The sequence below is a fragment of the Pongo abelii genome, chromosome Y (assembly GCF_028885655.2).
Source record: "Pongo abelii isolate AG06213 chromosome Y, NHGRI_mPonAbe1-v2.0_pri, whole genome shotgun sequence".
Taxonomy (NCBI): domain Eukaryota; kingdom Metazoa; phylum Chordata; class Mammalia; order Primates; family Hominidae; genus Pongo; species Pongo abelii.
Window position 1 is genome coordinate 4,863,376 of NC_072009.2, and position 288,358 is coordinate 5,151,733.

The 288,358-nt window shown below is 40.0% G+C and overlaps 1 protein-coding gene and 1 pseudogene across 4 annotated transcripts; both read left to right on the top strand.

The window, feature by feature from the left end:
- Window positions 1-25,306: 25,306 nt before the first annotated feature.
- LOC129053365 (anosmin-1-like) lies at window positions 25,307-169,515 on the top strand. Of its 4 annotated transcripts, XM_063721484.1 has the most exons (9): window positions 25,307-25,647; window positions 26,843-26,908; window positions 111,289-111,344; window positions 112,824-112,839; window positions 130,302-130,332; window positions 130,588-130,672; window positions 151,090-151,274; window positions 153,748-153,877; window positions 169,306-169,515. In XM_063721484.1, exons 1-7 carry the CDS (start codon window positions 25,449-25,451, stop codon window positions 151,099-151,101), a joined length of 465 nt encoding a protein of 154 aa, XP_063577554.1. In that variant the 5' UTR covers window positions 25,307-25,448; the 3' UTR covers window positions 151,102-151,274; window positions 153,748-153,877; window positions 169,306-169,515. The 4 variants fall into 4 exon arrangements, with proteins under 4 accessions (XP_063577554.1, XP_063577553.1, XP_063577556.1 ...); XM_063721485.1 differs by lacking the exons at window positions 25,307-25,647; window positions 26,843-26,908; window positions 112,824-112,839 and adding an exon at window positions 152,943-153,082 and having other exon boundaries at window positions 111,283-111,344; XM_063721483.1 differs by lacking the exons at window positions 151,090-151,274; window positions 153,748-153,877; window positions 169,306-169,515 and having other exon boundaries at window positions 130,588-131,089.
- Window positions 119,110-120,568, top strand: LOC129053366 (non-POU domain-containing octamer-binding protein-like; annotated as a pseudogene).
- Window positions 169,516-288,358: the final 118,843 nt, after the last annotated feature.

The window sequence follows — 288,358 nt, forward strand, 5'->3', positions numbered from 1 at the left end:
AGTTAACTCTTCTTGTTGAATTGATTCCTTTACCATTATGTAATGGCCTTCTTTGTCTGTTTTGTTCTTTGTTGGTTTAAAGTCTGTTTTATCAGAGACTAAGATTGCAACCCCTGCCTTTTTTTGTTTTCCATTTGCTTGGTAGATCTTCCTTGGTAGATGTTTAAGCACCCAAAAAAACACACATGCATCCAAGTAAATAAAATAAACAAATATATGTAAAAATAAATAATACAATTTGAGGGAGAAGAAAGTGTTAGGAAGAAAAATGAAGGGGAATAGGGCTTAGCAAGTGATGGGGTAGAGGGTATATACACTACTATAGACAGAGAAATCAGAGGTTCTTCACATAAACATCTTTCTCAGCTTATTATAATCCATTTCATTTTAAAAATTATTTTCACTCATATATAATAGATGTACATATATATGATTATGCAATGCATCTACTTATATATTTTATTTCTATACAGTGATTATTGTATATATTTTATAAGTGATCTAGTTTTGGTTTTAGTTACATAGGGCTAGAAATAAAAATCTACTTAAATATTGTATTTTAAGCATTGAGAGTTTTGAGAAAACTTGGCATTTCTTGTTTAATGCCATTCAAGATGAACATGAATACTCATATAGGCTATGTCTGTTTCTGTTAGATGTTGTGGAACTACTTTCCTCTTGGTGAAGAATGAGATGGTGATGTTGAGCAGAAACTGGACGACTTAGGAAGACTGGTGTGAAAATGTCTTTGGCATAGGGAAGTGCATTTGATAATCTTCTGAGGAAGGCATATGCTTCAGTGCAGCAGGATATCCACTTTGGGCTGGAATGGGCAGAGGAGTGGGTGAGATGAGATCCAATAAGGGTAGTGCAGATGAGGAAGGGCTGAGCAGGCAAGGAGGAAGAACTTGGCTCTCATCTCCAAAGAGAGGGAAATCATGAGTGAGTGGAGGACAGGGCAGGCCATCATATGCTTTGCACTTTACAAGCTCACTCTCAGCAGAGCATGGTGGCCTGCACCTGCAGACCCAGTACTTTGGGATGCTGAGGCAAGTAGATGGCTTGAGCCCAGGAGTTCAGCTCTATCCAGGATGACATAGGAAGATTCCATCTCTAAACATAAAAAGGAGGCCGGGTGCAGTGGCTCACGCCTGTAATCCCAGCACTTTGGGATGCCAAGGCAGGCAGATCGTAAGGTCAAGAGATTGAGACCATCCTAGCCGGCATGGTGAAACCCCCTCTCTACTAAAAATATAAAAGTTAGTGAGGCGTAGTGGTGTGTGCCTGTAGTCTCACCTACTCAGGAGGCTGAGGCAGGAGAATTGCTTGAACCCAGGAGGCGGAGGTTGCAGTGAGCTGAGATTACGCCACTGCACTCCAGCCTGGTAAGAGAGCAAGACTCTACCTCAAAATAATAATAATAATAATAATAATAATAATAATAATAATAATAAAACAGAGTGAGACTCTGCCTCAAAAATAAATAAATAAATAAATAAATAAATAAACAAACAAATAAATAAGAAACAAAAGCTGTTGCTGGCTGATATTGGCGAGTAGTGTAGAGGGCAAGTGTGGAAGCAAGGGGTGCCTTAAATGACAGTGGAAGGGCAAATGGACAAGAGTAGCATTATAGCAGGTGTGCAGATGATGAGATTGGAAGTATGTATGTACATAAACAACACTGTTGAGGAAAGAAGGGTATGAGGACACAGGAGGCCAGTGAAGTGGGTTGACTGCATTAAGAATGCCCATTGGCCAGTGATTAGCCTGCGTCTAGGCTAGGGGTTGACACATTTGTTCTGTAAAGGGCCAGAGAGCAAATGCTGTAAGCTTTGTTTCATATTGTTTTTGTTACAGCTACTTAACTCTGTCGTCATAGTGTGAAGGCAGCCATCAATAATATGGAAGTGAGTGCAACTGTGCTTCAATAAAACATTATTTACAAACACAGATGGCAGGCCTAATTTGGCCCTGCGTTGTTGTTTGCTGACGCCTATATCAGACTGAGGGACCACCTGTGAGATTTCCTGACCTCTGCTCCTTATACGATATTAGGACAATATGCACTAGCCATGCACAAGCCCAGGTTCCCTGATTCTTCTAGGCATTCTGAGCCAGTCAGTGTTCCCTTAGACTTCTGACATGTAGATTAACTCAGTCTCCTGATGCATGGGATGCCTTTTTTTTTTTTTTTTGGCAGTGACTATCTTCTCTCTCACCCAGGCTGGAATGCAGTGGTGTGATTTTGGTTCACTGTAGCCTTGATCTTAAGCAATCCTCCTGCCTCAGCCCCCTACTAATCGGGACTATCAGCATGCACCATAACACCTCGTTAATTTTTGTATTTTTTGCAGAGATGGGGTTTTGCCATGCTACCCAGGCTGGTCTTGAACTCCTGAACTCAGTCGATTCACTTATCTCAGCCTCCCTAACTGCTGGGATTACAGGTGTGACCACCATGCCTGGCTGAGTGTGATGCTTTTGAGTGGTTCACTGGGATAAAACTATTGATTGTAGTTTTTAGTTTTTACTTACAAATCTTTTAGTTACGTGCAAGATTTTACTGTTAAGTTTTAACTTCAAGTCTTTAGAAATGAAGCAATTAGTGAATTTATTTTGCCTCCAATTTCTCCCCTCTTCCTGTGAAATCTTCTTTTGGTGTCTGTAGGGATGAGCTACTGCATGGAGTTTGTAATAGTTGGACTTTGGTTTGGATAACAGTTCTACACTTACCCACTGTGTGCATTGGGCAAATTGCATAATTTCTCCAAGACGTCATTTCCTCATCTGTAGGATTCAGATAATGATGGTTTGTTTGCAGACTAGTTACTATTAAATAATAACCTTACAGGACCAAAGTCCTAGGCAATGCAACAACTTAAGTTTCTTCTTTAACAAATATCCAGTCAAATGGAGAAGGTGCTGAGCTCACTGGAAAATTGTAAGATTTATGTAACTTCAATGAATAGTGTACTGCTATTCTAATATTTTCCTAAAATCCCAGTGTCCATTTCATTTAACTGTTTATGAATATGATACAAATAAAGCACATAAAATGAGTATATACTTAAAAGAAATAATAAAGTATTTAGTTATTCTTAAAAATTACAACATACAGGAAAAAAACCCACGTCTGTTTATTAAAATGTCCTATCAATTTATAGTGGCAAAAATAGCGACTAGGGTTTTAAGGGCAGAGCTTGTTAATGTAGCAACATAGGTCATAGTCATAAAACTAAACGTGTTCTAAGCCATCTGCTGGCGCTTCATAGGTAGTTATAAAGATGGGTCTCACATTTTACAGTTATAAGATGCACATTATAATAATCTCATAAAAAGCACCATGCATTTTATCTTATTTATTCCTAGTGGGACATATTAATGTGCATGCTAGTCTTAGAAACCCAGATAGTAATAATCTACCAACATGTTTATGTCTCTGGTTTTATGACTTTATTAGGATCCAAAAATCTGTTTTTTACTGAGATTTCACATTTCCTAGACTAGTCATTTGGCATGAAGAATAAAGTCAATACAGTTAGTCAATGTAATTTTAAAGTCTGAGATGATGGTTCTAGAATTGCTTTTAATATATCTAGAAATCCTGTAATATTGGAAATAAATATTGGTCACACACATTTAGAATGTAAAAAAGAAAGCCCAGCCTGGTTGTAACTCGGTATGGCGGGAGTCGTGATCTTGACTGAGTACAGCAGAGCTGAGGAGCATTTTAGCACCTTAGTAAAAATCATAGACTCAGTTTAAGGATCTTGAAGACATTTGACCATTTAATTCATTTTCTTAGCTTTACTCTACAGAGCTATTTGTTCTATTCTTCATCCAAAATGCAGTTTTAACATCACATGAGAAAAATGTGGGTTCTTTTCTCTCATACTATTTTTTGCCTTTATGGAAAAAGCAAGTATAGGCAAATTAACTGGCCTGTAGAACAAAGCAAACCACATGCTGGTTTAAAAGAGACCTATGCTAAGTGCATGTTTACCATGTCCCATGCTTACGCACACAGAATAAGGATTGAGGTGTTTCAGCCTCATAACCAAGCTATGAGCTGTGAACTACAGCTGCCTATTTCACAACAGCTTTTTTTTTTTTTTTTTTGAGACTTGGTCTCTGTCACTTACGCTGAAGTGCAGTGATGTGATCATAGCTCACTCTAGCCTCAACCTCCTGGGCTCACATAATCTTCCCACCTCAGTTTTGCGACTAACTGGGACAACAGGCATGTGCCACCATGCCTGGCCAATCTTTCTATTTTTTTTTTTGTGTGTGTGGAGACTGTGTTGCCTACATTGGTCTCAAACTCTTGGGCTCAAGCAGTCCTCCCAGCCCAGCTGCTGAAAGCACTGTTATTACAGGTCTGAATCACTTTGACTGGCTGAAACACGTACTGTTTACACATATTAACATCTTTGAAATTGAAGTGTATCTTACAGCATAATCAACTGCATCTTATACTTACTTTTGGCCAGACAGCAGGCAGGATGGTCACGTTCACCTGCACATGCATGTGCTGGGCCATGAACATAGTCACTTCAAATCAGCTTCGTGAGATATTGTTGCTACATGTGGCAATTTTCCATGCCCAGCAGATGCCATTGACAGCAGGAGGAATTGTCACCTCTCTGGAAATCAAAGAAATCTGTTTCAAACTATGGGAGGCTATTGTAGCTGACCCAAGCATCTCCTGGGGAGATACACATATTTCTTAACTTCTAGGGATAGCTGATTGAATTGATGAGGAAAGCAAAAACAAAACATTCTCTGTGTTTAATCACACAAGCAAGCCTCTTCAGATGACTTGAAAGCAGAAATAAAAGTGCTTTACCTGGTGGAGCAGATTCACTCTCCCTCCTTCCCTCCCTCCCTCAACCTCCAGCCAACCTCAGCTGCTTTAGACAGGAAGGTTAGGGCTCTGCTCCCAGGCTGAAATGAGTACTATGTGCATCTGTGCAATTGTACTGGGGAACTTTGTGCAGAGGAGTAACTAAAATTATTATGGCTTCGTTGAATACAGGCTTCCAAGTCACCATCTTAACTGGTTGCGTATGGTGAGTGTACACCCAAGTTCAGCTAATTTGGGGGAATTAGATTCCCTATGGCATGATGAATGCTCATGTGTGGGTGGGGCCTTCCAAAGCCAATTCAGCCTACTGTCTGTATTGCTTCTACTTGTGAATATGTACTAGAAATTGATGCATTGTAGGCTGTAGTTTCTTGTCCTGTGAATGTTGGGGCAGAGGCAGGGACTTCTAATCATGCAGAGCCATAGATGCAGTACTGCTAGTATTTTTGGGGCCCAAAACACAAATGTCCCATTTGAGCTGTAATCTTTATGACTGACAGTTTGCCAAGTGGAGCCTCTGGCAGACGGAAGCAGCCTCCACCTAGGTGCCTCTGGGGGTCATGGATTTGAAGGCGTACAGTGAACCTGTCAGCGGCAGCTCTTTGCAAGGCGGCATACTTCACTTGCTACATGGCTTTTGTCAAAGCTGAACACCTGAGCTGTGAATATCTCCTTGTTCTCCAGCATGCTATTACTGTTTTGGGGTGCATGATTGGTGACTCAATGAGTAACAAGACAGGAAAAGGCCCAAAAAGACTCGGTAGTCCAAATCTAGAAAGAATGGATAAATTCCTGGACACATACACCCTCCGAAGACTAAACCAGGAAGAAGTTGAATCCCTGAATAGAACAATAACAGGCTGTGAAATTCAGGCAAGAATTAGTAGCCTACCAACCGAAAAAGTCCAGGACCAGACGGATTCACAGCCGAATTCTACCAGAGGTACAAGGAGGAGCTGGTACCATTCCTTCTGAAACTATTCCAATCAATAGAAAAAGAGGGAATCCTCCCTAACTCATTTTATGAGGCCAGCATCATCCTGATACCAAAGCCTGGCAGAGACACCACAAAACAAGAGAATTTTAGATCAATATCCCTGATGAACATCGATGCAAAAATCCTCAATAAAATACTGGCAAACTGAATCCAGCAGCACATCAAAAAGCTTATCCACCGTGATCAAGTGGGCTTCATCCCTGGGATGCGAGGCTGCTTCAACATATGCAAATCAATAAACATAATCCAGCACATAAACAAAACCAAAATAAAAAACCACATGATTATCTCAATAGATGCAGAAAAGGCCTTTGACAAAATTCAACAGCCCTTCATGCGAAAAACTCTCAATAAATTAGGTATTGATGAGACGTATCTCATAATAATAAGAGCTATCTATGACAAACCCACAGCCAATATCATACTGAATGGGCAAAAACTGGAAGCATTCCCTTTGAAAACTGGCACAAGACAGGGATGCCCTCTCTCACCACTCCTATTTAACATAGTGTTGGAAGTTCTGGTCAGGGCAATTAGGCAGGAGAAAGAAATAAAGCATATTCAATTAGGAAAGAGGAAGTCAAATTGTCCCTGTTTGTGGATGACATGATTGTATATTTAGAAAACCCCATCGTGTCAGTCCAAAATCTCCTTAAGTTGATAAGCAACTTCAGCAAAGTCTCAGGATACAAAATCATGTGCAAAAATCACAAGCATTCTTATACACCAATAACAGACAAACAGAGAGCCAGATCATGAATGAACTCCCATTCACAATTGCTTCAAAGAGAATAAAATACCTGGGAATCCAACTTACAAGGGATGTGAAGGACCTCTTCAAGGAGAACTACAAACCACTGCTCAACGAAATAAAAGAGGACAACAACAAATGGAAGAATATTCCATGCTCATGGATAAGAAGAATCAATATTGTGAAAATGGCCATATTGCCCAAGGTAATTTATAGATTCAATGCCATCCTCATCAAGCTACCAATGACTTTCTTCACAGAATTGGAAAAAATTTCATATGGAACCAAAAAAGAGCCTGCATTGCCAAGTCAATCCTAAGCCAAAAGAACAAAACTGGAGGCATCATGCTACCTGACTTCAAACTATACTAAATGCTACAGTGACCAAAACAGCATGGTACTTGTACCAAAACAGAGATATAGACCAATGGAACAGAACAGAGCCCTCAGAAATAATACCACACATCTACAACCATCTGATCTTTGACAAACCTGACAAAAACAAGAAATGGGGAAATGATTCCCTATTTAATAAATGGTGCTGGGAAAACTGGCTAGCCATATGTAGAAAGCTGAAACTGCATCCCTTCCTTACATCTTACATAAAAATTAATTCAAGATGGATTAAAGACTTACATGTTAGACCTAAAACCATAAAAACCCTAGAAGAAAAGCTAGGCAATACCATTCAGGACATAGGCATGGGCAAGGACTTCATGTCTAAGACACCAAAAGCAATGCCAACAAAAGCCAGAATTGACAAATGGGATCTAATTAAACCAAAGAGATTCTGCACAGCAAAAGAAACTACCATCAGAGTGAACAACAGGCAACCTACAGAATGGGAGAAAATTTTTGCAATCTACTCATCTGACAAATGGCTAATATCCAGAATCCACAAAAAACTCAAACAAATTTACAAAAAAAACACAACCACATCAAAAAGTGGGCGAAGGATAGGAACAGACACTTCTCAAAAGAAGACATTTATGCAGCCAACAGACACATGAAAAAATGCTCATCATCACTGGCCATCAGAGAAATGCAAATCAAAACCACAATGAGATACCATCTCACACCAGTTAGAAAGATGATCATTAAAAAGTCAGGAAACAACAGGTGCTGGAGAGGAAATGGAGAAATAGGAACACTTTTACACGTTGGTGGGACTGTAAACTAGTTCAACCATTGTGGAAGACAGTGTGGCGATTCCTCAAGGATCTAGAACTAGAAATACCATTTGACCCAGCCATCCCATTACTGGGTATATACCCAAAGGATTATAAATCATGCTGCTATAAAGACACATGCATACTTATGTTTATTGTGACACTATTCACAATAGCAAAGACTTAGAACCAACCCAAATGTCCATCAATGGTAGACTGGATTAAGAAAATGTGGCACATATACACCATGGAATACTATGCGGCCATAAAAAGGATGAATTCATGTCCTTTGTAGGGCCATAGATGAAGCTGGAAACCATCATTCTCAGCAAACTATTGCAAGGACAAAAAATCAAACACCACATGTTCTCACTCATTGGTGGGAACTGAACAATGAGAACACATGGACACAGGAAGGGGAACATAACGCCCCGGGGCCAGTCATGGCATTGTGGGAGAGGGGAGGGTTACCATTAGGAGATATACCTAATGTAAGTGAAGAGTTAATGGGTGCAGCACACCAGCATGCCACATGTATACATATGTAACAAACCTGCATGTTGTGCACATGTACTGTAGAAGTTGAAGTATTAAAAAAAAAAAAAAAAGACTTGGTTGTCCAGTGGAAGTGGTTTTTTCCAGAAGGCAGCTCACCTGCTCCAGGGCCTCTCAGCTTTGCATTTTGGCAGTTATTTCTTTTTGAGAAACTTCATCTGCTCCACTCCCACTGTTTGAATGGGGCCCTTTGTTCCCCAAGGTTCCCCTAAATGCCAGGGCGTAGTTCACAGATGGTTTGCCTAGGATGAAACCCAATGGTATCCACTCTGTTACCATGGATGTTCAACTTCGGCAACGTCCATGCAGAAATTGAAGTGGGGAGAACTCAAGGCTATTCTCCCAGCTCTGCCCAGGACTCTGTTGATGAACCTTGTTTTATTTTATGGACTTATGTGGTCTTTCCACTTGGAAAATTCATACATCACAGCAGCTGACTGAGCCATGTGACATGCCACTGCAGATAGCCCCATTCAAGGGCTCTATTCTGGTGAGGCTACCTTGAGTAAAGCTGCATCCCTCAGATTACCCCACTCCTAATGAGGCCAGTGATGACCTCAGACCTGAGGCCCCACTTTGGGGCTACTGAAAGTGCCCCCTCCTTGTTCAACATTAGTTACTTTTGAACTTATTCTACACAGTGCCAGTAATGTTTGTCAAATCACTCAAAATGGCATGCTGGTTACAATATCCCAGCAGAGCATGAAGAGGACTGCAAGTTCAACGTTGAAAAAAATCTTAGCATTCTTTTTGGTCACAAACATTCACAAATTGAACATTTGTTAAAAACATGAGCTCATGCAATAGAAAATACAATCTGCATAGTCAGAAATAAAGTGTGGAGTAATGGAGATAACTCTGGCTGTTAAAAAGTAACCTTCAAGAAGGTGGAGATGTTATGTGTCTTGCTATTATATCACCCTGTCTAGACCAGTGTTTGAAACATAGAAAGAGGCTCACAGAGTTCTGAATGAACAAATATTATTGAACTTGCTGCCAGAGAGGTGAAACACAAGATCACTGGGAGAGGGGAGATCAAATTAGAAACAAAGCTACTGAAGCTTTTCTTCCACCATGAAGAGAAAAGGGAGAATAAGGGCTAACAAATGGAACAAAATAAATGCTTTTCATTGTTCTTTGTCCCCATGGATACCTCTGATAGCTGTTGGAGGTTAAACTGTCAGTAAATTGCAATTTTTTGGGTGGGAGCTCTCGCAGGTGCTATTTCCAACCTTCCTCTATAAAGAGGAAGAGTGCAAGGTTTTCGTCTCTATAAAAAGTTCCATTGAGACTATTTGAATAGGAACTGCATGAAGGCAGGGTTCGGGTGGGGCATGGAGTGGTGGAACAGTAGAAGAAATGGAAAACGTCCATATTGGTCAATTTTTCATTCAAAACATCACCCAGAATATCATTTTAAAAATACTGTGTTATGTGTTATGTGTGTGGTTATATAATGCTGTTTTAATTAAAGGATGTGTTTATTTATATGGCTGGTTTTCCTAGAACTAATGAATGATTTGAAAAACGTGGGATTGATTAAGTCAGTGGTTCCCAATTAGACAGCGGGGCGATTTTGCCTCCCAACTTCCCCCTGCCCATCCCCCAGGGTCCCTTTGGCAATGTCTTGAGACACTGTTGGTGTTGTAACTGGGAAGAGGTTCTACTGCCATCTGGTGGTAAGAGGCCAGGGATGTTGCAAAAAATCCCACACACAAGACAGGCTTCAGGGCAAAGAAGCATCCTGTCTAAAATGTCACTTTGGGAGGCTGAGGCCACTGATCACAAGGTCAGCAGTTCGAGACCAGGCTGGCCAACATGGTGAAACCCCATCTCTACCGAAAAAATACAAAAATTAGCCGGGCATGGTGGTGTGCACCTGTAGTCCCAGCTACTCTGGAGTTTGAGGCAGGAGAATTGCTTGAGCCTGGGAGGCGGAGGTTGCAGTAAGCCAAGATCAGGCGACTGCACTCCATCCTGGGCAACAGAGTGAGACTCCATCTCAAAAAAACAAAACAAAACAAAAAAATGTAATGGAGTTGATGTTGAGAAACCATGAGTTTCCCATCATTTTAATCCAATTCTCAGGACTTTTCTCAAAATCTACTATTTGAATTTAGGGCAAAATATTCTTTTTGTTGATTCTCAAACCTGGAGGCATTCATATCACCAAGGTGCTTTAAACAACACTGACACCAAAGCCACCCCAGGCCAATTAAATGTAGATGTCTTGCAGTGGGGCCTAGGCCTCTACATTTTAAAATTCCTAATTGTTATTAGTGTTGAACAGCACTCATTTAAATGATGTAACACAGGAACTGAAAACCATGCACAGTTGATTTATCTTATTCACACTAAAAGTATTCACAAATAAAATGATACAGTTCTGCAACTTAAAAAAGAAATTATCAGCTGTCATTAGTCCATGAATTCCTATGTGCTTGTTTATATTTTGTAAAAAAAAAAAAAATTTTCTTTTGCTTAAAGAAAAATCCACAATAAAAAAGTTCTTGGTTTCAGAAAGACAGTTTTGGAACACAGTAAAAATATTTCCTTCTTTGCTTTGACATGTTTGTGGCAATCTGAAACTTCTAAGTCCATTTCATTTTTTCTTTTTTTTTTTGAGATGGAGTCTTGCACTGTCACCCAGGTTGGAGTACAGTGGCATGATCTCGGCTGACTGCAACCTCTGCCCCCCCCCCCCGGGTTCAAGTGATTCTCCTGCCTCAGCCTCCTGAGTAGCTGCGATTATAGGTGCACACCACCATGCCCAGCTAATTTTTTGTATTTTTAGTAGAGACAGGGTTTCACCATGTTGGTCAGGCTGGTCTCAAACTCCTGGCCTCATGATTCACCTGCCTCGGTCTCTCAAAGTGTTGGGATTACAGGTGTGAGCCACCATGCCTGACCTAAGTTCATTTGTTTATAGTGAATATTTCAGTGACTTATTAGAGAGGCAACCTAATAATAATAATAGTTTGTCTTGTGTTGTATTTCATGCTGTTAGTGTGTGAGATTGCAAATCTAAATAAAAACCATTATAATTTCTCTGTAATTAAGAACCAGCACACATTGGGCCCAGTTGCTCTTGCCTGTAATCTCAACACTTTAGGAGGCTAAGGCAGGCCGATGACTTGAGGCCAGGAGTTTAAGACCAGCCTGGCCAACATGGCGAAACTCATCTCTACCAAAAAAATACAAAAATTAGCCTGGTTTGATGGCAGGCACCTGTAATCCCAGCTACTCAGGAGGCTGAGGCAGGAGAATTGCTTGAACCTAGGAAGTGGCAGCTGCAGTAAGCCAAGATCATGCTACTGTACTCCAGTCTGGATGATAGAGCAAGACTCCATCTCAAAAAGCAAACAACCAACCACCAACAACAAATCCAGCACATAAAAATACCTGTGGATTGAGAATTTTAAAATAGTTTTTAGAATAAATAGCTGTGGTTTGAACTTGAACACTCTGGGTGTTTTTTTGTTTGTTTTTGTTTTTGTTTTGAGACAGATCCTCCATCTCACCCAGGCTGGAGTGCAATAGCAGGCTCACTGCCACCTCCACCTCCGGGGTTCAAGTGGTTCTCTTGTGTCAGCCTCTCGAGTAGCTGAGAGTACAGGCATGTGCCAGCCCACTAGGCTCATTTTATATTCTTAGTAGAGACGGGGTTCACCATGTTGGACAGGCTGCTCTCCAACTCCTGACCTCGGGTGATCCACCTGCCTCAGCCTTCCCAAGTGCTGAGATTACAAGTGTGAGCAACTACACTTAGCCTGCTTTTTTGCTTGGATTCTTATTCACTTTCTTTTACCTTAACTGTATTAGTGCAAGTATTTTCTCTCTTTCTCCCTCCCCACCCCATCTCTCTCTCTCCCATCTCCCCCACCGTCTGTCTGTCTCTCTCCATCTCTTCCTACCATCTGCCCAGAATTTTCCCAGCATTAGTTATGACGTTAGAGACAGAAACAGAAGTTGACTTATCGTATTACTGAATGGTACCTCAATAGCATAAAAAGACATATTTAACAAAAGTCTTTCCTAAAACTCACCCAAGTAATCTAAAGTTAAATGAGTGTTAACAGAGATAAGAGAATACAATTCAATAAAAGTAGCAGAAAATCTCAAATGACTGACACATATTATTTTAGTAACTATTTTTCTAGCTTGGGGTGCCTTGTAAAATCCTTTAAATCTCCTTGCAGCTCTTCTTTTATACCCATGCTTACTCCTGTGTGATTTCATTTGGCCCATTTGATTTTGAGCATTATGTATATAATGGTTATCTTCAAATCTTTGTCTCCAGGAGAGTGGAAAGCTATATAAAAAGGCATTCCCTCCCTGCAGACAGGCACAGTGAGCTCCACAGAAGGCCAGCTTCATTCTTATGCCTTTGCATCCTCATAGCTTAGCTCCCACATATCAGTGAGAACATACGATATTCAGTTTTCCATTCCTGAGTTACTTCACTTAGAATAATAGTCTCCAGTCTCATCCAGGTCACTGCAAATGCTGGCAATTCATTCCTTTTTATGGCTGCATAGTATTCCATTGTATAAATACACTACAGTTTTTTAACCACTTGTTGATTCATGGGCATTTGGGTTAGTTCCACGATTTTGCAATTATGAATTGTGCTGCTATAAACATGCATGTGCAAGTATGTTTTTTGAATAATGACTTCTTTTTCTCTAGGTAGATACCTAGTAGTGGGACTGCTGGATCAAATGGTAATTCTACTTTTAGTTCTTTAAAGAATCTCCACACTGTTTTCCATAGTGGCTGTACGAGTTTACATTCCCACCAGCAGTGTAGAAGTGTTCCCTGTTCACTGCATCCATCCCAAAGACTTTGGGGTCTTGGGGAAAAGAGTGGGAGGGTGGTGAGGGATAAAAGACTACAAATATGGTGCAGTGTATACTGCTTGGGTTATGGGTGCACCAAAATCTCACAAATCATCACTAAAGAACTTACTCATCTAACCAAATACCATGTACTTACTCATGTACCCCAATAACTTATGGAAAAATAAAAATAAAAAAGACGGCCAGTGTCATTGCAAGCATGGGTTGTTTAAACCACGGAGTTCTCATCTTCTCCCCATGTTTTAGTTCCCTCTCTTGGACTCTTTACCTTCTCATTTTTTTCTGACAACGACATATTGTTTTACTAGGGACTTAAGACAGCTTTACAAAAGTCTAGGGCTACTTCATCCCCAAAGTCAACAGTTTTCGGTCATCTGAAAGCTACCTTTTAGTTCCTTATTATTCCCAAGAATAACACTCGATAACTCAGCCTTGTTCTTCCTAACTTTGCATCTAGAAAGAAAACAAAACAAAAAAAGAAATAAACAAACAAACCATTGCTTTCTGACCCATTCTTTCTACAAATGATGCATTTAATATTGCAACAGAAGCTTAGGACCCTGTGTTGCTGTGTACATGAACATGCAGTGTCTGGCATTGGTATTTTGACTTCATTATATTTTTAAATTTCAGTAATACTGAGTGAGATAAATTATAATTCCTGGTTCAGGACATTTTCATCATTGTTCCAGGTATAGCCCATTTTACCTATTTAGCTAGCTATTTAATTAGGTATTGTTAATAGCATAATGGACACCAGAAAATCTCACTGCCATGAACAAAAGATGCCTTATACAATCAATAAATTGTCCTGTTTTGTCCACTGTTATCTTATAATCTATGCCTTTGATCTCTTCCTTTATATATGTATTTTTTGCATACATCTGTTTGTTTGTTTTGAGACAGAATCTCCCTCTGTCACCCAGGCTGGAGTGCAGTGGCATGATCTCAGTTCACTGCAACCTCCACCTCCTAGGTTTAAGTGATTTTCCTGCCACAGTCTCCTGAGTAGCTGGTACTACAGGTGCATGACAACATGCCTGGCTAATTTTTCTATTTTTGTAGAGACAGGGTTTCTCCATGTTGGCCAGGCTGGTCTCCAACTGCTGACCTCAAGTGATCCACCCACTTTGGCCTCCCAAAGTTCTGGGATTACAGGTGTGAGTCAGTGTGCTTGGCCTATTGCACATATTTGTTTCTACAAGTGTCTCTTTTATTCTAGTTACCTTTAACTTTATAAAGAGTATATCCTGCCATGTATAGTCTGTTGGCGTTTTCTTTCACATACTATTATATTGAGGTATTTGTTTAACATATCCATTTCTGTCATTAATTTATTTTGACAGCTATACAATATTTCAGTATGTGAATACCTAAGAGTTTATGCATCTGCTGTTCTATTATCGTATACTTTATTGGTTAAGGTTCTTGCTAACATGAGCTGTGCTGCTGTAGAGTTGCTTTGTCAAGACTTTGATAATACATATGCAGTAGCTTTAGCTGGGTTCCACCAGGAGTGAAAATGAGGAATCATATCTATGTGGGTGGTCGTTTTTTTGAAGGTGGCATCTGACTGTCTTCCAGAGTCACTGCATTAATTGATACTTGCACCAACAAAGTATCAAAGATGCTTCGAAGCCAGGTGCAGCAGTTCATGCCTGTAGTCCCAGCTCACTGGAAGGCTAAGAGGGGAGGATTGCCTGAATCCAGGAGTTTGAAATCAGCTTGGGGAATAGTGATACCCCATCTCTAATTTTTTTTTTTTTAATAAAAGATGTTATGGGGGCAGGATTGTGCATGTGTCTCGCCCTGTGGAAATTCCCAATAGGGAGTTGGTCTTATGTCGCAAAAGCTCTGGGCAGAGGTGGTTGAGACACGTGCAAATCTTAGAGCCCTGAAGAGCAACTAGGGATAGGCCCAAAGAGCCACTCGTAGACACTGCCTCTTTGTATAGCTGCTGCCCCCATCACCCAGTGCAGGAATCATGCCTGGCATAGTGCAAAGTACCCAAGACAATCAGTTAAATAAAAGCTGCTGAAAACATAGAGCCTGAAAAAGACTGCCTGGATCTGAACACCAAATAGACCCTGTGGAAGCTTTTAGAAGTGTGGATTTGGAGATATTATTTATGTAAGCTGATCGTATAGCTGCTTGACACAAAGCAGAGTCTTCATCTCTGGGAAGGAAACTCAGGGTCTGTGGTGGGCCCTGGTCAAAAATAAATGACCCACACCTGGGCCAGAGCTCCTCACGCAAGTGGACACCAGACCAGGGCTGGGCAAATGAGATTCTGGTTTTTACAGCATAGACAGGAGAAGTCAGAGCCCCAGTACTGACTGGGCTCTGTAAGGTAGAGCAAGAGCATCCCCAATTCCTGCTTCATGGGCTTCTTTCCCATGCAAAGCCTCCTTGTCCAACTTGCCCTTTGATTCTGTCACATGGAACAGAATTATTTCAAGAACAGTGATGAATCCAGAAGGATGCAAAAAGAGGCTCCAGGGAAAAAAACTGGGGAAGAGACATGGGAAAGCTAGGCATGGGAAAACAGCACATGGGAAAACATGTGCTGTTTAGGAACAGGAGTTTCAAAGGAAGGGGTCTTGGGAATAAGTCAGTCCCATAAGCTCAACAAGGTAAGAGCAAAACAGTTGGGGAGATTTTGTATCCTCAGCAAGAAGTAATTCCCTGGTCTGCTGAGTGGCTTGAAGTACAATTAGTGGGAAAATTTCTGGTTCAAGATGATGCAAATTACCCCTGTTCTACTTTGAAAAAATGAACTACAATAATGAGGAAAGGAAATAACTGTCTGTCTAGAATTCTATTCTAAAAAGACTATTCTCCAAAAATAAAAGTGAAAAAAAGACATTGCAATATATCCCCTCAAAAAAGAAAACTGAGAAAATACATTTCCTATAGAAGCATACTAATATATCTATTATCTATCTATGTATCTAATCCATCTGTAATTACATATAATTATAGATAGATTATATTAAATATATGTAATTATATATAATATATGTAAGTTCTTCCTTAAAATTAATCTTAAATATAATTATATATATTTAAGTTCTTCCAGCAGAAGGAATGATCCCAGATGGAAACATGGAAATGTAAGAAAGACGAAGCAATGGAAGGGATAAATAAATATAAAAACAAATCATAATGAATACTGATTATAATATTTGTGAAAACATAATAATGTTTGTGAAATTTGAATTATATAATGAGAATCAAAATGTACAAATTGACAAAGAGAAAATAGAGTTTACAAACAGTCCTTGTAATTGTGGAAATTATATATACACACAAAAAATTATATACACATATCTAAATATCTCTCTCTCTCTCTGTCTATCTACTTATCTAGTATCTTATAATCCTTAATCTCTGTGTAGGTAGTTATGACAGTCATAATTTTAAAGTTTTGCAGACCAGAGTAAAAAGTCCTTTGATATTAAATAAAAAATGAACAAGTGCACCTAATTCTCTGAAAATAGAAAAAGGCTTAGATTGCTTTTCATTTCTTTTTTTGTGCATAATGTCAAGAAGCAGTAATTCACTTGGCAATATTCTACTAATATGAATGAGTTGACAGTTCTCCAATCATGCCACTGGTCTTCACCGGGTTCCTCTGTATAATAACTCAGGAACATCACTGCCTGTATGAATGCTCTCAACTGAACCAACTGAACCTCCCCTATGTGTGAAAAGCATTACAAACATTGAGACGTTGGAAATAAGTTCCTCAGGAAAAAATACCACCTGACCGCTCAGCAATTCAGAATGATAATTATTTGCAGGAGGAGAAAAAGAAGCTTGTTTAATACATATCCATTCCTCTCCTTCAGTCTCTTTTTGAGCACAGAAGTTGTTACCATATTGCTAGGTAACTGAGCTATCTCACGCAATGTCCAGAAAGACCAGGGAGAAACACTCCCACTAGGAATCCCCACTTAAACGTTAGGCAAATCCCATTAACCATTTTTTTTCTTTTCTGTTTTCTCATTTTTCAGAAAACAGGGTCTTGCTTTGTCATACAGCATGGAGTGCAGTGGTGCGATCATAGCTCACTGCAGCCTCAATCTCCAGGCTCAGATGATCTTGCTTCAGGCTCTCTGGGACTAGAGGCGAGTACCGCGTTGCCTTACTTTTTCTTTTCTGGAGGGGGTGGGGGGAGAGACGAGGTCTTGTTATGTTGCCCAGGCTCCATTTACCATGTTTGATATCCAAATGTTGTCCATCTGTGTCACAGCGAAACACAGATTACTAAGAAAACAAAAGGCAAAGTGAACTCCTGGCTTTGGCACTCCCTGGAACTCAAAGTCAACCTTTGATGTGCTACGTAGTGCTTGAGGAGGGCTGGGCATTCAGAGGCCCAGAAACAATGAGAAGAGGCCGGAAGGGAGTCAGCTTTGCTTTCAGACTCTGAAACACCCAAAATTCAATCTTAGAGTAGAATATTCTTCAGCTGGTTCACACTAGCCACTATAGAAAATCCTGGAAGTAGGGCTCACACCTGTAATCCCAGCACTTTGGGCGGCCAGGGTGGGCAGATAAACTGAGTTCAGGAGTTCGCGACCAGTCGGGCCAACATAGTGAAACCCCTGTCTACAAAAATTATCCGGTGTATGGTGGCACAAGCCTGTAATCCCAGCTGCAAAAAAAGTGGTTCCAAACAGAGGCTTCCGTAGACGTAACTCGCAGACAGTCTACCTTTGTCAGTTAATTTTGTAGGGAATAGTTGGAAAGTGTTTAAAAGCTAGGGAAAAAATGATTCGAAACTGCTACACTAATTTCCCTAATTTAGGTCAGTATGACTGTAGAGATGCAGGAATGGCTTGCAATATTTAAATCCACACTAGATGTAATCTAGTTGGTGCTAAGTGCGATTGTGGCATGACTACCCCAGTGAGAAATATGCCGTAGAGTGGGCAGCTTTGTCCTAAAACTAGGTTATTGTCACACATGGACGGTTCTGTGCTTTCCTTCCCGTTTCATTTAAATGGCCAGCGTGTGGCGCTGTCTCCCGTTAAAAATCTGCTTTTGTAATTTCCAGCGGCTTCTCCCCACATCCCTTGGTATTTATGTGCCTCCCGTGTAAATTTTGATAGGCTTGAAAACATCAGAGAAAGTGAAGGCTTCTTTTGTTTTGTTTTGTTTTTTGAGACGGAATCTCAGTCTGTTGCCCAGGCTGGAGTGCAGTGGCGCTATCTCCCACTGCAACCTCCGCCTTCCGGGTTCAAGCAATTCCCCTGCCTCAGCCTCCCGACTGTAGGCCCCCCCGCCACCATGCCCAGCTAATTTCTGTACTTTAAGTAGAGACGGGGCTTTACCATGTTGGCCAGGCTGGTCTCCAACTCCTGACCTCGTGATTCGCCCGCCTCGGCCTCCCAAAGTGTTGGGATTATAGGTATGAGCCACTGCAACTGGCCAACTTTTAACAGAATAGTTTCAGTAACTCTGAAGAGCACCTGTAGATTTATCTTCATATTTAAACATGAAATTCAGAATAAACCCGATTATTTATTTGAACTTTGTTTAAAAAACTGCCTCGAAAAAGTCTCACTTTTACAAAATGTTAAGTACAAATTTTACTGAAAAGTACATTATGCATGTCACATGAAAAGTAGGACACTCAAAAGTTAGAAATGTCATTTTTAATTGAAAGTTATCTCATTTAAGACTTCATTAAACTTAGCTTCTATTAATTGGTTTATGCTTCTCCAAATATTTGTTTAGGGACAAGCCAGTAACATTTTTGTCATGTCAAGAGTCAGAAGTACAATGGTTACTGTTTATATTTTTAAGTGGCCTCCCATATTTGACTTTAAGTGTTCCCACCTATTTGTATGTTTTTCAGTATCTATGGCTTATATGTAGAATTTGACATGAGAGCCCTAAGTATTTATGGTTGCTTATAGTAGCATTGGTAACATTAGAAGTTACCACTGTCACTGGGGCAAGTATTCAGTTTTACTGGCATGAGGCAGCCTGTGAAACCACTGGGTTTCAAAAACCCACCCTCCTTGCTGGGTGCAGCATCTGTTCTGCTGTGTAAGACACCAGAATCAACAGAGGCCATCATATGTGCTAGAGAGACAGATTCACAGTGAGGTTTTGAGAGGGAAATCACACCCACAGCCAAACATCACCATACCCATCACCAGATAATTGCCTTTGACATGTGAAAATGCACCCTCTGACACACTTTATTATTTGTAATTATTTTAACTTTAGCAATGATTGCATCCAGGAAAAAAACTTCAGCCATGACCTAGTCTAGATTCTCAGCACAAGTGTAGAGCAGGCAGGAAACACTGATTGATGGTGACATGACATGAAAGAGCAAAGAGAAATTCCTGAGAAGTGGTGGTAGTTAGAAGTCATAGTATTAGACAATTCTTTGTATATTTTGTAAAATAAGTTTAAAATGTCATTAAAATAGTCTTCAGTGCAGAAAAGTAATAGGAAACACAATTCTGAAACTTTGTAAAATCTTAGAAAACATCACGGTGACTAACAAAAGTGATCTCTTTAAACTGTATGGACTGCAACTAAATTTTTATAATCTTGTTAAAGGGGAAAATGTGTTACATGCTAAAATTATACCCAAATAGGGTATCTAGCCTTGCAAGATAATAAAAGAAAGCAGAAGACTATAAATGGATGTGGTGGTCTTTTGTGCAAACTAGAGTGTATATTCAAAGACCCAATGCCAAAACTAATAATTATTATTTGTAAAATCATTAAATTGGCCATCAGAGACCACATGGGTACAGTACCATGAATATGAACCTCATTCTTGCCTGAAGCCAAATTGCAAAAGACACAAATTTGATATTTATCCATTTGGTTCTTAATTGTACCCTGTGCTGTGCATTTCACCATTTATTTTTCTCGTGTGTGTGTGTGTGTGTGTGTGTATGTCTCTGTGTGTGTGTGTGTTTCACTCTTGGCATTAGTTGGATGATGCAATTGAAAGCTGAGCAGAAGAGAACCAAGTCTGGAGAAGAAGGAAAACAGTTAAAGAACAGTGTTAGCAGAGCTGAGCTAGCAAAGCCTGAGAACTGCACCTGAGAGTGTGGAAGTATGGGTAAGGACTAGTGTACATGCACACTCCTTGATCTTGCCACTTTTACTTTTCCTGAAGTGAACTGCAATCTCTATGAGAAGATGCACACTCTTGTGTCATCAAATGGAGGCAATTAGAAAGGAAGCTAGACCTCATCTGTGACTTTCCTCCCTTTACTTCACTTTCCCTTGATAACCAAAACCAGGATGAGATTGTTCTGTGCATGACTCCTAAATGCTGTCATATTTAACTATTTGTTCTCCAAATTTTTCATGAGGTCTCATTTTGCTTTTCCAAGAGAGATATGTCAGAGAAAGATTATACTTGCTACCTTCACACTTTATCCTTATCCAGCACAGCTGGAAGACCTTAAAAAAGGCAAATTGCTAGCCTGAAAAAACAAGAAGTCTAAGAGAGTCCTGGCTAAGTGTATTGGAAAAATATGTCCATTTGATTGTTAAGAAATAGATTGATATGTCCAATCCATATCCACACATATCTAAAAAATCTACTTTAAATAAAATTAAATCATAGATTCTATTTAAATTATAATATCTGTACAATTTTTAACGGATTTTTTTTTGTTGTTGCCTTTTTTTTTTTTTTTTTTTTTTGAGAGAGGGTCTGGCTCTGTCACTGAGGCTGAACAAAATGATGTGATCTGGGCTCACTGCACCCTCAACCTCCTGGGCTTAAGCAATCCTCCCACCTCAGCCTCCTGAGTTGCTGGGGACCACAGGTGTTTACCATCATGCCTGGCTAATTTTTGTACTTTTTGTAGAGACGGGGTTTTACCATGTTGCTCAGGCTGGTCTCAGACCCCTGAGCTCAAGTGATCCTCCTGCCCCAGACTCCAAAGTGCTCCTCAGATGTACTTCTAAAATCAAATATCCCTCAAAGCATAGTCCCTGGTTGAATTTATATGGAATTGCCTGGGGTATGATTTAAAAACTGACATTTCAACTCCTCACCTTAGATGTACTGAGTCAGAATCGCTGAATTTAGGGTCCTGGAGTCTATCTTAAGCAAAGATTTCAGATGTGTCTCATTTTTTGCAGATAAACAGAAACAAACACACACACGCAAAAAAAAAAAAAAACAAAAAAAAAAAACAAAGAAAAAGAAACTGGCCGGGCAGGGTGGCTGCTCACTCCTGTAATCCCAGCACTTCGGGATGCTGAGGCAGGCAGACCATTTGTGGTCAAGAGTTCGAGACCAGCCTTGCCAACACAGTTAAACCCTGTCTCTACCAAAAATACAAAAATTAGCTGGACCTGGTGGTAGGTGCCTGTAATCCCAGATACTCAGGAGGCTGAGGCATGAGAACTGCTTGAACCTGGGAGGCAGAGAATGCAGTGAGCCAAGATGGTGCAACTGTACTCCAGTATGGGCAACAGAATAAGACTCAGTCTCCAAAAAAAAAAAAAAAAAAGGAAACCAATAACTAAATAAAATGCAGGGAAGAGGAAGAGAATAACTTTTGGAAACTGTGAAAGAGGGCTTTATTTTGTGTGATTCCTCTACAACCTAACCAAGACAACCACACATTTTGGTCTATCTTTGTTCATGCAGATATAAATAAGAGACAATGAAGATGCTTTTCTACTCTCTTTAAATGTGTGTTTGTCTATTTAAGTAAAACCAATGTCAGCGCAAGGTTCAGTTCTTCACTAGACAAATTCCGATCATGGGGGTCAAGGAGACTTGGAGAAAGACATACTAAGCAACTTCTTACTAGCTGCACCTGAGGGTCCTACCCCTTTATCCATCATTTCCTCAGCGTACTCTTAGTGTTTTCCTCCCCTGTGGTTGGCTTTCATGAACTTAGGGTGTGGCTTACCTGGTTATGTCAAAAGTCAGAGAACTTCCATGTTTCAACTTGGAAGGTGAGCTGGATAATAAATTAGGTATACAAGGGCAGAGTGAAAAAAAAAACTGGAATTTGACTGTTATTCTGACTTTACTAGAATGTTTTCCTTTTAAAAGTTACTTTAAGCTGCAATTAAAATAAATAATATGAGAAAGACCTGCATAATCACAGAGGAAGTCTGTGATTATTCTAAACGAAGAAAGCAATATAACTGCAAGTATTATTTTAACATATGCATAATAAGGTAGCCCTATATGTTTATGCCCAAGTTTCCTTTTAATAACTGACTGTTCTCCTTTGTGGTTTAGTATAAAATGCATTTATTCATAGAAATGAATATGCTATGGAACCCATATAAGTAGCACACACATTGCTTTTTTAAAAAAATACAGCGACCCTTGTGAACATCCAAAGGCTGTTTTTAAAAGCTCAGCATGCTTGTCCTTGTGATTTCACTTTCTAGAATATGCATTTCATGATATGACATGCAAAATTATAAATCAAATTAAGATACCTAAGAAAATGTCAGAGTACATATTTTTGCCTTCACCAAGACCGCATATTTGCTTAACTTTAAAACTCCAAACAAACACTAGGAAAAGGTCCCCTGCAGCTTTTGGAAATGTTTTTAGTAATTCACAAATGAAAGTGACAACATTTAGAAGACAATCTCTGTATTCAGACATCATTATGTATTGACACATGCCTACTTGGGATCACTATAGTTAGCTTCTTTACTCTTCATTAATATTAATTAAATTTAACATATGTAAAAAAGATTCCATTTGCAATTCTGAGCAATTTTAAAAAAAATAACTGAACTCATGTAAGCTTAGCTCAAAATTACTAGGTTTCCAGCCCAAATAAAGCAGTGGTCCCCAACCTTTTTGGCACCATGGACTGGTTTCACGAAGACAATTTTTCCATGGACCTGGAGGTAGAAGGTGGTGGTTTAAGGATAAAATTGTTACACTCAGATCAGCATTCGATTCTTATAAGGAGTATGCTACCTAGATATCTCGCACGCATAGTTCACTATAAGGTTGGAGCTGCTATTAGAATTTAATGCCACCACTGATCTGACCTGAGGAAGGGCAGTAATATTCCCTGGCCTGCCACTCACTTCCTGCTGTGTGGCTCGGTTCCTAATGGGCCACTGACATGTACTGGTCTGCTGCTTGGGGCTTGGGGATTGGGGACCCCTGAAGTAAAGGATTGTCATGGCTAAAACCTACAGATAGGACCAGCTACATAATTTGTGAGACTTCATGCAAAATGAAAATTCAGGGAAACTTGTTCAAAAATTATAAAGAGTTTCAGACGGTGATGGCAGAACAGCCTTTCTAAGAGTGCGACTGTACCACTGTACAGCTTGCACGCCCCTGAAACTGGCTCTGCCTATAGAACCTTGCGAACAAGATGACCCTGATTTTCTAGTTCGCTGAGAAACACATCGATGCCAGTTGATTCGATTGGCCTTGCTGGTTTAAGGTATGTGAAGAAATACACATGTAAAATGATGTACTCGAAAAACACTTATAATAGGATAGCTGCAGATGGCTGTCATTGCAATTTGTTAACAGGCAGATCTCAAAATTGCAGTGGAACCTGTGTATAAGAATAGGGGAAAGGGTGGGAAATTGCAAAACAACTGTACAGCCTTTGTGCAAAGAGGATTTGAGCCTTCTGATGTAGCTTTGAGTACAGCAAGCGCATCTAGATACCCTGACTGTGCTTAGCTAGGTGCTTATGGAGATCCCGTTTTCGAAGGTGAAAGTGCAATTGGGTAGGAGACGGTGGAGATGTCAGAGCAAAGGAACAGCAGTCAGTTGTCCTTTCGAATTGGAGTGTGCCTGGGTCTTTTTTCTCTGGGCTTTCCTACCTGCAAGCGGACTGTCACTTCCTGATGGGGCTCAGGAGAGTGTAAAGCTTTGTTTTTTTGGTTTTTTTAAATTAATTCATTAATTAATTATTATTATACTTTAGGTTTTAGGGTACATGTGCGCAATGTGCAGGTTAGTTACATATGTATACTTATGCCATGCTGGTGCGCTGCACCCACTAACTCGTCATCTAGCATTAGGTATATCTCCCAATGCTATCCCTCCCCCCTCCCCCCACCCCACAACAGTCCCTGAAGTGTGATGTTCCCCTTCCTGTGTCCATGTGTTCTCATTGTTCAGTTCCCACCTATGAGTGAGAATATGCAGTTTTTGGTTTTTTGTTTTTGCGATAGTTTACTGAGAATGATGATTTCCAATTTCATCCATGTCCCTACAGGTTGTGTCTTATCAATGCTTCCTGTCTTTCTGTGGCAGGATCCTGGCTGGGGAGGGAGAACGTGTGCTAAAAGACCACTGGAAAAGACAGGAGAGGCCGGAGCAGCCATTCCAAAGCTAAAAAGGCTGAGTCAAGAGGCTCGGGGCAAATCATGGGGAAAGAAAGAGGTTAAGACGCAAGTCTATTTTGAATAAATCACTCACTGTGGGCGTGCAAGGCTTATTAGAAAAACAAACGCCTGGTCGGGCGTGGTGGCTCATGCTTGTAGTCCCAGCACTTTGGGAGGCCCAGGCGGGCAAATCACGAGGTTAGGAGATCGACACAATCCTGGCCAACATGGTGAAATCCGTCTCTACTAAAAATACAAAAATACAGGCGTGGTGGCGGGCGCCTGTAGTCCCAGCTACTCGGGAGTCTGAGGCAGGAGAATCGCTTGAATCTGGGAGGCGGAGGTTGCAGTGAGCCGAGGTCGCCCCACTAAACTGCAGCCTGGCGACAGAGCAAGACTCAGTGTCAAAAAAAAAAAATAAAATAAAAACAGACGCCTCAGGAAACGAAGCGTGTGGAAGGTAGGACGCCCCTGGCGGTCCTGAGGCCTCTTCCGTCCTGCTAAAGAGAGCACCCCTGCTGGCAGGCGTGGGCCTGCTCACACCTGGATGGAGAGGGGAGGTAGGAGGGGCAGGAAGCGGTTGGTTCGGACGGGGAGGCGCCTGCGGGACGTCTTCAGACACCACCCTTCCGCTGACTGTCCGGGCTCTCAGTCCCAGAGACCCGCCCACGGGCCCTGCGCCAGGCCCCCCTGTCACTCACACTCCTTTCAGCCAATGGCGCGGCGGCCTGTCCTTCTCATCCCATCCCTGGAGGGCAAGCAAGGAGGGAGGTTGGATGGGAGGGCCTGGCTGGATTTGAAGTATCAAACTTTCTGGCTCCTGGGTTTTTGCGGCTCCTGGGTCCCCAGCAGTGCGGCCCCAGCGGAGCAGGGAGCATCGGCCAGCACCCGGCGCCCTCCCACGCGATCCGCAGCCATGGCGCCCGAGGTGCCTGGCGCGGTCCTGACCCTCTGCCTCTGGCTGGAGGCCTCGGAGGGCTGCCTGGCGGCCGGCCCGGGCGCAGCTGCTGCTCAGCTGCTGGACGAGTCGCTATCTGCCTGGAGCGTCCTGCGCGCCCGCTGCGCCTCCAGGTGCCTTGGAGATCATACGCATCTCTGCCTTCCAGCACTTCCAGGTTCGTGGAGACTCCCGCCCGCCCCGGGTTCTTTCTGGTGCTGCGGCCGCGGCGAGAGTGCACCCGGGCGCGAGAGTGCACCCGGGCGCGAGAGTGCACCCGGGCGCGAGAGTGCACCCGGGCGCGAGAGTGCACCCGGGCGCGAGAGTGCACCCGGGCGCGAGAGTGCACCCGGGCGCGAGAGTGCACCCGGGCGCGCGCCGACCAGCCTAGGCGCGAAAAGTTTTAGGCCAGCGCAGCGGGCTGATCCTGGCTTCTCCGGGGCGTGGATCTTATAGTCGGGGTGCTTAAACCCTGTTTTCCAGCTTCCTACCGGCTCCCGATACGAAAAAGAAGCCCGAGGCGTCTTGCCGCAGTCTCGTCCTTCCCAGCAGAAAACCAAAGGCTATTTTTCTGGGGAGGGAGACTCGTGAATGCCGAGGGTGGGTGTGTGGATGTAGCTGCTTCCCGGCAATTGAGTGCCCGAGATTCCAGGCGGGTGGCGACTTCCGCAAAGACCCAGGTGCTCAGGCACTGGGAGGGAGTCCAGGAGGCGGGCCCGGCTGCGCCCAGCTGCGCCCGGGGACTTCGCCACGAGCCCCAGCTCCGCAGGTGCCCGCGAGCCGACACTTTTTCTCTTTTGAACGATGATTTTTCACCCTCCGCGGGCCGAGAGCTCGCTACCCACCGTTGGATTCCCCAGCCACGGCACTTGTGTCAAGTCGTGTTCCAGGGTGCGTGTATGCGCGTGTTGGAGGGTGCAGGTGGCTGTGCGCGCCTCATTTCGGAGTCCCTAAAGATTCAAGGTCTTGTACACTAGCGTAGAGCGTCAGAGAAGTGCCGGGGACAGGGGCTTTGGCAGGACGGTGTTTGGATGCGCCAGGGACAGGTTCCGAGGTCACTGTCCCCCAAACCCCATACTTAGGTTCTTTTCGTCTGCGAGTAGAGGAGTGTGTGTGTGCGCGCGCTCGCGTGTGTGGGAGTCTACGGGAACCGCGCGCTTGGCTCCTGAGGGTTGCTCGGATCCTGTCCCGTGGCTTGGACCCCCACGGGGCCTGCGCGGAGGCTCAGAGTGCGGGTGGGCGCACTAGGGCAGGTTTCGGACTCAGCGGGTGCAGAGTGCAGCTGCTGCCTCTCCCAGCCCTGTCGAGCACGCGAGTTCTGAAACCCTGAATTTATTTTTCACTTCTCTTCTCATTCTTACCTCTGTCCGTAGGTGCCCACCTGTTCCAAGTTTCCAACGTCTCGCCTCAGGGAAATTCTGGGGGAACCAAAAGGAGAGGTGGGTGCTTGTTGGGAAGGCTGGCTTCCTGGCTGGGCGGGAACTGGAAAGCAAACCCTTGGCTCTTAAACTCAGGGCCTTTCCTGCCGGGGAGAGGAGGGGGTCAAGTGGGGGCCCTGGAAATTAAGCTGCCAGAGGAGGCGATATTATAAGGGTGGAGTGTGGAAGTGATTCCCCTTAGCCCGTGGGGACGATCTTAAACCGGCTTGCGAAGCTGGCGTTTGCTCTAGTGTGCCGTTGTCAATGCTGTAATTTATTTGTTTTACAGTTTCAGTGGCTAAAGCAGCAGCTTAGATGAAACCATTTTCCCGAGAAAGGCATGATTTCTCTTCGGAAGAAAAACTGCTGACAGAATGCACATTGCTAGACAATCCTGATTACATTTTAATTAGCTGGGGGTGAAATAAGCTGCAAATTAGTTAGGGCTTAATAAGTGCTGTGTTTGTCATCAATTGCAATGCCATTCTGGGAGTTTTAACCCTAACCTGGTAATGAGTAAATTGATTTATCTAAATGGCAGGGATTAATTAAGCTTTCTTAAGATCTGAAAAGACAGCAACACACTCTCCTTACAAAACCCCATGCTTCCCTGTTCTCCACCGCTTGGCTTTTTTTTTTTTTTTTTTATTGGAATAATTAGAAGGAAGATGGGCCAGGCATGCTGGCTCATGCCTGTAATCCTAGCACTTTGGAAGGCCGAGGTGAGTGGATCACCTGAGGTCAGGAGTTCAAGTCCAGCATGGCCAACATGGTGAAACTTTGTCTCTACTAAAAATACAAAAAAGTTAGCTGGGTGTGATGGCAGGCACCTATAATTCTAGCTACTCCAGAAGCTGAGGAAGCGGAGGTTGCAGTAAGCTGAGATTGCACCACTTCTCTACTCCAGCCTGGGCGAATGAGCAAAACTCTGTCTCAAAAAAAAAAAGGAAGGAAGGAAGATGGGGGGCCAGGTTCAGTGGCTCAAGGCCTGTAATCCCTGCACTTGAGGCAGGCAGATCATTTGAGGTCAGGAATTGGAGACCAGTGTGGTCAACATAGCGGAACCACATGTCCACCACAAATAGAAAAATTGGTTGGACCTGGTGGCACATTCCTGTAGTCCCAGCTCCTTAGGAGGCTGAGGCAGGAGAGTCACTTGAACCTGGGAGGCAGAGGTTGCAGTGAGCCGAAATCGTGCCACTGCACTGTGGCCTGGGTGGCAGAGCAAGACTGTCTCAGAAAAAAAAAAAAAAAAAGAAAGGTGGAGCCATCAGGCTGCAGCCAACTCATGACACTGCATGTGGTGTTTATTAATCTATTTGTAAAGCCTGTGCTACAAGAAGTCTTAGGAAGACACCTTTCCTACAGGGTCACCCCACACCTCCAACTCCTGCAAATGAGCCCATCCAGAAAGCTGTCTCTGGAGCACATGCCTGTTTCCATCTTGTCTTGCACAGTTTCAGGCCATGTTTAAGGATGGGAGAAGCTTGTCTGGCCTCCAGCCTGGATGCCAGCCAGTTATGTGGACTTCCAAGTATGAAAGCTGTCAGGCTTTGCCTTAGGAGAGCCCAACCTATGCACTTGTGGTATAGGCAGTGACTTAGATTCCCTGGGGCTGTGACCTGCTGTTGTCAGCCTGCTGTGACTTTCCTCTTCAGCAGAGGAATCTAGACTCTAATAGTCTCTGCCCCAGTTGTCCCCACTTTTCTCCACTGCCCAGCACTTCAGCAATAAGACAGAAAAGCGGTGGGTAGATATGCACACCTGGCACCTCCAGGTCTGCAGGCTGCTTCTGCCACACCTGCATGCAGTGGCTGTCAACCACTCCCGAAAACACAAGGGACTCAGTACTGAGGCATGGAGGTGGGAATGCAGACCAAGAGTACCTGAGTAATCCAGCACTGCTCTGACCTGGAATTCTTTAGAATGTCATACAGAAAGGAAGATGGGATGGAAACCCAATTATTTCACAACTGAATGCTTCCCTTCATTCATGAAAAGGAACAGTGAATGTTACCACCTCCTGAAATGTCAGTATCTGGCTCCAGGATGCTTTGTCCAGGGCATTCAGCATGGAGCTAATTCAGGCTCAAAAATATAATACATGTGGGAGGTTAGCAGAGTGAAGAGGAGCTATGAGTCTGTGAGCTATGAACAGGGAAGTGGGCTTTGGGGCTGGGCAGATCTGCTCTGCACCCAGGCTCTGCTGCTTTGTAGATGGGTAGGTAGGGTGGATTATACCATCTTCCTGAATATCAACCCCTCATGCATCCAGTGGGGGAGAGAAGCACCTGCCCTGCAAGATGCAATCAGGACACGAAACATGTTGGTATAATGTACACAGTGGTAATACAGCAGCTTGCTCTGCCTGGGAGATTACTAAGAAACAGCCACTCTGCTGGGTGTTTTACAAGTTTTACATCACATTTTATGTTCTAACCTACCTGGTATGTTTCAGTGAATGGTATAAAATGTTAGGACTACGGTAGAGAGACTTATGAAAGTGTTAGGGGGCACTGCTTGTATTAAGTCTATGGATAAGTTTGTACCGCTTTCCAGAAACCTGACTCTTACAGCAGTTTTGGGGGAGGGGAGGTTTTGGACAGCAGTTAATGAAGCATATCCATATTATCCAAAGGCATTTTATCTATGAAATAGGACCAGAAAAAACTGAAAGTGCATCATGCAATGCCTTGTGTAAACCATAGAATAACGTAATTTCTGTGCATTTTCTAAGCTTACAGAGCCTTAGGATTCTGAAGTCAGCTACTTTTCAACATTTCTATTTAACTTACCCTGAACTCCATATTTTGAAAGCAGGTTGTGTATCAACACATGACATTTGTTAAGTATGGTCTGGTTTTTCCTCTTTTCATTAATCAAATATATCCATAACTCTTTCAAGCTTTAGATTATCTTTAGGTCTCCTCCATGACCAGAGGTAATTAATAAAATGAATACTTTGCACCATTATCTTAGGAAAATGGGTTATTTTGGGAAGTTTTCTGAAATATTTTAAAAGAGGTGATAAATGCCAATTCCTTCTCCAGTAGAAGGAAGTTGGGTGGGTACGTGCACCACTAGTCAGGATGTTGTTGATGGACTGATATTTTTCAAGCCTTCTTCCATAACACCAGCAACCTTTTCAGTTGTCCTCACCTGTGCAACTGGGCTGCAAAACTGCCTCCAGAAGCCAATAAGTGAATGAGAAATGTCATCCTAGTTCCCTGACAACTGAGTGCTTCTGGATCATAACAGAGTGCTGTTTCCACTCTGTCTTCTCTCACTGTTAGCATTCTAAGAAGTGCCTCTCACCCCACCATCCTCCAGCTTTTGTATTAGCTGCTAATAGCTTATAGCTGCTTCCTTGTAAGGAAATAAACCTTTGATTGATGGGTGCCCATTGTTACACTTCCAAAGATGAACTAAAACTAAAGGTCTATTGGGGCTAAGACGTGTTTGTAAGCAGACAAGTTCAGTCCAGTAGATGGAGTTTTTTTGTATGAGATCTCAGAGGAGGGAGTTTATCTTTTTAGGGAAAGTCTCGTAACTGTTAGCTGAGTTATTCCAGCTTGGAATAGCATGTGTATAAATACAGAGTCTTGCAACAGTGTGGTCTGTTGTTGGAGACCATAACCTAAATGGCCATGGTGTAGCATCACCCTCCCAGCTAGCAACCAGGCTTTGGGAACTTGTTAGAGAAGGAATAAATAGCCACAAAGCTCAAGTCCTTTGTTCTGCAAGGCAGATTAAGAGTATTCCCTTTTTAACCTGATGCCACATTCAAGCCATCAAGCTTAGGGGTGTGTGTACTGTTATTCTTGCTGGTTCCTGCTAATCTGGTTGAATCTCACTCTTAGACTTTTCAGTTGATCTCTGTGGAGATCCTTGGCCACACACCTAAAAAGAGCCCTCGGTAAGGGAAGAAGGGGAAAAAGGAGGCTGTTCATCTCTTGGCTTATGGTTGGACACAACTTCTGAATCAGTGGGGTCTGAATCAGAAGCTTTCTGGAATTTCTGAGCCACAGGATTGCACATTGTATTTTGCAGTGTTTTGGGGTTGACAAAGTTGTTTCACGTAAAATACCTATTTGACTGTTCCAACTACTCTATGAGGTCAGGAATGTTATTTTCTTTTACAGATAAGAAAACTGAAGGCCTGCAAGTGAGATTACCTAGGCTCCATAGCAGAAACTCAGGTCTTTATTGTCGCATTCCTAGATGTTTGCACTCAATGACCCCACTTCTTAGAATGTTAACAGTGAGAGAAGACAGAGTGGAAACGGCACTCTGTTATGATCCAGAAGCACTCAGTTGTCAGGGAACTAGGATGGCATTTCTCATTCACTTATTGGCTTCTGGAGGCAGTTTTGCAGCCCAGTTGCACAGGTGTGGACAACTGAAAAGGTTGCTGGTGTTATGGAAGGTGGCTTGAAAAATATCAGTCCATCAACACCATCCTGGTGTTATTGATGGACTGGTGCACGTACCCACACAATTTCTTCTTGTAACCCATAAGAATATGCTTAAAATACAACCATCTTTCAGGTATCTTAGATTGTGAGACCCCAGCATATGTGAGATGTGCTTCTTGGCTCCAAAACAATTACTTTCTTAAAAAATTTTTTTTTGTTTTTGTTTTTTAGACAAGATCTCCCTTTTGTCACTTAGGCTGAAGTGGCATGATCATATCTCACTGTAGCTTTGCACTCATAGGCTCAAGAAATCCTCTCACCTCAGCCTCCTGACTAAATAGGACTAAAGGTATATAAAGTCCATACCTGGCTAATAGTTTTTTTTAAGTTTTTTTTTCCCTAGAGATGAGATCTTGCTATGTTGATCAGGCTAGTTTCAAACTCCTGGCCTGTAGTAATCCTCTTGCCTCAGCCTCCCAAAGTACTGAGATTACAGGTGTGAGGCACCGTGACTGGTTAAGATAATTATTTGAGGCATTTAATAAAATTTCTGCAAGTTGTTGACATGAAGAAAGAAACTATTTTAAACATAAATTGTCTTTTAAATCCTTAAATATTGTAATTTAACTTATGATCAAAGGTATTGATATTTTTCAGATGAAGAAAGTCTTTTTTCCTTTTGTCAATTGTTTCCGTTTAGGCCCATCCAATTTTCCATGCCTGTAGTGAAATAGCAGAGTTTTATCGAGATTCTTGGGTAAACGTTCCAAGAAACTGGAGTCCTGCATATCACAGGGGATATTTGCTGTCTGTGAATAATAAAAGTCACAATGTCTGCCTTCTCGGCTGTGTTGCTGTTGTGTATGGTGGTGGTGAGAGGTGACAGCGTGCTGGCAGTCCTCACAGCCCTTGCTCGCTCTTGGCGCCTCCTCTGCCTGGGCTTCCATTTTGGCGGCACTTGAGGAGGCCTTCAGCCCACCGCTGCACTGTGGGAGCCCCTTTCTGGGCTGGCCAAGGTCGGAGCCCACTCCCTCAGCTTGCAGGGAGGTGTGGAGGGAGAGGCGCAAGCCGGAACCGGGGTTGTGTGCGGCGCTTCCGGGTCAGCTGGAGTTCCGGGTGGGCGTGAGCTTGCGGGCCCTGCACTTGGAGCAGCCGGCCGGCCCTGCCAGCCCCGGGCAATGAGGGACTTAGCACCCGGGCCAGCGGCTGTGGAGGGTATACTGAGTCCCCCAGCAGTGCCAGCCCACCTGCGCTGCACTCGATTTCTCGCCGGGCCTTAGCTGCTTTCCCGCGGGGCAGGCCTCGGGACTGCAGCCTGCCATGCCTGAGCCTTCCTCTGCCTCCGTGGGTTCCTGTGCAGCCCGAGCCTCCCCGACGAGCGCCGCCCCCTGCTCCATGGCTCCCAGTCCGATTGACCACCCAAGGGCTGAGGAGTGCCAGCACGGGCGCCGGACTGGCAGGCAGCTCCACCTGCAGCCCTGGTGCGGGATCCACTAGGTGAAGCCAGCTGGGCTCCTGTGTCTGGTGAGGACGTGGAGAGTCTTGATATCTAGCTCAGGGATTGTAAACACACCAATGGGCACTCTGTATTTAGCTCAAGGTCTGTGAGTGCACCAATCGACACTGTATCTAGCTGCTCTGGTGGGGCCTTGGAGAACCTTTATGTCTAGCTCAGGGATTGTAAACACACCAGTCGGCACTCTGTATCTAGCTCAAGGTTTGTAAACACACCAGTCAGCACCCTGTGTTTAGCTCAAGGTTTGTGAGTGCACCAATCAATACTCTCTATCTAGCTGCTCTGGTAGGGCCTTGGAGAACCTGTGTGTGGAAACTCTGTATCTAGCTAATCTGATGGGGACATGGAGAACCTTTGTATCTAGCTCAGGGATTGTAAACGCACCGATCAGCACCCTGTCAAATCAGGCCACTCAGCTCTACCAATCAGCAGGATGTGGGTGGGGCCAGATAAGAGAATAAAAGCAGGCTGCCGGAGCTAGCATTGGCAACCCACTCTGGTCCCCTTCCATATTGTGGAAGCTTTGTTTTTTCACTCTTCGCAATAAATCTTGCTACTACTCACTCTTTGGGTCCACGCTGCTTTTATGAGCTATAATACTCACTGGGAAGATCTACAGCTTCACTCCTGAACCCAGCGAGACCATGAGCCCACCAGGAGGAACAAACAACTCCAGACGTGCTGCCTTAAGAGCTGTAACACTCAACGCAAAGGTCTGCAGCTTCACTCCTGAGCCAGCGAGACTACGAACCCACCAGAAGGAAGAAACTGCGAACACATCCGAAGATCAGAAGGAACAAACTGCAGATGCGCCACCTTAAGAGCTGTAACATTCACCGCGAGGGTCCGCGGCTTCATTCTTGAAGTCAGTGAGACCAAGAACCCACCAATTCCGGACACAGTGGGACTTGTGTGGTAATTGTAGCTTATATGTATGTGACAGCTATTTCCACAAGCTGAGTGTGCCTGACAGGCTTGCTTCACTGTCTTTTGTTTGGGGTTTGGGTGTGTGTGCATGCGTTTACATTTTATAATTTTTTTTTGGTATCTCTGTAAAATATAAAGTTAGGCAATGAGGAAATCTTTCAAAAAAAGAATTTTGAAAGTTGTCAAGCCTGCTCATGAGACCAAGATGGTAAAGATGTAAAGTTTTGGGGTTCTTTAATCCGCATAGCTGTAAAACCTTTCCACAGGCGAGTCTGAGAAACAATACCCCATCAAAAGACTTAAAGAATCCAGCAACTAATTAAAACTCTTAATTCACATTCTGCTTACCCTTTTTTTAAAAAAATTGTAACTTTTTTATTTCATATGGTTTTATTGCTCTTCAGGAAAATAATATTGTGTTAGCTCAAAAATAGATAATTATGTGTTTCATATTAATTACCCTCCTTCTTGTAAAGATAAGGCAGATATGTTGTCACTATTTAAAAGGTCACATAATGGGCCAGTCCTGGGGTCTCACACCTGTGATCCCAGCACCTAGGGAGTCCGAGGTGGGCGGATCATTTGACATCAGGAGTTTGAGACCAGCCTGGCCAACATGGTGAAATCCTGTCTCTATTAAAAATACAAAAATTAGCTGGGCATGGTGATGGGTGCCTGTAATCCCAGCTATTTGGGAGGCTGAGGCAGGAGAATCACTTGAGCTGAGGAGGCAGAGGTTGCAGTCAGCCGAGATTGTGCCACTGCACTCCAGCCTGGGTGACAGAGCCAGACTCTGCCTCAATTTGAAAAAGTCACAGCCAGGCACAGTGGCTCACGCCTGTATTCCCAGCACTTTGGGATACCGGGGCAGGCAGATCATGAGGTCAGGAGATCTAGACCACCCTGGCCAACATAGTGAAACCCTGTCTCTACTAAAATACAAAAAATTAGCTGGGCATGGTCATGCAGGCCTGTAGTCCCAGCTACTCTGGAGGCTGAGGCAGGGGAATCGCTTGAACTCAGGCAGGAGGCAGGGATTGCAGTGAGCCTCTCGTGCCACCGCATTCGAGCCTCTTGAGAGAGCAAGACTCAGTCTCAAAAAAAAAAAAAAAAAAATGTATGGTGATATTAATTTGTATTTAAGGGGGATGTTTTTTCCTAATTCGAATGAACATGATTTCAGTCACCTTAAGGGAACAATATGTCTTTCTCCTACTTCTATTTATTATCCAATGGTGATGGATTACATTTTGATTTTCATAGCTAATTTTTGGTTACATCTGGAGATGTGGCCATTTCATAAAGTTCAGAAGTGAAGGCAAAACAGAAAGCCTATTTGATGGAATTAGAAACATTAATTTTGCAAAGTAATTCAAGAAGGTCATTAATTCTGCTAGTGTTTGGATGAGATAAATGATGGGAATGCATTTCTTATGAAATGTACAAATGTTTTCTCCTCATTTTTGTTCTCAGTTCACACCTTTTTTTTCTCAATTTACTATAGAATTCTGGTGCATTAATAATTCATATGTTTGGTACACACAACATTAATTTTGGTATACTTTCTTCTCTCCAGTGCAAACAAGGTGTCTATCTAACAATAAACCCCATGAGTTACATTCTTTTTATTTTGGAGACAGAGTCTTGCTCTGTTGCCCAGGCTGGAGAGTGCAGTGGCACGACTTTGGCTCGCTGTAGCCTCTGCCTCTCACGTTCAAGCAGTTCTCATGCCTCAGCCTTATGAGTGGCTGGGATTACAGGTGCGTGCTACTATGCGCATTTCACCTGCCTCCACCTCCTAAAGAGCTGGGATTATATAGGCTTAAGCCACTGTGCCAGGCCCATGACTTACATTGTTTTTTTTTTTTTTGGAGGCAGAGTCTCGTTCTGTCACCCAGGCTTGAGGCACAATCTCAGCTCATTGTAACCTCTGCCTCCCAGGTTCAAGCGATTCTCCTCCCTCAGCCTCCCAAGTAGCTGGGATTACAGGCAATGCCATCATGCGTGGCTAATTTTTTTTGTATTTTTAGTAGGGACTGGGTTTCACCATGTTGCCCAGACTGGTCTTGAACTCCCGAACTCAGGCAGTCCACCTGCCTTGGCCTTCCAAAGTGCTGGGATTACAGGCATGAGCCACCAGGTTACATTTTTAATTGACTTTTTCTCTGAAAGAAAGATGGAAACAATTGAGAAAGTCTACGTGTAAATAAAAATAAATCTCTCAGGTTAAAAGCAATTTCACCTATTCACTGTGTACCTGTTGAGTTCTTTGAATAGTTCATTCAAAGAAAGTTTATTTACTCTTGTTTAATTCCGTAATAGGGCATAATTTCAAGAGACAGTCCTATTTAGACTTACACAAATATCCCAGCCCCGTCTTTAAATGCCTGTGCTATTGGAAGTAACAAGATTCTTCTGAAATGTGGATGCTTTGTTATACCATGTAGACCAGAAGCTTATATTGACACCTGTCACCCCATCAGGTAACTCAGTTCCTGAGTGCTGTTATAACAAGCCCAATATAACAAAGAGGGTCATTAGCTTGCTTTCCAACTGATAAGACTCCTGCAGACTGCAAATTGAAAGATACTTTACAGTCATAGGAAATAGTGATAATAGAATCATCCCCACAACTGGAAGCGTAGGAATACTTTCTGAAAACTCTACAGACAACTTCTGATGTGGTGCTGAGATTTCCACCTTTTATTGTTCATGGCTGGATACTTACTTTTGTCTCTGCCTACTGTGTTTTATTTCTTGCTTCGTGGTCATTTCTCCCCAACAGACAGAGTTTTGCTCATTGTAGAAGCGTTAAGTGTACCTAAAATTAGGAGCAGAGAACTACGCAGTTGTAAGGAGATGTGATGACCACCAGACAACAGAGGTTACCCATTCCTGCCATATGAATGACCACATAAAGGCAGAATTACAAACCACATCACAGCATTGGCTCCTGTCCCCTAGCGTTGAAACCAATCCTGTAGAAACCAATCCTGTTGATGCCAAGAATGACAAGTTCATACAGAAGTTATTGACTCCTTTCAGAGAGAATGAAAAAAAAATGGGAGGCCAGTTGCCAGCTGTGGTTCTTAAATTTCATCTGTGGCAAAAAGGGACAGAGATGTCACCTAGGGTGGTGTCCACCATCAAAAACAGTCATTGTTTGAAGGTGTGCCCTTTGTTTCCCATTCCCTTTTCCATGTTTTGGGCTATTAAAGCTATTTGGGGCCAGGCGTGGTAGCTCATGCCTGTACTCCCAGTGCTTAGCGAGGCTGAGGTAGGAAGATCGCATGAGTCCAGGTGTTCGAGGCTGCATTGAGCTCCAATGGTACCACTGCACTCCAGTTGGTTGACGAGAGTTAGGCCATATTCTCAAAACAGAAAAGTCATTTGGAACTAGAACTTTGCCTTGAAAATCTAAAATTTGGGTCCCACATATCCTTAATGGATAGTGCCATCATATCTTTTGTTTAATCATTTATTTTTTAAATTTTTAATGTTTATTTATTTAATTAATTTATTTATTGAGGTTGGGTCTTACTCTGTCACCCAGGCTGGAGTGCAGTGGCGGAATCATGGCTCAAGGCAGCCTCAAACTCACTGGCTCAAGCGATCCTTCCACCTCAGCCTTCCAAGTAGCTGGGACTATAGGCATGCATCACCATGCTTGGCTAATTTTTTAACTTTTTGTAGAGACAGGTTCTTACTATATTGCCTAGGTTTGAGTTTTTCTTTTATTAAAATAGAGACAGGGCTTTGCTATGTTGCCCAGGGTGTTCTTGAACTTCTGGCCTCAAGAGATCTTCCCATCTGGGGCTTCCAAAAGTGCTGGGATTACAGGTGTGAGCCACTATGCCCAGCCAGCCCATCACATCTTTGAGTAGGAATGTATTCTATCTTCTCGCTCTCTTCTGCTCTCTCTTTTTTTCCCCTTTTCCCTCTCCCTCTCTTTCTATTTTGACATTTGGCTGTACCATTTTGAAAGCAGTACAGCCAAACCTAGTAGTGGTCATCATTCCAGAAATGGCCTACATCTGGGAAATATTTTTTTCCCCCATTGGGCCAGAATTTATAAGAAAGTAGAGAACATCTTTTAGTTGTTTTTGTTGTTTCCACATTTTTATGTCCAGAGTAATGAGCTAATGTCCTCACAGCTGCAAAGATATTTTTAAAAAAATCTGGGTAGAATATATTCTCTGCTTAAGTATCACAATCAACATAGAAAAATATTTAGAGGCCGGGCGTAGTGGCTTAAGCCTGTTATCTCAGCACTTTGGGAGGCTGAGGGTGGCAGATCATGAGGTCAGGAGATCAAGACAGTCCTGGCCAACTGGCGAAACCCCGTCTAAAAAAATTAGCTGGGTATGGTGGTGTGCACCTGCAGTCCCAGCTACTTGGGAATGGCTTGCTGAGGCAGGGGAATGGCTTGAACTCGGGAGGCGGAGATTGCAGTGAGCCGAGATTGTACCACTGCACTCCAGCTTGGTGACAGAGAGAGACTGCGTCTCAAAAAAAAAAAAAAAAAAATGTTTAGAGGGGAAACCACGTTAGACTAGTTGGCCATCAGTATTTTCATTTTTCTGTTATCTAGGAGCCATAGATTTTTGTAATATTTTAAACCTATTTTTAATAGGGCAAGATTTGCCTACTCTAGTTCCATTTATTACTCTACAATGTTGAAAAAATGATGGAGGTTCATTTTTTACATAACCACATGAAATTAGGGCTAGACTTCAATTTCTGTATATTTTTCTGTGTGTATATTATACATGTGTGTCTAGTTGAGGGTTTGTCAAACTTGGCACTGTGGATGTTTTGGAGCAGATTTTTCTTTGTTGAGTGGAGGGCTGTCCTGTGCATTTAGATGGTTCTGCCTGGCGTCTCCCAACTCAATGCTAGTACCATCCCTCCCACCCCAGTCATGAGAAAACTGATGTCTCCAGACATCACAGTGTGTCCTAGGGGCACAGTCACCTTTGTTGAAAACCACTGCTCTAGTCCTGTCTCTTTCTACTGAATATCTCTCTGGATCTATGTAATGTGTGTCTGCTTCAATATCTCTATGGGGATCTCCATATCTATGTCTGTGTCGCCTTCCGTCTCTGTCTCTGGGTCTGTATCTCTGTGCTTATCTCTATTTATGTATATGTTTTGCTTGCATTCTATGGCAGATATTCTGGCAGGCATGACATGGTTTAGCTTCTGGTTCTCAGGAAACATTGAGGATCTGTGCTGTGTCAGACTCTGCTAAGTGCTGGAGTTGGCAGATAACCAGGCATGCACCTCCATTCCTGAGGGATTTTAGCTGGTGTTGGGGGGCTGGGGTGCAGAGACAAGGGAGGCATCAAGTGGCACTAGCTCAGAGATGGGAAGCCATGAGAGGTGGTGGTGGGGTAATCCAAAGCACAGTGTGTATCCAGAGCGCTGGTGCCTTACCCTGATTCTGTCCCTTTCTACACTTAGATCTCTGCTGTATGTAACTCTGGAATTAAAACTGCTGCTATGAACTCTCTACACTTAGATCTCTGCTGTATGTAACTCTGGAATTAAAACTGCTGCTATGAACTCTCTTGCTTATGGGGAGATATAGACATCCTCATTCATACTCAGAGGAGAAGGTTGCCCTGAGATCACAAAATGACAGGGTTAGCCTGACAAGTTTTCATCTTCTGAATAAATGAGACCTTGTAGAGTTCTGTTAAGTTTCTCTCTCCTAAACAAAAACCTCACTTTCCTTGTGTCTTTAGCAACCCTGATTGTGAAGGTGTGTCATGGCATGTGAGCATTATCGTATAAGTAGATGGATGGTTTTACCTATGAGCAGACTTGTGCAAAGTTAGTTATGCTGCATCTTCTTTAAATTCACATTATCATTATTTCTGTTGGTGAGCTGGTCCTAAGGTATCCTGTTTTGGGGACTTCTTTGCAAGTAAACTTCTTTTCCTTTCTGAAGACTGTTTCTCTGCCCTCTCTCTCAGATCTTTGCCTTCATTTTTACGGTGGTGCTGCTTCATTGAGTCTTCTGGGATGCCATGCAATTTACTCAGAACAGACCCTCTTATTTGGGTCTACAGACACGCTGGCTGTCATCAGGTTGAGTTAGGCCCAGAGGAAGTGCCTGGTGGTCACGATCCTGGGATTCAGAAATAGTATGGTGCATGCCTATAGCCCCAGCCATTTGAGAGGCTGAGGAGGGATGATCACAGCCCGGGGGTTCGCATCTAGCCTGGGCAACATGGCGAGACCCCCACTGCTACAAAAGATAAAATAAAATGAATAGTGTGTAACCCTAGATCTCCAGTGCTCTACAGTCTGGTCTGAGAGACCCCTCCACCTCCAGAAAAAGAGATTTAAAAACTTAAACTTTTAATTTAATAGACTTATTCCAGTTTGTTTTGAAGTATCTAGTTCAGTAGAGCATGACATGTAGATCTCTTGTGTGTGCTTTTGTTAGTTACTTACAGATTTCATATTCTGGGTGGCCGTGGTGGCTCATGCCTGTCATCCCAGTGCTTTGGGAGACTGAGATGGCAGGATCACTTGAGGTTGAAAGTTTGAGATCAGCCTGGGCATCAAAGTGAGAGCCCATATCTACAAAAAAAAAAAAGGCCAGGCATGGTGTTGCATGCCTCCTCTAGTCCTTGCTACTTGGGAGGCTGAGGTGGCAGGATTGCTTGAGCCCAGGAGATTGAGGCTACAGTGAGCTATGATTCAGCCACTGAACTCCAGCTGAGGTGGCAGAGAGATCTTGTCTCCTAAAAAAAAAAAAAAAGATTTCTTATTTCCATATGATGCAGAAGATAAGATTAAGTAGAATTTTAAATTGAAATTTGAAATCCTGGATAAATATTGTGTAAGGTTAAAAAAAAAAGTAATTTAATTTCAGAGAATGTGTTCTATTGGGAAAACATACCTGACTTTTCAGACTTGCTTCTAATTCTGCAATGAACCCATTTTTCTTGGGATGAATTTTATTTTTTTTGCAAATTAAACTTTTTTTCTTGGGGTTGTTGCTCTTTTGACTTGCATTATGCTTATGCTTTATGCATTATGCTTATGCTTATGCATTATGCTTATCCTTATGCTTCCCTACTGAACATTTTCTCAAGTGGTTTTTCTCAACATGTTTTCTTAAGTGGTCCTTCATTAAAACACACGGTCTTTTGGTTCATATTAAAATAACCCAGAATCATGATGAATGGGTTAGAATGTAAATCAGGGCATAATAGACAAGAGATGCTGTAGTTTAATGAATTATTCTGCACTCTTTAATGAATAATAAATTAGCATAATGAAAAAGTGTTTATCCCAAGAAAACAGTGTGACAAAAATCTGACACTTAGTAAAGTCAATTAGAAGGGGGAAAACACATACTTTTAGTCATGTTTTTACCCACTTGGACATTCCCTACTACAAATGAAGCTCAACTAAGTCCTACCTCTCCTAATTTACAAGTGTATAGCAAGGTGGAGGTTTTGCTTTACCATGAAAACAACAACTTCTAGGAATTACCAGGGATATTCCAAAATGTGTTGTTAAAGTGTTCAGTAGGGAAGCACATGGAAATGATAGTTTTTACCTCTGGCGCATAGTATGTTTTTTTCAATTAGATTTTTTTAAATGGCTATAGTGATAATAACAATAGTTCTCAACTCATGTTATCCAGTACTTTTAATGTGTGTAAGTAATTAATAACATTAATCCTTAGCTTTTGCTTGTCAACATGCCAGATAGCAGGCAGTTATGCACCTTGTGGGAATAACTTAATATACATAACATATTGCAGCTGTCAAGCCTTGCAGCTGTCAGGCATCTATTTTGAAAAATAATACAGTGATTGAGAGGGCCTTTAAAATGTGCTTTGCACTTTTGTCTCACTGTCATCCCCAGCAAGAAATTACATGTTTCTACAGTTGCTCTATATGAAAATGGCCAGACACTGAGATGAGGCCAGGACAGCAGAGCCCAGCAAGATCTGGACCAGCCAAATGTTGTTACCTTGAGTCTCAGTCTTGCAGAAAAAGAAACCAGCCCATGCAAAGATCAACTTAGTACTTTACAAAGAGGATTGTTCTTTTTTGGTGACTAGAATCCTGTAAGAGACTTGTAGGAGCTGAATGATGGTCTCAGTCATTTACTAGGGATGGTTAGAGAACAGACAACAAAGGGAGTCATTTTGAGTGTATTTCATGAAGTCACATGAAGCAAAGGAAGACACATCTGAAGGTTGGAGTAAGCATCTCAGGCTTCCGTGGGGATCAGCCATACTTGGACAACTTGTAAAACAGCTCACTGCTCTCCAGCTCCAGGAGTTTTGATTCTACGAGTGTAAGGTGTATCACCAGAATTTGCAAAAGCTTCCATGTGAGGTTGATGTCACTGGTTCCAGTACCAAACTTTGAAAGCCACTGCTTCAGTTAGTCATGCTGTCAGGCTTCTCTCTGGTGCCTTTCTCTCCTTGATAAGAGGTGCAAGTTCTAGCTTTGGAATTGTCCATTCTCTATCCCCCAGCTTGGACATTCTTCAAGCAGTCTTTGTGTGTGTGTGTGTGTGTGTGTGTGTGTGTGTGTGATGGAGTCTCACTCTGTCGCCCAGGCTGGAGTGTAGTGGCGTGATCTCACCTTACTGCAACCTCCGCCGCCTGGGTTCATGCCATTCTCCTGCCTCAGCCTCCCGAGTAGATGGGACTACAGGCGCCCACCACTATGCCCAGCTAATTTTTTTTTGTAATTTTTTGTATTTTTTAGTAGAGACAGAGTTTCACCATGTTAGCCAGGATGATTTCGATCTCCTGACCTTGTGATCCACCCTCCTCGGCCTCCCAAAGTGCTGGGATTTCAGGCGTGAGCCACCACTCCCGGCCCAAGCAGCCCTTTTTGATTCAGGTTACATAAAGTTGATTACGTGTGACCTTACTAAGTAGAAGTCAGTGGTGGTGTCCTCAGCAGAAACAACATTGTAGGCTCGCTTACAATCAGTAGACTCATTTGTCAAATGAGAGGGCTGGAGTCACTGTCTGGCTGCCATCTTTTGAAACGTGAGTTTTGATTCCAACTTGTTGATGGATGAAAAAGGCTTTATTGATTCTTCTGAACATAAGTGTTCAGGAGATGTAGGTTTAGGATGAAGAACCCTTCTCCTGGGAGAGAGTGGGTCATTAGTAATCAAGGTCTAGGTGTGAAGCAAAGGTCAGCAGCATAAAGCTGAGGGTCTCAGCAGAGGGTGCAACATTTTTAAGAGTAGATTGGTTACACCTAGAGAGAATTGTGTGCTTGGCCAAATTACCTCATCACGACTGTGTGGTTTTTCCGTGCTTATTCAAACAATTAGTTTTAACCAAAACCAGACTACATGAGTCTAAACAGTTTACATTATGTATAACAAATACCTTCTTAGGATGCACCCACATGCTATAAGATCGAAGTACTTTATGAAAGCAAAAAACATTGTCAGTGAGATGGACACATGGGTTGTTACAAAACACCATGTTCTCACATTTGGTCGGAGGTGGCAAGGAGGCCAAAGTGAAAAAATAAACATTGATAGTGACTTGAAGCAATCTGGAAAAACACATACATGAACATATTAAGGCAGAGATTCTTAATTGGGTTGCAGGTTGAAGTGTGGTTGAAACGACATAGTATTTGTCCTATGGCTTTAATTTATTTTAGCCACTTTTCTGGATTAATATTTTACCCCTAAATCCGTATATTGATATCCTTACCCCCAGTACTTGAGAAAGTGGACTTAATTGGATATAGTTTCATTGAAGATGTGATTAGTTAAGATGAGTCATTCTGGAGGAGGGTGGGCCCCTAATCCAATATGACAGGTGTCCTTATAGAAAGGGGAAATTTTAACACAGACATCCAGAGATGTGAGGGCATGGATGTGAAGGTTGGAATGCTGCCACAAGCCAAAGAACTACCAGAAGCTCAAAGAAAATCATGGAGCTGATCTTCCCCTTTCAGAGACAGCATGGTCTTGCGATACTTTTGTATCATAATTCAGAGAAATTTATTGTCTCCAGAACTGAGAGACAGTAAGCTTTTGCTGTTTCAGCCTCCTGGATTGTGGTACTTTGTCATGGCAGCTATAGGAAACTGAAACTGAATTTGAAATTATACTAAACATAACACTTAACAGTATTGGATTTTCATTTTCTCCAAGTGGGGCTTTGATATGTGAATCTAATTTAGTGTAACCCTGCATTAAACAACTGTATGGTTTCTATGCTTTACATGGATATTATGCCTTTGCAAAGACTTGAAACAACCATATGTTGTAGAAATTAATTAGACTGCTCTTATTTATAAGAAACTGGAAACCATTTTATTTATCGTTGCATCAAAACTTACCGCGAAATTTTAGCATTCTGACTTCTCCATGGCTAATCCCATGATTAATTGGTATTAATCAACCTCTAGATGGACCCCAGATCTCTCTGAGGCCTTCTTCTACGTTATTGAAAGTCACCCCTTGTGTACAATGCATTCACATCAATGAACTTGGCATCTTGACAGACTACAGCCTTGACCATGGATAGTCTTCTTCATAGACATCTCTGTGATTATCTTGTAAAGACTTTATTCTTCTCATTTGAGAAAAGAAGATATTAATTTTTCTGAGGGCTTACCATCATGGTGGATGAGTAGGAGCCTGGCATGTGAAATAAAACTTTTGACTTTAAGTAAGGTGTACTTACTATTGAAATATTATTTTTGTTTGAACCAGTAATATTCTGTACATTTTTAGATTCCTGAGCCCTAAATGACTCATCTACAAAGGGTGACTGTTGAATTTGAATTGCTATTAACTTGGAATTCTCAGGATATAGAATTTTCCTCTGACTCTTGTCTTGCCACTATTGCAGATGGCTTTCATATGTTATTCAAATACATGACCACTAAGTTGGTGATTCCAGAGAGCCTCAGGTGTGGTAATTTTGAGGTTTAGTGCCATTTTTGAACACTTAGATTTCTCCTCCAACCTCATTCTTTACTTTCGTTTCTCCCCATACTTTAGTGGGAATTCTAAATTCCCCACTACATGCTCATTTCCATGATGTAGTTTGTGTCATCAACTTGGTCCTGCCCTTGAGTAGTATGGAATTTAGCAATGTATGTGTGATTTTCTTTCTTCACACTCAGGCAGAATGGTCCCTGCGTTGTGTTTTTCTCTTCTGGTTTTGATATTTTCCTTTGGCATGGTAAATGTGTTGGAGAGAGTTGATAGAGGAGTTAGTTAATTAGAGAATAATATACCAGCAGGCAGAAAATCTGAAAGCTGATCACGTGCACCTCCTTACACCTTTGCTCCTGAATCGCTTTGAGAGATTTCACTAGGAATTCAGAATGGAAAAGTCAGTGTGGTCAGGTAGCATGTTACAGGGACACTATGGCCTCTTTCTCTTGGAAAGTTCTCAGTATTGAGACAATGACATGTCATTAATGAGTTACATTTGTCTGGTTTTCAGCAAGAAGATGGATTGAATGGGCCTCAAAGATCTTCTCTGAGTTGTAATGGTATGGTATCATCTGAGTCAGAATGCTACCGTTTACAAACATTTTGAGTGGGTATTTGGAATCATGTGTTGGGTCCCTTTTCTTATCCTGGTTGTGTTTAGAGAACAGACTTGGTCAGATTCAAATAGATCTTACACTTTGACAGAGACTGAAATGCCATTGATGAAAATACTTTGCACAGAAGGACTGCTGCTGAGGTAGAAGTTCTCAGAGAGCTCTGGAATCCTATTTGGCTTGTATAATTAACTGTGAAGTCAGAATTTTAAAAGTCTTCAATAAATATATAACGCACATGATGGTTTTCAATAATTTGGGCATAAGAGCAGCCATTACGTACTACCTTTCCCAAGATGAATAAGGTTAAATCCTGATGTAGCTAAGAAACGTTTCAAGTCATGGTTTTAACTGTCTGTGCAGCTTCAGTTTCTGCTAAGATTTTTCTTGATGAATTTTCAGTTATATTTACTTATAAAACCTCCTATATTAAGAATCCAACAGCTATAACAGTTAAGGAAATAAAAGAACTAGGACTACAAAACTCTTCTAGTCATTACCTATCACCTAAAGTACACTATAGCCAGTTGTAAATTTCCATCATGTCATAGTCTTTGCAGATAACCATGGTGAAGAATGTCCCTGGAGGTGAAGGTGGCAAGTAAGCTGTAATCTCACTACTGCACTCCAGCCTCAGCGACAGAGTGAGACCCTGTCTAAAAAAAATTAATAATAATAGTAATGTAACTCAGAGTCATGTAAAATTGTTTTCTTTCTGTGTTGGTCTTGCATATTTTTTCTTCTTTGAAGATGATTTTCTTTTTTTTTTTTCAGACTTTTTGTCTTTATTAATGGTTGACGGGCTGGGGGAGGGAGGAATGAAAAATGATTGCTAATAGGTATAGGGTTTCTTTTAGGGGTGACAAAAATGTTATAAAGTTATTGGTAATTATTGCACACTTTGTGAATATATTATAAACCACTGACATACCTACCTTAAAAGAGCATATTTTATGGTATATGAATTATATCTCAATTTTTTTATTATACTTTAAGTTTTAGGGTACATGTGTGCAACACGCAAGTTAGTTACATATGTATACATGTGCCATGTTGGTGTGCTGCACCCAGTAACTTGTCATTTAACATAAGATATATCTCCAAATGCTATCCCTCCGCCCTCCCCCCACCCCACAACAAGCCCCATTGTGTGATGTTCCCCTTCCTATGCCCATGTGTTCTCATTGTTCAATTCCCACCTATGAGTGAGAACATGCAGTGTTTGGTTTTTTGTCCTTGCGATAGTTTGCTGAGAATGATAGTCTCCAGCTTCATCCATGTCCCTACAAAGGACATGAACTCATCATTTTTTTATGGCTGCATAGTATTCCGTGTTGTAGATGTGCCACATTTTCTTAATCCAGTCTATCATTGGTATTGTGAACAGTTCCAAGTCTTTGGTATTGTGAACAGTGCTGCAATAAACATACTTGTGCATGTGTCTTTATAGCAGCATGATTTATAATTCTTTGGATATATACCCAGTAATGGAATGGCTGGGTCAAATGGTATTTCTAGTTCTAGATCCCTGAGAAATTGCTACACTGACTTCCACAATGGTTGAACTAGTTTACAGTCCCACCAACAGTGTAAAAGTGTTCCTATTTCTCCACATCCTCTCCAGCACCTGTTGTTTCCTGACTTTTTAATAATCGCCATTCTAACTGGTGTGAGATGGTATCTCATTGTGGTTTTGATTTGCATTTCTCTGATGGCCAGTGATGATGAGCATTTTTTCATGTGTCTGTTGGCTGCATAAATGTCTTCTTTTGAGAAGTGTCTGTTCATATCCTTGGCCCACATTTTGATGGGGTTGTTTGTTTTTTTCTTGTAAATCTGTTGTAGTTCAGTGTAGATTCTGGATGTTAGCCCTTTTTCAGATGAGTAGATTGCAAAAATTTTCTCCCATTCTGTAGGCTGCCTGTTCACTCTGATGGTAGTTTCTTTTGCTGTGCAGAAGCTCTTTGGTTTAATTAGATCTCATTTGTCAATTTTGGCTTTTGTTGCCATTGCTTTTGGTGTTTTAGACATGAAGTCCTTTCCCATGCCTATGTCCTGAATGGTATTGCCTAGGTTTTCCTCTAGGGTTTTTATAGTTTTAGATCTAACATTTAAGTCTTTAATCCATCTTGAATTAATTTTTGTATAAGGTGTAAGGCAGGGATCCAGTTTCAGCTTTCTACATATGGCTGGCCAGTTTTCCCAGCACCATTTATTAAATAGGGAATGGTTTCCCCATTTCTTGTTTTTGTCAGGCTTGTCAAAGATCAGATAGTTGTAGATGTGTGGCATTATTTCTGAGGGCTCTGTTCTGTTCCATTGATCTATATCTCTGTTTTGGTACCAGTACCATGCTGTTTTGGTCACTGTAGCCTTGTAGTATAGTTTGAAGTCCGGTAGCATGATGCCTCCAGCTTTGTTCTTTTGGCTTAGGATTGACTTGGCAATGCAGGCTCTTTTTTGGTTTCATATGAACTTTAAAGTAGTTTTTTCAAATTCTGTGAAGAAGGTCGTTGGTAGCTTGATGGGGATGGCATTGAATCTATAAATTACCTTGGGCAGTATGGCCATTTTCACAATGTTGATTCTTCCTACCCATGAGCATGGAATGTTCTTCCATTGGTTTGTAATCTCTTTTATTTCATTGAGCAGTGGTTTATAGTTCTCCTTGAAGAGGTCCTTCACGTCCCTTGTAAGTTGGATTCCTAGGTATTTTATTCTCTTTGAAGCAATTGTGAATGGGAGTTCACTCATGATTTGACTCTCTGTCTGTTATTCGTGTATAAGAATGCTTGTGATTTTTGCACATTGATTTTGTATCCTGAGACTTTGCTGAAGTTGTCTATCAGCTTACGGAGATTTTGGGCTGAGACGATGGGGTTTTCTAGATATACAATCATGTCATCTGCAAACAGGGACAATTTGACTTCCTCTTTTCCTAATTGAATACCCTTGATTTCCTTCTCCTGCCTAATTGCCCTGGCCAGAACTTCCAACACTACGTTGAATAGGAGTGGTGAGAGAGGCCATCCCTGTCTTGTGCCAGTTTTCAAAGGGAATACTTCCAGTTTTTGCCCTTTCAGTATGATATTGGGTGTGGGTTTGTCATAGATAGCTCTTATGATTTTGAGATACATCCCAACAATATCTAATTTATTGAGAGTTTTTAGCATGAAGGTTGTTAAATTTTGTCAAAGGCCTTTTCTGCTTCTATTGAGATAATCATGTGGTTTTTGTCGTTGGTTCTGTTTATATGCTGGATTATGTTTATTGATTTGCATATGTTGAACCAGCCTTGCATCCCAGGGATGAAGCCCACTTGATCATGGTGGATAAGCTTTTTGATGTGCTGCTGGATTCGGTTGCCAGTATTTTATTGAAGATTTTTCATTGATGTTCATCAGGGATATTGGTCTAAAATTCTCTTTTTTTGTTGTGTCTCTGCCAGGCTTTGGTATCAGGATGATGCTGGACTCATAAAATCAGTTAGGGAGTATTCCCTCTTTTTCTGTTGATTGGAATAGTTTCAGAAGGAATGGTACGAGCTCCTTTTTGTACCTCTGGTAGAATTTGGCTGTGAATCCATCTGGTCCTGGACTTTTTTTGGTTGGTAAGCTATTAATTATTGCCTCAATTTCAGAGCCTGTTATCGGTCTGTTCAGAGATTCAACTTCTTCCTGGTTTAGTCTTGGGAGGGTGTATGTGTCGAGGAATTTATCCATTTCTTCTAGATTTTCTAGTTTATTTGTGTAGAGGTGTTTGTAGTATTCTCTGATGGTAGGTTGTATTTCTGTGGGATCGGTGGTGATATCCCCTTTATCATTTTTTATTGCATCTATTTGATTCTTCTCTCTTTTCTTCTTTATTAGTCTTGCTAGCTGTCTGTCAATTTTGTTGATCTTTTCAAAAAACCAGCTCCTGGATTCATTGATTTTTGAAGGGTTTTTTGTGTCTCTATTTCCTTCAGTTCTGCTCTGATCTTAGTTATTTCTTGCCTTCTGCTAGTTTTTAAATGTGTTTGCTCTTGCATCTCTAGTTCTTTTAATTGTGATGTTAGGGTGTCAATTTTAGATCTTTCCTGCTTTCTCTTGTGGGCATTTAGTGCTGTAAATTTCCCTCTACACACTGCTTTGAATGTGTCCCAGAGATTCTGGTATGTTATGTCTTTGTTTTCACTGGTTTCAAGAACATCTTTATTTCTGCCTTCATTTTATTATGTACCCAGTAGTCACTCAGGAGCAGGTTGTTCAGTTTCCTTGTAGTTGAGCGGTTTTGAGTGAGTTTCTTAATCCTGAGTTCTAGTTTGATTGCACTGTGGTCTGACAGACAGTTTGTTATGATTTCTGTTTTTTTACATTTTCAGAGGAGTGCTTTACTTCCAACTTTGTGGTCAATTTTGGAATCAGTGCGGTGTGGTGCTGAGAAGAATGTATATTCTGTTGATTTGGGGTGTCTATTAGGACCACTTGGTGCAGAGCTGGGTTCAATTCCTGGATATCCTTTTTTACTTTCTGTCTCATTGATCTGTCTAATGTTGACAGTGGGGTGCTAAAGTCTCCCATTATTATTGTTTGCAAGTCTATAAGTCTCTTTGTAGGTCTCTAAGGACTTGCTTTATGAATCTGGGTGCTCCTATATTGGGTGCATATATATTTAGGATAGTTAGCTCTTCTTGTTGATTTGATCCCTTTACCATTATGTAGTGGCCTTCTTTGTCTTTACTATTTTGTAATGGCCTTCTTTTGATCTTTTTGGCTTAAAGTCTGTTTTATGAGAGACTAGGATTGCAGCCCCTGCCTTTTTCTGTTTTCTATTTGCTTGGTGGATCTTCCTCCATCCCTTTATTTTGAGCCTATGTGTGTCTCTGCACATGAGATGGATTTCCTGAATATAGCACACTGATGGGTCTTGACTCTTTATCCAATTTGCCAGTTTGTGTCTTTTAATTGGAGCATTTAGCCCATTTACATTTAAAGTTAATATTGTTATGTGTGATTTGATCCTGTCATTATGATGTTAGCTGGTTATTTTGCTCGTTAGTTGATGCAGTTTCTTCCTAGCGTTGATGATCTTTACATTTTGGCATGTTTTTGCAGTGGCTGGTACTGGTTGTTCCTTTCCATGTTTAGTGCTTCCTTCAGGAGCTCTTTTAGGGCAGGCCTGGTGGTGACAAAATCTCTCAGCATTTGCTTGTCTGTAAAGTATTTTATTTCTCCTTCACTTATGAAGCTTAGTTTGGCTGGATATGAAATTCTAGGTTGAAAATTCTTTTCTTTAAAAATGTTGAATATTGGCCCCCAGTCTCTTGTGGCTTGTAAGTTTCTGCCGAGAGATCAGCTTTAGTCTGATGGGCTTCCCTTTGTGGGTAACCCGACCTTTCTTTCTGGCTGCCCTTAACATTTTTTCCTTCATTTCAACTTTGGTGAATCTGACAATTATGTGTCTTGGAGGTGCTCTTCTCGAGGAGTATCTTTGTGGCGTTCTCTGTATTTCCTGAATTTGAGTGTTGGTCTGTCTTGCTAGATTGGAGAAGTTCTCCTGTATAATATCCTGCAGAGTGTTTTCCAACTTGGTTCCATTCTCCCCGTCACTTTCAGGTACACCAATCAGATGTAGATTTGGTCTTTTCACATAGTCCCAAATTTCTTGGAGGCTTTGTTCGTTTCTTTTTATTCTTTTTTCTCTAAACTTCTCTTCTGCCTTCATTTCATTCATTTGATCTTCCATCACTGATACCCTTTCTTCCAGTTGATCGAATCGGCTACTGAGGCTTGTGCATTCATCACGTAGTTCTCGTGACTTGGCTTTCAGCTCCATCAGGTCCTTTAAGGACTTCTCTGCATTGGTTATTCTAGTTAGCCATTCGTCTAATTTTTTTTCACAGTTTTTAACTTCTTTGCCATGGGTTTGAACTTCCTTCTTTAGCGTAGAGTAGTTAGAGTAGTTTGATTGTCTGAAGCCTTCTTCTCTCAACTCATCAAAGTTATTCTCTGTCCCGATTTGTTTTGTTGCTGGTGAGGAGTTGCGTTCCTTTGGAGGAGGAGAGGCACTTAGATTTTTAGAGTTTCCAGTTTTTCTGCTCTGTTTTTTCCCCATCTTTGTGGTTTTAGCTACCTTTGGTCTTTGATGATGGTGACGTGCAGATGGGGTTTTAGTGTGGATGTCCTTTCTGTTCGTTAGTTTTCCTTCTAACAGTCAGGACCCTCAGCTGCAGGTGTCTTGGAGTTTGCTGGAGGTCCACTCCAGACCCTGTTTGCCTGGGTATCAGCAGCAGAGGCTGCAGAAGAGTGGATATTGGTGAACAGCAAATGTTGCTGCCTGATCGTTCCTCTGGAAGTTTTGTCTCAGAGGAGTACCTGGCCGTATGAGGTGTCATTCTGCCCCTGCTTGGGGGTGCCTTCCAGTTAGGCTACTCGGAGTCAGGGACCCACTTGAGGAGGCAGTCTGTCCGTTTTCAGATCTCCAGCTGCGTGCTGGGAGAACTACTGCTCTCTTCCAAGCTGTTAGACAGGGACATGTAAGTCTGCAGAGGGTTCTGCTGCCTTTTTTTGGCAATGCCCTGCCTCCAGAGGTGGAGTCTACAGAGGCAGGCAGGCCTCCTTGAGCTGCAGTGGGCTCCACCCAGTTTGAACTTCCATGCTGCTTTGTTTACCTACTCAAGCCTGGGCAATGGCGGGCGCCCCTCCCTCAGCCTTGCTGCCACTTTGCAGTTTGATCTTAGACTGCTGTGCTAGCAATGAGTGAGGCTCCATGGGCATAGGACCCTCTGAGCCAGGCGTGGGATATAATCTCCTGGTGTGCCGTTTGCTAAGACCATTGGAAAAGTGCAGTATCAGGGTGGGAGTAACCCGATTTTCCAGATGCCATCTGTCACCCCTTTCTTTGACTAGGAAAGGGAATTCCCTGACCCCTTGCGCTTCCTGGGTGAGGCAATGCCTTGCCCTGCTTTGGCTCACGCTCAGTGTGCTGCACCCACTGTCCTGCACGCAGCTTCTGGTATTCCCCAGTGAGATGAACCCGGTACCTCAGTTGGAAATGCAGAAATCACCCGTCTTCTGCATTGCTCATGCTGGGAGCTGTAGACTGGAGTTGTGCCTATTCGGCCATCTTGGCTCCACCACCTTTGATGATGATTTTCATTCTTCACAAGAACTTTGAAACAGAGTTGCCTTTTTTTTTTTTTTTTAAAGACATTTCTGTTGTTTCTTTCAACTCTCTGGCACTCAGCTTAGCACTAAAGTTATGTTTAAAACTACAGGTGAAAAATAACTGCTGGTTACACTGAAACAACAATATGTTCTTCTTGGACGAATATCCTTGAAAAATAGAATTCTGTTATTTTCAGGAAAAGTACATCAACCTGGACTGAAGTTATAATGCACCTTAAGGGTTCTAGGACCTGCCCTTCCCACCCCGCAGATACCAAAATCTGAAGATTCGCAAGTTCTTGAAATAAAATGGTGTGGTATTTGCATATAACCTGCAAATATCCTCTTATATATTTTAAATTATTTATACATTACTTATAATATCTAATACAATGCAAATGCTATGTAAATAGCTGTCACACTATTATTTAGGGAATGATGATAAAAGTCTGGCATTTGTTTTTCTATAAATTTTCTTTAGGTGGCTTTATCTGCACTGTATAAAAATATAATTAGTATTCTTATTTCTTAAATAATGTGTATTTGATCCAAAATGCAAGCTTTTTTCAGTTTTTGGTGTTATCATGCCAAATCTTTTGTATATTTACTTAATTTACTAAAAAACAAAATAAGCTTCCTAAAAGCTCCACCCAGAGAACTTGAAGCATTTCATCAGCTCAATCTATTTATGTCACTCTTTCCAGCTCTTCAGGACCTAAACACTAAAGTGTAAATTCCTTTTATGACTCTCTATTGCATTCACTTATGTCTTTGATCAGTGCCATTTGTGAAAACCATTTGCTCTGTGACAGGCACACTGCCACTTGCCAGAGAGCCAATGGCAAGCACACGTTAGGGATAGACACTGCTTCCAAAGCTTTTGCAGGCTGGGAGACAGTTGATCAATACTATTAGAACAACACACACAATTTGTACTTGTCCACTGTGTGACAGAGTGCCTGGGAGACATGCAAGATGCTATAAGAGCAAGCAACAGAGATATCTGTGGTAGTCAGGGTGATGGGATCAGGGAAGGCTTCTTGGACAAAGTGGCATTTCTTTGAAGAAAGGACTCTACAGGAAGGCTGGTTGTCTAGAGACAAGTATATTTCTATATGGTCAAATATTTTTTTTCTTATAGAATTCCATTAAATGAGAAATATTTATACAACACAGAGAGACTTTTTTTCTTTTCTTTTTTGAGACAAAGTTTCGCTCTTGTCACCCCAGCTAGAGTGCAGTGGTGTGATGTTGGCTCACTGCAACCTCCACCTTCCAGGTTCAAGCAATTCTCCTGCCTCACCCTTCCAAAGTACTGGGATGACAGCATGAGCCACCATGCCCAGTCGAGACTTTTTTCTTTGGTTAATGAAAAGACTTTCTACTGAGGATATTCCATAACATTTGAAAGAAATCTTATGAACAACTAATATATAAAGAAAGCCTTCCCCCTGAACCTTTTAAATAGACTTTTTATTTTTTAGAGCAGTTTTAGGTTCACAGCAATTAAGCGGAAAGTACAGAGAACGTCCACATACTCTGCCCCCACCATGCACAGCTTCTCCCATTACCAACATCCCCCACCAGAGTGGGACATTTGTAACAATGGATGAACCTACATTGACACATCATCATCATCAGGGTCTGTAGTTTACATACGCTTCACTCTTGGTGTTGTATGGTCTATGGGTTTGGACAAATATATAATGACTAGTATCCATAGTTGCATATATCCCTAGTTCCATGTATTGCTTTAAAAGAACTTGAACCAAGCATGGACACAAAATTGTCCATTCAGGGTCACAGGTAATTATTTGTAGTGTCAAAGCATTGATTGGTAAAGCTAAGGTATATGATGGGTTTCTTGACTGGTTTCAATTTCAAGTGTTCCGTTCCATTGTTAGACACTAGTTTGGTGTGTATTTTGGAAACTGCAGACTGATTAGTCCTTTAGCTGTTCCATGCCAATACCTGGCTATGTTGAAGGCAATGTGTGGGATCTGTCCCTAACTCTGTTTTCTCTTTTTGTATGGCTGTATCTAGAGAACTAGTTTTCATTTATTTTTATTCTTCCCATGTTGGTTGTCTTTGTATGAATGATGTGTTTGCTTTACTGGAAGCTGTTGAATAATTATCTTTCTTTAAGGAAAAATCAAAAGGCTAGAAATGAAAAGACTTTGAAAATGTCATTGAAATAATGGCTGAGTGCAGTTGACTGAACTTATATAAACTCTTTGAAAGTCGGATTGACTAGCATTCATGTTTGATCTAGTTAAACCAATAAAATACAGGATGTAATCTTTATATAATTACAAAAGTCCCACTGTCTAATCCTTCCTGGAGGTTATAATGATGGTTCTAGAGGCAAATGTGTTTCTAGCCTAATGTACTTTGACTCTTTATTTTTGTTGGCTTTAAGCCAGAACAAAACGGTATTGCAAATACTGTATTTTATTTTTGTTGTCAAGCAGCTTAACTGGTGAAGGCTATTGTAATCTGAAGAAGGACTTTCCCTGGGGCACCGTGTTGAAATGTATTGCATTCTTGCATTTTTTTATGGCTTTTCTGCTCAAAGAGCACCATATGTAAGCAACATAGGTGGACTGTGGTGGAATAATGTCATGCACACCTAGACTAAACAAAGTGGCCAGCATTTATTGGGGACTTACTGGCATCCCTGATGCTAGTGGGCAGGGTTCTTAGAAGTTCTTAGTGGAGACAAATAGTATAGCACCTGATGATTGATACAGGTAAAAGCACAGAATGGCTTCAAAACCTTGGCATAGAGGCAATTATTTTAAGAAAAACAGAAAACTCAAAATCCAAAAAGGAACTTAGGGATGCATTTTGAGGGAAAATATATAAGTGCATGCATGGCTATGTGCATCTCTGTGTGTGTATGCATATAAAATCTCCTTGTGGAAAAACATCCTGAATAAATGCAAAAGATGAATGAAATGCTGGAGAATTTTTGCAATAAACAAATGATCATTTAACTTAAGTGGTACTAATAGTTGCTAAAGTTGATTTTAAAATGTTGAATCCACAATAGGTATGGTAAAAGAGACAGACTATAGATGGTAAAAAAAACAAATGCCCAAATAAAATTAAAGCAAAAATGCTAATACGATTGCCGACTCATCATGCTGGCAAATGTTGAAAAATTGCTACCACCCAAGGAAAAAACAGGATGGAAAAGCATTCCCTTTTTTATTGCAAATTTTAATTGTATTTTAGTATTTGCTCAAATACTGTATGTTAGTAGTTTCTTTTTTTTTTGAGACAGAGTTTTGCTCTTGTTGTCCAGGCTGGAGTACAATGGCCAGTCTTGGCTCACTGCAACCTCCTCTTCCTGGGTTCAAGCAGTTCTCCTGCCTCAGCCTCCCTAGTAGCTGGGAATACAGGCATATACTACCATGCTTGGCTAATTTAGTATTTTTAGTAGAGATGGTGTTTCTCTATGTTGGTCAGGCTGGTCTCAAACTCCCGACTTAAGGTGGTCCACCCGCCTCGGCCTCCCTAAGTGCTGGGATTACAGGCGTGAGCCACCACACCTGGCCAGTATTTTCAATATTAATACTTTCAGTATTTTATTTATTTTAGTATTAGTCTCACTAATAAGACTGAATCAGTTACTCTAGGGTATTATCCATTGTAAATTGGGAGATATTAAGTCTAGGATTACTCCACAATGGCTAAAGACAATGCTAATGTCAAATGATAACACAATCAGATGGTTTCTGCTAGCTTTGCCCACTATTCCAGCCTGGCATAACCTGACTTAAAAGATCTCAACCAGAAAAAAAAAATGACCAAAATCTTAGTTACGTGGAATGCAGAAATTCTAATGTTCAAGATAATGAATCATAGTCCAAAAATTTGTTACATCACATCAGTAATAACTAAGGATTTAAAAAAATCCTGTGCTAAACATTTTAATAAGTACTTTACATGGATTATCTTTTTAATGATTCCAAGCAGCCTATGACATGCTGTCTTCACTAATTTTAAAAAATCATTCTAATCATAATAATCATTTATGCTTGCTTGCCATTGCCCCAAATATTTCTTTGTAATGACAGAGTTTTTCATTTTTTGGATTAGTAGAAAATTTTACTTGAATGAAAATGTCTTGGTCAATTATTATTGATTGGTCAATTATTAATTCCCAATTTAAAATTTTGGTTTCCTTCTGATTTTGATGGGTATGTATAGGTCAATGGTATGTGGAGCACTGAATTCCAGGAAAGAAGGAAAGTCCATGTGGGGCAGGGCAGGGGGGTTTACATTTGAAGGGGAGGTTGGGCAGCTGAAGACAATCTCTGCTGCATCGTTTATGCTTTTGTTGTTGAAGTTTGGCTATTCAACCTACACAGTAGAAGGGAACGAAAGAAATTTAATCAAGGTGTGTATTAGTCTGTTCTCACACTGCTGATAAAGACATACCTGAAACTGGGTAATTTATAAAGAAAAAGAGGTTTCATGGACTCACAGTTCCACATGGCTAAGGAGGCCTCACAATCGTGGTGGAAGGTGAAAGAGGAGCAAAGGCATGTCTTACATGGTGGCAGGCAAGAGAGTGTGTGGAGGGGAACTGCCCTTTATAAAACTATCAGATCTTGTGAGACTTATTCACTATCACAAGAACAGCATGGGAAAAACCCATCCCCATGATTCAATTATCTCCCACAGGGTCCTTCCCACATCACATGGCAATTGTGGGAACTACAGTTCAAGATGAGATTTGGGTGAGGACACAGCCAAACCATAACAAGGTGTGTCCTGCACAGGGCTTCTCAGGACTCTAATCCTCTAATTTTTTTTAATTAACTCTCTAATATTTGCTAAACTAAAAATATTATTTACAGAGATAACATCTTCTGTAATGAAAGTCTTGCAATCTACTTTCTGTCCATTTACCTGATCTCTTCTATTCTTTACTCCACCCCATCCATCTGAACTGCTGCTTCCTCAACATACAGTATTTAGGACTGTTGGACCAATCTTCATCTCTCCTTTCAAGGTTATAAATCTGGAAATTCCTTCAAAATTGATGATGCATCTTGTTCCTTTCTTCACCTGTGGCTTTACCTGTTGGGTTGTTTACCACTGAGGTTAATCACTGGCTTTGTCACTCTGCGTATTTTACTTGGTTTCCCTAACTACAGGTTTCTTAATTGTAAAATGAATAAATGAGACTTATGTCATTTTGTGGGATGATTACATAGAGTGAGTATGTAAAATATCAAGGCACACATCTGCCACATAGATTTGGTCACTATAATAATAATAATCAAAGGCGTATTGTTGCATTAGTGATATTTTTTGTCAACCTATTGACAACAGTTGCCATGCTTACTTTTGGAACCCCAGGCAACGGTTGCCATGTCTACTTTGGGAACCCCAGTCATCCTTCCATGCCCTCAGAAATGTGCCTTCTGTATGAAGACCAAGGGCTGCACTCCCTTGCTCATGTGATACAGACAGGTAAAGAGGAAAAATAGAGTCTTTTCCCCAGGAAACAGTCTAGTTGATCAATGAAGACACAGACAAAAATAAAGTATATCATTCAGCAGGAGAGGGTGTGATAAGACCCCAAAGTGGAAGACAGTAAGTGTCCAGAGTTAGCTGAGGGTCCCCTGATCTCATCCAGAGATAAGGTCCTGCTCTTCTGCCTAGGAAAAGAAACATCTGGAAGGGAAGGAGGTCTCACCTGTGCCCATGTCAAGGATTCTAGACCAAGGAGCAGGACCCCGCTGACCTGACTCAAGAAGACTCAAAGCCTTCAAACCAATATGGTGCTGAAAAAGACCTTCAGGAACTGGCTTTGACCTAGTCTCCAAGGTCTGAGGCTGTCTCCTTCAGCCCTGAGTCTCTTTAGAGGGTGCCTCATTGCTTCCCATCACTGGGTGGAGAGGAGCTTGGAACCCTCAAGTTGAGTCCAGGATGTGCTCAGACAGGTGTGGTCCTTGGAAGTCCTGGCAGGAGCCAACACTGCACAGGGGAAGCAGGGGAAGTTTTAACTATGAAACCCCTGTAGCATATAGCCCTAATATTTGCTTCTTCTCAGCCTTAACTCCCAATAATTCCTTCACATACCTAGGATTTTAGCCAATCATATGAACCTACACACTGTGCAACAAGCTGAGAGTGGCCATCACGTAGGAAGTTCTGCAGAGTTGCCCTGCCCTAGCCCCCAGCATCCACATGCTGTGCTGTTCAATGCCCAACCCCTTCTTTTTGCAGTTGTCACCCTGTTTATGACCATGCACCAGTTGGCCTGGCCCCTCTGTGAACTTTCAGCTTGTTGCCAAGACAATGGCTCCCTTTATAAAACCTCTGTTTTATAAAAGGGCATATTATGCCCTCTTAAATATGTTCTCCTAACACCTCATTTTCCAATAATTAAAACGTGCCCACCATTTGTCCAGCACTAGCCTCTGCCCAATTGAACTATTTCTGTCATGTAATCCCTGCCAAAAATTGTAGTGAACTCCACCCCAGGCTGTTTCTAATGCATCTCCAGCTTCAGTCCTTGCTTGTTTCGATGGGGGGCATGGATGTGGGGGAGGAGATGAGGGCCCAGGTGTGGATGTGAACAACTCAGTAGGTGGTGTGTAGGTTCTTAGGAGACTGGCTAAAATCCTGAGAATGTGTAGGAATTATTGGGAGTTAAGGCTGAGAAAGAGTAAAAAGTAGGGCTATATGCTCGAGGGGTTTCATACTTAAAGCATTCATATGGGGCTGAGATTTTTTAAGCCAGTAATCTTCACATTGAAGAAGAAGATTGCCAATTCTATAGAGTTGAGATTTATTTACTAGTTGAGTGGATCCTATAATTAAACCATTATTGAGAAGGGACATATTCAGATATATTATTGGCAGTGGATGGGCACAATGTGGTATATTTGTATAGCTGAATCTGATGGTCAAAAAAGATGAAGTGCTAATATATACTACAATGTACATGAAGCAAGATTGCTATAGCATTTAGCATCAAGAAGGCAACATATATTGTATAATTTCATTTATATAAAATGTCCAGAATAGGCAAATAGATAAAGATAGAAAGTAGATTAGTGTTTGCCAGGGTAAGGCAAATAGTGGGAAGACAGAATGGGAGTGACTACAAATAGGTCCAGGTTTCTTTTTGGGCTGATGAAAATGTTCTACAATTAGATAGTGGTGATGGTTGCATAGCTTTCTGAATATACCCAAATTGTACAGTTTGAATGAGTGCATTTTATGAATTGTATCTCAATAAACTTGTTATAAAAGTATTTTCTAAAACATTTTTTTGGTTCAATTTTCTTTTCTCATAACTGCAAACCCATGTCATCTTTCTCTATCGATGCTGGTATCCTTCATATTAAAAGTTTAGACGTTCAAACGTAGGAAGTGGGTGATTTTTATCTCATTTCCACCTTGAACTTCAGAGAACTAGAGGTCATGACATCTTAGCTATTGGGTGATGGTTTCTGCTAGCTTTGCCACCTATTCCAGCCTAGCATAACCTGACTTAAAAGATCCCAACCAGAGAAAAATACATGACCAAAATCTTAGTTATGTGGAATGCAGAAATTCTAATGTTCAAGATAATGAATTATAGTCCAAAAATTTATTACATACTGAGTGTATCTATTGTTTCATTTAGTTATCCCAGTGACCTGATATATTAGATATTGCTGATATGCTTGCTTTATACATGAATAAACTGAGGCTTGGGGATGTGAAGTCCCTTATCTGTGATCATATGTTTGGTGAAAGAGTAAGAGAAAGCTTTTCATGTGAGATTTGATGTGGTTTGGATTTGTGTCCTGCCCAAATCTCATGTCGAATTGGAAGGATGGGAGGTAATTGGATCATGGGGGCAGATTTCCTCCTTGCTGTTCTCATGGTAGTGAGTGAGTTCTCATGAAATCTGATGGCTTAAAAGTGCTTGGTACTTCCCTTTCCACTCTCTCTCTCTCTCTTATACTGCCATGGTAAGATGTGCTTTCATCTCCTTTGCTTTCTGCGTGATTGTAAATGTCCTGAGCCTCCCCGGCCACACTTCCTGTTAAGCATGCAGAACTGTGAGTTGATGATACATCTCTTTTCTTCATAAAATACCCAGTTTTAGGTAGTTCTTTATAGCAGTGTAATAACAGACTAATACAGGATCTTTCTCCCAATCCCAAACTCTTATTTCTGTAAGTTGGTTGAGATCAAAAGCATCCACAGTGCATAAGTTGTAAATTTCCCAAAGTGCTGACTGTTGGCAGACTGTCTGGTGTTCATTTTCCTGCTTCACTGCTCAAAACACCACCAAAGCTGCCTCAGACCCTTTTTCATTTCAGACAGCTTAGAATCTTTACTATTTTATGTGTCTTTGTTTACAGAATGAAATCAATGACAAAATGAGACTTACATTACAAACACATTTTCTATCACTGGAAGTGAGGGACATTAGGTTTTGCAAGATTGGGCATTTGTTAAAATGCAAATATTCAAAAATTATATGCATAAATTATAATTTTAAATTAGAAATCTGTGTATGTGTATCTTTCTATTAGAAAAGTATATAGTGGGTCAACATTTTGTCTTTTTCTTTTTGAAGAACAATGGTTCCCTGCTTTGGTGCCAGAATCACAAGCAATGTTCTAAGATAGATTTCGTATACCTGTGTGAATGGTGCAAAAAACTTCTAATTTGGGAATAATTATAGTTTCACAGGAAGTCACAAAGAAAGCACAAATAAATCATGTGTATCCAGTTTCCACCAATGGTTACACTTTAAGTAGTCGTAAACAATATCAAAAGCACAAAATTGACATGCATGCAATGTATGTATATAATTTTGTGACATTTTATCACATGTAAAATTTGATTTGGGTAGTTACCACTGCCATCAATTTACAGGTGTCAATGGTTGTATATACTACTTTATTTTATGTTTTGTTTGTAATTTTCTGTTAAAAAGCATTAAGGAGAAAATGCCCTCTGGTTAGGCCAGAGAGGGTTTCATGTATTCTATTTACACTTATGTAATTTTGTATATATTTTCATTTCTTTGTAGGAATTGCTGGTTAAATAGTTTGCTGCATTTTTTGTTTTTTTGAGATGGAGTCTCCCTCTGTCACCCAGGCTGGAGTGCAGTGCCGTGATGGCAGCTCACCGAAACCTCCACCTCCGGGGTTCAAACGATTCTCCTGCCTCAGCCCCCCAAGTAGCTGGGACTACAGGCTCTCACCACCACACCTGGCTAATTTTTGTATTTTTAGCAAAGACAGGGTTTCACCATATTGGCCAGGCTGGTCTCGAACTCCCAACCTTGTGATCTGCCCACTGTGACCTCCCAAAGTGCTGAGATTATAGGCGTGAGCCACCGCGCCTGGCCAATAATTTGCTTTTTGAATTAAACAGCCTCTTTTCCATTTTTGACTGTTCTTTGCTGCACACTACAGAACATGATACGCTTTCTTATCTTACTCATTTATATGTTTGATATAATACATTTCTTACCTCAATCCCAATACACCACAATTTTTCCATTTTTAATATTTATATGATGATGCTCCATCTCCAGTCTGAAGTACATTTTATAATAAGATTGTATTAATGAGTAAAGTTTACAAAATTTGCTAAAAATTTTGCAGCAACTTTGGGATCATAATAGTGTTTGATAAAATTTATTTCATGGGGCCAGGCATGGTGGCTCATGCCTGTAATCCCAGCACTTTGGGAGGCCAAGGTGGGTGGATCACAAGGTCAGGAGATCGAGACCATCCTGGCTAACACAGAGAAAATTTACCTCTAATAAAAATACAAAAAATTAGCTGGGCGTGGTGGTGAGTGCCTTAGTCCCAGCTACTTGGGAGGCTGAGGCAGGAGAATGGCATGAACCTGGGAGGAGGAGGTTGCAGTGAGCCGAGATGGTGCCACTGCACTCCAGTCTGGTGACAGAGCAGGACTCCATCTCAAAAAGAAAAAAAAAAATTATTTCATGGGTATTACTTTTAGTCCTAAAATAGAAATACACCTTTATTTTATAAACAAAATTTAATCTAAGGAATATATAATATTGAAATAGCATATTTATGGAAAACGATTGTTTTGTTAAAGGTCTTTCAAATACATAAATTACTATAGAATCGTATTCCTAAACTAAAAACTTTGTTTCTAATGATGCATTTCCACAATCATGCACACATTTTGTAATTTAATACATATGGATGTTACTTTAAAATAGAACAGAATTCTTATGGGAATGTGAAATAATTTGGTGAGGGTAAGCTTTGCTTATTTCTGACTGTCTAGATCCTGGGCAGAAATGAAATGCTTGGTTACAATCCACTTACTGTTCTTATGTAATGTTTTAAGCATTTGCTCTGTCCAAACATTTTTGGGTATTAATTATATTAAGTGGTTGTCAGCTGGAACTTTGTATAACTTTTTTTATGCCATCATTGCAGATAAAGCACATAATGTCATGAGGTTGATTAAATTTCATAAGTATTCTTATTGTCCAATTTTTAAAAATTATGTATTATAGGAAAGAGAATTTGTTACATTGGTATTACTTCTTATTTAAGCACTCATATTTTCCATATCCCATCAAGAAATTATCTTTTACAGACTTAGAAGGAATTTGAATTGAACAGTTTTATTTGAATTACTTTAAAATTATTGCAGTGAAAGAAATTTGTACACTAGGGACTATAGATGGTTAAACCATAGTTTGCAAATAATTAATCAAGGCTGCCATGAGAGACTGAATTTCACAAGAAAAGAAAGCAATATTTTTTGTCAGAAAGGAAGAATCAATCAGTAAGTCACAATTAATCCCAACTGAAACTCTGGAATATATTACAAAGCTCAAAGAAATTTAAGGGTTGTCTTTAACTTGGGATCCCTGGGAATCTTTGGGAATGATTCTTGCTTATTAATCAAAGTTTGTCTCCTTTGGATGTTATCATGACTGGATACCTGTGCGGATAATTACAGTTTGCATTTCTTTTGGGATTCATGAAGTACTAGGTGGGATTTTTCTCTTAATGCGTTATGTTAACAAGGTTACTGGTAATCTGTAGTCACTCCGTTTTACAGATAGGGAAATTCAGGCACGTACATATTTGATGATGATTCTATAATCACTCAGCAAGCCAGTATAGGCATACAGATCCCTGTGTCTACACTGTTACATACGGGCCAACAATTATAGAAACTAGTTTGTATGAATATAGGGAGAGAAAAGTCAGAAAAGCCAGAACAAGTGTTGACGATATAATTTTCTGATGATCTGTTTTGAAAGATTAGGTTTGCATAATGTTTTCTAGAAACCACACACTGTTTAATCACTTCTGGTGACCATCTGCAAAGCCTGTCAGCTTCCCCTTCAGACCCCCTATGGAATATATCTCATCTAACCACTCTTCCTGTCTCCAGCCTGCCATTCTCTCTGGCTGTGATGAATCCAAGAGCATCCTGTTGGGTCTCCCAGCCTCCACTCTTACCCCAAAAAATCATATTTCCTCATGGCTGCTGGAAAGACCCTTAAAAATACAAGTGGCATCAGCCATGCGCAGTGGCTCACGCCTGTAATCCCAGCACTTTGGGAGGCCGAGGTGGGTGGATCACGAGGTCGGGAGATGGAGACCACGGTGAAACCCCATTTCTACTAAATAATACAAAAAATTAGCCAGGTGTGGTGGTGGGCGCCTGTAGTCCCAGCTACTTGGGAGGCTGAGGCAGGAGAATGATGTGAACCCAGGAGGCGGAGCTTGCAGTGAGCTGACATGGTGCCACTGCGCTCCAGTCTGGGCAACAGAGCGAGACTCCATCTCAAAAAAAAAAAAAATATATATATATGTGTGTGTGTGTGTGTGTGTGTGTGTGTGTATATGTATATATGTATGTATATAAGTGATATCACACTGCTGTCAACCTTAAACCTAATGATGCATTTGCTTCTCACTCAGATGAATCCAAAGCTCTATGCTTATACTCACTGGTTCTCTCTTGTCTGCCTGTGCTCTGCCCCCAACATTGTTGTTGTTGTTGTTGTTTGTTTGTTTTTTGAGATGGAGTCATGTTCTGTGACCTAGGCTGGAGTGCAGTGACATGATCTCACCTCACTGCAACCTCTGTCTCCTGAGTTCAAGTGATTCTCACACCTCAGCCTCCTGAGTAGCTGGGATTAAAGGCACCTGCCACAATGCCCAGCCGATTTTTGTATTTTTTAGTAGAAATGGGGTTTCACTATGTTGGCCATGCTGGTTTTGAATTCCTGACCTCAAATGATCTACCCACCTCAGCCTCCCAAAGTGCTGGTGTTACAGTGTGAGCCACCATGCCCGGCCTCTGTCCCCAGCTTAATCACCTTCAACTCTACCACTTCATGACTGCTTTCCCCTCCACTCAGAATGTTCCTTCCCTTGCCTCATGAACTGTCTTCATTCAGGTCTTGGCAAAAAAGCCAATTTCTTAGCCATGCCTTCCCTGGTCACCCTCCAACATACTTAGAAGCTTTATTGTCCATATTGTGCCCAGATGTGATGTTATAGAGTTACTCCTTTATCTGCTTAAAATCTGCCTCCTTCAGCAGAAAAAAGCTTCATGGGGACATACATGCTGTCCTCATTGTTCAGTGTAGTGTCCCCAAAGCATAAACTGGTATTTAGCATATAGTAGCTGCTCAGGAAACATTTTTGATGAATGAGTGAATGAAACAAACACTTATATTGCATCACCCTACCATATGTCTTTACTGCATTACCTTCAGGAAAAAAAGTACCATGTCATCTATTCTCAGTGTGCATGACTTACTATGTTATTTAGAGAAAGTTTGCTGTTATTTTTCCTGTTCTGAAAGTTGATCATATAAATTGAGTCATTTTTGTCATACTCAACTAAGTCAAGGGGCCAGGGGGAGAAAACACAGGCATGTAACATTTCAAGAAAGTAATTCTCTGTAAGCCTGGCTACTCAAGCTGCCAGCCATAACGTGAAACTGGTTTTATCTATAGCTACTGAAACAAGCTGTTGCAACTCTAAGACTAATTTTTGCTACTGTTGTTACTCATCAATCAGAACTTACCACCTCCCTAAAATTTTATTCCTGCTGGTGAACTTTCTTTCAAAACAACATGTAACATCTCTCCTTTTGGTATAACCTCTTTGTTCTTTGGACATACTGAAGACCACCTGGTCTGTCTGTATGCCTTTAATTGAAATTCTTGCTTCCTAAATAAAACATTTTAACTGTAGAGATTTGTCTCTGTGCTTCATCAGACTTCAAAGAGTATGCTGGGCTTGACATAATGGAATCAGCACTGTGAGCTCAAGGGTCTTTAGCCCCTGCACCACTCAACCCTAGAGAATATAGAAGAGTACCTTATTGCCCAGCACAGGTCTAGGCCAGTGGTTCTCAGCTGAGGGCGATTTGCTCCCCCAGGAACAATTGGCAATGGGTGGAAATATTTTTGGTTGTCAAAGTTGGGAATGAGGAGTTATTGACGTCCAGTGGGTCAAAACCAGGGATGCTAATATAGAACCTATACTGCACAGAAAGGCCCTCCAACAGCAAAGATTTTCTGGCTCCAAATGTCGGTAATGCTGAGATTGACAAACCCTGGCCTACACATTTGGGGAGTCATGAAAGAAATTAAGATCATGGTCCTCAGCAGTTTTAATTTATTATATGAAGAAAATAAATGTGTAGTTTACTGAGCACAAGGTATGTGCCAAGTACCATTTTAGGGGCTTATTATGTCTAGGAATACTGATTGCCATCAAGTACTCTCTAATACTGGTGAGGGAGGGTGCTGTTTTCCTCCTAATCCAGTTTCTTCTCTTCTCTGCTAATGGAAACCTCATTCCTCACCTGAGCTCATTGTCACCTTGGGTTAAACATCTATATTTCCCTGAGCTCCTTTGCTTCTAAATTTGGCCACTAACTAATTTATTACCCATGTGGAATCATTGTGAAGAACTTTCAAACTGGCTTTTTAAAAAGGGAACTGATTTAGCTAGAAAATATACTGGTTTGTTCTTTCCCCCTTGCTCTTTGCTGCTTGTTAGAGGGCATACCAATGGCAAGGGCCCCAGCAGCTGTCTTGGGCCATGAGGTACTTTTGAGGATGGCGTCCAGGCTGAGAATACTGACAAGAAAGATAGGAGGAACCTGGGTATTTGAAACTATTGAGTCACCATACCATCCTTGTGCGTGAAAAGGAAATAACTTTCTATTTTGCTTAAGTTACTGTTATTTTACATTTCGTTTTCCCTATGAAGATGGAATTGCGTGTGGGCAAACTTAATCTTAGCTTAGTCTTGGAATGGCCACCTTTATGTCACGGATGCTCAAGAAAGGTAGGTGACTTTCTTACAAAGTCACTTATCTAGTAAGTACCAGTAAATCCTCGACACAGGATTTAAACCATGTTCTGATGGAAATAAAAGCCAGCGATTTTCTCATTGGGTAACTCACACATATGAAGTCTTATAAAATCACTTTTTTAAACTGATGAAAAATCTCTTGCTCAGTTTGTGGTTGCTTCTCTTGATGTGCTAAGTTTTTTCCTGAGTCACCCTTATAGCTACTGTGAATAGTGTAATGTCCTGGCAAAACTGTGGCTCAATTGTAGCAAATGAGCCGTATTTTCTCTTTCTTGCTTTTATACCCCTGTTGTCCAGTGGGAAGTCAGAAAGATACAGCTTGAAGATGGCCTACTCTTCTAATTCAGCTTCATTTAGGAATACACAGTAGATTCCTGGAGAAATAGATTCCTTAGAAATTTCTTTAGTAGGGTGATTTTTTTTTTTTTTTTTCATGTTGAGAGAATACTTAACCCATAAGACTGCAGTTTGCCCTTGGCCGTTCCAAAATAAACTGTTTGCAAAATTGACATCTAAACACAGTTTCAGTCTTGCATGATTAAGGGCAAACTATTCATTCATTCATTCATTCATAATTTTTAGATGGAGTCTTCTTCTTCTGTTGCCCAGACTGGAGTGCAGTGCATTGCAGCTTATATCTCTTGGGTTCAAGCGACTCTTGTGCTTCAGCCTCCCAAGTAACTGGGACTATAGGCATGCACCACCATGCTCGGCCTCCCAAAGTGCTGGAATTACAGGTGTGAGCCATCATGCCTGATCAAACCTTTTAAAATATATCAAATATATCCTAAAATGATGTCTTTACAATAACTTATTTTTAATACTTCAATTTTAGTAGTAAGTAAATAACAGTATAATATCTCTCTCTCTCTTTTTTTTTTTTTTTTTTTTTTTTGAGATGGAGTCTCACTCTGTTGCCCAGTCTGGAGTGCAGTGGTGCACTCTTGGCTTACTGCAACTTCCGCCTCCAGGGTTCAAGTGATTCTCCTGCCCTCAGCGTCCCGAGTAGCTGGGACTACAGGCACCCACCACCATGCCCGGCTAATTTTTGTATTTTTAGTAGGGATGGGGTTTTGTCATGTTGGCCAGACTGGTCTCAAACTCATGACCTCAGGTGATCCACCCACCTTGGCCTCCCAAAGTGCTGGGATTACAGGCCTGAGCCACTACAGCTGGCCAAGGTTGTCTGTCTCTAATCAAGAAATAACTATATACCTTTGGCTTAAAATATATATATATATATATTTAAAATTCTATCTAAATAATCTTTGCAATCAATTTTTAATCTTAGTTTCATTTTTTTAGTCCAAGCCACCCTAAGAACTTTTTGGAATGAAATGTTACTATAATACTGTAAAACATGCTGATAAAATGGGATATATTTCCATTGTAATGGTATTTTTAAGTTGGTCCAATCATAAGAATGTACATTACTTCAAGAACCTGTTTTATTTCTTTCTTTCAAATAAATTGCTCCATGCCAAATATAATGTGAATCAGATCCTATTATTTTGTATAGGATATATTATATCCCATATATTATAATGTGGTGGCTGTTCAGCCCTTTCATTTGTATTTCTAGTTTAACATTTTCTTTATACATTTCATTTGCTTATTCCAATACAGTCTGATTAATTCTGTTTCAGTAGATATTCATTGATCATCTACTATGTCCTGGGCCCTAGTGTTAAAGTGATACTAAATGTGAACTTGGTCTTTGCATTAATTTTTGCTCACTGAGAAAATTCCAAGCTATTATTACTTCACCCCTTCTTAAAAATTCATGCAATATTCCTCTGAGTCCCCATTACTTGAGGACTTATATAACCACTTTCTACCCCTTACTTTGCCCATTAGAGCATTTGTGTACCTTTAGAATCCATTTCTGCTTTTCTTTTTGCTAATCTCTCAATTCTAACTCTTCCAATGTTCTAAGTTTCCTGTGTATTCACCCATTAATGGTTAATGTGTGAATGACTTATTTTTTATCAGGCTCTGTTTATGGTCTCCTGGCTCGATTCTCATGTTCATTATTTATTTGTTACTCTGGGATGGAAATATTTGATAAAGAAGGAGAAAACTATTTGAATGGGCCACAGACACATGGATCCTAGGACTGACTATGTTGTGTTAGACAGCTTCTCTCAGTAAGGGAATATGAGTGATACAGACCACTGAGATCATTGTTTGCATGAACGATGGAGAGAAGGATTCTAAAGCTAGAGAGAATATTTTGGAATATTCCAGTGCAATTCTTTCATTGTGGAAAGAATTGAGGCCTAAAGCAATGATATATCCAGCCAGAAACAGCCTCCAGCTCAGAAGGAATGGTTTGTCTTAGATTCTATTTTTCATTCTACATAATTTCTCTAAAGGCTCACTTAAGAATGATTCAGAACATTTGACAGGAGATTGGAATTGATAGGCAAGAAGCCCTTGTATTTAGTTATAGTACAGAGTCAAAATATTTAAATGTCAAAATATTTTAATGAGTTGTGTTAACATCTGTGTTTCCTAGTAGCTTTTTCTGGTAGAGAGGACAAACATTCTTCTCTCTACCTATCCAATGTTGATGACTTAAGTACTTATAATAAAAGATAGATTACAATGAGAAAAACATACAAATTTATTTAGTAAGTTTTACATGATATGGAAGTAAATGATTAATTCCATATATTTTTATGGTAGCTTTGACGAAGAGTGGATACTGATGGAAAAATATGATAGAACAAAAAGGGTGTGATCTAGTATAGATAAACTGGAGAATTTAGCAAGGCCTGTTTGTTCAGGTTTGTCTCTGTGACCCTTTGTCTTCAGAGATGAGCACGTTCCTTTCTTCCAGGAATCAGGAGTCCATCACATGAGTGTCTTCTGACCTGCTTCTTGGTAATGTTGGAAAAGCTTTCCTAAGCTGTATGCCCTGCATCGGGGAGAAGCATATGTGTGGGTGAAGAGGGGAGGTCAGAGAGACTTTCCTACTTTTGTATTTTTAATGTGCCAAGGTACCATATTTTGAGTAGTGTGTCGTGAATCCCATCATCCTTTTCAATGTAACTTTTCATTAAACGCAGTGTTCTAGGATAGGTGTTAGCAAATGACTTCTATAAAAACACCAGATAGTAACCATCTTTGTCTTGGCAGCTAATATGGTACGTGTTGTGGCACAAAAGCAGTAGTACAGAATACATAGACCAAGAAGAGTGACTGTGTTTCAATAAAACATCATTTGTAGATACTAAATTTGTAGATACTAAAATTTGAATATCCCATAATTTTCACACATTATAATATTTTATTTTTTTCCAACCATTGAAAATAAAAATAACTTAGCTCACTAGTTCGACAAAAACAGGTGACAACCTGGATTTGACCTGTTGTTGTAGTTTCTAAACCCCTGTTCTATGACATTACAGTCACACAGACAAAACAAAACTGAAACAAAATAATAAAAATGCATTTTTCTGACAATACCAAGACATATCTTTTTCTTTTTTTTTTTTTTTGAGACAGTGTTTTGCTCTTGTTGCCCAGGCTGGAGTGCAGTGGTGCAATCTCGGCTCACTGCAACCTCCGCCTTCCAATTTCAAGTGATTCTCCTGCCTCACCCTCCCGAGTAGCTGGGATTACCCATGCCCGCCACCACGCCTCGCTAATTTTTGTATTTTTAGTATAGATGGGGTTTCACCATGTTGGCCAGTTTGCCTCAAACTCCTGACCTTGTGATCCCCCTGCCTCGGCCTTCCAAAGTGCCGGTATTACAGGCATGAGCCACCCCACCCAGCCAGACATATCTTAAAATATTCAAAGTCAAACAAAATGGACAGTTTCTGACATCACTTATAGAACATTGTTTATCAACCTTCAGGGATTTGAAATAATGAATAGTAAAAAAAAAAAACTTCAAATAAATCACAGTTAACTTTTGAAAATCCAACCTTAAAATGTGATGATCAGAGTCAAGAAAAATTGTGAAATACTTGAAAATTGGCAAAGTAAAGATTATTTTTCTCTCTATTGCACTTTTCCAATTTCTGTGCAGTGTTCACTGTCTTTGAACTATTTTCCCTCTCTGCAAATGGTAGAAAATTGATAATGCAGATAACTCTTGTCCATGAAAATGCAAATAAATTGTGTCTAGTGGAATACACTTGATACTTCCTCCAGTAATACAACATTTTGCATGTATTTGTAAATCCATTCCAGCACCAGCATTCCTTATTGACCCTATTCACCCATCAATCCATCCATCCATTTTAATCTATCATTTATCTATCTATTTATCTACTAAATTTTTCCTTTGAATCAAATATAACTTATGACTATTTCTTGAATTAAATAAAATCTGTGGTACATTTTCATTTTATATTTGCGTGAGAGTCATGACCTCACTTTATAAAAGATTTCTCCTTTAACCTTCAGCTCAGTTATATTTCAAAACGTTGACTCTAACAATGGCATGTCCCTTAGTAACCACCACCTATCTGTGGGAAGCCTGCATGGTTATCTTTCCACCTTTGGGTGCCAGAACTCACTGGCTTGATATGGGTGCTACAACTCCAAACTGTTAGAAATTTTCCAGCTTTATTCAGAACCAATTTGAGAGGTGAGGAAGACTGGTTTTGCTTGTATTAAAATCTGTACGGCTTTATTTGCTATCTGTGAAATTTATCGGGTGGGGACCCAACTTCTGAAACACATCTGAATGTGACTATTGAAATTTTTGTTTTGTATTAGATGCTTTCTGTGATTTATGTGAATATGACAGTAAATCCATAGCACCCAAGGAAGACATTTCTCAGGAGCAAAATGAAAACTCAGACATACGTGAAAATGCACCGTGCCCAAGTATCTAAGAACCAAAGGTGATTTTTTTTTATCTGATTGCAATTCTAATATTCAGTGGATCAAGATTTTAAATGTTTAGATACTTTAGACTTGTTGCAGTACTTACTGATGCTCATACAGTATTTCCTGACTTTATAGACGTTACATTTCAAGAATAATGTTACTGTTCACCAAGCATCTGTTGTCCAACTTATTGATCTCCTTTGGAGTAAACAATGATTTCACAGCCAAATCACATTTGACAATGACTTCAGGAGAAGTGCAGGCTTGTGTAATTCAAAGAGAGATTTATGCAGAAAACGTCTCAAGTTGGGTATAATTAATTCCCTTTCGTTTTGTATATTAATGTTATTATTTTGACAAGTACATGTCTTTACTTCCATGAGATCATGTCTTTATTTTTCAGGAGAAAATAAATACGATGGGATAATTAACATTAAAAGAGATAAGAGAAATATTTTATTATTTCCTTAAACCAACATTTTGGACTTAACATTTGTGTAGAATGCATGCGAAGAGAAATCGTTAGTGTGTGTGAGGTTTCAACTAGTGTTCTTTTGAAAAAGCCACCTGTATGAACAATATTATATTAGCATGATTAATATAAACTATTGGATGTAAATTTCTCCAACTCTCCTATAGCATGATGCCAAAAGATGATTATAAGTAGACTTGGCCTTTTATGCTTAATAAGACATGATGTCTCTCTTTCTGTCTGTCTCTCTCTCTTATTTTTTATTTATTTATTTTTTGAGACAGGGTCTCACTCTGTTGCCCAAGTTGGAGTACAGTGGTACCATCATGGCTCAGTGTAGCCTTCACTTCTGGGGCTGAAGTAATCCTCCTGCCTTAGCCTCCTGAGTAGATGGGACTACAGGCATGTGCCACCATGGCTGGCTAATTTATTATTATTGTTTTGTAGAGATAAGGTCTCACTATGTTGCCCAGGCTGGTCTTGAATTCCTGGGCTCAAGCCATTTGCCCGTGTTAGCCTTCCCAAAGTGCTAGGATTACAGGCATGAGCCACCATGCCCATCCTGAAGTTTCTCTTAAGTGAGTTGGTGCAGTTGAAATGAACTTAGGGCTGCATGTGTGGCATGATTTACAAGTTATTTATCCAGTGTTTGCCCATGCAAAGCTTCCTGCTAAGCTGGTGCACAATCAAAATATAAGGGAAAGAACAGGCTCCTATTTAGATTTAAGTCCAATATGTGACAAGTTAATAGCTCAGTGTGTTTCTGCTTTTCCATGTCAATTTTACAGATGTGAAAGACTCTTCTACCTGCTATAAACTTCAAAGGAAAGTCATGCGGAAGGGGAAATGCACCTCTGTATAAAGTCTTTTCCTAATCTCTTGTGATTAATTTCTTCTTCCATCTGATGAAAGAAAATGCACACAAAATCTCTTATTTGGTTCACAATTGAAGACGAGTTCCATAAAGCTGCCTTTAGAAAGGGAATCCATTTTGAACATATGAAAACCATCTGAGTCAAGGTGTATTACATGGTGATTACGGTCTAACAGATGTTTTGAAGTTGTACTGTGTTCATCAGAAAGCACACAGAGTAGGGATGAGTGCTGATTGTTTGAAGATGTTGAGGTTTATTCTGGCAACTGGAAAAACACACCAATGCTGATTGAAGTTTGGGGACCGTATGTTTCAGAAAACAGACAGGATTGGATTTCAATCACTGGTAGATCAGAATTTGTGGGCATTGAACATGAGATTGTATCATATCATATTGCTTTATCTCTGCTGTGAGAGTCACTGTCAAAATATTCTCTACTGGGGTAGAGCACTCTCACTTGAATTTAAGGGGGTCCACATTTGCTTTTCTATGTTCATAATTTTGACTCCACATTATAGGTAATCTGTGGAATGAGATTCAAGTCTAGTTGTCTTCTGAATCACACACAGGAGTTCCTCTTAGGAAACCTAATTTGTGTTTGTGTGTAGTCTACTTTGGAAACTTCATTTCTCTGTGTTTCTAAAAGAGCATTGTAGGAAATTAAATGGAGGTTTTAAATTTAGCTCTATTTTTACCACCTGGGTGAATATAGACAGCCTTGCTGAGAGACAGGACTAGCTGGATTTCCTAGGCTGACTAAGAATTCCTAAGCCTAGCTAGGAAGGTGACCACTTCCACCTTTAAACACGGGGCTTGCAACTTAGCTCACACCTGACCAGTCAGGCAGTAAAGAGACCTCACTAAAATACTGATTAGGCAAAAACAGGAGGTAAAGAAATAGGCAATCATCTATCGCCTGAGAGCACAGTGGGAGGGACAATGATGGATAGGGATATAAATCCAGGTATTAGAGCCAGCAACGGCTACCCTCTTTGGGTCCCCTCCCTTCTTATGGGAGCTCTGTTTCCACTCTGTTAAATCTTTCAAGTGCACTCTTCTGGTCCATGCTTGTTATCGCGTGAACTGAGCTTTCACTGACCGTCTACCACTGCTGTTTGCTGCTGTCGCGGACCCTCCACTGACTTCCACCCCTCCAGATCCAGTATGGTGTCCACTGTGTTCCTGATCCAGCGAGGCACCCATTGCTGCTCAATATGTGGCTAAAGGCTTGCCATTGTTCCTGCATGGCTAAGTGCCTGGGTTCATCCTAATCAAGCTGAACACTAGTTGCTGTGTTCCACGGTTCTCTTCTGTGACCCACGGTTTCTAGTTGAGCTGTAACACACCACATGGCCCAAGATTCCATTCCTTGGAATCCGTGAGGCCAAGAACCCACGTCAGAGAACTAGAGGCTTGCCACTGTCTTAGAAGTGGCCCACCATCATCTTTTGGGAACTCTGGGAGCAAGGACCCCCAGTAACATTGCTGTCTAACTTGCCTGAAAAAGAGAATATAGACTAAATTATTTCAAACTAAAACAATTTGCCTTTCCCAAGAGTTCTTGTATCTGTTCAACGGGGAAGAACCTGCCTTGCTCCATAAATAATGACATTCAACCACTTTGGCATATTTATTTTGCAACTAGTTTAGGTCTAGGAATGTCATTGTAAGATTCATTGCTCAAAGCATGATGTTCTTTGGGTAATCTGTGTGTGTGTGTGTGTGTGTGTATGTGTTTACTGGATTGCACCATCTGTTTTCTTCTGGGTTGGGAAACAAAATCGCTTTTTCTGAGGAGGATTTGTGTCAGTTACTCCCTTCTCCCTGTTTGATGCATATCTATGCAGGAAGTGGGTTGATTTTTTTTTTTTTAGGCAAATGTCTGTTAGGACCTTTAATTTCACAGTGAATGTCAGAGCTAATGAAAGTTCTGCTAGCTATGAAGTGACAATGAATTATAAGCAAACTCCCTAGGCATCTGGAACTTTCCAAGGAGTAGAATATGAAACTCATTGTATCCTGGTGGTACCAAAAGACACTGGAGAGAGACGGTATTTATACCTGCCTGATGGATGTATCACTTCCAGGTGCTCTAGAATCTATGCCTTGATTACATGACTAAACTATGTCTTTGCCACTTCAAAACCTTTGTTTTACAAATGGCTTTTGCTGAATGGTATGTTGTTGCAGTGCAATGTGGATGATAACCTCAGAAATTGTCCTGCAAACCCAGTCATTGGGTCTGCTCTAAGGAAGTTGTTGAGGACATCAGTCTGTTATGTCATGCCATTTTGGGGAGGAAACTTGGAGAGACATTAATTTTTTTTTTTGAGATGGAGCCTGGCTCTGTCCCCCAGGCTGGAATGCAGTGGCATGATCTTGGCTCACTGCAACCTACACTTCCTGGATTCAAGCATTTCTCCTGCCTTAGCTTGTGTGCCACCACAGCTGGCTAATTTTTTCTACTTGCGTGCCACCACACCCGGCAATTTTTTTGTATTTTTTTAGTAAAGGGGGGCGTTTTCTATGTTGGCCAGTCTGGTCTGAAACTCCTGACCTCAGGTGATCCACCCACCTTGGCCTCCCAAAGTGTTGGGATTACAGACCTGAGCTACCTGGCCCAGCCAAGAGACATTCATTCTGATTGCATTATCAGTACTTATTGTGCCTCCTTGAGAAATGGGTAGATACTTTTAGCCTATGGATGCTGTCAATTTTGCAGTCAACAGTGTTTTCCTCTTACAATTGGTCGTTAGAAAGCTAAAACTTAAATAAAACAGCCTGTCTTTAACAAGTGTGCTGAAATTGATTATATGTATTTAGGAAACTTACTTTATCCCTGACAGTATTTATTTATTTCTCCTCATTTTAATTTCCTTTTATCTCATTTTTTTCCCACTCACTTAAGATGTGTTTTCCAGCTGTAATCATAAGGAGCTTTGTAAATTGTCTTGAATTATTTTAAGAGTGAAAAAGGGGCCAGGTGCGCTGACTCAAGCCTGTAATCCCAGCACTTTGAGAGGCTGAGGGTGGATCATGAGATCAGGAGTTCCAGGCCAGCCTGGTCAAGATGGGGAAACCCTGTCTCTACTAAAAATACTAAAAATTAGCTGGGCACAGTGGCAGCTGCCCATCCCAGCTGCTCAGGAGGCTGAGGCAGGAGAATTGGTTGAACCCACGAGGCGGAGGTTGCAGTAAGCCGAGATTGTGCCACCGAACTCTAGTCTGGGCTACAGAACAAGACTGTCCCTGCCCCCAAAAAAAGAATGAAAAAGACCATAGATAATTGCATACATCCATAAAATAATAAATCCTCCATAGAAGGATATCATATTTTGGCTGTGCATGTTGCCTGATGAGTTGTTTAGTCTCTTGAACCCTTTTATCCAGAATTTCTTGATTAAACAAGATGAAGTGAAAATACACCTATATTCATACCAAAATTCTTTCAGCTGGGAAGTGATGATTATGGGATCACAACTTCATTAGAAAGGAGCAATGAGAGCCTCTTGTAAATTAGGTAATGGCTATAACTGGGCAAGAAAAAATAGGAGAACCCAACGTAAATTATGAAAACAGGGAGTGCGGTAGAAACGTGTCCTGATGAGAAATGTGGTAGTGGAACAAAGGTGGAGCACTTTTGTTTGTGTGGGCCATGGGAGCCAGAGGGGTTTGACCTTGTCTTCACAGATCTCAAGTCATAAATAGCAGAGGTCAAAGAATCATCTTTAAAACTACACAATAAAGAAAGGACTTCTTTCAACCGAGTCTTTTCAGAACAAGCTACCAATGTGGGTAAGTTCGTTTTCCATTTGTGTGGGGGGAGAAAAGAATTCAAGCATGCACTTTTTAAAATCTTGCTGTCAGGCTCTCTCTCTCTCCTCCCTCCCTCCTTCCCTCCTTCCCTCCCTCCCTCACTTCCTTCCTTCCCTCCCTTCCTCCCTTCTTTCCTTCCTTCTTTCTTTCCTTCCTTTCTTCTCTTCTTTCTTCCCTTCTTCCTTCTCTCCCTTCCCACCCTTCCCTCCCTTCTCTTCCCTCCCTCCCTCCTGCCATCCTTCCTTCTTTCCCTCCCTCCCTCCTCCTCTCTGTCCTCTTTCTTTTCCTTCCTCCCTTTCTTTCTTTCTTTCCCTTTCTTTCTTTCTTTCTTTCTTTCTTTCTTTCTTTCTTTCTTTCTTTCTTTCTTTCTTTCTTTCTTTCTTGCCTTCCTTCCTTCCTTATTTCTTCCCTCTCTTCCCAGTCTTTCCTTCGTTTCCTTCCTTTCTTTCTTTCTTTCTTTCTTTCTCTCTCTTTCTTTTTCATCCCTCTCTCCCCTTCCTTCCTTCCCTTCTTCCTTATTCCTTCCTTCCTTTCCTTCTTCCCTCCCTCCTTTCTTCCTTCCTTCCTTCTTCCCTTCTTTCTTCCTTCCCTCTCTTCCCTCCATTCCCACCCTTCCCTTCCCTTCCCTTTCCTTTCCTTTCCCTCCCTGCCTCCTTCCCTCCCTTCCTTCCATCTTCCCTCCCTCCTCCCTCCCTCCCTTTCTTTTTTCTTTCATTTTTTCCCTTCCCTCCCTCCCTCCTTCCCTCTCAGTCTCGTTTTCTCTCTATTCTTTTTTATCTTAAGGATTTTTTTATTACTATACTTTAAGTTCTGGGGTACATATGCAGAATGTGCAGTTTTATTACATAGGTATACACATGCCATGGTAGTTTGCTGCACCCATCAACCCATCATCTACATTAGATATTTCTGCTAAGTATATCCCTCCCCTAGCCCGCCAACCCCTTAAAGGCCTCGGTGTGTGATGTTCCCCTCCTCGTGTCCATGTGTTCTCATTGTTCAACTGCCACCTATGAGTGAGAACATGTGGCGTTTGCTTTGCTGTTCTTGTGATAGTTTGCTGAGAATAATGGTTTCCAGCTTCATCCATGTCCCTGCAAAGGACATGAACTCATCCTTTTTTATGGCTGCATAGTATTCCATGGGATATATGTGCCACATTTTCTTTATCCAGACTATCACTGATGGACATTTGGGTTGGTTCCAAGTCTTTGCTATTGTGAATAGTGCCGCAATAAACATACATGTGCATGTGTCTTTATGGTAGGATGATTTATAATCTTTCGGGTATATGCCCAGTAATGGGATTGCTGGGTCAAATGGTATTTCTGGTTCTAGATCCTTGAGGAGTTGCCACACTGTCTTCCACATTGATTGAACTAATTTACACTTGCACCGACAGTGGAAAGGCATTCCTATTTCTCCACATCCTCTCCAGCATCTGTTATTTCCTGACTTTTTAATGATTTCCATTCTAACTGGTGTGAGATGCTATCTCATTGTGGTTTTGATTTGCATTTCTTTAATGACCAATGATCATGAGCTTTTTTTCATATATTTGTTGGCTGCCTAAATGTCTCTTTTGAGAAGTGTCTGTTTATATACTTCACCCACTTTTTGATGGTTTTCTTCTTCTTGTAAATTTGTTTAAGTTCTTTGTAGGTTCTGGATGTTAAACTTTTGTCAGATGGATAGCTTGGAAAAATTTTCTTCCATTCTATACATTGCATGTTCATGCTGATGATAGTTTATTTTGCTGTGCAGAAGCTATTTAGTTTAATTAGATCCCATTTGTCAATTTTGGCTTTTGTTGCCATTGCTTTTGGTATTTTAAATATGAAGTCTTTGCCCATGCCTATATCCTGAATGGTATTGCCTAGGTTTTCTTCAAGGACTTTTATGATTTTAGGACTTAACATTTAAGTCTTATATCCATCTTGAGTTAATTTTTGTATAAGGTGTAAGGAAGGGGTCCAGTTTCAGTTTTCTGCATATGGCCAGCCACTTTTCCCAACACCATTTATTAAATAAGAAATCTTCACTCCATTGCTTGGTTGTGTCAGGTTTGTCAAAGATCAGATGGTTGTAGATGTGTGGTATTGTTTCTGAGGCCTCTGATCTGTTCCATTGGTCTATATGTCTGTTTTGGTACCAGTGCCATGCTGTTTTGGTTACTGTAGCCTTGTAGTATAGTTTGAAGTCAGGTAGCGTGATGCCTCCAGCTTTGTTCTTTTGGCTTAGGATTGTCTTGTCTATGCAGACTCTTTTTTGGTTCCATATGAAGTTTAAAGTAGTTTTTTCCAATTCTTTGAAGAAAGTCAATGGTAGCTTGATGGGAATGGCATTGATTCTATAAATTACTTTGGGCAGTCTGGCCTTTTTCACAATATTGATTCTTCCTATCCATGAACATGGAATGTTTTTCCATTTGTTTGTGTCCTCCCTATTTCCTTGAGCAGTGATTTCTAGTACTTCTTGAAAAGGTCCTTCATAGACCTTGTAAGTTGTATTCCTAGGTATTTTGTTCTCTTTGTAGCAGATGTGAATGGGAGGTCACTCATTATTTGGTGCTCTGTCTATCTGTTATTGTTGTATAGGAAAGCTTGTGATTTTTTGCACATTGATTTTGTATCCTGAGACTTTGCTGAAGTTGCTTATCAGCTTAAGGAGAGTTTGGGCTGAGACGATGGGGTTTTCCAAATATACAATGATGTCATCTGTAAACAGAGACAATTTGACTTCCTCTCTTCCTAATTGAATACCCTTTATTTCTTTCACTTGCCTGATTGCCCTGGCCAGAATTTCCAATACTATGTTGAACAGGAGTGGTGAGAGAGGGCGTCCTTGTCTTGTGCTGGCTTTCAAAGGGAATGCCTTCAGTTTTTGCCCGTTCAGTATGATATTGTCTTTGGGTTTGTCATAAATAGCTCTTATTATTTTGAGATATGTTTAACTGATACCTAGTTTATTGAGAATTTTTAGCATGAAGCATTTTGAGTTTTGTCAAAGGCCTTTCTGCATCTATTGAGATAATCATGTCTTTTTTTCATTGGTTTTGTTTATGTGATGGATTACATTTATGGATTTGTGTATGTTGAACCAGGCTTGCAACTCAGGTATGATTCCGAGTTGGTAGTGGTGGATAAGCTTTTTGATGTGCTGCTGGATATAGTTTGCCAGTATTTTATTGAGGATTTTGCATTGATGTTCATCAGGGATATTGGCTTGAAATTTCCTTTTTTGTTGTGTCTCTGCCAGGTTTTGGTATCAGGGTGATGCTGGCCTCATAAAATGAGTTAGGGAGGATTCCTTCTTCTATTGTTTGGAATAGTTTCAGAAGGAATGGTATCAGCTCCTCTTTGTATTTTGGTAGAATTTGTGAATCCGTCTGGTCCTGGCCTTTTTTGGTTAGTAGGCTATTAATTACTGCTGCAATTCGAGAACTTGTTATTGGTCTATTCAGGGGTTTGACTTCTTCCTGGTTTAGAGTTGGGAGAGTGTATGTGTCCAGGAATTTATCCATTTCTTCTAGATTTTCTAGTTTATTTGCATTGAGTTGTTTATAGTATTCACTGATGGTAGTTTGTATGTCTGTGGGATCGATGGTGATATCCCCTTTATCATTTTTTTATTGTGTCTATTTGATTCTTCTCTCTTTTCTTCTTTATTAATCTGGCTTAGCAGTCTATCTATTTTGTTGACATTTTCAAAAAACCAGTACCTGGATTCATTGATTTTCTGAAGCGTTTTTCGTGTCCCTATCTCCTTCAGTTCTGCTCTGATCTTAGTTATTTCTTGTCTTCTGCTAGTTTTTGAAGTTGTTTGCTGTTGCTTCTCTAGTTCTTTCGATTTTGATGTTAAGGTGTCAGTTTTAGATCTTTCTTGCCTTTTCTTGTGGCCATTTAGTGCTAAAAATTTCCCACGGCACACTGCTTTAAATGCGTCCCAGAGATTCTGGTATGTTGCGTCTTTATTCTCATTGGTTTCAAAGGACATCTTTATTTCTGCCTTCATTTCGTTATGTACCCAGTAGTCATTCAGGAGCATGTTGTTCAGTTTCCATGTAGTTGAGTGGTTTTGAGTGAGTTTCTTAATCCTGAGTTCTAATTTGATTGCACTGTGGTCTGAGAGACTGAATGTTATGATTTCCGTTCTTTTGCATTTGCTGAGGAGTGTTTTACTTCCAGTTACATGGTCAGTTTTAGACTAAGTGTGATGTGGTGCTGAGAAGAATGTATATTCTTTTGATTTAGGGTGGAGAGTTCTGTAGATATCTATTAGGTCTGGTTGGTCCAGAGCTGAGTTCAAGCCTTGAAAATCCTTGTTCATTTTCTGTCCTGTTGATCTGTCTAATATTGACAGTTGGGTGTTAAAAGTCTCCCACTATAATTGTGCGGGAGTCTAAGTCTCTTTGTAGGTCTCTAAGTACTTGCTTTATGGGTCTGGGTGCTCCTATGCAGGCTAATCATCCGACTGCGTTGGGTGCATATATATTTAGGATTGTTAGCTCTTCTTGTTTCATTGGTGCCTTTTCCATTATGTAATGCCCTTAATTTTTTCTTTAGATCTTTGTTGACTTAAAGTCTGTTTTATCAGAGATTAGGATTGTAACTCCTGCTTTTTTGTTTGTTTGTTTACTTTCCATTTGCTTGGTAAATATTCATGCATTCCTTTATTTTGAACCTATGTGTGTTTTGCATGTGAGATGGGTCTCCTGAATACAGCACACTGATAGGTCTTGACTCTTTATCTAATTTGTTATCTGTGTCTTTTAATTGGGGCATTTAGCCTGTTGACATTTAAGGTTAATATTGTTATGTATAAACTTGATCTTGTCATTCTGATGCTTGCTGGTTATTTTGCCCATTAGTTGATGCAGTTTCTTTATAGTGTAGATGGTCTTTACAATTTAGTATGTTTTTGTAGTGGTTGGTACCAGTTGCTCCTTTCCATGTTTAGTGCTTCCTTCAGGAGCTCTTGTAAGGAAGACCTGATGGTGGCAAAATCTCTAAACACCACCTTGTTTGTAAAGGATTTTATTTCTCTTTTGTTTATGAAGCCTAGTTTGGCTGGGTATGAAATTCTGAGCTGAAAATTATTTTGTTTAAGAATGTTGGATATTGGCCCCCACTCTCCTCTGGCTCATAGGGTTTCTGCAGACAGACTGCTGTTAGCCTGATGGGCTTCCCTTTGTGGGGAAAGGGAACTTTCTGGCTACCCTTAACATGTTTTCTCTCTGGCTGCCCTTAACATGTTTTCCTTCATTTCAACCTTGGTGAATCTGACGATTATGTGTCTTGGGGTTGCTCTTCTTGAGAAGTATCTTTGTGGTGTTCGCTGTATATCCCAAATTTGAATGTTGGCCTGTCTTGCTAGGTTGGGGAACTTCTCCTGGATAATATTCTGAAGAGTGTTTTCCAACTTGATTCCATTCTCCTTGTCACTTCCAGGTACACCAATCAAATGTAGAGTTGGTCTTTTCACATGCTCTTGTATTTTTGGGAGGCTTTGTTTGTTTCTTTTTATTCTTTTTTCTCTAACCTTGTCCTCTCGCTTTATTTCATCAAGTTAATCTTCCATTTCTGTTACTGTTTCTTCTGCTTGATTGACTTGGCTGTTGATACTTGTGTATGCTTCATGAAGTTCTCGTGCTGTGTTTTTCAGCTCCATCAGGTCATTTATGTTCTTCTCTAAACTGCTTATTCTAGTTAGCAATTCGTCTAACCATTTTCAAGGTTCTTAGCTTCTTTGCATTGGGTTAGAAAATGCCCCCTTTAGCTCAGAGGAGTTTGTTATTACCCACCTTCTGAAGCCTACTCCTGTCAATTCATCAAACTTATTCTCCATCCAGTTTTGTTCCCTTGCTGGTGAGGATTTGAGATCCTTTGTAAGAGAAGAGGTATTCTGGTTTTTGGAATTTTCAGCCTTTTAGGGCTAGTTTCTCCCGCTCTTTGTGGATTTATGTACCTTTGGTCTTTGTTGTTGGTGGCCTTTGCATGGGTCTGTGAATGGACATGTTATTCTTTTTTTAGTTTTCCTTCTAACATTCAGGCCCTTCTGCTGCAGGTCTGCTGGAGTTTGCTGGAGGTCTACTCCACACCCTGTTTGCCAGGGAGTCACACGCTGAGGCTGCAGAACAGCAAAGATTGCTGCCTGTTCTTTCCTCTGGAATTTTTGTCCCAGAGGGGCACCTGCCAGATTCCAGCCAGGGCTGTCCTGTATGAGGCGTCTGTTGGCACCTACTGAGAGTTGTCTCCCAGTCAGGATACACAGGGTCAGGGATTTGCTTGAGGAGGCAGTCTGAGCCTTAGCATAGCTCGAATGCTGTGCCAGGTGGTCTGCTGCTCTCTTCAGAGCCATAAGGCAGGGACATTTAGGTCTGCTGAAGCTGCACCCACAGCCACCCCTTCCCCCAGGTGCTCTTTCCCAGGGAGATGGGATTTTTATCTATGTGTTCCCTGACTGGGGCTGCTGCCTTTTTTTCAGAGATGCCCTGCCCAGAGAAGGGAAACCTGGCAGTCTGGCAACAGTGGCGGTGCTGAGCTGCAGTAGGGTCCGCCCAGTTAGCTGGTAGCTTTGTTTACACTGTGAGAATAAAACTGCCTACTCAAGCCTCAGCAATGGTGGACACCCCTGAATTTCTCTTATTTAAACCTTGCATTTTCTCCAATCTGTTATCACACAGGAATATACACATTGACACCAACCGAGCTATTGCTATTAATACAATGAACACAGCATCGACAGAGTGGCCTTTCCATTATCATTAAATAGGCCAGAAGCCATTCGTTGTACCTCTCTGTGCTTAAAATTTTCAGCTGGGGCTCCCATAACTTAAGGCAGAGAGAAAGTCTTTCATGGAAATCAACATAAACATTTACTACCCATAAGAATGGAGAGAAATTTGCTGTTTGTTAGAATATTGGGCTCATGTCAAACTGTCTAACTAAATGATACTCATTTTAACTCACTGCAAATGACTAATTCTGTGTCAAATTCCACATAAGGAGAACTGTTTGCAGGGAGAACTGTGAGAGCTTCAGGGGCCAGGACAAGCCCTGAACTATGCAAGCAGAGATCATTTAAGAATTCAGCTGTCCATTCAGAGATTCATCTTCTTCCTGGTTTAGTCTTGGGAGGGTGTGTCAAGGAATTTATCCATATCTTCTAGATTTTCTTGTTTATTTGCATAGACATGTTTATAGTATTCTCTGATGGTAGTTTGTATTTCTGTGGGATCGGTGGTGATATCCCCTTTATCATTTTTTATTGCATCTATTTGATTCTTCTCTCTTTTCTTCTTTATTAGTCTTGCTAGCAGTCTATCAATTTTGTTGATCTTTTAAAAAAACCAGCTCCTGGATTCATTGATTTTTTGAAGGGTTTTTTGTGTCTCTATTTCCTTCAGTTCTGCTCTGATCTTAGTTATTTCTTGCCTTCTGCTAGCTTTTGAATGTGTTTGCTCTTGCTTCTCTAGTTCTTTTAATTGTGATGTTAGGGTGTCAATTTTAGATCTTTTCTGCTTTCTCTTGTGGGCATTTAGTGCTATAAATTTCCTTCTACACACTGCTTTGAATGTGTCCTAGAGATTCTGGTATGTTGTGTCTTTGTTCTCATTGGTTTCAAAGAACGTCTTTATGTCTGCCTTCATTTCGTTATGTACCCAGTAGTCACTCAGGAGCAGGTTGTTCAGTTTCCATATAGTTGAGCAGTTTTGAGTGAGTTTCTTAATCCTGAGTTCTAGTTTGATTGCATTGTGGTCTGAGAGACAGTTTGTTATAATTTGAGAGGGGAGGGATAGCATGATGAGTTAGTGGGTGCAGCACACCAACATGGTACATGTATACATATGTAACAAACCTGCACGTTGTGCACATGTACCCTAAAACTTGAAGTATAATTAAAAAAAAAAGAAAGTTCAGCTGCCTGCAGATGCACCCAGATTCAGCCTTCTGCAGACTCCTCTCGTGGGGCTGGAACGGGTCCTTGTGGAGAGGAGAAGCGAGTTCCGAGATCATCTTGGGACACAGCTCCTCTGGCTTCCTCTTGCTGAGGAAGGTGGGTCTTTTGATGGCTGCAAGTCTCCAAGTTCTCACAGCTGAATGGTTGAACTTCATCAGTCGAAGATGAATGAACAGCGTTTCCCAAGAGAAAGTTCACAATGTCTCTGGGACTATTAAGCTGTGAAGATTCATACTTTCGTGTTTGGGAGTGTGTGTTCGGCAACTGTTCCTCGGGGAAGGTTGTGGTGGGGGAGCAGGCATTCAAGGTTGGCTTTTTCCATCCAACTGTGTGCACATTTTCCCTTTTTGTATGAGGACATAATGCCTGCAGTAAGGATAACTCTCCCCTCCTCCTAAATCCTTCCACAAAAAGTTACTTATTAAGGCCGGCATTCTGAAGAACTAAATGCTTCTTTAACTTTGTTTCGTCTGCTTCAGTGAGCACAGTGTACTGACCCTGGGGAATTCACATTACCGCTGGCAAAGCAGCCTTCTCTATTCTCTAGGGGCTCTTTAGGCACAGAAATAATCCCTTCCTAGAATCTTTTGAAAAAGCAACTGAACTATGCAGGCTAATCAACTGTAAATCTTAGCCCTGTTGGATGAAGTAGCACCAAAAAGTCCCCTGATGACCGGGAAGCCCTGTTGCGGAGGCCCTTCGAAGACAGCAATTCCAAGACCCAAGGCAAATTTGCCATAAGTGCAACTGTCTGCTGTGTTTTCACGTTTTTGAATATTGCCCTATTCCCCATATGCGTCCTGTGCATCCTTTGTCTGTCTCCCTATTTTGTTTTGAGGCAGAAAGGCAATAATCTTCCTTAGAACTTTTGTTTTCTGGTTGGTAATGGCCATGTTATAAGCAGACATGAGCTCAGATAGAATAAGTACATGGGGAGGATTTTCTATATTTCTTCTGAGTCATTTTCTGTGCAGTCCTAGCATAGTATTTGTTAGGAAAAAGTAGCATAGATCAGAAGGGTGACATCTCCCAGCCTTTGTGTGCACCGTGCTGAAACCTCCAGTGTTATAACATTAGCTGTCACTCTGCTGAGAGGTTACCTCCTGATCCGGACAAAGGCAACACTAGTTTGCCTGCATTCTGCTTGGACTATTCTGCAGGGTAATGTCAGTCATGCATTCGCAGCAGCAGCATAAATCAAGCCCTAAGATGATTTAAAGAGTAGAATTGAAGCCTCTCTTTCACAATCACCATAATCTAAAGGAAATGGGGGCAATGGCGTTGCTCTCTGATATTTGGGAGGCAGAGCAAGAATTCTATTTTTGGCCAAGGAAATACCTCTTCTTTACTTGCCTTGTTTCTGTAACACATGTAGACTGTTGGAGAATTCCTGTCCTGACTTCTAGATTCAACTTTTTACTGGCAATTTCTGATTTAAGATCCTATCTAAATCCTTGACATTGATGTGTCCTGATTTAATCAGACATCTTCTACCGTTTGAATGAGAAGCACAATAGAGTTTGGTCTTTGAAGACTGAAGGAATTCACTAGCTTTGTCGCCTTGGCTGAGTTACTTATTAGTGCTCCCCAAACCTGTATTTCTCTCTGGAATTATTAATATTAATTAAAAGATTAATATATCTCAAGCACCCAAGCTAAAAACTCAAAATCCTTCTTCATTGCTCCTCATCCTTTACCTATCTAGCTGTCTGCAAAGTCCTTCTGAAATCTCTCAGACAGTTTTGCTATCCCCTCTGATATCACTGAAGCATTTACTGTCCCTAAAATGTGGTAATCGCATAGCCCCAGTTTTTCTCCCCACTTTTGCTCTTCATAGCTCCCAAGGTCTTAGAGGCTCTGCTTCTCAAACTTTAGCATACTCAAGAATCTCCTGGTGGGCTTGCTCACATACAGATTCCCAGGCTATACCTCCATAGATTCTGATGTGGTGTGTCTGGACTGGGGCCTGGGAGTCTGCATTTCTAAGAGGATACCAACAGATACTGGTCCATGGTAGCCCTAACCTACAGGATTACATGTAATTTTTCACACATTTTTCAGCATCCTTCATATTGAGTCTCCATCTAACTTTCCAGATGACTCTGCTCTTTTGTTTGTGTGTATTTTCTCAGAGTTCATTTTTTCATTCTCATTAGACAATTTTCCCAGACTCCTCAGCATGCCATATTCTTCCGTATCTCTTTGCGTTTGCTTGTAGTAATTTGGAGAGGTAATACAGCATGGGGATGAAGAGCAAGTGGCAAGCCTGTGACTACTAAAGTAGTTCAGAAAATAATCAACACATTGTGGCCTCTCTCCTTAGGGGCTGTGTGATATTGGGCAGGTGATTTTGTTTTGTATGCCTCAATTTTTATATCTGAAGAAAAATGGGGCAGATTATAATAGGGGCTACCATGTAGATTCTTGTGATGATTAGATGGCTTAATGCATCCCATGGGTCTTGAATAGCCATACAGCATGTGTTAACTCTCTTTGTTTTCTTCTTTACACTTATTACTTTACCTGTTACTCAAGACCCATATATATATATATTTTTAAATTTTTATTTATTTATTTAATTTTTGCTGTGAAATTCTCCTTCTCCAACAAAGGCCAGATTTGTTTTTTCTCTGTAGATGTCTCTGACGTTTACCCTTCTTTAGTCCCAGGACCAATCAATGAATCCCTCCTGCCTGTTTGCAAGATGCCATGTTGATGCTTGCATTCATTGTCTTGTGGTTTTTGGCTTACGTATTTTTTGCAGGTAGAGCCTGAAATTCTTGAGTCTTGGAAACTCATTACCCTGATTCCTCCTTCTTAGCTCACTTTTCATTTGTTAGGTTTTAAATAGATGTCATCCACGTGCCTGACCCTGTGCTTGAGAAGAGTTTATTTGGGTGATGGACTCTTTTGTGTGGGGAGTGGATTGGATATAAATTCAGTCATCTAAATCAGAAATCTTAAATTCTATGCTCTCAGAAGTATACCTCTTGATCAATGTGATTCTTTCACTTCCTTATGTACATTAGGAGTAATTTGACATTTTTATTACTTCTGGATTACTTTCCAAGTACACTGATAGTAACTGGCTTGATCTTAGGTCATCATCTTAATATCTTACATTTGGTTAGGATTTATGGTTTGCAACATATTGTCACATAAATGAATACCTTTTGCTTTTAAAGCATCTTTCTGAGATGGGAATGGAAAGTATTAACGTTCCTTGATTATTATGCAAAATGCTGGATAGAGTGACCTTTTCAAAGTCCTGCAGCTGATAAGATGTGGGGACCATGGAATGGGCCTTGATGTCCTTGGAGACTTTGGAAGAGGAGTGTTAGGAAAGCCTGGAAGACAGGAGGCAGACTTCATGTTACTTGAGGAAAGTGTGGAAAGGGAGAAATTTTATTCCGGGTATGGTTCTCCTTTCTTTTGGTAGTGTGGCCATGAGGAAGAGAAAAAAGAGGGAAGTCAGGTTTTGAGAGGTTGGGCAGTCTCTCAAACAATAGATGTAGCTATATTCTCTTGAAAGCACATAAATATTCATCTTCACATTTTACTGGTTTGTATTGATACTAATTTTCTTTGTCCTATATAAAATTGCTAGGTAAATACACTAGTATAGCGATGGAAAAACTTTCCGTTTACCCTCACAGGGTTCTGTTATTAGGGCCTATAAATTTAATGCACAAAAGACATGTTAATAGGAAAACAAGGCAAACAAAGCTTATTTGATGATAATAATTTCACATGCACAGGGACTTCACAGAAGAGAAATAAAAACTCAAAGAAGTGTTTAGACCTAGAAGTTTGTATACCATTTTAATGAAGGGCAATACATTGTGGAGAGGAGAATAGACAAAGAAAAGGGGGTTTTGGGCTCCGGGCAGTAAATTGTGGGAAAGTGACCTAGAAATGTATGGTAGATAAGGCTTATTTACTAAGGCCTGTTATGCAGATAAGAGTTATTTTTCTCTTCCCGGTATGGGAGAAGGGAACCTTTTTAAAAACGGAAACTTATATTACATTTACAAAGAGAAATTTATGCCTGCTTTTAGGCAGAAATGCAGAAGGCAGAGAGTTCTTCCTGCATCTACTGCTTCTCAGTTGCCCTCAGCTCAAAATAATCCTTATGCCAAAGTAGCATATTTTGGGATGGCATATTCTGATACTCTTCACTAGGGAATCTGTACCATACATAACCTGATCACATATTATGAGAGTTGATTCGTGCTCAGTGCTAGAGTGAGAGAATGACAGGAAGGAGGAGATTACTGGACATGAGCTGAGAGCAGTGTTCTCAGTGTGGAAGGTGAAATGAGCAGGTGCCTCCATGTCACTTAAGTTGTATAAAATAGGAGAAATAAGCACAGTTGATTAGATTGCCTTATGTCTTCCTGGGATATCATCTAATCGACAACTCTAAAACTTTTCCTCACCAACAAAAACACCCTGGTTCAAAATTATTATTACAGTTCTGTTTGGCAATTTAATTTGAAGAAATATCATTGAAGTATGTTGAAGAAAGTTAGTGTTTTATGACTATTACTTCTTTCTAATAAACAGCTTTTCTTTTATTATAAAAGTAACATTTTTATTTTTTATTGTAGTAGAAAAAAACCATACACACACACAACGTAAAGAGCTATGATCATATGATTGCACACCAGCCTGGGTGAGAGTGAGACCCTGTCTCTAAAAATAATTAAATAAATAATTTAAAAATTAAAAATTTACCATGAGAGCCAGTTTTGAGTGTACAGTTAAGTAGCGTTACGTATATCCAATTGTTGTGCAACAGATCTCCAGAACTTTTTCATCTTACAAACTAAAGCATTATCCTCATGAAATAACAACTTCTTATTTCCCTCTCTCAGCCCCTGGCAACCACCAGTCGGCTTTCTTCTTTTATGAATTTTGCTATAGAAATAACCTTTTCGAAGGATAAGATTTTTTTTTTTTTTTTTTTTTTTTTTTGCAAAAATACCTGAAGGTGGATATTATAAGCATAAATAATTTAAAAGTTTGAGGTCAGCACTTTGGGAGGCTGACGTGGGTGGGTCACCTGAGGTCAGGAGTTCAAGACCAGCCTGACCAACACGGTGAAACCCCATCTCTACTTAAATACAAAAATTAGCTGGGTATGGTGGCAGCTGCCTGTAATCTGAGCTACTCAAGAGGCTGAGGCAGGAGAATTGCTTGAACCCAGGAGGCGGAGGTTACAGTGAGCCAAGATTGTGCCATTGTACTCTAGCCTGGTGACAGAGCAAGACTCCACCTCCAAAAAAAAAAAAAAAAAGTGTGAAACATTTGCCTGTATGTCTCCAGAGGCCTAAGGATCTCAACATGCCTACTTATAGGGACTCTTGTAAAGAAAATCAATATAATTTTTCTTACCTTTACCTTTATAGTATATAGTAATATTATTTTGTTTCTTAAAGTAGTAATTTAGAAACCAAATAAATGTCTGTAACTGTTTACTTTGTTTACTGTTATTATGCATATCAGTAAGCCTTTGCTAAGTAATGCTATGGTAACAAACAGTCCCCAAACTTCACTTTATTTTCCTTTTTCTCATGTGCATATCAGGTATAATTTATGCTAATTTTTATGGTGAGGGAAGAAAAATGGCAGAACTTTGGGAAACCTCTTAAAAATTCTGCTGAAATGTGGCACTTGCTACTTCTCACATTCCATCAGTCAAGCAAGTCACAGAGCCAAGAGTGACATCAATGAGACACAGAAGTATATGTAGTAATGGTCATAGATATAGTATCCTCTTCCAGGTAAGGCAGAAAATATTTGGGCTTCACACATGCAGTTTACCTTACTAGTCAAATCACTTGTAATGGTGAAATATTATTTTTAATCATGAGCATTTTCATACGTCTGCAAATAATGGCAGCAATAGGAAATGCTTCAATTCACTTATGTACTGAGAATCTAAAATGAAAATCAACACACAGGAAGAATTATTTTTTCATCCTATCTAAGCCATCACTTATTTAAGATGTTGAAAACAATATTCTTTTGCACTAATGTGAGCATGGTACTCCCTAATTTAGGACTGGTAAGCACAAACTAACTGGATAAAATGGTGTCCATTCATTGTGTGAAAATTCATACAGTGCTTATTTGCATACATTATGTGCATCACAATCTGCTATAAATTTTTTTTCTGCACTTAAACTTTTGAATTACTTTACATATTACTCTGCCTAATGTCTTGGCTTTATTGATTGGTTCAGCCAATCAACTCTCTGACTTTGTCTATATCTCCTCCCTTATTTTCCGCTTGTTTTCTCAGTCAGGGAATTTTATAGAGGTTTATATGTGTGAGATTCATGCTTTAGATGAGTAATTTAAAATCTGCCCCAAAATATTTGCCATTTTTAACGGCTTTTGCTATTATAGACCACAAATTACTGGTGCCAGGCCACACAACATGATATGATGCCCCTATGTGCTCAGACCTGCGTTTGAGGGGCCACTGACCTAGACCAAATTTCTTCAAACCTTAAAGTGCATCACCTGGAGATCTTGTTCAAATGCAGATTCTAATTCAGCCATCTGTGTGAGTCTGAAGGCATTGCATTTCCAACAAGGTCCCAGGTGATCTGAGGCTGCAGGGTCCATGAACCACACTTTGAGTAGCAAGAGTCTAACCAACGAAATTGTGAATACTGAAGCTCATGGGTATGGCACCTTATCTACAACTACATTACTAATTACTGGTGAAGGTCCTCCTGACACATGGGTGAGTGAAGGTTCCAACCTACTTTGTGTAACCACTGTTGTTTATTAGTTTTGTTCCTACTGGAAATTATTTTGTGCCTTAAGCCAGGAGTTTATTTGATTTCACCACAAGCTAAAGTTCCTTCAGATAAGCTGGGTTCCAGGATCTTAAAATTAAAGGAGAAAATGTGTCCAGCACAGGAAGTTATTTATGTTGGTGGGGATAAGTCTCTGGATTGGTAGCAGTCTGTTCATCTATCAGAAAAGTCCGTTGGACTTTTCTCTTGTGTGGCCACAAGAGAAATGGAATGTTTTACACTATAGCAGGTGGGCACAGGAGCAGAGAGGGAGTGTCTTTAAACACAATACCTACAGCAATGGAATGCTGACTCTTCTCTGATTTCCTCTTCTTTCTAATTCTATAGTCAAGCAAAAGTAGAGGTGCTTACAACCAAAGAGGGGCATATTTTCAGGGCTGCTTTTCTCTCCCGGCCTCTCCCATCTTGATGAAAAGGACCATGTGAAGTGTGTGTGTGCATGTGCCCAAGCATGTGCCTTGTGGTTGGGAGCTCCATGTAAACATGCTGTTCTTCTTCTTCTCCTTCTCCTCCTTCTTCTCCTCCTTCTTTTTCTTCTTCCTCTTCTCCTTCCCCTCTCCTCCTCCTCCTTCTTCTTCTTTCTTCTCCTCCTCCTTCTTTCTTCTCCTCCTCCCTCTTTCTTCTCTTTCTCCTCCTCTTTCTTCTTCCTGCTCCTCTTCTCCTCCTCCTCCTTCTTCTTCTCCTTCTTCCTCCTCCTTCTTCTCCTTCTCCTCCTCCTCTTTCCTCCTCCTCCTCCTTCTTCCTCCTCCTCCTCCTTCTTCTTCCTCCTCCTCCTTCTTCTGCTTCCTCCTGCTTCTCTTCTTCCTCTCCTCCTCCTCCTCTTTCTTCCTCTTCTTCTTCACAAAACATTAAAAAGTTAAGTGTGTGGTTCTGTGGAATGAGACACATTCACATTGTTGTGCAACCATCATCACCATCTCCAGAACTTTTTCATCCTCCCAAACTAAAACTTGCCCCATTGAACATCGATTCCCCCCATTCCCACAACCATCATTCAAATTTCTGTCTCTATGAATTCGAGTACTCTGAGACCCTCAAACAAATGGAATCACAGGATAATTATCCTTTTATGTCTGCCTTATTTCTCTTAGCATGCCTTACCTCTTTTAAAGCCAAGTTTTAATTTAATAAGCATTATTATTATTTTCACTCTGCGTTGTTGAACTGAAGGTTGGTGGGATGGTATCATCCTCAGTCCCTTGGTCTCTTGGGTTGAATAACTGCATATATCAATGCATTATTTTTAAACTATTTATTCATTGTAAAAGCCCTTGAACCTAACAAATGCCTGACACATGTGTCTGTCTCCTCAGATTGTTTGGTATCTCCTTGGGAAAAGAGGCTGTGGATTACAACTGTTGGGGCTAACGTGAACTCCTTAAAAGGCAGAGCAAGTTTTTTTCTTTTCCGTGTCTTTGAGCACCAAGACTGGCCATGCTCACTAAAGGGAATTGAAGTTTAGAGAATGTGAAATGGGTTGCATACACAGATTGGTCTAGGGGCCCTTTCAAGTTCTCCCAATAACCCAAGGAAGTAGCTGTCATTTTCCCCATTGTACAATATAGAAAACTGGGAGTTAGATGGAATAATGGACAAGTTTGCCAAAATTTGTTGGTTGGGGGCTACATTGCAGGACTTTTTGTTTTAAAAGCTCATATTCTTTCTTCATACTTTAAATTTCTGTTCTTGGCATGAGAAGCTGAGTAGATTCTCCCTCCAAGTATTTGGAAAGGAAATATAAAATTTAATTTTTTCACCATACTGAATATTGTTTCTTCCAGACAATATCCCTACACGTAGAACCAGAAACAAAGACATCATAGTCCTTAGGCACTTGGAGTGCAATCTCCTTTGAAATTCTCAGGAAGATAATTTGTTTTACACAATATTCCCTTGGAAGTTGGACTCACTTTGGGACTTTAAGTAACCTACAGGATTCTCTAACTGAACACAGTTGTCCCATTATGATAGGGAATTGTTTTTACTCCTCAAATCAAAGTGATAGCAAACTTTTCAAAGTGTAGGGTGAACCCTTGCAAACACTTTTTTTAAAGATCCTTTACCTTAGCTCAGTGTCTAACCAAGGAAATGAGAAACCATCAGCGCAGATCGGTAGAGAGCTTGCTGGTCAGGTCATCCCTGCTGCTTGCAAACAATCCAGACCTTGTCTGAGTCGGGTAAGCATGGCGATTCCAGTAGGAACAGCTTGGGTTGGTCATGGCTGTTAATTTTTTTCTCTATTTCTGGACCCTACAACCCACAGATATATCTGTTCGTCTCATTATTTCCTTTCTGGATGGGAGGAATCAATATAAAACTGCTGTGGTGGTTTTACCATCCTCTCTTTTATTATTACTTTTGTACCTTTTTATGCCTTGCTACGTTATCAACCCTCTTACTGCTCTGAGTTAAAGACAGCACATAAATAGTTATGCAAATAAAATGAAAGCATATATTGTTTAACTTACCTTCAGTTATTTCAGAGAGAAAAAAATACATGTAACCTAAACGTTCCAACATATTTCTTAACTGTTGTATCTGTTTTGGAAAAATAATCTCAGTAAATTTTCTTTTTAAATTTTTATTTCTTTAACTTTGTGTGGATACATAGTAGGTGTATATATTTATGGGATACATGAGATGTTCTGATACAGGCATGCAATGTGAAATAAACACATCATGAAGAAGGGGGTATCCATCCCTTGAGCATTTATCTTTCAAATCTCAGTAAATTTTAAAGCATTTCTGTTCAGTAGGTGGACATCAGCCACATTTGCTATTTAAGTTTACATTTACTTAAATGGAATACAATGAAAATTCTCCATCTCCGTAGCCTAGTGGTTTTCAATCAGAGGTGATTTTGTCCCCAAGGGGATATCTGGCACTGTCTGGAGACATTTTTAGTTGTCATTACCAGGGAAGAGGTGCCACTAGTATCTAGTGGGGGTGGTCAGGGATGCAGCTCAACATGCTGCTTGGTAGCATTACCATGCACAGAACAGCCACCATCACAAGGAACCATTGGCCCAATATGTCAGCAGTGGCAAGAGTGAGAAACTGCACTAGCCACATTTCACGTGCTAAGTGTCCTGTGTAGCTAGAAGCTGTGATATTGAACAGCACCAACTTAGGGCATTCTCCACTGTCAGTGCTGACATTTGGTTCTGTCAGGCAGTGTGGTCTCAGGTGACAGGGAAAAGTTAAGGAGGACTGGGAGCAGGGAAGTGATATTCTCATGAAAGTACATTTCTTTGAATGAGACACCATAGATTCTAGATTTCTTTGCCATAGACAGGTTCCATCTTAAGTTTCTGAGGTTATGATTGTCACTGAAGTCATACTATTAGTAAGAGTACTCAGCTGTTTGTGGAGTACTCCCTGATCGACAAATGGTTTGTCATAAATTGTCTCATTTAATTTTTGTAAAACTGTAAAACAAAGAAGCTCTCCATATTCCACGTGAGAAAAGTGGGGTGATTTATTTTTCTGTTATAAAAATGTGTAGCATGAACTCTTGCAATAAAAAAATGAATATGTTTTAAAAAGAAAACTGGGTAGACCATGACCTGTTACGTGGGTGGAGTCCAGGTCTTTATGTGACAGTATCTACAAATTCACAGATCGTATTTTTATAGGGACATCTCATTAAAGAAAAGCAGAATTTCACTGCCTTCCCCTTACACTTAAACGGGACTTATTGACAGATGATGCGCCTTTTTTTGACATGTATCAAGTCATTTTATTTTTCATGTTTGGGAAGACCAGTTTACTCAGATTAGCTTATGCAAATAAAGATAACATAATGCATGTGTCTTAGTTGTCCTTTAACTTCTACTTTAAAAAAGAAAATTTGAGGATATCTTTAGTTGCACATTAGTTATGTTATGTTGGCCAAATGAGGTAATTTGGAGAGAAATCAAAGTATATAATATTAAATGAGACATATAGGAACCCAATACTAAAATTTAGTCATTTGCTGGCTGTACAAAGTAAAGGTAGCTAGTTGGCCATTTGCGTTTCATAAGAGACAGTCAAAACAACATTTTGCTTACAGAATAGAGAAATACATGATGGACTGGATAAAAATAAAAATAATGTGGTACATATACATCATGGAATACTGTGCAGCCATAAAAAGGTACAAGATCATGTCCTTTGCAGGGAGATGAATGGAGCTGGAAGTCATTATCCTCAGCAAACTTATACAGGAACAGAAAACCAAACACCTTATGTTCTCATTCATAATTGGGAACTGAACAGGGAGGGGAATAGCACACACTGGGGACTGTTGCAGCGTATGGTAGGAAGACAGAGCATTGGGATAAATAGCTAATGCATATGGGGTTTCATACCTAGGTGATGGGTTGATAGGTGCAGCAAACCACCATGGTACACGTTTACCTGTGTAACCAACCAGCATATCTTGCACATGTGCCCTGGAACTTAAAAATTAAAAAAGAAGAATTAGGGCACCAAAAGAGAGACCCCTCTTAACAATTTCTACACTGGATTGTTGAAATAGAAGCATAAGTTTTAGAGACCCATGAAATGGGCTTCTTATATCTAAATATCTTAATGATTGCATTGCATAGATGGTTAAGACCAACCACTATTTTCATCTCCACCTGCAACAGAGTCCGCTGTTTTCATTATTTCCTGAGGGTTTATTATGCACCTGAGTGTACTATCTTTGCACACTACCATGGAGGAAATGATTCTGGTGAAATTGTTTCCATGCATTTCTTAGATAAAGGATTTGAGGAAATCCTTTGAGATGCTGCCTTTCTCTGCTGAGTGTTGCAGACAGCATATGATCAGTTTATGTGTTACCATATGTTTTGGCCTAAAAATGATGTCTATGGACAGAGTTGCAGTTAACCAAGATTGTGCTACTGCACTGCAGGCTGGCGGACAGAATGAGACTCCATCTCAAAAAAAAATGATGCCTATGGAAATGTGGAATACATTATGTTACAAAATACTTAGGAGTCTCTTTTTCTTCCTAACATTTGAAAGGAAATTTGTGCTAATTGAGAGGTGCCAAATTTACAGCTTTGAGATTTTGTAAAGTTCATTTCTTGTATAGGATGTACAGGAGCCCAGACTGTGGGAGCCAAGCCACCTAGGTGCCGAGGCATGAGACTGAGGCCACGAGCTGTTCCAGTATAATAAAATATATAAAATAAGAATAGTTATACCAGATGTAGATCTTAGATGTGATTATATGTGAATATCATTAATCATTAGTTTGTAGCAATTATTCTTTATTCCAATATTATAATAATCCTCGCTCTATAATCATAACCTAGAAAATAGCAGGCCATACAGAGATACGAGCTGAGGAGACATAGTGAGAAGTCACCAGAAGACAAGAGTGTGAGCCTTCTGTTATGCCCAGACAGGGCCACCATAGGGCTCCTTGGTCTAGCGGTAATGCCAGTGTCTGGGAAGACGCCTGTTGCCAAGTGGACCTTGGTCTAGCAGTAGCGTCAGTGTCAAGGAAAAACACCTACTACTCAGCAGACTGGGAAAGGGAGTCTCCCTTTCCCCGGGGGAGTTTAGAGAAGACTCTACTCCTCCACCTCTTGTGTAGGCCCACCACAGTTATCCGGAGGACTAACCCTCTCCCTGTGATGCTGTGCTTCAGTGGTCACGCTCCTAGTCCACCTTCATGTTCCATCCTGTACACCTGGCTCTGCCTTTTAGATAGCAGTAGCAAATTAGTGAAAGTACTAAAAGTCTCTGATATGCAGAAATAATAACATAAGCTGTTCTCTGTCTCTCTCTCCACCTCAGCTGCCAAACAGGGAAGGGCCCCCTGTCCAGTGGACACATTACGCACGTGACCTTACCTATCATTGGAGATGGCTCACACTCTTTACCCTGACCTTTTTGCTTTGTATCCAATAAATAATCGCTCAGCGAGACATTCAGCGCCACCACCAGTCTCTGCCTCTTGGTGGTAGTCGTCCCCAAGGCCCAGCTGTCTTTTCTTTTATCTTTGTCTTGTGTCTTTATTTCTATAATCTCTTGTCTCTGCACATGGGGAGAAAAACCCACCGACCTTGTGGGGCTGGACCCTACACCAGACCAACTAGACTCTCTATTTCTGGACTTCCTTCCCTGGCTCACATAATGCATTTTCAATCATATTTGAAAAAAATGACTCTTCCATCAAAAGTGGGCTGTGGAAATGAGGATTTGTTGTTATAGTAGATGAAGTAGATTGTATAGAAAGAAGACACGGCAGGAGGTAGAGCAGACATGAATTGGTTGGAAGGTAAAATATATATTTATGTATTACAGTTTGCTTAAGAAAATCCATTTGGAGCTTCTCTGTGGTTCCTGGGGTCCCTCATATTTTAGGGGTGAGTCGGGGAGTTACATGTGTGAATTACAAATTTCACATGAATGGGACATGTACATTTTATTATGATGTCTTCAGTGCCATGTTTATCATTTTAACCTTCTGGTTCCCTAATGCCTTAAAGCAAAAATGTCCAACCCATATTATATGTATTTTATGTCATATATGTAATATATATATATGTTATATATATAATGCAGCATACTATATAGTATATACAGTATCTATATATGATACTATATACAAGACCATATATATATATACACACACACACACACACAAAAAAAAAATATGCCACATTATCATGTAAGTTATGTGTAAGTGTTGTAAGTGTAAGTGTTGATTGATTTGACAAAAGTCTGGGGTTTCTAAGCATGTAGAGATATCAAGATCCTAAGACATGAAAACACAGGTAACTCGTGGTGGATTTGGGTATTAGCTCAAGTTTTCTTCCCTGCATAATCAACTGCATAATCCCTGCATAATCAGAAAGACGTTCATTTATTTTTCTTTTAAATGAACAGGAAATTATTTTTCAGAAATTTAATTTTTACCATTGTATTCCTCAATAATAATCAGAAGGCAAATCTGCACCTTTCTACAAATATTATTTTATCTGATTTTTACATGCTTTTACCTAGTTCTCTTGAAAAATATATTTGAACATGAAATATTTAAATGAAGCAACTTTTATTTATGGAAATAAAAACCACTTTCCTTAGAGCATATTATATAAACTTTAATAAATACATCATAAGAGGAAAAATGAAAGTATCTGTGAGAATCTAGTATTTCAATTTTCTTTCCTCTGGAATGAGTTTCTCTCATATGTAACAGATACCTTTACATAACCTCATGAATTATAAACACTTAAATATTATGAGAAATACTCACCCCAGTGACATACTGGGGTATGGTATAAACATTTAGTGGATTAATAAATTCTGATAACTAACCCATTTCTCCTGTTTAACATAATCAACTCGGCCATTTATTCATTTGCTTTTTTAAAATATTACTGTGTTTGCTTATTACATGCCAGAGCTTTTTATGTAAGGTGCTACTCACATAGGCATAGACTCTGTCCTTTGTGGAGCAGAATTAGTATACTAAACACAGAAAGACTTAAAAAAGTAAGGAAGGCAGCATTTGCTCAGTTAGTACACATTGTGTCATGTGATTTCAGGAAAATAGGGTACTAGGCTAAGAAAGATAGAAGATACGAATTACTGCAAAAGTGCTCTGAGGATATGTAGGGTTTTCTACATAAAGGGAAGAGCACGTGCAATGGCACTGAGGCGAAACATTATTTGGCACCTTTAGAAAAGTTTAAGAAGCTGCTGTAACATGACAAGACACCTGGAGACAGGGCCTTAGAGGATGAAGTCTTTTATATTCTGTATAAAGTGCAGTGATGGAATCCAGAGAGGTTATAAGCAGGGGAGTGATTTGACACAAGATATTTTGGGGAATGATGAAGAAGGCTGAGAATGGAAAGCGGGAGTCTGGTTCCGAAACAAACACACTAATTTAGGCAGAGGAGGTGGGTAGCTCAGACAGGTGAGGCTGCAGTGAAGGCAGAGTGAGGCAGATGGATTTCGGGAGATGGGAGGCAAAATTGGCCAGGGTTGGATACAAGAAGTGAGGGAGATGGAAACATCCGTTCTGATGCCAGTTTCTTAGGAAAATGCGGAGAAAGAATACCAGTTACTTAGATGAAGGCAATTGGAGGAGAAGCCGGGCTTTTCCTGGAAGGATAAAGGGAAGCCCTGTTAAAATTCATTTGGGGCATGATAAGTTTAAGCCTGTGAGATTATCAAGGGGAGCTACTAAACAGACAGGTGGACATCTGAAGTCTCTAGCTCAGAAACAATGAGGAATAGAGATGTAAATTTGAGTTGTCCAGAATTGTATTTATGGCCATCTAGGAAAATTCTTGAGTAAGTTCGGTATTTCAGCACGTTGCTGGGATTCTTCCAGGGTTTGGCCCTAGGAGTATTTGTAGTTGCTCCTGTCAGTGGTAATTTAGCAAGCATGGTTGGAGAGATGAGGACTGGCATCTTCTGGAATGTTGGCCTCAGTGAGAATTTGACATGATGAATATTAGATGGTACAGCAGTTGGAATCAGAGGCTGAGGAATGGGACCAATACTGATTCCAATCCCCACTCTTGGTCTCATTCATCACCATCATCTCCCTGCCCTTTTCTTCTCCAAAATAATGATTAGCAAAATAAAACTTTGGCTGGGTGCAGTGGCTCACGCCTATAATCCCAGCACTTTGGGAGGCCGAGGCGGGTGGATCATGAGGTCAGGAAATCCAGACCATCCTGGTTAACACGGTGAAACCCCGTCTCTACTAAAAATACAAAAAATTTGCCGGGCATGGTGGCAGGTGCCTGTAGTCCCAGCTACTTGGGAGGCTGAGGCAGGAGAATGGCGTGAATCCGGGAGGCGGAGGTTGCAATGAGCCAAGATCGGGCCACTGCATTCCAGCCTGGGCGACAGAGCAAGACTCCGTCTCAATAAAAAAAAAGAAAAAGAAAACTTCATCTTGCAGGTCCCTGAGGCTTCAGAAACATAAGGAAATCATGATTTCTGTAAGTGTTCTAGTATATCTTAGGTGCTATGCTGATAGATGCTATAAACTCAGGGGAAGAAGGAAGTGATGACCCCAGATGCTGGTGGTGGGGAAACACTCCTGAATTTTTTTTTTTTTTTACTCCACAAGATTTACAAATGGGACAAGGATACTTTGAATGGAAGTAATCACACAGTTCCAACACTTTTTTTGGGTGGGGGGAAGGGGTAGAATTTATGAATAAAAAAGTTAGTAAATGTTTTCTCTAATTTTCTTTCCTTGTTTATTGGGCAAGCTACCTTCATGTCAGCTGTACTCGGATGAAAGATACTTATTAGTATATGTAAACTGGTGTGTCTACCCTATGCAAATGATGGTAAGATAATTAAAGCAATTGGTTCTTGTGCATCTGTTTTTCAGAAGACTTCCATATAGAATTCTAAATTGTGCTTTCTTTCTCATCTACCACTTCAACTCAACCTATCCACCTTCTTTGAATGACTGTTAATTTCAACAAAGTTTGTACTTGTGATAAATTTTTAGAGGTATCATCCTTAAATATTATGCAGGAGATTGCATATATTATAATGTACATACATAATACTACATATATTATTAATCATGTATGTAAGACTATTAAGCAAGTTGGGATTTAGAAAATAATACTTTCTTTTTTTTTTTTTTTTTTTAGCAGTTTCGGGTCTGCTATGGCAGCCCATTTCAGACCCCATGAGGTCTATTGGATTCTGAATATCATCAGCCATATGATGATTTGGAGTGGCAAATAGAGTTCTCATGCCCTCCGTTCCTCCTCCCTGATACTTCCCCTACTGTTATCTTGCATTAGTGTGATACATTTGTTACAACTGACGGATAATAGCGATACATTACTATTAACTATAATCCATAGTTTACATTGGAGTTTACTCTTGCTATTGTATAATCTGTGGTGTTTGACAAACACATAAAGGCATGCATCCACCTTTACAGTACCTCATACCATAATTTTCTAGTCCTAGAAATACTCTGCGCTGTGCCAGGTCATCCTTCTCCCATTCCACACCCCTGGTCTTCTTCTTGTCTTCATAAGAGACGATTTTTTGCACACCAACATGGCACTTGTATATATATGTAACAAACCTGCACGTTGTGCACATGTACCCTAGAACTTAAACAAAAAAACAAAACAAACAAAAAAAACAGAAAAAAACGATTTTTTCCCTTTCTCTTTTGGCTATTTCCGCTTAGCTACAATGAAAGGACTTGCTGTGACGCTTTGAGGGAGGAAGACACCACCAAGCGTCCCTTCAACTTCCCACACACACAGCCAGACATCTCCAGTTACTGAGAGACAGCTTTGCCTTCTCTGACCTTCTGGGCAAAAGGCTATCAGGCGGCAGAGAGCAGCTGAAGATAAGCAAGGAGGAAGATGAAAAGGAGAGTGACTCCTACTAGGGTCTGGAAACTTATCATTTTGATACCGTGACTCCCCTTTCTCATCTCAAACCCTTCGGCTCAAAGTTGACCAATCAAATGGTTGGTTTGTGGCTAGTGAGATGACAAGTTTTCCAGTCAAAGGTTTCTCTTGATCGAAGGGGTTGTAGTCTCACAGACCTCAAGGAATGAAGCTGTGGACTGCAGTGGCATGTGTTACAGCTCGATTAGAGAAATGCAGAGACCCAAAGAGTGTGCCGGGGCAAGATTTATTAAAGCAAAAGCAAACGTAAAGCGAAAGGGAAAGTAAAGCTTACATGCAGTGGAAGGGGACCCAAAGGGTTGCTGTTTCTGGCTTGGTTGTCTTATGCTTATGTCCGCTTGTGACCCCTCCTCTTTTCCTTTTTCTGTCCTATATAATTAGCTTATTTTCTATCTGCTTGTGGGTTGGAGGGCCTGATTGGTTAAAAACATCAGGCTGCAGCTACAGCTTAAACTCCCTATATGGTGGGTTGAAGTTTCAATCCCTTAGCTTGCAGCTATGACTCATTTTGGCATAGGGGAAAGTCCCCTTTGATTGGTTGAAGTTTTAATCCCTTAGCTTGCAGCTATGACTTATTCTGGCTTAGGGGAAAGTCCCCTTTGGTTGAAGTTTCAATCCCTTAGCTTGCAGCTGTGAGTTATTTTGGCTTAGGAGAAAGTCCCCTTAGGGAAGTCCCTATTGACCCAGGAAGTCCAGACAACTTAGCCACTTAGTCCCTCACTAGGACAGTGGAAGGTTAAGGGCTCGGCTTCCACGGTTGATTTGCCTGTCTTGGGTTTGTGGTATTCTGGGAGCTGACACTCTGAACCTTTGTGGAGGTTTTCATTGTTATTGTTTTAACTTAGTAGAACTTATGTGTGCCTCAACTTGCAATTGCAAAAATGTGGAATCAACCCAAATGCCCATCATTGATAAAGGGATAAACGGTGGTACGTAGATAGATAGATAGATAGGAATACAACTCAGCCATAAAAAGGATGAATTAATGGCATTTGCCGCAACTTGGTTGAGATTAGAGACTATTATACTAGGTGAAATAACTCAGGAATAGAAAACCAAACATTGTGCACTCACTCATAAGTAGGAGCTAAGCTATAGGATGCAAAGGCATAAGAATGACACAGTGGAGTTTGGGCGTCCAGGGGAAGGGTGGGAAGGGGGTGACAGATAAAAGATTACAAATTGGGTGCAGTGTGTACTGCTTGGGTGATGGTGAGAGGTGACAGCGTGCTAGGGCCCTTGCTTGCTCTCAGGGCCTCCTCAGCCTCGGCGTCCACTCTGGCTGTGCTTGAGGAGCCCTTCAGCCTGCCGCGGCACTGTGGGAGCCTCTCTCTGGGCTGGCTGAGGCTGGAGCTGGCTCCCTGCTTGCCAGGAGGTGTGGAGGGAGAGGCGTGGGCGGGAACCAGAGCTGTGCACAGGGCTTGAGGGCCAGCATGATTTCCGGGTGGGCGTGGGCTCGGCAGGCCCCGAACTAGGAGCAGTAGGCCACCACCACCCGCCCAGCAGTGAGGGGCTTAGCACCCATGCCAGCAGCTGGGGAGGGGGTGTTGGGTCCCCCAGCACTGCCGGCCCACCTGCGCCACACTCAAATTCTCTCAGGGCCTCAGCCACCTCCCCATGGGGCAGGACTTGGGACCTGCAGCCTGCCATGCACCAGCCCCCCTGCAGTGGGCTCCCACGCAGCCCTATCCTCCCTGATGGGTGCCGCCCTGTGCTCTGCGTTGCCCTCCCATCAACCACCCAAGGGCTGAGGAGTGCAGGCGGGCCATGTGGGACTGGCAGGTAGCTCCTCCTATGGCCCTGGTGCCAGATCCACTAGTTGAAGCCAGCTGAGCTCCTGAGTCAGGTGGGGACTTGGAGAACTTTTATGTGTAGCTAGGTGATTGTATAATGCACCAGTCAGCACTGTATGTCTAGCTGGGAGTTTGTGGATGCACCAATCAGCACTCTGTATCTAGCTAATCTGGTGGGAACTTGCAGCACTTTTATGTCTAGCTAGAGGATTGTAAATGCACCAGTCAGCACTCTGTGTCTAGCTAAAGGTTTGTAAACACACCAATCAGTGCTCTGTGTCTAGCTAATCTAGTGGGGACTTGGAGAATTTTTACATCTAGCTAGAGGATTGTAAATACACCAGTCAGTACTCTGTGTCTAACTCAGGGATTGTAAACGCACCAATCAGCACCCTGTCAAAATAGACCAATTAGCTCTCTGTAAAACAAACCAATCAGCTCTCTGTAAAACGGACCAATCAGCTCTCTGTAAAATGGGCCAATCAGCAGGATTGGGGGCGGGGGGGGGGGGTTGGAGGGTTGTCGGTCAGATAAGGAAATAAAAGCAGGATGCAGGAGCCAGGATTCGCAAGGCGGTTGGGTCCCCTTCAACACCGTGGGAGGTTTGTTCTTTCGTTTTTTGGAATAATCTTGCTGCTGCTCACTCTTTGAGCCTGCACTGCCTTTGTGAGCTGTAACACCATAAAAGTCTGCAGCTTCACTCCTGAAGCCAGTGAGACCACTAACCCACCAGAAGTAAGAAACTCTGAACACGTCCAAACATCAGAAGGAGCAAACTCCGGACACACCATCTTTAAGAGCTGTAACACTCACTGCAAGGGTCCATGGTTTCATTCTCAAAGTCAGTGAGACCAAGAACTCACCAATTCTGGACACAATGGGTGCACCCAAATTTCACAAATCACCAGTCAGGAACTTACTCACGTAACTAAGTATCACCTGTTCCCCAATAATGTATGGAAATAAAAATTTTTTTAAAAAAATGAGCTTATGTGTGCCTGACACTTGACACTCCAGCATTCTGCAGTCACTCAGACTTCACTGCATTTCTACAAAATAGTCTTCTTTCCTCGTTAACATCAGTCAATAGCATTCAAAAAGTCTACTGTTAATGGGCTATAGTCTGTCTTCCCTGCAAATTCAGATGCTGAAGTCTTAACCCCCACTTGCTCAGAATGTGACTGTATTTGGAGTAATGGTCTTTAAAGTGGTCAAGTAAAATGAAGTGAATAAGGTGGGCCCTGATCCAATAGGACTGGTGTCCTTATAAGATGAGGATACAGACATGCACAGACGGATGACCCTTTGGGGACACAGGGAGAAGACAGAGTCTACAAGTCCAGGAGAGGGGCCTCAGGAGAAACCAGTCCTGCCCACACCTTGATTTTTGACTTTCAGGCTCCAGTACTATGGGAGAATCAATGTCTGTTGTTTATAAGGCACTCCGTCTATGTATTCTGTGATAGCAGCCCAAAATGGACTAAAACACTACATAAGAAGAGGAAATGAGGACACAGACACACACAGAGGGACTGCCTGGTGATGACACAGGGAGAAGTTGGTGTCTACAGCCCAAGAGAGAGGCCTCAGGAGGAACCACCCTGCCCACACCTGGATCTTGAACTTCCAGCTTCCAGGACTGTGGGGAAATAAATGTCTGTTGTTTAGGCGGCCCAATCTATGGGACTTTATTGTGGCATTTCTAGAAAACTAACCCATCCATCTATATCCTCAATTTCACACCTGGCTGCTCTGTATACTCCTGTAACCTATAGTGAGTACTTCAAAATGTCTTCTAGTTTGCACTGCTGTGGTTCTTTTGTCCTTCTGTTTGCTGTTTTACTTCTAGGCCTGCCCTGGCCTGTAGCCTTCTCTGGGCCATTAAAGTTTTATTTATTGTGATAAATATATATCAAAGACAGGCTACTTACAGGATACTGTATACATTCTTTAGGGCATGTATGCATACAAAGCATGACGCAGTCTTTGTGTTCTAAAGATTATAGTATAGTTTTGGGTTAAAGTCTATATACATCTCTCTTAAAAAAATTTTTTTTAAATTATAGACAGTGTCTCACTGTGTTGCCCAGGCTGGTCTTGAACCTCTGGCCTCAAGCAATCCTCCCACCCTGGCCTTTTCAAGGACTGGGATGGCAGGCATGAGCCACCATCCCTGGCCATATTTCTTGGTCATAAGAACTATCCGTAGGAGGGAAGGAGGTAGAGAATGGAGCCAGGAGGAAATGAATGAGGTGGGTTTTAGTCCCAGTCTGGCAAGTTGGATGACTTTCGGCATGTTATTAAAGTTCATGGTGCAAGTAAAGGTTAGTATTAATAACTCATCAAGTAGAAGTATGTGCAAGGGCCATTCAGACTTCAGTCTGATGCCTAGTCAGGAGAAGGCAGAGGAATAGGAAATGCACCAACAAACATAAGCCAGTCTCCCAAAGACAACGTCCAGGTATGTCCACCTGAGACTTTTTTTGTGTGTGGAACAGACAATGTTGCCCAGAGAGCTGCCTCGGAAGTCATTTTCAGGGATAGGTTTCATGCTGTGTGCAGGAATGCAGCCCATTCCCTTCCATGCCTGCTCCCGTTTTCAGTGGGTATCAAGCTGATGTCTGCTCTTATTCATATTTTCCGTGACATTCTAGTGCATTTCTGCCTACCTCTGCCACTCTTGAAAACCTGGCCAAAGTGTGAAAGTGTCCCTCCTCCAGCCTGCTGTCCACTTTCTTTTTGCTTTTTGTTTTTGTGTTTAGAGACAGAAAGGCTGGGTGCAGTGGCTTACACCTATGATCTCAGCACTTTGGGAGGCTGAGGCAAGTGGATTGCTTGAGGCCAGGAGTTTGAAACCAGCCTGGCCAACATGATGAAACCCTGTCTCTACTGAAAATATAAAAATTGGCCAGCTGTGGTGGCACTCACTTGTAGTCCCAACAATTCAGGAGGCTGACACCATGCCGGGCTAATGTTTTTGATTTCTAGTAGAGACAAAGTCTTGCTATATTGCCAAGGCTGGTCGTGAACTCCTGGCTCAAGTGATCCATTTGCCTCAGCCTCCCAAAGTGGTAGGATTACAGGCATGAGCCGCTGTACCTGGCCAGTAATGCTTTATTTTACATACTTTCATAGATGTGTTGTGATGAGACTACATTAGATAATAGTTCTAAAAGTGGTCCATAATCTGTAAAGGTTCTAGGTTGAGTAAAAACATACTTAGTATCTACCTGCGGAATGATGATATATTATATGATTAGTTCTCTCAATCTACAAGTTTTTCTTTGAAATTTTAAGTGTTTCTTCATTGGAATTGAAGAAGTAGCCTCAGAAGTAATGATTTTAGTTCATCATCCTAAAACTTGAAAGCCTAAAACCTTTGCTAAAAATATGAACTTTGGTTACTAATTTGGATAGTTGTAGGCAGTACATGATCATAGCACCTATATGTGTGATATGTAATAAATTCTAAAGTAATTGTCTACCAGTAGTATTATTTCTCTAATATTCACTCCTCTTATGGAAGAGAGATGTAGGGTTCTCACAAGGTGAGCTCCAAAATTGAAGTTCAACCTGAGATGCCACATGGGTTCTTGGCTTCATGCAGGAAGGAATTCAAGACCAAGGCTGCAGAGTAAAGTGAAAGCAAGTTTATTAAGAAAGTAAAGGAATAAAAGGGTGGCTGTGCCATAGGCAGAGCAATGGCATGGGCTGCTTGATTGAGTAAACTTATCATTATTTCTAGATCGTATGCTAAATAAGGAGTGGATATTTATGAGATTTCTGGGAAAGGGGTGGGGAGTTCTGGAACTGAGGGTCCCTTCCCATTTTAGACCATATAGGGTAGTTTCTACACCTTGTCATAGCATTTGTAAACTGTCATGGTGTTGGTGGGAGTGTCTTTTAGCATGCAAATACATTATAATTAGTGCATAATGAGCATGCAGACAACCAGAGCTTCCTTTCATTGCCATCTTGGTTTTGGTGGGTTTTGACTGGCTTCTTTACTGCATCCTGTTTCATCAGTGGGGTCTTTGTGACCTGTATCTTGTGAAACCAGTCCTGCCAACCTCCTGTCTCATCCTGTGACTAAGAATGCCTAACCTCCTGATAATGCAGCACAGCGGATCTTGGCCACATTTTACCCAGCCACTGTTCAAGATAGAGTCCTTTGGGTTCTAACATCTCTGGCAGGGCTGCTGTCTTTTATGTACCTTTTTAATTGTTTGGAGAAATAGGAAGTTTTTTCTTCCATATGAAGTGTGAGAGAAAGTGTGTCATTGTTGTTTTCTCTGCATCATTTTAGATTTTCTTGAAAATTTTTTTTTTTTAACTGTCCAGAGTATTAGAAAGAAATAGACTTTTGGCAAACTTAGCCTGCAAACATTTACTCAGATGATTGCATATAGGTTGTGTCTCAGAGAGATTTCATGGAGGATTATTAAAAGAAAATGTTGGCTCTCATTAATAACATTTTGAGAAATGTCTTTAATCAGTCAGTAAACTGCTGATTACTAGCTATTGGAAGTGAAGCAGGCATGCAATTAAATTAGAGCTTTAAATGAATTACATGTACCGATGCTACACTTGGCAGCCAGAGATTCTAGATTAAGAGCAAAACAAGTGTGTTATGCGTTGCTTTGATTAGCATTCGAGAAATATACCTATTTTTGTAAGTGATACTTGTTTTGTATATCGTATTTGACTGTTCCACAACCTGTCAGGACCTTGGCTGTGTGGGATCATGGAGTTTTCAAAGGCCTGAGACTTTTTCTGCACTGATGTCTACAGTTGTGAAAATGCACCTGTGTACACATGTAGCAGCATATTTTTATAATACTTATTTTTAGCAGTGAGAGAAAACAAAAATCGCATGCCTATTTTCAGACATTGTTAGCCACACAGCATTTAACAGTTTCTTTATGGAATAAATGTTTGTTCCTTGAGTGAAATGATAAAGACTTACTTTGCCAGTGGCAGGAGTGCCATGTGTTCACTTCAGATGGTCTTGAGGAAGATTTAGGTCTAAGCATACTTATTAAATAACCACTAAAGATTTTTGCCTTGGAGAGAAGTTGATATGCCATAACTAACAAAATTAACTCTTAAAGGACTCCTAAGTTATGTAAGCTGGATAAGTTTTTAAACAACCTTTCATTGCTACTAGAAAATTGGCTTTCTTTTGGCATTGCTATTCTGGTAAAAAACTTGTTTTTGAACATGCTTTGGAGAGGTAAGCACTGTAAATTGGGACAGGCTCACATATGTCTTGGAAGAAAATTATTAAAGAGCTCAAAATTTTTTAAATTAAAATAATTAAAAATGAGTTGTTCATATGCAACATTATTGACTATAGAATCTAAAATATTGTCATAAGAAATATATGTTATTAATGAAACTTATGTAAATGAAGAAAGACACATTACTCCAAAGAAAATGGTCTGGGGATTGTTCATGGGTAGAGATTCAGCTACTTGCAAGTTAAGTCTTTGTCATTCCACTCAAGAAACATCCAACAAACATTTATTCCATAAAAAAAATATTAATTATCTTTCAAACTTGATGGCAGTTCTTTTTAAAGGTTCATAATCATCAGAATTTTCAGTAGAACTTGTTGAGAGATTTCTGAACCCTGATCCCAGAGACTCTCATCGTAGGTTGAGAAGAAAGCCCATGAGTTTTCATTTGAAATAAACTCCAAGAGGTGCCCATAATACCAGTCACTGATCATACTTTGAGCAGTATTGTTATACAGAATTGACAGTTGGCACAGGAGCAGTTAGTTTCATACATGCCTTTGATTTAAAAAATTGGCAATAGATATTGAAAATAAGTTTCTTCATAGAGTCTTCCAGTGTATATTCTAACTATAACTGTATTTTAAAATAAGGAGGAGGTTACTAAAATATGGTGAAAAAGTAGTAATGGTACACCGTATATCCTGAATTCTACATTATATATGTCTGAAATGTAACTGGGAATTTCTACTGTAATTGGAAAATTTATCAACAATGAATATAATAATGAAATTCATTATTATAATAATGAACATATCTAATAATGAAAATAATCGTGAATGGATGAGAGCTAGGGCCATGCCTATATTTAGATGCTGACATTTGACTATATATGACTATTCATGTTTACAATTACAATTTGCATTAAATATAATTTTGACAATCAAATCTCCATGCAAATGAATGTAACTTTTTTTTCAACCATGAGGCATAGCTACTATCAATCCAGCACACACAAATGTCCCATATGTACACACATGCTATATATACTTTATATATTATGTGTGTATATATATTATATATACTATATATAGCTATATATTTATTTGTGTATATAGTTCATTTATTCAACAATCTTAGTATTTATTATTACAGTCATTCTTGAACAATGAAGTCTGGCTAGTATCATTGATTAATTAGAATGTATATAGTAATAAGTTATATGCATGTATGTTTAAGTAAACTTCATTTTCTGTTATGAAACTCTCATGTCAGAGTCTAACAGATTTAGTCAGTGTATTTTAATGGAGCGATTAAACTGGATGTATCCTAATGCTGTTGGATTCACTGAGATAAGGACCCAACTTAACAATATAAATGTGTACATACGTATAGACATACATTTAATACAATGCATTTTCACTTAATCACTTGTAGAAGAGTGTAAAAAAATAGCCATATGCTGCCAATTTAAAAGAAATGTTATATTAAGTATTATGAGAAAAAATTTCCTTTGAAACAACAACCTTTAGAAGGTATTTCTTACTAAATAGGAAATATTTCTTGGCCGGGCATGGTGGCTCATGGCTGTAATCCCAGCACTTTGGGAGGCCAAGGCGGGCGGATCACAATGTCAGGAGACCGAGACCATCCTGGCTAACATGATGAAACCCTGTCTGTACTAAAAATACAAAAAAATTAGCCGGGTGTTGTGGCAGGCACCTGTAGTTCCAGCTACTCGGGAGGCTGAGGCAGGGGAATGGCGTGAACCTGGGAGGCGGAGCTTGGAGCTTGCTGTGAGCTGAGATAGCACACTGCACTCCAGCCTGGGTGACAGAGCGAGACTCCGTCTCAAAAAAAAAAAAAAAAAAAAGAAAGAAAATATTTCTCCAGCTGATGGTGACAATCATTGCTTTCCCTATAAGTCAGTGCCAGGAGGTGTAACTTTTGCTTTTCAATTGTGTTGAAATACATTTTTGTTTCCTGTTGCGTGATGATGCTTTTGCTCAGATTCGTTTTATGCCAAGTTAAAAAGAGCACGTGATTTTTTCAGTTTTCTGAACTAACCAGAATAAATGAGCATTGAAAACCAACAATCACAGGTGAATTCTTTTTCCGCCTTGGCTTTGTTTCTTTGTTTCCATGTTTTATTTATTTTTATTGTCCTTCTATTCCAGTGCCCTGCCAGGAATCAGGGGACCTGAGGAAACACCAGTGCCAAAGCTTTTGTGAGGTAGGAGAACGTCAGTGGCACTTAAATCACTTGACCCAAATATGGCTATACTTACATGGGGTAATCGGTAGGAATGGGCCCTCTTATTCTTCTGCAGATTGGGGAGATCATTAACTGCAGGTGTGTGTGCATATATGTAAATTATTGTAAAAAAAATGGAGCCTTCTCAAAACCTGGCTATACCCACTGCTTTCAGTACTGGCTAACAAGACAGAAAAAAATTTTATGATAATGGATGGAAGACTAGAAGCTTTCTAAAGGTGTAGATTGTCACCACCTTCCCACCTTATATCATAGCTATCTGAGAGGTTTTCTGCATGCTTTTGAAATATTCATGCCATTGGGGAGAAAAGACTCATATTACTGCTAATGGGGTTTCTCAAATATTTTCATCTCACTGTTCCTCCTTGAGCTTCTCCCCATATCCTGGGCAGAATACTTGCCTGCATTTAACTGTACAGGAGAGAGGCATCTTACTTCACCTGACTATTCACGAGGTCAGAAGATTGAGACCATCCTGACTAACACGGTGAAACCCCGTCTCTACTGAAAATACAAAAAAATTAGCTGGGTGTGGTGGCGGGCGCCTGTAGTCCCAGCTTCTCGGGAGGCTGAGGCAGGGGAATGGCGTGAACTCAGGAGGCGGAGCTTGCAGTGAGCCGAGATTGTGCCACTGCACTCCAGCCTGGACAGCAGAGCGAGACTCAGCCTCAAAAAAAAAAAAAAAAAATTAGTATCTATTTATCCATCCATCCATCCATCCATCCATCCATCCAGCTAGCCATCCATCCATCCATCTGTTCATCTGTCTGTCCACATCTGTCTATCTATCCATCCATCTATCCATTCACCATCCACCCTTGTATCCACTCATTCATCTCTGTATCATCCTTATTAGGAGACTGTATAATATTGTCCTAGAAGACAACTGTCTAAACTCACCAATAGTGCAAAAAAGAGGAAGAGCTGCTTTACTGGACTCTCTTCCCCAGGGAATACAGGAGGCACAGGCCCTGAGCCTGAGATTCTGCTGAGAAGTAACCAGAAAGACATAAGACCAGGCAGACTGCCTGGATTCCAGGGTTTCCAAGGACAGTGGACTTGAGAAGTATGAGAATTTGAAAGTTTTGGGGGACCAGTAGAGAATGAGTTGAGAGAGTCCACTTTGGCAGTCAGGAAAGTTTAGTTGAGGGTCTTGGCCAGAAGAGGTGCCCCTGACATCAGAATGAAATGATGTTATGGAGTATCTTTGGACAGAGCTTGGGGGTGAAAGGGAGCTCTTCCAAGGATACAGAGACATTGATCTGGTCTTCATCCACCACAGCAAATAAATATTAGTGTAATCCCATTGCCTGTGTTTCACTCTGGATCTTAGTCTGAGAAAATGACTCCAAAATTAGTACAATAATGGCTTCATCAATATGTATTGTATGTAAAATATCTTCATAATCTTACTTGATCTTTCCCATACTCCTGTAGTTAAGCAGAACAGATGGTAAGTCCTGAAGAGTTACGTGTGGAAGCCAGAAAGGACTGGGAAGTTGAGGCTCTTCAAGAGAATGATTTGTTCACAGCCAACCCTCCAGGTAGAAAAGCTGGGTCTAAAACTCCTGTCTTCTGACCACTGCCACTGATTGTCTGATTGTTGTTCCTGGTCGATTACACTTGGCCAATCACCAGAGGCGATAGTGGGTTTAGGCCTCTTAAGACATAGAAAAGATGTGGCAGAAATAAACAAAACTGATGATTTGCTGCAAAGACAAGGAGAGTGAGGCCAACTCATGTTTTTTTTGTGCGTTCTGCTTTTGCCTTTTCTGTGCTCCTACTTTAACCATTTTAAAAAGATCTATTCGTTCATTTATTCAACATGAACTTTTTGAATACCTACATCATGCCCTGCAGTTTGGTAGAGATGTGGCAGTAAACAAATCACACAAAAATTCCAGGCTTTGTGGGGCTTATTTTCTCTGGATGAAAGCTCTCAGGTCTGAATGAGGGGAACTTGAGTCTAATCATAACTGCAAAATCAACTCACTCTATGAATTCATTTAAATCAATTAACCTGTGTCTTCAACGTCATTTTCAAATCAGGGATTTATCCTATTGCTCTTACATGGTGTTTATTAAAATAGATAATGAATGTCAATGCATGATACAGAGTTTATCAAGCTGTACAAAAGTAACAGAATTATATTTACTTTGTATTATGTGTTGTAGGCTTATGGGTCACAGCTCTGTGAGGTATCTGAATCAACTATTGATTCTGAATTTTTACCCACATTGGTAATCCTTGTCAACACAATTAGAGCAAAGTATCTAGTGAAGTGACTGTTGTGTTCTTAACTTTTATTTTCTATTCTATTCCATATATAAGCTGTACATCTATAGGCATGAAAATATATATTTATAGAATCTTTTTTGTATGTGTCATCCAGGCTGGAGTGCAATGGCCATTATTTTGCGATCTCCACTCACTGCACCTTCTGCCTCCTGGGTTCAAGTGATTCTTGTGCCTTGGCCTCCCAAGTAGCTGGAATTACAGGCGTGCACCACCATGCTCAGCTGATTGTTGTATTCTTAGTAGAGGGAAGGTTTTGCTGTATTGGTGAGGCTGGTCTCAAACTCCTGGCCTCAGTGATCTGCTCACCTTGGCCTCCCAAAGTGCTAGGATTATAGGTATGAGCCACTGCTCCTGACTTGCTTATAGAATCTTGAGTAACAAGGTGTTTGTTTTATAAATTTATTATGCCTAAATATCAGTGACTCTGGGCTGATATTTTTACACATGATCACTGAGAAGGAAGATACAATTGAAGGTCATTTGAAACCTTTCTCCCTGTAAATTCCAAATTCAAGAGTAGTTTTCTGTAACTGCCATTCTCTAAGGTAACTGTGAGGTGTTCCTTCTGGCAGTCATCCCTTCTGGCAAGAAAGGTTAGTTGAAACTTGAAAGGTGGGGAAAACAGATGCCATTTAATGTGAGGAGCTTTGTTGAGTTGTTTCAGCCCAATGGTTAAATAATTCAAGACCTGATATTCCATTAGTGGCTTTGATTGTTTTTAGGTCCCTGTGTGTTTTTTTTGCTTCTATTTTATTTTGCAGTAAATATCTGACTATTGTGTTGAAGGAGGCTGAACTTTGAAAACACTAATGGCTGTTTCAGCATTTTTAGGGCTAGTCACTTATTGAGACAGGCCTAATAGAATCCTGTTCATCCTCCCCATTCTCACATTATTTGTTAAGAATGCACACAAATTGTCATGACTCCAATCAGTGATGATTGTCAAAGTTTTCCCTTTGTAAAAGTTCAGACTGAAAAGAGAATCTAGATTACATTATTCTTTGACTGAAACAGTTATCCTGTTAGATATGTTTATTTGCAAGGCAGTCGGGGCTTGTCTTTTAAGACATGGGTTTGCAAACCATGACTTGCAGGCAAACTGGCTTGCTTCTTATTTCATAAATAAAGCTTTGTTTGAACACAACTGCAATGGTTTCTTTACATATTGTCCATGGCTGAATTTGTGTTACAACAACAGAATTGAGTAATTGTGACATTATATGCCACTTGTAGCTAAAATACCTATTGTCTGGCCCTTTATAGAAAAAGTTTGTCAATTTCTGCTCCAAGAGAAAGAGTAGGTAGGGGCACAGTAGCTAATGACTGTAATACCAACCCTATGGGAAGCTGAGGCAGGAGGATTTCTTGAGGCCAGAAGTTCCAGGTTGCAGTGAGCTATGATTATGCTATTGCAGACCAGACTGGGCAACAGATTGAGACCGTGTCTCAAAAAAACAAACAAAAAAAACACACACACCAAAGAACAGTCACAATTATATCACAAAATTCACCTAACCATTTAAAGTATTGTTACTTCTTAATCTGTATTATCAGCACCCAAGCACCCACTTCTAAACATAAAACATTGTTCTTGGTCATTTTAATCACAAAATAAATTTTCCTATGTGAAAGAGACTTTTGGAGGCATGTTAATAACAACATACCTAGAATTGGTTCATTTTGTTCTCATATCCTGATCTCTTTCACTTCTCATTTGATACCTATGCTTTGTTACATGTTAAAAGGTAACTTTCTATTTTTAGGCTGATATCAGAGGTAATAATGTCATTTTTTAAATGAAGAAGTTAAATGTTTGTGTTAGAAAAGTAATAAAATTAAGATATTTCAGCAGTCCTCTGGAGTACATGGGATTTGTTTATGTATCAATTTTTAGTACATGACATGTAATGATAGACACATAGACAGTCAGATAGATTCTGTTTTGTTGGTTTAGTTTATTAACTAACCATTATCACTGCTTATTTTTATTTTTGTTTCTTGTTTTTTTTACCAAATACAAAATGCACATTTTCCTAGATTGAAATACTCCTTTCTCCTGCTTTATTCTGTGAGCATTTAGTGCTATAAATTTCTCTCTACACACGGCTTTAGCTGTGTCCCAGAGATTCTGGTATTTTGTGTCATTGTTCTCATTGATTTCAAAGAATATCTTTGTTTCTGTCTTCATTTTGTTATTTACCGAGTAGTCATTCAGGAGCAGGTTGTTCAGTTTCCATGTAGTTGTGCCATTTTGAGTGGGTTTTGTAATCCTGAGTTCTAATTTGATTGTACTGTGGTCTGAGAGACTGTTTGCTATGATTTCCACTATTTTGCATTGGCTGAGGAATGTTTTACTTCCAATTATGTGGACAATTTCAGAATAACTACAATGTAGTGCTGAGAAGAATGTATATTCTGTTGATTTGGGGCAGAGAGTTCTGTAGATGTCTATTAGGCCCTCTTGGTCCAGAGCTGAGTTCAAGTGCTGAATATCCTTCTTAATTTTCTCTCTCGTTGATTTGTTTAATATTGACAGTGGGTGTTAAGTTTTTCCATTATTAATGTGTGGGAGTCCAAGTCTTTTTGAATGTCTCTAAGAACTTTATGAATGTGGATGCTCCTATATTGGGTGCATACATATTTAGGATAGTTAGCTCTTCTTGTTGCATTGATCCCTTTACCATTATGTAATGACTTTCTTTGTCTTTTTTGACCATTGTTGGTTTGAAGTCTGTTTTCATCAGAGACTAGGATTGCAATCCCTGCTTTTTTTTTTCTTTCCATTTGCTTGGCAAGTATTCCTCCGTCCCTTTATTTTGAGCCTATGTGTGTCTTTGCATGTGAGATGGGTCTCCTGAATACAGTACACCAGATGACTCTTGACTGTTTATCCAGTTTGCCAGTCTGTATCTTTTACTTGGGGCAGTTAGCTCATTTACATTTAAGGTTAATATTGTTATGTGTGAATTTGATCGTGTCATTCTGATGCTAGCTGGTTACTTTTCCCATTAGTTGATGCAGTTTCTTCATAGTACCGATGGCCTTTACAATTTGGTATGTTTTTGCAGTGGCTGGTACTGGTCGTTCATTTCCATGTTTAGTGCCTTCTTCAGGAGCTCTTGTAAGGCAGGCCTGGTAGTGACACAATCTCTTAGCATTTCCTTTTCTGTAAATGACTTTATTTCTCCTTTGCTTATGAAGCTTAGTTTGGCTGGATATGAAATTCTGGGCTAACAATTCTTTTCTTTAAGAATGTTGAATATTGGCTGCCACTTTCTTCTTGCTTGTGTCGTTTCTGCAGAGAGATCACTGTTAATCTGATGGGCTTCTCTTTTGCCCTCAACATTTTTCCTTCATTTTAACCTTGGCTAATCTGACGATTATGTGTCTTGGGGTTGCTCTTCTCGAGGAGTATTTTTATGGTGTTCTCTGTACTTCCTAAATTTGAATATTGGCCTGTCTTGCTAGGTTGGGAAAGTTCTACGGGATAATATTCTAAAGAATGTTTTACAACTTAGTTCCATGCTCCCCATCACTTTGATTGGTACACCAATCAAAGGTAGATTTGGTCTTTTCTCATAGTCTCATACTTCGTGGAGGCTTTGCTTATTTATTTTTATTCTTTTTTCTCCAATCTTGTCTTCATGCTTTACTTCATTAAGTTGATCTTCAATCTCCGATATCATTTCTTCTGCTTAATCAATTTGGCTATTGATACTTGTGTATGCTTCATGAAGTTCTTGTGCTGTGTTTTTCAGCTGCATCAGGTCATTTGTGTTCTCTAAACTGGTTATTCTAGTTAGTAATTCGTCTAACCTATTTTCAATGTTCTTAACTTTCTTGCATTGGGTTAGAATATACTCCTTTAGCTTGGAGGAGTTTGTTATTTCCCACCCTCTGAAGCCTACTTCTGTGAATTTGTCAAACTCGTTCTCCACCCAGTTTTATTCCCTTGCTGGCGAGGATTTGTGATCCTTTGTAGGAGAAGAGGCATTCTGTTTTTGGAATTTTTTTTTTTTGAGACAGTGTCTCACACTGTCGCCCAGGCTGGAGTGCAGTGGTATGACCTCAGCTCACTGCAAGCTCTGTCTCCCAGGTTCACGCCATTCTCCTGCCTTAGCCTCCTGAGTAGGTGGGACTACAGGCACCCACCACCATGCCTGGCTAATTTTTTTGTAGTTTTAGTAGAGACAGGATTTCACCATGTTATCCAGGATGGTCTTGATCTCCTGACCTTGTGATCTGCCCGTCTCGGCCTCCTAAAGTGCTGGGATTACAGGCGTGAGCCATCGCGCCTGGTGGTTTTTGGAATTTTCTGCCTCATGCACTGGTTTTTCCTCATCTTTGTAGATTTGTCTACCTTTGTTCTTTGCTATTGGTGGCCTTTGATGGAGTTTCTGTGTGGAATTCGTTTTTGTTGATGTTGATGCTATTCCTTTCTGTTTGTTAGTTTTCCTTCTAACAGTCAGGACCCTCTGCTGCAGGTCTGCTGGAGTTTGCTGGAGGTCCACTCCAGACCCTGTTTCCCTGGGTTTCGCCAGTGGAGGCTGCAGAACAGCAAAGATTGCTTACTGGTCCTTCCTCTGGAAGCTTCTTGAGCAACTGCCACATGCCAGCTGGGGCTCTACTGTGTGAGGTGTCTTTCAACCCCTGTTGGGAGGTGTCTCGTAGTCCCGAGGCATGGGGGTCAGGGACCTACTTGAGGAGGCAGTCTGTCGCTTAACAGAGTTTGAACGCTGTGCTGGGAGATCCACTGCTCTCTTCAGAGCTGGGAGGCAGGAACGGTTAAGTCTGCTGAAGCTGTGCCCAAAGCTGATCCTTCCCCCAGGTGCTGTGTCCCAGGGAGACAGAGTTATCTTTAAGCCCCTGACTGGGGCTGCTGTGATTCTTTCAGAGAAGCCCGGCCCAGACAGGAGGATCTAGAGAGGTAGTCTGGCTACAGTGGCTATTTAATAAATGGTGTTGGGAAAACTGGCTAGCCGTATGTCAAAAACTGAAACTGGACCCCTTTCTTACACCTTATACAAAAATTAATTTAAGATAGATTGAAGACTTAAACTTAAGACCTAAAACCATCAAAACTCTAGAAGAAAACCTAGGCAATACAATTCAGAACATAGGCATGGGCGAAGACTTCAGCATGGGCAAAGACTTCATGACTAAAACACCAAAAGCAATGGCAACAAAAGCCAAAATTGACAGATGGGATCTAATTAAACTAAAGAGTTTCTGCACAGCAAAGAAGCTATTATCAGAGTAAACAGGCAGTCTACAGAATGGGAGAAAATTTTTGCAATCTCTTCATTTGACAAAGGGCTAATATCTAGAATCTACAAGGAAATTAAACAAATTTACAAGAAAAAAACAAACAGCCCATCAAAAAGTGGGTGAAGGATGTGAACAGATACTTCTCAAAAGAAGACATTTATGCAGCCAACAAACATATGAAAAAAAAGCCCATCATCACTGGTTATTAGAGAAATGCAAATCAAAACCACAATGAGATACCATCTCACGCAAGTTAGAATGGCGATCATTAGAGAGCAGCCATCCAGATTTGCACAGCCTGGCTTCTTTGAGTATGCGTATACCATGCGCTGGAAGGCGCTCACTGAGATGGAGAAGCAGCAGCAGGACCAAGTGGACCGCAACATCAAGGAGGCTCATGAGAAGCTGGAGATGGAGATAGAGGCTGCACGCCATGAGAACCAGGTCATGCTAATAAGACAGAATTAGATGAGGTGCCAAGAAGAACTTCGGAGGATGGAAGAGCTGCACAACCAAGAGGCGTGAAAACGAAAGCAACTGGAGCTCAGGCAGGAGGAAGAGCGCAGGCGCAGTGAAGAAGACATGCGACGGCAGCAAGAAGAAATGATGCGGCAACAGCAGGAAGGATTCAAGGGAACCTTACCTGATGCAAGAGAGCAGGAGATTCGGATGGGTCAGATGACTACGGGAGGTGCTGTGGCCATAAACAACAGAGGTACCATGCCCCCTGCTCCTGTGCCAGCTGGTACCCCAGCTCCTCCAGGACCTGCCATTATGACGCTGGATGGAACTTTGGGATTGACCCCACCAACAATTGAACGCTTTGGTCAGGCTGCTACAATGGAAGGAATTGGGCAATTGGTGGAACTCCTCCTGCATTCAGCCATGTAGTTCCTGGAGCTGAATTTGCTCCAAACAAACGTCACCGATACTAACAAGTTGTAGTGTCTAGTTTCTCAAAACCCTTAAAAGAAGGACCTTTTCTGTAGGCAGAATTCTACCCTGGAAAAGTGTTGGGGATTCCTTCCAATAGTTAGATTTACCCTGCCTGTACTACACTAGGGAGTATGCTGGAGACAGAGGGCAAGGGAGGAGGGGTATTAAACAAGTCAATTCTGTGTGGTGTATTGTTTAATCAGTTCTGTGTGGTGCATTCCTGAAGTCTTTAATGTGATTGTTGAGGGCCCGGGGAAACCATGGCAAAGTGGATCCAGTTAGAGCCCATTAATCTTGATCATTCTGTTTTTTTTTTTTTTTTTTTTTTTTTTTTGGTCCATCTTGTTTCATTTGCTTGCTCCGCCCCTGAGACAGAGTCTTACTCTGTTGCCCAGGCTGGAGTGTAGTGGCACTCACTGCAATCTCTGCCTCTTGGGTTCAAGCTTGTCCAGGCTGATCTTGAACTCCTGACCTCATGATCCACCTGCCTTGGCCTCCCAAAATGCTGGGATTACAGGGGTGAGCCACTGTGCCCAACCTCACTTACTTTCTTATCCTTACACTCCCCCAGTCCCAGAGAAACTGCCACATACACCACAAAAACCAAACATCCCCCAGTGACCTTACCCCCATTGCTGCATTCACTCCCAGGTGAGAATTCAGGCAAACATCCACAAAGGTCACAGACAACGTACATACGGTTCTGTTATATCCCATATATTACCCCTTTATGTCCTGAAGAAGACATTTTCTCTTAGAGATTTTCATTGTAGTATATCTTTAAAAAAAAATCTTGTGTTAACTTGCCTCCATCTTTTTCTTGGGTGAGGACACCCAGGAATGACCCTTTTGTGTCTATGATGTTGCTGTTCACAGCTTTTCTTGATAGGCCTAGTACAGTCTTGGGAACAGGGTTACTGTGTACTGAAGATCTGACAGTAGCTCTTAGACTCACCTATCTTAGGTAGTCATGCTGTGCATTTTTTTTTTCGTTGGTGTACTGTGTTTGATTTGTCTCTGATATATTTGGAGTTTTTCTGAGAAATGGAGCAGTAATGCAGCATCAACCTATTAAAATACATTTTAAGCCTTTAAAAAAAAACCTCAGGAAACAATGATGCTGGAGAAAATGTGGAGAAGAAGGAATGCTGTTAGTGGGAGTGTAAACTAGTTCAACCATTGTGGAAGACAGTGTGGCAATTCCTTAAGGATCTAGAACCAGAAATACCATTTGACCCAGTAATCTCATTACTGGGTATATACCCAAAGGATTATACATCATTCTTCTATAAAGACACATGCACATGTATGTTTATTGCAGCACTGTTCACAATAGCAAAGAGTTGGAACCAACCCAAATGCCCATCAATGATAGACTGGATAAAGAAAATGTGGCACATATACACCATGGAATACTATGCAGCCATATTAAAAGGATGAGTGCATGTCTTTTGCAGGGACATGGATGAAGCTAGAAGCCATTATTCTCAGCAAACTAACACAGGAACAGAAAACCAAACATCTCATGTTCTCACTCATGAGTGGGAGTTGAACAATGAGAACACATGGACGCAGGGAGGGGAACATCATACACCAGGGCCTGTTGGGGTGTAGGGGACTGGGGGAGGGATAGCATTGGGAGAAATACCTAATGCAGATGATGGGTTGATGGGTGCAGCAAACCACCGTGGCACGTGTATACCTATGTTACAAACCTGCACATTCTGCATATATATCCCAGAACTTAAAGTATAATAAAGAAAGAAAAATAAATATTCCTTTTTCACAATCAATGGAATCTTAAATTTTAATTGGCAGTCTTTTCTTTCTCATTCTTAGTGATCTTAGTTTTGGTGAACTTGTTGTATCATTGTTTATTGCCTCCTTGCTGAATAAAACACTCCCGTCTTTGATTTGCCGTTTCTGATTCATGGCATCTCAACCCTAAGAAAGAACTCAGTGGATGTCAGCATTGGATAAAACAACTGGTAAAATAGCTGCCTTCTTTGATTTTGGTGTTTCTGATTCATGACATCTCAACACTAAGTAAGAACTCAGTGAATGTCACAACTGGAAGTATGCAGTACATATTGCAGTCATAGAAAGGTGAAGCATCATTGGCTTCAGGGATTAATCAAGGCTCAAAATATAAGTTATTTTGCATCAATATGCATCCTGAGATATGCAGTCTTTCTTTGCCTGGAAATAGGAAGCGAAAGAGGTTTTCATTTTACTACATATATAATTATCAAGTAATTTCTTTTGTGATTTTTGCTTTTTGAAATGTCTTTCAGGCTTATAGATTTCATTTTCATAACAGTCTTTGGAATAACTTAGATGTGAATTTCATTAGGTAAGCTTGATGGAAAAGGAAACTGATACACAAGGAGAAGGGATTTATATGCCCAAGATCACATGGTTGGTTAGTGGAGTATAAGATCTAAAATCCAAGTGGTGTAGCTTCTAGGTACATTTCTTTCTTGCTGTATTTGGGTTTCCCTCTTAAGCCTATTCTATGTCACAGCACAGACAGCAGAGGATGAAGTTTTACATCCTTCATCAGGGAATAAAAGATGAACCTATGTTGAATGTAAAGTTCTTGGCCTGGTCATCCCTGCTTGGACAGGCTTCCCCTTAAATGAGAAGTAAGTTGAAATGGTTCAAAATCATAGTTAATTAATGGCACTTCAAGGAGAGAAGGAAGACTGAAAGAAATATTCCAACACTACTGAAAAGAAAACTCAGAAAGTAAGAGGGCTAACATGCTCCTCTCTCCTATGTGGGGATTTCTTGCACTCAAAACTTTTTTATCTTGTCACTGCTCCGCAAACTTTTTTTTTTTTTTTGAGATGGAGTCTTACCCTGTTGCCCAGGCTCAGAGTGAAATGGCGCAATCTCAGCTCACTGCAACCTCTGCCTCCCGGGTTCAAGTGATTCTCCTGCCTCAGCCTCCCGAGTAGCTGGAATTACAGGCAGCGTGCCACCACACCCGGCTAATTTTTTGTATTTTTCGTAGAGATAAGGATTCACCAGGCTGGTCAAGATGATCTCGAGCTCCTGATCTCATGATCCATCCTGCTCAGCTTCCCAAACTGCTGGGATTACAGGCGTGAGCCACTGCACCTAGCCCACAACCTGGTTTCATGCCTTAAAATTTAAAGTGATAATTAAATCCATCCCTTTAGGAATTGGAACAGAACCTCTACCTGCCTGGATATGTCTGTAAAATAGTTGAAGGTCTTAAAAGAAGCTGATGAGAGCTAAACATAAAAGGGATATGATATGCCCCAGATATATGTTTTGGGGTGGAAAAGTATCAGCACATAGAATTTAGTACCATTTAGCAATCTTTTGCTTTAGCTTATCAGAACAATAGCTCCCCCAATTAGAATACACTTGTAAAGGGGAAATAAAGATGAACTTTGTTGCTATTCTTTATAAACAGAGGAATGTCTTCTCTTTTTTGGCAGTTGGTGATATACTACAGCCTTAGAAGAATAAAGCTAGCTTTGAATGCCATGCTTTAGTAGTCATAGATAAGATCACCTGTATTTGTTTGAGAATCCAATTAATGAATTATCCTGGGTTCATTAAAATGGATTCTAAACTGAAAGATGGACTCAATTTTTATTAGCAAGATGATGTGTTATTTGGAAGTATTTTCCTACAAGCATTATAGTATGGCTCTTGGGTACTTTGTTTTAGGGTAGTTGTCAATTCTTTAGGGACACTAAAATGGCACTTGCAGTAGTATGCCTAGTGGGTGAGACACTTGGGCTTTTTCTTCTACTTTGTGCAATCTGATTCATTGAGCAAATGAGAGATGGTGGTGTCTCAGTCCAGGATGGTCATGGTGACAGGTTCCATATGTGGAATGTGAGAAAGAGTTTAATAAATGCTGTTGTCAGGGCTTTTGTCGTTAAAAACTAGGGTAAGAAAGTTGGAAGTATGAGATATGGAATATGTGTCAGGTTCAGATAGCTTTAGGGGTGGGCTGGGGAGAAAAAATAGACCAGAAGTTTGGTGTTGAGCGCGGTATGTTTCTGATGCAAATGGACATCAGTGTGAGACGTACTGTAGGCAAATAGCCACAGGAGTTTGGAATTTAGGTGAGAGTTCTATGCAGATAGCACAAATGCCATGACTGATGGTACTTTTTCATAAAGCTCAATGAGGTGACAGAAAGAAAACAGGCCTTTGAGTTAAACTCTGAATCACAGCAACATAAGAGGGATGGGGAGATGAAGGAGACCAAGAGAGGCCAATAAGGTGGGAGAAAACACAGGGCAGTATGGTGTTCTAATAGCCAAATGATGAAAAGCTTTTCAGGAAGGAAGAGTTGCATCAAATGCTGCAAGAACATGGAGACTTGAAATTTGATCATTGGATTCTGCAACAGGGAGCTCACTGTGGACTTTGACAAAAGCAGTGTTATTGGGTGGCAGTAGAAAATGCCCATGAATTTTTATAGTTGTTATGAGATTTTCTTTGCCAGCCACTATATGATGGGTGCAATCTGCATTGTATCAAACTGTATAGTTCCAGAACATAAACTTTTTTTTTCCTTTTAAAGCCCTGAGACTCAGTTTTCATTGGATTTTTATATTACTCCAGGGAGTATCAAATTATTCTAGACTCAGTTATAGGAGAATTGATGAGTTTTGAAAATTTATGGGACCAAGACTGGAGATTATTTAGAATGCTTTAAAGACCTAAGTCTGAAAAGAAGGGCTAGGCAAGTAGGCACATAAGGAGTTAGGGGAGTATCATGAAAATTGCAGAAGCATTAAAGTAAAAACTTTTTTTGAATGCATGTAAAGCACTTAACAAGTATCTGAAGATAACACACTTTACATACATATTGGCTACTTTTACCATGAAAGAGGAAGATAAGGTCAACACTTTTTAATTCTATGGCAGGTCAGTGAGATGCGGACTAAAGGGCTCACAGAGTTTGTGTAATGCCCAACATTGTTTTTACTAACTCTGTTTTTAGACTCTCCCTTTTTCTCCCTTAATCAGCTAGCCTTGTTTCCACATGAATAAAACTCTCCCTTAGCTGAGAAAGCCGGACAACTCCATCTGGCCCCCTTGATTTGCAAGACATTAAGGATTCCTTAGCCACCCCCTTCCTCAAGGGGTTAACTTGTGTAAGCAGATTCTCAACATATCAAAAGAGTGCAATTAACTGATAAGGTACTGAAAAAACAATGTACGAAGTTCCCAGGATTTTGCTCAAAAGATAACACCATAAAGCCTTGAGTTTGTGTCTGGCTTAGCACCCATATCTAACATCTTATGAAGAATTTAGAGCCCCCGCACCTGGTACCATGGCTTTTCTGTGACTATTTGTCTTTTAAATTGTCTGTTTCTCTGTAACCATGTGTCGTTTTAATTTTTGCATGTTTTTACTTCTGTAAAATTGTCGCATTTGAGCTTTGCTCCCCTTCCTAAACCAAAGTATAAAAGAAAATCAAGCCCCCTCCTCAGGGCGGAGAGAATTTTAAGCATTAGCCGTCTCTTTGGCCGCCACGTAATTAAGCGACTCTTAATTCGTCTCAAAGTGTGGCGTTTTTCTAACTCACTCGGGTACAATATTTGTAGTTAGAAGTCACTAGAAGTCTGTATGGGAGACTTTCTGTGCAGCAATAGTAGGTAACACATACAACTCTGGGTTAGGAGAATAAAATGTAAGGAGGAAATTTAGACCACATACATGCAACTCTTTCTGTAAGTTTAAAGTCTTTCCCTAAGACTGCCTCTAGAGCATAGAGGAGAGAGAGGAGGCTATAGTTAGGGGGAATTCACAGTTGAGAATTCCTCCCAACTGTGTGTTTTACCTTGGAAAGGTAAAAGTTGTGTTTTACCTTGGAAAGGTAAAAGTTGTGTTTTACCTTGGAAAGGTAAAAGTTGTGTTTTACCTTGGAAAGACTGGAATACATTTATATGCCGGGGGTGGGGTGTGGGGAGGAATGAATGGTGTCAGGAGTGTGAAGTCAGAGATACATGGAGTGCAAACTGGATAACTAGATTTCTGGAGTACGGAACTAAGGGTGAAGGAAATTTCAGTGTGGAGAGGGAGAAACTCATGCATCTGAAGATGCCAACTCAAGTGTCCAGCAAGATCCAGAACTGGCCTTCTCAGACTTGGTGATGCACACGAATCATCTAGGAATCTGCTTTAACGCAGGGTCTAATTAAGTAGGTATATGGTGTTCAGTAGGTATATGATGTTCTGTAGGTATATGGTGTGGCCAGGAGAGTCTGCATTTCCAACAAGCTCCCACGGGATGCTAATACTGGTGAACCAAGGCCTAGCCTTTGAGTAGCAAGTATATGGATGTCCTTCTTGGGTACTGGGGCACCCTATTTTTAGGGATAGCCATGTTTTGCCTATGATGCCACAGGCTTGTGGCTGGGGAGGCTGGCACAGGAGGATTGCATGAGTCCAGGAGGTCGAGATAGCAGTGAGCCATGTTTATGCCACCACATTCTAGCCAGGGTGACAGAGTGAGACCCTGTTTTAAAAAACAAAACAAAAAAAAGTGCTAACCTGAAGTTTTCTACCAATTCCATGAAACCTGCTATGATTGCTGCTGTGATACTCTACAGGGAGAAAATGTGTAATAGCTTAAAATGATTAAAAATCAGCAGATGAGTATGGGCTCAGTGGCTCACACCTGTAAACCCAGCATTTTAGGAGGCCAAGACGGGAGGATCACTTGAGCCCAGGAGTTTAAGGCCAGCCTGGACAACAAAGTCAGATTCCATCTCCTCCAAAAAAAAAAAAAAAAAAAGAGCAGACATGGTGGCACATGCCTGTGGTCCCAGCTAGATAGGAGGCTGAGGCAGGGGGATTGCTTGGGCCCAGGAGGTTGGGCTTCAGTGACCCATATTCATGCCACTGCACTCCAGCCTGAGTGACAGAGTGAGACCCTATTTAAAAAGAAAAGAAAAAAATAGCAGATGAAAATTGTTCTTTATAAATAAAAGCAAAATACTGTTTTATTATTAAAGATGCATAATTGTAATTGTTGATTTATCTTTATTCCCCAATGCAGTCTAAACATGATAGCAGGAACAAAGTTTAGTCTTCTTGTGTCATGTAACTAGGAGAATGATGGACTCAGGTTAAATGAATCAATGAATGAAGAGAGTCTGCTTTTATCTGAGTTGATAGAGCTTTCATGGAGGAGCATGGATGGAATTCTGACATCTATCTTCTCTAAGAAGTAGAAGGTCCCAAAGAAGCACTTTGAGAGGCCGAGGTGGGTGGATCATAAGGTCAGGAGATTGATACCATCCTAGCTAATATGGTGAAACCCTGTCTCTACTAAAAATACAAACATTAGCCAGGCATGGTGTCAGGTGCCTGTAGTCCCAGCTACTCGGGAGGCTGAGGCAGGAGAATGGTGTGAACCTGGGAGGCAGAGCTTGTAGTGAGCCAAGATCGCACCGCTGCACTCCAGCTTGGGTGGCAGAGTGAGACACTATCTCAAAAAAAAAAAAAAAAGTAGAAGGAGAGGTTTCCTTCTGGCTCCTATATGGGCTTAAAGTTTATTTATCTACTTATTGAGACTTTTATATGTTATTTCAATTTTTTAGTAGACATAGGGCTATTCATGTTTTCTATTTCTTTTTTAGTAGCATTTATAGCCTGAGGCTTTGTAGAAAGTGAACTGTTTTAAGCAAGTTATCACGTTAATAAAAATAAGGTAGTTCATAGTGCCTACTTCACCTTTATTGTTAGCATTTTGATGTTTATTAAGTCTGTAGTGATGAACCTTTTTGCAATACTGACTTATCAATAAGTTACGTGTTCTCTATTTTTTTCTTGATACATCTGGATAGAATTTTGTCAATTTTAGTGCTGTTTTAAAAAATAACTTTTTCTTTTATTGTTTTTCTTTATTTTGGTCATTTTCTATGCTGTTGATTTTTGGTCTTTTTTTTTTTTTTTTTTTTACTTTTGCTTAATTTTGATAAGTTTGACCTTTATATACTATCTTATGGTAGGAGCTTAGATAGTTGAGCTCTTACTTTCATTTCATATATAAGAACTATATGCTATAAATTTTGCCGTATGCAAACCTGCATTTTGTGTTATAGCATGTTTTTATTTTTACACAGGTAAAATTTCTAATTAGTTTTGTGATTCCATCTTTGAGTTTCACATGAGAGTATGGTTTATTTTGTAAATATTTGAGAATTTTAGAGATATCTTTCTATTGATTCCTGGTTAAGTTACCTTTTATTAAGACAATACTTCAGATTTCTATCTTTTTGAATATTTTCAGAATTGCTTTTTGGAACACAGTATATTTGGTCTTGAATGACTTCATGAGTAATATGAAAATGTTATAAATGTATACTTCCATTGTTTATTTCCTTCATTTGTATTAGTGTCATAAATCATTCTTCTGCGTTTGTTTCAAGCTCCACATCACATTTTTATCATTTGTGCTTTAAATTTATCTTCTTTCAGAGATATAGAAACAAGAAAAGTCATCTTTTTAATATAATCATGTATTTGTTATTTCTAGAACTATTCATTCTTTGTGTAGACCCCAGTGTTCATCTGTTATCATTTTCCTTTTGTTTTTACCATTTCTTGTAATCGGGGTAGCTGTTATGAATTCAGATATACCTTCTGTATATCTGAGGTAGTCTTTAAGGCATCTTCAGTTTTTTTTTGTTTTTTTTTGTGTGTGTGTGTGTGTGTGTGTGTGTGTGTGTGTGACATAGTCTCGCTCTGTCACCCAGGCTGGAGTGCAGTGGCACAATCTCAGTTCACTGTAAGCTCCGCCTCCCGGGTTCACACCATTCTCCTGCCTCAGCCTCCCGAGTAGCTGTGATTACAGGGGCCTGCCACCGTGCCTGGCTAATTTTTTTGTATTTTTAGTAGAGTGTTAGTGTTAGTGAGGATGGTCTTAATCTCCTGACCTCGTGATCCACCGGCCTCGTCATCTTCAGGTTTTAAAGATATTTTGTGAGTATAAAATTCCAGGTTGATTTTTTTTTTAATAGTATTTTAAAGATATAGTTTCATTTTCTTCTCTCATGCATATTTTCTGAAAAATCTTCGACATTCTTATTCTTGTTTTACTCTTTATAAAGTGTCTTTTATTTTTCTAACTGCTTTGAAGATTTTCTTTCTGTATCTGGCATATGAAGAATATGATTAAATGTACTTTGAATTATCTTTGTTTCTTCTGCTTAGGGTTAACTGAGATTCCTCTAACTATAGACATAACATTTTAATCAAATTTTTAATTTATTGTTCAACATTATTTATTTGTCTCATCTCTCTTCTCTCCTTCTGGGACTCTAATGATACATATTAGACCAGCTTGTTTTGTTTCATGGGTCAATGGGTCTATGATCTTTTTGTTTGTTTGTTTGTTTCTTTTTGGTCATTTTCCACCCTCTACTTCATTTTGATAGTATTTTTTTTTTTTTTTTTGAGAGTTTTGCTCTTGTTGCCCAAGCTGGAGTGCAATGGCGTGATCTCTGCTTACTGCAACCTCCACCTCCTGGGTTCAAGCAATTTTCCTGTCTCAGTCTCCCAAGTAGCTGGGATTACAGGCATGTGCCACCACACCCAGCTAATTTTATATTTTTAGTAGACAAGGGGTTTCTCCATGTTGGTCAGGCTGATCTCGATCTCCCAATATCAGGTGATCCTCCTGCCTCGGCCTGCCAAAGTGCTGGGATTACAGGCATGAATCACTGCACCCAGCCCATTCTGATAGTTTTTTTTTTTTTTTTTTTTTAAATCATTGTGTTTTAGCTTTTCTTTTAAGTAATCTTGTCTTCTGTAGTGTCTAATATTTTAAAAATCCCATTGGGCATATTTTTCATTTCTTCCTTTTTACTTTTGGAAGTTCTACACAGTTCTGTTCTGTATCTTTCATTCCTTTCCTCCCTACATCCATGTTTTCCTCTACATTATTGAACATATGCAGCATATTTATAATAGCCTTTAAATGTCCTTTGCTGTTAATTTTATCATCTCTATAGTGTCTCATCCTGCTTCTGTAGATCTTGTTTTTCCCACTTTGTTTATATGCCACAATTTCCTTCTTCTTTGCACAGTGAATTACTTTTGGTTGGATCTCAAATTTTTGTGTTTTGAATTTTGCTATGTCTTTCTAGAAAGCTTTAGACTTTGTTCTAGCATGTAATTAAGTTCTTTTTGAGATCTTTTTTTTTTATTTTGAGGTTTCTTTCGAGTTTCTTAGGGTAAGATCAGAGTAGCATTTAGACTATGCCTAATTTATCCCATTACTAAAGTGATATCCTTCTGAGGACTCTAACCAGCGCTTCATGAATTGTGCATTCTCTCCATGCTGACTGTTTGAAATGTGGTTAGAATGGTTTCCTTTACTGATGTCTGGTTGTTCTTTCCCTAGACTCATGCAGTTTGAAGCCATGCACATTAAGGTCAGTATTCAGCTAAAAATGAAGTGGTCCCTCTGAACCTCTCCAGGTTTCTCTCTTCATGCAGTTTCATCCTGCTTGATAGTCTGCCCACAAGAGCTGGCCATCTCAGCCTCAAGCTTTAATCTCTTTCTCTACAACTTGAAAATATGGCAGAACTATCTTGGGATCAGCCTTCCTTGCACTGTAGATTTGAAACTGCATCTAATCATTCATTTTTTGGCAAAATTAAAATTCATCTCATTTGTGTCTTTTCAGGTTTTCTTGTCTTGTGCCGACTGTTGTCCAATGTCTGAAGAAAGTGGCTGCATACAAGAGGCCTTCAGAAAGTTCATGGAAAAATGTAATTAAAAGCTAAAAATAAAACATATAAACTTTGTTTCCCCACATAAGCTCCATCAAGCTTTGATGTTACCAGCCAATTAGTCCATCCCTAAAAAACTGAGTGTTCTGGGAATTTAACCATGTCAATGTAGGTTTTGAAAAATATTATTCACTGAAGAAAAATAGGTGCCCTTTAAAGATTCTTATAAGAACAGGAAACAAAAACAAGTCAGAAGGAGAGAAATCAGAACTGTAAGTTGGATGCCTAATGATTTCTCATTGAAATTCTGGCAAAATTGCTTTTGTTTGATGAGAGGAATGAGCAGGGGCATTATTGTGGTGGAAAAGGGCTCTCTCCTGAAGCTTCCTTGGGCACTTTTCTGCTAAAGCTTTGGCTAACTCTCTTAAAATACTCTCATAATAACATATATCTAATGTTCACTTTTGTGCAAAGTTTTAGTATTAAAATGAGATAGAATTTGGCTCATTACATTGAAAAGTGAACTATAGGACTATACAAAGTTTGTGCACAGCCTCTATAAGTTAACTGAAACTGACTTATGGTCTGCACTTGTTTATCAGAAAATAATCTTTGTAAGGCCAGTCTTCTGTCCAATTAGAGAGCTGTAGAGGTCTGAGTTGTAAACTAGAGTTGATAGCTGCAATTGTTGACAAACTCAGCTGTAGGAACTTAGAAATGTAACATGCCAACCAGGCCCTGAACCCTCTACACATAGGTAACTTGAGTTATTTAACCTTAGCGTACCTCTCCGTTGATAAAGGAGCATCTATTTTGGTCTCTCAGATCATACCCACTAGGTCCTAATAGCACCTTCCTACCAGTTGTGAGGAATAAAAATGTCTCCAGATATTATCTAATGTCCGCTGGGAACCGGTCCCTTAACTTCTGGAATTTGCACTTTCCCTTACTTGTTCATACTGAGGGAATGATGTTACATTTGCATTAGAGTATGTCTGTTTTCATACTGCTATAAAGAACTGCCCGAGACTGGATAATTTATGAAGAAAAGAGGTTTAATTGACTCACAATTCAGCATGGCTGGGGAGGCCTAAGGAAACTTACAATCATGGTGGAAGGCAAAGGGAAAGCAAGGCACCTTCTTCACGATGCAGCAGGATGGAGAAGTGCCGAGTGAAGTGGAAAGAGCTCCATAAAACCATCAGATCTCCTGAGAACTCAATATCATGAGAACAGCATAGGGGAAAGTGCCCCGATGATTCAGTTACCTCCACCTGGTCTCTCCTTTGACACATGGGGATTATGGGAACTACAATTCAAGATGAGACTTGGGTGGGAACACAAAGCCCAGCCATATCAGTTAGTTTCTATTTCATTTTGTGATGATCCGACCAGTCCAATAGTGATATAATACAGAAGTGTATAAACAAAGAAATAAGAAATGTCAAGGAAGATCTCTAAGAAGGTAAAATAGGAAACATTTTTCTTTTTGTAACTTGGATGGATGTGATGAGTTTGTAGAATTTGGTCGTGTTTGTGAAATTATTTGAGATGGTAACCTATTTGAAACTGAATAATGTGAATCAAAGAGTAAACAACTATATTTCATAACTTTATAATTTACTCTTCTTTAAAAGAAATTACTTACGTGAGGATTTTAGGCCATCTATAATTAATTTATATGTATTCTCATTGTTTCTTGTAAAATTTCTACAACTGTCTTTAAAAATTCTGATGCTAACAAAGATGGCTAGCACTGATTGCACCTTTATATTGCACCTTTCTTATGTGCTAGTATCTGTGCTATGTGTTTTGGATGATGTATTTAAGGCTTAGGATAATATTTTATCCTCCTTTTATATTTGAAGAAACTTACACTTGCAAAATTAATTTTGCCCCTAAATTGTATAGCAGTTATCTTGTGAATTTGTCATGCTCTGAAGGGGACACACTGCATTTGTTTCTGTTCCCTCTCATTTGCTATTTCTGTTCTTTGTTTCTGTTCCATCTTTCTTCTGTTTTCCACATCACTTTTACCTCTTTGAATCATTTTCAGTATTTATGACTTGTCTTTAAAGCTTTGTGTTTGTCTAATTATTTGTTGATCTCTTGCCTATATCTGTAACTTCCCACATCTACCATTATTATAATGCAAACTAAACTGTTAAATGATTTTTACCTGTTCGGTAGTAAATCTGTAAACTATAAGCATAGTGGGTCATCATTTTCAGTTTTGTCTGTTCACCACTAGATTCCTAGTACCTAGAATGCCAGTTTGGTCTATAACAATATACAAATGGTTCAGTGGGCTGAACATTACATTGGCATTCTTAATAATTATTACTAACAAATGCAGAAAGTAGGGGAGGGAAAGAAATCATAGTTTATCTGTAGTACCCAAATCATCCCTAATTCTCTAGGGATTTGTGAACTTCTTGAACTATTATATGCCTCATGATATTCTAGAAATCTTTCAGTAAGATTCTGAAGTGTTGCTGACTCATACAAGTTGACACATTTGTTTTCAAAATAAATAGAAGAAGAAGGAAGCCAAGATAAACATAAGTAAAGATTACTATAATTGAAAAAAGAGGGTATGTACTTGTAGAAAAGTGACTTCCCTAATATACATGTTTCTGATTTTCTCCTAATTTTATACTGGTGAAATGTAAAATTTTCCAAAATATGAATTTTATAAAATTTATATTTTATAAAATATATATTTTATAAAAATATTAAATTTTTATAAAATATAAAAATATAGATATGGCCAATGTCTATAATTTGCCTGGGAATGCAATTAATTGCAATCACATCTAACAAATTGGTATTTATAATTGGGTTTCCAGGCAAATTATACTTATATTTCCAAGCATAAAGTTGTAATATTTGAATGGATTTTTTTTTTTTTTATTTCATGCATACTTAGTGTTTAGATGCCTTCGTTGAAAGAGACACCTGGCAGTTTTGCTTACTTTTTTAAAAGTATACTATCTTTCTTTTTTTTTTTAATGAGGTGGAGTTTCACTCACTCTGTTGTCTGAGCTGGAGAGCAGTGCCACAATTCTGGCTCACTGCAACCTCCATCTTCCAGGTTGAAGCGATTATACTGCCTCAGCCTCCCTGGTAGCTGGGATTACAGGTGTGTGCCTCCACACTTGGCTAATTTTTTGTATTTTTAGTAGAGGAAGGGTTTCGCTATCTTAGCCAGGCTGGTCTCAAACTCCTGACCACAAGTGATCCAGCTGCCTTGGCCTACCAAAGTGCTAGGAGTACAGGCATGAGCCACCACACTCAGCCAAGTATGCCATTTTGTTTTTAATAGAAACTATACATGCCCATTAAATATTAATAAAACAAACTGCACAGAAAAGTAAAACCAAACCATCACTCCAGATTTACCATATAGAAACAGCCATGGTTTACCATGCAGGAAAGTGTTAACACAGCAAGGCCAAGACTGCTCTCCTAATGCCTACTTAAATGGCTGGCCACAGGCCAGCTCCTGGAAGCTTTGTGCACACTAGTTTCAAATAAATGCTTAAAGTTTAATATTACTTGAAGTCAAGAGAAGACAAAGAGATGCCAAAATATTAGAAAAGATTATAAAAGACATTGTAAGGTTGGAATTCTTACTCTTTGAATTCCATGTTTGTTTTATTATTTACTGATGTTCTAATATTAAGTTCACGATGTCGCACGCATACGTTTTTCTCCACCACTCCTTCCACCTATCAGTTTTTCTAACATATTATTGTTTTAAAATTCTTAATTTTATTACAGCAAATTCTCTCTCCTAGCCATCATTCTTACTTTATTTAATTTCAGTTTCATATTTATGTGTGTAGAAATGTGATTACTAATTTTACTATTTCTTTTCCAATTTGTTTATTGTTTATTTTGTAAATATAATTTTTTTTTTTTTGAGAAGGAGTCTTGCTCTGTCGCCCAGGCTGGAGTGCAGTGGCTCAATCTCTGCTCACTGCAAGCTCCGCCTCCTGGGTTCACGCCATTCTCCTGCCTCAGCCCCCCGAGTGGCTGGGACCACATGTAAATTTAATTTATATCTTTGTTTTCAAAAAGGATCTACAGATGGTGTTTTCTTTCAGTTTGTGCATGAGAAATTTTACCTACAGTTATATCTAAAGTATACTTGGACTGGACAACTTTCTTGTATAAGTATTACTTTATTTTATCTATGGTACTAGCCCATTTGTTCTTGTTTTCTGTTTATGGTAGAATGGCTAGGTTTTGCCATTGCATGGTACATAGTGCCCCCTGCCCTTCCTCCCAAAAAACACACACACTCACACAGAGTTTATTTTCCTTAGAATTATATAGACATTGCTTTGTTAGCCTCATACACTAAGTTTAGTAGAGAGACATTTGGTAGCAATCATATTTTCTTTCCCATAATCATCTTGCCTTTTTTACCTGGATGCCTGAAAAATTACAGTTTTCCCTTTGGAGTTCAGAAGCACAAGATATATTCCAGTGTTGCTTGTTCTTTTCTAGAACATAACCTGGCCTTTATTTATTTGTTTATAGTTTTTTCTGTTTAATTCCTTGATAGTTCTTTTTTTTTTTTTTTTTTTTTTTGAGACAGAGTCTCATTCTGTCACCCAGCCTGGAGTGCAGTGGTGCAATATCAGCTCACTGCAACCTCTGCCTCCCAGGTTCAAGTGATTCTCCCATCTCAGCCTTCCAGGTAGCTGGGATTACAGGCATGCGCCACCATGCCCAACTAATTTTTTTATTTTTAGTAGAGACAGGATTTCTCCATATTGGCCAGTCAGGTCTTGAACTCCTGACCGCAAGTGATCCTTGATATTTCTAGTTTATTTCTTAACTTTATGTTTTTTTTCATATTTTACATTTTTGTTTTTAACTGTTCTATTTCATCTCATTTCATTGTCTCACTATCTTGTCTTCATGCTCTTATATATAATTGTACTAGCAGGAAATAGAACATGGACCACATATATATCTCTTGTCACACGTCTTTATTTACCATAAAATTGATGGGTATTACACACATACTGATTTGAATAAGTCCTTTTCCAATATTTTCACATTCCTCTTAAGTCTCTAAATAATTAACTTTTATTATTACATGAAATTTTACATGCTTAATGGTCATACTTTTATGACACTTAAATTATCTTTGTTCACAGGATTTCCTACTGGAGACCAATTTATACATTTTCTTTATATTTAGAGTTAATATTCACACAGCATTTTCTCTGACCTATGCACATTTCTCTCCTTATTCCATTCAGTTAGTAAATTCTCATTAAACTATGATTAATGACCTAGAGAGAGACCTTGTATACACATATCATATGTTCTCTAATTTATATCCTGACAAATAATACTTTTTAACCTAGTCCAAGAGAATTATGGAAGATAATTAATAGACAGCATCAAAATTTGCCTTCGATACAAATAAAGAAAAAACAGTTAAATAAAGCTCCTCTGTAAGATAGCTGCAGCAAATGCACACTACTCTAAGATGAACTTCATTTAATTATGTGTTGCAATTTCTTAGATGCAGATTCCAGTGCTTAGTCTGGAAATAGTAGGTTGGAATCTAGTGGCTGGACACACTGTAGAAAAATGTAGAGAATACCTTCTGTCTTTGGATCTCTTAAAAATTTTGTCAGTATGCCAGAAGAACTTTGAAATGTTCAAGGGTAAACTTGTAACAGTGGAAAAAAGACACAGATTACTTAACTCTTATTGAGTATGTATTGTGGGCCAACTATGCACAATAGTGTCTAGTTCTTCATGTGTGTTACTTCATGTAATATTCATAATGTAACCTGTATTACTTCAAGATTCACAGTCCATAAACCTTGAGTGCAAAGATGAACATATTTGTTTCTATGATCCCCAAAATAATCATAAAAAACATTTTTGAATTCTTACCAAAAAGGAAAAAAATGAACATCCATACAAAACAATTCTTATATCGACTAGAAGATCTAAATTGTTGGGCTAATTATGATCGTTCTCCTTTTCTGGTCATTGAACCCATGCTTCATAACTGTTCTAGCTCACTGTCTTTCTTTATTTGTCTTTATATCTGCCCCAATAGTTCAGTAAGTAATGAAGATAAGGAAGCACGGCTTCTGTTTTCCTGTCTCTCAAAGTTCAAGGGTGTGGCAATTGGCATATAGATAATTAGAATAACATATGAATAGAGGATCCAAACTTTATCTGACTCTTGACTCATACTCTATTTTCACAGGTGAAGAAGTATGAACTGAGTTGATTTCATTATATCATGATGCAAACTAAGTCTTTGTGATTTCCAAGTTACCAAGCAGGAAACAAATATTTCTACTTGGAAATCTCAGGCCTGAGGCAGTGGCCAGTGATTTTGGTAACTAAGTATTTTCTTTCAGTGGGTATAATGTATATGTTTTGTTGAAAGAAGAAAGTTGGCAAATACTACACAATTGTCACAAATATGTGAGCATATTTCTTTGATTACTTAGATTTGAAACTAAATTTAGAACTTCAAAACTCAGTGAAGTTAAACACATCTAACAGCTAACAAAAAAATGAGCTGTAAAAGAGAGTACGAGAAAAAGCCTTGAGAAGTGATGATGCTTTAAATGCTTGTAAAGTTTCTTTTTAATTACTTAGCTACAAATTTGTCATAATTCAATAATAACACCATGACTTTTCTTCTAAGCTTTAACTTAAAGTTCTTAAATTGAAAAGTAATTTTAGTACAGCCAATTCATGTTATTTTCACATTTTATAAAAGATTAATAACTAACAAACATCTTTATCTTATACCTACAATTCCAACTCAAAACTTGAAATTATACTTTTTCTAGCTAGTATTTCTACCATTTTCATTTTGTTAATTAATGTAAGAAAAGAACAGGCATTTAATTGTATTTAACTTGTAATGAAGTACTGATGCCTTTGTCCATTAAATTTGCAATATCAGAAAGATTATTGTCACTACCAAACAATAGTATTTGGTGCTGCACACATTCTCATAGTATAAAAATTTTCTGTCGAATTTATTTTTTTTTTAATTCTGGTAAAATGCAAATAATATAACATTTGCTGTCTTAACTTTTACATATATTTTAATTCAACATTGTTTGGGAAAAAGAACCATGTGAGACTGTGGAGAATAATTTACATTGAAATTGTAGTTATCCTGGGATTACTGGGATATTCCCTTGTGAAGTTATGTTTTGAGTCTTCAATGGCATTTCCAGTCATCATCAACATGAGAATCATAGACTAAAATTAGTGAACTAACTATCTTTTTGGAAAAGAGTTAGAAACATTTGTCCTCCCAATCTCCCACCTCCCACTAGAGACTTTGATAACGCTGAGATGGTTTTCTTTTGTCTTCTTTTTCTTTTCTTTTCTGTCTTCTTTGCTGTTCTTTTTTCTTTTCTTTTCTCTTTTTTCCTTTATTTGTTTTTTGTTTTTAGGATGGAGTCTCTGTCATCAGGCTGGAGTGCAATGGTGCGATCTCAGTTCACTGCAACCTCCACCTCCTGGGCTCAAGCAATTCTCCTGCCTCAGCATCCTGAGTAGCTAGGATTACAGACATGTGCCACTGTACCCAGCTAATTTTTGTATTTTTAGTAGAGACAGTGTTTCACCATGTTGCCCAGGCTGGTCTTGAACTGCTGACCTCAGGTGATCCACCCACTGGGTCATGGTAGGGATGACCCAGTGTTACCCAGGTGTCATGATGGTGCAGAACCATATTTAGTCATCAGGGAGGAGCAGCAGGGAGCATACAGGCGAGTGTTCCCAGGTATCGTTCAGGTGTAACCCACGTGTTTCCAGATGTTACCAGTAATGAGCCCTGGTTAGGGATCACTGTGGAGCATCATGCAGAATGCTGGTGGTGAGATGCATGATGTTCCTATTCTCCCCCTGGACTTCTGTTCACCAAAGCCACCACATTTATGTCTTATATTCCTAAACCTGTTGTGACATCAAATAAACAGAAAGTGTCCTCCTTGTTCATCTTCCACTTCCAACATTGGGGAACCATGGCATTTGCATTGGTTCAGGTAGCCTGAATGGTTGTCACAAATGGAGCTTGACATGTACAGTTGTTCAAAACATGCATACTTGCTTTTTGCCCACAGAGCACTTTAAGGCACAATTCCCGGCAGGGTGCTGTCTTCCTGCATGCGGGCAGACAGCATCCTGGCATCTCTCCTCCTTGTGGCCCCACCAGTCTCTACAGCTGTGGCGCCACCCACATCTTGCTAATAAGAACATGGGGGTGCCACCCCCTACCACCTGCAAGCCTTGGTCCACAGTGGCATAGAAGTGTGCTGATTACATTCCATTCATGACAACATGGCCACCCCTAGGTAGAAGAAAGGCAGTGAAATTTAACCTGGCTGCACACAGATGTTCCACATGAAAATGCATTTTGATAGGAGAAAATGCCACTTTGATAGTATAAAAGAAAGCAAATACATCTATTTTGTCAAACATTCAAGAAGACTTCATGTGTCTTTAATGGAATAGTAGTTATCATGGAAACCATCTCCCATAAGGATAAAAGGAGGCTTGGGGTAAAAGTTAAAGTTATGGTGTTCATCTTTTCTGCCATCTTCTATAAAGCAACAAGGTACTTAGGGTTAGGGCTGGGGCTTGTGCAGCTGTCTTGACTGTTGTCTTCCTTAAGGGAAAAAGAAGGCAAGAGAACAGAGAGCATCCTTCCTCTTCTTTCCCTGGGTGGGGCAGCTTTTAGAAGTCTCAGCAGCTCCGCTGTTCCATGGCAGAAAGAAGCCATTATTTTCTGATTGCAGGGATAACCAAATGCTTTTTCCAACCATTTTTTCCTAATGAAAAAGAGACATTTGAAAAATGGCTCTTTCACATTACTCAGACTTTTTAAATAATACATTCCTCTAATAAGTCCAGGGCGTGCTATTCTCACTAATGGTTGATAGATTCTGGGCTCAACCAAAATGTCCTCAGCAAGATGCTGTTCAAATGCCAACTATTTTACAGATAACATAGGTGTGGGCTGATTTTTAAACAAGATTCACATTCTTTTACTGCACAACTGATTGACAATTTCATATTAATGATAAAGACTGGAAATTATTGAAATATGTTCAATTAGGAGGCTTAGACAACCATACTATATAATACCAACAAATATGTTACCATTGTGAGAACTGTAAAGTTTTACAGAACTACTGCTATTTTGATGAATATTAATATATATGAAAAAATAGCCAGGTGCGAAGGCTCATGCCTGTTACCCCAGTGGCTTTGGGAGGCTGAGGCATGAGGATTGCTTGAGGCCAGGACTTGAGACCACCCTGCGCAACATAGCAAGACCTCATCTCTATGAAAAATAAAAATTAGCTAGGGATGGTGGTTTGTGCTTTTAGTTCTACTTTCCTGGGAGGCTGAGGCAGGAGGATTCCGTGAGACTGGGATTTCAAGGCTGCAGTGAGCTATGATTCCACCACTGCACTCCAGCTTGGTGATAAGGTGAGACCTTATCCATAAAAAAAAAAAAGAAAGAAAAATTAGAGAGAGTGGCTTGTTACCAAATGAAAATATATGTAATGTATACAGTCCATAAAGGGCCCTCAAGTTGTACTGAACAGCTTATTTATAATCAGTTTTTTTGACAAACAGCTTGGAACCAAGGTGGAATATGTGATCTGTGAATGTGGGTGCATATACGCAGTGTGTCTGTTGCATACAATATAAAATAGTCACTCATGGATTATGTTCCTTTGAGGAATCAGCACAAATTGTCACTTTGATAGGAGAAAACCAATACATGTATTTTGTCAAACATTCAAGCAAAAGTTTGATGGGAAAAAAATGTAGAACTTCCTTTCAGATGCCTTGGAAATCAGACTTCATGTGTCTTTAATGGAATATTTTAAAAAAATTCTTCTTTGACTTAGCCTCTCTTTCCCGAGGAGAACTATGAATGCTTGGCCAGTTGTGAGTTCCTCAAATACATCCTGTTGTTGAAGCAGGGGGACTGTCCAGCTCCTGAGAAAGCCAGTGGATTTGCGGCTGCCTGCGTTGAAAGCGGCAAAGTTGACAATGAGTGCTCTGGGGTACAGAAATGTTTGAATGGGTGTGGACCCACCTGCCAAGTACCCAAGACTCTGTACAAAGATAAGGGGCTGCACTGGGGGTGTGAAGAGACATGCAGTGCCACAGAAATCTGTATGTGCCTAGGGAAGGGTGTCCATTGTAGGTGTGAAAAGTCCAAAAAACATAAAACCTTAAGAATATATATTTTATATCATATACAGACATCTTAACATATTCATGGACCCGTAAAGATTAGCCATATTAACTCAGCTTGGGGCAGAGCAAGTCATTCATATTAATTCTTTTTAATGTGATGGACAGCAACAATTCAGGAAGATTTTTGTCTTTATTTGTCTTTTCTTGTCTTTTCTGCAGTCAGACTGATTCAAGTAAGCCCTACTGGGTACATTGGAATAATAAATTGATTGAAATCCCTGGGAAATAGGCTGGGAGATAAGGCACACTTGAAAAATGCACTATAAATATAATGGTGTGCTTTTTCTGCTGATATAATCCAAGAACACTAGTGTCATTGTACAGATCTTAAATATTTTGATTAGTACCTTTAGATTCTAGACAATGGAGTTCAATTTATCAGACATCTTAGCAGATGCAATAGTTTATATTCAAAAGCCATTTCTAGAGCACTTAGCTCCTTAATATCAAGTGGTACTTGTCATTTTCTGTAAATGGGGCTAAGCTCTTTTTTTTTTTTTTTTCCAAGACGGGGTCTTGCTCTGTTGCCCAGGCTGGAGTGCAGTGGCACGATCTTGGCTCTCTGCAAGCTGCGCCTCCCAGGTTTAAGCGATTCTCTTGCCTCAGCCTCCTGAGTAGCTGGGACTACAGGCACCCGCCACCACGCCTGGCTAATTTTTTGTATTTTTAGTGGACATGGGTTTTCACCGTGTTAGCTAGGATGGCCTCGATCCCCTGCCATCGTGATCCACCTGCCTTGGCCTCCTACAGTGCTGGGATTACAGGCATGAGCCACTGCGCCTGGCCTAACCTCTTTTTTTTTCTAGTTGAGACGGGGTCTTGCTGTATTGCTCAGGCTAGAGTGCAGTGTGCAGTGGCACAGCCTCAGCCTACTGCAGCCTCCCCATCCCAGGTTCAAGAGATTCTCCTGCCTCAGCCTCCCAAGTAGCTGGGATTATAGGCATGCCCCACCACACCCAGCTAAGTTTTGTGTGTTTTTGTTGTTGTTGTTGTTGTTTTGGTAGAGATGGATTTCACAGTGTTGGCCAGGCTTGTCTTGAACTCCTGACCTCAAGTGATCTGCCTGCCTCAGCCTCCCAAAGTACTGGGATTACAGGTGTGAGCCACCACATCTGGCCAGGACTAAGGTCTTTTAAAAGCCAAGCTGATTCCATTATATTATGTATAGTTTCGGATACAATCAAGATACACTATGACATATAACATTTTGTTAATTTTTTGGGTCTCATAAAGAGTAATATAGAGCAGCAGCCCCAGCCTCTTTGGCAACAGCGGCTGGTTTCTTGGAAGACAATTTTTCCTTGGTTGGTAGAGGCAACGGGGGATGGTTTGGGATGATTGAAACACATTACATTTATTGTCCATTTTATTTCTATTATTTTTACCTTGTAATATGTAATAAAATAATTATACAACTCACCCTAATGTAGAATCAGTGGGGGCCCTGAGCTTGTTTTCCTGCAGCTAGATGGTCCTATCTGGGGGTGATGGGAGACCATGATAGATCATCAGGCATTAGATTCTCATAAAGAGCACACAACCTAGATCCCTCACATGTGCAGTTCACAACAGAGTTTCTGCTTCTGTAAGAATCTAAAGCTACTGATGATCTGACAGGAGGTTCATGTGCTAATGTGAGTGATGAGGAGTGGCTGTAAATACTGATGAAACTTTGTTCACTCACCCACCACTTGTCTCCTGCTATGTGGACTGGTTCCTAATAGACCACAGACTGCTACTACTCAGTGGCCCAAGGGCTGGGGACCCCTAATATAGAGTCAGTCAGCAGGCAGTATTCATTAAAGTACAGAGATTAATAGATGGCTTTCCCTCTTTGTGTCTTTCACACACATATGCCAAATCCATATTGTTTCTAAATACTAGTAGTTTTTTAAAAAATGTGTGTAAAGCAGTATTCATCAATACCAACTTTGAGTTATGTGCTGACTGCCTATTTTTGGAAATCCATGTTACTCTAACACTCATACACATCTCTTAGAAGTTAGGTATCTGTCCCATCTTCCTTTAGCTCCCACTTGGGAATATTCTTCTCTGAAATGTATGTAATTCATCCATTGTTTTTTCTTTATTATTGGAAATATGCTGTAAGTACTATGTCTCACACTCAAAATAATCGCTGCTTTTCTCTTCCTACCAAGTAACGTTTCTTTAATAGTTCTAAAGTTTTATTGTGTTCATGCCTCTTCCTTTAAACTACAGCAAATCACTCTTGCAAAATTTAAAACCATCTAACTTCTAAAGCATCTGTCATTAAGAAATCTTATTTGTCATTAAAGATTATGCTATGTATGAGTAGCATTCACCATAAAAATAGGATGCTTTTGGAATGGTCTTTTTAAAACCAGTTGTAAAACCTGTAGTCTTTTAAAGAGATAATATAAATTGAAATATGCATGTTTATAAAAGGACTGAAGAGCTAGTATGAATTTCAATTTTGCCTGTTTCACTTGAAAATAAAGGGAATACTGTAGAAAAGGCCAGAATACATGATTAAGTATAAAAAAGACACTTTCAATATAAAACTATGTTTAACAAAACTGGATGGACTTTTGTTAAAGTACTGAAGTCACTCTTCTACCACAAATTAGCTCTTAACTGAAACTTTTGTGGCAAGAGGGAGAGAGATAATCAATGGGAATCAGCTACAAATAGAATAAACAGACTCTGTTGGCCTGACAATGACTTTTGCGTAATGAAGACCGTCAAGTCAATAGATTGTTATTTTGCCAAAAAGATATATATGTGCAGGTAGATATTTTTCTCTTGCTTTCTTCAGCAGCCCCTCAAGAAAGGCTGGTTTTCATGTTCTAGGACCTTTGACAGTGGCTCTGAATACGTTAGTTTATGTAAAATGAGGGCAAATAGAGCCCATAGCAACTCCACCATCTTAGCTAATGAGGCACTTGAAGTCCCTGTTGGCATTCCCAACCTGGAGTCCAGCTGCTTCTTCACTCTCAGAAGAGGAGAAGAGAGCAGATATCCCCAAGCAACAGGTAAAGTGTCCCATTCCAACCCATTGCTTGGCTTTGTGAGGAGAAAACCTTGTGCCCAGTCAGCACACAAACCAACCTTGCAATCTTAGGATACTCGTGATCACTGTCTTTCCTACTTCCAAGATGCCTTCTTATTGCTCCAAACAAACTAATGTGAAATAATATTGCCTCCCTCACTCTGTCTCTGCTAGGTCTGTGTAATTGTTTTCCTTGATAAGAGTGAGAGTCATGGTGTGTTGAGATTAACTAGTCCTGCTCTCTGTTCACAGCTGCTGAAACTGAGGTTGCAGGCTATGCCTAAGTGATTTTGGTAGTAGGTAGCAGAAATAGATCTAACATCTGTTCCTACCTGTGCTAGCTCTCCTGTCATTTTTATTTTGAATCTATGGAGCCCTAATGAAAATGCTCACTGAGCATCATTGCATTATTATATAATAGGCCAACTAAGGCCTGGTACAGTGGCTCACCCCTTTAATTCCAGCACTTTGTGAGGCTGAGGCAGTAGTTCAAGAATAGCCTGAGCAAGATGGCAAGATATTACCATCTCTGCAAACATAATAAAATTAGACAGGCATGGTAGCATGTGCCTGTAGTCATAGCTCCTTGGCAGGCTGAGATGGAAGGATCACTTGAGCACAGGAATTCAAGGTTACACTGAGCCATGATCATGCCACTGCACTCTAGTCTGGGCAACAGAGTGAGATCTTGTCCCAAAATATATCTCTATCTATTATATATGTCTCTCTAATAGGCCAAATAAAAGATTTGTCAATATAGAATATTTTTAATCTAAAAAATTACTACTTTATGAATATTTTAGGCTAATGAATAATGTGGGATGGTTTTACATTGTAGAGTTGAAGTGTATAAAACTAGATACAGAATGTGCTATATGGAGAACCAAATTCTATGAGACAGATTGAAAACCTGAAGTTCCTCCTGAGCTTCTCATTCATTAATTAACATGTATTAAAGTTTTGTTGAATAGTGCTGTTTGGAGATTCAAAATAACATTTTCTTAACATTTTTCCTGGTTTACATTTGTTTGTTTGTTTTTTTGAGATGAAGTCTTGCTCTGTCACCTAGACTGAGTGCAATGGCACAGTCTTGGTTCACTGCAACCTCTGCCTCCTGGGTTCAAGTGATTCTCCTGCCTTAGCCTTCTGAATAGCTGGGATTACAGACGCACACCACCACACCCGGCTAATTTTTTGTATTTTTAGCAGAGATAGGGTTCCACTATGTTGGCCAGGCTGGTCTCAAACTCCTGACCTTGTTATCTGCCCACCTCAGCCTCCCAAATTGCTGGGATTATAGGCGTGAGCCACCATGCCCGCCCCCCGGTTTACTTTTAAAAGGGGCTGCTGTCACATGCATGGAGAAGTATTGGCACATTTCAGTTGAATACATGTTCATGGAATGCCTACTATTTGCTGTCATCTGTAATGGGCATTGGGGTGCAAGAATACATGTGACACCAGCCTCCACATGGTCCAGTAGTTTATTACTGAGATTGTCATTAGCAGAATACTCTTTAAGTGGGCAAATTGTTTTCCTAACCTTTATATAAATTGTCATTTACCAACCTCTGTACTGTGTTTATTTTTATTACTTATTGAGTTAATATTTAAAAATATTTTTAAATTATAAAAACCCACACATACTTTCTGTTTAGTCTGCTGTGTTTGTTGAAAGGTAAATGGGAAGTACTGATTTTATAGCTTTAAGAGCTTTATATACTGGTCTCTTGAGATTTTAAAAGCAATGAGTGTCTTGAAATGATCAACAAAATTCCATATTATATATGTGTGTGTGTATGTATGTGTGTGTGTATATAAACATATATATATATATTTTTTGAGACAGAGTCTCACTCTCGTTGTGCAGGCTGTAGGGCAGTGGCACAATCTCAGCTCACTGCAACCTCAGCCTCCTAGGTTCAAGTGATTCTCCTGCCTCAAGCTCCCAACTAGCTGGGATTATAGGCATATATCATCATACCTGACTAATTTTTGTATTTTTAGTAGAGTTGGGGTTTCACTATGTTGGCCAGGCTGGTCTTGAACTCCTGACCTCAAGTAATCCACCTGCCTTGGCGTCCCAGAGTTCTGGGATTACAGGCATGAACCATCGCACCTAGCCTTCTATTATATTTGAGCACTGAATTTGTGTTACGCAGTAAGAACTGCGCTTAACCGATGGCTTGAAGCAAGTTAATCTTCATAGACTAGTGTTATAATTTAAAACAAACAGCAGAGGTCCTTTCTTTTACTTTTTAAATAAAATTATTAGCATCAAAATGAAGGGCTGGAAATATTAACATGATTGGAGATGACTGCTGGTACTAGTTCTATGAAATGCAGACCTTCATATAGTTGTAGAAAGTTTAAAAGGCTTATCTTCTACAGGTAGAACACAAATGAGTGCATTTGGGGGCACTTCTTTTTTCCTTTCTATTTCTATTTCTTTCTAAGTCTATTTTACGGCTTGGTGAGACAATCTTTCCTCCAAAGGGTGTATGTTTTACTATTTTGCTGCCAAATCCCATGGCCTCCCTTGGCTTCTAACTGTGGCAAAAATGGTTTGGGCAGGGAGAGAGAAAAGTTAAAAACTTCTACAAACATAAAGATTGAGACTAATTTGTGGCTTGCAGTTATATATATCTTCCTTTGATGTCAGTCTGTTTATTTTCAAAAAGACCTGATCATAGAGTTTATTTAATATTTCCACAAATAATCAACATGTAAAATATTTAAACTTCATTTGTATAAATAGATTCGATTGTATAATGAATCCAGTTGTATAAGTGGATTTATACAACTTCTCACACATAAATTTTCAACATTTTGAATTAAGTGGCCCAATACCCTAATGTGTTATAGATACAAATTCTAGATTCTAATTACCTTTATGAGAGATATCAAGTGGTGATTAAATCACTATAACAATAGATCTTGCTACATTTTAATATCATTTAGACTCATGATAAAAAATTACTAGTAATAGTAAAATCTCACAATCAGTATGGAACTGTGGATTGCTTATCCTAATTGATTTTTCTGTTCATATATTTTCAGCATTTTTGAAAAGCATTGGCTTTCTGCTCTTGATTTTGCAGAATTTTTTTTTGCATTTTAAAGAAAAAAAAGTGGACGTTACATATTGCATGTGCCATATAATAATGTTTGTAAATTTTTCAACAGAATAGTTTAGATTTCAGATGACTAATTTGTCCAAAAATAATTTTAAAGAGAAAAATACTAATCATTTACATAATAGAAAATATATTGAGAAGAGATCCAGTCTACACATCTGGTTATGCAGTTGGGATGCTGATTCAGCCATTGAGGACTGTATGTACTGGCAGTTAGGGCTGGAGGTCTTGAGGGGGGCTGAGCCCCATCTGCTCACAATTCTAGCAGAGTGCCAGAGCTACTTCCAACCAAAGGAGCCAAATGACCTTAATGCAAAGCAGGTGGACCATTTCTTAACATGCATATTTCAGAGTCATGCTTCATCATAATTAAAGAGATTTTTAAATGAAGAAATTTGAACAGACATCACCCTCGTGCTCAATACATTTGTTTTAAGGCTGTTGGTCCATAAGTGCTATTCAAGATTAAAACCTTACTGCGAGGGGACTGGGCTGCTTGTGCTGGCTTCTGGTGAGTTCAGGTTTCTTCATAGGCTAGAGTATTTACTGTAGCTTTATTTACTCTAGAGGATTATACACAGGAAAACCAAAGAGCAAAGTAGATTCTGAAGTCTCAAAGAAGGTGCTCTATTAGTTTGAAGAACTGGTCATGTTTCTTTTACTGTGCACCAAAGAATCAAGGAAATAAAGAAATGTTATCTGAGGCTACTCTCTTTCTTCTTATCCACATACCCCTTCTGTAGAACTATTTGGCATCTGCTGGCCAACCTTCAATGCAAGAATGATACTAAATGATCACTTTGTTAAGGTTGGTTTTTCAACACTCTGAACAAATTTTGATGACTTTTTTCTTGACACAAAACATAGAGAGCTACTTCTATTAAAACCAACAATCAATTAACTTAGGGATTTCTATCCTATCAGGAATTGATCTTTTTATTTATTTTTGTAATGAGAAAGTCTATGGTCAATGCAATAAAACTGTTCTGTCTTGTAAACATTTTGGCATTGCTTTATTTTCTGGTATTTATTTTTGTAAAAACAGAGTGAATGTACGTGTGAGTAGTAGGACCATGCTGGAAAAGAGATCTGAGTTGCTTGAAACAATATATGATAAATATGGCAGTACAAAATACCTATGATAAATCTTCACCCTTCCCTTGGCGACTTTCAAGCAGAGTAGGGATTACCATTTTTGCAATGGTTTGCATAAATGTTGCACTAGTCTCTTATTTCCACAGACATATTCTTGAGGGAAGAGTAAGAAAGTGAGTTTTGCTATTTGTTCGGCAAATATAGGCTGTTCATTGAACATTTGCTATTGCAGAATATTCTCTTCTGGGACATTGTGAGGTGTGGGAATGAAGGAGACATAGTTTTTGACCTGTGGGGGCTATGGCTTAATGGGAAAACAGGCATCATTAAATTACTTTGCTGCAGCAAGAGGCCGTTAAATGCATGTCTTCACAGTTAGAGGTTCAGCATTGAAGGGGGGCAAAAGAATAAGGCCTTTATTTCTGATTGAGAAATTTAGGGGAAGTGTCAGAGTGGTGGCATTTTGTCTGAGCCTGGAAATATTCAAGGGTCTTTAGTTAGCAGAAAGCAAGACATTTCAGAGTGAAAAAATAAATAAACACCACGAACAGCCCATGGTTTTATGAAGTACCTGGCAATGTGTTTCTAGGAAAGCTGGGTTTGTAGATAATATCTGTGACAAAAATTAAACAGATACTGGGAGGTAGACTGACAAATAAAATGGTAGCCAGTCATGAAGATGGATGCCTTGAAGGGGATGTCAAGATGTTTCTCTTCATTCTGTAGAGAATAGGATACAATGAAAGAGTTTGGGAAGCTAAAGGAGAGAACCTCACTTCTACTTTAGAAAAATAACCACAAAGTACCAATAAGGGATCATTAGTAAAAGAGATTCAGGTACAGGGAAATCGGCTGAAAGGCTGTTGTGAAGGTTGGAACAAGGAGGGGAGTAAAGTTGGGTGACCACCATGGTGACACAATGATTTGAGGATTCTTGAAAATGTATTATGCAATAAAACAACTAAATGTTGTTAGCTTCAAGAACAAATCAAAAAGATTCTAAGATCCCTTAGACATCCTAAAGAATAAAGTTGTCATAAGGATAGATATCCCAGGAGAAGGGACATACCTGAGATAGAGAAATTCAGCAGGCAGGTGGAAAAGATGGTATGCAGCTTAGCCAGGGATTAGGGATAGATTGGAGAAACACTTGCTTAGCAGCAATATGCTAATCATCAAAGTTAAGGTACCCCCATTGCTATGATTATGCACTGAGAAGAAAAGTTTAGGATACAAGCTTGAAAGAAATGCATGTCATGGCAGAACAGGAGTCAAAGATTTACTTGATGAAGTCCCAGATCCACCAAGAAAGCTGAGGATCTTAGAAGAAAAATATCCAAAGGATTTGCATATCTATCAAAACCACCTCTTTCCTCTATCTCTCTATGTGGCCTTTTCTAATATGAAATGTAGAAAGAAGCAGATATTTCAGAGAGAAACCTGAGATCAGATCGTAGCCCCAGGCAACTTATTTAATATTCCTTAGACTCAAATATCTCCCATTCAATATGTAGATAATTAAGCTTTTACCAACTTCACAAATTCACGGTAAGGATCAGGTGAGACAAATTTATTGTAACTTGAAGCTCACTACTCAGCCATGACCCATCAGCAATAAAAAAGGAGAATGCAGTAAGTATGGTAAACATTTTCTCTAAAAAATATTTTTTAAAAATATATAAATATGCTTTTTAAAAATTATTCAACTCCATCCATCTAAATCTTTGATGACTTTAAAATTTTTCTAAACAAGGCTTACTATGAATTAAGATAAAAATGAAAGAGGACTTGAAATTCAGCCATGTCACCAGCATGTATCAAACATTATTTGCGTTTTGTGTTTGCACATTTTCCAGTTTCTTCTGCGTTTAAACTTACAAAATAGAAGAAGAAATCAAGCATTGTTAACTAGCCTTTCAAGTGAGTTTTCAGTGCTTTCAGGAAATGACCATTGTGGACAGAAGATGATATTAATGGTAATTGGTGTTCTTGTTGTTGATAGCATTCACCATCATGGTGACATAGATTCTATCTCATCCAGTTAGTTTTGCATATTCTATTAGTATTACAAATTTCTTTACAAATTCCCTTTCTGAAATGCCTTTTGCTATTTTGAACTGTGGTTCTATAGTATATCAGTTGCCAGACAACTTGCATACACAGAAGGTGAGAAAGAAATCAGAATGATTAACTACTTTAAAATGAGATATCTGTGAGAAACTTTTGGAGCAGTGCACTCACTCATGCAAAATCCAAACATTATAAATTCATTATTTTCCAATTTTAAACCATTAAGACTATGGTGGAGTGCTTGAGCAGTCATTGCAGAATCTAAAAGACTTGAGCTTTAAAAATCACTCAGGAGATTTCACATGAAGAGATTTCACTTTGCAGTGTTTTCTTTCGTTAAATGGAAAACTCCATGAGAAAGAAGGAAGATCAAATCTGGAAACCGTGTTATAATGACCTTAGAATATATCAGTAGACACAGAGCAAGTTAAAAAATGGGAAAATCACTTGAAACTCTTTATAATGATCTCCTAGTGTGAATTCCATGTTAACCTTAAGTGAAACAACCTTGTAACATGATTTATTCAGAAGAAGGCACATGAAATGACTGCTGTAGAGATTACTAAGGAATAAATCACTTGTTCAGAATCAGGAATCAGTTTATACTCTCTAAAAAAAAAAAAGAAAAGAAAAGTTAAAACAAAAAGGAGCAAATAGCTGAACGGAGTGTCAGAAGACTTCAGAAGTGAAACCCTGTATGAAGAGGCCACTTTTATGAAAGGAAATCTCAGTTGTCATCAGATCAGATTCATCTTTTCCATATTTGTTCTTCCTCAACTTATACTTCGAGTCACATGCAGATTGTTTTAATTGATATGGTCCTGTTTCAGGTGTCCCCCTGAAGCCCAGAGAAGGGTTACAATTTACAGAACTGCCATCTGGACAGCTGGAGGTTAAGCGGTCCTGCAAATTCCATATTCCTATTGAGCCTGTGATGTTTGTGGTACAAAGAAGGTGGAATTATGGAATCCATCCTAGAGAAGACGATGTCACTCATTGGCAGACAGTGGTTCAGGTAAAAGCTTCATATAGACTTTGATTTTCATCCTGGAGGTAGTGTCTGCTACATAACCTACACACATAAAACTAACTTGCTATGCCTCAAAATAGCTTGACTACAGAAATTACTTACTCAGATAGGGAATAAACAATATAAAGGTCTGCTAAAGAGAGGATGAGGTTCACAGATATGAACAAATATGCTCAGAAACTCAACCATTGGAATAATTTCTCCAAAATATACATAGAAGGGAGATAATTTTATAATCTGTTCACATGTATTTTCTCCAAGAAGCACATTTCCCTCAGCCAAACTCAAAGCCAATTAGAGTAAGGGAAATGAAACTTTGTGAGGACTAATTTGACATTTAATCATCTAAATGCCTTCTCTTCTGTTTCTCCCGCATTTATTCCTTTATCCCACCCAGACTTAAAGAGCATGGGGTAAGATTTATATTACAAAATTACTTATTGGGACATAGCCAGCAGCCCATAAACCTTCACCAGTGTTTTCTTCTTTGTCTTAGTCAACTTAAAAACTGTGCACATGTACCCTAAAACTTAAAGTATAATAAAAAAAAACTGATACACCATCTGTATGGCAACACTCCTAGAGTTTATCCTAACAGTGCGTCTTCCTCTTCTGTCTTGTTGATGAGAAAAGCGAAGTCTTCTTTATTTTCTTTCTTTTTATGAGCCATTAAAAGTACAACCAGCTGCTACTCGCTGCTTCCCACCACACACACACAAACACACACACACACACACACACACACGAAACCCTACATGGATGTAAAAAGTAACAGATTCTGAATATGAAACTGTTCCATGCGTTGAGACAATGAAAATGCCTTCCCACATTTATGTCTATAAGAAAAAATTGTCACCTTAAGTTGATTAGATCATTTTTTTCCAAGGACTAGATTCCTATATTTTTGTTAGTAAATGAAAAATAAATGTCAATATTTAGGTGTTTGCAAGAAGAATATTTTCTAAATAGCACTATCTCAAAGGGGTTAAGCACTAAAATAAGACAATGTTAAAACCCCAAAATAAGTAAGAAGTTTGATGTAAAACAACAACAACATTAAATTGGAAAAAAAACTGGTCAAATCAATTCAGTAATTCTATTCTATACTTATTTTATGAAAAAAACTTTGCTTCAATAAAACATAAAGCTACTCAGAATACAGCCTGAAATTCCATTTGATTTACATGCCATACTTCCCTAAATCATGGTACAGATTCATTTGAAATTTTTCCAAATTACTTGAAGATTTATGAAAATAACTGAAAATAAGATCATCTCTTTTATCTCCAAAAGATTTTTGGAAAGAAGAAAGCTCTTTTATTATTGTTGTTGTTATTATTTTATCCTGTTAATGCTACATGTAATACCTCCTTGTCTGCTAAACACTGTGGATACCATGCCAACTTTAAGCTTTTTAAATTCACAGCTGAAACTCTAAATAATGAAGTTGAAAGTGTTTTCTCAATGTCTGCCAAAGCAGATAGAAAGTTACATGTAAGAGTTCACATTCTTCCTTTGTTCTCAGAAATGTTATTTTAGATATTGATGTAAACATGACAGTCATTTTCATGTTCTTATAAGCTGAGGTTGTTATAACCTCAGTTATTATAAATGAAAGTGTAGGAATGTTTAAATCCAATCCTGTTTCCCTAGTTTCATCCAAAGAGCAAGTTGAGTTCAGCACCTGGTGTAGATGAAGGCACAGACTGTAGGTGGCTATTTCTTGGAATTCAAGGCAAAGGTTTTCAAGATCCTACCAATGGAAATAAAACACGGAAGATTGTTGAAAGCAGGTATATAGTATGAAGACTATTAAAGTTATTTGATATCTTAAAATTGTAGCACTAGAGACAGCAAAACCTGCTGATCTTCCTCAGTATCATTTTTTCCCTTTTGGGCATTTTATTGAACAAATACATGCTAACACATTTCACCCTTTATGATCAAGACTGGTTCTTCACAGATGTTACATGATTTACTCAAAGGTTTTTTTAAACAGTGGCTCAGGTTATAATTTACTTCCAGAAATTGTTAGTGGTCTTTAAGCATGTGGGTTGTTATAGCTATTTTTACAATTATATTTGGCATGTGAGTTAAAATAATATTTTCTTTCTGTAACTTGGAGGTGATTTCATCTTCTTGTCTGTAATGTAACAATGGTTACTCAGAAATATTTTCTGTTGATTGAATCTCTCAAATGCTGTAATTAATCACCAGATTTAAAAATAGCCTGAGCTCTTGTCATGAGATTTTGACTTCAAGAGATGTTTAATTCTTTGGGGTGAAATATAAGTGGTTCCTTGATCCCTGACAGCTCTCTTCATAACTTGGCATGATAAGCACCACTTATCAGAAGGAAGACAGGCTGCTAGGTTAGTGTATTTTTCTAAACAGATCCAACCAACATGTGAGAATAAAAATTGACATGTTCCCTTTGCTCTGTGAAATGTCCCCTCAGACCACAGATGAGCGAGTTCAACTGACTGACATAAGACCCAACCAATAGTACCAGTTTCGAATGGCTGCTGTGAATGTGCATGGAACTCGAGGCTTCACTGCCCCCAGAAAACACTTCCGTTCTTCCAAAGGTCAGTCTAAAATACATACATACATAGAATATAGATTCACTGTCACCATGTTCATATTAATGAACCCTGTCTTAAGACTCAACAGGTGGCTTTGCTGTTTTAAAGAATGAGACCAGATGTGTTAACGGTGCAGATTTATGGTTAAGGACAAATTGGAATTTTGCCTGCAGTATGTCACAGAAGATAACATAAGGGAGTTTTTTTTAAAACTTTGAAGTGGCGGGGGGTTTTCATTATCAACATCAGTTGCATTTTTGGTTAAAGATATTTTGCATTAAGCACTATTCAGTTCATTTTCAAAGAGAAAGACTGAATTTAAGCTATTCTAGACAAAATAGCCTTCGTTGAAATGATTGTTAAATTGAGAGTGAATTTCACTCCTCCCTTTGCTTCATAACGTCTAGAATTTAAACCCCTCCCGAGTAATTTAATCATTGCTATAATTTTGTTCAGTTTTGACTGCACTGATATTTTAAAATCTCTGTGGAAACAAATGAACAATGTGTTACATTTGCAGTTAATCTGTGACAGTTGAAGCAGGTTTATTTTCTAGTTGTGTCCATATGGCTGTATACCTTCCAAATTTAGACATCTGCTTGACTAATTTATAAGGATCTGTTTTCACAGATATAGATTAGTTACCTTGTTCTCCTACTAATCAGAAGTTATCTTCTTATGCAGAAACTAATTTAAATTTATTTTATTTTACATAAATTTATTGATTGTGACATTAATGAATAATGTAACCCTTTGCATTTAAAAGCCTTTAAAAATCGGGGGGGGGGTGCTTTTTTTTCTTTTCTTTTTTTTTTTTCCTCCCAAGGAGGCAAATTCATGAACTAAGCAAACTTTAAAGTGAAATTGTAAATGAAGACATCAAACCCTGTCTTAAGACTCTGTCTCCAACTGATCTGAAAATTTAATGAGGCATGTGAAATAATTAATTGTGGGTTAGTAGGTAGTGATAATAAAAAGTTTCAGAATGTGTCACCTTAAGTTTTATGGTTCAAATGTGATCCAGACATGTTGTGGTCAAAATGTGTTACCATTTATTCAGTTGCTTGCAGGGTTTGGGCTGGTGCTCTGTGAACAAGACTGCAAATTCAGACATCAGATGGAAGCAGTTCCCAGCCTCTAGAGACAGATGCTGAATTAATTTCCTATAAGAGTTGTGGTAGCACCTCTGTGTAATGAAGGTGAGCAGGTGGTTTTGCTCCCATGATTCACATGTATACATGTGAATCCCATGTATACATGTATCCCATGATACAGCCTTGCTATCCTCAGGATCTGGGCAGAGATCTTTTGACAGGGCCAGGATCTGGGGAGAGTAGGAAGGTCAAGCTGTTCTGACACTTCCTGGTATATTGGAGCAACTTAATAATCTAGAATGGGAACTGTGTCTCCCAAATTTAAGTGGACTTTTATTTAAGGAAATGCAACTATTGCAGTTATCATTAAAATGTTGTTCTGTCACTGTTATAAATACATCTAAAATTCACACTTCCATGTATCTCATTGTGAGGAACATTCCAAGCCTTAGTTCTTCAAATCTTACAAACCAAAAATGTCTGCACAGAATTAATTGAAGATTCCATTATATTTTAAATATAGATGAATCCCAGAATGACAGGTCTAACATATCAGACAAAAGGGGGTAGACATTCCCTCTATGATCTCTAAAGCCAACTTAATCACTAACAAGGTGAGGCCACATCTTTTTCTCATTCTTACCAAATGTCGAAAGATCTTTACTGGGAAAAATGCATTAAAGAACTTTATTGAAATATAATTTTTATGTCATAAAATTCACTTTAAATATACAGTTCAGTGACTTTTAGAATTTACTGACTTGTGCAACCATCACCATCATCTCATTTCTGTTTTTTTCTTTTTCTTGTTTTTTTTTTTTTTTTTTTTGAGACAGAGTCCCAGTCTGTCGTCCAGGCTGGAGTGCAGTGTCACGATCTCGGCTCACTGCAAGCTCCACCTCCTGGGTTCATGTCATTCTCCTGCCTCAGCCTCCTGAGTAGCTGGGACTACAGGCGCCCACCACCACGGCTGGCTAATTTTTTGTATTTTTAGTAGGGACGGTGTTGTACTGTGTTAGCCAGGGTGGTCTTGATCTCCTGACCTCATTGTCCGTCCGCCTTGGCCACCATCATCTAGTTTTAGAATGAGTCCATCATCCCAATAATATCCTTTATACCTTACTGGGAAAATTTAAAGGTAGAAATAAAGTTAATTTTGTGTCTTTAGCTTCCTTTATTGCCTGTGTATCTGAACTGCAATCCCATGGAATGGGGAGTATCCTGCAGCTTTGTACTTAATCTATTTCTTAGAAAAACCTAATTTTTTTTTTGAAAGGCCAAAAGCATAGCAGTCACAGTGATCGATAAATGATTACTCCCTTTCGGGAAATCGGAGCATCCCCTTAAGCACTCTTTCTCTCAATAGCCTCCATTTGAGTAATCCGCAATGCTGCTATTGCAGCAGTTTGTGGCAAAAGGGGCCTGCAGTCATTCTCGACTCTAAACATTTTCTGCAAGCCACCGCAAATCCTCAGATCTGCCTTGATTCACCTTTCCCTGTGTTTCCCCTAATCAGCTCAGTTCTGTCTTTAACCGGGAATTGTATTAGCTTCCTAATCACATCCCCACTTCTGCCTCCTGGCTTCTGCCTTAAGGCTTCTGGACTCCTGTTTCCTGATCCTGGCCCCTCATTCCTGCTTTCAGATCCCCACTTCCGGATCCTGGGTTTCAGACCCTGGCCTCTCATCCCTGCTTCTGGATTTCCACTTCTGGATACCCTCCTTTTTAGTCTTCTCTCAACACAGCCACCTGAGTGATCCTGCTAAAATCTGAGCCACTTCCCAGCAGTTTTTTGCTCAACGTGCCCCAGCAGCTTCCCCCATCTGACTCAGAGTAGAAGCCATGTTCTTTACAATGGATTTTAAGACCCAGTTAACCCCCCTTTCTCCTTCCTCTCAGACTTCATGGCTACACTGCCTGTTTTCCTGCTCATCCTGCTAGGCTCCTCTGTGTTCTCTGAATACTATAATCTTTCCATTTCTTCAGGATATTGGCATTTACTTCGTCCTGGACCAGGGATATGCTCTTCCTTCAGCTTATTGAAAGGCTGTCTGGCTCACCTTCTTTATACAAATATCTCTTTTCCAGCAAAACCATCTTTAGTCATGCTACTTATATGTATAAACAAACAAGCAAACAAATCCACTTTGCCCGTGTTGTATTTTTGTTCTTATTTTCTGTTATGACTGTCTACCCTGCCTTAGTATTTTTCTTGTTAATCTTGTCCACTGTTTCTCCTTGCATCCAATTAGGATGAATGTGTGTGTCTGTTTCTGTGTTTCATAAGACCAGTTATGTTTTCTTTTTTACTTATTATTCCCACTGCCTAGAACAGTACCTGACACATAGTAGCTGCCCAACAAATCTTTGTCCAATATATGAGGAAATGAAACATGAGTAATAAAAAGAGAAGGTAAATGCAGAAAATGTTGTTGTTTTTTCTGTCTTCAAATTTTCTCAATAAGGCATGAAGGATTGATATTTTTGGGGTGATGGACTCATTCTAGAACCCAGTGATGGTGATGGCTACACAACACAGTAAGTACTAAAAAGTCAATGAGCACTTAAGATGAGATAATTTTATGGTATGAAAATTACATATTTCAAAAAAGTTGTTAAAGATATTTTTTTCCCAGTGAGGCTCTTTTCTACATTTGATGAGCTTGAGGAAGGTAGTGAAAGAGGTGCCACCATCTTGTTAGTCAAGTGGTTAAGTCTCCTTTAGACACATCCTGGAGGGAGTGTCTTCCACCATTTTATTGATTCATTAAACTCCTATCATTCTGTGATGCATCTTTACTGAAAACGGAATCTACTATGAATTCAGTGCTTACATTTTTGGTACGTAAGAGTACAAGAACTAACACTTGGGATGCACCTCAAATTAAGACATTTGGAAATGTAAATTTTGAGTATTTGTCCACCTGAAGAGCTAGAACATTTTAATGATGACTGCAATGACTGCTGTGTTTCAAAAAATGGTGCATTTTCATCCAATAAATGCCCATTTATCTCTGTTTGCTCCAGACCTGAAACTGTGCCAGTCTTCCAGTGGTTTATAATTACTTTAAAAAAACAATGACCACTTCCAATGTAGCAGTCTGCGCAAAGCCTGAGCAATTTTCTATTGTATTTGATTTAGATAGAGAGCCAGGTTTGACAACTTAACCTGTGTCAAGGAAAGGGGGAAGGGTTTTTTGTGTGTTGTTCGTTTGTTTATTTTCATCTACTATGAATACCTCAGCAAATAAAAGTAAAATTAAACCAAAAAAATAGATAAAATGAGCTCCATTTAGTTTAGATTCACTACTTGGGATTCATGAGCTATAAAGCTGATTTTCAGGGAAAAGCCAGACTTTTTGTCCTTATCTTTGTTATAGTTATTTTAAAATACAAAATTAGTCTATATTTGCCAAAATGGATTGGCTGTGTAATTTTTTCTTAACCCATTTATTTTCACATAACTTAGACCTAACTCATCTGTTTTTATAGTAAATTCTAAGTTATTGTGAATAATGCTGCAATAAACATACGTGTGCATGTGTCTTTATAGCAGCATGATTTATAATCCTTTGGGTATATACCCAGTAATGGGATGGCTGGGTCAAATGGTATTTCTAGTTCTAGTTCCCTGAGGAATCACCACACTGACTTCCACAATGGTTGAACTAGTTTACAGTCCCACCGACAGTGTAAAAGTGTTCCTATTTCTCCACATCCTCTCCAGCACCTGTTGTTTCCTGACTTTTTAATGATTGCCATTCTAACTGGTGTGAGATGGTATCTCATTGTGGTTTTGATTTGCATTTCTCTTATAGCCAGTGATGGTGAGCATTTTTTCATGTGTTTTTTGGCTGCATAAATGTCTTCTTTTGCAAAGTGTCTGTTCATGTCCTTTGCCCACTTTTTGATGGGGTTGTTTGTTTTTTTCTTGTAAATTTGTTTGAGTTCATTGTAGATTCTGGATATTAGCCCTTTGTCAGATGAGTAGGTTACAAAAATTTTCTCCCATTTTGTAGGTTGCCTGTTCACTCTGATGGTAGTTTCTTTTGCTGTGCAGAAGCTCTTTAGTTTAATTAGATCCAATAGCAAAGACTTGGAACCAACCCAAATGTCCAACAATGATAGACTGGATTAAGAAAATGTGGCACATATACACCATGGAATACTATGCAGCCATAAAAAATGATGAGTTCATGTCCTTTGTAGGGACATGGATGAAATTGGAAATCATCATTCTCAGTAAACTATCGCAAGAACAAAAAACCAAACACCGCATATTCTCACTCATAGGTGGGAATTGAACAATGAGAACACATGGACACAGGAAGGGGAACATCACACTCTGGGGACTGTTGTGGGGTGGGAGGAGTGGGAGGGATAGCATTGGAAGATATACCTAATGCTAGATGACGAGTTAGTGGGTGCAGCGCACCAGCATGGCACATGTATACATATGCAACTAACCTGCACATTGCACACATGTATCCTAAAACCTAAAGTATAATAATAATAAATAAATAAATAAATAAATAAATTGAAAAAAAATTCTAAGTTATTCATAAGTTGGTAAATTAGTTTCATGCTTTTCCTCTTCTTGGTGAATAACATTTCTGAATATTTTTATTGCTAACTCTTCCTCTACCAGAAGAAAATGCATGAATATAGAATGGGCAAAATCATTAATTTTTGTAAGAGTTTCAGATAATTTTTATATTTGCTAATTTAAATTATCTATACTGTATTTTCTTCTGGTACTTGAGAAGGGAAATTGGCTTCAAAATTAAAAATGAATAATAGTTTAATAGGTTAATGCCTAGTTCTCATTTCTACTTTTCATCTCTTTATTAAGAATGTGGGACTGCTTCCTTGTACCAAGTAAGTTACCTTCACAGGTCATTCCTGAGCCATCAGTCCTGCCAGATCCTAGGGTCTACCTAAACTTTTCTATCCCATTCCATTTGGAACAAACAGCATAAATCCTCTGAGCACAAGGTATTATTGTGTCTGCATATTCCTACATAAGTTGATATTTGCTGCTTTGAAACGCATGTCTGACAAATAAAGATTGCCCACCAAAGTTAAGAAACCTTCAGAAGCTGATCCAAGTGAAGGCTTTGAGTGTGAGCAGGTTAGTTAGGAGGTGATCCAGGAATGTGGTAAGAAGGGAAGCAGAGCAGGATGTAGAAGTGTTGCTGGAATGAAGGAGGTCCAAAGAGACCACAGAGTGAAACAGGATAATTTAATTGAATGCGCTCAGACCCAGTGGATTAACATCCAAAAACTGGGCCCAGAGCAAAGACAGCACTTGCCTTTTATACAGACTTAAAAAAATGGCTGGGCCAGCTTGAAACAAGCTTACAGTGGCATGAAGTGTAGTGGCGTGAAAGCAAGGATACAGAGGCAGAACAAAGGCAGTTAATAAAATAGTAACAGGTTCATAACTCAGGATTACATGCGACTCTTGCTGTGCAGTCCAGATGGCTGTTACCTAGGCTTGCTCTCGTGCCTTATTTGGGTTTGTCTCATAACCTTCAATATGGTGCCTAGATGACTGCAGCCCAGGCCTGCTCAGGCATGTCTTATAACCTTCACCTTGCTGCTTAGGTAAAACAGAATACTTGAAGTTACTAGTTACAGAAAACAGGACTCTATAAACTCATAAGTTTACTCATATCATAGGGGAAAGGAAAATTTGTTTTCTTCTCCCTATGTTGAGGGAGTGCTGGGATAGTCCCACAGTACAATCCTTTGAGCCCTGGCTTCTTTGATAATGTTATTAAGACTTCGCCTGGGTCTGGGCTTTGCCTGTTACTGCCTTTGGGATGAGTCAGCCTAACATACAAAGAAAGCTTGTTTGTGAAGCACAAACATCTCAGAGCTCCTCATTGGAGGGGATTAATGGTGTTATGGTATTCTAGCACCAGTGCAGTCAGTCACTGTCTACAGCTGTTCCTAGTGTATCCTGTTTGGATACTGGCAGAGCTTGCCCTGGGCCCAGACACAATGTTAGGTAAGGAGGTACAGAGGTAATCAAACAGGCATCCCTTTCTAGTTTCTTTTTTTTTTTTTTCACCTTTCTCATTTCCCCAAATTTGACAAGCTTTACATTATTGCCCACTTCTTGGAATGAGAAGACCACTAATGTCTAACCAATAGAGAGCTCAAACTTTATGAATAACCAGTTTGGAGTCAGGGTTACAAATACAAAAATACTGTGGTCTCCATGTTGCAGTTGCTTATCTTTTTTCAGTAAATTGGTGTTTAACCTTTCCTTCTTGTTGTTATTTATTAAATGAGTAGAAAAATACATACATTGCATGCTTAGTATTGGTAGTATATATTGTGAAGTAGCTGCTACCTATTAAAAAATAGTATTTACTAGTTTGCTGAATCTGGGAAATAATGCGTTTGTTTCTGACTACCATGATCACATTTCTGTGTCAATATGGGTAGTAAAAGAAGGAAGAGTTCCAATTTTGTGGATTGTATAAGGGAAAATCGAAATTCACTTTTTTTGGTATGTGGCCAAAAGCAGGCAAACATGTTTGTTCATTTGAAATTAGTTATCAATTTGACATAACAAAATAACACACTTTTAAGGGATCTTATGAAGAAACATGTAAAAATCTAACTTAAATTATCTTTAACCTAGCATAATATCTTAGTCATCATATTCATTTCTCTTCAAATCCCAAGTTCTTCATCTATCTTTTTCTCCTTATTTCCCTGTGTATGTAGGATACACTTCAAAGGAAAAGGAAGCAGACAGCACTGTTTTCACAGCATATAAGTATCACATGGATGTTACTCCACGCATGCGTTACTGTGTCAGCAAAACTAGAGCAGACATCACTGGTGGTAATAAAGTTCCCTGTTGCCCCGTGGGGACCCATGACTTTTTACTTTGTTCCACAGCTGCTCAGGATGTGCCATTTCCAGTGGGCAAAAGGCTTGGCTGTACATATGTCTTGAAACTATGTAATAGTTGGAAATATGCTCGCAGTGTAGCTTCAGCAGTTTTGCTAAGATTTTTTTTTTTTTTTTTTAATGGAGAAGGAATACTACCCCAACTGCTAAGTCTGGAAAGAAAAAAGAAAAGGTTAAATATTGTCAGAACCAAACTTGTATTTAGTTCAAAACTATGTGACATAGTTATATTATTGTTTTTAAAATATAAATACACTTGACAAAAGATATATACCGTACAAGGTATTCTTATGATGCATTTCAGTGGGAAGTTTAATCTATAGACATTATTGGTAGAAATGAAATAAGTAAAGTCCACATTCATTTTTTGAAATGGGTATTGTATTCCATGTGTGCGTGTGCATGTTTCTGTTTGATGACCTGTAATTGTTGCCCTCTTTATAGCCTCGTTTGCATGCTACTTAGTTGTTTTTTTAATATGCAGGCACGGGTTTCTGTATTTAACAAATAGTGTTATCTCAAAAATCCAGAGGAGCCTGCCTTAGAAAAAGTGATGGCATTTCTCCTGGGACAAGCAGAAGTGGTCTTCTCCCATGAGATTCCATGTCAGTGCACTAATAGGCCTGCAATTCTCCAAGAGTGATAAGTGATTTTATTATCACTTTAACGCAACATAGACTTATAGTCCTTCCATCGTGTCAAACCTTCATGCTCATTTCTTTGCCTGTTTGTGTCATGAAACACAAGAGGTTAAGTGATGAAACCTGAAATTTATCTTTCTGAAATCCAAATGTTTCATCCTCCTCTGCTGAAAGCACCACATATGATCGTCAATAAAATGAACTATTTTTCTTCAAGGCTGAAATTGGGTACACATGCTAAATATGTAGCATATTTTACATTGGTAATCACACAAATCGTGTAGCATAGAAGGAGCTAATACAGCCTTTCTATTTCAGTTATCTCTGAAAATGTGCTTGCTCTCTGCACTGTGTTTCTGCAGATAATTGTGAAGTTCATAAGGAGGGATTTGGCATCAAACAGAAGTGAGATGGGGGAAAATGCCCAGATTTGAGACTTAGAGGAAGGGTTAGGAGAGCACTGGTCCTGTGGTGTGACTCCCATCCTCTCACTTGAAGAGGTAGTAAATCAAACTCTGCTCTTGAAGTAGTGAATCAAACTATGATCCTCAATTTCCCCATCTCTAAAATGAGGACAATAATGTTAACATATAATAGACAAAATACAACTGTATGTTTGTAAAATTGGGATAAACAGTGCTTACATCATTTCCTAAACCTAATGGTATCACACTCTTTGAAATTTTCCTAACCAGGGGAGAGCAGTCAGTGGCCCAGGGTCTAAATTTGGCCTGCAACCTAGTTTTGCAAATAAAGTTTTATTGGAACATAGCCACCCTCATTTGTTTATATATTGCCTGTGGCTGCTTTTGAGCTGTGAGGGCAGAGTTGAGTTGTTGTAATAGAGACCATATGGTCCACAAAGCCTAAAATCTTTACTCTCTGGCCCTTTCCAGAAAAAGCCTATCAATGCCTGCACTAGACTATTGTAACAGACACTTTTCCCATTAAAAGGCTTAGAATTTTTACATTCTATAGGGACATTGTTCCTCATTATGACAGTGGAATATAACATATGTAGAGTGTGGCACATAGAGTTGTGTATCGTTATACCCTCCACCCCATCTTTCTCTCATTTTTGTTGTCACACTCCTTGTTCTGCCATCAATGATGTGAATGACCTTGGATATATCTGTTTACCTCTCTGACCCCTAAAGGCCTCACCAGTTAAAAACATGTGAAATAAGTTGTAAAATTTCTTAGGGCTTTATAATAACATAGAATATAGAGTTTGCCTCCCTGGCTCTCTGACTCTCATCAGCCACTGTCTATTTATGCATATATATGTCTATATATGTGTGTGTGTGTGTGTGTGTGTATATATATATACATGGAAATCTCCAACTACATTTCAAAATTCTAAAACAATTAAAACATCATGCATAATGAAAGAAAACATTCTGTATAATTCAGTCAAGTGAATATACCTTGTTTCATAATATAGGGAACCAATTCTCAAGGCAGAGAATGGCTTAAATATAGCAACTTGTTAGGACTGAGTAAAATGCTTCAAATTAGAGAAACTAGATTGACCCTGTCTCACCTGAACCCCATAGTGAATAAATGGATAAATGAATGGCTGGTTTACAGAGGAGGATCGCAGCAATAAACAGGTGATCTCCATCATTCTGTTTTGGTTTTGTTTTCTTTTTGTTCTTTTTTTTTTTAAGAGTCAGAATCTCATCTGTTAGCCAGGATGGCGGGCAGTGGTGCAGTCACAGCTCACAGTAGTCTTGAACTCTCAAACTAAAGCAATTCTCCTGCCTCAATCTCCTACATAGCTAGGACCACAGGCACATGACACCAACCCCAGCTAATTTTATTTTTTCTGTAGAGACAGGGTCTTTTGCTATTGCCTAGGCTGGTCTTGAGCTCCTGCCCTCAAACAGTCCTCCTGCCTCAGCTTCCCAAAGCACTAAGATTACAGGCATGAGTCACCATGCCTGGCCTGATTTGATAATTTTATAGTGATTATTTTGAGGGAGAAAGAGATGGGAGTGCATCATCTTGGTAATGGAAGTATGCCATTTTGGTATTATCAACTCAAAATGGGCCTTCCTTTTGAGAAAATGATAAGAAAATATTAATTCATATCTTTGGAAGCATTGTTTCCTCAAAGGTTGTTTTCATAAATTGTGTTGCTTCATGTTTTATAATGTTTCATAAACTAGATGATATTATTCTGGGTTATTACAATAAGAAAAATTTTCCAGGGCAGGAAATGATGTAATCAATGAAATAAATTAAAGAAAATGATTAAATTCCTAGTACCAGTGACCTTCTTAACTATTGGAGTTTCTTTAGAAGAGGATATGATTTTGAGGTTTTCCTTATGAACCTAGAATATCTGGAAAATTCATGTGACTACTTTTATTTTCAGCATGTAGATATTCAGGCACATTGCTGAGAACACAAATGGCTGTTATTATCTTTACACATTTTAATTCTTCTCTTGCCTTGAAGTGATGATTCACTTGTAAGTTCATTCCCTCCCAGAAAGGTTGGTAGCTCCCTTTTGTAGATTAAAGATTAACTCCTACACCAGAGGAAGGGATGTTGATTTAATTATTTTATTTCAAACTGGGCAGAACACTCCTTTGATTTTGCAACTCACTTTAGGATCTTGTGATTTAGCAATGCTAATTGACATTGAACCTGAAACTGAAATATCACATTACAAATCAAAGCTAATGTTTAGAAGCTTGTCCTTCTTTTATTCACCCAGGAATTGCTTACTGAGCACATACTGTGTGCTAGGTGCTCTTCTGGACTGTGAAGACACAGATGTGAAAAAACAGGCAAACATTTCTCCTCTCAGGGAGCTTTCATTATCGTGAGTAGAAGCAGACAGCAACCAAGGTACCTAATAAGTCAGTTTGTGTATTAGTCACGGTTCTCTAGAGGGACAGAACTAATATGATAGTTATATATATAAAGGGGAGTTTACTAAGGAGTATTGACTCACACAATCACAAGGTGAGGTCCCACAATAGGCCATCTGCAAGCTAAGGAGCAAGGAAGCCAGTCCAAGTCCCCAAACCTCAAAAGTAGGGAAGCCGACAGTGCAGCCTTCAGTCTGTGTTCAAAGGTCTGAGTCCCAAAGCTGAAGAACTTGGAGTCTGATATTTAGGGGCAGAAGCATCCAGCATGGGAGGAAGATGTAGGCCAGAAGACTAAACCAGTCTAAAGTTTCCACATCTTCTCCCTGCTTTTATTCTGGCCACACTGGCAGCTGATTAGAATGGTGCCCACCCATATTGAGGGAGGGTCTGCCTTTTCCAGTCCAGTGACTCAAATGTTAATCTCCATGGCAGCACCCTCACAGACATAACCAAGATCAACACTTTGCATCCTTCAATCCAATCAAGTTGACACTCAGTATTTACCATAACAGTTAGTAATAAGGGCTTGGAGAATAATGAAGCAAGGCATCATCATGGTGACTTTTTTTTTTTGGTAAATGAAACAAAGCATATGTAGCTATTTTAAATAGGGTCACATTTAGTAGACCTGCAGCAGGAAAAGGAGCCAGCCATGGAGACACCAGGGAAAGTGTTTAGGCAAATAGAAAGGAAAAGCTTCAGCAGCATCATGGTTTTCCTTTCCAAGAAATAGCATGGGAACCAGTGTGGCTGGGCTGAGGGGCAGAGGTGATAAAACGAAAGGTGCTCTGGGAGGTAACTGAGGCACAGGTTGTCGGGCATTCAGGAGCCTCCTAGTGGTTTTATTCCAAGTAAGGCACTTCTGCACACAGGAATGAGATGGTCTCATGCAGTATAGAATCATCAGACTGTTGTATTCAGAAAAATGCCTAGGGAGGCAGTGGGGAGCTTTTGGCAGTAATCATGGAGAGGTGATGTTGGCTTGGCCCACGGCATTGGAAGTGGTGAAAGGCAGTTAAATTCCTGTTACACTTTGAAGGTAGTGCTAACACAATTTGTTCAAGGGATGTGACTGAAAAATAAATGTATGACTTCAAGGGTTGGGGCCAGAGCAACTGGAATGAGCAATTCCCAGGTACTGAGTTGGTGTCGGTGGTGGGCTGTGTGTGGTGGGATATGTAGTAGTGGTGGGCTATGTGTAGGGATCATGATTTTGCTTTGGGACACATTAGTTTTGAGATGCCTCTGAGACCTCCAAATAGAGCTGCTGGAAGATATCTTTTGAGTATTGATATTTGAATGATTGGATCTGCATTCAGGGGCATGGTCTGTAGTGAAGATATCAGTTTGAAACTCATCAGCTCAAAGATGTTTTTAAAAGTGTGACACCCAATGAGATCCCTAGAGAATGAGTGTAGATGAGAAGAGAGAGACCCCTGAATTCAGATGCAGAACACTTTCCTATCTAGAGATGATGGGATGTTAAAGATCATGGAGCATGGGGCTGAGAAGTAGCTTCCATTGAAACTGAATGAAAATCTATTAGTGTCCTAAAAACCAAGTGAAGCCTGCATTTTTAAGAGAAGAAACTGATCAGTGTTGTCAATATTGATGACTGAGGGAGTCCTCAGATGGCACTGCCAAACCTCCAGGTTGGGATGCTTCCCGTCCTAATAACAACAGGAACAAATATTTCCTTCTTACACATTGTGATGTTCAGACCTCATGGTTTGTAGCCACTTCATGCAGTACTTGTCTACTTTTGACCCTACTAGATGAGTTTTCTTAGGTCATCTACCTCAGTATTACCTGTGTGTTTCATATAAAATATTCCTGAGTCCCACCTGCACTCAGGGAATCAGCATATCCCAGTATAAGTGTTGGACATTCCAGAGATTCCTGTTGTTGAATAAGAACAGGTTGATTCAGAAATACCATTTGATCCAGTAATCTCATTAATAGGTATATACCCAAAGGAATGTAAATCTTTCTACTATAAAGGTGCAAGCACACGTGTGTTCATTGCAGCACTATTCACAATAGCAAAGACATGGAATCTACCCAAATGTCCGTCAACAGTAGACTGGATTAAAAAAATGTGGTGCATAGACACATGGAATACTATGCAGCCATAAAAAGGAATGAGATCATGTCCTCTGCAGGGACATGGATAGAGCTGGAGGCCATTATCCTGAGCAAACTAATGCAGGAAAAGAAAATGAAACACTGCACGGTCTCCCTTATAAATGGGAACTGAACAGCTAAACATGGACACATGGAGGGGAGAAACACACAGTAGGGCCTGCTGGGGATGGGGGTGGGAGAAGAAGAGCATCAGGAAGAACAGCTAATGAGTGCTGGGCTTAATATCTAGGTCATAGGTTGATCTGTGCAGCACACCACCATGGCATACATTTACCTCATAAAAAACATGCATAGACTGCACATATACCCTGGAATTTAAAAGTTAATTAAAAGAGAGAGAGAGAGAATGACTTGACTAACACTGTCACATAATATGCTTTCAATTAACCTCTTACATAAAAAAATACTATGAAGCTTTCTTTTCTAGAAAATAAAAGAAGTAACTTAACTAAATGTCCAGACATTATATTTCGTAGAGGAAAGCAAGAACTTTCAAAAAATAACTTATGTTTCCATCATTTCAAAACCACAAACTACTGAGAGTAAAAACATGGGATATTTTTTCTCCGGTCTTCTTCATTTATATCAAGTTAGATACGACTTTTTTGAACCCCCAACACAGATGCTGTTATAATTAGAATTATTGACAGCATCCTCCTGTGACAGTGTCTTGAAATGAAACCCTCTGTAAATCACTGGTGGTGAGCAGCATCTCCACTTGCTCAATTTTTAACAGAAAATGAAGTAAAAACCCTCCAGCTTCGCTGTATTTAGTCTTATTCAAATATGTATTTTCAATGGAGATTTGTGAGGTGGTAATTCCAGCACCTCACCTTTCTCTTGACATCTGAAAATGTTTTCATTTATGAGACAAACCAGAAATAGTCAGAAAAATGAATGCTACTGGTAAGTAATGCAGTGTGCAGTGTGGATAAAAAATGGTACACTTTTTTTTTTTTTCTGATCGCTATTACTCTTAGCTGATGCAAAAATCACTAGCCACAGGGCCACTAAGGTGAAAACAATTATTCGTGTGAGCTGAATTTCTTTTCCTTTTTAGAGTATTCAAAGGTGATTCTCTGTTGCTTACCTATTTAATGTCAATTCACCCACATTGAATTTGACTTTATTTTACTAAAAGGTATCAATTTCGGCACATTAAAAATCTGGCTGGGTTGCCTTGGTATGGAAACGCTTAAAATGATCCTTCTGGTTTACAAATTTGGACCAAACAAATTTATCTTACCATTTTTTAGATTTTTTATTTGAGGCTGAACAAGAAGATCTTACTTAATAACTTGTTTTCAGCTTCACTTCTCTTTCACTCTTTTTTGGAGACAGTGTCTCACTCTCTTGCCCAGGCTGGCATGCAGTGGTGCTAATCACAGTTCGCTGTGGCCTCGGAACTTTTCAGATCAAGTGATCCTCCTGCCTCAGCTTCCTGAGTAGCTGGGACCACAGGCATGCACCAACCTGCTCAGCTAATTTTTTATATTTTGTGGAGACAGAGTTTCACTATGTTGCCCAGACTGGTGTCAAACTCCTAGACTCAAAAGATTGTGCCCGCCTCTGCGTTGCAAAGTGCTGGCATTGTAGACATAAGCCACCACGCCCCCTGCTGTTTTCAGCTTTTCTGCTTATAAAAAGCAATGCTTCACTTGTTGACCATGTAGTCATTACATGTCCAAGGTTGTTAGTTTTGTGGAGTCATATGATGTGTCTTTGTTCTGGGATTTCAGATCCATCTGCCCACCAGTGCCAGCTAACCTTCTGCTGGCTAACGCTACCATCAACAGTGATGGGAGTGTGACCGTCTGTATAGTTTGGGATCTCCCCTATGAGCCGGACATCCCTGTGCATCACTGCAATGTCTTTTGGAGCTGGATAATCAGCAGTAAATCTCTTGTCCCAACGAAGAAGAAGTGGAGAAAGACTACGGATTGTGTGAGTGGGAAATGGAGGAAGGAATGCTCTTCTCACAAAGGGTATTTCCACTCAAGGCAACTGGCCTGAAAAGAGGCCTCTGCTAAACTGAGAGATGCCACGGATGCAAGAAAGCTTCCCTCCCATTCATTTCTACCAAGGAAGTTCACAGAATGCAGGGGCATGCCAGCTATTTCACCTTTTATATTTTAGGCAGAAGTAACTGCATTTAGACTGAGAGGTGACAGCATGCTGGCAGCCCTCACAGCCCTCGCTTGCTCTCGGTGCCTCCTCGGCCTCGGTGTCCGCTGTGGCCGTGCTTGACGAGCCCTTCAGCCCCCCACTGCACTGTGGGAGCCCCTTTCTGGGCTGGCCAAGGCCAGAGCCAGCTCCCTCAGGTTGCAGGGAGGTATGGAGGGAGAGGCGCTGGCGGGAACCAGGGCTGCCCAGGGCGCTTGTGGGCCAGCGCAAGTTCAGAGTGGGCGTGGACTTGGTGGGCCCCGCACTTGGAGCGCTGGCCCCTGCCGGCAAGCCCCAGGCAGTGAGGGGCTTAGCACCTGGTTCAACAGCTGCTGTGCCTGATTTCTTGCCGAGCGTTAGCTGCCTCCCCACCGGGCAGGAATTGGGACCTGCAGCCCGCCATGCCTGAGCCTCCCCAAGGAGCACGGCTCCCTGCTCCATGGTGCCCAGTCCCATGACTGCCCAAGGGCTGAGGAGTGTGGGCACACACGCGGGACTGGCAGGCAACTCCACCTGGGGCCCCAGTGTGCGATCCACTGGGTAAAGCCAGCTGGGCTCCTGAGTCTGGTGGGGACTTGGAGAACCTTTATGTCTAGCTAAGGGATTGTAAATACACTGATCAGCACTCTGTATCTAGCTCAAGGTTTGTAAACACACCAATCAGTACCCTGTGTCTAGCTCATGGTTTATGAATACACGAATCGACACTCTGTATCTAGCTACTCTGGTGGGGACTTGGAGAAACTTTATGTCTAGCTAAGGGATTGTAAATACACCGATCAGCACTCTGTATCTAGCTCAAGGTTTGTAAACATACCAGTCAGCACCGTGTGTCTAGCTCAGGGTTTGTGAATTCACCAATCGACACTCTGTATCTAGCTACTCTGGTGGGGACATATAGAACTTTTATGTCGACACTCTGTATCTAGCTAATCTAGTGGGGAGACAGAGAACTTTTGTGTCTAGCTCAGGGATTATAAACGCACCAATCAGCACCCTGTCAAAACGGACCAATCTGCTCTCTGTAAAATGGACCAATCAGCAGGATGTGGGTGGGGCCAGATAAGGGAATAAAAGCAGGCTGCCTGAGTCAGGAGTGGCAACTCACGTGGGTCCCCTTCCACACGGTGGATGCTTTGTTCTTTTGCTCTTTGCAATAAATTTTGCTGCTGCCCACTCTGGGTCCACACTGCCTTTATGAGGCTTAACACTCACTGCAAAGGTGTGCAGCTTCGCTCCTGAAGCCAGTGAGACCGTGAACCCACCAGAAGGAATGAACAACTCCAGACACGCCACCTTAATAGCTGTAACACTCACCATGAAGGTCTGCAGCTTCACTCCTGAGCCAGCGAGACCACGAACCCACCAGAAGGAAGAAACTCCAAACACATCCGAACATCAGAAGGAACAAATTCCAGACACACCACCTTTAAGAACTGTGACACTCACCACAAGGGTCTGCGGCTTCATTCTTGGTCAGTGAGACCAAGAACCCATCAATTCCGGACACATTTTGGCAACCACGAAGGGACCATCTCCTATGGCCAAGTGGTGAGACCATCGCCTATTGCTGAGTGGTGAGACAGTTGCCTTTTGCTAAGCAGTGAGTACTGTTGGACCCCTTTCTCTTGCTATTCTGTCCTATTTTTCCTCAGAATTCAGGGGCTAAATACCAGGCACCTGTCAGCCAGTTAAAAGTGACTAGTGTGGCCACTGGACTAAAGACACAGGTGTCATGCTTTCTGGGAAAGGGCTCTCTAACAACCCCTGACTTTTAGGAGTTGGGACCGTTGGTTTGCCTAGAACCAGCTTCTGCTTTTCCTGTACTTCTGGGCTGAGCCGAGGGTCAACAGAGTGGAAAGCCATGGAGCTCCAGGGTCTCAACAACAAGTTGGTTGACCCTGCGTCCATGAGTGGAACTCTCAAAGGCATGTTGCCCAAGCGAGACTCGCCCATCTATCCTATCTATCCTGACCCTTGCCCCCCGGGTCCTAATGCCTGCCAGAGAAACTTCCTCTTGCCTCTCTTCTCTGAGGTTAGTCCCGCTTCTAAAAATTGTTACCTGTCTCTGGTGCTTTTCTAGTTTCTCCTATAAGAATGATTTCTAGTATAAACTTCAGGACTCTGTTACCTTGTTTAGGCACCCAGTCTCACCAGTCAGAAAGACATAATTTTTGCCCAAAGTCCCATCATAGTGGGGACTACCTGGAATTTTAGGATCCCTCCGCAGACTAACAGGCTTAACAAAAGCTATTCCTGAAGCTAGGATATGGGGAGCCTCAGAAATTGTATCCTTCCTATTCATATAAGTGAAGACAAAAGGTGTCAGTCTTCCAACCCTGGAGATCCCTTCCCTCCCTCAAGGTATGGCCCTCCACTTCATTTTTGGGGCATAACATCTTTATAGGACAGGGGTAAAGTCCCAATACTAACAGGAAAATGCTTAGGACTCTAACAGGTTTTTGAGAATGTGTTGGAAAGGGCGACTAAATCTGATTTTTCTCAGTCACTCCTCCTTGTGGTCTAGGAGGACAGGCAAGGGTGCAGGTTTTCAAGAATGTGTCGGTAAGGGCCACTAAATCCAACCTTACTCAGTCCTCCATGTGGTCTGGGAGGAAAACTAGTGTTTCTGCTGCTACATTTGCGTCAGTGAGCACAACTATTCTGATCATCAGGGTCCAGGGACCGTTGTGGTTTCTTGGACAGGGGTTGTTTCTGCTGCTGCATTGGTGAACACAACTATTCCAACCAGCAAGGTCCAGGGACCATTGTCGGTTCTTGGGCAGGTGGAGAAACAAACCAAAACCATGGGCGGTTTTGTCTTTCAGATGGGAAACACTCAGGCAGCAACAGGCTCACCCTTGAAATGCATCCTAAGCCATTGGACCAATTTGACCCACAAACCCTGAAAAGGAGGTGGCTCATTTTTTTCTGCACTATGGCTTGGCCCCAGTATTCTCTCTCTGATGGGGAAAAATGGCCACCTGAGGGAAGTACAAATTACAATACTATCCTGCAGCTTGACCTTTTCTGTAAGAGGGAAGGCAAATAGAGTGAAATACCTTATGTCCAAGCTATCTTTTCATTGAGGGAGAATACACAACTATGCAAAGCTTACAATTTATATCCCACAGGAGGACCTCTCAGCTTACCCCCATATCCTAGCCTCCCTTCCTATTAATGATAATCCTCCCGTAATCTCCCCTGCCCAGATAGAAATAAGCAAAGAAATCTCCAAAGGACCACAAAAACCCCCGGGCTATCAGTTATGTCCCCTTCAAGCTGTAGGAGGAGGGGAATTTGGCCCAACCTGGGTCTATGTCCCCTTCTCCCTCTCTGATTTAAAGCAGGTCAAGGCAGACCTGAGGAAGTTTTCAGATGATCCTTATAGGTACATAGATGTTGTACAGGGTCTAGGGCAAACCCTTGATCTCACTTGGAGAGATGTCATGCTACTGTTAGATCAAACCCTGGCCTTTAATGAAAATAATGTGGCTTTAGCTGCAGCCCGAGAGTTTGGAGATATCTAGTATCTTAGTCAAGTAAATGATAGAATGACAGCCAAAGAAAGGGACAAATTCCCTACCAGTCAGCAAGCCATCCCCAGTATGGATCCCGATTGGGACCTTGACTCAGATCATGGGGACTGGAGTCATAAACATCCGTTGACCTGTGTTCTAGAAGGACTAAGGAGAATTAGAAAAAAGCCCATGAATTATTCAATGATTTCCACTGTAACTCAGGGTAAGGAAGAAAATCCTTCTGCCTTCCTCGAGCGGCTATGAGAGGCCTTAAGCAAATATACTCCCTTGTCACCCGAATCACTTGAGGGTCAATTGATTCTAAAAGATAAGTTTATTACCCAGTCAGCTGCAGATATCAGGAGAAATCTCCAAAAGCAAGCCCTGGGCCCTGAACAAAATCTAGAGGCATTATTAAACCTGGCAACCTTGGTGTTCTATAATAGGGTCCAAGAGGGACAGGCCCAAAAGGAAAAGCAAGATCAGAAAGGCCGCAGCCTTAGTCATGGCCCTCAGACAAACAAACCTTGGTGGTTCAGAGGGGACAGAAAATGGAGAAGGCCAATCACCTGGTGGGGCTTATTATCAGTGTGATTTACTAGGACACTTTAAAAAGATTGTCCAATGAGAAACAAGCTGCCCCCTTGTCCATGTCCACTATGCCGAGGCAATCACTGGAAGGTGCACTACTCCAGAGGATGAAGGTTCCCTGGGTCAGAAGCCCCCAACCAGATGATCCAACAACAGGACTGAGGGTGCCTGAGGCAAGCGCCAGCTCATGTCATCACCCTCACTGAGCCCCAGGTATGTTTAACTATTGAGGAGTAGTTGGTCCTTCAATATGTGGTTGATGTACTTTCAGCTACGAGTTCGAAAGCCTCATGCCAGCAGGCTACTCTAGATCTCTTGAACTTTCTAGCTAATCAAGGGTACAAAGTGTCTAGGTCAAAGGCCCAGCTTTGCCTACAGCAGGTCAAATATCTAGGCCTAATCTTAGCCAGAGGGACCAGGACCCTCAGCATGGAATGAATACAGCCTATACTGGATAATCCTCACCCTAAAACATTAAAACAGTTGTGGGGGTTCCTTGGAATTACCAGCTTTTGCCAACTAGGGATCCCCGGATACAGCAAGATAGCCAGGCCCCTCTATACTGTAATTATGGAAACCCAGAGGGCAGATACTCATCTTGTGGAATGGGAACCAGAGGCAGAAACAGCCTTCAAAACCTTAAAGCAGGCCCTAGTACAAGCTCCAGCTTTAAGCCTTCCCACAGGACAAAACTTCTCTTTATATGTCACAGAGAGAGCAGGGATAGCTCTTGGAGTCCTTATTCAGACTTGTGGGACAACCCCACAACCAGTAGCATACCTAAGTAAGGAAATTGATGCAGTAGCAAAAGGCTGGCCTCACTGTTTAAGGGTAGTTGCAGCAGTGGCCGTCTTAGTGTCAGAGGCTATCAAAATAATACAAGGAAAGGATCTGACTGTCTGGACTACTCATGACGTAAATGACATACTAGATGCCAAAGGAAGTTTATGGCTATAAGACAATCGCCTCCTTAGATACCAGGCGCTACTCCTTGAGGGACCGATGCTTCAAATATGCACATTCATGTCCCTCAACCCTGCCACTTTTCTCCCAGAGGATGGGGAACCAATCGAGCATGACTGCCAACAAATTATAATCCAGACTTATGCTGCCTAAGATGATCTCTTAGAAGTCCTGTTAACTAATCCTGATCTTAACCTATATACCGATGGAAGTTCATTTGTGGAGAATGGGGTGTGAAGGGCAGGTTACACCATAGTTAGTGATGTAACCGTACTTGAAAGTAAGCCTCTTCCTCTAGGGACCACTGCTGAGTTAGCAGAACTAGTAGCACTTACTTGAGCCTTAGAACTGGGAAGGGGAAAAAGAATAAATGTGTATGCAGATAGCAAGTATGCTTATCTAATCCTACATGCCCATGCTGCAATATGGAAAAGGAGGGAGTTCCTAACCTCTGTGGGAACCACCATTAAATACCACAAGGAAATTATAGAGTTATTGCACACAGTGCAAAAACCCAAGGAAGTGGCAGTCTTACACTGCCAAAGCCATCAGAAAGGTGAAGGAGAGAAAGCAGAAGGAACCTACCAGGCAGAAGCTGAGGCCAAAATTGCTGCCAGGTGGAACCCCTTATTAGAAATACCTATGAAAGGACCCTTGGTATGGAACAATTGCCTCCAAGAGATTAAACCCCAGTATTCCCTGACTGAAACAGAATGGGGACTTTCACAGGGGCATAGTTTTCTCCCTTCAGGGTGGTTGGTGACAGAAGAAGGAAAGGTACTTATACCCAAAGCCAGCCAGTGGAAAATACTTAAAACCCTTCACCAAACTTTTCATATGGGTATTGAAAACCCTAATCAAATGGCCAAATCCCTATTTAAGGGGCCAAATCTCCTCCAGATCATCTGACAGGTAATCAAAGCCTGTGAGGTGTGCCAAAAGAATAATCCCTTGGTTCATCATAAGGCCCATTTGGAGGAAGAAAGAATAGGTCACTATCCTGGAGAGGACTGGCAGTTAGACTTCACCCATATGGCTAAGTCAAAGGGATTTCAATACTTGTTGGTCTGTGTTGATACCTTTACAAATTGGATAGATGCTTTCTCCTGCAAGACAGAGAAGGCTCGGGAAGTGATTAAAGTCCTAATTCATGAAATACTTCCTAGATTTGAGTGTCCCCAAAGCTTACAGGGTGACAATGGTCTGGCTTTTAAAGCCATGATAACTCAGGGAATCTCCAGGGCACTAGTGATACAATATCGCCTTCACTGTTCCTGAAGGCCACAATACTCAGGGAAGGTTGAGAAGGCAAATGAAATGCTCAAGAGGCACCTAAGGAAACTAACACAAGAAACTCACCTCCCATGGCTTACCCTTTTGCCTATGGCCCTGTTGAGAATCCGGAATTTTCCCCACAAAATAGGGCTCAGTCCATATGAAATGCTGTATGGATGACCTTTTCTCACAAATGACCTCCTACTTGATCAGGAAATGGCCAACTTGGTGAAAGATATAACTTCTTTGGGAAAATATCAGCAAAACCTTAAAAACCTACCTGAAGGATGTCACAGAGAAAAGGTAACAGAGTTGTTTCAACCAGGAGATCTAGTGTTGATCAAATCTGTCCCCCTCTACCTCCCCATCTATGGACTCCTTGTGGTAAGGGCAATAATCAGTAATCCTCTCTACTCCCACTGCAGTTAAGGTGGCAGGAGTGGAATCTTGGATTCACCACACCCGAGTTAAACTTTGGACATACCCTGAGGAACCTGTGGAATCATCAGCTCAGGAGTCCCAAGATCAGCCAGACCAGCCTCGATACACCTGTGAACCATTGGAGGACTTGCTCCTCCTATTTTGGAAGGAAACATCCCAGACTAAAAAGGTGCCTACCACTGATCCTGAGGAAAGACCCCTTTCTCCTTAAAAAAGATAAGTGAAAACAGCACACTAACCACACTGTTTGTGATAGGACTATATACTCTAGCTCCTGCCAGAATGAAAATCCTAATCACATCAACCTTCTTTCTATCTTCCTTCCTTTTGACAGTAATTTACTCCTACCTCTAACTCAGACTAGATAAAATGATCTTGTTTTCCCTGCAGCAGCACCCCCACCACTAGTGAATGCCTTCTCATCCCCTCTTTCAATCACTGTCTCGTACGGTTCCTAGTAGATACCAAATGTTTTTTTCTCTAATGGGAAAATAGAACACAAGGAACCACTCAGTTCCTCCCAATACCCCTTTCCAGCCGCTCACTGGAGCTACCTTGGCAAGTACTCTAGGAGTATGGGAAAATGAAAACAAACTCACACACCTTTTCAACATACCTAACCAGTTCTGCCTACCCAGCCAAGACATATTCTTCTTATGTGGAATGTAGACCTATATCTGCCTCCCCACTAACTGGACAGGCACCTGTACCTTAGTCTTTCTAAGTCCCAACATTAACATTGCCCCAGGAAATCAGACCTTATCAGTATCCCTCAAAGCTCAAGTCTGTCAGTGCAGAGCCATACAACTAATACACCTACCTATAGGGTTAGGAATGGCTACTGCTACAGGAACTGGAATAGCCGGTTTATCTACTTCATTATCCTACTACCACACCCTCTCAAAGGATTTCTAAGACCGTTTGCAAGAAATAACAAAATCTATTCTTACTTTACAATCCCAAATAGACTCTTTGGCAGCAGTGACTCTCCAAAACTGCCAAGGCCTATACCTCCTCACTGCTGAGAAAGGAGGACTCTGCACCTTCTTAGGGGAAGAGTGTTGTTTTTACACTAACCAGTTGGGGATAGTATGAGATGCCACCCAGCATTTACAGGAAAAGGCCTCTGAAATCAGACAATGCCTTTCAAACTCTTATACCAACCTCTGGAGTTGGGAAACATGGCTTCTCCCCTTTCTAGGTCCCATGGCAGCCATCTTGCTGTTACTTGACTTTGGACCTGCTTGTCAAATTTGTTTCCTCTAGAATTGAGGCCATCAAGCTACAGATGGTCTTACAAATGGAACCCCAAAGGAGTTCAACTAAACTTCTACGGAGGACCCCTAGACTGACCTGCTGGCACTTTTACTGGCCTGGAGAGCTCCCCTCTGGAGGACACTACAACTGCAGGGCCCCTTCATCACCCCTGCCCAGCAGGAAGTAGCTAGAGCAGTCATCAGCCAAATTCCCAACAGCAGTTGGGGTGTCCTGTTTAGAGGGGAGATTGAGAGGTGGCAGCATGCTGGCAGCCCTCGCAACCCTCACTCACTCTTGATGCCTCCTCGGCCTTGGCACCCACTCTGGCCATGCTTGAGGAGCCTGTCAGCCTGTCGCTGCACTGTGGGAACCCCTTTCTGGGCTGGCCAAGGCCAGAGCCGACTCCTTTAGCTTGCAGGGAAGTGTGGAGGGAGAGGCGCCGGTGGGAACCAGGACTGCACACAGCGCTTGTGGGCCAGCGCAAGTTCTGGGTAGGCATGGGCTCAGCAGGCCCTGCACTCAGTGCGGTAGGCCCACCCACAAGCCCCAGGCAGTGAGGAGCTTAGCACCTGGGCCAGCAGCTGCTGTGCTCGATTTGTCACTGGGCCTTAGACGCCTTCCTGCGGGGCAGGGCTTAGGACCTGCAGCCTGCCATGCCTGAGCCTCCCTGACAAGCACTGCTCCCTGCTCCACAGCGCCAAGTCCCATCGACCGCCCAAGGGCTGAGGAGTGTGGGTGCATGGTGAGGGACTGGCAGGCAGCTCCATCTGCAGCCCCAGTGCAGGATCCACTGGGTGAAGCCAACTGGCCTCCTGAGTCTGGTGGGTACTTGGAGAACCTTTATGTCTAGCTAAGGGATTATAAATACACCAATCAGCACTCTGTATCTAGCTCACGGTTTTTAAGCACACCAATCAGTACCCTGTGTCTACCTCAGGGTTTATGAATGCACCAATTGACACTCTGTATCTAGCTACTCTGGTGGGGACATATAGAACTTTTGTGTCGACACTGTATCTAGCTAATCTAGTGGGGATGTGGAGAACTTTTGTGTCTAGCTCAGGGATTGTAAACACACCAATCAGCACCGTGTCAAAACGGACCAATCTGCTCTCTGTAAAAATGGACCAATCAGCAGGAGGTGGGTGGGGCCAGACAAGGGAATAAAAGCAGGCTGCCTGAGCCAGCACCAGCAACCCACTGGGGTCCCCTTCCACACCGGGGACACTTTGTTCTTTTGCTCTTTGCAATCAATCTTGCTGCTGCCCACTCTTTGGGTCCACACTGCCTTTATGAGGTGTAACACTCACTGTGAAGGTCTGCAGCTTCACTCCTGAACCCAGCGAGACCACGAGCCCACTGAGAGGAACGAACAACTCCAGATGCACTGCCTTAAGAGCTGTAACACTCAGTGTAAAGGTCTACAGCTTTACTCCTGAGCCAGTGAGACCATGAACCCACCAGAAGGAAGAAACTCCAAACACATCCGAACATCAGAAGGAACAAACTCCGGACACGCTGCCTTTAAGAACTGTGACACTCAACACAAGAGTCCGTGGCTTCACTCTTAAAGTCAGTGAGACCAAGAACCCACCAATTCCGGACACAAGACCATTGACCTACTCCTATCTAAATGGCAGTCACAACTCTGAAAATCAAACGAACAGTTTAAATGATCCTCATCTTACCTCTCTGGTCATAGAAAATGATATAATGCAAAATGTGCTTTACTTTTTTACTTTTGGTTTTGTTTCTTTCTTTTTATTTTTTAAAGAGAGAGATCCTTATAAATGGAAGAGCAAATGTTTGGGCTTTTCTGTTTCGAGGTGTTTCCATCTGTAATCTAATCACTGGGCAGTAAACACTGTAGGAAGGGCATGTCTCACAATGTGTTCTTCTCATTGATTAAGGGGATCTAGAGTGGTTTATTCATCAGATGCCAAGAAATAAAATTTTCATTGAACCATTTTATTAAATGAGACTTATGATAGCAAACATCTTGTATTATTTGGAATGCTTACTGTATAAGAATAGTTATTTGGATTCCTTTTAATATCCATTCCTTTATGTTGTTGTTATAAAATTTACATAAACACCTTTTCCCATCACATGTAAAGTTGAATTCCATAGATAAATGTTTAGAAATGAAAAGATAGCAAGACTATTTCTTGCACTAAAGATTTCAATATCTATTCCCTTTAGAACTATAAAACATGTCTCAGAAAGTCCATATTATTGATATTTAACCATTATACTATTTTCACTTTATTTTTAAAAAATTTTGTGACAGTTCTATCTTTCATATTGAAGGATTTTGCTACAAGTGACAATGGTAGTGCACATTTATCTCATGAGCTGAAAGAGGTGAAATTGGGGAAATCACTTAGGAATCTAGAACAAAAAGTGACATGATAAAATGCTTATAGGTCCCACCATCCAGGCCCCTGCCCAATACATTATGAAAGAAAATCTTGAAGGATTTTTTCAGGTTGATTTTTTTTTTGTTACAGCTTTTGGTGGAAATTTGCTCTTAGTAAATCCAAAACAGATATCAAAGAATTACAATTAATGCTAATTCATAATTTTTCCAGGTATGTGGCAACAAAAACCTCTGTTACTTTATTCTAAAGAGCTCTCTTTTCTTCGAGAAGTGATGTTTCAGAGAGGAGAGGGCTCAAAATGACTCATTTCAATACTAACTCAGAGGATGGAATAGTTGCTTTCAAAACACATTTGACTGTTCCATGAAGTTTATTTTTATTTTTTATTTTATTCTATTTTTTGAGAAAGGATCTCATCCTATTGTCCAGGCTGGAGTACAGTAGTGTAATCACAGCTCACTGCAGCCTCAACCTCCTTGGGCTTAAACAGCCTTCTTGCCTCAACCTCCTAAGTAGCTGAAACTACAGATGCACATCACCATGCGCAGCTAAGTGTACCCAGCTAATTTTTTTTGTAGAAACAGTGTCTTGCTGTGTTGCCCAGGCTGGTCTCAAATTCCTGGGCTCAAGTGATCCTCCTGCGACGGCACCCAAAATGCTGGGATTGCAGTAGTGAGCCACCACACCTGGCCTGAGGTTATTTTGATCAGCAGTAAAATTGGATTTTCACATTCCAAACATAAAGAAAAGTTAGTAAAAGATAAATCAGAAATTGGTATGCTTCATAATGACACATGAGATTTTGCAATGAAGATGAGAGATGTGGAAGGTTTGTAATACAGTTTGGGTATATTCTCTTAATTTCTAGTTTCAAAATTCTGTGCTCCTGGAGAAACTTCAGCCAGACTGTGACTACATTGTGGAATTGCAGGCCATAACATACTGGGGACAGACACAGCTGAAGAGTGCAAAGGTGTCCCTTCACTTCACATCCTCACATGCAGCCAACAATAGTAAGTGACTGTGTTATGTAGTTTAAGCTGATCATGACCTAACAGGCACAATATTATATCAGGGCATAATGGAGGGAGAGTGAGTTTTTGATTTGGAATAATTGTATGGCAAATCTGCTTACACACATGCATGTGACTATAGCATTTAAACTACAACATACAAAACGGTTTGACTTTTGAATTATTTCTTATGGTTTTTTTTCTATTGTAGGTGCAGTTTTGCTGTTTAATGGAAATTTAAGAAAACTTATGATGTCTCATTCTAACAGATTGACTTTTTATGTTTACATGACTTGTACATATACATACTTGTTTTTAAGGAGAATGTGTACAGTTAAAGTGTTACAAATTGATGTTATTTCTGCTTCCACTGTTTCTGTAGTTATGTACACAATACACTTATCTTTGTGCAATTATTTTACATATTTACCTCCCAAATTAAAATTGGATACTTTAAAGCCAGAGACTAAAATACATCATAGTACTGGGAATAGTGTGTGTGTGTATATATAGGTATGGAGAGGGGGCCACAAAACATGTGGCATGCCTGTTTTTCTTAATACTACACTGGTCAAATTGTGCTTGGAATGTTATCTAATATTCCATTGAGTGAAGTTACTAAATCATTCCCATATTTCTTTTCCTTGTTTCTTTTTTTCATACCTATTATGTTAGTATGTTTGCTGGGAACTAAGCAAAACAAGAGAAGAGTCTTACATGACACTCATACCTAAGTCAGAGAATAAGTTTTTTGATGCTTTTGGCTTGATGTGGATACTGGTTAGAACTGCCATGTAGAGGCCCTGAGAAGGTTTTGGGGAACCAGGACAAATTAAATGAGAGTAGGAGGGAGGAGGCATTTGTCTCAGGGGCTCCTTTGATGTTGATTATTTTTAGGCTGCAGTACCCTGTCATTGTAGCCTTGATCAGGGTAGTGGGCCTCATTCAGAAGGGGAAGAGAACGTGTTAAACATTTGTCTGAATTTAGGAAAGGCAGTGATGGCCCTACAGCGTGAGGCACAGGGTTTGCTTATAATTACCTTCCACCACTGGTAAAATATAGTATCCAAATAGGCAGGTTTATTTGAAATAATGCTTCCAAAAATGGTCCAGAACCAAAGATTTCTATCTGTTTGAGAAATAGTCTCTTTGGAGATTAAGTGGATTTGAAATGGTCAATTTTTATGTGAGTCTTGGTACAATATAGCTTTTACCTAAAAGTTCTCATGGAAATATTTGTGTATTTAGTAACATCATTCATTTTTAATCCAGTCATCCATCTGCTCATCACATTGAAATTGTGGATCTGTGAATTATGACATCAGTGTGTCTAATGCTAGGAATACTACTATATTACACATATGTACACACTGTATGCTCTAATACACTATATAGACTATATATATAGTATGGCATATATGTTCCATAATTTTCTATAAATATAGTGTGTACATAGGTGTATTATATATGTACACATATATATATGCATACATACACATGTCTACAAATACACCTGAATACCCAAATACCTATACAAATGTACACATACACATGTATAGAAACATATACATTATTCCCAGCACTATGATATGTTTTGGCACCACCTTAAAAGTGCCTGATGTTGAATTTGAGAGATAAATGTGTAAAATAATAACAAAGATCTGTGTGTTGCATACAGACAGAACTACAGGAAACAGTGGAAGCAGAAATGACCACTGTGTGGAGAATGAGTGTCACATCATCCTTCATGAAGTCCTGAAGAGTGAGCAACCAGTGGGCTCACAAGGAATAGACAACATTCCACACAATGCATCAGCATGGATGAGTGAGAGTTAGAGAAGCACATTGCATGGGCAGAGAAGTCAGCATGAGGAAAGAATGAAGGTGGATGGGCAGCCAGTCTCTCCTCTTCAGCTGTCATTCAGCTCTGAATTGCAGAGAATTGCAGAGAATTGCACCATCTAATGACTCCCTGCCCTCTCACCCTGACCACTCTTTGAACTCCAGAGACCTACCTTCAGACACCCACTCAACATCTCCACTTTGATGGCAGATATTTCAAATAAAATGTTCATGCATGAGCTCTGGATTTTCACCCATACCTGTTCCTCCCCTGGGCTCTCCTGTATCAACAAATGGCACCAAGATTCACCCTTTTGCTCAAGTCGAACATTCAGAAGTCATTCTTCATTATTCTCTGAGTTGTTTCTCTCCAGAAACCCAATTCTTCAGGAAGTCCTATTTTCTCTAATTTTAAATTCTATGCAGGAGCTGTCCAATCATTTCCCTTGTTCAGTCTATTGTCCTCTCTTTCCTGTAAATTAAAATAGTCTCCTAATTAGTATTTATGTTTCTGTTCTTTCTTAAATATCCATTCTTTAGAGAGCAAAGTAATTTTTAGAAAATATCAATCTGATGATTGACCTCTCTCTTTTTGGAATGCCATTTTCAAGACAGTTACCCAGTTATCTTCACTTCTCACTTTCCCCAAAACTTAATCCTTCACTAAATTATTCAATATTCCTTCTCAATCCCCTTCTTAGCAAAAATTCTTTAAATTCCAGCTTAATGTAAGCGCTGTCTTTTTCTACTGGTGGTGGGAATTCCAACTATTGTATGCTTTTTAGCCTCCTGGTTCTTCCAATAAACAACATTCTTTCCCCATTAGAAACTGAAACGGGATTGCAAATTCCCATAACCTCATATCTGCTTATTTCCAGAACCAAGAGCAAGGAGAAAAGAAGTCCAACCTCAGCTTGTCTTTGTTGAGGTTACATTGTCTAGAGCCTGGTCATGGTCCAGCTCACAGACAAAACTTTTATGGAACTCTGGATCTCTGTATCATATTAATAGTTTTTTCACTCTTCCTGGGGCATCCCCACACACCCTGTTAACTTGGGGAGATCTTCTTTAATTAGCTCCTTCTTCTACCCTGTCAAGTATGATTATAAACCTTTTTCTCTCCTTTAAGCCACATTGCACATAGAGTGCACAGTCTAGTCTAAATCCCTTCCTCTCAATAAGCCAGGTAGTTCCCCATAAATATAAACATATCTATTATGTGGAGTGCACAGTCCAGTCTAAATCCCTTCCTCTCAGTAAGCCATGCAGTTCCCCGTAAATATAAACATATCTATCTTCATGTCCATGTTTGTCTTCTCCTGTCTTCTGTATTCTAAGGTGGAGGCATCCTTCCTTCTGCATGTGGTGGACTTCACCATGTAGTTTCTAGACCCATTCCTTCTGAGCTTAGATACCTGCATCCACTGAAGTCAAATCTCATCTATGTCAGAGACCACAGATTATCTATATATGTGGTCATGACATCCATCATAATCCCTGGCATATAAACACGGCAACAAAAATATTCTTTAAACCAAGTTAATTAGTTATTTCCTCATTTGCCCACAGCCTCAATCAATTCCTCTGCACTGGCTTGATCTGCTCAGCTTCCAGTTCTAAAGCAAACCTTTCCTTCTTGCTGGTTTCATTCTAGCTACTATCTTATCTTTCCCCTTCCTATATGTTTTTCTCAAGTTTCTGCAATCTATTTTTCAATGTCACTTTCCACCAAATCTGCCCCTACTAATTTCTAAATCTGGTGGATGTTTTCCATTCTAATTGTATTGACCCTTCCTGTTGAGTTTGTCTTCGTTTTATTACGCTTTCTCCATTGCTACATCCTGACCTTTGTATATTTGACTCCGAGATGTTTTACTTTTCTTGTACCTCTTCTCAGTTTCCTTGTAGGATCTCCTGCCTCCATCCAGCTCTGGACATTGGAGCTCTCCAGGATTCTACTTTTCTGCTCTGACAATTGAATTACTACCTACTCATCATCCCTTCCCAATGACTCAGCTCCAGCCTTGATTTCTCCACTAATACCAGATATTTATAGCCAGTCACTGTATCTGAATGTCACACAGGCATCTCAGCCTCAACATACTCCAAATTGAACTCACTCCTTCCACTTACAAAGCCTATGGTTCCCATGCATCTCTTGTCTCCATTGAGGTTGCTATTGACTAGAAACTTGGGAGACTTCCTTTTACCACTTCCTATTCACTTCGGTTTGTTTCTAGGTCCTGCAAATTTTTTCAAGACCCACAGCTTTCTTGAATCTTCCAGGAACATAGTAAGAGCTCAGTAAATTTATTGTAACTCAGCTGAATGCAACTGTCTTTCCATTCCACCAGCTCTATGCCACACTCTAACACCACAGCTTTCTTAAGATTTTGTCTGCTAAGTTCATAAATGCTAAAGGAGAAGAGAGAAAGAAATGGATTTTGTTCTCATTTTGCAACAACCAAGATTGGCCATCATTTGTAAGCCATTTGCATATGTTAACTGTGTCCTCCCAGAGTTTGTGTTTTCACTTGGTTGACTATTCCAGAGGACTTCTTTTTGCCAGTGGGAATTTTTAGCCAAGTGAGGAGACACTAGAATTATGGCAGTGAAATGAATGAAGTAGGCAGTTAAATGAAAGCGATCTATTTGACTGCCTGATTCTCTGTGCTAAGGTCCTTTGCTAATTATATTTCAAAACTGGGTAATACCTTACCTGACCAATTAAGATATATGATAGCTAACCTATCAAAGACCACTTTATTTTAAGGAGTAATTCCTTTTACATAGAAACAAAAAAGTAATAAAAGTTTTTTAAAAAAGAAGCCATAGTGCAAAGTACCTATAGTAACACATATGGTTTATGTCTCAGGTGATTCCACAGAAGAGACTGACTTTACAACAGATTATGTAGGATACAGTTGAATGTGTGACAGCATTTTATATCCCAGTGTTGATATATAATCTCATAAACACTAGTCTATTACTTTTATAAGAACATTATATATTTCATCATGAAGCAACTAGAAGTAAAGAATAATTACAACATTGTAATATAAGCAAGGGAAATTACATTTTATAGGAAGAAGAGTAGTAAATGTCAGTATATAAATTGCTTTCTGACTTATATTTTTCCAGGTCTGCAGGTTACTAGGTGTTTTAATGATAAACATTATTATGCAAGAAAAGGCTGAATGTTAATGCAGTTTTATGAAAGAGTCCCTTGAAGGAAGTACAATATAACACTATCTTTAATGGAAAGGTATCTTGTTTTTCTGGAGGCAGGAGGAATATTTCCAAGTTTGACAGGTTCCAAGTATCTTATAGTGGCCTCATGGTACTGGAATTTTTTTCTGGCTCTCCAAAACAAGAATGGATGGGAGAGAAAATACTCTGAATCTCTTGATGATCTATAAAATTAATCAAAATGTGGATGTTTGAAAATTTGTATACATATTTGATTTTCTTAATTTCTATGACTAGCAAACAGTATAAGTCAGATGTCTTAACTTTTTCAGAATATAGTAGCTATGATGTTATTCCATTTTTGCCTATTACTGAAAGCAGAGGAGACATTATAAAGTCAGGGTCATACTCCTTACATTGTAGTTTTTCTGTTTTTTCCCTTGCATGTGTCAGAAACACTAATTGTTGGTGGATTTCTCCTCTTGAATTATTTTAGTAAAGCAATGATGGTTCAATCTTGAGATATATAGAAATATGTTTTTACATCTATAATTAAAGATTAAAGTTTGCCTAGGATATAAAGCAAGTAGGAAGACGAGATATACAGTGAGGTTAAAAATAGTATATAAACTTAGTATCCATCTAAATGTAATATCTATCTTAGTTATCTGCTGGTGAATTCTCAATATCACAGATCATTAGGAACATAAATGCTGATCCTGGCTGCCCACAGTTGCTCATGCCTGCAATCTCAGCAATTTGGGAGGAAAAGATGGGAGGATTGCTTGAGGCCAGGAGTCAGAGGTCAGTCTGGGCAACATAGTGAGACTGTGTCTCTAGAAAAAAAAAAAAAAAAAAGCCAGACTTGGTGGTACATGCCTGTAGACCCAGCTACTTGGAAGGCTGAGGCAGGAAAATCACTTGAGCCCAGGAGTTCAAGGCCACAATGAGCCATGATGGTGCCATTGCACCCAGCCTGGGAGACAGAGAGAAACCCTAACCCTTAAAAGAAAAGAAAAAGAAAACTTAGATTCTTAGTTATATCATGAAGACTTTGGGTATAACTAAGAGGATTCCTTAACTCCATGGTGGTGTCGAGAAAGTGACAGACTTTGGCTAGGATAACTATGAGCTTTCTATGGCTGGTTCTTATCTCTTTTCCTGAGTTCTAAGCTTCCTATGTTATCGGTTACACTGGCTCTCAAAAAGTAGCAACTTAGTAAATGATTCTCAGTTATCCACACATTGATTTGACCCTTTTAAGCTAAAATAGCCTAAATGCAAATCTAATAAATGCGCATTTTTATTTTCCTTTAGTCTGGTCCATTGGATAGACAATTCATTGGGCATGCCAGTGTCAGGAAAAATTGAGTTGATGTAGATTATCTTCTGGGGTCCACAGCTTTCCTTGACTGATCTTGTCTTACCCCAGGTTGGGCATGTTCTCCCCATCTCATCTTTTTATCTTCCTCTCACCCGCCCAAGGATGCAAACCTCACTGCTTTTATTAGAAGAGTTTCAATAACACATTGTTTATAGGCATAAAATCAATACAGCTTACCCTTTTATCTCTCAGAGGGCTATTTGGAATTCAGAAAGCAGAGAAGTCTTGCATCAAAAGGCAGATTTCTATGTATGCAACCTCTAAATTCAGGGAGTAGGTGAGGGAGAAATTTGAGACTAGGGAATTTTTTCATGTTCTAATTATTAAACCATATAAATGGGTAATCTCTAAGACTCAGTACATGGTGATGGAAACAGAACTTTGGCATCGGATGGCCCTGGGATTAAATCTAACCTTCACACTTTAAATTATGTGAAACTGGACACAATTCTTAGTATTTTTGAGTGCTGATTTTTTCATCTTTAATGTATGCTAATTCCTCTCTCTCAGGGGTCTGGAAAGTATGGCCCACAGGCAAAATCCAGGCCCTGCCTAGTTTTGAAAATAAGATTTTAATAATCTGTGACATTTTGTTGGCACAGGGTCACATTTGTTTACATATTGTTTACATATAATCTCTGGCTGTTTTGGCAGCAGAACAGTAATGGAGTAGTTGGGAGAGAGATGCATCTGCAAAACCAAAAACATGTACTGTATGATCCACAGAACCAAAATATTTACTATCTGGCCATTTAGGAAAAGTTTACTGACCCCTGCTTAATTTTATAGAATGGCTCTATGAATATAAATTAGTCTTCACTATTCACCACCCCAACCAAGCCCCTGAGGAACACACCTGGAGTCAAAAGTCAGGTGTAGTGGCATGTGCCTAGACTCCTAACAATTTAAGGCATTCAGGCAGGAGGATCACAGGAGCCACCAACATAGTGAGACTCTGTTAAAAAAAAAAAAAGTGAGGTTTATTGCTCTTCCTGCAACATGCTTGAAGCTCATGTCAAAGGATTACTGTATCGGCATAAATAAAACACCCCAAATAGCCCCAGGTAAATGAGCATTTGGTAATATATTTGGTATAAAGAGCCATCAATTCATAGATTTATTCATTTCATTTCATCCAATACATATTAGGCAGCTACCATGTATGTGTTTTCTGAGCTAGGCATTTTGTAGCAGACTTCTGGGTTGAGTATGAGGAACAAATTAAAGAAAAAAGGAATACTTAAAACTGAAAAAATACAGGAGCACAAAATAGTGGTGTGTTTTGATTTACTTTGGAACATGTTCACCAAGGAGAGCTTCTGAGAAGTTTACAAGGACAAAGTAGGTTGAAAGAAACAAACAGCGCTGGTGCATTCCGAGCTAAAGCAATCAGAAGTATAGATACAAAGAAAACCAGCAGATTTGGGGAATTAGGAATGGCATTAAAGAGAAAGATACAGCTAAATTAAAACAGAATAATAAAAAGCAAATGAAAACTAGAGTCATATCATAACCCTACACAACAATACTGTAAGAAATCTCCTATAGTTAGAATGAAAGCATGGACTGAAATGTCTGATTCAAAGAAATATTTAATGGTATTTTGATTTGTAGTAGCATGTCTCTTTCTCCCACTGGATATGAGATACACAGGGCTTCAAATCCTTCTTGTTCAATTTTATGTTGTCCTAGCAGTGCAACAAATGTGTTGAATACATTTTTAAATGGACAATAGGGAAAAACAATTTTATGCTTTTAAAAAGCAACCAATAATGAACATGTGAACATCCCTCATCTCATCTTTCCTGGTGTCTTCACAAAATACCATGTCATATGGCAGCAGTTATACTGCCATGACTTAATTCCTCAGAAAACCTGTGGCCACTTTTTCTAAGAACAGAAATTGACTGGTCAGACTGATGCTGTTCCACTGGGTAGGGGCCTTTGGTCAAGCTCACTGCCGGCACACCATCATTAGAGCAGATTTGTCTGGTGGTATTTTGAGAGCCTCTTAAGTACAAAATCTTTATCTCTGCAACTCCTAGCTCAATGCCTGGCTCTTGGGAAGTGCTCAGAATTGCTGACAGAACGATATAATGAATGAAAGAATGGATTCTTACACTCCATTGCTCAACTTGATATACTGCTGCCTTTGCATTTCATTTCATTTGCTGGATATTTTAAAGTTTCACTTTAATGTCTGTCAGAATTTGCATGTCTTGTTACTAATCTGAACAGCACACAAATTGGTTGCTGAGTGCTGAAGCTGAAGTGGGCATTGTCAACTGAGCAGATGCAATTTGATCTTTGTTATTTGACAAAATTGAATCATATTTCTGTTTAGAGCCCTGTACCAAGTGTTGATGTATAATGCTCATACTTCCACATTGCATATAGGTTTTCCATGAAAACCTATCTACTGTTTTCATGACATGGTATTAAATATTATTTTATTTTCCTCATAACTATAAAAAAGTCTATAATGAAAATACTATTTATACTTATGATTTATGTTGGAGCATCTTTCAAGCCTGGTGAATGCATATTACTTAGCAATTTAAATTCTGGGGATTACATGTAATATACTTTCAGTATTCCAGTGGATTTTGAAGCGGAGGTTCATTAACTTGAACATGAAAGAATAAGCAATTACATTGTCTTTTACTTTAAAAAAAAACAGACCCTGAATATGAATAAATAACAGGACAAAATGAAGTATACTGGGATTAATATCAGCTTATATAATTATTTGTAACAAGTAACTTAGAATGTTGTACTTTGTTGTAGAAGAACAGCTTGCAAAAACTAGAAAAGGTGAAATTCAAACACAGCCCCCTTTTCAAAGACAATGACCCACTTGCCTTCTGGAAATCAGAGCTCTCTTCTGTCAGGATGGCCAAATGCAGGTTAAAGTCTATTGGAAGAAGACAGAAGATACATAAACATCGTTTACTTATTTCTTACTTGCTTTAAACAGCACAGTAATGTAGAGACTCTGAAGAAATAAATATCATGCCACGTACTGATACTAAGACAAACAGTTGTTGAACAAAACACTGAGACACTATTTTTTTAAATGTCATGATCTATTTAAGTCTGAATTTGTTGACAATTCTCATATTTTGAAATCCACAACAGTCAGTTACTTGAATGTTTTTATTTCAGGGATATTGGCCTGTCTTCATTTCTTTCCCAGAGGTCTGATTGGCTGATTTTATATCCAAAACACTCAAAATCTTCATTATTTTAAGTTGCAAAATTATTTTTGCATTATTTTGAGTTGCTTATAAATTATTTCTTATTTTTTATAACAGATCCATAATACAAATAATTTAGAAAATAGGAGGAGAAGCTCACCTATTAGCTATATGTCATTTCCTGAAACAACATTGTAGTAGGTTTCCTTTCAGAAATTTTCTATGCATCTGTCTTTCACTGTGTGTGTGTGTCTGTAAATCATACACACATATTCCTGTGTAACATTATTTGAATTGCTATATTGTCATGCATTTTTCATAATATTTTATAAATGCTACTTTGTATGGGTATATCTTAATATCATAACATGTCATTGTTCCAGTAAAATAAAACATTTTGGTTCCTGTAGAATTTCTATTTTCTAATTAAGGTTTCAATGTATTTATCCTTAGGATAGATTTTGTTTGTTTGAACATTTATCTTTAGATGAATTCCTTTTGTTTGTGTCTTTTAGTCTTAGAATATTTATTTTTCTATTATTGAGGTAGTACTTTTAGAATTTATTGAACTTTTTTTTTTTATTTTTCACCCTTATGCCTTTTAAAAACATAAGCAGAATAGATTGTTTTAAGAGTTAGGTTTTCAAATTCTCCTTGTTCTGAAATTCTCTTTTATTCAAGTTATTGATGGGCCATGTGCCATAAGTGGTATTAGTGGTGGAGTGGTTCCTATTCCAGAATTCTCTTTCAAGTGACTGAAATCCATTCTGCAACTAAAATAATAATATTATTAATATTAACATATTTTATTCCTATGTTAATTAAAATTAGTTTATTCAATATTTATTGTGTTGAGATTATGTTAATATTATATGTCCATGTTATAATTAATAATTTTATAATCAATATTAAATAAGAAAATTATTTGATAAGTTGTATTGATTGATTAAAATTATGTATCAATATATTCATATTAACAAAATATAACCTATTTTATTAATAATATTAAAATTTTAAACATCTAATGTAATGAAAATGTAAAAGCGTGCTATTGAAAAAGTAAAAAAGTAAACAGTAACCATTACCATTGTGACTTTTAAAGTCAAGATTTCTTTTGCCAATATTTAAAATTTATCAGAATGGAATCACACAATTTATACTTGTATTTGTCTTCTTGCCATGAGAATTTTATGAGAAATTAGTGCATTTTTTTGCATGAAGCAATAATTCATTATTTTACAGTGCTGCCTGGATGTCCCTAATATACCTCAATCTATGTATCTTTACAGCTGTGGATTTACTTGTTCCCAGGTGGAGCTATTAAGAATACTACTGCTGGCTGGGCATGGTGGCCCATGCCTGTAATCCCAGCACTTTGGAGGCCGAGACAGGTGGATCACAAGGTCAATAGATTGAGACCATCCTGGCTAACACAGTGAAACCTCGCTCTACTAAAAATACAAAAAAACCCCAAAAAACTAGCCGGGCGTGGTGGCAGGTGCCTCTAGTCCCAGCTACTCAGGAAGCTGAGGCAGGAAAATGATATGAAGTGTGAACCCAGGAGGCGGAGCTTTCAGTGAGCTGAGATCGTGCCACTGCACTCCAGCCTGGGTGACAGAGCAAGAATCAGTCTCAAAAAAAAAAAAAAAAAAAAAAAAAAAAAAGAATAGTACTGCTGTGAATGCCCTGTGACCACATGTTGTTTGATGCATATTCTTCCATAGAGGTGGGATTCTTAGATTGTAGGGTACGACAAGCTTTAGAAAACATTAACAGTTTTCCAAGATGGTTGTGTCAGTTAACATGTTTACATTCTCACCAGCAGGGTATGATGGTTCCAGGTGCTCCACATCCTCTCTGCCATGTGGTATTTTCCATCTTTGTAAGTCCACCCATTCTGGTATGTGTGTAGTGATACCTCACTGTTATTTGAATCTACATTTTTCTGATCTCCAAGGAGTTGAGCACCTTTTTGTAAGTTTCCTGGCAATTGGATTTCTCTTATTTGGAGGACTCTTTCAACTATTTAGCTACCATGTCCTGCAAAAATGTTTTTTATGTTGTACATATGAATCATTTGTTGGTTTAATAAATATTTTCTTCCACTCTGATCCTCTCTTGAATTTTTAACTTTCTTAGTGGTTCTTAATTTTAGAGATGAGCAATTTGTCATTTTGTTTCCTTTAGGTTTAGTGTTCTCTGTGTCCTCATTAGGAAATCCTTTTTCATACAAAGGTCACAAAAATATTTTCCTTTCTTGCCTTCTTGTCTACTGTTTCACCTTTTGTGTCAGTCCATTTTCATACTGCAATTAAGAAATACCCGAGACTGGGCAATTTATAAAGAAAAAGAAGTTTATTGGACTCACAGTTCCATATGGCTTGGGAGACCTCAGAATCATGGCAGAAAGCAAAGGAGGAGCAAAGCCACGCCTTGCATGGTGGTAGGCTAAAGAGCATGTGCAGGAGAACTGCGCTTTATAAAAACATCAGATCTCATGAGACTTACTCACTATCACCAGAACAACATGGAAAAGCCTTGTCCCCATGATTCAATTACCTCCCATCGGGTCTCTCTCATGACACATGGGGATTATGAGAACTACAACTCAAGATGAGATTTGTGTGGGGACACAGTCAAATCATATCACGTTTTATTCTTAGGCTCTTTTATCCAGAGTTGATTTTTGTTGTAGAGGGTCAATGTTCTTTTTTTTTTTTTTCTTCTTATCTTCTCCGATTATCTCATTGTATATTTTAAAAATGATTATTTTCCTCAAAGCTGTACTGTGCATCATTTGCCCTAATTAATGCATATATGTGCAAGTTAATTTTTGGACTTTCTATAGAGTCATTTGGACTATTTTTACAGTGTTTTGACAATACTTTACTAACATAACTACTGTAGATTTATAAATATTTCTAATGATAGTCCTACAGTTTTTACTTCTTTTTCTAATTTTGTCAACTATTCTTGCCCCTTTGCATTTTTACATACATGTTTGAATTAGTTTTCAATTTTCACAAAGGCCTCCTGAGATATTTATTGAGATTTCAATTCATCCATGAAGAATTCGGATATTAAAAATTTATTCCAATCTACAAACACAGTGTGTTACTTTTAACATTTTTCTCTCAATAATGTTAAATAACATATTGGATAGAGAGTATGACACTTTATAATATGATTATGCCAAGTTATTTGTATTTATTTATTTTTATCCTATTGCAGATGACATACTTTTTCTTCACTTTTACTCTCTGATTTTTGTTGTTGGTATATTGTAAATATGTTTTATATTCATATATTGTCTGTGAATCCAGCAATATTTTTTAGTATCTTGTTAATTATAACATTTTCTCTGATGATGCGTTTGCATTTTTTCTACAAAAATCACCACCTAGTCTGTAAATAATAAGAATTTTATATTTTCATTTCCAGATCTTTGACATCTTAAGTTTTCCCTTGCCTTAACACCGGCAAAGACTTTAGTACAATGGTGACTAAAAGCAATGATATTAGGCATGATGTTCAAGTGTAAGGTTTTTGAAGACATCCCTGGTCAGATTAATACAATCTTCTTACTTGCAAAGTTTTTGTTGTTAATGGATACTGGTTTTTATCAAATATTCTTACTTCATCTAGTGAAATGATCATACATTTTTCTTCTTTATTCTGTTAACATGATGAACTAGAGGAAACATTATAGATCACCTCCTACGTCTGTTGTGAGGAGTAAATGAGATTATACATCCAGATTGGTTGGACCAGTGCCTGACACAAAGGAGACACCTTAGGTGTTTCAGTGTGAGGATTCTTTACGGCACTGCTTATAGTGCAGAGAGAGGACAGGATGTCAGGACAGACGTAAAGAGCCTCTGAGCCCAGCCTTGTAAGGCTTGATGTTGCTTTAGGACTGACTTTCAATGTTTTCACCTTTGTGAACAACAAAGAGCAGTGCTTTAAGACATGATTTAATTGTCCAATTTGCAATACAAGTGCTACAAAACTTAAGCATCTTATTAAATTTGGCAGAGAAAAGGGATTCACCTTCACTGCACTATATCAGCAAGCAGTAATATGACCAATATTCCCATATAATAATGTTTTCAGTGCATGACAAATAGGAAACATGGTTGTTGGCATAGATACATACACATATACACACATATACGCATATACAAACATGCATTAATTTGAATAACTCAAAGTTAGAAATAAATGTGAGGAATATCAGTGGTTTTCTCAAATACCGAAATCTTTAAAGAAACCATAAGCAGAGAATTGTGTCAATATTTATTAATCAATATTAGAATCCATAGTATTACCAATTTACAATGCATGAAATTGTGGACTTGACAATAAAGAGATAAGATCCAAAGGCAAGGAGTGACGTTGATTTGGGTTCCAAAAGTGATGCTGAGTTGATTGATGTTTAGTGACTTGGACCCTGGGCCACAAAGGAGAAGCTGGGAGTGATGAGCTCCTGTGATGGAGGTAAACTAGCCTCTATTTGTCAGTAATGACTTGTTTCACTAATGAAAATGCCTCGCAGTCAGTGTTCAAACTGTTTTCTTCATACCCATTTCCAGCCTTTGAGCTCCATTAACCTCCAGGAATGCTACCTACTGCAGACCAACATTAAGCCATCATCTAATAAGTACATATCCATGTTGGTCAGAGAACATTCTTTGTGGCTGGCCAAAACCTTGATTCCAAAGATATAACTGATGTCAAATATATTTCTAAAAGAGAATGTTCTGTTCAGTGGCCTTCAACAGTTGACACTGTAGCCTCCAGTCAAAACTATTGTGGTTACAGTGTTACTGCCTACTCAAGAGACAGAGATTCATTCTACATCTTTAGTGACATGTCAGGATTTGTTCGTGGATTTTTTTGTAGACCATGCGTCTGCTCCTTGCCATTTCAACTCATGCCTTCTCTACATATTCATGCTAAAACTTTCTTTGAAGTGACAGGAAGTTCTTGAAAACACTTGGTATGGATTCCCTTCAAAAGGATGGCAAAAATATGGAATTTAGCATTTTGCTTTTACCTTGTTTAGGAAGATCCTCCCAAAGAGTTTGGAACTTAAAAGGAACATTGTGTAAAAATATCTAAACAGAATACTTATGACTCTACTGAGTACGCTAAGCCCTTTACCAAAATAATAGGGTGTAAAAACAAATAGAGCTTAATTTTCCTACACAAATCCTGTGTCTGACAGCTGGTGGCAGAATCTTTTCATTTTCAATTGAAGTGACAAAGGAAATATAGAAAAAAAAAGAAAGGGGAGAAAGGTCTGGTTGTTCTTTTAAGTTAAACCTTTAGATATATAGTAAACATTGCAAAAGTAATAAAAGCCTTTAGATGAGTATTTTAATACATCCAAAAATGGTATGTTCAACTTTCATTTGAAAATGCAAAGTTTTAAAACTTTGAATTGGCCAGGCACCATGGCTCACGCCTGTAATCCCAGCACTTTGGGAGGCCGAGATGGGCGAATCATGAGGTTAGGAGTTCAAGACCAGTCTGGCCAATATGGTGAAACCCCGTCTCTACTAAAAATACAAAAATTAGCCAGGCATGGGTTGTGCACCTGTGGTCCCAGCTACTTGGGAGGCCGAGGGAGGAGAATCACTTGAACCCGGGAGGCAGAGGTTGCAGTGAGCCGAGATCATGCCACTGACTACAGCCTGTGTGACAGAGTGAGACTCAGTCAAAAGAAACAACAACAACAACAACAACAACAAAAACCACCTTTGAATTAGCTTAGATATCAATGAGTGCATTTCCATTTACGTTTTGTCTTCTTTTGCAAATGGACACAAATTACTGACTTTATGCCAGGGTGTGTGTCATATGATGGGAAAACAATAATGGATAAGAGAGATTTCCTACTTTTAAGGAACTTGCAGTTCTGAGGCTTAGGCGGGTAGGCTGTTGCCACATAATAAGACATTATTCTTCATAGCAGTCTGGATAAACAGCTGAAGTAGTTGAGAGCAGAGAGATTTTGATATTGTGTGCAGAGGAATTTTCACAGAGGAAGTGAAGTTTAAGGTACATTTTAAAGGCTGAATTACTTCTTTTGGCCAGGGAAGATGAACACTTCTGGCCCAGGAAATGAAGAGGTGCAGCTTGGAGAAAGATCGGAAATGTCAAGTATTGGTGAGGAAGTGACTGTGTGAAGCTGGAGAGACAGATCAATGTCGAGTGATGGAGAAGCTTATATGTTATGCCAGGAAGCCTGGATTTTGTTCTACATGGAGGAGAGGGATGTGAAGTAGCAGGGGAAGTTCTGAGGAGGACTTGGAGGTGTTAGCAAAACAAGTGTGCAAGGAGAATGGATTGGAAAAGTTCAGAGAGAGTATGTCAGTTAATTTCAGTAGCGAAGACAAGAAATAATCAGATCGTGAATTAAAGACAGCAGTAGGAGGAGGAAGGTTGGTGAGTTACGTAAGAGTATTACACAAGTGACCACATAATTTATTGTCTGAACTGGGATTTATTTGAGAATAAAAGGAGACATTTGTAAACCTTATTCCCCACCAAGAGACATAGACTGTAACTCTCCCAGGAAAGCCAGGATGTATGGCCGCTTGGATATTAAGACCTGGCTAAAGAGAAAAAGAGAAATGGATCTAAATCGATCCATTTAGCTTGAATGACTTCTAGCTTGAATGACTAACAGTACTTTGACTAACAAAGATTGCTAGCAGTAGAATTATATGTTTCCTGGGATATGTCTCCATGATATGGAGAATTTGGTTTTGGTGTGTCGAATTTGAGGTAACTGCATGATTGTCAGAAAATGTCATAGGCAGTCAGGAATACATACTTATAGCTCAGGAGGTAGCTCTGTGACAGTATTGTAGATTTGACTCGAGCTGTGGTCAATCCACTGACTATACTATCAGGGGATCTGCAAATGTTAGTTGATTTCCATTGGATCACACACTCACTTAATATTAGGAGCTGAGAACAGCTCATGCTCTAATTAGAGTTTTGTATTTTTCCAAAAAGTCCTTTTTCTTAAATTTTATCCATTCCCACTTCCCTTGTTATTTTAAATCTGAAAGCCAAATGAACATATAAATTGTAGCAGAGCTCTTGATGTTGAACACATGATAGAAGGGAGTGGTAGAAAGTTTTTCGAAGTCCAAAGAACAATGAAGAGGAAAGTATGTGTTTCAAACTTCTTCCACATTTTTCCTCCTTACAGAAACCTTTTATGTACTCACCACATGATCTACAGAATCCCAAACCAAAGTTTCCCCAGACACTCATAAAACACATTCTTATTCATAATGATCACACATGTAGGAAAGGAGGCCTTTGAAATGGACTCAGTATTACTAGCATAGGAGCCCTGTATGGAATGTGAATATCAGTACAGTTTCTGTCATGGGAAAGGACACTTTGGCTGGATTTTCTGGATTTTCTGACTCTGTAAAATGAGAAATTGTCTGCTCTGTATGAAACTCAATAGACCCATCTAAAGTGGTTTCAAACTCCTTGACAAGTAGCCGAATATTTTTGAATGATAATTTATTTCCAATTGTGGACACACTGAGTTGAAAACCTAAAAGGACTTACTGCTTTTGGCAGATAAGGGAAGAAAACAATCTTGTTCATTAATCAAAACTCAATTATAAACAGAAATGGGTTTTTACATCACATTTCCTAAAAGTGTTGGTGGGTAAAATATTGCTTTTGGACTTGGAGTTAGGGACCTAAAAGCCCAAATCTATTCATTTCCCTCAAAATTTCTCAGAGACTGTTTCAGTTATTAGGATGTAGCATGTAGTTTCATAGATAAATGAGTTAAATGTCAAATATTAGCTTTCTTTACTTAATACACATAGTAGTTGGGTTATAATAGTGAATGCTCTGGGAGAAAATAAATATTTTCAACATTGCATTTGTAGAACAAACATTATTTTAAAACAATTTTACTTAGCTAATTTTGTTAGCAATCTTATTACTATGTTGATATTAGTTCATTTTTGCTGTGTAATAATAGAATAAACAATTGTTTTAAGCTTTCTGGCTGGCCTTCCTTCCTTCCTTCCTTCCTCCCTTCCTTCCTTCCTTCCTTCCTTCCTTCCTTCCTTCCCTTCCTTCCTCCCTCCCTCTCTTTCCTTCCTTCCTCCCTCCTTCCCTCCCTCCCTCTCTCTCTTTCTTCTTCTCTTTCCCTTCCCTTCTCTTTCTTTCTTTTTTTTTTTTTGTCATAGAGACAAGGTCTTGCTCTGTCACCCAGACTGGAGTGCAGTGGCATGATCATGGCTCACTGCATCCTCAAACTCCTGGCCTCAAGCAATCCTCCTGCCTCAGCTTCCCGAGAAGCTGGAATTACAGACATGCACCACCATGCCCAGCTAATTTTCTTTTTTCTTTTCTTTTTTTTTTTTTTGGAGTTTCTGTCTTGTTGCCCAGGCTGGAGTGCAATATTGCAATCTCAGCTCACTGCAACCTCTGCCTTACAGGTTCAAGCAATTCTCCTGTCTCAGCCTCCCAGGTAGCTGGGATTACAGGTATGTGCCACCACGCTCGGCTAATTTTGTATTTTTAGTAGAGACAGGGTTTCTCCATGTTGGTCAGGCTGGTCTCGAACTCCTAACGTCAGGTGATCCACCCACCTCGGCCTCCCAAAGTGCTGGGATTACAGGCGTGACCCACAGTGCCTGGCTTCCCAGCTAATTTTTTAAAAAATATATTTTTTGTAGAGATGCAGTCTTGCTATGTTGCCCAGGATGGTCTCAAACTCCTGGCCTCAGGTGATCCTTCAGCCTCAGCCTCCCAAAATGCTGGGGTTGAAGGCATGAGCCACTGCATCTTGATGGTTTTCTGGCTCTAGACTTCGTGTTTTTACAACACAAATGTGAAAAGTTAGCTCAGACATAGAAGAAACCTTTATGCTTCTGTTTTAAGTAGAAATGCCTATGTGATACTCAAAAATTCTTATTTTAGTTCTACAACATCAGAAAGTTCTGTTTCACCAAATCATTTTTACAGATAAGAGTATGAGGCATTGATCCATGAGAGGACTTCATTCAACTAACCTTTATTGAGCACCTACTGTATTCAATGCACCATTTCTGATGCTAAAACACTGCAAAGAGGCAGACAGAAATCCCTACCCTGATGGAATTGGCATTCTGTGACACCTCTCTAAATGTGTGCCCCCTTCCCTGGTGCTGTGACTTACAATACCTATTACACCAATTATTATTCTGGAGAACCCAAGGATTGCCTCTTTCTCAGAGCTCTAATGTCAATAACCCTATCATTCCTGGTCATTAGACTTTTGCAAACTGAGGAATTCACATTTAATGAAAAATTTTAGAGCTCTTTATTTGTGCCAGACACTGTGAGTTACATCTATTTGAAAAGAAAATTAGGTCCATCTAATTTTTGAACCATAGTTGAAGCATATTACAAGTAAATTTTTTATCACTTAAAAATACTTTTTAAGTACTTTCTTTGTAATGTCATTTATTTGTGGAAGGAATTAAGCTAAGGTACCAGATCAGTTGGGTATTTAGCACAGAATTTTCATTTACAGCCCTTCAGGAAGTGTTTGGCTATTTATTTTATTTAATTATTATTTTTTTAAGACAAAGTTTTACTCTTGTTGCCCAGGCTGGAGTGCAATGGCACGATCTCAGTTCACTGCAACATCCACTTCCCTGGTTCAAGTGATTCTCCTGCCTCAGCCTCCCGAGTAGCTGGGACTACAGGCAGCTGCCACCATGCCTGGCAGAAATCAGCATGGTAGCTACAGCAAAGTTGAGTCTGGAAAGCCTCCACATGGGAGAGAAAGGAGGGAGCATCAGCTCTTCAAGGGACTAGCTCAGGTGGAAGCAGACATTTGGGAGCTGTCAGCAGAAAAATTTTTCAAACCATGGGAATCAATCAAGTGATTCATGGAGGTGACACAGAGAGAAGATGAAAGTGCAGTGAGCTCAGACATGGCGAGATTTAGGGCTAACAAAAGGGAAGGAACCCAAAAGGAGTGCCCCATGTGTCACTCTTGATACTGCCTCCCATGAAAATATAATTGCGTTGTAAAATATGTAAAGGAATTTTAGGATATGGAGGATTCCCAGGGCAGCCAAGCCTCCTCGTATTGCTGTAATGTAGCCACCCCATGTCCCCTGACTGCTCTTCACCAAAGACCCTTAGTCACCCGTCATGCTCCCTTCTCATGTCAGCACTTTGACATGTGCTGTGTATTCCCTGCTGGTAGGGCTTTTAAGCTGCCCAATATTGTAACCATGGCCGTCTGCAGCTGTTTAAATTTAAATTAATTAAAATGAAACAGAATAAAGAATTTAATTCCTCTGTTAAACAGAGGACGTGTGAACTGCTTTATAGGCACAAGTGACTAGTGTTTACCACAGACAGAACATTTCCATCACAACTGCCAGTTCTGTTGGACAGGGCTGGCTGAGAATGCCCTCCCACAGGTTTCTGCAGTGCCACTACCCACTGCTACACTTTCTTCAAGTCCTGACTCAGAATTGAACACATGCCAGCTGCCTTATATAAAATCAGCACTTTTTGTCAATCCACTCTACTGCCCTTACCTTCGTTTTTGTATGTTTGTTTGTTTGTTTTGGGGGGTGGGGGACAGAGTTTCGCTCTTGTTGCCCAGGCTGGAGTGCAGTGGCATGATCTTGGCTCACTGAAACATTCACCTTCCAGTTTCAAGAGATTCTCTGGCCTCAGCCTCCTGAGTAGCTGGGATTACAGGTGCCTGCCACCACGCAGCTAATTTTTGTATTTTTAGTAGAGAGGGGGTTTCACCATGTTGGCCAGGCTGGTCTCAAACTCCTGACCTCATGATCTGCCTGCCTCAGCCTCCCAAAGTGCTGGGATTACAGGCGTGAGCCACCATGCCCAGCCACCTTCTGTATTTATATGTAGACTTACTACCTTCTAACATAATATCTATCTTATCTATGTATTGTATTTGTTCCCTGTTATTATTGGCCCCATTACTATGTAAAATTCAGGAGGACAGCAACCACTCCTGTGTGATTATTTCACTGCTGTTGAATGGAAGAACATGAACACACTCAGTGATTTACTTCAGCGTTGTGCATAGCCTATAATTCTTTTTTTTTTTTTTAAATAAAAGCTTGATGTCTGCTGTGTAAAAATTAAAACCTCTAGTATGTGATTTCCCTTTTAACTAAATGCCGTGAGTGCCCACTTTTCTATCTGTTTGCTTTCTCTGATTTAAAGTTCTTTTCTTTTTCCGAAGTGCTCAAAGCGAAGTTCCCACTAGATCAACCCAATTTCATTAAATAGTTTTCTCCCTGAAAACCCCCATCAAACACTTGGCATGATGTTGGGGACAAGATGTTAAATCAAGCGCAAAATGGTGCCGTTTGGTGCCATTTCACACCCCTCGGACGCACTGGGGTGATTAATAAACCCGAGACTGTCAAGGCCTGCTTTCCCACATTCATTGAGTTGCTTGCCATTATTTTGTCTTTTTTTTCCCCCCACTTTATTGTCCAAAGTAAAGAAATGTACAGAAAATATGCCTCTTGCCCTGAGAATAAACGTGTTCAAAGGGTCAGTCTGCTGGCCTGTGTTTGAGAACACCAAGTCATATTTCAGTAGGGATCAGCCATACAGAAATGCCACAATGCACTTTGTTAAGGGAGAGTGGGAAGCATATGTCCCAAGTTCTTTTGATAAAAGAACTTCTTTATGGTAATAGATAACAGGAAATAAATGTAGATAGCCAATTCTGTAAGTGTGAAGGCAATGTTTTTGTTCTTCTGTGGATTCAATAGTATCTCATCTTTATCAAAAAAAAAATGTAGGATTGAGAAACTTCTGATGATTCTCTTTTACAACAGGAATTACGAGAGCTGTTGGTAGGTGTTGCCTTTCATTGTAGGGCTTTGCTTACTGTAAAAACCATGGCTAGGTTATTCTCAAGACATTTTGGAATCATTTTGCTATGACTTTACTAATTTTTTTTTCTACTTAGTACTTGCACTTCAACACAGGTTTTCCCTTGGCAGTATGTTACTTTTTTCCCTTACTTTGTTCTTAACGATTAAGTATTCAGAATTATTAATTATTATAATTATTAAATAATCACAATCTCACCTCCTTTGGCTCATCTGTGCATTTATTTGTCACCTGTAGAGTTTAATTTCCTCCCTTTTCTCAAGTTCAAGAACCCCAGGCTACACAGAATGTAACATCCAGCCTATTATTTCTGTTTGTGTGTTTTGGCATTATAGATCCTACTGTCAACCGATATCATGTGTGGTGGTTTCCTGAAGCATGTGCCCACAACAGAACAACCGGATCAGAAGCATCATCTGGCATGACCTATGTAAGGACATGGTCTCTCGGCCAACTTGATCTGTGAACATAATTAGACAGGAAGATGTTGAAACTAGACAGGTCAAACAGATAACTCACTCTCACAAATCAGCTATTAAGTAATGACTTGATGGAAGCGGAAAGCAGAATGGTCATTATATTCACTCATTCTTTTATCCATTCACACCATTGCACTGGGAGCTTACTCTGTTATCAACATGGAGCAAAACCTAAAGTGCAGAGACTAAAGACACAGTTCTTAAAGAACTCCCATATTTCAGGTGGAAATATGTCTGAGGATCTGTGTGCTTTATCTTAACTGGACAAAACCTTTTAATTATTTTCTGAATTTTGACATGTCACCGTGATCTAAAGGTGTAATTGTACAAGTGAATTTCTATGTGACCCTATCATTTAGCACCATGTCCCTAACTGCCATCAGCTCAGTTAGTGAAATAATCTCCCTGTCCTGTATAGCATGCACCAATATTTTGACTTTTAACTTTAAGAGAACATTAAACTCTCTGAGGATAGCAACTCTGTCAATATTGCCCAAAATGTTATTCCAAGTATTTTGAGGTGAATACATGAATTATAGATTAGAATCAATAAACCAACACAAAATGTTTAAGATGTCATTGTATTATACAAAGTGTATAATACACTTTTACGGCAATTTATATGTAATACCTCAGGACAGTTTAAAATATCCAAAAACATGGCCCCAAACATAGAATGGTTTGGTTTGTGACATGTAACTAGAATATTTTTGTTTTGAACATTTTCTAAAGCAAGCACAGTATTTTAAGAACCATACCTGCTGGCATAATTTTAAGAGAGTGAGATAAAACAAGTCACTGGATTTTCAGAAATACACAGCTTCTTTTTCTTTTTTACTGGACTTAAGATTTGTCTCATGTTTGCCAAAGTTTCTCCTTTTATTTATCCTTAAATTAGCTCCAATGTTTGTAATAATTAAACAGACATTCTAAATAGGTAAGTTGATTTGAAAAGCGGAGAAAGAAATAAACAGAAGCGGGAGTTATTAATATTTTTGTGGGCAGAGGGGTGAGGTTTTTGTTTTACTTATATGTGCGCACCTCAGAACCCCACACAATTGGGCTTATGTCAATGCAATTCCCCAGTCCTAGGCTTATCATCTTTAGGAACTCTGAAAGTGGCAACAACTATTTGCTGAGCAGTTGTAATGTATCCAGCAGAAATAAAAATCAAACTCCAGAAAAATTATCCTTCTAGGGGCTTATAATTTATCTGTATTTAGTTTTAAACCTTTAGATCAAATTATTATCATTTGTTTTTATGCTACAATGGAGCATCCACTAATTCACTTACTGCTGCAGATGTCTGCCTCCTATGCAACATGAAAGCAATCTTGAAATATCTGTGAAAGAGGATCCTTAATAGCTAACCTTGGATTCCAATACAGTCCCATATAAAGAGCAGATTTATTTCCAAAGAAAAGCAATTGAGACTCCCAAAGAGACATGGTGGCCCTGGCTTGGGCTTGGGTTGGGCTTGCATTGTCCAGACTGATTTATTTCCTATTCACTGTTTGTGCTAACTGGCTGCAGAGTTGGGTTCACCCCATCTCCTGTCACCATCTGGATGAAGGGCCAGCACGCGTGGAGTCACTCCCCATCTCTTTTGAACATTCAGTGCTGTGTCACCTGCAGCCACTTCCACTCCTCACTTAAGTAAATCACTCAAGCCTCAGTTTTTATTTTAATTCTTGTCTCATGTTTTTCCCGTCAACCCTGCTGCTTTCTAGCAAGATCCCCTACCCATCATCCAATGAGTACCAGAGATATTCCATCTGTACCTTTTTTTCTCTCTTAAAATAACTAAACACACACACACACACACACACACACTAACACACACATAAAAACCATGGAGTCTCACTATGTTGCCTAAGCTTGTCACAAACTCCTGAGTTCAAGCAATCCTCCCACCTCAGCCTCTCAAGTAGCTAGGACTATGACACGAGTCACCATGCCCAGCTATCCATCTTCACTTTTATACATATACATTAAGAATTGGTAAATACAAAACAGAATGGATAGGTGCCACTTAGCCAAATATAAAAGAAATGGAGATACACACCTGTTATCACAGCAAATGTCATCTTTTTACATTATCATAAAGTTATATTCTTAGCCCCGACTTGTTACCGTTCAGCCTCTTTCTTTTATTTATATTTAGTCACAACATTGTGGCAGAAAACTGTAACAGCACTCCAAAAAAGGGAAAAATTACATTGCTAAAGAGCATCATCATTTTTTAACAGAAAAACTTACATATAAACTAATTCTATGTCTCAGAGAAGCCTGAATTAGTTTATTTTTAACTGAAAAAGTTAGATTTGTATTTACAGCTTTACACCACTACCTGCACTGCTACCAACTCAAAAATGCTGATCGTGACCTTAGAAGTAGCCTGCTTTGATGAGGAATTATTACAATACTGTTTAATTCTAGAAGGCATATCCTGCAGCCATGGGACTGTTTCACAATTGTCATTAATCAAAATGTGGACAGTATGTGCTTTGTACTTTTTATAAAAGCCATATTGCACACACTATATAGGCAAACATCCTTGTTGGATGGAATATGATTTCAATTCTTGCCAGTGTTGTTTAATCCCTAATGAGATTTATTGCTAGCATAATTCTCTTTCTCTTGCTCTAGGAAAATTATATAATTCTTCAAAATCTGTCATTTTCCTGCAAGTATAAGGTGACTGTCCAACCAATATGGCCAAAAGGTCACTCCAAGGCAGAAGCTGTTTTCTTCACTACTCCACCATGCTCTGCTCTTAAGGGGAAGAGCCACCAGCCTGTTGTCTGCCATGGTGAAGCAGGTACGTTATCACCTGAAGGACTTGTACATCTAGGTCTAAGGTGTCAGCAGTGCCAAAAGTGCCTCTATTTCTAAGTTGTGTTATGATGGCCCAATGTGGAGGGAAGATATGTAGGAATGAATGTGTTATTTTGAAGCCTAACAGCTTTGGAAAGGTGTCCTTTGATAGCAATGTTATCCCTTTGGAAATGAAGGCAAACATTTAGATACCGTTTGTGTTTTGAGAAAGTTTGATATAATTCTTTCATTTTTTTCCCACCCTTTTGCTGTGTGGGTTATACTCACACACTTTCCATGCCAACCTAGCAAATCTCACATCTGTACCTTCCATCCCCTCTCCTTGCCAAAGCCCCTGTCTCGCAGTGGGAAAAACTCTTAAATGCCCTGGATTTGGCCAGGCATGGTGGCTCATGCCTGAAATCCCAGTACTTTGAGAGGCTGAGATGGGAGAATCACTTGAGCCCTGGAGTTCCAGACCAGCATGGGCAACATAGCAAGATCCCACCTCTAAAAAAAAAAAAAAAAAAAAAAGCCTTGGATTTAATAACTCTTCTAACAGCTTTAATATTTACCTTCTCAGTGCAGTCAACACTATTCTTTAAGAAATAGTTAAGTCTTGCCAGGGTCTAAACTGCTCTCCTGCTTCCATCTTCAAAGGAGCATTCTAAAAATGATCCCCAAAAGACTGGAAGAAGCATTTAGTACAAAGTTGGAGTGAGGAGATTCCTACTCAACCTATCCCCATATGTTAAAGGGGTGATTGTCTGAACCCATGTTTAAAGAACAAGGTCACATTGCTTCTATTAATATCATCCCATAGACTGGCCGCTGAAAATTCCTACAATGGATCCCTTGGGCACACCTTCTCCAGTCACCTAATCCTGGTTTTCCTTCTTGCATTGCTGCAGGTCATGTTCTTTCTAAGGTGCTAGCTAAGCCTGAGAACCTTTCCGCTTCATTCATCGTCCAGGATGTGAACATCACCGGTCACTTTTCTTGGAAGATGGCCAAGGCCAATCTCTATCAGCCCATGACTGGGTTTCAAGTGACTTGGGCTGAGGTCACTACGGAAAGCAGACAGAACAGCCTGTCCAATGGCATTATTTCACAGTCCCAGATCCTGCCTTCCATAGGTCCCAACTCTTGTACTATGTCCGTGTCATTGGTATCTACTGCTCCTTTTTACTGACCTTCAGAGGTGGCTACCTCTGTCATTCTGTGTGCTGTACTATTGAGTCTTATTTTTTTGCATTTTCTTCTTCTGAGTGTATCTTTTACAAGCATTAACACATCACAAATGTGACTGCATAGCCAAGAAGTAGCATAAGCTGCCATCTAGGTAAAGTTTGATGGCTAGAGCCAACTCATGAAAAGACCTTACCCTATCTTGTATATAAGTGATTGAGCCATTTTCTTCTATCTTTGTTAACCTCATGTCTCTCTGGTCCCAGTGGACATGCCCTGTTTGAAGTGTTGAACTGGGGAGGGCGGGAATAGCTAAAAGAAGCTTGTTGTTTGTCTGTCTTCCCCCCAACTTCAAATTTGTCTCGAGACTATAATGAGCTGGCCTGTCTTCTAGGCCACTTAATTCCTTGGCTTCAAAAAAAAAATCATGTGTGAGATTTTGCCCTCTCTGAAAATGCCCTTAGAATAGCCAACTACCATTACAAAATCCAAAAACGGGTGGCGGTGAGGGAAAGAAACACAACTTAAATCTCAGAAGGAAAAACTCCATGGAATTAGAGAGTAGTTATCCTATAAATGTACTAGGTTTTATTGAGTTTTGAGAAGAATGTATTGGCATAAAAATAAACATTTTCAGTTATGGGCATTGACAGATATTGTGTTTTAAGAAAAACAGTTGGCTTATTCACTGAAATTTGGATTATCAAGAGTTCACATCACAAGATGTGCAGCTGAAGACTTTAAACCATGGGAAAGTCTTATGTTAAGGAATTAAAAAAATAAATAAAATCCCAGGAGTGAACCCTGAGTGTCTTAGGCTGCCAAGAATTGAGTGAGGTGCTAAGAAACCATATGACAGAGAACCCCCACAAATGAGGAATAGCCTATAAATTAAACTGTGCCTTTACAAAGCAACCAAACTTGCCTGTGTATGATATTCTCCGGTGGGAAAAAAACTATTCTAGGCTCTCTATGCATTGCACATTGTCTCCAAAAGGTTGTCGGTGAGCATCCTCTTTTATATTGTCCCCTTAGGATCACTATGTCCTAACAGTGCCCAATCTGAGACCATCTACACTTTACCGACTGGAAGTGAAAGTGCTGACCCCAGGAGGGGAGGGGCTGGCCACCATCAAGAAGTTCCGGACGCCAGAGCTCCCACCCTCTTCAGCGCACAGTGAGTGGGGTGCCAGGGCATTAAGCCATCCTGTCAGGTCTTGTGGACATAGAGAAAAATCTTGCTGGAAAATGAAAACAAATAAATACACTATTACAGGTTTCTATGAGATAGGGAAATTGTCATCATCTGAAATTCTTTCTCCCTGTTTGTACCGACTTACTAGATTCTATTCCAGGCACCTGTAGTATACATTGCATAGTTGATGCTTAATTGTTTTCTTCTCCCTCCCTTCCTCTTCCCCCCTTTTCTCCCTTTCTTTACTCCTTCCTTGTTTCCTTTCTCCATCCTCTCTCCCTCCCTCCTTCCTTCCCTCTCTTCTTTTCTCCTTTCCCCTATCCTTTGTTTTTTTCCTTCCTTGCATTTTTCCCTATATAATGCATGCTTTTTTCCTTGTCTTTTAAACCATAAGTGCATATGGGAAAAAAATCTGTAGTCTCATATCAATCTGAAATATTTTTAAATCAAGATTTTCAAATATCACAATATAGGAAATAATATTTTACTAAGGAACTTATGTTCTTGTTACATAGATATTACTGTAATAAATGTCATGAATTTTCTTCATGATATGACCCAAGTCCACCTACTTCATTTATTGCTAAATCAAGTAAAATTTAAAAAGATAATTGTCATCTAGATTTTCAAAACAGCCTCTTGCTGATTTTTAAATTATGTACTTCTTTTACTTTATTTTCTAGCTTAAATTTTTTAAAAAATTGTCTGATGATTAGTGTGTGGATATAACATTGAGAATTAGTCATAGTTTTAACTCTGGTTTTTTTAAATGATAGATTGGTATGCTTATAATTGATAACTTGGTATGCTTATAATTTGAAGAAAAACAAAAACTATCACAATGGGAGAGCTTGATAGCCTCTAACATTTTTGTTGGATAAATGCTTTTCTGATATTCCATCATAGAAATTCCATTTAACAAAAGTATTTGATAATTTTTAAAACTTCCTTGAGCAAATACAAAAGGATTATGGTTTGACTGGATAAGTGTGAGCTTAAGGAAAGGAGCTTGTCTTTTTTCTTGTTATATGGTTTGGGAAGGCATCAAAGAGGAAGAGAAAAACAGGAAAAGGAGAGAAAGAGTGTGATTGTACATTCAGATTCAGAATAGGAAAGACATGGTCATAGGAAGGAATATTTGCCAGGGTCTCGTGCCTTTTCTACAAATAAAGGTAATTCTGTCATTTATTTAATACATATAAATGGATGTGACTGATATATTTTGTCACTTTTTAGGATCTCATCTTAAGCATCATCATCCACATCATTACAAGGCTTCTCCAGAAAGATACTAAACTGTTCAAAAAGATTTTTTGAAATTGCACAGATGTGTAAGCTTGTTGAACCTTGGCCACGAGACATGCACACTTCCAGAGGCAGTGGGAACTAACTGCTCAGAGGCCCAGACTCTCCTATGTGACTTTAGTGCAGGAAGAACTCCTGTCAATCATGGATGCATCTGGAGATGAGTGAGAAACAGTAGATTGGTGAAGACAGACACTAGTTCCCTACAAGCATGGAGAAAAGGAAGAACAGGCCTGTTTAATGCTAAATTTTGTTTCCATGTATGGTGTCGCTCATTTCTATTGAATTACAACAGAGCTCAGTTTTCCCTGAATTTGGAGCACTAAACTCTGCCCTAAAAAGTAAAGTAACAAATACAAAATTCACACATAACACTAAGCATAAATCTAATCAACAAAAATATATTTTTGACTAAATTATTGATTCGATATGAAAAATCAACTAAGATTATACAGCTTTGTTTATTCGAATCTTTCCTAAGATCATTTTTATCCTAGGTGATTTTTAAATGAAAATGTGTAATCTAAAATATACCAGGGAATTTAAATCTAAAAATGCTCCTACTTTAAGTACCTTATGCTGCTCTTTATGAAAAGGTAAATGAATGTTCCCTCTATAAATTATGATTGACAAAAGACACCCAAGCCAGAGGAACTCAATGAAATGAGCCGCTAACCAGATTTTACCTTGGAGAAATGAAAATTTTTTCTTGGGGATGCCTTTTAATATTTGATCCTATTATGCGAGAGATTTTCCTGATATGTTATCTTATTTATATTTTCCCTTATTTTCCTCAGTGCGGATAATAGCTTTTGCTGCACTTTTGTTTCACCGTCTGAAAATTCACAAAACTTCTTGCTTCAAATGAAAAAATCCCAACTATCGAGCATGTTTAAATCTTGGCAGAGGTTTGCCTTTTCTTAATCAAAGAAAGGTCTTTGTATCCTAGAATATTATTGGTAATGTTTGAAAAAGGCCTTTGATTGTTAGAGGACAGTTATTTGTATTTAATTCACCCATATACTTTCAAATCTATTATATTTTACTTTTTGGAAATTTTTTATGCTACAGATTAGTGCCTTGTAGCATGAACTTAAGTCAAAACCTGTTATCAATATAGAGTGTTGTAGTGTATATTGTAACAACCTAAAAGAAAGAGAAGTTTAATTTAATACTGTTTTTTTCTTGAAGGAATACTCACATACATGGTTTGAAATGTGCATAGATATGCATGTCTATATAATTATAAATGCATGTGTGTATATATGCAAATATATGTACATATACATACATATACACAGACACATGCATATACATGAATATACCTTGAGCATGAATCCATGGAGAAATCGTTTTCATAGCTCACCAATGGTGAGTAAAGATACAGCTCTTTTAAAGGTCATAAGGATAATATATTTTTCCCATCAGTGCTGATTCTGAGAAAAAAGCAATTTATCAAAATTAAACACTGTAAAAGAAAAGGTGTCCACATGTCTTTACCTACCTAAGTAAAACAGGAAGAAAATCAGTAACATTATCCTTAGGTTTAGACAATGGTACTTGCTTCTTGTTGTTTTACTGTTTCCTGAATTCATGCAGATGCCTGGCCATTCCTGGGAAGAGTGGATAACTCAGAAGTCACTGTACTCCACGGGGCCTCACTGCAGTGTCTAAAGACAGATGCAAATTAAAATGCAGAGAAAATAACTTTTCTGATGTTGATGCATGTCTTTAGGAAACACATTTATAAACATGGATACCTGATAATAGATATTGAAACCGATTTCCTGTATGTTAAACTATTTAAAAAGTGGATATTCCAGGAATATTTTGCAGCTTTGTACAAGTAACATAAATTGGACACCTCAGAATGAAATTTCATGTTGGTCCTGAATGGTTCGCTGCAGCTCCTGTCACAGGCTGGGATGGATTTGTCGCATTGAGTTGTGAAATTACCTGGTTCTAAGAATTTTAGAGTGGCAAAAATAGAAAACAGTCTTCATTTGAAAACATCCCTAAGCTTGAATAAATGGATACCATAGATAGCTTCTCCAAAACTATGTTTTCTTCTGGTGCCATTACCAGCACCTGAATTTCAAGTTCTTAAAATTTCAAAAATTAAAATTTTTCATCGTTGGCTATCCATTTATCTTTTACATGAACTTGTCATGAGCAAATCCAAATGTTTATGCCAGCAAATTTCTGTACTATTGCATAGTTAAAAATGCTGGGAGTCTATACATAGATACAAAATATTATTAAATTATTACATAAATTTAATTTTATAAAATTTAATCATGCTTCTTTTGTCTGGGTATTAGACATTGGACAGATATTTTTAGTTCAGATGGTGATTCTGAAGCATACATCTCCCTTAAAAAAATCTAAAGCAACTCTTATGGGCTTCTAATTTTGATATAAATAAATAATTTAAATTCTATTGGTGTTATTGGAAGAAAAATGCTCTTAATGGGCTAATAAAAAACATGTGTTTCTGTTATGGATTTTAATAAGCTCCACTATTATTCAAATGATCAAAAATATAGTTATAATTTTTTGAATTTTAAAAATGTGATTGCTCTAATAAAGGATAAAATCTATGCTTTTTAACAAACATAGTTTTGGTGCCTAATTCTGTAATATATTTTATTGAAATTAGATTCATTTCTCTAATGTGAGAAAAATATATCCAGTAATAGTATTGACTGTTTAAAAAATTGAGCTCATCAAAAATATTGTCATCAAATACAGGTGGTTAATTTGATATACATTGCAGTTACATGCATTATTTTTATTTACAAGATTTGCTCCTTAATGATGAATTTATCTGTGTTACCCTGTTTTTCTACCTGAAACTCCATAGAATGATGTTTGCAAACCAACATGTGCTCTTTTCAGTCATTCACTGTTTTAATATGACATAGTAGAGAAGATAAGGTTTATGGCAGGTAATTTTTTGTAATGTGTATTAAATGAATTTCAAAGATTAGAAATACATCTGTGTCCTGAAAACCTTAGATACATAGCCGACTGTTTACAGAGGTTCATCTCAACCTCAACACTGTTGACTTTTGGGGCCGGATAGTTCTCTGTTGTGGGAGTTTGTCTTGTGCACTGTAAGTTTTTAGTAGCATCCACACTTTCTCCTCACCAGATGCCAGTTGCACCCTTCCCCAAGTTGAGACAACTAAAAATGTCTCCAGATATTGCCAGCTACCCCTTGAGGGATGGTACCTCTGGTTGAGCACCATTGCTAGAGAATGATCTTTACTGAATAGATGAGAATTTGCCGTTTATAAGAAACCCAGTAAATTTCTAGAGCAAGTCCCAAAAACTAAGGGACAGCTAAGAAGTTATTATGGTTGACTTCAAAAGCCTAAACTGTGTCTTTTATGTCCACTAAACAACTTGATTAAAAGACAGAATTTTGACTCGTGTCTGTATCATACAAGTACAAATACTAATTTTGCCCTATGTGTCTGTAAATGTCATTTGTGATATTGTCTTATTTATTTAATGCCCTTTCTTATGCCATGGGTTTTCAAGTTTACTCATTTCTATGGTTGCAAATAACTCTAAAACTTATTATATAAATTTTCATATTATAGGCAGAACAGAATGGCTAAATATCTGTTGCATGTACTTTAAAGTTTATTATAAGATATAAACAGATATATAAAGATGTTGTCTCTTAACCTGTGATTTTGCATTTCCAGACTCGGTGTCAGGTACGGAGAAGATTCTCATGACTGTCTTACCTCTACTGAATATTTTAGTGAGTTATATGATTTATGGAGTGATTAACAGAGGTCTATATAAAGTTATTTTTCTCCTTTACTTAATTATATTGTAGTGTGCAGATAACAAAACTGCTACCTTCTTATCTGTAGAATTCATGTCCCTTACAGTGGTCATTTAAAGTCAATATTTATTTATGTATGTAATAAAAAATGTTGGATTTTTGTGTATGTCTGTCATGTTATTTAGAGAGAAGTAATCTTGTAAAAATGTTTTGTAAAAAACAAAAAAATATTGTAAACAGTCTTGATATTCTGTGACTCATTATTTTTATGTTAGAGTTTGTACAAACTGGTTCAATAATAAAGTATCCATAAACCAGACCAAGGAGTCGACTCATTTATTTCTTAAAGAAACATTTTTGTTGGGCACAGTGGCATGCACCTGTTGTCTCAGCTCAGCTACTCGGGAGACTGAATTTAAAGGATCACTTCAGTCCTGAATGTTTGAGACCAGCCTGGGCAACATAGCAAGGCCCTGTCTCCAAAATTAAAAGAAAAGAAAAGAAAAGAAACTTTACTGAATTTAAGAAGAAAAATGGACAGTTCCTGCTGCCAGGGAGATTCAAAAGCTCTCTTTCCATGTCAGTGTTAATGGAATTTGAGGTCTGGTAAATGTTAACAAGACAGAACTTCATCCTAATGAAAGTATATTTGAGTTTGACAACCAACACTTTAGATTTCTATCATCATGTTTACAATTGTAACTCCTGATGGTTTTAGTGGTATATTAAGTCAATGATATACAATTTTAAGCTGTTTTTCTTTTGCCACCAATATTTACTCCTAAAATTATAGATATATGCAATGCCAATAAGCATTCATCTGTATTTCAATACTACTCAATTGTTTTTCAATACTACGTACTATACTATAAGCCTTTACATCTCCATTGTCTAAGTAGAGTTTTGAGAGGCTTGTACATCCCCACTTTGACGTGCAATTGACCCATAACTGCTGATGAACTGGAAAAAATGCCTAAGGAAAAACAAGCGTAAGAAATAAAGGCTTTTAGGGTATTCACCGAAATAATATATATTGTGCACATTAAGTAATTTCTCTTTCCTCCTACTCTCCCATCCTCTGACCCTCCCACCCTTCCAAGTGTTTATTGTCATTATTCTACATTCTATGTCCATGTGTACACATTATTTAGTTTCCAATTATAAATGAGAAGGTGTGGCATTTGTCTTTTTGTGTCTGCATCATTTCAATTAAGATAATGGCCTCCATTCCATCCATGTTGCTGCAAAAGACATGATTGCATTCTTGTTTATGGGTGAATAATATTCCATTGTGTATATAGGGACCACTTATAAGCTGTTGGTTGTAATGTAAATTAACATGACCTCGATGGAAAACAGTATGGAGATTTCTCAAAGAACTAAAAATACAACTACAATTTGACCTAGCAGTCCCACTACTGGGTATCTACCTAGAGAAAAAGTAATCATTATATGAAAAAGATACATGTTTATCGCAGCACTATTCACAATAGTAGAGATATGGAAGCAGCCTATCAAGGCTATCAGTGGAGGATTGCTTGATGCTTTTATGCCATCTTGAGGTTACAGAAAGAATGGGGGCTTGGATCTTGGCAACACAATTTATGGGAGGGAGAGAAGAGAAGTCCTGACTAGCAAAGGTGGTTTTGTTATACAGATGAAAACTCCCAGGTCACAGCCTTTAGAGAGAAGAGATGGTGACTGTTTCTTTCAGACCTTAAAAGTGTCAGGCTTTTAGTTAATTTTTCCTAGATCCAGACACGAGGGCAGGGATTGGGTGTCAGAGAAAGCCTGGCTGCAGCAATGCGTCAATGCCGATTTTCTCTACATCTACAGATGCAAATTTCCCCCACAAAAGACAGCTTTGTAGGGCTGTTATTTGCAGTCCCTCTGAACAGCCATCTCTAAATATGTCAAACAAGGGTTATTTGGGGGTGAAATATTTTGATTTCTTTCAATGGCTGCTGCCACCACCTTACAGCATGAGCTCCCATGCAAGTGGCCCCAGGCTTGATTCTTCCCAGTCCCTGAGGCCTGAATTTCCTGGAAGTTTTCCTGGGAGTTCTTATCCACTCATTGTCTGAGGCTTCACCCAGCCAATCAGCTGCACAGCTTGGGCACCTCACGCTGGTCTCCAACCTCCATTCTTCATCAAAGATCAGAGAGGCTGGGGCTACTGACCCAGAGATCGGGCTTGAAGGTTGCAATAAGAATCCAACTTCCTTCACATTCTTTTACTTCTTGAGCTACACCACAGGGTAAACATGTTCTTAGGGCCAGTGGAATGTCCTAGCAGGGACTGAAAACCCAAGAAATATTTTTAGTATTGTTTCCATTGTGGAGGTATTTTTTTACACAAATGAGTCCTGAGAATACGACTTTGTTGTAAATTGGAGACAACTTTTACATATACCTCCCATTGATGGAGCATGATATCAAAGGAGAAAAAGCTGTAGGGGATACAAGAAAAATTTTTAAAAAGAGTAAGAGACCAGGCATGATGGCTCACACCTGCAATCCCAGCACTTTGGGAGGCTGAGGAAGGAGGATCACTTGGTGCCCACCTGGGCAACATAAAGAGACTCCATCTCTGCAAAAAAAATGGCAAATTAGCGGGACATGGTAGTGCACACCTGTAGTCCCAGCTACTTGGTTGGCTGAGGCAGGAGAATCACTTGAGCTCACAAGGTATTGGCTGCACTGAGCTATGATCACATGATTGAGCTCCAACCTGGATGACAGAATGAGACCCTGTCTAAAAAAAATAAAAATAAAAATTGTGCCCTCTCTTGTGCGGAAACACAGAGAGTGTGCCTGCCTATCCTTTCTCTGCCTTGGTATTCCCACCCAAAGTAAGGATTTTGCCACTCACTTCATCATTACTGTGAAGATGGTCACGTAACAGTGCTTGGAAAAATCCAAGTGTGTGTGTGTGTGTGTGTGTGTGTGTGTGTCTAAAAATGTCAGATCGAAGACACCAAAAGCAATCACAACAAAAGTAAAAGTTGGCAAATAGGATCTAATTAAACTTAAGGGCTTCTTCATCGCAAAAGAAACTGTCAACAGAGTAAATGGACAAACTAGAGAATGGGAGAAAATATTTGCAAATTATGCATCTAACAAAGGTCTTATATCCAGCATCCAGCATCGATAAGGAACTTAAATATACAAGAAAAAAATCTCATTAAAAAGTGGGCAAAGGACATGAACACACACTTTTCAAAAGAAGACATACATGTTGCCAAGAAGCATATAAAACAAAGCCCAATATCACTGATCATTAGAGAAATGCAAACCAAAACCACAATGAAGTATCATCTCACACCAGGCAGAATGAGTATTTTATTAAAAAGAAAAAAATAGCAGGTACTGGCAAGGTTGCAGAGAAAAGTGAATACTCATACACTGTTGGTGGGGGTGTAAATTAGTTCAACCATTGTGAACAGCAGTGTGGCAATTCCTCAAAGAGCTAAGAACAGAAATACCATTTGACCCTGCAATCCCATTACTGGATATATTCCCAAAGAGATATACATCATTCTGCCATAAAGACACATGCATGCAAATGTTCACTGCAGCACTATTGACAATCACAAAAACATAGAATTAACCTAAATGCTCATCACTGGTAGACTATATAAAGAAAATACGGTACATACACGCCATGGAATACTATACAGCCACAAAAAAGAAAAAGATCATCTCCTTTGCAGGAACATAGTTGGCACTGGAGGCCATCATCCTTAGGAAACCAACACAGGAACAGAAAAGCCAATACCACATGTTCTCACTTATAAGTGGGAGCTAAATGATGAGAACACATGAACACAAAGAGGGAAACAACAGATACTGGGACCTACTTGAGGGTGGAAGGTGGGAGGAGGGAGAGGATCAGGAAAAATAACTAATGAGTACCAGGCTTAGTACATGGGTGATGGAATAATCTGTACAACAAACTTCTGTGACAAGAGTTTACCCATATAACATACTTGCACATGTACCCCTGAGCCTAAAATAAAAGTTAAAAGAAGAAAAAGAAAATTGAATTAATCAGATAAAAAAATTAAAATGCCAAATCACTAAGGAGGGGGGGATGGAAGATTTGTAATCCCTAAAACAATTTAGAGCAACTAATAGAAAATTGAGGTGGTTGTATTTGTACCAACACTTCTTGATATTCAATCCCTGGCAGTGATGGAATGAAATTTAGAATAAGATGAGGAAAGTGAGCAGTTTATGTAAGATCTGTGTAATAGAAGGTTCTAATCTACAGAGAACACAGTAAGAAGAATTTGCAAAAGCAAAATCTAAGAATGGAAACAAAATAGAATTAAGAGGGCATTTAGAAAGTAAGGCAAAGAAATAATAAGATAAGGGTGGGGAGAGAAGGAGAGACCGTGAAACCAAAGACATAAGTACTGAAGACTACAGTTCTTTTGCATCATAACTAATGGCCAGAGGTCTGATTTAGATGCCACAGCAAATTTTGAAATGGGAACACTGTAGAGTAAATATTACTGAGTAAATGTTACATATATTCTGCATATGAAATTGAAGTAGTTTGGAGAACTAGAATTGATAAGGAACAATGTGGAGTCCAGGGCTCTCTGTGTTTTGTGAAATTTAAATTCAAATCCAAGTCTTATGTCATCTGCCAATCTTCTTTAAAGGAGTCTCTCCCTCTCTCTTTTTTTTTTCACTTTGTATTTTGAGAAAATTGTAGGTTCACATGAAATTGTAAGAAATAATAGAGATTATGAATTATCCTGAACCCTTCATTTTGTTTCCCACAATGGTGACATCTTTCAAAACTACAGTGTAGTATCACAACCAGGAAATTGACATTGATACAAACCATGTCCTTTATTCAGATCTCATAGGTTTTATATACACACAGTTCCGTGTGGGTGTAGGTGTTTGTATGTACTTGGTTCTATTCAATTTTACACACAAATTATTTGCAATCTGTTTACGCAAATGAGTCATTGTGTTTTAAGCAGATAAACCTCTAAGGGGCACACAATGACTTAAAGAAATTAGTTTTAAGGAGGTTTTGTATATTTTTGCACATCTTGCCAGGGCTGACTGCAATTTACTTTGTGCTGATTTTAACTTTAATATTCTAGGAATGATCGACTCAATATGCATTTGATGCCATCTTCAATTTCTGTCGGTGAATTGTTTTCATAAAGTGGCCGAGCACATAACAAGTCTGTTTAGAAAAATCCATGTTGTCCAAGGAAACAACATGTTTGAGTATGTAAAATCTATAGATTTGAAAAATCATTTCACTGAGAGAAATCCTGGTGCACATTTATAGTCTAGACGTGGATTGGAGAAAAGAAAAATAACAGTGAAATCCTTTATTGGTTGGAAAACTAAAGATTGCCCGAAGTAGAAGGAATAACTGAGTTTCAGATTAAGGTAATACTTAAAGATTGAGTTTTGCACAATTGACTCTGATTATTAGCATGACTCTAAACTGGGTCAGAGGCTTTCAAAACTGGCTGCCTATTAGAACTCCCAGGGGAGCTTTTAAGAAGTCCAGTGTCCTCTGGCACCTAAAGATCAGGAGAGAAGTACGGACATTGCACATTAGTGCTAGTTTAAATGGTCCCCAGGTGATTCTAATATGTGCCCAGTACCACAAACCATTCTTCCAGACCCTGAGAAGCTATTGAATGATAAATGTTAGAAACATTCCTGCTTGCAGAACTGAAGAAGCAAAAAGTCATATTGAAGCATCACATTTTTATCTCAGTGCACCAGAATAACTGAAAACAGAAAAACTGAAGTTTTTCTCCTCAAATTCCCTGGATTAAGTTATATATAAAGACATAGATGCAGACATGAAAATGCATGCAAATACATACACATGTAGATAAATGTAGGTATAGCTATCACAGGCGTCTTCCTTTCAATCTTCTTTTGAGTATAATTGGGAATTTATCCTGAGAAATACTGATAAAATATAGGGCTAGGCAAATATAATTTGGGATGCTGTTGTGTGTTACTAGTAGAAACGACTTCTCTTTTCTGAGCCTTGTGAAATAGCTTTCAAGGGGCAGCTGGTAGTGATTTAAGGGCAGTCACAGAGACAGCCAATTAGCATTAATCATTCATTATATTTATAGTACCATACTATCGTGCAATACAAAATGGATGCCGACTTGACCTTTTCATCCCCTATATTCCCTTCCCCATCTCAAACAGCAGCCAATCATATGCAATTGGCTTCATTATGAATAATGGGAAGCATCTTACATTCCTTTGTAGGGTGGTCCACCTCAGTATGGCACACAGACCCTGCCTGTAGCTTTTTGTAGTTTACTTGAGAGACCACTAATAGAATTAACCGCTACAGTTAATATTTATTGAGGAACCACTAATTGTAAGGTACACTAAGTTTATTACTGACATTCCTTCATTCATTTCTACAGCCACCCTATGGCTGGCCATATTTTAAAGCTGAGGACAGTGAGGCAAAGATCATTTAACCCAATAGCCCAGGCTGGGTGTGGTGGCTTACGCTTGGAATCCCAGTCTTTTGGGAGGCTGAGGCAGGTGGATCACCTAAGGTCAGGATTTGGAGACCAGCCTGGCCAACATGGTGGAACCCCGTCTCTACTAAAAATACAAAAATTAATCGGGCATAGTGGCATGGCCTGTAATCCCAGCTACTAGGAAATCGGAGGCAGGAGAATCCCTTGAACCCAGGAGGCAGAAGTTGCAGTGAGCCAAGATCGCACCACTGCAGACTGGGTGACAGAGCAAGACTCCATAAACAAAAACAAAAACAAAACAAAAAACAGTAGCCCAAAGTCATATAGCTACCAAGTGGCAGAGCCTGAAAATAAGCCCAGGCCATTGAGTTCCAGTGTCCTTGTAGTTAACCACTAATCTTTTCTGCCCATCAGACTGTCCTCCCATAAGGGCAAGTTGCAAAAGATACTACATAGCTTGTAGCAAGTAAGCACATGGTTTTATATATGTATATATAAATGTATGGGTAAATATGCACATGTGTATGAAATACTCTGTATACATGCATAAACTATATATGTGTGAAATACAGTGTACTTCTGCATGAAATACTATTTATATGCAGAGTACTATGTATTATATACATGCATGAGATACTATATATATTAGAATATTATATATCATAAAATATGTTGTATGTGTGTATAAATACTGTGTATATATGTATGGAAAACTATGCATGTAAGTATGAAATTTGATATACATATGAAATATATATGACAGTAAATGTATGGGATACTAAATATATTATCCATTATCTATGTAGAGGTGGAGAGTGAGTTAAATGTCAAAGTGACTTGATATGTTTGAGGTGTTTTTTGTTCTGTTTCGTTTTTGTTTTTTGAGCTACACTTTACTGATTCCATCAGAATCTGAACAGGGGGATGTTCTGAAGATTTTGAATTGATTCTGATATGCAGCTGGAGAGACAATCACAGTTGTCCAGACTCTCCACGCAGAACTGAAGACTTGCAATTTGGCAGCACCTAACTTTCCTGCAAGACTTCTTAGGTTTGACCACTGGCATGTATATTAATGAATATAGCTAACCCTGAAGTTCTTTTACAAAAGCTACTCCTCTTTCTCTCTTCTCTTCCTTCTCTAGGTAATGGGATAATTTATAATCATTTTCATTTTACAAAGAACGTTAACCCTACTTTTTAATTTCAGAATAAATTTTGAAAACATCAGGAGACACACTTTTCAAGACTTTGTCAAAGACTTGACAACAATTATTCTATATAGTCATCAGTTTCGTTTGCAGTGATTCACCACCCTGGGGTTTGCAAATATTGGCATTTTTCCCATGTGTGATAACTTCCAGGCAAATAGCCAATCGAATGATAAATTTGTAATGTTAAATGTTTTAAGAAGATAATTAAAAAGAAGCCCCTTTTGCAGGTTTGCTATGATGAAATATTCCAGGTTTTGATAAAATAAAAGTGGTGAGGTTAGATTTGGCTCAATCCCATGCTTCTGAGTGCAAATGTCTGCCAAGTCAAATTAGGCTATAAATTGAAGATGCATGTTGTGGGTATTTTTCATGGGCAAATGTTTCCCAATATTCTTACCATATTTTGTAAAGAAATAAGTGATTATTGAATGAACTATCTCAAATGTGAAATATATATATAATTATTCTCAACCTAAGGAATGTTTATTGACTGAGTAGTTTGAAGACATGCCATTATTGTTTTTCCACATGAAGATAATTTTCTGTTTCCCCAAATTAATCGCATGCCATGGTTTAAGATGATAATTATGTACTACTAAAGTATTCCCAAAGGTAGTCGGGTTAGAGGTAAGAGTTGATAAAAGGCACCCCAGTATTCCCATACCAGCCATGCAAAGCATTTTGATGCCTTCCTTATTATCAAATCCACTTACCACACTTCCTTCAACCAAAACATCTGGGTTTGTGACTCTGGTTTCAAGCTTGAGAGAAGATGCCAATGAGTTGTCATGCCCCACCCCACATTATCAAAGAGACTTTCCCCTAGCATTCTAACAGAAGTGTTACCAAACCCAAGCCAAAGCCCAATTCTGTGCACACGCCAGGATTTGCAAATCCCAGCCCTACAGCTGTCTCCAAAGCGCAGGTGTGGGTGCTTCACCACTGTGCAGATAGCGACGTCTTTGTACCTTCCTCTCTGTTCCTTTACAGGTGTATTGTCATTTGGACAAATGTCAGCTTTCTCCAGCAAGGCCCAAAGCCAAAACATCAGCTTCATTCAGTTGCTGACAACCACAGCACCTATGCCAAGTGAAGAAGACGCTGAGGAGTCACATAGGGAGTGGATTCTGAGTCCTGCCAAGCTGCTTGGCATCTCACAGAGGCCAAAAGCAACGCCACTGTGTAAAGTGAGAACAGCTTAAATCAACATACATTTTACAGTACCAAAAACACAGTGGAGAACTTAAAATGTGTATTTTAGGGAGATGGATGACATGTCCTGGAAGTCTCTGTGGAGTCTATACAGAGTCTTTCACATGAGTTTTTTACTGGCTTAAGAAATCATTTGCTAGGCTTGCTTTTTGTTGTAGGGTTATTGTCTTTTCTCCCCCCCACCCCCAACGGGACATTTAGGACTCAGCTCCAAGGGAGCTCCCTTGATGTGTGTCCAAGATCCTTAGGCTGGGAGGCTTTAGTCACAGGAAACAAAGCCTGAGCTTTGGGGCTGAGAGGGGGCCTTCTTCTCACTTCTGCCATAAGGGAGGAGACTTATCTGAGCCCATAAGCAAAGATTTGCCAATCTAGGGATGCACTTAGGGCCAACCACTGTTGATGAAAAGAGTCCAGCTCTATAAAATATTTGAAGAAATTTAATCTGAACCAAATATGAGTGACCAAGGTCTATGACACAGCCCACAGGAGACCCTGAGAACACCTGCCCAAGGTGGTCAGGCCACAACTATACAACTAGGTTTTATGCATTTTAGGGGGACATAAGACATAAATCAATCCATGTAAGATGTACATTGTTTCCATTTGGAAAGGTGGGACAACTGGAAGTGGAGGGCTGGGGGTGGGTCCAGGTTATAGGCAGATGCAAAGATTTTCTGACTGGCAGTTGGTTAAAAGAGTTTGTCTAAAGACCTGGAATCAATAGAAACGAAATGTCGGGGTTAAGACAAGAGGCTGCAGTGAGCTATGATTGCACCACTGCACTCTAGCCTGGGCAACAGAGTGAGACCCTTTGTCCAAAAAAAAAAAAAAAAAAAAAAAAAAAGAGAGAGAGAAAGAGAGAGAGAGAAGGGGTTGTGGAGACCAAGTTTCCTATTATGCAGATGAAGCCTCCAGGTAGCAGGCATCAGAGAGAGTAGATTGTAAATGTTAGTAAATGTTTCTTATCAGACTTAGAAGGGTGCCAACTTCTTAGTTGATTCTCTCCTGGATCAAGAAAAAGACCTTGAAAAGGGAAAGGGATTCTCTATAGAATGTAGATCTTCCCCAGGAGACAACTTTGCAGGGCTATTTCAAGATATGGCAAATAAACACATTTGGGGTTAAAATACTTGGATTTCCTTTCTTACCTGTCATGTGATGTTATGCCAGAGTCAGGTTGGAAAGCAGGCCATGTTACACAGGGTTAAACAAAACCCCTCTGATGAGACATTATGGTTTGTAGGGTGGACACTTTAGGCCCCTTAGATAGGAATTTAGGCAAAAGATGAAAAAAGGTCAAAGTTTAGTCCTCACCACCATGCTTATTGATGAGTGGTTGACTGGCCGGAGATTGTAGGTGGAATGACTCATGCATATTTATCCTAAAGGCCTAGCTTACTAAAAATTCAGCTGGCACTCAGGGCTATGGGGGTAAATCTGGAAATAGAGCTTGGCATCCAATCCTATAACAATTCCCCAAGTGACGCTTTTAGGAAGTCAGAGTCCACGTGTCTCCATTAGTGCCTACTGTTATCACTCCATTTATTATTTGTATGGACTCCCTCTTAACTTTCTTAAGAATGAATGTTCTCAACAATTTTGCTACAGGTAGTTAGCCAGGCATGAGTGTGGCAGGAGAGTGCTTCCCATCAGGAATGTCAGGCAACCATCAGGTGATGGTTGGGCAGTGATCACAATGCCTCTCTTAAAATGATAATTGGCAGCCAGTCCTGCCCCGCCATGTAGAGACCATTTCCTGATAATTCACAGTTCTCACACTAAAGTGATAATTGATCACAGGCCCCAGGGATAGGCAATTTGCTAAACAGTTGAGATTGGTAATCTGCAGCTTCCAGTAAAATCTCAGGAGTTGGGAGTGAGTTTGGGCATTAGTCTTAGGAGGCAAAATGGCAGAATATGCCTTCTTGGGGCATTCCACTGGAAAAGGGAAGAAAGCCTCAGGTGGGCATGCCTATAACTTCCTAAACATACTGCACATGCTCACCTCCCAAGGCAAGTATGTGGGTGGCTCTCCCTTAAGGAAGAATGAGGGAAAAGGGGTGTAAGATGCCAGAAGCAGGCCAGCAAATAAAGTCCTAGAGTCAAGGTTAAACCGGGCACTTGTCCTTCTAGTCACCCGCTTGGATCTCTTCTAAGTGTACTTTTCTTTCTTTCCTACTCTAAAGCTTTTTAATAAACTTCCACTCCTTCTCTGAAACTTGCCTCAGTCTCTTTTTCTGCCTTATGCCCCTCAGTTGAATTTCTTCTTTCTTCTGAGGAGGCAAGAATTGAGGTTGCTGCTGTTAAAGCAAACTAAATATGACCTGAGAAGGACTTGGTACTTCTATATTTCAGTCCTTGTGGATGAACTGCAACCTAACTTAGTAGGTCGACAAGATTGAAAACCTAACTTAGGAGTACTGACCTGTAACAATAGGTGAGTCTTGGCCAATCCCAGTGGCCATACTTCAACCACTTACAGACTGTTAAGTGCTCAAACTGTGTTCAAATAAGGCAAACACCGAGCTGTAACCAATCCAGCTGTTTTTGTATCTCACTTCTGATTTCTGTATGTCACTTCCCTTTTTTGTCTGTAAATTGGTTCTGATGACAAGGAATCCCTGAAGTCTCGTTCATTGCTCAATTAAACTCCTTTAAATTTAATTTGGCTGAAGTTTTTATTTTAACACATCAGACCCACCAGTCGTTTGCATATTCGCCACCCCCTAATATCTTCATGCTTTTCTAGATTTTTCTATACCACGAATGGCATTGTAGAGGATTTTTGCGGTTACTTCTCCCTTTCTCTTTTCATTTTTTTTTTTAACTGCAGCAAAACATTTGGTAGTTGACATGCTATACACTTTATTCAGGGACAACAAATGCCCTTGATTCAATAAGCCCAGAAAGCCTGAGGAATTTGGGGCCAGTGCTGGGGAATCCAGCTCTGTGAGATTTTCCTGGAATTTGATGAGGATCTGAGCAGATTCTCTGAGCCTGTTTCAGCCACATTAATGTTGGTCATTGAAAACTTTCCTTCACTTCATTTTGCTCACTAATAGTGTTATCCAGAATTCAGTAGTAAGTCAATTCCAGAAAAGGCTGTGGATAGCAGAGAAATATGATTTAGAATAGTGAATTGTGGGGTCATGGGTAGAATATCAATGCAGGAAGAAAAAGCTAGCTCAAAAAAGGAGAGATCACACAAAAGTTTTTAAAAAGGGAGACATAAAATTGTGTTCATATTTGATACTTAAATTATTTTATTTTTTTAAAATTTTTAATTGTTATGGGTACATCATAAGTGAATATGTTTATGGGGTACATGTGATGTTTTGATATGGGCATGCAATGTGTAACAATCAAACCAGGGTAATCTGGGTACCCATCGCCTCAAGCATTAATACTTTCTTTGTGTTAGGAATATTCCAATTCCACCCTTTTAGTTATTTAAAAATATACAAGGAATTATTGTTGACATAGTCAACCTGTTGTGGTATCAAATACTAGATCTTATTCCTTCTATCTTCTGCACCCATTAATCATTCCAAATTGTCCCCACCCCCCACTCCCACTCCCCTTCCCAGCCTTTGCTAACCATTCTTCTACTCCCTATCTTTAGGAGTTCCATTGTTTTAATTTTTAGCTTCCACATGTGAGTGAGAACATGCAAAATTTGTCTTTCTGTGCCTGGCTTATTTCACTTAATGTAAATGTCCTCAAGTTCCATCCATGTTGTTGTAAGTGATAGGATCTCATTCTTTTTAATTAATTTTTAATTTTTGTGGGTACATCATAGGTGTATACATTTATGGGGTACATAAGAGGTTTTGATACAGGCATGCAATGTGTAATAATCATATTATGTAAAATGGGGCATTCATCCTCTCAAGCATTTATCATCTGTGTTACAAACAATTCAATTATACTCTTCTAGTTATTTTAAAATGTACAATTAAATTATTATTGACTATAGTCATCCTGTTGTGCTATTAAATGCTAGATCTTATTCATTCTTTTAAACTATTTTTGGTACCTATTGAACATCCTCACTCCCCTCACACCCCCCAGCTACCCTTCACAGCTTCAGGTAACGATCCTTCTACTCTCTATCTCCATGAGTTCAATTGTCTTAATTTTTAGCTCAAACAAACAAGTGAGAACATGAGAAGCTTGTCTTTCTGTGCCTGGCTTATTTCACTTAATATAGTGACCTTCAGTTTCATCCACATTGTTGCAAATGATAGGATCTCACTCTTTTTTAAGGGTGAATAGTACTCCATTGTGTATAGGTATCACTTTTTTTTTTTTTAGACGGAGTCTCCCTCTGCCACCCAGGCTGGATTGCAGTGGCACGATCTCGGCTCACTGCAAGCTCTGCCTACTGAGTCCATGCCATTCTCCTGCCTCAGCCTCCCGAGTAGCTGGGACTACAGGCATGCACCACCATGCCTGACCATTTTTTTTTTTTTTTTTTTTTTTTTGTATTTTTAGTGGAGATGGGGTATCACCACGTTGGCCAGGCTGGTCTCGAACTCCTGACTTTGTGATCCGCCCGCCTTGGCCTCCCAAAGTGCTGGGATTATTAGGCATGAGCCACCGCACCTGACTGTTCATTGCTTTTTGCTTCAAGAATGGATGCATTCTAATTCCCAGGCATTGGAATGAGTGTGAAGGTCAAATTTAGGTTGCTCTGTATGGGGCAGATGTGTGTATTATGTAATGGAATTGGGATTGCTGCAGTGGGAATACAGGAAGAGATCTAAGATTGGACTAAAGGAGTTCCTGTTTCTATTTCGGGTTGAATAATTTAATTAAATATCTGAAAAATAGAGATTGTCTTTTTAACCATTTTTTCAGCACTTTCCCATTTTCAAAGGAGGCTGGATAGATGTGGGTGAAGGTTCTTAAGTAATCTAAAGCCTAGTTTCATTACAACAGGATGCAACTTTATGCTCAGATTAGTTTTCCTGTCTAATAGGATGCATTCCTAGCATTGGTAATACTTATGACACCATTAGAGGGGATTATTTTGGGGATTTTGGAAGATTTTGGAGAATCTTGGTACAGGATGTTAATAATTATTTTGGTTCATTTGCAGGAATTTCTTGGCTTCTACATTCCTTTACAAAAAACCCAAAAAGAACTCTCTTGAAGCATACTATAGTAGCTTCACAGAGCAGGACTGGTGGAGTGCAGTGTTGCCTGCAACACTAAGGGAGGTGGGCTTCCTCTGCCCAGACTGTTTCCCAGCAAGTAGATCCTTGGACTTGAAAATTTTTGTTCATTTACTCCCATCAGTAGAAATGTTTAAGGTATTCATTCTCAATTGGTTGGCATTTCTTACTTTACAAAGTATAGGTATGCATTGCTGTACTCACATATAATTTACACTGTAAAACCAACACAGAAGTAGAAAAAAAGATGAGGTTAAGAGATGAAATTATAATGTGGAAATATTATTTCATATATTTTTATTTACAAATGGTACATATTCCCTTTTGTTTTCATTAAAAATATATATTAGCATTGATATTGTCCAGGAGGGCTGACTTCTAATCATCTTGCTAATTATGATGGCTTAATAACACAGTTGGAGATGATCTTGAGGTATAAGGTTCATGGCTAACAATCATTGATGCAAATTTCCATTTCAAATAATGCTCTTGATAACTTCAGATTCTGCAGGCAATTGCTTGGTCCGTCTTATTACATGGGTGCTGTGTTCACCTCATACTATGGATAGTGAAAATCTCCTATTAGAATTACATCCAATAATCAACTGAGCTATTATCTTTCTCTCTTGGACTTGAAATATGGACAAATATTTTGAATCCATAGTTCTTTCCCAGGAAAATTGTAAGCTACATATTCATTTGTGTGGGCAAGATCAGTTAAACCTAGATGAAATAATGCACAAATCTGCCCAACTATGCATATGTCATAGGAAACTCAAAGTTGAGGGCTAAGTAAATTAAAAGCCCAGTCAGGGCTGCTCTGTGGTTCACAAACTACCAGTGTGCCCTTAGGATGCTTCGAATTTCAAGAAAATTATGCATCCTGACTGTCATAGTACCAAGTGGGCAGTCAATGTCAAGCCAACTGTTACAAATCAGCATAGCATGTCTTAATCACTCTCTTAACTATTTAGGTAGAAATAAATATAAGTGGAAGTTCCAGAACTATCTTTTTACATCTAATTTGTTTTCTTATAAACCTCACTCTACACTGAAGACAAATGAGACAGCAATCACTAGAGTACGGCCAGGTTAGGACTGCCTATGGAATTACCTCCAGGGGGTGATAAAAACAACTCTTGAGCATCAATTTTCCAGCTCACTTTGTGGATAGGTGAGGCCTGCGTGAGGAGACACTGCTTTAGGAAGGGAAATATCTCTCAGTAGCATTTCCATTTCCATGGAGTATTCAAACTCCAGTATACAGAGCTGAGAATTATCTAAGGCAGTGTATCTGTTTGTTATGCAATTCTCCAGCCTTTTCTCCAAGGAAATAAGCATTTCAGAAATGTCAGATTCATGAACTAACAAATAAATAAATGTTGAATGACTCAATGATTTATAAGGAGATAAAATAATTTTGCCTGAAATCTTACATAATCCAGATGGGGTGTTCTGACCTTCAAGATGGCAGGCACCAGACCTGCCCTGAGGAATGGAACCAGGTTTGGGCTGAGGTTGGTCCTGCTATAATATTTCGCTGAGTCCTGGATACTGCACGGCTGCAAAAACTAATGTCCTGTTCAGAAAGCTTTGTATCCTCACTCATCTTTTCCTCCTTTTCTTTTCTTTTCTTTTTTTTTTTTTTAAACTCTTCTATTCTGCACTATTATGGAGTGCCTGCTAAAGAGATAGATTTCTTAGTGACTATTGCAGGGGACCTAAAAAATAATTCAGAATGGGAGATACCACTGGCCTTTCCTGCAGTTCTCACTATGCCTCCTGATGGAATCAGGGCCATGTGCGTTAATCCATATTGAAGATGCTGTTTCTCACTGTGGCCCAGGAAAGCCAGATGAGAAGGAAAGACAGAGAGCAAGAATTACACCAATGTGAAGATGGTCATGCAGGAAGGTTTATAAAATGCGGTGAAAGAACAAGAGACAGGCTACTGGAGAATATAATGAGAGCTTATTTTGAATGACAAGTATTTCTCTCTCCCTATTTTTTTTAACTGTTCATATAGTAACAGGTATATATGCACGGGCAGTCTCTAAAAACAACCACCACCAACGAACAACTTTATTTGCTAGTGGACTGTTTTGAACAACATCAGATGGAAATGAAGATGGCAAGACTGGCCCTGGGAAAAAGTCACCTTTTCTCCATTAACAGCACATTTATTTAAGTGTTATCTGTATATTACAGCAAACTATTTTTTGCATTCATTGTTTAACATAACCAACAACAATAAACAATCTTGATTCCCTGTTTGACTGAAGAAGTCAATATTTTTCATTTATCATTGTAAAATTAAAGACAGATTTATAACTTCTTTAGGCATAGTTGTTACTGGGAACAATTTTTATTTAGTAGAAATAAATCAGTTTTTCCTTGAAAGTGCCTTATTGTTTAAACATGTTACTTTTTATTTTGGAAATAACCATAGATGTAGACAAGAGATATCCAACAAACACAGAGGTTGGAATTGAATGCAAAGTGAATTTGTAGCACGAAAAAGAAAACAAAGAAAGAAAGGACTTTTCACCAGCTTTTGTGGAAGAAGGTCACTGTGCATTGGCTCTGTTCTCGTCCTGAAGTTTAGTGGAGTTTCTTACAACAGCATTACTGCCCGGGCCATTATGTATGACCCACTTTCATCTCATCCCTGAATTCCTGGGAGGCTCTGCATTATAACAGCCTTTTGGAGCTTTGCAGCTAGCAGTATTAGCTTGCACTGTGACCACAGGGGAAGGGTAAACAATGCTCAACAGGACAGATGCCTGAAGGGTTATCATCTGAGATGGACTGGACATCCTGCCTTGCAACAGGTTATCATCTGAGATGGATTGGATGTCCTTGGAAGACACTCAGCTTGTTTCAATGGCTCTACATCAAGCAATCTTTCTCAGTCCAACTGATCTTATTTAAGCTCCACCAAAAGGGCATTTGCAACACCAGACGATCAAGACAATGATCAGGGGCTGTGTGGATGGAAGTCCCTTGAAGTTTGATGGCTTGCCTTTTCATGACTTTAATAAATTTCATCTCATCTTGAAATCATTGGCCAACCGTAAATCACTGATTAACCAAGTAACTAAATGAAATAGAACTAATAAAATGCAAACTCTGCACAAATTAGCAAAGTGAGATGTCTTTCTTCAGGATCCTTTTAATCCTGATTTTGGCAGGCATAACTTTTAGAACAGATTTCTTCTTTTAATTTTCAGAACATAAAACTTATTAACATATAAGCCCTGAGGCAATACCGCTTTCTTTTTCTTTTCTTTTCTTTTCTCTTTCTTTCTTCCTTTCTTCCTTTCTTTGTTTCTTTTCTTTCTTTTTTTTTTTTTTTTTTTGACAGGGTCTTGCTATGTTGCCCAGATTGGAGTGAAGTGATATAATTTTAGATCACTGCAGCCTTAAACTTCTGGGCTCAAGCAATCTTCCCACCTTAGCTTCCCAAGTAGCTAGGGCTACAGGTACGTGCCACTGTGCTTGCCTAATTTTCAAATATTTTTGTAGAGACAGGAGTCTCCCCATGCTGCCCAGGCTGGTCTTGACCCCTGGCCTCAAGTGATCCTCCTGCCTCAGCATCCCGAAGTGCTGGGATTAAAGGAATGAGGCAGCATACCTGGCTACAATATAGTGTAAACCAAAAATAAAAACTTAAGTCCCCCAGCCATCTGAACGGACCCCAGTTCATGGCCCAGGAAATTCCAAAATTTACCTGGAAAACTAGTTCAGGCAATGATAAGAAGGGGGAGTTGGACATGCTTCATTATTCCCTCTTCACTTCTACAATTCAGACACAGCTGACCTTAAGACTGATGGAACAGACTCTTTAAGTCTGCTGTGAAACATTTACAATCTGTTCTTGCTGAAGCCTGCTACCTGGAGGCTTCAACTGAATGATAATACCTCAGTCTCCGTAGCCTGTTATCTTAACCCAGACATTCCTTTCTATTGATTCCAGGTCTTAGTTAAGAACTCTTTCAACCAATTGCCCATCAGTGCGTTTTTGAATCTATTTATGACCTGCAAGACCCCACCTTCTAGTTGCCTTGCCTTTCTAGACTGAGCCAATGTACCAATATACATATAAGATATATATATCTTATGTTATGTTATGTTATGTTATGATTAATGTCTTATGTCTCCCTAAAATGTACAAAACCAAGTTGTAGCCTTGTTGTACAAAACCAAGTTGACCACCTTGGGCACATGTTCTTAGGACCTCCTGAGGGCTGTGTCAAAGGACATTGGTCACTCATATTTGGCTCAGAATAAATCTCTTCAAATATTTTACAGAGTTTGACTTTTTTTTTCAACAATTGCTTTATGAAGTATCCTGATGTTGTTATAGCAAGTTGACATGAATACTAGAATTGCTAGATGTCAGCTGAAACTGGCTGGTATCAAGGAACCATTCTTAGACTCTAAGAACATGTCTGTTATACAGGTCTTGTGGTTTCCATTCAAACATGAAAAAATATTTAATCAAATGAAGATCTTTTAGTACATTTGCTGTGTGAAAAACACAGATGCATTTTCGAAGCATCATTATTTTCCCTTTTTTTAAGGAATCAAAGTATAACTATGATCCTTTGTGCCAATAGTTTATTTGAAATCATTTGGACAACTAGGTTTTTATACAAAACAAAGACATTTTAAAATTTTGCATTATGGCTGGGCATGGAGACTCATACCTCTAATCCCAGCACTTGGGGAGGCAGGTGGGCAGATAACTTCAGGTCAGGAGTTCAAGACAAGCCTGGCCAACATGGCAAAACCTCATCTCTGATAATAGAAAAATTAGCCATGCGTGGTGTCACGCACCTGTAGTCTCAGCTACTCTGGAGGCTTAGGCAAGAGAATCGCATCAGCCTAGGAGGTGGAGGTTGCAGTGAGCATTGATTGTACCACAGTGCTCCAGCATGGGTGACAGAGTGAAGCTGTGTCTCAAAAATAAAATAAAAAGAAAAATAAATTAAAATTTCACAGTATTAGGGAGTTTTTTATTTACACTTGTATTCTTTTTCATCTCCAACTGTGTTAATCATTTATGTCAAAGCAGAATTATGTAAGTCAGAAAAGGCATATGGAATTGTATGGAGTAGATTTGAGGGAGAACAAATATTACAATGAGTTATAAAAAGATGTCTAAAATTTCTGAGATATTTTAATTAGCAGCTAGAGAAACAATGATGGGGAAGAGTGAAGTCAGAATCTTCTGCTCCCATTGCTAATCAGCCATTGCTATTGCACACAATGGAGTTGAACATTAATAAAACCTCCATTCATGTTTCAGCAGATGCCACATGACATCTGTCAGAGCTGGTATTTTCTTTGCAGTGTTTCTTGCAGTCTTTTTGGCTTTTGTTTCTTGCAGTCTTTTTAGCTTCATGGGTATACCTTTAAAACATTATATTAAAAAAGTATATTTTCAGTGAGTACTTCATGCAAGTATTTAAATGTCTGGCAGAGATAACTGTGATATTTTTATTAAAAATCTAATTTCCCTTGTGTGAAACAATCAAGTATTGAGAAGTTCTCCACAGCCATGCAAAGGGCAACTGGGTTTCCTAAGGCTACATTATGTCTATGGAATAGTTCAGGAAGAAGGAATTATTGTGTGGCTATTAAAAACTAGTAACTTAAACATATGCATATTGGTTAAAGTTTCATATGGGTTAGAGTTTTCAAAATAATTGATCAGAAATTTATATGTCTGTGTGTATTTTTGGTATATGCACACTAACAGGCTGGAAACAATGGGCTTTGCTGATGTACAAAATCCAGAATACGATCTTAAGAAAGCCCTTTTGTCATAGAAAATAATGTAACAGATCAGAGATTTAATTAAATTTATCTCCAGTAAGAGAGGAGTATTTTTCACCTCCTTGGGATGCATGAAATTGCGAAGAATTGAGAGAAACTGCAGTTCAGAGTGAGAAGGATAGAGTTTGCAATTCCAGAGGGAAAATTTATTATCAAGGATTCCCAAATCACATCATGTCATGGTCAATGCCAAATAATAAGTAGATGCAATAAATATTTCCTTAAAAAACAATAATCATGTTGACAAAAATGAATATTAACAAAACAAAAAGTACAATTTCTAAATCAGCACTAACGACAAAAGAAAAGTGCAACTTTTCATCAGGATTAAGGAAAGACAATGAAAAAGGGTTGCAGTCTGACTAACCTCCACATAACCCTGAGGAATGATATCTGGAGTTTCATGGACTGACTCAACCATCAGTTATGTGTGTAACTTTCTGCTTTCCTTTAGCAACTGGACAAGAGAAATAGAAATTCGCCTGCCCATTGACGTTGCAGCTATAAACACAGAAGGGTAGTATATAAAAGCAGCAACAAGAGTGAGAGCATCTTAATAATGCCTCGCAGAAGTTTATGGGGCTGCCCTCTTTGAGATATATGGTCAGTTGCCTTAGTTTTCTCAACATTCCATGCTTATCTACCAACTTTCCAGAAGTATAATATTTTAAGTAGAAATAGTTCAGTCCTGGTGAGCTATTCTGGGAGAAAGAGGACAAGCTGCTTGTTCTCAGTGCAATGCACCCTCTTGCTTCTCTGTCATGGCCCCACGGTCCTGTAGGTGTGGGAACAAGGGAAATAAGAAAGGGTTACATTTTGCTTACTGAACACCAGCACGGTAAGCACTTTTCCATTTTCTAGCTATGTTAACATTGACCTGGGAAGTGGGACAGAGTATTCATGTTGCTCTCTTTCATTACATTCTTTGTATCAAAGGATGCTGCTTGGAATTGTATTAAATTAATAGGTTGCACCCCTCTATTTCATCCCCCCAACAAGGAATATTTTGTATTTCTTCATTCATTGAGGATGTGGCTTTGTCCTTCACTATAAGCACAAAGTTCCTGGAAATATATGTTTATACACACATACACACACGATTGACTAAGAAAAGAGAAAACATATATAGGTGTGTATGTAATCTATGTATATTAAAATCTACTTTATTAGTTATTCTGTAGTTTTAGCTGCTATTATGAATAAAAAATAATCTAATTTTAAAATTTATTCTATTGGAATAAAATGCAAGACCATTTTGACATATACAGCTTATATCATTCATCTTACTACTCTGCCTCAATAATTCTTAAGTATCTTTAATTGTTTTTTAAATTTTCTAGATATTTAGGGTCAGCATCTGCAAACTAAACGTTGTTGTAGCTTTAAAATATATGTTAATAATTTAACAATTGCTTTATCTTTCTGCCTTATCAAGAATCTTCAAAGCCAAGTTAAGTAAGAGTGGTACTGGTGTTCATTCTGTATTTTTTCTCTTGATTTTTAAAGAAATATATAATGCTTTTTTCTTTCCAGTGATATTTGCTGTTAAGTAATGGTCATGTTCTTCTAGTCTTATCTTACCTAGAGATTTTTTAGGAACAGCCTCACATTTTTAGGCAGTTTACCAAATGCCTTTCCATCATCTCCTCCCATAAATATAAACAGATGGTTTTCTTCTTTAATTTAATAAAATAAATGATCTTAAGCCATTCATTCATGCTTTCATACAATATTAAAAATATTGGTCATTCTCTTGAATACAGTAGATTCTATCGAGTTATAATTTAGAATGTTTGCATCTAATCATGCACAATAAGCATATAGAATTATCCTACAATTTTTCCACTGTTTTATACTCATCTTGGCAAGTTATAGCTTAAAAGTTACGCTAATATCATGAAATCAGGCAATCTTCTAGCTTTTTCTTTAGCCTAGAAAAGTTTATGTTACATAGAAATGATTTGTTTTTAAAGCTCAAATAGAACACAACTGTGAAACCATCTGGGTCTGATGTATATTATTTTCTAACCTGGCGTCTCTTCAATTAGCTTTTCAACACCTTTTTTTATTTGTAGATTCAGTTTTCTGCCTCTTTGGGAAGCCAGTTTGAATATTTTTGCAAGAAACTAGCCATTTGCTTCAGAATTCTCATATTTATTGCCATAGAAGTACACAGACTATACCTTATAATATTTCTTTTAATCTCTTAAATATGTGATTTTATTGCCTTTTTATTCATAATCTCATTCATTTCTTTGTGCTATCTTATTTTTTCTTAATCTAATATGCTAGTACTTTTTCTGTTTTATAGTTATTTTCTGAGAAATGATGTTTGGATAGATTTCTGTTGGCTATTATTTATACTATTTTAGTAATTTCCATTTTTATCTTTATTCTCTTTTATTTTACTATTTTAATTATTTTTCTAGTTTCTTATATTGAATAATTATTTCATTTATGTTCAGTCTTTTTTCATTTTAATAATGAAAGCTTGTGAATATGAACAGGTTTATCATAGATTTTGGCATACAGAATTAGCCTTTTCATTACTTCCCAGATAACAGACATATCTGTTATGACATTCCCTTTAATCTGAATATTGTTTAATACCATGTTTTTATTAAATTTACAAGTAGATCACTCAATTTACAAATGATTGGGGTTTTGAGTTCATTTTGTATTCTTGATACCAAGCTTTCATTGTTTATGAAAGTGTTTTGTAAAATCTGGACATTTTACTTTATAGGATTTTGTTTTGGTTAAGTCACAGCCAGCATGTGTATAAATACATACACACACACAAGTATCCATAAATACAAATGCAGGTCGGGCACAGTGGCTCATGCCTGTAATCCTAGCACTTTGGGAGGCTGAGGCAGGAGGATCATTTGAGGTCAGGAGTTTGAGACCAGCCTGGCCAACATGGTGAAACCCCCACTCTACTAAAAAGATATATAAATTAGCTGGGCATGGTGGCATGCGCCTGTAGTCCCAGCTACTCAGGAGGTTGAGGCAGGAGAATTGCTTGAACCTGAGAGGTAGAGGCAGCAGTGAATTGAGATCATGCTACTGCACTCCAGCCTGGGCAACAGAGCAAGACTCCCTCTAACAAATAAATAAATAAATACAAATGCATAGATAGAAATATAATTAGACATATAGATACAATTACAGTTGTAGAGGTAGATGATATAGATGTATAGATATCCTGCCCATATCTCCTTGATTTGTATAATTTTCATGGACATTGCTCTGGTCTTCCAGTCTTCCACCTCCCAGCACCTGTGTCTTCTTGCCCAACGGCCTTTTCTGGCCACCAGGTTCAGCTCTGGCAAAACACAAAGCATACAGGACATGCCAGGAGACACTGCCTCCTACACTGGCCTCCAGCAATGGCTGAAGGGTATTGGTGACCAGCAGCTCCAGCTCCCTCTTGTTTTGGGAATGAGAATGCTGAGGTGTGTGCTCTGCTCTACCTCTCAGAGACACTTCTCAGAATGAAGCTACAACTGCCCACAGCAGTCATTTGTATTATAGGACACAGCACACCCTTTCCAAGCTCCTTCCTTTGTCTTCTCTTCTCCCTCTGATGTTTCCTAGGCTCACATCTCCTCCTAAAAGTGATCACATTAAAATCCTGGTCTCAATATCTGCTCCTAAGAAACATAAACTAACTTTCTCTCTCTCTGTCTCATACTGAAAAACAAAACACAGTTTTCTCTCCAGCTATTCTAATGGCTAGAGGCAGGTAATGCTATTACATAATTTGGCCAAAATAGAAAAATCCATACTGTTCTTGTAACAGTCTTGGCAAGTATTGTCTATATTACAGAACTTAAAATCTGTATTCTGATTCAGGTTGCAACTCATTATCTTGAACAAAGTGACACGACATCCAGGTCGGCTTGCTGTGGGCAAAGAGGCTTGCCCTGCCTGTGAAGTATGCAGCTGCAAATGGCATTACTCAGCTCTTGTTTTTGTCCAGTAATGTTTCTCAAGGCTATAGCTGACAGGTATTAGGGATCCTCACCTCCAAGTTGAGTCTTATTCAGACCCAGGTAGAGACTGATGTTAACTCAGGTCAGTATCTTCTTCAACAACAATAACAGAAATCCAACTTGGGACAATCTAAATCAAAACCTAAGACATTTCTATTTCGAGAGAGAAAAAATAAGCTGAGAAGTTTGACCTACCTCATGATAGGTGGTATGACTTGGTCTGAATCTACACGTATTTTCTGATTTGAAAAAAATCCAACCGAAACAAAGCAAGGAAAGATACTATGTGCTGCTGAATTACAGTCTGTAGTAGTTTTAGACTGGATGCAGCTGAGGTTGGAAAGCCTAAGTGGTTCATATCTCTGTAGCATTCAAGCCGATGGAAATTGGGGGATTCCTGGAATGTAATCCTTTTTAAAGTTCTTAAATAAGGGTTTAGGGCCCCTGCTGTAATATGCCAAGGCAGTTTAATAAAAGATGGGTAAATTATCCCTCTGCCTCCTCCACATGATCTACTTACACAGATCCTAAGTCCTGTAATGCATGAATTGCCATCAGAGATTAAATGCTTAGAAAGGAAATAGATATGAATTTAGATGAAACCCACATTATACTATCTGGTTTTTTCTCAAATGGTATTTAGAAGAATAACGAGAGCATTTCTATTTAAAATCACCAAAGCTTCTTTCCGGCTTATCTAGTCATCTGGTAGAGATGAGTTTTTTTCAATTCTTAATCAAGAATGATTTCAGAGGTTGAGTTCACTTGAGTGTCAAAGTGTGTACCGAGACAAATTCATTCAGTGAATTCTTTTGATTTCATAAAAAACTACTCAAAATAATTAATGTCACATTTTGGGATCATGTGGATATAATATTTAAATATTTAAAGTATTTTGCATTTTCAACTGAACACCTCTCTATTCAGTTGGTGGTGTAGATAATCTGAAAGACAACCAATTATCTTGGTTTTAAATGCTGGGTAGTCATGATAATGCCATGTTTTTTGTTACCAAAATGTTGGTGAAGAAACACACTGGACACACATATATGTAAGCAATTATAACTACTTATCTCTATAAAGTGGGATAACAATGTTTTGATTTTTCCCCAGTGAAATTTAGTTTAACTCAAGACTTTCTCTTTCTTTCTTCTTTCTTTCTCTCTTTCCTTCTTTCGCTTTCTTTTCTTTCTTTCTCTCTCTTTTCTTCTTTTCTCTCATTTTTCATTTCCTTCCCTCTCTCTCTCCTTTCTTTCTTTTTTATTTATTTCTTTCTTTCTTCTTTTTTCTTCATTTCTTCCTCTCTTCTCTTTCCTCTTTTCTCTTTCTTTCCTTTCCTTTTTCTTTCTTTCCTTCCCCCTTTTCTTCCTTTGTCCCTCCCCTCCCCAGATCTCCCCTCCCCACTCTCCGCTCCCCTTCTTTCCTTTCCTTTTCTTTTTTTGTTATGCTCTTAATATACCTAGGGAGAATAAAACAATGAATAAACCTATCTCAGAAGTTCTAGAGTAGGGGTGTCCAATCTTTTGTCTTCTCTGGGCCACATTAGAAGAAAAATAATTGTTTTGGGCCACACGCAGCCGCCTTTGCTTCCTGCCATGGTGGTACTGGGCTTGGTGAGAGGATTTGGATTGGCCAGTGGGAATTGAGTGATGGCGTAAGGATCCGGCCTGGGGCCAAAGTCTCAGGAAGCCTCCAGGATGCCTCATGTTTCCCCTCCCACTCCGGTATTCCTGTGATCTGCTGTCAGGACAGCATGTCCACAGAGCTATCAATAAAAAAAGAATGGAATGGCACATGAACCTTAAGTGAATACCAACTACCGCTTGAAGGAGAGCGGCCCCAGCTCCCCTGCAGAGTCAAGAATGTTCAAGTGTTTTCTGTTATGAATGGCTGGGTTTTGGGATAATCCCTTTTGCTCAGCATTATTGCAGCAATTGCGGCACAGTAGATGACCTAACTGTGGTCGGTCCATATAATGAAAACTGGCCTGAAGATCATTTGACTAAAAGCAAAATAGTTCAAACAAAATAAGGATTTTGCAAAATTCCAGGAGTCTGCACACAACCACATCCCATTTTGGGGAAACCTCCATCACCCACAGTTCCCCACTGAGAGAAAAGATCTAGGTGGCTTCTTACACATAAATTTCTTATCAATATTTTGAAAACCTTCAACAAAAGGAGAGACGCAGCTGGGCAAGGTGGCTCACGCCTGTAATCCCAGTACTTTGGGAGGCCGAGGCAGGTGGATCACCTGAGGTCGGGAGTTCGAGACCAGCCCGACCAACATAGAGAAACCCATCTCTACTAAAAACACAAAACTAGCCGGGCTTGGTGGTGCATGCTTGTAATCCCAGCTACTCAGAAGGCTGAGGCAGAATTGCTTGAACCTGGGAGGTGGAGGATGTGGTGAGCTGAGATTGTGCCATTGCACTCCAGCCTGGGCAATAAGAGAGAAACTCCCTCAAAAATAAATAAATAAATAAATAAATAAATAAATAAATTAATTAATTAATTAATTAATTTAAAAAAAGAGAGACACTTCCCTGGTGGTAGAAACAGAGGAGAAAATGTAACAGAGAGGAGGAAGTAGTAGTGAAAAATACTAAAGTTCTGAGAATAGGAGAGCAACAAAGTGATGATAGGTGATCAAAGTTGTCATTGAAACTTTCTTCTCGCCATTATTCTGCCTATACTTGGGTTCATGTTCTTGCAGGGAGGGCGTCTTAGTGATTCCAGCTGCCTGTCTTTTCCGCAAGGTGGAATCTTGATGATGATTCCCCCAGTTTCTTCTTATTTTCACATGTATCTTTATTGTTTGAGGTAAATGGAATGATTTTCTGGCTTTGAAACTGGGAAAATCCAATACACATGTTTGTCAAGAGGAGGCTGAATTATTTCCTTTGTTAAGGTGCTACTGGTTTTCCCTGTATTAATGCTTATATTAGAAAATATCTACACTGCAAGTCCAAAACACCACGCCAGATGCTTTAGAGATCTGGGCGTCATGTGTGTTCCTATTTTTATGGTTGGTGATGGTTTTATGGTGTTTGAACAGCTGGTTGATGCCAGACATTATATTATGTACTAGGGGAGAAAAATGCTGAATCTCTTCCCCTAGGAATCCAGTTGGGCATATAGATACATATAGATATATACAAAGATACAAAGATAGTTTCAATGCAATCTATTAAATGTTTATAGTGGGTGCTATGGAACCACAGAGGATAGTCACAGCAACTGATTCCTGAAATTCACATAAGCTTTAAATAACTGGCTTGAAATGCTCATTTATGAATTAAAGGAAAAAAGAAGAGTGCCCAAGTGCCACTTGCTCTTTCCAGCCTACTCTCAACAGGATGCAATTATGCAAGGTGTGAAGATGAGGGAGCAGGTATCATGGTGTGCCATCTCAGAAGGCTGCTGACAGCAATAAATAATAGAAGCGAGGCCTTGGAAGTGTTTATTTAAAACAAGACAATCACAATAAACCATATATGAAAGAGTTAAGTGAATTTTTTTCAGGCATAGTAACTCCAGCTGACACCCAAATTGGGAACATCAAAAGTCACTTTCTGAGCAGAATCATATCAATCCTTTAAATATCAGGCAAGCATATTCCTTAAAAGAGGTGAACAACAATAACTAATAATAAAATTAAACAATTATAACAGTATCTTGTGAAGTCAAGTGATGTTGCCTTCTTTCTCTCAAAATATCTCATTTTACTGTACACACCTGATATGGTTGGGGTTTGTGTCCCCACCCAAATCTCATCTTGAATAGTAATCTCTATAATCCCCATGTGTCAAGGGAGAGACCAGGTGCAGGTAATTGAATCATGGGGGTGGTTTCCCTCATGCTGTTCTTGTGATAGTGAGTTCTCACAAGACTATAAGGGACTATTCCCACTTCACTCAGCACTTCTCCTTCCTGCAGCCTTGTGAAGAAGGTGCCTTGCTTCCCTTTCATCTTCCACAATGATTGTAAGTTTCCTGAAGCCTCTCCAGCCATATGAAACTGTGAGTCAATTAAACCTCTTTCCCTTATAAATTACCCAGTCTTGGGCATTTCTTTATAGCAGTGTGAAAATGTACTCCTATATCACCCTTCTTCTTGTGATGGTGTGAGATGATAATATGCCTGCCTCATGAGATGAAACAAGGTGAATGACATAGGCATAGTGGCACAGGCATTGTGATGTAGTGTTAGTCTACTATTGACCTTCTGACAAAGTGTCAGAAGAAGGGTCATCTGCTTTGGGTGATCCCAGATATTTGAGCTATGATGATGTCTATGGGTGAATGTCAGGAACAGGTGATGCCCATGACTCTTGGGTGGGTAGCGAGTTATGTGCCCAGCTTTGGTGGGTAGCGAGTTATGTGTCCAGTGTGGAGATGCTGGACAAAGGGATAATTTACATCCCAGGCAGGATGGAGCAGGACAGTGTGAGATTTCATCATGTTACGAAGAATGGCACACAATTGAAAACTTACAAATTGTTTATTTTTGGAAATTTCCATGCAATATTTTCCAGCTGCAGTTGTCTGCAGGTAACTGAAACTACAGACAGAGAAACTGTGGATAAGGGGACTGCTGTAATGCATTCACTATACTTCATCTCTGAAAGTGAGCAACTCCAGAAAACTACTTGGCCAGGTAATTTCTCAGTAAATAGAAAGTGCTGTGTTCTACCTTTTTGTTACCTGGAAATCACTAACTAGGTATTTACTAAATATTGGCTGAAATTACCTTAATTATAGATTAAGCACAAGTCAGTTCCTGAGAATACTAAGGTTTATACACATGATCTATGGTGATGGTTGAAATGTCTCCAATAGTAATTTTTGGCAGAGTTGGTTTAAAGCCCAAAATTGACCACTTGATCAATTTGACCAACAAATTGATTTGTTATGTGATCTTGAGGGGGCTAATTGGCCTCTTTGAGCCTATTGTCTGATTAACTAAATTGGAAATAATAAAACCTATCTTGGCCGGGCGTGGTGGCTCACGCCTGTAATCTCAGCACTTTGGGAGTCCGAGGTGGGCAGATCACGAGGTCATAAGATCGAGATCATCTTAGCTAATACAGTGAAACCCCGTCTCTACTAAAAATACAAAAAAAATTAGCTGGGCGTGGTGGCGGGCGCCTGTAGTCCCAGCTACTCGGGAGGCTGAGGCAAGAGAATGGCTTCAACCTGGGAGGCGAAGCTTGCAGTGAGCTGAGATCATGCCACTGCACTCCAGCCTGGGTGACAGAGCGAGACTCCGTCTCAAAAACAAACAAACACCTATCTTGCAGCACTTTTGTGAGAATAAAATAATGTCTGTGGAAGAGCTGACATTTAGAGGGATCTTAATCCACCACAAATATGATTTTTGTGTCACCAGTCACCAAGGAGCTCTTAATTTAAGGAGGAGGACAGAAATGCCTTCCTTTGTGGTAAATATGGCGCATGTGGAAACAGAGGTGAATTCAGTGTGCAGCAGGGAGATACACTAAAGAGCATCATTTATTTCTCTAAATGTTAACACTTTCAGTTAGTTGCCTCTTAATAGAGGAAAATAGTGATTTTTCCCCTTAGCAAGTCTTTAATAGAAGACGATAGTGATTTTTCCCCTTAGCAAGTCTTCACTAGCTAGTTTTGAAAGCATGGCCAGCCTTATCAGTTACTTACGGGTCTTCTTAAGTCATGTTGGAAGGAGGAGAACATGCAGACTTGATCTGTAATTCAACTACATGCAATGCAAAGAGTTTATTTAAAAAAACATACGTGTATATACACACACCTTACCTAATGAATGGCTGGCCCTACTTCCTTGTACAGTGCACAGTCTCTGATAATAAATGCCAGGTCTGCATACTACAGAAAGGTTCATTAAACATTTCTTTGGTTTTACTTTCAAGAAATGAGAATTTATGTAAGGCGTAAATAGTTCATGAAAATGACTTATTGCAAACAGCTTTGTTTTAATGTTCAATTACCTTTTTTTTTTTTTTTCTTTTTTTGGTGCTGCATTTCTACAACCACACTGAGTAGTTTGAGTTTCTCATCTTCTGATGTTTTCTGTCTGTCTTTCTCTCTCTCTCTGTCTCCACACACACACACACACACATATTTGCACATGTATATTCCAGCAAAATCCCTTGCACATATACAGTGGAAACATTTACCTTTGTGTTTTTTGTTTTCTTGTCTACTGCTGTACCACAATCTTAAATAAATGCTAAGCTACTTCAGTGCATGGAGTAGAATCAAATGCAGCTTTAAAACCACTCATTTACAGCCAGTAGCTTTTGCAAGAGACTAACTGGGCCTCACACTCTGAGTTTTCCAAAAGAAGGGCTGTAACAACCACCTCTTTGGTGTAAAGCAGCATTATAAGGCCTTCTGGATACTTAGTAAGCCATGTTTTGTCATGCCTTTGACCCGATGTGTTGAAAAAAAGTGTTTTGATATGTGGAAACCAAAGCAATTTTTTTCCCTTTGGCAATGTCTACCACTATTTTACAGTTTGCCAAAACTTTTCTCTTTTCAAAAGTTATCATTTTAGACTGCAGAACTGCTATGGATATCACTTATTGTACTTTCTGAAAAATTTTAGAAGACTTCATAACATTTGTCACACCTGTGTTTAATCAAAATAAACCCCTGAAAAATCTTTTCCATTAGGTTTTGTATAGCCTTATGGTTTACTACTTCCTCCCTAAAAATTACTTTTATTCACACAATAGGATGGACAATCATATAGTAAATGAAAAGTAAATATAAATATAGTTTAGGATAGCAAAACATTGTGAAAAAGTGTTAGTGCAGTATAACTGCTTCATGTTTTTAGTTAGGTGAGCATAGCTGAAGATTAAATATGGATATACAACTTTTCCCTTGAAAACTTTGATGTCACTATTTCATGTTCTGAAACATTAAAAATAATTTTTATATAACAAAAGTGAAGTAAGTTCTCACACATTCTGCAGTTCTGTATGAAAATTTTGCTAAAGGTAAATGGCAAGATGACATTTATTTATTGTCATTTCATTATATATTTTTTTCTTAATTTGTCCAACCAAGAGATTTTCCAAGCCTTCTAGCAATAATAAGATTATATAATAAACCATGATCCCAAAAGCATGTTACAGGAAAGACAAAAATCTTGACATTTTAGTTGACTACAAATTTGTTCTAAGCTAATAATATGATAAATTCTAACTGATTTTAGAAATCAGCATATTAGAATAATTTCTTACAAAATGTCACATATCTGCTACCCAGGCTAGACCACACTAACTATTATATGCAAGCCATTGTCTTAATTTACAATATAGGATATCAAATAAACACCACTCTCTACTACAATATCTTCTTCTTCTTTTTTTTTTTTTTTTTTTTTGAGATACAGTCTTGCTCTGTCATCCAGGCTGGAATGCAGGGACATAATCATGTCTCATGGCAGCCTCCACTTCATGGGTGCAAGAGATCCTCCTGCCTTAGCCTCCTGAGTACCTGGGACTCCAGGCATGCATCACCACCTCTGGCTAATTTTTGTAATTTTTTTTATAGAAATGGGGTCCCACTATGTTGCCCAGGCTTTGAACTCCCGGACTGAAGAGATCCTCCTACCTTCGCCTCCCAAAATGCTGGGATTAAGGGCACAAGCCACTGTGCCCTGCCTCCTACAATATTTTGACAGACATCAAATAGCTGCACTCTTTCTGAACAAGCCTGAATGTAACCTCTTATTTTCTTCTCAACTATAGTAGTTCAGGTCACTATACTAATTAATCAGCATTGTTACCATTTGTGACAGACTCAACAGTATCCAGAGTAGAGCAAATTATCATTGAAAGCACTTTTGAAAAATGGAATTGGGAACTGGTAATATTTAGCAAAGAATGACAGTATCCAACAGAACTCGGGAGCTCTCTTCAAATATTTAAAGGAGTGGTGTATGGAAAAGGAAGTAGATTCACTATTTGTTACAGCTCTTGAAGTCAAAACAAAGAACAAGGCAGAGAATTGCAGGATCTCTGCTTATAATAGAAAATGTCAATTAGTGAAATAAGTGCTCTTAAAATGCTATAGTTACTCTCAAACCCTAGAACTATTCGAAAGTGGCTGAGGTATTAATCATTGAGAAGACTTTGGTAACAGTGAAATAGGTGACCAATAAATTAATACCCAGAGGCTAAATTATGACATTAAAACACCCTCGGATTTTCATTAAAGTAATTATTTTACCACCATTTATGCCAGATTATGTCTGATTATATTCAAATATTTTATGCAAATATTTCAGCACAGCATAATTAGTGAGTTTGATTTGCAGACATGATTTATATACTCAAAGAAGACTGTGGACATCTCTCTTGTTGAAAGCTCTTTGGGCAAAAACTAAAGTGGCCTTAGACTCAACATGCTCTGCAATATTATCTGCATTAATTTTGAATGTCACAAACAATTAGAAGCATTATTAGAGATAAAAGTATTTATCATCATGTATGTCAATGTATTCGCTTAATAAGTTAATAGATGGAGATCATCATTCTAGATTTACTTTTATCTTCATTTTGACATCTGAGGAATTATGGTAATGTTATGTCAGAAAGTGCTAAATAAATGCTTGGAAAGTGTCAAAATTACACAGGTGCCATCTTGAAAGGTAACTTCACAAAAGTGCACTTGTGATATCCAGGAATTCATACTGATAGTGAATAGAATGATAGAAGACAATGCAAAGCACTTCGTCACAGATAGCCAAGTAAGAAACACAGAAAGAATGATGGAGTTGGGAAATCTTTGTATTGTAACCACCATATTGGCATCAAGGCCAACTAGATGACAAAACTAATTTGATGAACAAGATATGATATATACATAGTCTGAAATAGCCCATTGATTTCTTACCAATACCACATGTCATATAAATTACAAAGGTAAAATTAATAACTTTGTATGGGGATATCCAAGAGACATCATTTTAACCAAGTGATGAAGTTTATCATCACCAGCAATGAGACAGAGACATCATATGCATCTGGACATAATGTACTAGAGAAAACACATCTTGTGTTGATGGCATTCCTGCCAAAAATAAATAAATTGAATCCAGTTATCAGGAATCATTAAACAAACTCATATCGAAGGATATTCACCAAAATAACTAGCCTGTGTCCAGATATATCAGCTTCATGAACGAACAAGAAACTGAGAGAATGTTCCAGACTGAAGGAAAGTAAAGTTACAAGACAATGTGATGTCATTCATGATTGTGAATTGGGTACTGGACCAGAAAAAATATAGCTAAAAAAGACGGTATAGCAATAATGAGAAATTTTCAGTGTCACCGTGAATTAGACAGTACTGTGCCAATGTTATCAATGATACCAATCCTATCAATGAATTAGATAGTATTCTACCAATGTTAAATTTCTTGATTTTGTTAATTGTATCAGGTTCATGCAGTTTTTATCCTTGAGAAATTCATACCAAAATATTTGGTGTTAGGTGAATATGATATCTACAACTTAATTTCAAGTAGTTCAGAAAAGTATATGCATATATAGATATACATATAGAGATATATAGAACTGTGTGTGTTATGTGTGTATTTGTGTGCATGAAAACACTTAGGGGAGAGAAGACAGATAGATGATAGATAGGTAGCTAGAGAGAGACAGATAGACAGATAGACAGAAAGACAGGCAGACAGGTCCCTTAGATAGATGGACAGACAGACAGACAGACAGAAAGATAGATGAACAGAAAGACAGACAGATAGATAGATGGACGGATGAAAAAAAGACATACAGACAGACAGATGGATGGACAGATAGAAAAACAGACAAACAGAAAGACAGACAGACTGAAAGGTAGACAGACAAGTAGACAGAAAGACAGGCAGATAGGTAGATAGGTAGGTAGGTAGATAGATAGATAGATATCCAGACAGACAGACAGAGAGACAGACAGGCAGACAGATAGATAGATAGACAGATAGAAAGATAGACAGACAGACAGATCCACAGATAGGTAGACAGATGATAGCCAGCCAGCAAGCCAGCCAGACAGACAAACAGACAAAGAGACAGACAGGCAGACAGAGAAACAGATAGACAGATAGATATAGATAGATAGATAGATACAAATAGATGGATAGATAGATAGATAGTCAGATAGAACATGTAACATAGAGCAAAGCCACTGTGGCAAATTTTTAACATGTCCTAAATCTGGTCAAATGTTTATAGCAAATTTTATACTGTACTTTGATATTTTCTGTGTGCTTGAAAATATATAAAATAAAAATTTATAAAAATAAAAAGAGAACCAGAGATGAAAGTTGGAATAATCAAAAATAAATCTAAACAATGATGCATCTCTGGGTAATCAGTTGTTTTTTAGCTCATTCTGATGAAATTTTTGGCTGAATTGACTTCAGCGGTGCATCTCACTTTCTGAAAGATTTGTGCTGTCCTGTTAGGCTATCTGATACACAGAACTGAGGTTGTGGGAAACCGAAATGAAGTACAGTAACTTATGGTAAATATTTAACAAGAATACAGCCCAGTACCCTGCAGCATGAACTGCAGGGAAACTTACCTTAAGCAGAACCATACCTAACAATATTTAGGTTTCTTAAGCTGCTTGGGATTACACCACTTGTGCCTGCATAATGTCTAGGATGCCTTCTTAACAGCAACTGCAAAGTTTTTTACAAAGCCCAATACCAAAATGTAAAATCTGGAAACTATTATGCTTTTCTCAATTCAAACTTTAGTAATATACATTTGACAATGAGTTTATTTATATATGGTAAACTGTAATATAATGTGATGCAAACCTCATTCTGTGGTTATTCCAAATTTTCCATAAAATGTTCACAGAAGTAGCATTATCAAATAAATGAAATGTGAAAAAAATAATACATTCAATCTTGGCTTTCAGTAACAGAATTCAAGTTTAATTGCATGGACATGAGTTGCTCATGTTATTCATCAAGTTCAATGTCATTATTGATTTTTCAGGAATAGTATCGTCATGACTTACATTTCGAGGAATTTAGGCCAGAAATCCTAGGTGCCAATAATCTTTCTCTATATGGGAAAAATTCATCCTTTAGTCCCCCTGTCTGAAGGGAAACCACAGAGGCAGTGGAACTGTTAGAAGCAGGAAATAGGTTTGAGTAATATAAATGGCCAATGAGTGAGATTCTTTCTTTCTTCCTTCCTTTCTTTCTTTCTTTCTTTCTTTCTTTCCTTTCTTTCTTTCTTTCTTTCTTTCTTTCTTTCTTTCTTTCTTTCTTTCTTTCTTTCTTTCTTTCTTTCTTTCTTTCTTTCTTTCTTTCTTTCTTTCTCTTTCTTTCCTTCTCCTTTCCTTCTTTCTTTTTTCTTTCTCTTTCTTTCTTTCTTTCTGTCTGTCTCTCTGTCTTTCTCTCTCTTTGTTTGTTTGTTTCTTTCTTCTTTTTTTTTTTGAGGTGGAGTCTTGCTTGGTCGCTGAGGCTGGAGTGCAGTGGCACAATTTCGGCTCACTGCAACCTCCATCTCCCCGGTTCAAGCTATTCTCCTGCCTCAGCCTCCCAAGTAGCTGGGACTACAGACACCTGCCACCATGCCCAGCTAATTTTTTTTTGTAGTTTTAGTAGAGATGGGATTTCACCATCTTAGCCAGGCTGGTCTTGAACTCCTGACCTTGTGATCCGCCTGTCTCAGCCTCCCAAAGTGTTGGGATTACAGGCGTCAGCCACGGCTCCTGGCCAATTTTCTTATTTGCATTTTCAGATGAGGTTTGGGAACATTATGTGTAGTTTTATCTACTCATTGAAAAGATGTCAAAATATTTAGCAGTCAATGAATATAATACCTGTAACGTAGTCTCAAATGATTTTTTCTCCTGCTGTCCTAAAAGAAGCGTAGGGTCTTGTCTAAACTAACCCCTGAATCATACACTCAGGGAATTAGACAGTAAATGGGCAGAAAGTGGTTAGCCAAGATAACTAAAACTGAAACATTATATTAGTGCTTTACTGTTCTTAGAATTTTGAAATCCCACTATGGTATAGCCTCTTCAAGGCTGAAAAGAACATCATGAAAGAGCTTTGCTGGTGGCAGCTCTCACATGAATCACCACCGCCAGGAATAGCTAGGCAGATAACTTTTTCATATGTTTCAACATTTTACTTTCGGTAGCTAAAGCAGAGGAGATACTTCTTCTTTCAACTAGCAAGCTCCTGATGCCTCTCGAACCCAAATAATATCGTTTTAGAATGAAAACCTTGTTCTTAGAAAATGAACTCAGTACAGTGTGTGGCCCTCACAGAGATGACACAAATGACTTCTTCAATGGGAAGCTAATCGCCATCATCCTCTGCTCTATCCATTATTTGTTACTGACAGCTGCCCATGTGTCAAACTTATGTCAAGTACAGTGGAAGCCAGCTTCAACACAAATCTGCTTTTCATGTGACACCTGATCCCAGGTCACTGCCCCACACTCCTGCTCCATTTGGTGAATGAGGGCCAAATTTTAAAAGTAATACATCACGGAACAGTTTTTTTTAAGTTATGAACGTTAACTGCCATGAAGGCCTTACCTCATGTATGCTGTCCACTCTCCAACTAAATTAATTATACCCCCAAATCAAAGCCATTTAAAATGAACATGAGAAGTATCTTGAACATAGATGATACATCCCCACTTGATCTTGATTCTATACTACTTATGTTTCCCATGAGATCAATTAGTGACACAGATAGCTTACTTTGTATGATGTTCACTGGAAACCTCATATACTATCCATGATATTATTTGCATCTTGCCTGTTTCTAAATTAGTATGAATTTTTTTCACCTAAAATAAGAATAATGCTAAGATGGAGAAATGGAGTTGTGCATATTTAAGTCATCATGTAACTGTATATATTTTGGTAAAATAGAAGAGCTGAGAATGTTTTATTCTTCAGAAAAAAATCCCCGAGGTAATGAGGAGACATACTTCATTGAATAACACCACACTGTGGCTCCATTAGAAAAGCAGTATACATTTCCTGACATAGAAACGACCAAATTAAAATATTCCAAGTGGAGTTATTATTTTCCTAAGCCTGCAAGTTTATTTGTTGTCCCTGTTTCCTTGTGTGCGTTAGTTAGAAACATCCCTAGGAGACAGTGGAGAATGGAGATTGCTAAGCAATTTTCCATACTTCCTCAAACGCAAGGGTGAGCACTTTAAAATTCAAGACCCAGCACCCTTCAGTGCCTGTATACACTGCAGAGATGTATTACTTGGTATTGTGTTACATAAGTAACTAGAGTCATAAGATTTGTATTTCTGTCTCTGGATTCATGAGCCATAAATCTTGAGCATGTTAAAAATGTTAGTGCAGGGATTCATGAGAAGCCAGTGTCCTGCTGGTCAGCTTTCTCCATCAGGCGTGCATATGCAATAGCTCACAGAGGTATTCTAGGAGTGCCACAAGTCACACGATACCATTTTCCTACCATGATAACTCAGTGCAACACCAGCAAGCTGCTGTCCCCAGCTTTGTGTTAAACACTCTACAAACACTTCAGTGTGAATCCAAGCATGTGTATGATTTACCTACCCATTTTAGCAAAATATCTGTTTTCAATCACTCATAACTTTGGTGAAAAACAAAACCAAACCATACGCTCTTGGGGAAAAAATACATTATGGTTGTCAACGGTTATGCTATTAATATAAATTATATGAGTTTGCCTGGCTTGGAATTATAAGAATATCTTGAAAATGCTTTAGATTTTTTAAAATGGAAATTTTCCTTCAGCAGCAATTCAAAATGGCAAGAAAAAAAAGATTCATTCTAGACTTGGGAGGCAATATCTAGATAATAATGCTTCTTCATAAAAGAGAATAGGAAACAAAAACAAAACAAACGGAAAACAAATTTTGACTTATTATATCAACACTTCCAAATTGTTTCAAGAGTCTCATTCATGACTTCTATAAAGGCTTGGTGATATTTTACCTTGAATAAATCACTTCCCTTTTGGACTTCAAATAAAGTTATAGAAGCATATATATATATCCATATATATATCCATATATATATATATATATATATATCCATATGTGTATATATATATATCTCCTACAAATTTGGATTCTGACCAGGCATGGTGACTCATGCCTGTAATTCCAGCACTTTGGGAGGCAGAGGAGGGTAGGTCACCTGAGTTCAGGAGTTCATGACCAGCCTGGGCAATATGGTGAAAACCCATCTCTACTAAAAATGCAAAGATTAGCTGGTGTGATGGTGCGCACCCATAGTCTGTAGTTCTAGCTACTCAGGGGGCTGAGGTGGGAGGATGGCTTGAGCCCTGGTGGTCGAGGTTGCAGTGAGCCTTGACTGTGCCACTATACTCCAGTCCGGGCGACAGAGTAAGACCCTGTCAAAAAATAAATTAATTAAATAAATAAATTAGATTGTTGATTCAACCTCTAAAGCTGCAACTGTGCATGTAAAGAAAAAGCAAAACCTGTCAGCTGCTAAATTATTTTTGGAATGACTACTGTCCAAAACCATCTTGTTCAGATTTGCGCTCTTATTTCTAATCTCATGAATGTGCCCTATCATACAATTTTTTTTGAAATAATATCTGATGCATTTTTTTTTCTTCTTTATTTTCTGCAAATCCTCACCATTAAAATCAGCATTTGGGTGGAAGAATATTGCCCCAGAAATGGACAGGCTCAACAGAACCTAGCAAGATCAGAGTCAAATCTGTGGCTTTGAGTAGCAAAGTAGGACTTCTCTTTCAGCTCACAGCAGAAATACTGATGCAAGCAAGGCTTTTTTAAAATAAGAAATTAGTGCTTGAGAAAGTGTTCTTTTTATTTCAAATTCTGCATTTAAATATCAAGATGCAAAGCCTGGAGAGCTCAAAACATTAAGGTTATGTCTTTAACTCTCAAGTGAGAGAAATGTGCAATGAAATAAACATCTCCCAAGCAAAGGAGATGGGAGTTGCAACAGAAAGGAGCAGTGGGGAAGGGATGTCACTGCACTGTCTGTGTTGGTGGGGTGTGAAAATGCATTCTTTCCCAGGAGGCAGATGGAGCAATAAAATACCATTTAGGCTTTTTTTTTTTTTTCTCATCTGAAACTCTTAGAAAAGGCAGTCTTGTCCTTCAGAAGGAAACATAGATGTGTATGAACAGCTATGGGAGAGTAAAAAATGGCAATCAGAGAAAGGAATTGGAGTTGGGCAGAGTGGCCCATGCCTGTAATCCCAACACTTTTGGAGGCTGAGGCAGGAGGATTATTTGGGGCCAGGAGTTGGACACCAGCCTAGGCAATATCGCCAGATATCATGTCTGAAAACATAAAAAAAAATAACTGGATATGGTGTCATGCTCCTGCAGTCCCAGATACTCCAGAGGCTGAGACAGGAGGATCACTTGAGCCTAGGAGGTCCAGGCTGCAGTGACCTATGATTGCACCACTGCACTCCAGCCTGGGCTACAAAGCGAGACTCCAACTCCAAAAAAATTAAAAGGAAAAAAATAAAAAGGAAAAGAAAAAGGGATGCAGACAGTGTGCTGATTCCCCTGGCACCCCAGAAAAGTATTGGGGAGCTTTAGAAGGGTCTCAACTCTGGGCTTCCATGCCCAAGATGCCCCTGGCAACTCAGCTGCAATGAACAACAGATAACCTCATGAAAAATTGGACTTCCCCTAAGGGAAAGGAAACGAGAAGGCGAGAATGCGTAGACATATCTGCCTCCAAGATGTGATAGCAATAGCTTTCCTTCTTTTGGCAAAATAAAGGGTACAGTCAAATGACAGCTTGAGAGCTAAGCTATAGTCAGAGACAGATTTCATTTTTAACTTGCTGTAAGTGGTAGAAAAAATAAATGCATTAACCTCTCAAAAGTGGGTTTCCACGCAGCAAAATGAGACTGAAATAATTTCTAAATTTTATACAGAAAATAGCACATAGCAAGCCTTCAATAACTTGTAGATAATATTATTATTGCTGAAATTATAATTGTTAGGAAAAATAAAACTATGATGCAGCTTATTCACTTTAATGGTTACGTGTTACAATTTAATCAGATGAGATGAGAATCACATGTGTCCAGCATCTTTCCTGATTAGCCTACAACCATTATTACACTAAAACAAAACAAAACAAACAGCAAATGTTTCTAATTTATCCTCAGGAGTAGTGTTAATTTTAGCCTCATCATTTTGTAACGGCAGTCATAGAGACCACAACAGTGCATGGTAAACCACTCCAATTTGCCCAAGATTTCTCAAATTAGGAAATTTCTTTAAAGAAACCTGTGCAAGGGAATAAGTGAAAGCCAGTTTGATTTTGTGGATCTCTTGACAGGCATGACAACTAATTGCCTTCTAAATTGAAAGGGTATAGGGAAGTCCCCAGGATTGAATATTGTAGTTAAGCGATCAGGACCACTTTCAGTGATGATTTAAACAAAATGGGTCAGATATGGTGGACTGATTTATCTGCTCCAGGCATGGTTCATGGACCAGCATCACCTGGGAGCTTGTGAGAAACACTGCATCTCAGGCTGACCCCATCCCTGCTGAAGCAGCATCTGCATTTTAGCATGATCCTCAGGTGTTTATGCGCACTGGAAAGTTTCAGAAGTGCTGGCCTAGGCTGATTTCCATGCTAAAATTCTAGCATTTGCATAACACAAAGCAGGAGACAAGGTTATTTTTATGTAATAGATAATGAGCAGATAATTTTGAATGGTTAATTAAGCTTATTTTTATGTAATATATCATGAACAGATAATTTTCATAATAACATACAGTTGCATAAGAGGAAAAATTTTATAATAGAGAAATCAGCCAATAAAATCTTGTGAAGAAGAACGTGTGACTGTCACATCAAAGTGAAATTTCCATGCCACAAATATTTGTTTTTTTTTGAAATTATGACATTGCTTTCAGAAATTGGTCAAATTAAGGCCACTGTTCTGAGAATAGAATATCTATGCTCTTTTCTGATGCATTGTCTTTTTGCCTATTTGTATATTTGCCACGTCCCTTTTTCACTAAGCCTAGACACTTTTGAGTTACGACATTTTCTGGAAGACCACAGGTACAACTTTCAGTTTAAGATATTGAAGATGGTTTGCAAATAAATGATTCCAGCATGCAAGATATAAATTATTTTTAAATTATCTATTGATAACCACTTATTCTGTTATAATCAAGGTAATCTATCTATAGGTAACGATTATTCTAATACATCATCTGCTAAGATGTTTAGAAAATGATTCTCAGAGAGCATATCAGTAATTGTATTGAACTAGAATTATTGTATGTTTCCATCTCTTTCCTTCTCCAGAAAGGGAAGTTGTCTTCCTTATCTTTATTTTTTTATAGCATTACTCATTTCCTGGCTTATAGTGGAAGTTCATTTAGTGTTATTAAATCAGTAATGAACGATTGCTGTAAATTTATATACCTTTGTTTCTTTGTGACATTTTTGGTAATAGCCTGTAATGGTTAGTAGGTCACTTCATATCAGGTGTTTAAAAAGATGAAGTTGCCCAAGTAAATTCACTTGTGAAGCTATGCTTTCACTTTTATTTTTTTTTATGTGTGGTTTGATGAATTTAGATAAGTAAGATAATGGGCATTGCAAGAATTAGAATTTCAGGAATTCTAATACCTAAGATACCTACTGTCAAAAAGGTTTGCGATAGCTATAAACTGAAACCAGTCCATTTACAACTGATTACAAATCAGTAATATCCTTCTGACCTACTCTTCAACTTCATTCCACTCAGTTTGGAACAAACCATGTTCTATTCTGTATTCATGATAACATGTTGTTGGGCAATTAGACATTGTAAGTAGTATATTGGGTAGTAATAGGTATTTTTCAAGCTCACTTTCTTTTTCTGAAAGGAATACACAATTTCTATATATCTAAGGACCTTGTCATTGCTTCATAATCAACCAGACTTTACTTTTTAATAGTTTTTGGTTAATTTTTCCATCCCATATTTTTTGTTTTAGTTTTTTATATCTTTATATTTCACGCTTGATCATTTGGGAGCTCTTGACAATGACAACAGAAGAAAAACCAAAGCAAGTAATTTCAGTTTAATCTATAATTCATTTGTGAGCATTTCAATACATTTCACATATTACCTGAAATATCAGTGTTCTGTTTAAAAGAAAGCTAAGAGACAGAAGCATTTCACTTAAAAAAAAAAATGACCCAAGCTGGTAGAATAAATGCACATTTTCCACTCTAGGCACAACTCAAAGTCAACACTCCCCAACTCTTTCTTGCCCAATGGGGACAGAAGGAAGACTTAGAGGTGTGCCTTTATTGTCCCTACTGAACAATGTTCCCAGATGTTTAAATTGTCATGAAAATGTGAAACTCTTTGCTACAAATTTTGGCAACAACAATAACAATAAAATATCTATTCACTGTAACACAATTTTTAGAGTGTGTATACAGAATGCTAAAAAATAAATTGGCTGATTGTAGTCAAATTAATTGTTTACCCAGTTAAATAAAGAAAAAAAATAATAAAATCTATCACTCCTGATATGTTTTTTTTTTTTTTTTTGAAAACTGTTTCCAATTTAGAGTTCTTTGTAATGTCACATTGGTGCCTCTTCCCTATAGAAAAAGGTGTAGTGTTTTTATTCTTCTTCCATTCGTGGGCACTGTCAAGTCCCTGCCCAACTTTTGGCCTCAGACGAAAAGCACTCTTTGGTCCGGTCTTTACTAGCCATGGGTATGGACTGAACAGCATCTCTTCGGAAGCACAATTGATCTTCAGATGATAATAGTAAAAGAAAGAGGAGATATCGTGAAGAAAACCGGTTTGGTGTTATCTGTTATCATTTCTTTTAGTTCCTACTATATACTAGTGTACAGGGGTGCATAAGAAAGGGATTCGTGGCCCGGCACGGTGGCTCACGCTTGTAATCCCAGCACTTTGGGAGGCCGAGGCGGGCGGATCACGAGGTCAGGATATCGAGACCATCCTGGCTAACACGGTGAAATCCCGTCTCTACTAAAAATACAGAAAATTAGCCGGGCGTGGTGGCGAGTGCCTGTAGTCCCAGCTGCTCAGGAGGCTGAAGCAGGAGAAGCACTTGAACCTGGGAGACCGGAGGTTGCAGTGAGCCAAGATCGTGCCACTGCACTCCAGCCTGGGCGACAGAGCAAGACTTCGTCTAAAAAAAAGGGGGCGGGGGGGACCTCGCTGCCCGGAATTATTTAGGCTACGATTAGTTGCTTATAGTCAAGGGTCAGGAAACTTGTTAGTTCCATACATTCAACTATAAAGTAAATAAATTAGGAAGTTAAAATTTTGACTTGAAGAAATACCCTCTATTCAGTCCTTCCATAGTTATGGTTTCCAGGAGCATTCTTACAATGGTATATTAATGCCAATAAGTGTAGCATAAACTTAAAGAAGCAGTGGGGACACCTACATTTTGGAAACCCTTTGGTTACTGTGAGGAATTAGTCAATTAAACTGTTAAACATTTTCTTTCCTCAAAATTGGATGAGTTTACTGTAGGTACTTTGTTATCTATCACACCAATAAATATACCCAGGTGAATAATGGAGATATATCTTGGTGAGGCAAACTTGTGTAGGAATTAGCAGACCTAGATTCCACTTGAGCAGAGTATATAAATAAATTTTAGTAAATCTCTTAACTGCTATGTAGCCTTTTTCTTTTTCTGTGAATTAAGACACACATGCTCTTACAACCACAGGAACTGTGCTAGCCAGAGGGTAATGGAATGGCACCCACAAAGTGTGAAAAAGGGGAAAAACAACTGTTAGTTTACAGTTCTATATACAGTGAAGATATCATTTTTAAATGAGGGGGAAATGAACGCTTTTTAAGATGCACAAAAGCTGAGGGCATTTTACTCCATCAGACCTGCACTTCAATAAATGCTAAACAAAGTTCTTCAGGTAGGATGGGACTGGTGGCAGAAGGAACACTGAATCCATACAAACCATGACAGACACAGTGTGAAATATGTGAGAGGGTATAAAAGACTTATTTGCTCACTTTAAAGTTTCTTTAAAAGATAATTAACAATTTAAAGCAAAATTTAATAATTACGAGTTTACCACACACATCACAGTGAAATGTGTTTTAAAAATAGCACAATGGTCAGGGAGGGTAGGGAAATGGCTGTGTCTTACATCACACATGAAGTGTTGTATTAGTACTTGAAGATGTTAAAGATTTTTTTTATAAACACCATAATTTTTTTTTTGAGGTGGAGTTCCACTACTGTTGCCCAGGCTGGAGTTCAGTGGTGCAATCTCAGCTCACCGCAACCTCTGCCTCCCAGGTTCAAGCAATTCTCCTGCCTTAGCCTCCTGTGTAGCTGGGATTACAGGCAAGCGCCACCATGCCCAGCTAATTTTGTATTTTTGGTAGAGATGGGGTTTCTCCAAGTTGGTCAGGCTGGTCTTGAACTCCTGATCTCAGGTGATCCGCCCGCCTCGGCCTCCCAAAGTGCTGGGATTACATACATGAGCCACCGCACCTGGCCATAAACACTATACTTTTTTTTAATTAAAAGAAGGTATATCAAATTTTTCTATGGTGGAGATAAATGGGATTCCACAAAATTAATTTTTATTTCGTACATATACACACAAACTTTTACCTTTATTTCTCTGAAATTACTATTTTAGTTCTAATGTAAGATTGGTGCAAAAGTCATTGTGGTTTTGGCCATCATTTTCAATGGCAAAGAATGCAATTACTTTTGCTCCACTCTAATACAAATTTTGATGATGAATTTAATAGGTGACCTTGATCGGGCTAAGGGATGCCCAGATAGTTCGAAAAACATTTATTTCTGGCTGTCTCTGTAATGGTATTTCCAGAGGGATTAGCATTTGGATCTGAGGGTTTTTTTTGGGAATGGGGGTGAGGGGTCCTGATTTGCATAAGTCCACAGCAACCACCAAAAATATGAATGCTGCTTGCTTTCCATAGTGACTGCTTGAGTTTCCCACATAGGAAACCAAGCGTGTGTTGCTCCCAGGCCGTGGGATGGATTCAGAGATAACACCATCAACACCAATGCCTCAACACAATGCCTGAACATTCCTAGACAGAGATTTAAGTGGTGTGGTAGACAAGGGATCAAGAAGGATGCCAGAATGAAGGGATGAAATTTGGAAAAACCAAGAGAATTGCAGAAAACCAGATCCAGGGCTCTAATAATCTATATGAGAGCCTATGTAGACTTTTCTCTAAGATGAGTCAATGACTTACCATTTAAGAGCACAGAGATGGCAGGGCGTGGTGGCTCACACCTGTAATCCCAACACTTTGGGAGGCCAAGGCAGGCAGATCACGAGGTCAGAAGTTTGAGACCAGCTTTACCAACATGGTGAAACTTTTAGCTGGGCATGGTGGTGCACGCTTGTAATCCCAGCTACTAAGGAGGCTGAGGCATGAGAATTGCTTGAATCTGGGAAGCGGAGGTTGCAGTGAGCTGAGGTTGTGCCACAGCACTCCAGCCTGGGCAACAGAGTGAGACTGTGTCTCAAAAAAGAAAAGAAAAAAAAAAGCACAGAGAGTGGACCCTCTGTTACTTTTGATGTCCAGCCTGCAATATTAATGCTCCAGAATAATACAAGTTTTGAAAGGGATATCCTGATAAAAACCAGGAACCAAGTTATTTCAAAAGTAAGTTAATGAATCAAAAATCAACAATGAAATATTGACCCTGAAAATGTGACCAAATTTTGGTGCCTGGTGAAATGGAAATTCCAAGGGAAGAAAAAAGTATAGTCCTTGCTCTTAACTTATTTGAAAAACAAACTAGTAGAAGATATACAAATTATTATTATACAGGAGGAGCACAGTAACTAGTGACATATATAAGCTTCATTTGTTATTGTCCATTCCAATTTTTTTTTTTGGGGGGCGGGGGATTAAATCTCACTCTGTTGCCCAGGCTGCAGTGAAGTGGCACAATCTCAGCTCACAGCAAGCTCCACCTCCCAGGTTCAAGCAATTCTCCTGCTACAGGCACGAGCCACCACACTCAGCTAATTTTTGTATTTCTAGTGGAGACAGGGTTTCACCATGTTGGCCAGGCTGGTCTCGAACTCCTGACCTCAAGTGATCCACCCACCTCCGCCTCCCAAAGTGCTGGGATTACAGGCATGAGCCACCATGCCTGGCCTGTCCATTCCAATTTAAATGATAAAAAATGAGATCTCTATTGTACGGAGTATGAGTCCATAAATTTTCTTGGAGAAAGTGGGTCTTCACTTGGGCTTAAAATGATGGAGTTTAGCAGAAAATGAGGAGAGGGAAGAACATCATGCTGGCAATTATGTGGGAAGGATACAGAGCTAGGTATGCACAGGACATATTTCTAAGAGAGAGAGAGAGAGAAGGCTGGCATTTTGGGGTAGAGAAACCTATTTGAATCATTTTACTACTTTAACCACACATTTTAAAAAATGGATCTCTTCCCCTCATGCCTTCATTTGTTTTTACATTTGCATTGAAATATCATACACCTCACCTTGTATTTCACCTTGTGTTTCAAATGAATATAGTCATAAATGAAATATTTTAGTAAGTGAGGAAATCTTCACACAAAAAAACCCAAATCACTGCTAATTGTAAATTTCAGCAGTAAAAATTAGTTTATACAAACCTACCCTAAATAAGCCATAGATACTGAGACATAAGGTATGGTCCTCACCCTTGAATAGGCTATTATCCCTCTAAGAGGTGTAAAAATCCACATGTATGTGTGATTATATCAGGAGCCAGTGTCTAGTGACAGTGGTAACATAGTTCAAAGAAGGAGAGACCACTTCATGCTGTGGGGATTATCACAGGTAGGAATGGGATGGATGAATTTTGAAAGTTGGATAGAGTTGCTGCAGATGGCCATGGTGGGGTGGGGGATATCAGTGAAAAGAGTCAGAAAGAAATAAAGATGAGAAGGTGAGAATACACACTTGTATTTGTTTTCATAACCTGTTTGCTATTAAGCCTTTTTCAGAGTGTTGGTAAGGCCAACAGTTATGAAGATCATGACACAAACTAGTGAAGGTGACTCAAGGTGAAAGGCTTTACTTTCCTGATATGTATTCAGGAGCACCTGAAGAGAGGGCAGCCTGTAAACCAAAGCAAGATTGGAGTTAAACAGGGCCAGGAGAAGAGAAAACTCCATGATCCTGTGGCCTGGCTGAGGTAGCAGTGCGGTAAAACTTGCCATTGGAATGATTGGTGATTGTCACTGTTTTTCATGCCCTTTAATTGGAATCATTGACGGGATCTTGTTCTGAAAACTGTCAGAAGCATTATTCTGAGAATAGTTTTTGTGAACCTTGCAAGTTCAGAAGAGGGCAAGGTAGTAGAAACAAACAAAAAGGGAAAAAGAGAAAGGAAAAAAAGGGAAAATATTCAAGGGTTAAAACGAAAGAAACTGGATTCACTTTTAATCCATTTACATGATCTTGTGATGTTTCCACGGACTTGCTTCATGCTTTTAGCTATTTTCTACCAATTACATTGGGAGACATGACTGTGCTCAAGTACAGGGAAGACTATTTTCTGATCATTTCTCATTAAAGTAGAAAAGTACTTTTATTTTGCAAAGAAACTTAAGCTTTGTCAAGTTTTTCTGATCTGCTGATTGAAGCTGACTCTTCTTTTTAGAAATGTCTTTTGGTCTCATCTGCAATTACTCTAAAGGTCTTTAGAGACACGTAGAAGTGCAGGTTACAGATTTTATTTGCACATCTTTGCTCTTTGATGTGGCTCTAAATGGATAACTGGAATGAGAGAGAACTCCTCTAGAAAGAAAAAGAAAATAGAGGTCTTGGTAGACACAGAGATTCTTTTTGTTCCATTTACCAAATTGGAAGTGGGGGGTTGCTGCTAGAGGTCTTGCTCTGGCTCAGGTGCAAAAATTATTCTACTAATAAGCACTGCTTAATATCAACTTCACTGCATCCTATTACTCACTGTAGGCATGTAGCATGGTAATTATGCCCGACACCCCTCTCTCTGCATCTGGCCCCAAATGTCATGACTTACGTGGGATACAAGACATAAATTAATTCTTATTCTTAATACAGTCTCCTGTACTTCATTTACATAGCCAGAATATTGTCTCAATCCTGCCCTGTGTCATACTATAGGACTTGATGTAAATCATAGCATTAGATTTGTCAAGAAAACATTTCCCCTGAAGCGTTTAAGGTCTTAAGCTGAGCCCTTGGGTCAGCAAATAAGTAGTGCTACAAAAATGCCTACGAACAGAGGGGAAAAAATACCACAAATAGAGCTGTGTCAAGGACAATGCTAGTTCAGGGAAAGCAGGTGATGGCAAAAAACCCCAGGAGAGTTTGACTGGCATCTCAATGGGTAGATATCACCTCCACGTTGCAGATAAACTAACACTTTTGAGTATGTGCTTTGAGCTAGAGCCTTTCCAAGCCTCATTTACTTGTCTGAGTTAACTAGTAAGGCAGAAACAATTACTCCCATGTGATGTATGGGAGGCAGCATAGTATAATGTCATGAGCTGGCATTTTGTAAGTATCAGGAATAGCTGTCATCTATGTGTGATGTTGGGCATTTAGTAAAAGAGAGTTAGCAACTGCACCTGCCCTCTCAGGAGCCTATGAAGATCAAATGTAACCCCACATGTAAAGCATTGAACCTCTAGCTCCTTTCAAATGTTCAAAATATGCTAATTATTATCGTACAAAAATCAGTCATGAGGCTTAAAGAAGTATGTTTGGTCCAATTTCGCATAACTAACAAGATCAATGACTCTTGACTACAAGCAACAAATCATAGACTAAATAATTCTGAGCAAAAAATTGTTATTCTTACGCACCTCTGCACACCAGTACAGAGGAACTAAAAGAAGAATTGTTGGCAGATTACACCAAACCAGTTTTGTCCACAACTCCTTCGCTTTTTTTTTTTTTTTTTTTTACTATTTTCATCTGAAGATTAATTATGCTTCCTGAGAGATGCTGTTCAGTCCATGCCCATGGCTAGGAAAGACCAGACCAAAGAATGCTTTTCATCTGAGACCAAAAGTTGGGCAGGCAACTAGAATCTGCTCTTGCTAAAGACCCAAATAAGTACTCCTGTGATCTTAGGTCCAGCAACCACAGAGAAAAGATAGTTCATCAACGGCATCATATATCTTTACCGCTGGTTCATCCATGCCTTTTACTGTAAATGTAGCAGGATTACAAAATTCAATTTGTAATTCCTGCTGCTCTAGAGGAAGCCTTTGTGTCCATCCTCAAGGCATGGTGACTTGATAGTGCCCAGGAATGGAAAAAGAATGAAAACACTACACCTTTTTCTATCGGGAAGAGACACTAACCTGAGATGTTACTAAGAGTTCTAAATAGGAAACAGTTTATTTTTTAAATTTCTATTTTATTTTAGATTCAGGGAGTACATGTACAGATTTATTATAAGGATATTTGCCTGATGCTGAAGTTTGGTGGGCTTCTACCAATCCCATCACCCAGACAGTCAACACAGTACTCAAAAGGAAGGTTTTTCAGCCCGTAGCCCAATCCTTCTCTCCTCCGTTTTGAAGTCCTTAGGGTCCGTTGTTCCCATTTTTATGTCCATGGGGATCCAGGGGTTAGCTCTCACTTATAAATGAGAAAATGTGATATTTGATTTTCTGTTCTGTGCTAATTTCTTTAGGACAATGGCCGGCTGCATCCATGTTGCTGCAAAGGACAGGATTTCATTTTTTTTTTATGGCTGCACAGTATTCCATGGCATATATGGATTTCTTTCTTTTTTTGTTGCTGCACAGTACCTCAGGGTGTATATGCACCACATTTACAAAAATCCAATCCACCACTGATGGGCACCTGGGTTGATTCTGAGTCATGATTGGGACCAGAAGTAGGAAGAGGGATAGGGGGTAATTGTCATGCTACATGCCTACAATGAGTAATAGGATGCAGTGAAGTTGACATCAAGTAGTGCTTATTAGTAAGAGAAGAATTTATGCATCTGGGCAGAGCAAGATCTCTAGCAGCACTGATCCCCACTGCCCGCCAATTTTATACATGGAACAAAAAGAACCTCTGTGTCTACCAATACCTTTATTTTATTTTCCTTCCTAGAGGAGTTATCTCTCATTCCAATTATGCATTTAGAGTCACATCAAAGAGCAAAACTAGAACTAAAACTAGAACTCAGAACGAAAACTAGAACTCCCATCTGATCCAGAAATCCCATTAATGGGTAGACACCCAAAGGAAACAATTTCTAAGGGCAAGAGTTTCTATGTGACAATTCCTTTATGATGAGCCTTTTTATTGGAGTAAAAAAAAAATACTCCCTGCCCTGCCTACCCCTGCCACAAAAAAATAATGATTTCCAATCAAGTTAGCCCAGCGTGTTGAACCCCTTCCATTTTAAACAGGCAGCAATGCAGGTAAATGCTATGGAGAAAATTTAGATACAGATAGGACAAAGCCAGGGGTGTGCTAACAGGTCTCAACATTTACCAAAAGTTTTCTTCTGTTGAAATAACCAGGACTTCATCTTCCTTACCTAGGTGGGAGAATTGGAATAGATTTACCCAGATAAATCAAGAGGAAAGCAAGCTGAGAGAAGCAGGTTTCATACAGAGCTTGGAGTTTAGCTTATTTTAAGCTTGTAGGCTTAGGGTTGAGACACATAACCAGGAACTAAAATATCTGCCTCCCTGGCTTAGTGAGAAGAGGATCAACAATCTCCCTATTCTCATCATGGGCAGGGAATACTGAGTCTTGATACCTGATGTCCCTTTGGACTGAGGACTCTGGAACGTGGCAAAGGGAGTTAAGGAACCTAAAGACTGGAAGATTTAATGTGTGAAAGTATATTTCCTCTTTAATAGAAGCTGAAAATACAAATTCACAGCATGTAGAGAAATATAAGAGTATGAAGGATCACCAATAAAAGCAGTGATTGCAGGATAAATATAGTCCACAGGAAAGTAAAAAAAATTAGAAATGCATCTAAGATTTTAAAATAACTATTGTTGGCTGGGTGCAGTGGCTCACACCCGTAATCCCAGAGCTTTGGGAGGCTGAGTCAAATGGATCACTTGAGCTTCCGAGTTGGAGACCAGCCTGGGCAAGACGATGAAACCCCATCTCTACCAAAAATACAAAAAATAGCCAGGCATGGTGGTATATGCCTGTAGTTTGAGCTGCTCAGGAGTCTGAGGTGTGAGGATGGCTTGAGCCTGGAAGGTGGAGGTTTTAGTGGGCTGAGATCGTGCCCCTGCACTTAAGCCTGAATGACAGAACCAGAACCTGTCTCAAAGAAATAACCATTGTTTATGTCCAAATGGATATATGAAAGTAGTACACTATTAAAACAAAAAGACGAGAGGCCTGGCACTTTGGCTCATGCCTGTAATCCCAGCACTTAGAGAAGTTGAGGCATGAGGATTGCTTGAGGCCAGGAGTTTGAGACCAGCCTAGATAACATGGGAGACCCTGTCCCTAAATAAAGAAAAGTAAATCAACCAGATACAGTGGTGCATGCCTATAGTCCCAGCTACTTGGAAGGTTGAGGTGGGAGGATCACCTGAGCTCAGGGGTTCAAGGCTGCAGTGAGACATGAGACTTGATCATGTCACTGCACTCCAGCCTGGGTGACAGAGGTGTGAGACCTTGTGTCTAAAAAGCAAAAACAAAACAAAATAAAACAAAAAGTAATTGGGGGGCCAGGCATGGGACAAAGATGGATTTTAAGAAGACACCACTGGAAATATTGAATATAAACAATATATTCTTTATAGCAATAATAATTTTTTTAAAAAACTATACAAATACTAAACTGGGCAAATCCAAATACAGAATTTGTGACCAGGATAGAAGTGTGCAAAAATTACTCAGAGCCTAGCACAGAGATAGAATAAAATAAAAAGTATGAAACAGGAGTTAAGCAATCTGGAGAATAGACTGAAAAACTACCACATACATTTAGTTAAAGTTCCAGAAGAAAATAAACATTTTAGAAAATGATAACTGGTTACTATATTGAAATTAAGAAAAGCAAAATCATTCCAGTCAAAACTGCAATCAACTATCAAGCAGGATAAATAAAAAACAACTAAATCCTAGACAATCATGGTGAAACTGCACAATGTCAAGGATAAAGATGAAATGACACAATGTACCAGGTAAAAAGCAGTTTACCTGAAATGAATTGCAATTACAGTGCAGCAGATTTCTTATTTGCAAAAATAATGCCAGAGGGTAATGGAAATGGAAAATATATAACTGTCTCCTCTCAGAAACTGTTAGAACAAATACGTTTTTAAAAAAACCACTAAGGGCATACAAGATTTGAAAAACGTGCTCAAACAATTTAATTGACGACTTAATTGAATACTCTAGCCTAGGGGTCCTCAACCCCCAGGCTGTGGACTGGTCCTGGTCTGTGGCCTGTTACACTGGACACAGCAGGAGGTGAGCAGCCTGCAAGCAAGACTTACCACCTGAGTTCTGTCTCCTGTCAGATCAGTGGTGGCATTAGATTCTCATAGGAGCACAAACCCTACTGTGAACTATGCACACCAGAGAACTAGGTTGCACATTCCTTATGATAATTTAAGTAATGCCTGATGATCTGAGGTGGAACAGTTTCATCCTGAAACAATTTTCCACCCCACCCAACCTCACCCCTGTCTGTGGAAAAATTGTCTTCCATGAAACTGATTCCTAGTGTCAAAAAGTTTGGGGACCACTGCTCTACCCAATAGTAGAATAGATTTTTTCCAAAAAACAAAACATTGATCAAGAGATGCTATGCTCTCAGTAAAAAAGTCTCAATTATTTTAAAATGATTGAAAATATACACAATGTATTCACCGGTTTTAAAAAATTAGAAATAAATAACAAAAAGTATCTCGGAAATCCCAATATAAGCAACATGCTGCTAAAAACCTATAAGACAAAAAAGAAATGACAAGGGACATTAGAAAATATTTAAAACTGGATGATAAAAGACTCAATCCATCAAAATGTGTGAGGTGCAGCTAAAGCAGGCTTAGAGGAAAACTTACAGCATCAGTGACTCAGATTAGAAAATAAGAAAGGTCCAAAATCAACAACTGGTGATTGCACTCAACTAGAAAAATAATGACAAATTAAACTCAAATAAAGTGAAAGACAGTAAATAATAAAGATAATATGAAAAACCATAGAAGTAGAAAAAGAAAAAATAATGGCAAAATCAACCAAACCAAATGTGGTACATTGTAAAAGATTAATAAAATTTATAAACCCTTTAGTTAGACGGATCCAATATGGGGCAAGGGAGGAAGGAAGAGGAAGGGAAGGAGGGGGAGAGAGAGATTGAGTGATTTATGGTATTAAGAAAAGAATGGAAGGCATATTTAAAGTTATTACGTAATATTAAGGGCATGATCCAAGAAATTCATGCCAATAAAATTAAACACTTAGATACAATGGATATTAGCAAATTACCAAAACAGATGTTACCAAACCAGAAAAGCCTTGAAATTGAATTTGTAATTAGAACCTTCTTCCAAAGAAAATTTAAGACCAAATAACCTCATTGATGCATTCTAAGAAATATCAAGAGAAGAAATAATATGAAACGTATACAAACTCTTTCAGAAAATAAAAAACACTATATCACATAAAAATCCTTAACAAAATTATATTCAGTATTAATGAAGAATAAAGAAGTAATATATTTGGCCAAGTGAGATTTATTCTTTATTCCACAAATGCAAGGTTAGATCAATACTAACAAGATCAATCTGTTTAATTTGTTGTATTATTCATATAAAAGAGAAAAAGAGTAATTTCAGTAGAGGTAGAAAGGGCTTTTGATAAAATTCAAGACCCAGTTATGATTTTGGAATTTTTATTGTGAAAGACCAAATAGTTTCCACTAAAACAAGGGATAAAAAGACTATTCACTCTCATTTTTATCCAATGTTGTATTGGAGGTCACAGTGCAGTGATGCAACAAATTCTATTATGTAAGGTAAGGTGAGAATATTAAATCGATAGAGGTAAGATTCCATACTTGCAAATCATGTAGAAAATGCTTAGGTACATAAACAGCTATTAGTCTTTGTATTAGTCTGTTCTTGCATTGCTATAAAGAAACACCTGAGACTGGGTAATTTATAAAGAAAAGAGGTTTAATTGGCTCATGGTTTGGCAGGTTGTACAGGAAGCATGATGCTGACATCTGCTTGGCTTCTGGGCAAGCCTCAGCAAACTTACAATCAGAGCAGAAAGTGAAGGGGAAGCAGGCTCATCTGACATGGCCAGAGCAGGGGGAAGAGAGAGAGGGAGGGGAGATGCTACATTCTTCTAAATAACCAGATCTCACAAGAACTCACTATCATGAGAACAGCACCCAGGGAAATGGTGTTAAACCATTAATGAGAACTCTACTCCCATGATTTAATCACCACCCACCAGGCTCCATCTCAACACTGGGGATTACAACATGACATGAGATTTCATGGGGACATAGATCCAAACCATATCAGTCTTTTTTTTTTATTTTTACATTTAAAATTTTTATTTTTCCATAAGTTTTTGGGGTACAGGTGGTATTTGGTTAAATAAGTAAGCTTTTTAGTGGTGATTTGTGAGCTTAATTAGTGAACTCAACTTAGATACGGAATACAAGATCAATTACCAGTGTTAGTGTTATCTCAATATACTAGTTGTAAACAAACAGAATTCTAAAGACCAACATACTATCTACTGGTTACTATAGTCAATAATAATTTAACTGTACATTTTGAAATAATTATAGAGTATAATTGGATTGTTTGCAACTCAAAGGATAAATGCTTGAGAGGTGGATACCTCATTCTTCATGATGTGCTTATTTCACATTGCATGCCTATATCAAAACATCTCATATACCCCATGAATATATACACCTACTATGTACCCCAAAAAATAAAAAAAAAAAAATCTACCGTGTCTACCATAACATCATAACATATAAAATATTCAGGATAAATTTAATAAAAGTTGAGCAAAACCTCTACTCTGAAACTTTAAAACATTTCTAAAGGAAAATAAAGTATACTTAGGTAAATAAAATTATCTATCATGCTTATGGATTAGAAGACTATTATTAAATCTCATCTTCAATGATTATGCAGAGAGAGACTGCAATTCTAATCATATTTCCAGGAAACGTTGACAAAGAATTCCTGAAATTTACATGGAATTGCAAAGGACCTAGGACAGCCAAAACAACCCTTGAAAAACAAGAACAAAGAGAAATCACATTAGTTGTTTTCAAGAGTTTTTATAAAGCTACAGCCATCAAGACTGAACCAGGGCCGCGTGGAGTCAGCGGTAGGACCTGACAATAGACTCAGGGAACAAAACTGAGTGTTCGGAAACAGACTCACACCCACATATGTACATATGCGGAAACGGAACAGGGCCAAAGTAATTTTATGGGGAGAAAGAAATACCTTCCAAAAAATAATAATAATGGGGCCGAGATGGAGTAAGCCAACTGCAACTGCCATCTGTCAATTACAGTAAAATTTCTGGACAAAATACAAAAACCCAAAACGCGAGCCCTTTAAGGAGCACGCAATAGCAAGCACACTGGGGACTAAAATCAAAACGTCTTTAAGGCCCCATAAGAGGACTGAGTTTCCAATTTTTCCATGCTTGGTCTCCCAGCATTGAGCAGAAGGCAGACCCTGGCTTGGAACTGAGCAGTGAGTGCTGACAACATCACCTTGGGAGAAACCCCCTGCTTACAGCCAAAGGAAGGGCCTCCCATGCCCCAGAGTGTGGAAGGAATCCATGTTTCTTCCGCCTTTGCTTTCTCTTGCTCTCCTCTCTCCTGACTAGTCCAAGTTCAGCAGCTGCACAGCAATGGAGGCAGTGTGGCAACTATAGGGCCATCAGCTCAACTCCAAGGCACGTCTCTCCAGCCCTTCCTCTGGTCAGAGGAATGAGGAAAAGGGACCCATTTCCTATAGAGTTTGAGGGAATACCTGTTGTCATTTTCTCTTTTTTTCATTTCACTTTCTTTACTTTTAAAATCAAATTACATTTTTTAAATTGACAAATAATAATTGCACAGGCATATGGGGTAAGTAGCAGTGTTGGCACACACACAACGTGTAGTGATCAGATCAGGGTGATTTGGACATCCATCATCGCAAACAGGTATCATTTCTGTGTATTGGGAACATTCAATATCCTTTCTTCTAACCATTTGAAACTGTATAATTTATTATTGTTAACTACAGTCATCCTACAGTGGTACAGAACAGGAGAATGCATTCCTCCTATCTAGCCATAATTTTGTATTCTTTAACAAATCTCTCCCTATCCCCCTCCCTCCCCTCCCCTTCCCAGCCCCCTCTCTGTTATATCTTGCTGCTTTACCCCAAAGGTAGCCCTGGTCACACAGAACCACATGTACTAATGGCGAGTGAACCTCTAGGCGAAACCTGTCTTTCTGACCAGGAGGGTCAGATAAAAGGGCACTTGGGAGCCAGACTGTAGGGTAGGCTTGGCAGATTTTGGAAACAAAAATATAAGATTCTAAGTAAAATCAGAATTTCAGATAAACCTTGTTATATTTTTAAACTTGTTAATGTATTTTCCATGCAATATTTGGAATATATATATATACACACACACTATATATATATATACACACACACTATATATATACATATATACTGTATATATACACTATATATACACACTATATATATACACTATATATACACACTATATATATACCCTATATATATATACACATACACTATATATATACACACTATATATATATACACACACACACTATATATATACACTAAAAATTCATTCGTTATTTGTCTGAACTGGGCATCTTGTATTTTATCTGGTGATTCCATATGGGGTTAATTCCAGAGAGGAAAGTGCTAGAAAAGGGTGTCCCCCATTTCTGTGGACAAACTGACTTGAGCCTTGTCTCACTCGGGAGCTGTGCATGCCTAGAAAGTCCCAAGGAAGCAGAGCAAAGGCTTTGAGAACTTCGCTGCCATTCAAGCCATCTCCCAGCTTACAGCCTAACCTCCAAAGAATACTTGTGCCAGGCCATCTAAAGCAAGGGCTTTAGAAACTGATTTGTCATTGGAGCTGCCACACACAGAATGCAGGAACAAATGTAGTTCTGAACCTAACCAACTGTATGGCTATTCAAACATGGATTTAAAATAATTGGTGATGGAATAACAATTGGATATCTACATGGAAAAATAATACACCTGAAAGCATCAGATATGGAAACAGAATATCTGAAGTCATAGAACTTCTAGAGCAAAACAAAAGAATATGATATGATCTTGAGGTTGTCAAAGATTTCTCAGATTGGGCACAAAATGCATTAATTACAAAGGAATAGTTAATAAATTCTGTTTTAAAAAATAAGAAAACTAATTTTTACTCATGAAAATACGTCTCCAAAAATAAAAAATAACATGAATAGGAGGAAATAACTACACTACATACAACTGACCCATGTCTTGCCTTATAATTATGTATAAATAATTTCTATAACTCAAGAAAAAAATAATGAGAGAAGGGCTTACTCACACACCTCACAGGGAAAGATATCACAGTAGTCAAGAGAAAGTACTTACCATTGTTATTCATTAAAGAAGTGCAAATTTAAATACCAGAGAGATGCCACTACAATGACAAAAATTAAAGAGACTGAGATGATCAAATTTTGGCAAAGCTGTGGAATGTCCACAACTCTCCTATGTTGTTGGTGGGGTTCACACATGGGGTTCATGCTTTCCAAAACATTTTGACAGTTTCCTATAAAGTTAAACATACACACACTATGATCCAGCAATCCATTCGTAAGTACTGATGTAAGAGAAAGGAAAATCTATGTCCACACAAAGACTTGTTCTTGCAAGTCTTTTTCATAACAGCCACACACTGTATACAACGTCACATCCATCCACAGGAGGATGGATGAGCAAACGGAGGTACATCTGTGCTCTGACTGCTTCTCAGGAGTAGGAAGCAATGAACCATGGATACACACCATGGCATGGGTGAGTCTCAAGATCACTGTGCTTGAGGGAAAGAAGGAAAACACAAAAGAGAACCTACTGTGAGACTATATTTTCTGGATATTCAACAACAGGCAAAATTAACCTATGGTGAAAGAATCGACATCAGTTGTTGACTCTGGGGCAAAGGGGTAAGGAGAAATTAATTAGGCAGGTTCACAACGGAAAATTCCGAGGTGATGGAGTGTTCTGTGTTTTGACGTAGGTGTATTTAGCACAGGTATATGGATTTGATGGAATTTCCCAAATGATAGCACTATGTCAATAAAAAAAAGTAGAAACATTGAAAATGGGACTGATATGGTTTGGCTGTGTCCGCACCCAAATCTCAACTTGAATTGCATCTCCCAGAGGTCCCACGTGTTGTGGGAGGGGCTCAGGGGGAGGTAATTGAATCATGGGGCGGGTCTTTCCTGTGCTATTCTTGCGATAGTGAATAAGTCTCACGGGATCTGATGGTTTTATCAGGTGTTTCTGCTTTTTCTTCTTCCTCATTTTCAATTGCTGCCACCATGTAAGAAGTGACTTTCGCCTCCCACCGTGACTCTGAGGCCTCCCTGGCCATGTGGAAATGTAAGTCCAACTAAACTTCTTTTTCTTCCCAGTCTCAGGTATGTCTTTATCAGCAGCATGAAAATGGACTCATACGGTAAATTGGTACAAACAGAGTGAGGAGTTGCTGAATAGTTAACTGAAAAATGTGGAAGTGACACTGGAACTGGGTAACAGGGAGATGTTGGAACATCATCTTCAGCTTCAGTTCCATGATGAAATCATTGTCTGGCTGTACTGTTAAGTGAACAGCGTTAGAGAGCAACATAAGCTCACACCATTGTGAGGTCAACATTAGCACATGGACAGGGTGGGAAAGGGCTTTTCAGTGGCATATATCACACTGCTAATACAGATCCTCACTGAGGTTACCAAAAATGTTACTCTCTGTGTGCTTCTCTAAGGCTTGAATAATTGTTACTCAATCTTGGATTACTATTGTCACCAGGAAAAAATTGAAGAATCAAAACCATCTGACTTGAGGCAAATTCTTAAATACACCCAAGTCAGTTTACTTAAAAAGTAATCTAGGACTTGCTTTAAAATAACTGAGTGGGACAGGGGATGGTCAGGTTTGGAGAGGGTAACATGTGAAATGGAATTAGCTGAACTTTGTAGTGGTTAGAGCTGCATGATAAAAACATGGTGATCACTATAGTAGTCTCTCCACCTTTGTGCATGTCTGACAAGTTTCAAAACCCTCTCAGTTTGTAGGATGTCAGAAACCACTCCTACAGGATAGATGGACCTGAGGACATCATGCTTAAGTGAAACAAGCCAGTCACAGAAGGACAAATGCAGCCAAATTCTACGTTTATGAAATATCTAAAATAGTTAAACTCACAGAAAGTAGAATGGTCATTGCTAGGGGTTGGGGGAGGGGAAAATGGGGAATTGAGGTGCAATGGGCATGGAGTTTCAGGAATTTACGAAGGAGTATTGACTCACATGATCAAAAGGTGAGGTCCCATGACAGCTCGTCTACAAGCTGAGGAGTCAGGAAGTCAGTCCAAGTCCTAAAACCTCAAAAGTAGGGAAACCCACAGCACAGCCTTCAGTCTGTGGCCAAGGGCCAGAGCGCCCCTGGCAAAACACTGGTGTAAGTCCAAGAGTACAAAAGCTGAAGAACTTGGAGTCTGATGTTTGAGGAAGCTTCCAGCACAGGAGAAACATGGAGGCCGGAAGACTCAGCAAGTCGGCTTCTCCCACCTCCTTCTGCCTGCTTTATTCTAGCCATGCTGGCAGCTGACTGGATGGTGCCCACCCAGACCAAGGGTTGGTCTGCCTCTCCCAGTGCACTGACTCAAATGTTAATCTCCTTTGTCAACACCCTCACAGACATACCCAGGAACAATACTTTATATCCTTCAATCCAATCAAGTTGACAATCTTAACCATCCCAGAAAGTTGTTAAGGATCCACTGTAGGACAACGGGCATGTAGTTAACAATACTGTACTATGCACCTCAACATTTGTTAAGAGTGTATATGTCATGTCGTGTGTATTTTACCACAAGTTTAAAAATACTCCTGAGTATCTTATTCCATATACTCAACACCTTAGCAAACCTTAGTACTTCACTGCCCTTTTGTGGCTGCATGGCGTATCAGAGAATGTGTGGGCTTTGGAGTCAGACAAGCTTTGGTTCAAGTACTAGGTGATCTGGAACAGGTTACTTAGCCTGACTGGTCCTCAGGTCATCTTTTGTAAACTCAGGATGGAATAAGACAGCCCCATCTATCTTCCAGCACCATTCTAAGGATGACTCATAGGCATTGCTTGGTCATGGCAGTGATTATTATTTTTTGATTAGTATGTAGCCCACTTCCTGGACCATAGTAGACGCCCAATAAATGTTTGTTGAATGAATAATTTAATTCATTATTAATGAATTTTTATTTTATTTTACCCTGCTCTTCGCCATTTTTTTTTAGTGCAATTACGCTTATCTAGTTTTGAGTTGTATCCAAATTCTCAATCTAGTTAAGATTCAAAATTACATATCAGCTTGCTAGGCTAGCACTTTTCCTGACATCTCTCCCTGAAGGGTCCTCAGTTCTGTTTCTTTTCTATGTGTCTTTTTTCCCACTTCCGTGGACCTGTGTCCAGGGCCCCTTGCCCCCAAAAGCCCTTCAACTAGTTATTCTCCAGCAGAACACTTTTCTGCCAGTAAAAATATTTTCTTTCAGGAATTGGCTAAAAGTTGTTTTCACAAAAACTTCCTTATATGAATTGGCCTATAATTATCTTGCTCTTTCTTAGAATTTCTGCAGAGCTTATTATGCACACCTAAAGTGTACCAATTCACACTTGGTTCTAGGGTCTATAGTAGAGTCACAGAAACATGACTCCCATCATGAATGCAAGCTAGCATGTGGTCCCTAAAGCAGGGGATGTGTCTTGTATGCCTCTTCAATCCTCGTACAGTGTCTAATACAGTGCTGCTTCCACAGCATTGAGCAGCAGTCCTTAAGAGGGTGGAGTTTAGAATTTGATCTTTGCAGACCTGAGTTTTCATCCTGGGTCTATAACCTATAAGCAGTACAAGAAAGGTACCCAAACTGTCCGTTTCATTTGTGGGGCCACTACCCATTTTACAGGGTGTGATAGTTAATTCCATGTGTCCACGTGACTGCCTTAAGGAATATGTCAGGAATTGGTAAAGCATTGTTTCTGGGTGAGCCTGCACACGTATTCCTGGGAAGATTTGTGTGAGCTGGTGGACAGAGCGGGGAAGATGCCTTCAATAGAGACAGGCCCCATCCAATTCTCTGAGGGCCCAGATAGAAGAAACAGGGCAGAGGAAAGGCAGTTTCTTCCCTTTCCCTCCTGGATCTGGGACTCTTCTTTTCCTGCCCTTGGACATCAGAACTTCAGGCTCCTTTTTTTTTTTTTTGAGACGGAGTCTTGCTCTGTAACCCAAGCTGGAGTGCAGTGGCATGATCTCGGCTCACTGCAAGCTCCGCCTCCTGGGTTCACGCCATTCTCCTGCCTCAGCCTCCGAAGTAGCTGGGACTACAGGTGCCCACCACCACGCCCAGCTAATATTTTTGTATTTTTAATAGAGATGGGGTTTCACCGTGTTAGCCAGGATGGTCTCTATCTCCTGACCTCGTGATCCGCCCACCTCGGCCTCCCAAAGTGCTGGGATTACAGGCTTGAGCCACCGTGCCCGGCCCAGGCTCTTTTTATGCTGAGAGTTACACTGTCCACTTCCCTGGTTCTGAAGTTTTTGAGTGTGGACTGAATCACACTCCTGGCATCCCAGGGGCTCCAGCTTGCAGACAGCCTGTCCTGAGACTTTTCACCTCTAATTCCCCTAATAAATCCTCTCTCATCTGTCTTTGCTGATAAGCTGCTGGTGATGTCTCTCGAGAGCCCCGATTAATTCATAGGGGTAATGTGAGGGAGAAATGAGGTCGTGCATGGGGAGCATTTCACACCCTGCCTGACACATGCCCAGGTCCAATAGGCAGCAGCTGCAGTTCTTCTAGAGCTTAGCATCAGTGTTCAAAACAGCAGAAGGCCTTCCCTCTGGTACCCAGCCATCATGTTGAGCTTCTCCTGTCATTTTTCAATTCCAGAGTGTTTTTTGAGAGCAATTCTGTGTCCTGTGTATCACTGTCATGGGGCTAACAACAATCCATAGGCATGGGGATCTGAAGCTGGGAATAAGCAAACGTCAGAAAGTTCTTAGGAGTCAGGAGCAGAGGAAGCTGCATGGTCAAGGGGAATCGACGTGAGCCTTCCTGCCATGTGTCCTATTTCCTGCGGTCTAATGAGACAGAGACATATGTATGTATACATCATCTCATGCTTAGCTCTTTAATATGTACAAGGTGTTTTCAAATTCTCCCACCAACTGTCTTTGACAGCTGAGAATCTCAAGATCACCTGTTGTTCATGACTGCTGTCAAGGGGATCCTCCCTTTAGGGACACAGGAAGATTTGCCTAAAAACATCAGGAAACTTTGATATCTATTATTTTATTATAAAAATCAACTACAGCTGTGCTGCTATATTACTTTGGGACTTTACTCATTCCACTGTTTATTTTAAGCCTGAGCTTGTGGACAGTTGGAGAAGGAGGGAAAATATATAACACTCTTATTACATGTTGTATAATTTAACTATGTATACAACATGTAGAATGAAGAAAGACTTGAAGATGTAGTATTTGTGAATGCTCCAACAAATTAAAAGATTATTTAAATTATTGATTTCTGATTAAACCACTTATTATCTATAATGAATTAAAACAGTTTGTGAAAATAAATTAAGTGACATTTTTGCATCTGTAATTTCAAAATCATAGTAACTTTTCAAAGCCAAAAATTTCTGAAACAGAAGTCTGCCAATCATCACAATAAAACATGAAGCCCAAGTGAAAGAATTAGTCAGGATGGGCTTCCAACAAATAGCAGTTGAAGCTCCAACTGCCATGAAATGATGAAAAAAACCTGGTGTAAGTGCCATGGATAATTTTTTTTAATGTCAAAAGAATCAACACAGACTGTTTTGGCTTGCAGAGCTTGAATGGAAACATGGCATTAAAATAAGGTGGACAACATTAATTCTTGAATATAACTTTAAAATACACTGAAATATTGCTCCATAATATTCATCAAATCCAAAAGTGAGCACTGACAAGGTTCAGTTTATTTCTGTTTTTATGCTGTCATTATGTAAAAAAACTATAGCAGGAAGTTCACCAATTTCCCTTTGGAAAGAGATATACAACCACAGCCAATAGGCTTTCCTAAAAGACAGCAGGAGCTTTTCATGCGGACTTGTTTCCTATCCATAACATACAAATATTTATCGTTCAGGGTCAATACAGCTTTGCAAATAAACAAGCTTTGAGTTACACCAAGGATGCTCATTCTTATATGGTATTTCCATATAAGAAATACAGAAGAAATATACCACAAAATGATGGTGTTCAGGACATGGGGCAACGCCCTGTTTCTGTGGTATAGCGTCTTAGGTTTCGTCAGGTTCCATACGAGGCAGCTACAAGTTCAACTTGCAAAGCTCTGAAATCCCTTCCTAAGCTAATGCAGTGAAGCCATGACTGCACCAAGGAAAGGATGAAACAGAGCTCATTTATTGTTTCTCAAATGATGCTACCATCTCTTCAAAGCCACCATTAATTTTAACACCTTTAAAGCTATAAGAACAATCTATGTAACAAGTGAAAACAGCCTATAAAATTAGTGCTTTACATCTCAAACCCTTATTATATGGACATTCATATTTTCAGAATCACATAAAAGTTTAACGAGCTATTCGTTGTAAGATTAAAGGGCATGAGTTATTCTGTCCATGTAATTACTAACAACTGGAAATTAAATCGTGATAATTTTGTACTTTATTCTTCTTAAAATGATAATTTCCTTTCTCCTTTTTCCTGACAGACATGCTTCAACAATACTAATAGCTTACCTTCTAAATAAATGATCATGTATAGAATATTTCATATATATTATATATTTATATTTATAATTATATATTTATGTATTATATAAATATAGATATGCTTATATATTTTATAGATGTCTAAATATTTATATAGAATATAAATATTTCCATGTATAAAAACTGTATGTGAAATTTATCTATATAAATGTATAAAACAGATATATAAATACACAAATATATATAATATGTACAAAATATATAGAGACAAATATGAATTATATATACATATACACATTAGAAACACACCGATCTTTTCTGTATATAGTAAAGACCTGTGTGGTTATATAAAAACTTGTGTATTTACACAAATATTTATAAATACAGATTTTATATATATATATATATACACACATTAGGAATACAGTAGTAAATTCTACCATATATAGAAAAGACCTGTGCATTTATATAATTATATATAAATGTAGATTACATATATACACATTAGAAATACACAGGTCTTTTCTATAAATGGAAAGTTGTACTATATCATACTCTCATTGCAATTATTGACAGCTGGGTATTGAATCGTGATAATTTTGTACTTTATTCTTCTAAAAGTGATAATTGCCTTCCTCTTTTTGCCTGTGAACCATGCTTCAACAATCATATCACCTTACCTTCTAAAATAAATGATTATATACAATATACACATATAAATATATTTATATAGCTATATATAAAATATATATTTATATATAAATATTTCTATATACAATCTATATATAAATATGAAAATATAAAAATACATATGTTAATACATAAATATATACAGTAGGTTCTAGTATACATAGACAAGACCTGTGTATTTCTAATGTGTGTATATATCATCTATATTCATATATATTTATATTTATATATTTTATATAAAATATATATTCCATATTTGTATATTTGTATTTACATATTTTATATATAAATATATAGGTTTGTATACAGTAAATATAGTTGTACATTTTATTTGCATATATTTATGTATATTTGTATATAGTGAATTCTACTATATACAGAAAAGACCTGTGTATTTCTAATATATAGAAATATGAAATGTACGTTTTGTCTCCTCAGTTGCAAAAAGGCTTTTTTCAAGTAGATAGATATTGCTCTACTTTGAATTTTTCTTCTTAATTATATTAGATTGTAGGGAGGGGACGCTGAAAGGAAAGAGATGGAAACAATTCTTCCATCAGTTTCTATTAAGGAAAAGTATTTTAACAATGAAACCTAACTAGGTAGAATCCAGATCTTGGTACGTGGTGTATGCGCTAGCAGGATTGCATGAAGAAACAAACCCTAAATGAAGCAGAGTCATCCTGTGAAGGGGAAATTTGTCTCCAGTGCTCAGCCATGACGCAATCCTTATGCTCCTGTCTGGCAAACTCTGACCTGTCCCTCTGCCCTCAAGCCTGCAGTACCCCACTTCCCTCCCTCCCCACACAACACCTCTTCTTTCCTTCTTTCCTTTCTGCCTCCCAACACACCACCTCTTCCACCCTTCCTCCGTCCCCACAGGCCACCTCTTCCTTCCTTCCTCCCCACACACATCTTCCTCCCTCCCTCCCCACAAACATCCTCTTCTTCCCTCTCTCCCCACACACAACCTGTTCCCCCGTCCCTTCCTCCTCACACCACCTCTTCCTTCGTCCGCCCCACCCACCATCTCTTCCTCCCTCCCTCCACACAAACGAACTCTTCCTCCCTCCCTCCACACACACCACCTCTTCCTCCCTCCCTCCCCACACACCACCTCTTCCTCCGTCCCTCCCTCCCCACAAACCACCTCTTCTTCACTCTCTCCTTCCCCACACACCACCTCTTCCTCCCTCTCTCCCTCCTCACACACCACCTCTTCCTCCAATCCCACACACCACCTCTTCCTCCCTCCCTCCCTCCCCACACACCACCTCTACCTCCCTCTCTCCCACCTCACACACCAACTCTTCCTCCCTCCCTTCCTCCCCACACATCACCTCTTCCTCCCTCCCTCCCGACACACCACCTCTGCCTTCCTCCCTCCCTCCCCAAACACATCTTCCTCCCTCCCTCCCTCCCCACACACCACCTCTTCCTCCCTACCTCCCACCCACACACCTCCTCTTCCTCCTTCCCTCCCCAGACAACTCCTCTTCTTCCCTCCCTCCACACACACCACCTCTTCCCCCCTCCCTCCGTCCCCAAACCACCACCTCTTCCTCCCTCCCTCCCCACACACCACCTCTTCCTCCCTCCCTCCCTTCCCACACACTACCTCTTCCTCCCTCCCTCCCCACACACAACCTCTTCCTCCCTCCCTCCCTCCCCACACACCATTTCTTCCTCCCTCCCTCCCTCCCCACACACCACCTCTTGCTCCCTCCCTCCCAACACACAACCTCTTCCTCCCTCTCTCCCTCCCTCCCCACACACCACCTCTTCCTCCCTCCCTCCCTCTCCACACACACCACCTCTTCCTCCCTCCTTCCCCACACAACACCTCTTCCTCCCTCTCTCCCTCCGCACACAACACCTCTTCCTCCCCCCCATCCCCACACACCACCTCTTCCTCCCTCCCTCCCTGCTTAACCACACACCACCTCTTCCTCCCTCCCTCCCTCACCACACGCCACCTCTTCCTCCCGCCCTCCCTCCCCACACACCAATTCTTCCTCCCTCCCTCCCCACACACCACCACTTTCTCCCTTCATCCCCACACACCACCTCTTCCTCCATCCCTCCCCACACACCACCTCTTCCTCCCTCCCTCCCCACACACCACCTCTTTCTCCCTCCCTCCCCACACACCACCTCTTCCTCCCTCCCTCCCCACACACCTCCTCTTCCTCCCTCCCTCCCCACACACTACCTCTTCCTCCCTCCCTCCCTCCCCACACATTTCATCTTCCTCCCTCCCTCCCCACACACCACTGCTTCCTCCCTCCCTCCCTCCCCACACACCACCTCTTCCGCCCTGCCTCCCAACACATCACCTCTTTCTCCCTGCCTGCCAACACACCAACTCTTCCTCCCTCTCTCCTTCCCCACACACCACCTCTTCCCCACTCCCTCCGTCCCCACACACCACCTCTTCCCCCCTCCCTCCGTCCCCACACACAACCTGTTCCTCCCTCCCCACACACCACCACTTCCTCCCTGCCTCCCCACACATCACCTCTTCCTCCCTACCTCCCAACACACCACCTCTTCCTCCCTCTCTCCCTCCCCACACACAACCTCTTTCTCCCTCCCTCCCTCCCCACACACCACCTCTTCCTCCTTCCCTCCCCACACACCACCTATTCCTCCCTCCGTCCCCACACACCACCTCTTCCTCCCTCTCTCCCTCCCCACACACCTCATCTTCTTCCATCCCTCTCCACACACCACCTCTTCCTCCCTCCCTCCCTGCCTACCCACACACCACCTCTTCCTCCCTCCCTCCCTCCCCACACACCACCTCTTCCTCCCTGCCTCCCCACACACCACCTCTTCCTCCCTCTCTCCATCGCCACACACCTCATCTTCCTCCCTCTCTCCCTCCCTCCACCCACAACACCTCTTCTTCCCTCCCTCCACACACACAACCTCTTCCTCCCTGCCTCCCCACACAACACTTCTTCCTCCTTCTCTCCGTCCATCCACAAACACCACCTCTTCCTCTCTCCCTCCCCACACAACACCTTTTCCTCCCTCCCTCCCCACATACCACATATTCCTCCCTCCCTCCTCAAACACCACCTCTTCCTCCCTGCCTCCCCACACACCACCTCTACCTCCCTCTCTCCATCGCCACACACCTCATCTTCCTCCCTCTCTCCCTCCCTACACACAAACCACCTCTTCCTCCCTCCCTCCCTCCCCAAACACAACCTCTTCCTCCCTCCTTCCCTCCCCACACACCACCTCTTCTTCCCTCCCTTCCCACAAACCACCTCTTCCTCCCTCCCTCCCTCTCTCAACACACACCACCTCTTCCTCCCTCCCTCCCCACACACCACCTCTACCTCCCTCCCTCCCCACACACAACCACTTCCTCCTTGCCTCCCCACACACCACGTCTTCCTCCCTCTCTCCATCGCCACACACCTCCTCTTCCTCCCTCTCTCCCTCCCTCCACACACACCACGTCTTCCTCCCTCCCTCCCTCCCCAAACACAACCTCTTCCTCCCTCCCTCCCTCCCCACACACCACCTCTTCTTCCCTCCCTTCCCACACACCACCTCTTCCTCCCTCCCTCCCTCTCTCAACACACACCATCTCTTCCTCCCTCCCTCCCCACACACCACCTCTACCTCCCACCCTCCCCACACACCACCTCTTCCTCCTTGCCTCCCCACACACCACCTCTTCCTCCCTCTCTCCATCGCCACACACCTCATCTTCCTCCCTCTCTCCCTCCCTCCACACACAACACCTCTTCCTCCCTCCCTTCCCACACACCACCTCTTCCTCCCTCCCTCCCTCCCCACACACCACCTCTTCCTGCCTCCCTTCCCACACACCACCTCTTCCTCCCTCCCTGCCTCCCAACACACTACCTCTTCCTCCCTCCCTCCCCACACAAAACTTCTTCCTCCCTCCCTCCCTCCCCACACATCACTTCTTCCTCCCTCCCTCCCTCCCCACACCACTTCTTGCTCCCACCCTCCCAACACACCACCTCTTCCTCCCTCCCTCCCCACACACCACCTCTTCCTCCCTCCCTCCCCACACACCAACTCTTCCTTCCTCCCTGCCCACACACCACCTCTTCCTCCCTACCTCCCCACACACCACTTCTTCCTCCCTCCCTCCCTCCACACACACCACCTCTTCCTCCCTCCTTCCCCACAAACATCCTCTTCCTCCCTCCCTCCCCACACACCATCTCTTCCTCCCTCTCTCCCTTCCCACACACCTCATCTTCCTCCCTCTCTCCATCGCCACACACGTCATCTTCCTCCCTCTCTGCCTCCCTCCACACACACCACCTCTTCCTCCCTCCCTCCCCACACACCACCTCTTCCTCCCTCCCTTCCCACACACAACCTCCTCCTCCCTCCCTCCCTCCACACACAACACCTCTTCCTCCCTCCCTCACCACACACCACCCCTTCCTCCCTTCCTCCCTCCCCACACACCACCTCTTCCTCCCTCCCTCCCCACACACCAGCTCTTCCTCCCTCCCTCCCCACACACCACCTCTTCCTCCCTCCCTCCCCACACACCACCTCTTCTTCCCTCCCTGCCTCCACACACACCACCTCTTCCTCCCTCCCTCCCCACAAACCTCCTCTTCCTCCCTCCCTCCCCACACACTACCTCTTCCTCCCTCTCTCCATTCCCACACAGCTCATCTTCCTCCTTCTCTCCATCACCACACACCTCATCTTCCTCCCTCTCTCCCTCCCTCCAAACACACCACCTCTTCCTACCTCCCTCCCCACACACCACCTCTTCCTTCCTCCCTTCCCACACACCACCTCTTCCTCCCTCCCTCCCTCCCTCCACACACAACACATCTACCTCCTTCCCAACACACAACCTCTGCCTCCCTCCATCCCCACACCCCACCTCTTCCTACCTCCCTCCCCACACAAAACCTCTTCCTCCCTCCCTCCACACACACCACCTCTTCCTCCCTCCCTCCCACCACACACACCACCTCTTCCTCCCTCCCTCCCCACACACCACCTCTTCCTCCCTCCCTCCCCACACACCACCTCTTCCTCCCTCCCTGCCTCCACACACACCACCTCTTCCTCCCTCCCTCCCCACAAACCTCCCCTTCCTCCCTCCCTCCCCACACACAACCTCTTCCTCCCTGCCTCCCCACACACCACCTCTTCCTCCCTCACTCCATCGCCACACACATCATCTTCCTCCCTCTCTCCCTCCATCCACACACACCACCTCTTCCTCCCTCCCTTCCCATACACCACATCTTCCTCCCTCCCTCCCTCCCCACACACCACCTCTTCTTCCCTCCCTTCCCACACACCACCTCTTCCTCCCTCCCTCCCTCCCTCAACACACACCACCTCTTCCTCCCTCCCTCCCCACGCACCACCTCTTCCTCCCTCCCTCCCCACACAACACCTATTTCTCCCTCCCTCCCCACACACCACCTCTTCCTCCCTGACTCCCTACACACCACCTCTTCCTCCCTCTCTACATCGCCACACACCTCATCTTCCTCCCTCTCTCCCTCCCTCCACACACACCACCTCTTCCTCCCTCCCTTCCCACACACCACCTCTGCCTCCCTCCCTCCCTCCCCACACACCCCCTCTTCCTGCCTCCCTTCCCAAACACCACCTCTTCCTCCCTCCCTCCCTTCCCACACACTACCACTTCCTCCCTCCCTCCCCACACACAAATTCATCCTCCCTCCCTCCCTCCCCACATATCACTTCTTCCTCCCTCACTCCCTCCCCACACCACTTCTTGCTCCCACCCTCCCAACACACCACCTCTTCCTCCCTCCCTCCCCACACACCACCTCTTCAGCCCTCCCTCCCCACACACCACCTCTTCCTTCCTCCCTGCCCAAACACCACCTCTTCCTCCCTCCCTCCCCACACACCACTTCTTCCTCCCTCCCTCCTTCCACACACACCACCTCTTCCTCGTCCCTCCCCACAAACATCCTCTTCCCGCCTACCTCCCCACAAAACACCTCTTCCTCCCTCTCTCCCTTCCCACAAACCTCATCTTCCTCCCTCTCTCCATCGCCACACATGTCATCTTCGTCCCTCTCTGCCTCCCTCCACACACACCACCTCTTCCTCCCTCCCTCCCCACACACCACCTCTTCCTCCCTCCCTTCCCACACACCACCTCTTCCTCCCTCCCTCCCTCCACACACAACACCTCTTCCTCCATCCGTCACCACACACAACCTCTTCCTCCCTCCCTCACCACACACAACCCCTTCCTCCCTTCCTCCCTCCCCACACACCACCTCTTCCTCCCTCCCTCCCCACACACCACCTCTTCCTCCCTCCCTCCCCACACAGCACCTCTTCCTACCTCCCTCCCCACACACCACCTGTTCCTCACTCCCTGCCTCCACACACACCACCTCTTCCTGCCTCGCTCCCCACAAACCTCCTCTTCCTCCCTCCCTCCCCACCCACCACCTCTTCCTCCCTCTCTCCCTTCCCACACACCTCATCTTCCTCCCTCTCTCCATCGCCACACACCTCATCTTCCTCCCTCTCTCCCTCCCTCCAAACACGCCACCTCTTCCTACCTCCCTCCCCACACACCACCTCTTCCTCCCTCCCTTCCCACACACCACCTCTTCCTCCCTCCCTCCCTCCCTCCACACACAACACATCTTCCTCCTTCCCAACACACAAACTTCCTCCCTCCCTCCTCACACCCCACCTCTTCCTCCCTCCCTCCCCACACACAACCTCTTCCTCCCTCCCTCCCCACACACCACTTCTTCCTCCCTCCCTCCCACCACACACACCACCTCTTCCTCCCTCCCTCCCCACAAACCTCCTCTTCATCCCTCCCTCCCCACACACAACCTCTTCCTCCCTGCCTCCCCACACACCACCTCTTCCTCCCTCACTCCATCGCCACACACCTCATCTTCCTCCCTCTCTCCCTCCCTCCACACACACCACCTCTTCCTCCCTCCCTTCCCATACACCACCTCTTCCTCCCTCCCTCCCTCCCTCCCCACACACCACCTCTTCTTCCCTCCCTTCCCACACACCACCTCTTCCTCCCTCCCTCCCTCCCTCAACACACACCACCTCTTCCTCCCTCCCTCCTCACGCACCACCTCTTCCTCCCTCCCTCCCCACACACCACCTATTTCTCCCTCCCTCCCCACACACCACCTCTTCCTCCCTGCCTCCCCACACACCACCTCTTCCTCCCTCTCTCCATCGCCACACACCTCATCTTCCTCCCCCTCTCCCTCCTTCCACACACCACCTCTTCCTCCCTCCCTTCCCACACACCACCTCTACCTCCCTCCCTCCCTCCCCACACACCCCCTCTTCCTGCCTCTCTTCCCACACACCACCTCTTCCTCCCTCCCTCCCTTCCCATACACTACCACTTCCTCCCTCCCTCCCCACACACAAATTCTTCCTCCCTCCCTCCCTCCCCACATATCACTTCTTCCTCCCTCCTTCCCTCCCCACACCACTTCTTGCTCCCACCCTCCCAACACACGAACTCTTCCTCCCTCCCTCCCCACACACCACCTCTTCCTCCCTCCTTCCCCACACACTACCTCTTCCTCCCTCTCTCCCTCCACACACAACACCTCTTCCTCCCCCCCATCCCCACACACCACCTTTTCCTCCCTCTCTCCCTGCTTAACCACACACCACCTCTTCCTCCCTCCCTCCCTCCCCACACGCCACCTCTTCCTCCCGCCCTCCCTCCTTACACACCATTTCTTCCTCCCTCCCTCCCCACACACCACCACTTTCTCCCTTCATCCCCACACACCACCTCTTCCTCCCTCCCTCCCCACACACCACCTCTTCCTCCCTCCCTCCCCACACACCACCTCTTTCTCCCTCCCTCCCCACACACCACCTCTCCCTCCCTCCCTCCACACACACCAGCTCTTCTTCCCTCCCTTCCCACACACCACCTCTTCCTCCCTCCCTCCCTCCCTCAACACACACCACCTCTTCCTCCCTCCCTCCCCACACACCACCTCTTCCTCCCTCCCTCCCCACACACCACCTATTCGTCCCTCCCTCCCCACACACCACCTCTTCCTCCCCGCCTCCCCACACACCACCACTTCCTCCCTCTCTCCATCGCCACACACGTCATCTTCCTCCCTCTCTACCTCCCTCCACACACACCACCTCTTCCTCCCTCCCTCCCACAGACCACCTCTTCCTCCCTCCCTTCCCACACACCACTTCTTCCTCCCTCCCTCCCTCCACACACAACACCTCTTCCTCCCTCCCTCACCACACACAACCTCTTCCTCCCTCCCTCCCCACACACCACCCCTTCCTCCCGTCCTCCCTCCCCACACACTAACTCTTCCTCCCTCCCCACACACCACCTCTTCCTCCCTCCCTCCCCACACGCCACCTCTTCCTACTTCCCTCCCCACACACCACCTCTTCCTCCCTCCCTGCCTCCAAACACACCACCTCTTCCCCCCTCCCTGCCCACAAATCTCCTCTTCCTTCCTCCCTCCCTACACACCGCCTCTTCCTCCCTCTCTCCATTCCCACACACCTCATCTTCCTCCTTCTCTCCATCACCACACACCTCATCTTCCTCCCTCTCTCCCTCCCTCCCCACACACCACCTCTTCCTCCCTCCCTTCCCATACACCACCTCTTCCTCCCTCCCTCCCTCCCTCCCCACACACCACCTCTTCTTCCCTCCCTTCCCACACACCACCTCTTCTTCCCTCCCTCCCTCCCTCAACACACACCACCTCTTCCTCCCTCCCTCCTCACGCACCACCTCTTCCTCCCTCCCTCCCCACACACCACCTATTTCTCCCTCCCTCCCCACACACCACCTCTTCCTCCCTGCCTCCCCACACACCACCTCTTCCTCCCTCTCTCCATCGCCACACACCTCATCTTCCTCCCCCTCTCCCTCCTTCCACACACCACCTCTTCCTCCCTCCCTTCCCACACACCACCTCTACCTCCCTCCCTCCCTCCCCACACACCCCCTCTTCCTGCCTCTCTTCCCACACACCACCTCTTCCTCCCTCCCTCCCTTCCCATACACTACCACTTCCTCCCTCCCTCCCCACACACAAATTCTTCCTCCCTCCCTCCCTCCCCACATATCACTTCTTCCTCCCTCCTTCCCTCCCCACACCACTTCTTGCTCCCACCCTCCCAACACACGACCTCTTCCTCCCTCCCTCCCCACACACCACCTCTTCCTCCCTCCTTCCCCACACACTACCTCTTCCTCCCTCTCTCCCTCCACACACAACACCTCTTCCTCCCCCCCATCCCCACACACCACCTTTTCCTCCCTCTCTCCCTGCTTAACCACACACCACCTCTTCCTCCCTCCCTCCCTCCCCACACGCCACCTCTTCCTCCCGCCCTCCCTCCTTACACACCATTTCTTCCTCCCTCCCTCCCCACACACCACCACTTTCTCCCTTCATCCCCACACACCACCTCTTCCTCCCTCCCTCCCCACACACCACCTCTTCCTCCCTCCCTCCCCACACACCACCTCTTTCTCCCTCCCTCCCCACACACCACCTCTCCCTCCCTCCCTCCACACACACCAGCTCTTCTTCCCTCCCTTCCCACACACCACCTCTTCCTCCCTCCCTCCCTCCCTCAACACACACCACCTCTTCCTCCCTCCCTCCCCACACACCACCTCTTCCTCCCTCCCTCCCCACACACCACCTATTCGTCCCTCCCTCCCCACACACCACCTCTTCCTCCCCGCCTCCCCACACACCACCACTTCCTCCCTCTCTCCATCGCCACACACGTCATCTTCCTCCCTCTCTACCTCCCTCCACACACACCACCTCTTCCTCCCTCCCTCCCACAGACCACCTCTTCCTCCCTCCCTTCCCACACACCACTTCTTCCTCCCTCCCTCCCTCCACACACAACACCTCTTCCTCCCTCCCTCACCACACACAACCTCTTCCTCCCTCCCTCCCCACACACCACCCCTTCCTCCCGTCCTCCCTCCCCACACACTAACTCTTCCTCCCTCCCCACACACCACCTCTTCCTCCCTCCCTCCCCACACGCCACC

What these genes read in the sequence shown, in the direction of transcription:
- LOC129053365 (XM_063721483.1), top strand. Translation starts at nt 25,449, where the DNA reads ATGGCGCCCGAGGTGCCTGGCGCGGTCCTGACCCTCTGCCTCTGGCTG. An exon ending in CTGCCTTCCAGCACTTCCAG is followed by an intron (nt 25,648 to 26,842) that starts GTTCGTGGAGAC and finishes CTCTGTCCGTAG; the next exon opens with GTGCCCACCTGTTCCAAGTT. An exon ending in TTGAAGCCATGCACATTAAG is followed by an intron (nt 130,333 to 130,587) that starts GTCAGTATTCAG and finishes GTGTCTTTTCAG; the next exon opens with GTTTTCTTGTCTTGTGCCGA.